Source organism: Pseudopipra pipra, chromosome 6, assembly GCF_036250125.1.
Source record: "Pseudopipra pipra isolate bDixPip1 chromosome 6, bDixPip1.hap1, whole genome shotgun sequence".
Lineage (NCBI taxonomy): Eukaryota > Metazoa > Chordata > Aves > Passeriformes > Pipridae > Pseudopipra > Pseudopipra pipra.
In genome coordinates, this window is record NC_087554.1 from 41,335,551 (window position 1) to 41,601,069 (window position 265,519).

General features: G+C 48.0%; 10 protein-coding genes and 2 long non-coding RNA genes across 33 annotated transcripts; 5 read left to right on the forward strand and 7 right to left on the reverse strand.

The window, feature by feature from the left end:
- Nucleotides 1-24,569: 24,569 nt before the first annotated feature.
- ISCA2 (iron-sulfur cluster assembly 2) lies at nucleotides 24,570-25,999 on the reverse strand. 2 transcript variants are annotated; one of them, XM_064658758.1, is made up of 4 exons: nucleotides 25,892-25,999; nucleotides 25,574-25,739; nucleotides 25,316-25,431; nucleotides 24,570-25,131 (listed from the first exon to the last, which is right to left on the reverse strand). In XM_064658758.1, the coding sequence occupies exons 1-4, from the start codon at nucleotides 25,948-25,950 to the stop codon at nucleotides 24,957-24,959; spliced, it is 516 nt and encodes a 171-aa protein (XP_064514828.1). In that variant the 5' UTR covers nucleotides 25,951-25,999; the 3' UTR covers nucleotides 24,570-24,956. The 2 variants fall into 2 exon arrangements, with proteins under 2 accessions (XP_064514828.1, XP_064514827.1); XM_064658757.1 differs by lacking the exon at nucleotides 25,892-25,999 and having other exon boundaries at nucleotides 25,574-25,885.
- Nucleotides 26,000-26,124: 125 nt separating this feature from the next.
- Nucleotides 26,125-26,938, forward strand: LOC135416061 (uncharacterized). Its single transcript, XR_010431421.1, has 2 exons — nucleotides 26,125-26,379; nucleotides 26,501-26,938. It is a non-coding gene; the product is annotated as an uncharacterized LOC135416061 (long non-coding RNA).
- A 3,257-nt stretch (nucleotides 26,939-30,195) lies between these two features.
- NPC2 (NPC intracellular cholesterol transporter 2) lies at nucleotides 30,196-32,327 on the forward strand. Its single transcript, XM_064658761.1, has 4 exons — nucleotides 30,196-30,349; nucleotides 30,449-30,556; nucleotides 30,755-30,927; nucleotides 31,535-32,327. Exons 1-4 carry the CDS (start codon nucleotides 30,265-30,267, stop codon nucleotides 31,619-31,621), a joined length of 453 nt encoding a protein of 150 aa, XP_064514831.1. The 5' UTR covers nucleotides 30,196-30,264; the 3' UTR covers nucleotides 31,622-32,327.
- Nucleotides 32,328-32,956: 629 nt separating this feature from the next.
- LTBP2 (latent transforming growth factor beta binding protein 2) lies at nucleotides 32,957-102,923 on the reverse strand. Of its 6 annotated transcripts, none has more exons than XM_064658743.1 (34): nucleotides 102,117-102,921; nucleotides 95,715-95,785; nucleotides 89,895-90,138; nucleotides 71,910-72,091; nucleotides 70,481-70,651; nucleotides 68,713-68,913; nucleotides 68,087-68,355; nucleotides 66,420-66,522; nucleotides 58,084-58,158; nucleotides 54,166-54,288; nucleotides 53,536-53,700; nucleotides 52,480-52,710; nucleotides 51,916-51,938; nucleotides 50,136-50,175; nucleotides 49,635-49,727; nucleotides 48,442-48,567; nucleotides 48,129-48,257; nucleotides 47,603-47,722; nucleotides 46,781-46,900; nucleotides 46,451-46,573; nucleotides 43,581-43,703; nucleotides 43,142-43,267; nucleotides 42,935-43,057; nucleotides 42,574-42,705; nucleotides 41,291-41,410; nucleotides 40,406-40,549; nucleotides 39,940-40,131; nucleotides 39,740-39,820; nucleotides 39,004-39,132; nucleotides 38,615-38,755; nucleotides 38,202-38,369; nucleotides 37,411-37,686; nucleotides 37,033-37,182; nucleotides 32,957-33,838 (listed from the first exon to the last, which is right to left on the reverse strand). In XM_064658743.1, exons 1-34 carry the CDS (start codon nucleotides 102,569-102,571, stop codon nucleotides 33,672-33,674), a joined length of 5,136 nt encoding a protein of 1,711 aa, XP_064514813.1. In that variant the 5' UTR covers nucleotides 102,572-102,921; the 3' UTR covers nucleotides 32,957-33,671. The 6 variants fall into 6 exon arrangements, with proteins under 6 accessions (XP_064514813.1, XP_064514812.1, XP_064514811.1 ...); XM_064658742.1 differs by having other exon boundaries at nucleotides 49,635-49,730; XM_064658741.1 differs by having other exon boundaries at nucleotides 51,907-51,938.
- Nucleotides 102,924-107,038: 4,115 nt separating this feature from the next.
- AREL1 (apoptosis resistant E3 ubiquitin protein ligase 1) lies at nucleotides 107,039-148,970 on the reverse strand. 6 transcript variants are annotated; one of them, XR_010431419.1, is made up of 21 exons: nucleotides 148,906-148,957; nucleotides 141,740-142,000; nucleotides 140,520-140,579; nucleotides 139,638-139,864; nucleotides 137,761-137,998; nucleotides 136,577-136,746; nucleotides 136,322-136,502; nucleotides 135,374-135,621; nucleotides 133,613-133,690; nucleotides 132,968-133,109; nucleotides 132,446-132,567; nucleotides 130,448-130,523; nucleotides 129,925-130,034; nucleotides 129,221-129,400; nucleotides 128,945-129,070; nucleotides 128,615-128,744; nucleotides 128,475-128,533; nucleotides 128,259-128,348; nucleotides 127,111-127,286; nucleotides 125,903-126,932; nucleotides 107,039-122,610 (listed from the first exon to the last, which is right to left on the reverse strand). XR_010431419.1 is itself a non-coding variant. In XM_064658747.1 (20 exons), exons 2-20 carry the CDS (start codon nucleotides 141,828-141,830, stop codon nucleotides 126,830-126,832), a joined length of 2,607 nt encoding a protein of 868 aa, XP_064514817.1. In that variant the 5' UTR covers nucleotides 141,831-142,000; nucleotides 148,906-148,970; the 3' UTR covers nucleotides 123,776-126,829. The 6 variants fall into 6 exon arrangements, 4 of the variants coding, with proteins under 4 accessions (XP_064514817.1, XP_064514819.1, XP_064514818.1 ...); XR_010431418.1 differs by lacking the exon at nucleotides 107,039-122,610 and adding an exon at nucleotides 123,776-125,369; XM_064658747.1 differs by lacking the exon at nucleotides 107,039-122,610 and having other exon boundaries at nucleotides 123,776-126,932; nucleotides 148,906-148,970.
- FCF1 (FCF1 rRNA-processing protein) lies at nucleotides 148,947-154,478 on the forward strand. The gene is made up of 8 exons (XM_064658756.1): nucleotides 148,947-149,050; nucleotides 149,136-149,203; nucleotides 149,353-149,424; nucleotides 149,688-149,836; nucleotides 150,256-150,328; nucleotides 151,208-151,295; nucleotides 151,748-151,842; nucleotides 154,110-154,478. Exons 1-8 carry the CDS (start codon nucleotides 149,048-149,050, stop codon nucleotides 154,156-154,158), a joined length of 597 nt encoding a protein of 198 aa, XP_064514826.1. The 5' UTR covers nucleotides 148,947-149,047; the 3' UTR covers nucleotides 154,159-154,478.
- Nucleotides 154,479-159,549: 5,071 nt separating this feature from the next.
- Nucleotides 159,550-208,323, forward strand: YLPM1 (YLP motif containing 1). 8 transcript variants are annotated; one of them, XM_064658733.1, is made up of 21 exons: nucleotides 159,550-160,632; nucleotides 165,888-166,130; nucleotides 167,097-167,291; nucleotides 168,500-169,242; nucleotides 172,168-174,414; nucleotides 176,766-176,871; nucleotides 178,696-179,176; nucleotides 180,306-180,398; nucleotides 180,783-180,957; nucleotides 181,106-181,251; nucleotides 181,599-181,786; nucleotides 182,390-182,452; nucleotides 182,742-182,861; nucleotides 183,144-183,320; nucleotides 183,539-183,622; nucleotides 183,848-183,931; nucleotides 185,356-185,442; nucleotides 188,448-188,499; nucleotides 193,518-193,648; nucleotides 195,388-195,567; nucleotides 195,930-196,328. In XM_064658733.1, exons 1-20 carry the CDS (start codon nucleotides 159,595-159,597, stop codon nucleotides 195,532-195,534), a joined length of 6,600 nt encoding a protein of 2,199 aa, XP_064514803.1. In that variant the 5' UTR covers nucleotides 159,550-159,594; the 3' UTR covers nucleotides 195,535-195,567; nucleotides 195,930-196,328. The 8 variants fall into 8 exon arrangements, 7 of the variants coding, with proteins under 7 accessions (XP_064514803.1, XP_064514805.1, XP_064514806.1 ...); XM_064658734.1 differs by having other exon boundaries at nucleotides 159,551-160,632; nucleotides 181,632-181,786; XM_064658737.1 differs by having other exon boundaries at nucleotides 159,551-160,632; nucleotides 178,933-179,176.
- Nucleotides 194,763-195,410, reverse strand: LOC135416062 (uncharacterized). The gene is made up of 2 exons (XR_010431422.1): nucleotides 195,275-195,410; nucleotides 194,763-194,828 (listed from the first exon to the last, which is right to left on the reverse strand). It is a non-coding gene; the product is annotated as an uncharacterized LOC135416062 (long non-coding RNA).
- A 4,371-nt stretch (nucleotides 208,324-212,694) lies between the features above and the next one.
- PROX2 (prospero homeobox 2) lies at nucleotides 212,695-217,937 on the reverse strand. The gene is given in 4 exon segments (XM_064660061.1): nucleotides 212,695-214,488; nucleotides 214,491-214,724; nucleotides 215,175-215,413; nucleotides 215,792-217,937. Coding segments are annotated over 4 exon segments (2,382 nt in total). The 5' UTR covers nucleotides 217,455-217,937; the 3' UTR covers nucleotides 212,695-214,242.
- A 3,543-nt stretch (nucleotides 217,938-221,480) lies between these two features.
- DLST (dihydrolipoamide S-succinyltransferase) lies at nucleotides 221,481-237,843 on the forward strand. Of its 2 annotated transcripts, XM_064658754.1 has the most exons (16): nucleotides 221,549-221,628; nucleotides 222,086-222,306; nucleotides 226,035-226,068; nucleotides 227,313-227,361; nucleotides 228,375-228,430; nucleotides 228,791-228,865; nucleotides 229,261-229,316; nucleotides 230,016-230,127; nucleotides 230,647-230,814; nucleotides 231,098-231,183; nucleotides 231,852-231,949; nucleotides 233,745-233,875; nucleotides 234,440-234,513; nucleotides 235,371-235,454; nucleotides 235,992-236,159; nucleotides 236,625-237,843. In XM_064658754.1, exons 2-16 carry the CDS (start codon nucleotides 222,202-222,204, stop codon nucleotides 236,757-236,759), a joined length of 1,431 nt encoding a protein of 476 aa, XP_064514824.1. In that variant the 5' UTR covers nucleotides 221,549-221,628; nucleotides 222,086-222,201; the 3' UTR covers nucleotides 236,760-237,843. The 2 variants fall into 2 exon arrangements, with proteins under 2 accessions (XP_064514825.1, XP_064514824.1); XM_064658755.1 differs by lacking the exon at nucleotides 222,086-222,306 and having other exon boundaries at nucleotides 221,481-221,628.
- Nucleotides 237,844-240,053: 2,210 nt separating this feature from the next.
- Nucleotides 240,054-248,067, reverse strand: RPS6KL1 (ribosomal protein S6 kinase like 1). Of its 2 annotated transcripts, none has more exons than XM_064658751.1 (10): nucleotides 247,641-248,067; nucleotides 247,203-247,327; nucleotides 246,285-246,377; nucleotides 245,406-245,453; nucleotides 244,550-244,682; nucleotides 242,372-243,241; nucleotides 241,475-241,564; nucleotides 241,239-241,321; nucleotides 240,851-240,946; nucleotides 240,054-240,776 (listed from the first exon to the last, which is right to left on the reverse strand). In XM_064658751.1, exons 1-10 carry the CDS (start codon nucleotides 247,876-247,878, stop codon nucleotides 240,621-240,623), a joined length of 1,932 nt encoding a protein of 643 aa, XP_064514821.1. In that variant the 5' UTR covers nucleotides 247,879-248,067; the 3' UTR covers nucleotides 240,054-240,620. The 2 variants fall into 2 exon arrangements, with proteins under 2 accessions (XP_064514821.1, XP_064514822.1); XM_064658752.1 differs by having other exon boundaries at nucleotides 240,054-240,731; nucleotides 247,641-248,066.
- A 5,274-nt stretch (nucleotides 248,068-253,341) lies between these two features.
- On the reverse strand, nucleotides 253,342-259,308 carry PGF (placental growth factor). Of its 2 annotated transcripts, XM_064658759.1 has the most exons (8): nucleotides 259,118-259,308; nucleotides 258,907-258,946; nucleotides 258,062-258,258; nucleotides 256,535-256,611; nucleotides 254,812-254,841; nucleotides 254,660-254,722; nucleotides 254,185-254,246; nucleotides 253,342-253,932 (listed from the first exon to the last, which is right to left on the reverse strand). In XM_064658759.1, exons 1-7 carry the CDS (start codon nucleotides 259,181-259,183, stop codon nucleotides 254,186-254,188), a joined length of 534 nt encoding a protein of 177 aa, XP_064514829.1. In that variant the 5' UTR covers nucleotides 259,184-259,308; the 3' UTR covers nucleotides 253,342-253,932; nucleotide 254,185. The 2 variants fall into 2 exon arrangements, with proteins under 2 accessions (XP_064514829.1, XP_064514830.1); XM_064658760.1 differs by lacking the exon at nucleotides 254,185-254,246 and having other exon boundaries at nucleotides 259,118-259,299.
- Between the last annotated feature and the right edge of the window lie 6,211 nt (nucleotides 259,309-265,519).

Consider the following 265,519-nt stretch of genomic DNA (forward strand, 5'->3'; position numbering starts at 1 on the left):
TGGGGAGCAGGTGCTGCTTGTTCTGCACAGGGGAAAAAGCCAACAGTTCTGCTCAGATCGGGGTCTGATGGTGATCATCCACCCTCCTCTACTTTTAGAGGCTGGGGATGCAAAGGACACTTATGCATATGAGGGAGATACCCCAGCTTCTTACCAGATATGGGGACTGTCACAGGTGTCCCTCCCAAGGACCTCAGTTGCACCCTGGACACTGGGATTTCACAGCAGCTGCCTGGGGAGCTGTGCTGGTGCTCAGCTTTCCAAGACCCCTCCAGGCTGGAAGCATCCCAAAGACTGGATCCAGCTTACAGACTGCAAGTGGGCTTCAATGCCTGTGTGAAAGGAGGGTATGGGTGACAGGCAAACATGGGAGCCACCTTGGACGGCTGCTGCCCAGCCTACTCCAGCCTGCTGCCTGGCTTCAGAGAGCGTGCTAAGCAGCCATGGGCAACTCCTTCCTCTTTGGGGCACTTTGGCCTCTGCTTGCACAGCAGAAGGACACCCAAGATACCCCAAGTCATCGAGTGGCCACCATATTCTTGTAGAAAACCAGCCCTGGTTCTGTGCTTCAACCAGAGACCTTTCATTGCCCTCACAGCCTGTGCTTAATTGCACACGTGTGCAAAGCCCCACAGGGCTGCTTTGTGACTTACTGCTGTCATCAGATGGTGCGCTGGACTGCAAAACCCACACTCACCAAGCCACTGAGAGAACACCCCAGGAAGTTGCCTAAGGGTTTACAGTTTTCTGCCTGGAGGGGCAGCCCCTCCTGACAGCAAGCGGGCAGCCGGCAGGGAGAGTCAGTGCTCGCAGCCCTGTCTTTAGCTCTGGATAAAAACCTGGGGGTTGTTGAAAGGCAAAAACGTCTTGAAGACCGGAAGAGGGAGAAATGAAATGGAATAAGCTGGCCAGGTGAACTCTGCAAGGACCACATCGCACAGCAGGAGAGATGGCTGCTTCTCCAGGCCAAGGCCTGGGATCAAGTCACAGGATTAGAGACATTTGGCCAAAAAGCTAATGAATCGCCTCAATTAGAGAGCTGTAGTGTTTTCTGGCCTTCAGATGAGAACCAAGTGCCTTGGGTCTGTCCTTTGGTCACTTTAATTTCAGTGCAGGTATCTTAGATTCTCTGCTTGTGTTTGCATATGCTGTGATTTTATATGCATTTTCACGAGGCTCATATAAATAAATAAAAAATATTTCTTCATCAAATAACTATTAGTGCATTATTCACAGGCTGCAGCTTTAGGTGATTGCTTGACCTCTTTGAGAAGCCCCTGATCTGCTACATGTTAGGCAAACAATTTTTCTCTGTCCCTTGTGTTTCTCTGCATCTGTTAATTTCTTTATTTTTATTTCTAAAAGCTGTCCCATCAGGCTGGATGACTCCTAATTCCCAGTTGTCTCTCTATCTGCATTCTGAAACCCAGATTTAACCCTAGGAATGCCACTGCAGCCTGAAGCTAGAAGGCAGGCTGCCAATAGCCCCCGCTCCCTCTCCTCCCAAACATCAGCTGCCTTTCCCAGCCATGAAATATTGCTTGATGAAATACATTAAGTTCCCTTGATCGATAATCCATCTGTACTCCTGAACACCAGGGAAGCACCCATCTTCTGCCTCTTCCAGCTAATTCCATGAGAACCATTCTCCTGTCTCCCCTGTTGCCCTGCCAGATTCTATTTCTCTCTATTCCTCCCTTGTCCCTCCATTGCTTCCAAAGTCTGGCACTGTTGCTCCTTGTGCTGCTTTCCTTTAACTGCGCCCATAATTCTCTTACTTCTTACTCTCTACCTCTTCTTGCTTTCATTCTTCTGCCCTCTCCCCTCTGCTTTCTCCTTACTTCTATCTCTCGGCAATTTGTATACTGTCATTTACAACTGTGATGATGATGAAAGACCTGAGATGTGGAAATAACAGGCATTGGTTCCCTACCTGTCCCTTACCTCCTCCCCTCACACCCCAGGCATATTTCATTTTTCCAGATCTCCTGAAGCCAGAGCAGCAGAGATCTAGCCTACCTGGGGAGCATCCACGTCATGCCAGCAGATGCCAAAGTGATGAAGGATGGCAGAAAGGAACAGCTTCCCCAGCTAAGCTCCTTTGGGGAGCTGTGATATTATAGCTGGAGCAAGGTGAGGGCTGGCTCTCAGTGCTTTCCATCCAGCCATCACCAAGTGCTCTGCAGTGATAGGCAAATTGCTTTATCTCTATGACACAGACGGAGAAGCTGAAACAAATCACTGGGTTCTGTAATGAGTAAGAGGGACACAAGCAGAGTGCTTCCCCTTTATGCTTTGAAGGAAAATATCACTCAAGGGGCCTGGCCCCAGGGACCAACAATAGTTAAGCTTCACTTTCCCAGTGGGAGCAGTAACAAACTTTTCATTGCAGATCTGGAGTCTGCAATGTGAAATTCAGCCTAAACTTTGACACTCATCTGCCTCCAGCTTGCTGCTGAAGTAGCAGAGGACTGACTTGCTGGGAGGCCATGCTGAGGCTAGACCTTGGCCACAGCACACTGCATGCTAGAGAAGGCTGAGGGGAGCAGCCTTTTAGCAGGGAGGCCAACAGAGCAGATGGACACAGCAGTGGATATCACCATGGCATGGCAAAGGTCGTGAGAGGCAGGTATAGCCCATATAGCCTCACACAGAAACTCCTACTTTCATATTACCCAGATCCCATGGAGCAGGTACATTTATTAGAAGTTGATCCAAGCCGTTCTTGAACAAACCCAGCCCATCATTTCACCTTGGCCATGGCTACAGATGAGGCCCTGCTCCTGTTCATTTTGTTTTCCTTGCTTTAAAGGAGGGGGGGTTTACTTATATCTCCTCTTCAAATGTTTTTTACTTGTCTCTCCTCTTGAAATACCTGCACCTGTTCTTACATCACTTGTGTCATTCTTGATGATCTCAGTAAATCAAAGCAGGTAACCAACTGTTGGCTGAACATTAGCCATGCTGGAGATGCTTTTCCAATGGTATAAGCTGTTTCAATAAGATAATAAGAAATTAGTCAAGCGTTCATGAACAGATGCTCTTCCTTCTCAAGAACACAGGGCCTTCTTCATTGTTTGAACAAATCTTTCTGCTAAGCTGCTGCTAGCTGCTAAGATGCTGATTTATGTGACATGAACCATTCGTCTTCATAACAGTTTCCAAGTTGAGTGCTACCAACTGGGGTCTGCTGTCACCCATCGGCTGTTTTGGCTGAATCAGACACACTTCACAGCGACTACCTTCAGTAGATGGAAAGAAAACTTCTTGAACTGGTCCAGGAGGCCGCCACATGCTCCTCGTTTCAATGTTTCCGCACCACTCCTCCTGCAGTGCCACTGGGCACCTGGCCACTATGTGCGAGATCCACAAGGTGAGTGGTTGCTATTGTGTTGGCTTTGAGGAGCACATAGACCATTCCTCTGTTTTCTTTCCTCTCTGGAAAGCATGCACAGTTCTCTATGAGGACACAGTATGACATGTGTGTGGCAGGTCATCTTCCTGGTGGGTCATCTTCATGGCAGTGGTCCAAGGGTGTGAATACCCAGTTAGGGACAGACACTTAGACCCAACATTTCTGTTCATTTCCAATAATAGAGTGATAAATTCAGTGTCTTCTCAAGAGGGTCAACTCAAAAAAGAAAGTCGATGCTGGCTCTACCATGTGCTGTAGAGCCATGCTGGATTTACCTGATTTTCACAGAGAAATAGTGGAAAACTTACAAAGTTTTCTTTTGTATATAAAGAATCCCCATGAAGTAAAAAGAAAAAAAGAGTGTATTCAAACAACTTGCATTTCTGGAATAAGAGCAAACACTGGAGTTTGGAGGCTCAGTGGTTTCATTCATATAGATCAAAATCTCTATAAAAGATTGATAAATTGACACGGCTGCTTGTGAATCCAAAAGCAACAGCTCTTCATTTGGGGTCTGGCTGCACCCAGGCTGTCAGGACCATTATTTTGTATCTGTCAGGCTCTAGCCATTTATTAACACATTTACCCTTATGCAGCCTTTTGCTCAAAGTTTGAAACATCAAGGATGACACCACCACAGCACAGACCCATGCTGCTTGCTCCCTGGGGTCTCGTTTCTAGGCTTAGAACACCTTTGTGCTGCTGAAATCCTGGCCACTTGCAGAAAAGTAGAGAGCATCTATCTATCTATCTATCTATCTATATAAAAGAGTTAGTTCTCCTGAACGTATGGTCTCTCCCTAGTTTTTACAGCTTTGTATTTTTTTTTTTTATTTGGTAGAAGCATTTAGAGTGTATGAAGCTTCTTTTCCTTCAAGGTTGCCCATCCAAAGCTCTACTTATTCAGCCCCACTTCTCTTCCTGGGATGCCACGTTTATTCCTCGTTGTCTGAAGTAAACTCAGTGACGTACATCACAGGGCAAAGGAAACAATTATAAAGAGCAGAAATAGCCTACACACACAGCAGGAACAGCTCTCTGTTTCAGAGCCCTTCTTATAGATCAGAGCCCATGAGATTCAAAGTCCATATAGACCATGGGAGATTGTATGGTCTCTGAATTTCCTCTGAAGCAGGCTATGGCAAGTGCAAAAAGACATGTCTGTCATGTAAAAAAAAAAAATTATTTAACCCTTGCAAGCCTGGGGTGGACCAGCATAGTAGAAAGAGCGGTGTCTGAAGCTGAGGCCAGGTTAAAGTGGGGCACACTAGCCCAGAGATTTTTTACATCTGGATTCTGCAGCAGCAACAGATGACTTGATTAGGACTGGTGGAGCTCCAGGGCTGGTTGAACTAATTGTCTCTCATTCATCAGAATATTAAGTTCTATATCCATGGGCATCTTCTCACTCAGTGATTTACCTTGTGCACTGGTGAAAGGCTTAACAGGCAAAGGGGTTCATTGGGTAGGACACAACATACTCTGAGAGATGTGTCTGATCAAAGCCATTGCTTTTCCAAAAGTAGAATTACCTTGAATCCTTGGGAAACTCCCAGTTCTGTGAAACTACATTGACCGAGTTGCTCTTTACTGCACTGTTTACCCCTATCTCTGTGGTACAGGAGGCAGTGTAGGAATTTCTTCACCTGCATTCTTGTTCCAGCCTCTACCCCCAGCACAGGAGCCATCCTTTCCTGAGACCACTTCCTTGGGGTGTACATTACCTGGATCCGCTTTCCAGTGCACAGCTTGCACCAAACTCAGTGCGTTCTGATCATCCGTCACGGCAAGCGAAGAAGCAGTCCCTCCTCTGTGCTCCCATTAGACGACATTGATGTTTGTTGTCTCCCCTCTGTTTTTTCCATCAGAGATTCACACACCTCACTGCCCCAGCCCAGTAACTCATCAATGCCATGATATATTTGTGAGGCCCATCAAAGCCAGAGATTATGGCCTTCATCAGCCACCATCTTTTGGCTGTGCTGAAAGATGTGCCTCCAACTCCAAAAACAAATCTGCAGCAGCAATGACCCAGTTTCATCTCTCTCTGCCACTCAACTTAGACAAGAAGTGTGGGATTTATTATGCTGGGACTTGTGTTCCTAAGCGTGAGGATGTTGCCATTATCTGCAGTTGACAGGCCATCAAGAAAACATTGCTGTCAAAGTGACAAGCCAGCAGTTAGCATTTCCCCAAACCCCTATTTGTCTGCAAACAGCAGGAGGAGTGCAGCTCCTGCCCATGAACACAGGCTCCCCGGGACCTGGGGGGATCATCCCCTGCCCAGGACAGGATGCGTGTCCCAGCCCTGCAGCATCGCTGCTGGAGGGTGAGCCGTTTTTGAGGTGGCTGCTGTGCCCTGCTGATGGCAGGAGGAAGTCCTGGCTGCCCTGACAAAGACTTTTTAGGTTGATGAGGGGTAAAGATAGTCAGTGTGGTGTGGATGTCCACCATCCACACCCAATAGGATGTCCTGCATCCTGTTTTTTGGAAGATTTGTGTGTTAGGCTTGAATAACCTCTAAGCAGAGCAGGAGAGGACTTGGCATAGAGCATCAGACTCATGGGCTTCCTAATTTGGGCATTACATGGGAATGACTACTAGCCAAAAGTCACATCCTTTTTTATTTTCTTTTTTTTTATTTTCTTTTTGTTTTTAATTAAAACCAGTTCTTTCTTGTTAAACCTCATTTTTAAAATTTAGGACAACAATTCTTAGCATGATATTTCCCCTGATGATGAGGATGCTCTTACACTGTGTCCTCAATTCTTTCAGATGAGGATGCCCCCGACAGCAGCATCGAGGGGCCATCACACACGTGGCACTGCCAGGCTGGCAAACAGGAGGTCACCTGCAGTTATTTCACAAAGCAATCCACATGCATTATTTAGAGCAAAGCCCAGAGCGATGCCTCCCTTGAGTGCTCTTGACCGGGCTGGTTTAAAATGCAGTTGTTTGAAATGTCATGTCAGGAGGACCTTTACCAGCAACTGCTGTGTGTGAAAAAGAGACGTTTTGGAAGCATGCACATGTATTAGCTTTTTTTAGGGGCTGGTGTCTCAGGGGAGTGGGCTATTTCCATTTTCATGTCTGTTTTCCATGGGCCAAGCTAGTTCACAGCTCTTTGGTTACTTTTCAAAATGTATATGGGGTTTCTGAAATGAAGCCAGTGCATAGGATATTTCCCTTAGCATGTAAAGTGCTCTTCCACAAGGGAAACTAGCCTAAGATTTCAAGGTATTGAATCGCTCTCTTTCGTACATGGGTGTTTTTTGCTCTAATAATGTGCCACAAATTAATGGGGGAAAAAAAAAGAAAGAAGGGTAAAAGGGGCTAAAGTCCACTTGTGGCTCAAAGTGTCATGTCCAAATATTAAAGACAGGTTTTAGCACTTATACCCTCCTCTGAGAAAATCCTTCATCCTTGTGAGGTGTTTTGGTGAAGTACCCAGAGGTATTAAAAGATGGGGGATAATACATGACCCAGGCTCTGAATGAGCACCTCTGGCTGAAGTTTCATCACAGAAAATCAGGAGCCACCCAAGCTGACTTCTGCCTGCAGCCTGGGCCAAGGCTCCTTGCAGCAGCCGAGGAACATGGTGGCCACTGTGGCAGCTGTGTAGCCAGGAGCAGAGGGATGGAGCTGTACTCACTGCCTGCCTGGCTCCCAGCACCACTGACTGCAAAGCTTTTCAGAAGAAAACACTGTTTGTTCTGACATTTAGAACAGATTAAAAATCATTACAGGTTCTTCTGGAACATTTTAGAAGGTGAAGGTATTGATTTAGAAACTCAACATTAGTTTTATAAGAGAGGTGAAACCTCCCCAGCTTCCTCCTCTGAACTCCAGCACCTGGTCCTGGCTGACAGCAGGAGAATGTTTATCAGCCCACCACTCTCTAGCCCTGGTTCATCTCTGCCCTACGCCTTGTGCAGGGTTGTGTGAGAGAGCATCCAACTTCCAAAAAGCCTCTCAGTATGTGGAGGATGCTCAATACCTTCCATTTTGTGGATCAGCTAGGGACTGCACCATATGAACCTGCTGCTCTTCATTGCCTGCTGCTGGGAGCATTGCAGATGCTCCTGGATCCCAAGGACACACTACCTAGCCAAACCAGTACCATTTCCTTCACAAGGATTACCCATAATGCAGGATGCCAGTGCCTTCCAGTTGCACAGTCCCAACTCTGAAAGGCTAGAACTTATTTTTATTTTGATAATATTAAAAAAAAATTAAAAATAATTTTATTTGCAGCTCATGGAAACTTGCCTGTAGACAGTGGGCCCCAAGGTGAGGTGCCAAATGCCATGAGCTTAGGAATGAAGTTGTGAGGACTGACAGCACTGTCTGCGTGCCAAATGTTTGTGCCATCAGGGAAACAGTGGCCAGGTCCTCAGTGCTTCACGTCTCCTCCTCCCTGTCCCTTGACTTTTTGGACTCAGGGAACCCTGTGTTCAAGGAGCAACTTCACACCTGCTGTCAATTTACACCTCCTCCTAACTTTGCTGCCTCAACCTCAGATGCCACTTCCCCCAGCACAGTGTAACATCCTGCTCTGGCTCATAATGCCGATAGCAATTAATAACTTTACTGTTTTCACTCTAAGTACAGGCAAAGGTCCTCCTCTTCATGCCTCATCTTCATACCTGTGCACTCATCTACTCCAACTTTGGTGGCAGAGTTGGAGAGCTGCCCAAATTTTCCCAAACTTCAGCTTTTCCCTGTTGGATGCCAGGACTACTGGGACCATTTTGTTGTTTGCCAGCCAGCCTCTCTGGGAGATGAGGGACATCCAGCCTACCTTGGTGAGTACGTGGACTTGCCAGGTACCTCGGACCAGGGCTGAAGACAGAGGTGCTCAAGCACATGTGTTCCTGCCATGATATGGGTTTGTGTCCTGGCCCATCTGCAGAGCTCACTGTGCTGTGACACAGGCTATTTCAAATGGTCTGTGGCAGCAAGAGAGTCAGAAAACAGGGGAACCAGTGGAGCCCTTGGTTCCAAGGGAACTAGGCAATACCTCTAGTGAAGACATTTTGTTGTGCTGAGGCGCCAAAAAACATCACAGCAGCGCTACACTCAACACAGGGTGACACCAAGCTCTTGCCAGCTTAAACAGACCCATGTGCTATGATGGCTTCAGTTTGACTCTGATTTTCTTTACCAGTCTGGATGTTTTGCCCTTGTGATGAAGGAACAGAGGCGGTGAGGTGTCAGGTACCACTGGCACTGGCAGCAGGGGCTTAGGGACCCCCTGCCTTCCAGGTGCTGAGCAGGAGGATGAGTATCTCACACTGCCCCAAGCCCTCACTCTGTGTTCACTGCCAGGTGCCACCAGCTGGGCTTGGGCATTGCATAGGGCTCTCTCTGGGCATGACACCTTCCAGGCTGAGCTCATCAGCGTCTCTGTGCCCGCTGGGAGCAGGCAGGTCCCTCCTGTGGTGACATTAATGCAGCAAACCATAGCAGTGCTCAGCCCCTCAAACTTCTTCTTCTGTCAGCAGAAGTGAAATGAAATTGCTTCCACTGCTGTCTCTGGAACGAGCTCATGCCTCTTGGCCCTTAATCAGGGCAGATATGAAATTTCTTATCTGTTAAGTAAAACAGCACTGCACTTCAATCCATCCAATTATTTTTTCCAATAAGTATGAGTGAGAGGGCTGGCAGGGCTGGCTGCGGGAACTTGTACAGTCAGCAGTGTGCTGGCAGTGAAGGGGCCCTGCCCCAGCGGGCACTTCAACACAGGACTCTGCACAGGATCAGCTAAAGTACATATTTGCCTGGTTGGCATGACCCAAGAAGGTGCCTGGAGTGAGGTGCTGTGAGGGTCAGGCTGGCAGGTTAGTACTTTGAAGCTTGTTGCCCACCAAGGTAGTGTCCAGGAATTTCCCCCACATGGCCACAGTGTGGTGTCCCTCCCTTTCACCTGGAGCACTGTAGGCTGTGGGCACTGTGCACACTGTGGGCACTCTGCTTGGTGCTTGTAAAGCAGAGAATATGGAATCATCGAATCGTCAAGGGTTGGAAGAGACCTTCTAGATCATCCAGGCCAACCACCAACACAGGACTACCACTGTAACCCCTAAACCACTAAACCATGTCACTCAGCACCAGATCCAGATGGCTCTTGAACACAAATAGGTTCTCCATCAAATATTAGTCTGTCTTCAAGGCCAGCAGAACTGTCCTTAAAGCCCTGTCCAGAGGAGACCCTTCCACCTCTGAGGGGATGCCTGTGCTCAGCCCCAGAGCCTGAGGATCACCCCTAGCAAGCACTAGCTGAGACCACAGAGGTTAACCCAACAGAGAGACCAAAAGTCAATGGCAACGAAGCAACTTTCCAATCCTGGGTCAGAACCGAACCCTGTCCAACAGCATCCAGTGCCTGGGTCACCCACCTCCAGCTTTTCTCCATTCTCAGGAAAACGGCTATCCACTTCTCCTCTTCCTTGCCCCTTTGAAGTCAGCAATGACTAGCCCTAGTATCAATTTACCAGATGCTGCAAAGACTGCAGCTCCATGCCATTGCCCCTGTAGCTGTCACTGCACCACAAAGCTAGGTGGGAGTGAGGCCTCCCTTCTTTGTCACTCCTCTGCAGGCTGAGCAATCTTCCCAGGAGGGGTACCCAGAACTTGGGCTCCACAGCAGTGGGACTAAAGACAGGGTCAAGGACACTGGGGACTTGGGTGCTCCTTGGGTGCTCCTCTCCTTAGGTGCTCAGGGCAGCTCCAATCAGGTCTTCTTCCCTTAATCTTGCCCCTCATTGCTCACTCCTGTCACATTTCCCTGGCACCTCCCAGTTCACCCAAATCCCCTACATTGCTCCCTCCACTCCCCTGACAGTGGTACCCCATCCCTCAGTCTTTGCCAAAGCCACTCCTGGGCCCCAGCTCCTACAGCCCTTATGGTATAAGGGTGCCACTCCTCTCTTCAGCCTCCTGGATTCTTTCCAGCACCTTGCTGGACTCAAACAGTTCAAACAGCAACCAAAGCCCCTCTGTTGGGGAGGGAGGAGCAGGCAATAGCCTCAGCTTTTACTGGTAAACTCTGTACTTCCAAGAAGGTGATGGTGGAGGCTTCAGGAGGCTGGAAACAAGGGACGTCCCCTGCAACAGGAGCTCCTGCGTCAAACAACTTTGCAGACCTTCACACCAGCAGCAGAAAAAGGGTGTTCAAACAGAGCGAGGGAAATAGCCCCTCTGCTGCCCTTCCCAAGCCATCAAACTCTGCGCTGCCTTCACGAGGTCCACACAATTGCATGAGAAGGTGAGCAGATGAAACACCGAGAATGTAGAAGTCAAGCCTCGGCTTCATGAGATGACTACTAAATTTTTCCCCTATCTTTTAATAATGACAACAAAAAGTGCAAAATAATTCAATGCAATTCAGCAGTTAACATGCATACAATCGCAATTGGGCAACTGTTTTGGAAGCTTCTGCATTAGCAGGGGAAGAAAGAAAAGCCCATTCAATTAAGGCAGAAAAAATTGATCTCTGATAAAAATAGCAATTGACCATTTTTTTCTCTAATGTTCTGAATTCGTGACTTTGAGTAAAACAAGGAGTCTTTCCTTTCCACCTGAGGTTGTATGAAAGGTTTTGGAAGAAAAACCCACCATCTTTGGTCTCTGAAGCAAGGCAGTAGGGTAGGAACTCTGCCCTAGAGCAGCAGCTCCAGCGTGATGCTTGGCACTGACATTGAGGCAGCCCATCAGGAAGACCTCCATTTAACATCTCTTGCTCTCAGGGGCCAGGAGAGCAAGCACCAGCAGACTCCCTTGGAAAGGCAGCCTGGTTCCTGAGAAATGCAAAGCTGAGTGATGCAGACTTCTACCGTGATAATACTCATGCCCACCATTTTCTAAAAGCTTTTCTCTATTTATGTGTTAGCTGCAAAGTGGATTTGCTCTGGAATCCTCTGACTGAGCAGCAGGGAAATTAATACAATAAAAATGTAGCTATGTAGAGCAGTTCTCCACTGACCTCTCAGCCTTCCTCTGATGGTAGGCTTTGAGTCTGAAAAGGATTAATTGGGTTTCCATTCCCATTAAAGAGGCCAGCTCCTGCTCACCCCCTGCCCACCGACAGCAGAGCTGAGCTTACACTGTGTCCTGCCTAACACTGCAGACACTGCCTGGATGAAAAAAACAGGCTGCAGAAAATTTCGTTTTGGGGCTCCAGGCTACACAGCTGCCACAGTGGCCACCTTGTACCAATCCATGGTCCTCGGCTGCTGCAAGGAGCCTTGGCCCAGGCTGCAGGCAGAAGTCAGCTTTATTTCTTAAGCTATTTTCTATTAAAGCAGCAGTAACTACAGAGAGAAGACCTGTGCCCCAAGATGAAACTTTATTGCTATCTGTTGCTGCTGTGTATGGCTTAGTTTGGAGGAACCAGGCCCTGGGAAATGTTTCAGACCCTCAGAGGGGAAGGATATTAACCCTGAAACTAAACTTGCTTTGACTTAAGGAAAAAATCTCTGGCAGCTGTCAGAGCTGAGAGGTCCTCAGGGCACTGGCTCAGGGGAGTGCTGGTGTCAAGCCTGTTGCAGTGAGACAAGGCACTCTCAGGAGTGACCTGCTTCAGTGGAGATGCTTTCAGCCATCCTCCAGTCCTTCTGGGGATTTGCAGACAGCTTGAGTCACAACTGCTCCTTGTTTTTTCCTCTCTTACCTTTGCAGATTCATTTTCTTTGTACTTCCTTCGCCAAGCCCCTCCTTCCCTCCTCCAGGCTGCAGGAGAAGTGGTGAAGACAGGAAAATGCTGAATTCATGGAAGTAAGTCAGATACTCTCAGGTCTCACAGTATGCCAGAGCTGGTTATTGAGATGGGCAAGCTTTAAGCTACGTAAGCCATGAAATGATACAGAGGGTTCTGTCTGGCACCAGCTTTGGTCACCCTCCCAATTCAAACTCATTATTATATGAGCATTATTGAGCTCAAAACAAGTCCCTCCCTGGCATGGGCAATTGTGAAATCCCCTCCCAGACATGTGCCCTTAGCCTCTCCAACCTGCAGGAGCCTGGGCTGGGAACTGGTGAGAGGTGTGTAGGCGGTCGAAGCTGTACTGCAGTTGGTGCCCGGCACAGAGGTGCTGGGCGAGACCAGAGGTCGCAGTGTGCAGTGGAACAGTGTGTTGTAAATGGTAATCTCCTCTTGACATCTAATCTTGCTGCCGAAAAGCATGTAAGCCTCTCAACAAGCCATGCAGGAACACAGCATTCAGTGTCTGTGCCTGCTCCTCTCTCTCCTATCAATAAATCTTGCATTTAGACTCTCCAAGAATCCCCTTGATTATGAACATGATTATCCCAAAAACCTCTGTGTTTCTCTTCCCCATGCTGCATGAACAATTGAAGGATGGTTCTAGCTTATTTATAGTTCCTTTCCCCACTATCATATGCTAAATATAATCAGGGCCCCAGTTTTCACCCCTGCAGCAGAGCTGTAGCTTGAGCACAGGCACATCAACCTATGGGTACCTGTGCCATGCTTCCCACCGCAGGCAGAGTGGTGCTGGCAGGAGCCAGGTCAGGGGGAAACCAACCATATGGAGCTGCCCTGGACATAAATGGGACAAGCCCAAATGTGCCAAGCATGCCTGGGCAGCCCTGCTCCCTGGGCAGCTCTCGGGGGTCTGCCCAGCACTGCTGTGCTTTGGATGCCAGGAGCATAAGAAACATGTTTGGCACATACCAAGCTTGCCTCAAAATGCAGTTTTCAGGACTTCAAACTTTTCAGTCACATTTGTTAGCAAATTTTGTCTGAAAATTTATGGGATAATTTTTTCCTGAAAACGTCAAAACATTATGTTTAGACATTTAACAAATTAAATAGCTTGGCATTCTTTCAATATGACAGTTCCATTTCAAAACTAACCTATCTTCTAATTTATTTTTTTAAAGATAAATAATACAAAACATTTGGGGTTCAAATTGACATTTTCCTTTTATTTTCTGAAAGTCCCCATAAGTTTTCCATTTGTTTTGAATGGGCAGGTCTCCACCTTCCTTCTGCCTGTGTGGAGAGGGGTGAAGACAGTTAGCAGGTAATGAAATCTACTCTATCCATGGAGCGAACAGTACAAGGAGCTTACCCAGGATGCTCCTTCTCTTCCTGCTGGAGCACTGTCTTGGATACACCTTCCCCTTTGTCATCTAAACCCTCTTCTCTCTCCCTGAGGTTTTACTCCAGTGCCCTGTTACCCCACCCTGGGAATAAAAATGCTGCTTTCAAGGCTGCCCCTCAAGGATGCCCAAGTGCATCCCTGCTCTCCCCCTCCTGCCATCTCTCCCCCCCTAAGTGTTTTCCATTAAAGCTGAAGATTAATTTCTGACTTCACTGACTGACAATGTGCCAAGGGGGAGGAAATGGAGCAGGCTGAGGGGGAAAAGACATGGAGGCTGAGAGAAAAGAAGACATAAAATCGGGGATGGCATCCGTTCAGTATTATCAGTAGCTCTCTAGCATGGCTGCGGGTGTGTGAGGATGGCTCTGGGGTGCATGCAGTCCCCCAAAACCTGCCCTGCAGAGCGCTGGGAGCTATGCATTTTCATCACATTCTTGTGCCCTGGTCTCGCTGGGGGTGAACTGGAGTAGCCTAGGTGTTGCTCCCTCTATCAGGAGCACCAGAAACATCAGGATGCTCCTGTTCTCCCAACCTATAGCTGGCCCAGGATGGGAAGAAACCTTTATTTCCCTCCATTGGCTTCCCTACACAGCTGACAACACCGATTGCTATGGAAACCTGGGGGGATGCAAAGGGGGAGGCTGTCTGGCTGAGAGGCTCCCACAGTGGGAAGGGGTCCCCCAGGAGAAGGCATGATGTGACAAGGCTGGGTGCCTCTGCTGGGTTGAGCCCAGGGCCAAGACCCTGCGTGAAGGCACAGGATGAGTGCTGGCTTGGCCTCCCCATCCCACCGACACCCCGGTGGGTTTGAGGTGCTAGTTATTTCTTACAGAGGATCCTGCGCTTTTCCTCTCTCTGTCTCTGCATCAGTCGTGACAGGAGCTTGCAGAAGAAAAGCACCTCCCTCGCCAGCTGGGGACTGTTGCCAGATTTCAGCTCCACCAGCCTTTTTTCCCCCACTGATGTACAGAGGTTTTTCTTCTATGTGCAGCTCAAAGGCTCTTCTGTTTCACTTTCTTGTGAGGACTATCAAAGTGCTCACAGAATTTTTCTTTATTATTTTTTAATGTTTAGCAGCTTTTAAGAGGGGTCCCAGCACAGGCAAGAGGCTCTTACCAGCCACAGGTTCTGCCTCCCCCTCTGAGCAGAAGAAAGGCAGCAGACAGAGAATACCTCTTAATTAGCAAGCCAGTGCCCCCCTTCTTTTCTCTCCCTGCCCAAGCCCCATCAAAAGGCCATGAACATCCATCTGGGGCGCCAAAATCAGCTTCTGATGACAGTAACCTCCCTTGGCTAGGCACACACATTTCCTGGTAGCCCTGTGAAACTTTGAGGAAAACACATAGCAACTTTCTTTGGCAAAGAGACCAAAATAGCTTTATATACCATAGGTATGTTTCTAGCCTTCTTTCCTCTTGTATCTCTTAGCTGTTAATGCAGACAGACTCCTGCTGCAGAAAGCGCTCTTATCTCAGTATTACAGATCATGAAGTGACATGAGCAAAGGTTGTCAGTAGGCTGGCCAAGTTAAGACAAGTTATCTGTGTAGGCACTCTTCGAATAGAATGGCCTGTCCTGGGATCATTGGCCAGAAACATATCAGAGAGGCACATGCATAGGAAGTATTAGGCTTTTAAGGTCGTCCAAGTTATGTCTCCTCCCTCTCTTCCCCTGGGGTAAACTCATACAGAGAAAATCCTTTCCAGTGCTGCTGGCTCTGCCTGTGATGCACACATGTTTGGGACCTAAATACCCAGCTCTGCAGTGACTCTGCTAACAAAATGTACCCCTGGGGAACCTGCTGTCCCAAGAACAGGCCAGGCTGCACAGAACTGAGCTGGGGAGAGGAGACAGGTGTTTAGATCAGACCTGAGATGCTTTAGTAAAGCAGCAGCTGACTCACCATGTTGCCTGAGGCAGGGAAGAAGCGGGAGCAAGCCCAAGGGACAGACAAGTGCTGTGTGCAGCCCTTGCTGGGGAGCAGTGCAGTGCCCCTCACAACAGTTTGGGAGATGAGGGAGCCAAAAAGAGAGCTGCTCCCTGGCACTCAGCATGCCATTTTTATTTAAAAAGGTGGGTGTCTTTTTCACTTGTTCACGAATCCTGACATTGATGTGACAACCTGCGCAGGAAGGTACAAAAGAAAGGAGGGAGATCTCAAAAATGCTTCTTGCCTGAGCTGAGGTTTAGTTAGACTCCTATAATTAACGACTGCGGCTCTCCTAAGAAAAATCCCAGCTGCTTTCCTCTGCAGCTTGCTCTATAAATTTTTCTCTCATGCATCTGACAGGCACCAAAACCCATTCTGGTGAAGAAGGGAATGAATATGTATAAATCAAATGCATCTGAAAAAAACAAGCAAGAGGAGAGGGGGCAAAAGGAGCACACATTCCAACAGAGGTGACACTAATCAGCTTCCCTGGGAGGATGTCAGGTCCCCGTGGGCCACAAGAAGTTTGCAGGGTCATGTGTAGCAAGCCCGTCACATCTGAGCATTAGATGAGGAGCTCAGGCAGTGAGACATCTTTGTGCCCAGCATAGCACATGCTGTGCAAGGTGTTCCTTGTCTTGTTCATTTTGTTCATTTTGTCTTGAGATAAACAACTCTCTCAATAAGCTGTCCTGCTGAACTACTTAGTGTTTGGACTAGCCCCAGGGGAGCTAGGACCTCCCCTCTATCCCCAAGCCCCAGTCTTTTAGGAAGCCCTCCCAATGCAACGCTTCTAGTGGTCTCACCTGCCCTGTAAAATTATCACATCCAGTACAGATCAAAAGGACATCAACCACAAAGCCCAGCATAGAAGCAGGCATCCTCAAGAAGCAGAAGTCTGTACCTCAACTCCTTACAACAGGAGCATTTACTCATTTAAAGAGCCAGCCCATGTTCCTAAGCATATAACACATTGACTAAGGTTCTCTGTGCACTCTTACTTTTCAGATCTGCTGTCTTTTCTCCAGGCCAGTGGGGCCCAACTCTTGAAAAGCAGTCCTTTGGCAGGTCTGGTTTTCATCTCTGAAACTTTAGCAGCTTCAATTTTCTGAGGGTACTTCTGCACACGCTGTTGTCATTCAAAGTTCAGCCAGTGCAAAGCAGAGCAGGTAAGTGTCTTCATGGATACGGCACCTCCACACAGGTGCCCAGCAGGCATGGCTGCATACTCTGCTCAGGCCCTTCGTCCCCTTGGTCTAGCTGCCTACTCTTTGTTCCTCTATCCTATTAATTTTTCTCTACATGAACTACACATCAACCCTTCACCAATTCTTGTCTTCTCAGAGGGTCCCAGGTCTTATCAGATTATTTTGCCTCTTCCAATACCTGGACAGCTGGAAGTGCCCTCCCATCTTATGACAGCTTCATCTGCCCTGCTGCCTTCTGACAGCTGCATCCATCCACAAACCTGTGCTTTCATAGCAGGAGGTGGGGGAGGCTCAGCAAATACCTCCTGTTGCCTTATGCCCTTAAGCATCTTTCTGGGCTATTCCCTCTTCCATACCAGCCTGTTTTGCCTTTGCTCTCTCACAATGCTTTGAACTCTGATTTGCAGACACAATTTTCTTCCATGTAATTCAGCTCTGCCCTGTGAATTGCCTCTTCACTGATACATTTTTGCTTAGCTCGAAGAGGATTAAGTAAATTCTTTCACCATGGCAGTCCTATTTCTGGCCTGTGCCTGTTATCTGGGAACATAGGACAGTGACAGCAGGGGGAAGCATTTTATTAAGAGGCCAAGGAATCTGCCACACAGTCCTGCTGCTTCCCACTAAGCTTTTGCAAGCATTGGTAGATAAAGTTCTGCTAACAATAGCATTGCCCCATTACTTCTGCCTTTGTCACCGAAGGCAGGTACTGAATTTTCTTTTCCAAGTGCTCTTAGCTCTTCCCTGTACAGTTTCTATATTTAATACGAATCTTCCAGGTCTGAAGTTTGTGGTAGCCATGTGTGGGCAGGCAGGGAGATGAAGGGAGGCCTGCCACACAGCCTGCTGGACATGCTGAACAGAGCACAGCCACCCTCACCTGGACAAATTGTAGGACACTGGCAAGGAGAACTGACCCTGTGTGCCAAGGAGAATCTGAGCAGGGGGACCTGCCACTCCCTCAGTCAATGCCTGCTCAGCTGCTATGGACCTGAGGGAAAGAGCCTAAAGCCACCCTGGCTATGTGGCTCTCTGAGCTGTGGCAGCAGGGCTACAACTGAGCCAGCAGGCAAACCTCCTGTGGGTTCTAGTCCACAGCACAAACCTGCCAGTCCACAGCAGTCCTGCTCTCAGGCTGCTGTGCAGCAGGTCAATTCCCCACAGCAGCTAGAGGGCAGCCACTGGTTGACACACAGAGCACGTACAGCAAACCTTCCTCTGTACCTTCTGCCACGGCATGTCATGGGGCCAAGCCAGCCTGGTCTAGCACCAGCAGCACATCCTCCACCAAACTTGTACCCTTGTGAATCATGCAGAGTGTGTCCCAGTGCTCAGCACCCCAAATCAGGAGGAAGGTCCCCACATCTCAGAAAACATTTTCAATGTCTTTCAAGCAATAGCTGTCAACCAAACCCTATCAGTATATCCAGGCAGTAATTCTTTCGGGGTGAAATCCTGCAAGTTCAGCAATGCACAGGACTCACTGGCCTTTGTTCTCCCCTCGATGAAACAACACGAACCCCGACTGACTATGACAACTCTTTGTCACGTATGATCAGTGCTGTGGTAGACTACAGCTAGGAAAAGAATTGTGCTTGAACAGCATCTGCCTTATGCGGCTGACCTATTCTGAAGACCACATCTGCCTCCATGCTAACTTCTGAAGGGAGATAGCTTTATCATCCTCTGTTTCAGCATCTGGGAAAGGCTAATGGGGCAGATGTGGAAGGAGAAGTTACCCCCATCCTCTCCCTGGATAACTCTATTGAATCAGGCTAGAACTGTGCAAAACACAAGCTTTTTCCCTCAGTAACCAAGATTAGACTGTGAATAAGAGGAATTAGCTAAAGGTCAAGCCAGCTAGAACAAGAATAATGAACATGGGCTTAAGGAACAGCTGTGTGCAATTGTTCAAAGTACAGCAGATTCTGTCCTTTTTCTGACTCAATGGCTGAGGGAGGCAGAAATTTTAGTAGTAGCCAAAAGCACTTCTGGCTGTCAGACTGCTAGACCCATCATACACCTGGTTTCTCTGTACCCCTGTAAACTCTGAGTTGATCAAGAAACAGATAAGCATTGCCTTTGATCTCTAACTCTCTGATGGGTACAGCCTCCTGGAACAGTCCATGCTGCCCCACTTGCAAGAAGGTCCCCCACTCCTGAGGTTAACATGATGTGCCCTGGTGCCTCCAGTCACAGCAGACAAAGACTTCTTCTCCTTGGAGTCTTAGACCCCGTAATTAACCCTTGGCCCTTTGGACCAAAAGGAACTGGGACACTTTGACCTTTGGAATCTGTTGGAAACTTCAATTAACTTCAAGGCCCTTTGCTAGGAGCATTAGTTGAGGAAACAAAGAGTTCAGAGAAGTGTTGGAACATTGTCACCTAATTGTTCTGAATGTCTATTTTTAGAAGGGTGAAGGAGAGAAGGAGCTGAAGACAATACCTTGAAGCCTTATTGCATGGGATGGCAGCAGTAGTCACGGGCCTTTCTTGGCCCCAAGCCTGAGTCAGAGGAGAAAGGGGGTGGTGATGATGGTGGTGGTATCATCTTTCTTTTCCTTTCTTTTTTTTTTTTAATTGTACTTTTTTAAGAGATAAAGTTCCATTTTCACCACCCCACCCCCATGGTCAGAAAATGAGACCCACAGATAGAGCTGAAGATAATGGCAGGTTGCCATGGAAATGTGCATTTAGTCTCACTGTTTCCATGGCAACTGAAAGACATACCATTCTGTTCCTCTGAAGGATGCCGAAGGTAAATGAGCACTGATTAAAACAGGGGCACAAACTTGGGTTCTAATCAACGACAAAGACTAGGACCATAAACTCTTATTGCTCAAGCAGGAAATATTAAGAGTCATACAAATGCTGGGAAGGCCAGAGGCAGGAAGCACTGCACACAAACTGCTCCCCATAGGTTGAAGAATCACAGCCTTGGAATAATGGCCCATCTCGCTGTCATGAACAGCTTCAGCTGACTCATGACAGTATTTCTGCCCACAGCTGGATACTAAACCAACCCCAAGTTCATGATCTACTGAGCTGTTTCCTGGGCAGGTATCTCCACAGATCAAAGCCAGTTGCAGCCTAATCCTGGAAACCATGCAGAGCAAACATATTCCTCAGAACCCAGCAGGATCCAAACTGTACCATTAATCCTCCACCTAGCCCCTAATGGCATTTAGTTCAAGGATTCATACTCTTAAAAAAAAAAAAAAAGGCAATAAAACACTTCTCAAAGGGAAGAGTTTGATACAATACAGGTGTCTGCAGTTTATTTTTGCCAATGCTCGGGGTCCTTAAACTGTGGTTCTTTATCCAGGCTGGCTGACAGTTGTATCAAACAAACCATTAAACAAAGTTATCTCTTTCTCTGCTGCCAGTTTCTCCAGCAGCTATGGCCCATTCCAGAGAAGCGTAGTAAACACTTGGTGAGGGCTTTATCTGGTTTGCATGAAAACAGGCAAAAAAAATTAAGCATCTAAATGGTGCACGTCCTATCATGCCCTCTGCTAATGAACCTGATGGTGCTGTTTGCTAGTGGAGATTATGTTTGATTCAGTCCTTAAGCATGTGTTGTAGCAGCTCATTGGGAAATACAGCACACTTGATTTTTTCTCTGAACTCCCAAGAGTAGCCCTGTTGGGGGTCCTCATCGACAGCAAGTTGTATAAGTCAGCAGTGCCCTGGCAGCCAGGAGGGCCCACTGTGTCCTAGGGGGCATCAGGCAAGGCATCGCCAGCCAGTCGAGGGAGGGGATTGTCCCTCTCTTCTCTGCACTGGGGCGGCCTCACCTTGAGTACTGTGTGCAGTTTTGGATGCCATAATATAAGAAGGATATAAAGCTGTCCAAAAGAGGCTACAAAGACAGTGAAGGGCCTAGAGGGGAAGCTGTATGAGGAGTGGTTGATGTCACTTTTCTTGTTCAGCCTGGAGGAGACTGAGGGGAGACCTTATCACAGCCTACGACTTCCTCACAAGGGGAAGCGGAGGGGCAGGCACTGATCTCTTCTCTGTAATGACCAGTGATAGGACCAAAGAGAATGGCATGAAGCTGTGTCAGTGGAGGTTTAGGTCAGATATTAGGATAAGGTTCATCACGCAGAGGGCGGTTGAGCACTGGAACAGGCTCCCCAGAGAAGTGGTCACAGCACCAGACAAGACAGAGTTCAGGAAGCATTTGGACAATGCTCTCAGGCACATGGTATAATTTTTGGACTCAATAATCCTTGTGGGTCTCTTCCAACTCAGGATATTCAATTCTGTAATTCAATAAACTCCACTGACCAGTCCCAGCTTACAGTGGGGTTTATACCACTCTGGTTTTTTACTTCCAGCTGCCACCAGACATTTGACATGTTTGTAAGGCTGAAAACAGTCTTGATATAAAGTGTGTGCCTTCACAGCACGGGACACAGACAAGAGAAGCCCTCTGTCATGCACTTTTGCCTTCCCGTTATTGCCTCCTCCACTGTGCAGTGATTCCTATCCCGTGTGCTTAGATGAATCCTATCCCATGTGCTGGATTCATCTAAGCCCTTAAGGTGGCAGGAAATTACACTACTGCGTGGGAGAAGCAAAAGCCCCAGTGGGTGTCATCCAAGGGGTACTGGCTCCTCAACCCTAGTTATCTTCCTGACTCACCCAACAGCTCTGTACAGATGTACAACTTCACAAGGGAAAGGCCTGAGCTTAGTGAAATTTCGCAGTTTGTGGATGAGAAGGACTTATCTCCCTAACATCCTCTCTAGGTTGGTCATTGGTCTTATTGCAGGCACTCACCTCAAAATGTTCTTTGTAGCAAACAATACCACACAGGAGCCCTCCAACACAAGCACAGCACTCGTATGCATATCCCTAAACCACAAAAAAAGGACATGACAAAAATGTGCCATTACCCTGGCTCGAAGCCTTGAAGAGGGACCCACAGTTAATAGGTGATGGTAGATACCTAATTTGAACAACTGAGCCAGTTCTCACAGGCTCACAGGATGTGCTGGTCATCTCCTAACAAGTCCCTGCAGAGCTCCCACAAGCTCTCACCAAAGGGAGAATTTCTATTCCATCTTCTTCTACGTTCCTATCAGTGACACTGATGATTGTGCCCTTTTTCCTTGAAGTTTCATCTTAACATAGGTTTCCATAAATATCTGTCTTGATCATTCATTCCTTGTCAGGTGGGTGAACTGAGAGAATCCTCCTTCTTTATGTGGGAGCAGAGAAAGATTTTCCACTGCAGCTTCTCATTTGCCATGAAGCGAAGGCGGCACCTCCAGCTTCTCCTCAGTGGTTCAGTACAAGGGCTCCCACCTATTCCCTCACAGCCATGCCTTGGCAGCCCCTCATGGCCCAGGCAGAACCAAATTTCCTGTCTAATCCTGTGTGTCCTTCTCTTGGCACCACTTGCCCCACAGCCTACAGTGTGGTGCCATCTTTGGCACCTACGGCTATTCAGTATACAAACCTTGACAGGCTAGGGCTTTTTGTAGGATCTAGCCTTTTTTGTCTACACAGTCAAAATTCACCAAGATCACCTTCACCCCCCCGGCAACAAGACCCCCTCTGCTGACTTCCTAGCATCGACAGAAGTTTTCAGTTTCTGATGTACAGACAGACTCTTTAAGAATCAGACCAACTCTCAGGGTGACAGACAGCCCTTTGCACCCATTCCCTACTGGGAACTGGAAAACTAGTAGCTTTAGCCAACAAATTACAGCTACTCCCAGGAAGCAGGACTACGAGGTCAAGAGCAATGTATGGCTAGAACCTCTCCAGCTTCTAGCAGTTTCTCTGATGTAGTGACAAGGCTGCTGCAATACCAGATGAACTTGGCTCTAGCCTGCCTCCAAAAGAGACAGCTGTAAAGAAACTTTTGCTTCTACTTAGGTCCTGCGGGGAGCAGACCCAACCCGACCCCCCAAAAGTGGTCGAAATGCCTGTGTATGTCCAGTGCAGCAACTCCCAAGGAGTAAGGGGTCCACCTAGTGCAGTCAGAGCAGTACTGCCAGAGCCACGGGCAACGCAAGCCACACGTGCGAGCTTTACAGCAACACTGCAAGTGACACTGGGGGGACCAAAGCCTCATCCTCTGCATGGTCCTTGTGAGGGAGAGGCAGGTTCTCTGAAAGTGGTGACACTCCACATGGACAGCACTTGCTCCATTTACTGCATCAGTGTAGAGCAAGTGAAGGCAGGTGGCACCTGGCTAGGTTGAACACAGCACATTTACATTTAGCAAGAACAGTAATCCAAGATGAAGCCTGCAGGCTTACAGAGGCTGAAGACTGGCTTTAGTTTAGGGGAAAAAAAGCCTTGGTAGTTGCTGGTTTGCTACCTCCCCAGCACTACTGCTGCACTTTTATTTCCCATAAGAGGTCCCAAAAGAGACTTGACCTAGGCCTGTGTGAAACGGATCAAGAACGGATCTTCCTGGTTCAGAAAGCAATTCCTCTGGCCAACTTTGATTTATCCCAGCTGAAAGAAATTGAGTTTATCTAATGTATGCTACCTACACAAGCTTTAAGGTCTTATACTTTTCAAACGCAGTTTTGGTTAACATCACCTTCCAGACCTGGGAGCACAAGGGCAATGTCAAAACACCCTGCAGGGGTTTAGGCAAGTCTTTTAACCACATCCTTTTACTCCCTTTCACAAAACGTGACAGTGCTACATTCAGCATTCTCTGATAGCAAGGTAACCAGGCAGATGTTGACTGCAGGAAATCAAAAGGGCTAAACTGAAAGAGCTGCTGGTCCACATCCTATTCATGTGACAAAGTCAGAGCAGATCACATATGACCTCCTGTAACATCTACGGATGAAACTGAAACTAGCTGGCTACCAACTCTGAGCAGTAGAAATAAATAGGCAAAACAGTGCTCTACACAGACACTGCTCATTAGTTTAAAAAGCCATTTGGAAAGCTTAACAACAAAAATGCCTGTGGCATGGAGACTTAAAAAGCTCACGGTCTGCCATAAGCAGTTCCCTTAACACCAAAGTCATGCAGTGCTCCCACATTCACGTGAAAGACTCGAGTCTTAGACAATTTGGTTATGATCACATAAAACACAAGAGAGGGAACAAAAATAGCTTCCCCACCTCTTCTTTTCATCCAGAAGCAGGTGAATCACTTTGATTTAAAAGACATCTAGTGGCAGATAAAAAATTATAGAAAATGACTAATCAAAAGGATGTTATTCTGGAAACTTCTAGATTTCCCATTACCTGAGAGTCTTTCATCAAACCAGGCATATTAGACTGAGACTTAAGGGTAAAACGAGCTATGAAAAAACTTCCCAGACAACTTTAGGTCAAAAGGACTTGAGGACCCCAAACCAGTACTCCAGATCCAACTCTATGTCACCTTAACTTCCCTTCCTGCTGGCAAGAGAAGGCAGCAAACACACTATGAAACCTGAGAGTCTGTATGACCTAAAACTCCAAGTTGGGTTTAGGAACAGCCTGAAGTAGCACTGGGCCATATAGAGCTATGGGTTTTATTTTTGTATATGTAGAAGTATTTGGGGTTTTTTTGGTTGTTGTTTTTTGGGGGTTTTTTTGGGTTTATTTAATAAAAAGATAAGCTATTAGTTCTTCCTACCTCAATTTTCAGTTTCACTTACTCTGAATAAGTAAGAACCTTCATCCCAGGAACTCGCAGCAAAACCACCATAGGTTCTTGGGACCAAGAGAAGTCTGCTCAGCAAGAAAATAGCAAAGTATTTGGAAAAGCCCACTGCGAGCTGTGAGTGGAGAGACAGCAACCCTGGGAGGTATATGTGAGAAAGACTCCAAGTCCCATTCAGCTGAATGACAAGGGATAAGCAACAGCAGCCTGAAAAGAACTCAGATTCTACCCACCTGTAAATGCATGAGCAACGCCAATCAATCTCAGAGACTTTTTTTACTAAGAATTTTCAATAAACACACCTGCACACGCACACACACATATATATTTATAGCCATCTCTTGCAGAGAGAAACAGTTAAATGGTTCCACATTCAGGACAGGGCAGGCGAGTCAGCACCACCTGGCCAGTGGTTCACAAGGTGCTGAAGAGGCTCCTGTGTGTGTGCTCATGGTTGCTTCATGTTTCTGAAGGGAAGGCCAACAAGTCTGGGAGACAGGCTCAGTGCAAACATACACACAGCTGCAGTAATGTGTAACAGCTGTGTCATAGAGCGAGATGAGAGGGAGCAGCTGGGAAAAGAACAAACCCTCTGAAGACTGCCAGAAGTGTCTGAAAACAGTGTCCATCCATGGGAAGTCCAGTCAGAATTTGACAGAGAAGGAAGTCCCACATGAGCAACCCTTCTCTGCCTGGGGGTTGCTCACCACCTGGAAGGAGCTTCGGATCAGCTCCTGGCTGAAGTCCACCATGGAACCTTTCACGAAGGCCAGGCTGTCCACATCCACAACCACACGGGCACCACCTTGTTCAAACACCCTACAAAAAAGCGGCATATTTAACCATTAACTGTGCCAAAGACCTTCCAGAGAAGCACAGCCTGAGCAATCTCCCTCATAGGCTTCTTCCCTTCAGTGCAAGATCCTACAGTCACACATACCTCCTCTGCCATTTTTACAAAGAACAGTAATACCTGATCACCATTACACCCCTTTGTCCTTGCCTGTCATCAGGATTGATAACTGTGTCCAAGGAAAACTTGTACTGGAAGCCAGAGCAGCCACCTCCTTCCACCTGCAGCCTGAGAAACTCTGAGCCTTCTGCAATCTCCAGCAGTCTCTGCAAATAAGGAAAAGGAAAAGGATTAAAAGGCCTACTGAGCAAACTAGTGACACTTAAACGCCTCCCTTGTGCACCCACGGCAGGCCGGGAACTTCGGAAATCCCTCCCAGAGACACCGGAGCCCTCCTGGGGTCCCCACCTTCACGCAGCTTTCGCTGAGGAAGACCTGTCCTTCGCTGGGCTCGCTCTCCGTCGGGCCCGGCTGGGAGAAGGACGACTCCCACCGCAGCGGGCGGACAGCCCGGGCAGGCTCAGGCGAGGGCCTCGGCAGCGCTCGTCCTCGGCACGGCGGAGCGGGGCCCCAGCTGCCTCGGGGAGAAGGGAGGAGAGGGGGAGCCTCAGCGGGGTCCCCGCCACGCCGCTCGGCCCCCGCAGATGCCGCCCCTTGCCGCGCAGCGGAGACACTCGGCATCCCCGGGGGAGGACCCTAGGGCTCGGGTATCCAAGGGAGCGGTACCTCATCCGGCCGCCCAGCGCCAGCACCCACCACCGCCGCAGCGCCCCCGGCGCCGCCATAATGGCCCAGCCCCGCCCCGCCGCCACGGCGTCCGCAGAGGCGGAAGTGCCGCCCCGGCGGGCGGCCGCTCCCCGGCGGGCGGGCACCGGGGCACCGGCGTCCGTGCGCCGGCACAGCTAGGCCGCTGGGCTCGGAAACCCGCTGCAGCTTCGCATAAAGGCACGAAGCCGCCTTTCGTCCTTGGAGGTGCTCGCAGAGGGAAGCAAACAGCAGTAAAACAGTGGGGAGCAATAAACAGCGCAGTGCTGCCCGTCATCGCGTGCTTGTGCCGCGAGTAGGCGTGAGGTCGTTTATCCTGAGTAGAAGTCGGGGAGGGATCAAGGTGCCGCCGCAGGGGAGTTAGGCAAGCAGAAGAGCAAACACGGGGCCAGAGTTGAGAGCTTTTAGGGTTTTCCCCTGATCCCGACTGGTCTGCTCTCCTTTATCAGGTAGGGGCTCAGCTCAGAAATCCCTGTGGAGGCTATTCTTCCTCTGGACGGGCGCTTTGCCCCGGTGCCACGGAAGCATGCTCAGCCTCAGACCCACACCGTCCCTCTCCTCCCACCGCAGGAAGGGGGTAAGGAGACCCCCACCCCAAGCCTGCCCCGTGGCCTCCCCTACGGCCACCCGGGGCACGTTTCCCTCCCACGGTGGTATAACCTCCTCGTGATGTCTGCCGTGTGACAGCGGCCTGGCCGGTCGATCACAGATGCACCTGCGGTTAAAAGTCTTTATCGGTTCCTCATGTGCTTCTGGGGGAGGAATCCTGTTCCTCAGCCCCAGCCAGGTCTGTGGAGAGTCATACAGTGACTGTGTGGAAGACTCGTGCAGGAAAACCAGTCATCCCGGCAAGAGGAGGTGATTTACCATCAGGGGACCTTGGGACCCTGTGACAGTTTGCTTTCTCACCGTCCTGCTCCAAGAAAGGCAATGCTTTTGAAACCACGTGCCTTTGCTTATTTGTTCCAAACCCGAGCATGTAAATAAAGACTGGTTTGAGCTGTTTAATTTTGTTTGGTCTTGTGTTAGCTCTAATGATGTTAGGATAAAGCCAGGAAAGTATCCCAGCAGGGCAGGTGCCTGCAGTGGTTGATGAATCCTTATCAGGTATATTGGACCACCGAATGTTTTAAAAAACCATATTGGGGTGTTTCTCAGTTATTATCAATGTGGTGTCCCAAAAGCAGACAGCTTTGGAAGAGGGAATCAAAACCTCCTGGGAGAAAAGGCAAGAGATCGTGCCTGCTTTCCATAATGCACTGGCTTCCCTTCTTGCTCCTGCATGGTGTGTTAGACTGATCCCACTGCACTTCCCCATGGTGTGGCTCTATTCACTGTGAACACCTTTTGGAATGGATGTAGCCCCAAAAACCAGACACTCTAACTTTCTAGCTGCCTTTGTTTTTACCGGTGTTAAGAGGCAGAAGCGTGGCAAGTACCTTCAAGGCACTTCGGGACGTTGCTGAGATGGCTACTGCAGACTGAAGGAATGAGAGAAAGGCCAGCTAGCCTCACTCAGAGTTAATATAATTAATGATCCACTATGCTGAGGAGTGACTCAGGTGCTGGGGGCAAATTTTTTTGAGCAGCTAGGAGAGGTGAGTGTAACTAAGAACAGCTACTCCTTTGTACCTCTTTCTTATCACTGGCCATTTTTTCCTTCAGTCAGCTATGTGGTACAGTGATGGTTTGTTGGGTTTTTTTTTTCAGAGTTACAGTCTAGTTTTTCTTCTTTCCTGGGCTGTGCTTTTGTTGGTCATCTTGTTCCTGATAGATGGACATAATCTGGTTTTAAGTTTGGTTGCGTTTTGCTTTTGTCTTCTGGTCTGTGGCATGTGGGTTTAGGGAGTTCCTTTAGCTATTGTTAAGCACACTGTATTGAGGAGATTTGTCTGTGAGTCGAATTCTCTAGATATTTTGCTCTTTTCTCCTCTGATACTTAAATCATCTTGTATCTGTTTTGGTGAGAAACTGAGCTTGTTTCAGTGCTTCAGAAGCTGGTGATAATAAAACCTCTGGTGTGGTGTTGAGAGTGGATGTGATGCATTTCAATGTGATTCTGACAATCTGTAGCAAAAGGAGCCTGTTCTGGCTGAAAGAACAGCAAAATTGATTAGTATGTGGATTTTCTTGAAAACCTGACTTTTGTATTCACTGCCACTGTAGTTCCTGTAAGCGCAATGCTGTTAGAGGCATTTGGATTAATCAGGTGTAGCTAGGTTCTGAAGTGGAACCTTAGGCTTTTCCTCATGTAATAGAGTTGGTTGGATTACAGAAATGAAGAACTTGATTATCAGTCTTGTTGGAAAAAATTAGTCTGTTAGCTTTCTTAGTCATTTCTCTTGGTGTTTCTGAACCTAATCGTAAGCTCCCTGTGATGTTGGTAATCTGGAAGGAGCCCCGTCTGCAAAATAATGAGACCAGCCTAAAGTTGAACTGAGTCTTTCTCAAGTATTTTGGTACAATGTTGGGTTTCAAGGGGACCAGGAGGCCCATGCCTTTTATCAGATGTCAAAAGGGTCATGTGCCTAAAAGCAAGGTCTGTTTGGCCTAAAGTGCTTATGCTGCCCTGGGGAATCTAAGCTTTAAGTGCTGTTATTGCAAAACTGACACGATGGTAATGTGTGATATCAGCTAAAAACCTTGGGCAGAAGGTTTCTGCGTCTTTCTTCTCTAAAGGCCTTGGCTGTAGTTTTACAAACTTACACTTATTAGGCTCCAGTTTGGAGGAGGAAGGGGGAAATAGACATGTTAATTTTGATCCTAGATTCAATGATTTTCAGTTCAAAGCCTTTGAAACACGTGTTGACTTGTATTTTTGTGTCACTGCCACTGTGCAAAAGCATCTGTGAAGCAAAGATATCTGGTTAGTTGTTTCACAGGAATGCATCCTGATTTAATGCACTGTGGAATTCACACCCAAGCAAATTCCAAGCCCTGCTTATCCCGTGAATGTGTGATGGCACTTTATGGTGTTAGTCTGACCTGACTACAGTTCTGTTCCCAGAAGTCAGATAAGCCAGCTTTGTTTACCATTTGTAAGACTGGAAGGATGCAGAGAAGGAAAGCCTTTCAAAGAGAATGATTTCCAATGTGCAAGTTTGGGTCATTTATAAAGTGTGCTAGGTGGGCTTAAATACATGGCTTAGTCTCAGCAGGGTCTTTTGAGTTTTTTTTGATAGGGTTGCTGTAAGCACCCTGGTCTGCTTGCCTCTGCAAATCAAATGCTTATTCAAAATCTTAAAAAAACATGAAAAAGCCCCATGTTCCTTTCTGAAGGAAGGGATCCCTCTTCTTCTGAAGTGCTAAACTGCTCAGCAGATATGCAGAAGAGTATGTTCTGCTTGGTCCTACTAACACCTCTTGGGTTTCTGATGTGACACCCTTTGCAGAGAGCCTGAGCAAAGCGTTGGGTGTCACGTCTGAGTCACTTGGGTGTGCAGCTGCAGCTGAGCAGGCAGACACTTCACTGGGACAGAGGTCTGAAGTGGGGACGCTGTGTTAGCTCTGCCACGTTCCTACCAAATCAGCACTCATGTGCCTTTGTCTCTACTATGTTCCTGACGTGACCCCAGAAAGGCTAAAACTTGCTACCATGTGAAATTGGTGAAAAGCTTGGGTCAAATGCTTTCTGAAGCATCTTCCTCATCCTCTGGTTTGTCCTGGCATCCACAGCACAAAGCAGGGAGCCTATGGCATTTCCCGAGTTTGAGAAACAAGATTCACAGTGTGTGTGTGCTCTGTGAAACACAGCAGCCACGCCAGGTACTCAGCAGATGTAACTTCTGGCACTCAGGTTACACAGACAACTTTCAACATGCGGAACACGAGATATGACGGAAGCGACAGACAAGCCTATGGGCTGGTCTACTACAGCAGGGGGGGTATGTTTCTCTCCTTTCAGCAGAAGCAGCAAAAGAGCTTCCCGGCCCATCGCACTGCCTGTACTTGAGCCTGTCCTCCGGCTGCTACCTTTGGCACTGACTCCACCAGGATAGCCCAGGAGTGGGGATGTCCAGTGGCAGCGCTGTTGGAGAGGGTGTCTGTCTGTCCAAGGGCTGTTGTTCCAGCACACCACACCCCCACTACCCTCTTCCCCCCCACTGTCCTGTCACGGCGCTGTACCCTTTTCCCCGGTGCAACCTTGCCCTCCGCCGCGGCGCCAGGGGCGGGCGGCCCGGCCCCAGGACGCCCCCGGGATCGCGTGGTGGGTCCCGGCCCGGCCCCGCGGGCGGAGCCGGCCCCAGCTGACCGGCGGGCGGGGCCCCCGCCCTCATGTGACTGCGCGGAGCCGCCGCCGTGCCGAGCTCCCAGTTGCTGCCGCCGCCCTCGCCATGGTGCCGTCCCCGCTCGCCCTGCTTCTGGTGCTGGGCGCCGCCGCCACTGCCCTGGCCGAGCCTCTCCGCTTCGTCGACTGTGGTGAGTGGCTCCGGCCCCGCTCGGCCTCGGGGCAGCGGGAGGCGGCGGCGGGGTGTAAGCAGGCGGAGACGGCCCGGTAATCCCGACTTTTCCTTGCAGGTTCCGTAGACGGCAGCATCCAGGAGGTGAACGTGAGCCCTTGCCCCACTCAGCCTTGCCTGCTGCATAAGGGGACATCCTACAGCATCAACGTCACCTTCGCCAGCAGTAAGGATCGTGTCCCCGGCAGGGGTGGGGAGAGGGAGGTAATCCTCTCCGTGTTCCACTGCTTGGAGAGGAGTGAGGAAGGGCGGATGGAGAGGGGTCTGGGTGGGAGGAGGAGTGTCCCTTAGTTGTGTTCTTGCAGCCTTTGGGGTATGTGGAGAGGAGAGTGTGAGGTATACACATATTCTCCGTGTTTTGCAGAGATCGAGAGCCAGGGCAGCAAAGCAAGGGTGTACGGCGAGATGCTGCACGTGGACATACCCTTTCCTATTCCTGAGCCCGATGGATGCAAGTCCGGGATCCAGTGCCCCATTCAGAAGGGCCATTCTTACAGCTACCTGAATAAACTCCCTGTGAAGAGCGAGTACCCCAGTGTAAGTACGCAGGCAGCTGGTCAGCTCCCCAGCTCCCACCTTTACTGGGGCACCTGCCTTTAAGAGAAGACACCTTGTTCTGTTCTGGTGAGGGAGAGAAGACTCCTTAGACTATGTGGTGTTATTTCTGCTTTGAACATGACTAGTTTCAAGATCCCACTTTGGGACAGACCCAGCAGAGGAAGCAGCCTGGCTCCAGCTGCTGAGAAGTGGCTTCAGCTGCTCCAGTATCCTCCTGTACTGTGCTTCCCAGCAGAGTCTGCTGCATGCAGCTGAACACTCCCAGATTCAGGGTGCTTGGCTCTGGAGTGCAGTTCAGCTGGGATGTTGCAGGCTGTTTCCACTGTTTGCTTTCTCAGGGAATGGGAATCTGAGTGCAGTGTGTGGAGGTCTTCTGTGGCATGCAACTGAGCCCTCCTCCTCCACTCCAGGAGTCATTGCATGAGCATGGCCCACCTACTGCAAGCAAGGGCAATGCCCCAGCTCTGTCCTCTGTGCAGAGCTCCCAGAATCTCCTTGTTCCACACAAGTGATAACTCTTCTCCCTATGCCCTTGCCTTAAGGTTTCCTGAACACCCTCATTTTCCTCTCTGCTCTTCTCTTTCAGATTAAACTGATCGTGAAGTGGGAGTTGGTGGATGACCAGGACCAGATGTTGTTCTGCTGGAAGATACCAGTGCAGATCACCAGCTGAGGAGCCCTGCCATTAGTAGGGCTTGGGGAGGGGAAAAACAGAAACAACACAGGCCAAATTCTTTTATATAATAAGCATTTCTTACTGCTTACTTCAGAGCTCTGCAGCCTCTGAGCAACCAGCATTGTGTTCCTTGCAAGGTCAGCCATGGGCAGAGCACTCTTACCACATTTAGGTGACACCCCTGGGGTGTTCTCACAGCAGCTCAAGGGGCAGCAGTGTCTGCTGCAGGAGCAGGAGTGACTGAGCATCATCCTCCAGCTGCTCTGTGGAGGCACTTTGTTTGACGTGGAGCTGTCTGTCCTCACAAAAGAAATCCTCAGCAGTGAACCTGGCTAGTGTCTGAGCTGCTATCTGGTAACCCTTCAGTGCCTCTTCTAGAATGCCGGTTGCATCCGCTCTCCTGTGTTTCTCCTGCTCTATTGTGATGCCCCTGGGACCTGCATTTGCTATCCATGCAGCTGAAGCAGAGGGAAGGAGTCTTTCTGTGAGCTGGCTGTCTCTTCTGTCCTGAGCCCCTGCTCAAGCCAACAGGACTGCAGCTGGGAAAACTTTGTGTTTGTGGATGCAAAGCCAAGTGGCATTCAATGTCTCTGCAGGGATGATTCTTTCTCTAACCAATGGTTTGCACTACTACTAACTTGGAGCTGCTGTGAGCTCCTGAATCTCTTTTTATAACTTTCCTTTTAATAAAGCCTAGACAGAATCTGCTTGTGTTGTATTCTATGAGTAGAGATGAGCGGGAGGAAAAGGAGACTGGCTGGGCATCTTCTACTTGGGGTTCAGCTGGTTTTATTTCTTAGCTGAAGGCATGGATAGAGGTGGTATGTGACTTGAGTGTGGGTGACCTGCAAGCAGCCAAGCATTCCTGCTGCTGGTGTCCAGCCAGTGTCTGGCTGTGCTCCTGCCTTGTTGGTCCTATGCAGGCCTGAAATTGTGCAAAGGCTCCCTGAAGAGGTGGTAGTGTAGAACATAGCCTTGCTTGCTGCAGCATAGGTAAAGTTCTTTCTAGTGAGCTCTGAGGCTGGAAAAACAAATCCCAGACCTGCCTGACGGCTTTTGCTAACTGCAGTAACTGCACATTCTCATGCTGAAGCTGCAGCCCCCTCGAGAACAAGGCAGGGTATGAGCAGTCACAACCGACATGCTGTCTGCAGGGTCTGGAGTTGACTCCTGAGGCTGGGGCTTGGCTGGGGATTTGGCCTGGCAAAGGTTTCTGCTCTGGCTCAGGAGCAGGAGGAGGCTATGTGCCAGCTGAGAGGGCTAAGAATTGGCGTACTGGAGTGGGATGGCCCTGCCCTTGGCAGAGGCAAGACAAGCACAGTTCTGACAAGCCCCAGTGTCTTGAGCCACAGGGGCCCAAAATAAATGTTTTATTTAACAACATGAGAGAAGTTTCCAGCAGACTCGGTTAAAAAAAAAAAAAGAATCACCAACAACTTTACAGAAAGGAAGGTGGACCTGCTCCCCTTCCCCCTGCCCAGCCGGCATGGGGCACAAAGGCAAAGTGTGGGGCTAAGGGCTGCATGGAGAGCTGGCCCTGAGGCCTTCTAGACCTCTCCCCCATGCCCCAAGGTTAGGCAGCAGCTCTAGAAAGCTGGGGTGCCCCCCCACCCTTAAAGCTCTGGCCTGGGCGCTTCACAAGTAGTGGGGTCAGCACCCACGGTGTGGGTGAGGCTTGTCACTAGGTCAGTGCAGCGGTGGCAGGGAGATGAACCCCCTTTCTTGGCAGGGTGAGGGGGAGAGGCTGGGGCTGTGTGGCACAGGAAGGCATCCTGTGAGCCTCCATGGCACAGGGCAATGTGACAGGTGCTGGGGTCTGGGGTGGGCTCTGCTGCAGGAATTGCAGGGGCTGGCAGGGCAAAGGGGGGTGCAGAGGCTGGGAGCTCAGCCCTGACAAGTAGAGAGAGGTGGTGGGGAGGTTGTGCACTTCAGAGGGGAAAGAATGAAGAGCCTTGGAACACCCGCAGCCCTGGGGGGCCTTTCTCTGTGCTCCCAGGTCCTGGAGCCACACGCAGAAGGGGAGCACCTCACCCCCGCTCTCCTAGAGCTACGCAGCTGCTGGGTTCTGGGCTGTCTGGGGCACGCAGTGGTGTGACCGGGCCAGGGCCACATAGCCTGGCAAGCATTGGCAGCGGTAGGAGCCCTCTGTGTTCTTGCAGGTGCCACCTCGGCACAGGGGCTCAGGGCTGCCCACCTCCTCGCACTCGTTGATGTCTGCAAGGAGAAGCAGCTGGTGGCAGTGAGCAGTCCCAGCCCACAGCCACATCTCCTTGTACTCCTGCCACCTCCCCCAGCCCTCCCACACAGGTTCCCTACCCCCCCCTCCAGTACCTCCAGGATGTCCCCTGTGACCCCACCAGCCTCCCATACCCTCAGCATATCCACAGAGCACCTTCAGTCTCCAAGGGTGACATCCCCAGCATTTGGGATCCTCCAGCACAGGAGTGAACTGTGCCCCATGCACACTAGATAAAAGCCCCACCATGCTCTGCAGCTGGTGACACCCCCAGGTTAGGCAGCTTCCTGTTGATAAGTTGTGATAGCCTATGATCTTGGAGAAAGCCTTGGAAAATGCCCTTTCCCAATCCAACAAGGTTGAGCAGGCAAATGATGGTGGCCCTGAGAGGCCAATTATCATCTCCAGGACCAGAACACAGAGGGACTTCGTGCTGCACAAACAGTGGCTTGTTTTATTAACCTGCAAACTGTGCCAAAGGGCTCACTCGGCCACCAGGCTACGGTGTGCATGTGAGCCCTACAGCAGCTGCTCCACTGTGACAGGTCTGCTCTGCTAAATGCACTTACCTGGACACCCTGCCTGAGATACACCAACTTGTGATGGGGCAACCAGCTGGACAGAGCACCCCTGTACACCCCAGAGCCCTTGTTTGCAGTCACAGGACCTCCAGAGCCCAAATCCTCACCTACCAAGGCAGGTCCAACCCCTCTGAACCACAAAGTCCAGTCTCAGCCCCCCAGAGATCATCAGGGAGTGGGGAGCAGTTGATGGGTTCAGCCGGCCAAGCAAGGGAGAGAGAGTAACCAGTAGTAACCAATGGACCCCAGGAGGACTGAAGAGCTCTGCCACCCTAGGGACCCAGAGAGAAGTTTTAGAGACTGTGTCTCACCTAGCATAGGTGGAGAGGGCCATCTGGCAAAGAAAGAGAAGTGCAACCCCAGGGAGGGATGCTAGAAGCAAAACTTTCAGGGAGGTGAGAGGAAGAACAGCAGTCATGGGAGGAAGAAGGAGAGGGGAAACATGACAAGAGAGAGCTTGAGGAACAAGGCAGTCTTCATATGCAGCCAAAACAATGGTTAAAAAGGCACTGTGGACTTGCACTAAACCTCAGGACCAGAACATTGCCATGAACAGAATGGGCTTGCTTGGTAGCCCAAGGAGGAGATGTTAGGCAGCACATCAAAGGAGATGTGCTCTGCAGCCCAGTAAGCAGGGGGAAGCAAAAGTGGAAGAGCGAGCAGGCTGGTCTGGCCACCAAATCAAGAGGAGAAGTAAAACGACACTTTAGCCCAGAGCCACCCAGAAGCCAGAAGCAACAGAGTAGTGCTAGCAGGCTGCACCAAGTCCTGGAGTTTGCCCACTCAGGCAGGGGTGGGGGCATGCAGCCCACCTTGCGGGGCCAGGGTGAGCTGGCCCTATAGGGAAACAAGAGGGGAAGCACTGCAGCAGCTGCAGGCAGCAAGGTAAAAACACAGCGATGACTAAGAACCGAGTAGCAGAACTGAAGGGAAAAAAAAACAGTCTCCAGAGTAAAATGAGGGCTAGTTAGTCCAGGGCATGAAAAGCAACATGCAAAGGCTCCATAAATACGTTAGCAGGAAACAATGGTGAATGTCGGTCTAGTCCTTATCAACAGGGGAAACAAAAGCCAGCCGAGCTGGCTGGAGCAGCTAACACAGGCTTTGTTCCAGCCATCATAAAAACACTCATGGTGACCAGACAGGGCACAGACCACATTTGAAGTGTTTAAACAAGGGTGCAGGAGCACAAGGAGGGAAAGGCCACATTGTGATGGAGAGGTTTGACACTCAGATAGATAAAACAGTTATATCCATATTGGTAAAGGCTTTCTGCAACACCAAGTTCATATGCTTAATGCTCCTGCAGTCCTTGCAAAGTTGACAGGAGCATAAAGGAGGTCTTGAGAAGCAAGGAAGGATAAATCTTGTAACTATCTTCAAAAACAGAGAAGGGAGAATCCAGAATTACAGTCTGCTCACCCCCACTCCCCTAAGCAGTTCAGGTTTTTTAGTGACTAGGTTATAACCCTCCAAAGGATAACAGGGTCATTAAATAGCTGGTGCAGATCAGTTAAGGCCTGATTATGTTAAGCCAATCTGATTTCCTTGTCTGACCTGATAACTGGCCTGTCAGATAAGGAAGAAGTAGTGGATATGATGTGCCTTGGCCATGGTGAAGATTTCAACACACTCTCACATGACACACTCAAACAGACTGAGAAAATATCATCTAGGTTAAACTGTGGCAATTGCACAATGAGCTACATAGCTGCACTCCAAACAATTAGAAATACCTGGCTGTTACATTAAAAGCCTTTTAAAGCACAGCCTGCAGGGGTCTGTCCTGACTCCCACTCCATTCAAATGTTGTCATTAAGGTAGATGAAGGAAGAATCCCCATGCTTATAAAATATATGTGTGTGATGCCAGGCTGCAAGCGCTTTGCAGGGTTCAGATTCAGTCTGATCAAGGAGAGAAGCAGTCCAAATTCAACCAAACAAAATTCACTGAAGGCAAATGCAAAGTACTGTGGCCAAGGAAAAGGAAACAGTGCTAAATGCATAAGAGGGAGTAACAGCTCAGGCAGCCATTCTGCCCAGCTGTGTTAGGAATGGCAGAGATGATGGGTTCTATATGAAGAAGCTGCACCATTGTTTTGTGCAGTAGGGATGTTGGGAGTTGGAGTAAGTGCCATGCCTAAGGTAAAAGAAGGTCGTCATCTGCTCTGTTGAGGATCTGAGGCCTCAGCTGGCTTAGGGAGTTGCAGTGTGAAAAGGATGGAGACATGGCATAAGGATGTAGAGGAAATGCAGAGAGAAGTTTTAGAGACCGTGTCTCATACTGCAGGGTGGAAAGTGAGGAATTTCACCAGGGCAGTAGTGAATGCAGAGGACATTATTCACAGTAACAGTGGCTGGTGATGTACAAGAGTGTTATGAGAAGACGGAGCCATCAGCTGCTCCCGGTGATGCCCAGAGGTGCCCTGATCTAGCTGCCAGCAGAAAGTGGCCGGAAGAACCTCCAGAAGAGTCCCCCCGAGCTGTATGGGAAGGAATCGCCAGGAGAGCGGGACAGCTCCGGCAGCTGTCCCGGCTGGCACCGCCAGGGAGCAGCCGCGGCCAGGGGACGCGGGGCCCGGTCGCACTCACCCACGCAGGCCATGCGGGTCATGTCCAGCTGGAAGCCGTCGAAGCAGTCGCAGGTGTATCCTTCCCGGACGCGCACGCAGCGCCCGTTCTCGCAGCCGTTGAGGATCCCACACTCCTCTGCCTGTAGCCCCTCGAAGCCCTCGTAGAGGCCTGGAGAGGGGAAAGGTGGTGTCAGGCAGGGTGACCCTCCACCCAGCCACAGAGGGGACATCCGGCATGCAGCAAGACAGTGCTGGTGGTGCCAGGACTGACTCAGAACAGCCAGTAACAGAGCTTGCTCCAAGCCTGGAGCAGCCTGGCCAGGGTGGGAGCTGCCAGGCAGTCCCCATGGACACAGGCTGGGTGGGAAGGCACTTCTCTGTGTCTCCCAGTACTCACCAGTTTGGCTGGGCAGGTAGCGAGGTGGGGACCACACTGGGCCATGGTGGAGAGGGCTGCCATGAAACTCACTGTTGGGTTCCCTCCGAGGGAATCCAGCATCAGGGTTTCCATACTCTGACTCCAGGTAGTTGTAGTAGGGGCCCATATCAGGGCTGGGAAGGCCATAGTGGGGGTCTTCCAAGCCTGGTCCATACTCATACCTAGGTCTTTCTCGCAGCTCAGCCCCTCTCTCACTGTCTTCACTGGCCCCATTACACAGGAAAGCAAAATCAGCTGCAAGTGGTGAGAGAAAAGGAATGGTCAGTGCAGCCTGGCTCAAGAGAGGTAGGTCTGCTATGGCCAGTGTGCATCCATACTGGGTCAGCCGAGCCAGGCCTGCATTCAGTACCCTCCAAAACTGCAGTTCTGTAGTTCGTTGATGGGATCCCATCTTCAAGAAGACCACCTCCTGTCTGGGCCGGCAGCTTGAGCAGCAAGAACCCCAGCTCCCAGTATGCTCCCATTTCAGGCTGCCACTACCTCACCTCCCCTAACCTATGTAGGAGCAGTGGGATGCACAGAGGAACTCTCCTCTCCAATACCTTGGACTCATTGCAAACCAGTTTCAAGTACATCCTACTCACTGGTGCAGCTCAGCCCTGGAGAAGTTGGGGGGGTATCTATTCCTTGGGCTGGTTTTAGCAATACAGAAAAGAGCCTTATGCGGCAGACCTGCACAACATGATCAGTGGCAGCCCAGCCCATTCCCACCTCTGCTGGGAGATGCTTGCCCATGCCACCCTACTCACCAGAGGACCTGTGTGGACAAAGTGCACAGTTCTGGCCCCAGGCTTCGCCCAGCCGGCAGCAGCACTCAGTGTACGTGGTCTGCTCGCCACGCAGCAGGTCTTGGCAGATGTAGTCAGCAACGGTCTGCCAGCAGACATCCAAGTGGATTTCATACTCCTCCAAGGCATCTGTGAGTGACACACACAAAGGATGCCATCAAAATCATCCAGAAGAGTACCTGCCCATCTTGTCCCGAGAGGGATGACCATGTGCCCCAGCTCCTCCCCCCTCCCTGCCCTGGCTGGATACTGTGGTGCTGCTGGCACATCCCTGCCAGACACCAAGTTCCCACCCACTGGTCCTTCGTGGTGGACCCACCCATGGGGCGGGATGTGTGGGGCAAAGGTGTGCTGCAGTGGTTGATCAGGCTCACCTGCCCTGCTGGAGAAATTCACACACCGGTTGCCAGTGGCATCCAGCACAAGAGGGAGGCTGCAGAAGCAGTGGTAGGAGCCTTCCGTGTTCAGACATTCACCATTGATGCAGTACACTTCGTTCTGACACTCATCCTGGTCTGCCCACACACAAGGACAGAGCAATGTTTCAGTCTGGCAGACATAAGCAATGTGACCCTTTCCTTGCCCAAACAGAGACCTCAGTGGCTCCCACCACCTCCAGTCTTGTTCCCCAGGAGGGTTCCAGGAAGCCTGTTACCTAGACCTGGCCCTGTACCGTGGGCAGCAGGGACAAGTCTGGGTGCAGCAGCATGGCTGTCCCTCCATGGACAGTGTGGTTCCCACTGCTCTTTGAGGGCCATCTTACCAACACACTCAAGCCTGCTGGAGTCATAGAAGTAGCCTGTACGGCAGAAGCACTTGTAGCCTGGCACTGTGTTCAAACACTGTCCGTTGCGGCAGAACTCGGAGCCAAATATCTCACACTCGTCCATGTCTGAGACAGGGATAGAGGGAGGGAAAGAGTGTCTCAGGGAGTGCAGCCATGGAAGCAAGGTGGGTTGGTGCTGTACCTGCAGAAAGCCAGCACGGCACCTTGGCCTGGATCACTGACAGGTCCCCAAATGAAGCCCCCACCTCTCCCACTGGTCCCGTGCTTGGGAGCAAAGGGGAAGCACCCACAGGCAGAGCAGGAGGAGGAATGATGTGGAATAGGATACTTTCACAAAAAGGAAATTCATGTGCATTTCTGGAAAGTCAAGAACGTAACACCCCTGGAGGTGAAGTGTCAAAGACTGAGCCAGCTGGCCACTGGGAGATCTGATCAGTAACTGGAAGGGTTGTGTCTTAATGGTCCCCATCCCTGGTTCATAATGGGCATGGGAGATCTGCACCAAGAAAGAATCACTGCCAGCAGCGAGGCAGGACTGGAGGGAGGGGCACTTCCACCTTGGCAATCTGGGATTTCTCTGGATGGAGGAAAGCAGTAGCAGGATGTTAGCATCCACCACCACAGGCCCAGGGAGACAGTTCTCCATGCAGGGCTTTTTCACAGTGCCCTCCCTCTTCCCCCTGGAAGAAATGAAAGAAAATGTCACTAGTACCTGTGAAAGAGATTTTTCCTGAGAGCAAATCTTCCTGGGGAATATAGCCCTTCCCAAGAGGGCAGATCTCTTGGTACTCCACTGACCAGGAGGCAGATGCCAAAGGGAGATGGAAAGCAAAGAAACAGCTCATTAGTGCAACCAAGGTGGAACTGGCAGGCAGAGCACTGGCCGTGCCTACTGTGGTGGGGCAGTCCTACCTGTGCCTAGGATGGGGCAGGGGTAAGTCTCACAGTTGTCACCCCAGGCTGCCCCCACAGTACAGCAGCACTCCTCCTTGGTGATGTTCTTGGCCAGGACGCTGTCACACAGGCGAACGTCGCTGATGTGGTAGTAACACTGCTTGCGCTCTGCGCTGTCAGAGAGGTGGGCTGCGTGTGTGTCGGAGCCCTCTAGAAGACAGCAGAGCAAGGATGGGATGGGGTCCTTGGCACCCCAAGACAGCATCCCACACCTAGACGGTCCCAGAGTACATCCACCACTGGCAGTGTGGCCTTCCCAGGTCCGCACTTCCAGGCTCCTCAGCTCTCCCCAGACAAAAGTGTGCCCATGTCTATGGAGGCTTGTACAGCCCTGTCAGTCCATCAGCTTTATGTAACCCCAGCCAGGGCTACCACACTCCTGCTCTAGCTGTCACCCATGCTTCTGTCCTAGTTGCCTACTCACCCATGGCAGTTCGGGGCTGGCATTGCCCTGCCTCTGTGTTGTACTCCTCGTGGTCACTGGGGCAGAGGCACAAGAAGGATCCCTCCACATTCTCACAAAGTGCAGTTCCGCACACGGCGACCATCAGTTCACACTCATTTACATCTGCAAAGCAAGGGGCAGCAGTGGGCAGTGGGAGCCCTGCCTGGGCATGGTCTGCAGCATGAGATCACCCTTCAGTAGAGAGATGGAAGCTACTAGGGATGAGCTGAGAGCTGTGCTCAAATTGTGGCTCAACACAAGCCTGACAAGAGCTTCATGCTCTGAACTCCAGCCTGCAGTGGGTCGCTGGATCACAGGATCATCTAAGTTTGAAGGGACCACTGGAGGCCTCTAGTCCAACCTCCAGCTCAAAGCAGGGCCAGTTATGGAATCCCACCAGGCTACTCAGAGCTTTGTCTTGTTGGGTCTTTAAAACCTCCAAGGATGGCAACTGCATAGCCATCGTAGACATCTGTTCCACTGCCTGTCTGTCTTCATGGTGAAAATGTTTTTCCTTATAATACACCCTGCCTGTTCTCTACAGGCACCCATCAAAGTACCTCTCTAGCACCTTTAGTGCCTCTATCCCCCAAGGACCTCCCTTCCACCTGGACAGAAAAGGTTCACTCCACGTTCACTGGGAACCACTTGCTTTTTCAGAGCCCTGCTCCTTTGCAATCACAAAGATCTACTGGGAGGGGGTTTGACTCCATAAGCTGCCCTGTCCACGTGTGCGATTCTCCAAGTGTGGATGCAGTCCCCATCTGAGGTCCGGGAGCCATCACACAGCAGGGACAATAGCCTGGCATCTACTTACTGATGGCTCTGCTTCGCTGACTGGCAGAGTGACCCTGGCGGACTCACCAATGCAGTAGTGCCCAGAGCTCTCATAGCCACGGTCGCAGAGGCAGCGGAAGGAGCCATCTGAGTTCTCGCAGAAGCCATGGCTCCCACACAGCGTCTCGTTGGCGCACTCGTCAATGTCTGCAGCGGAGTGGAGAGCAGGAATTGCCCCAGACCCCACCTCTCCCAGTGGACATCCCTACCCAGGCCCTTCTGCTCTGACCCCAAGATCTGGGGCCGGGGCAGGCGTTCCCATGATGTGAGGGACTGGGTCTGACTGCCCAACTCACTCACTGTGCTATGAGTTGCTATGAGTGTGTGTGTTAAAGAGAAGCTTCCTGCAACATAGAGAGCTGCAAAGAGGCCATGTGAATAGAGCAACAAGAGCAAAGTGGAAATGGGAAATGGATGGGAAATATGGGAGGTGGCTGGCAGGGGTGACTGAAGGCAGCACAGTTTCCTGCAGAGGTATAAAGGGACACAGAGCCTTCAGGCTCACACTGGCAGGAGATGCAAGCGTGCAACCGGTGTGAGGCAAGTGCAGACAGATGAAGGATGAAACCCTCCTGACCCATTCTTCTTGACCTGGTCCTTCTTCAACTGCTATAGTGCCAGGGAGCGTGGTGGGACAATCACAACTGGATTCTCTGCCTACAGAGGACAGGTTTACAGCCCTGCTCCCTTTCAACTGCTGCACAGAAGAGTTTTCCTTGGAGCAGCCAGAGCAGCTACATGCCTACAGCCCACTGCTCCCAAGCCCAGGAGCAGCTCCACATGCTACATCTGAGTCTTGGCGCAGCCCAGAGCCCAGTGGTTGGCAGCAGCTCCTCCTTGCTGCAGCCTTCCCTGAGCTAGGGGGAGCCTCAAAAACTGCAGAAATCCCTTTGCTCTTTCTTCTATGCTGGAGCCTGGGCTCCAAAGCCAGACTCCCAGCTTAGCGCACAGTGGCACCAGCAGCCTTTCTGCTCACCCAGGCCTGCCAGGCAGGTGACTGGAACTGACCCCAGCAAGCACAGCTTACGGGGAGCTGCAGTTCAGAACCAAGCTTGGAATGGCTGTAACCTGCCCAGGACTCTCCCTGAGCGGAAAGCAGCACAATGAGGTGTCTGTTCCAGATGCCAGGAAGAGAGAAGTCTAGACGCAAGCAGGCAGTGCAGCCAAAAAACAAGCTCTCAGCATTATCTGCCTCTCCACCAGCCACACATTTCCTCCTCCTCCTCCTCCCTCACGCCTCCGGCAGAAATGTCCCACAGCCATCCTGTTCCTGCCAGGGGGAGGGACGGGACTCCCAAGGCTGTACTCACCAATGCAGTCACCCAAGGGGGTCCAGTGGAAGCCAGGCTGGCAGCCCATGATACAATGGTAGGAGCCCAGGCTGTTCTGGCACCGCCATGTGCCGCAGATGGCATCCCCATATTCTTTACACTCATCCACGTCTGCAGGGAGGAGAGCAAGGGGATGAGGATGGTCAGATGGGGACCCTGCTTCCTCGCTGAAGCATCTGAGTTAATTTCAGTTGGCCAGAAGCCCTGAGCCATTACTAGTCCTCCTTACAAGTCACCAGCAAGTCTGGGTGCTGGGAGCAGAACTGCCCTCTCCCCTGCACTGGCTGCATCCATCCCCTCAAATTCCAGGGGGCTAATCTCCCCAATGATGAGCTCTCACCCACGCAGTCATCAGTCTCCTGGGAGTGTTTGAATCCATTTTCACACAGACACCTGTAGGAGCCTTCTGTGTTCAGACACTGGCCTTGTGAGCACCGGGACTTGTCTGCACATTCATCCACATCTGTGAAATCAGGACAAAAACATCAACCTGGATCTCACAGCAGGGGCAGGACCTAAGGTATGTCTCTGCCACCCTCCAGCTCACCTTGGCAGCTGACTCCGCCAGCCACATTTGAGAAACCAGGAGCACAAATGCAGAAGTAGGATCCATGACTGTTGAGACACTCGCCATTGGGGCTGCAGATCTCACTGTTCAGGCACTCGTTCACATCTGCAGAGGGAACAGAGTCAGGGCCACGCATCCAGCCCTGGGGGACATCCTTCACCAAAGCCACATAGATTCCCTCTTCCCAGTCTTTTATGGGCAGCCCTTAAAGGGCTCCTGGCCCCTGGTTTTCCCACCATGGAGACAGAGATCTTCTCTGTCCATAGTGATCCTGAATTTGACTACAAGTTTATGGATGTGCCATGCATGGTGGCATCACCTGCACTGGCACTGGCATCCCCCCTGCTGAGAAAGAAGGGGGATCCACAGGGAGGCTGTAGGTACTGCACCCAGAGGGCTGCATGGATGGGGTTCATACCTTCACACACAGTGCCATTGATGAGCTCAAAGCCAGCCTGGCAGTGGCACTTGTAGGAGCCTGGAGTGTTCCTGCATTCTCCCCCCAGGCACTGAACAGCAGGGTCCTCACACTCATCCAAATCTGCCAAGTAGAAGGGCACAGCACAGAGTGAGGCCCCAGCTCTAGCCACGACTGGGGAAGATCCTCACCCAGAGAAGCCATCACCCAGCTGTTGGCCTGCAAGGTGGGCTTGAGCTGCCCTCTCAGACCATCCCACTACAGTGAGAAGAGGGTGGACTTCCCTGTTACCAAGATGTGAGGAGTCAGCCCAGACTCTTCACTCCTTTCCACCAGAGGGATCAGGATAAACATTATTCCAGCACCAAGTCAGTGGTGCCCAGTGGCAGGACCAGAGGCAAGGGGCACAAACTGAAATACAGGAGGTCCCGTGTGAACATTAGGAAACACTCTTACTGTGACAGTGACTGAGCACTGGCATAGGTTGCCCAAAGAGGTTATGGAGTCTCCCTCCTTGGAGATATTCAAAAGCCGTCTGGACATGGTCCTGGGCAGCCAGCTCTTGGTGGCCCTGCTTGAGCAGGGGGTTGGATAAGATGACATCCAGAGGTCCCCTCCAACCTTGGACATTCTGTGATTCTCTGAGCATGGGGATACTGCTAACTCCAGTGTCTGTCTCCAGCAGAGCTCTGCACTGGGTACCACACCACCAAGAGGCCAGCTGAGAGCCACAGTTGCTGACAAATCCTCTCTGCACAAGAGCAAACATCAGCAAATTAACACAGCACCAGCCTTACTGAGGCTCCGCTTTCCCACCTGCCAGACTTGCCTACAACATCTTTCTCATGGCAGAGCTGTCCAGGGGCCTACAACAGCTCTTACCCAACTGCAGAGCTCCCCACAAACCCTCTCCCACCCAACTCCCCCAGGCCTTGGCCAGAGCTTGCTGGCATTCTGAGGATTTTGCTCACAGCAGAGGAGGAAGGGGTACCTTCCCTTCCTCATGTGAGATGCCAGCAGACTGCTGCTGCCTGGGGCCCATGAGGCAGGGGCAAGCATTGGAAAACACAGGTAGTCAGAAGGATGGGCTGGTGTGCAGGCACCAAAAGACACGCTAGTGGAGGGAGTCCTGCTCTACACTGCTCCCCTGACAGGAGCTAAAGCAGCTCCTGGGGGCAGGGAGGGACCTTTTCCCCTTTGCAGAGCACTAAGCATGCCACAAGCATGAATGAGCATTGCTCCCTACCACTTCAGGGCAGGATTCCCAGCTTTTCAGTCTCAAAGGGTTGAAAGTAGAAATATTATTGAATTCTTCTGGAGAGGAACCAAAACCTAGTTTATTTACCAAAACAATATTACAAAACCCTTATCATTTTTCAAATGTGAAACCTAAATCCACAGACAAGGCTACCAGCCAAGGCAGGGAAGAACATGCCATCCTGCCATCAGGTCAGTATGACCTAAACAGTATCAAACCCTGATAAGGCGCCCTCATGAAACGGCTGGGGCAAGGTGCCTGAGATGGGGCGGCTCATGTGGAGTCTTGGGAAAAGGGAAGGGCAGATGTAAGACATCACAATGCTTCTTCCATCGCACCCAAAAATCAATTGGAAAATAAGTTCATATAACACTGGCTTTCTCAGATACCAAAACAGAGAAGAATAATGGGAGTAAAACATCCTTCTCCTCCCCCACTGGAGGCCCACATGCAGGGGGATCCTTCTGAGAGTCACATTGAAGGCAAGATCCTCAATTTGCCAGCTACGTGCGGGCTGCAGAGCTCTGCAGTGCTCTAGAGAGAAATTCTCAGCACGTGGCCAATCTTTAAACAAATACTTTTGCCAGCTCTGCCCTCTCCCTTCCCTTGCTCGATTCAAACCATCTTAAGCCCAGGACAACCCCTAAGGGCAGCCACCAGGGAGGGAATTTCCCTGCCTATACTGGGGCAGTCAGGCTGAAAGGCAGGGACTGCAGCACTCTCATGTCTCAGCACTACAACCAACACAAATCGATGCTGGTGTTAACTCTCTGACAGCATACCTTGATCAGGCAGAGCCCTTGATCTAAGCTTTCCTTTTTAAACACGTCCAAGTTACATTAGGGGCTGGGTAAAAATTATGAAACCTGGCTGCCCACAGTCTGTCCGTGGGCTGTGGATCCAAGGTTTCTCCTTCTGTTGAGGACCTACATTTGAGGTTCATGCTCCCAGGCACACAGTTGAACTGAACCACACACAACTCTCTGCCAATGTTTCCAGGCCTCCTGTACTCCTCTGGCCTTTGTCAGCACCTCCTAGATCATCAATAGTCCAGGAGTCTTATCAATGAATCCTTCCCCCCATCCCTTTCCTGTGTGAGGAAAATCACCTTCCTGGTGCTCCAGGTGATGTCTGCTCGCACCCCTCCATGTTCTCTGGTGAACAGGAAGCTAAAGAGCTGGAAAAGGATCCTGAAACCTGAAGTCCTATTGCCCCACCAGTAACCCAGCTATGGCAATGTCTCTCCTCTCATTCCCTCCAGCACCTGCCCTTCTGTCCTGGGAAAGGGATATCTTCACACATGCTGCCATCTCTAGAGACAGCATAGCTGGTGTCACAAGCCATGCAGGAGTAGGAGCCCTTAGTGTTGAGGCAGAGTCCAGAAGGACAGGCAGCCTGGGCTGTGCACTCATCTATGTCTGCATAAGCACATGAGGGAGAGTGAGATGAGTAGAAAAGATGCAGAGCAACCATGACCAGGGTCACATGTGTTGGGGTAACCAGCCAGCACGGTGGCCAGGACTCAGGCAGAGCCAAGTGCTCAGGAAGAGTCTAGGGAAATCTCTGGACCGTGTGACACTTCAGAGTGTCTGAACTCATGGCTCCCTGGTACCTTGGCAGCTTTTCCCATCAGGTGCCACCTTGTAGCCCCGGTAGCAGGAACAGCGGAAGGAGCCATCCAGGTTGACACACCGTCCATGAGTACAAGTCCCCTCCACAAGACACTCGTCCGTATCTGTGTGACACAGCAGAAGACAACATGGTATGGGAGGGTGCTTGCATTCCCTGCCAAGCAAGCCATGAGGACATGATGCCCTGGCCACGCAGGCTGGCCTCCTGCCATCCTGTGCAGATGGCCTGTGCATCTGCTCCTTTAGAGGCTTGCAGGAAGCACTGCTGTGGGGGGCAAGGATGCTTCCCAGAGGCAGCCCAAGTTTCTTACCAACACATCTCCCGTTCCTGGGCTGGTAGCCATCCCCACAGTTGATACACTTGTAGGATCCCAGAGTATTGACACATCTCGCATTGGGGCAAGAGCTGTGATCTGCACACTCATTGACATCTGCCAAGAAACACACTCCTCTCAGGCTCCCAAAGATAAACAGTGCAGCGTTCTCCAGTGTATCCTCTCCAGCTGGATCCCCAGAGTTCCCCTCCAGGGCACAGTGATGCCCAATAGGAGCAGAGATGAGTTTGCTGGGGCTTAGGCAACACTTTCTATGGCCCCACTTATCACTCAGGATCCTACGCCCATGCCTGAGGGCTGACATAAGCCAGCAGCACAACTCACTGCCGAAGGATGTTGTCAAGGCCAGGAATGTGCATGGGCAGAGAAAGGGATCAGAGAACATCTGTGCAGGGCTGTTTCATCACAGCCTTTCATAACTATGATTAGGATGCAACCTCCAACTCAGGAAGTCCTTAAGGCAAGTGCTTTCTGGAGGCCGTTCAGGGGAAGGGAGGGGGGGAGCAGCAATCTGTGCATGCCCTGTTTCCTGTACTGCCTCCTGAAATAGCCTCCCACTCTATGATGGAGATGAGCTATTAAAAAAGGGGAACCTTTGATCAGGCACATCCCTCTACCCAGGAGAGCCTGTTCCTTCTGCAGTCAGAGGAGAGGACAGGCAGCCCTTGGGGAGTTGGCAGACCAACATGGGGGTGTCCTACCTCCCTTCCAGGAGGAGGCAGCGAGTGATGAGGAAATGAAGTGTTCATGCAGAGGGTGGGTTGGAGGGGCAGGGGAACAGGGGGCAGCAAGCTTCACCTTCACACTGTCCTCTGGGGCTCATGGCAAAGCCCTCCTTGCACTGGCAGTGGTAGGAACCAGGGGTGTTGATGCATCGCTGTCCTCGGCAGATAGAAGGCTGCTCACATTCATCTCGGTCTGGCAATAGACAGGGAGACAGCCCTGAGTCTTCCCCCTCCAACCTCAGGAAGGCTGGGTGCAAGTGAGGACCTGCTCCACCTGCATATGGCTCTACCCAAGGGACCAGTGCCAGGACTCTCCTCCATCCCTCATCTGTCCTAGCACTTCCTTGCCACAAAGCAGTGATCAGAGTTGGCATCACAGACTCCTGCCCAGATCATCATGGGCAAGGTCCTGTCTCTGAGCAAGTAGGAGAAGGTAATCCCCATGGATCAAGCTGTCCATGGACAGCTGTGGGAAGGGAGGGTGTGCAGGTGGGCATTTTTGTGTGCACACATATGTGTGTGCACATTCATGACAGAGCGTGAGAGAACAGAGAAGCTCTGGGGAGGTGGCAGCCTTGTGCCAGGTGGACACCACTTACCTTTACAGCTCTGCTTGCCCTCCGAGACAGCCAGGGTGTACCCAGAGTAACAAAGGCAGAAATAGGAGCCCACACTATTGATGCAGCGACCTCTTCCAGCACAAGAGTCTTTCAGACACTCATCTTCATCTGTGCCCAGGCAGGGAAGGAAGACAGGCAGTCACCACCTTCAGCTGACTGCCATCCCCCTGCCAGCCGTGCAGTGCACCAGGTGGGCAGGGGCTCAGCAGAGCTGCCAGAAAACCTTCCCCCAAGAGCCTGAAGGACTGAATAGTCTGTTGAGGCCCAGCAGGCAGAACAGGTGACAACCTACCAATGCAGTGGAGGCGGCTGGGGTCCAAGGTGTAGCCAGGGTGGCACGAACAGCTGTATCCCTCTGGAGTGAGAACACAAGTACCAGCTCCACAGGAGAGGGGTGAAGAGGCACAGCCACTGACCCCTGGGAGGAGAGAGCATGAAGTTGGGGGCAGCACCAAAAGGTGCACAGAGTTTAGTGTCTGCTTTTTGTCCCCAGTACTATGCCAGGAGCCTGTTTTTTCCCCTTCTTGGAGAGCAATGCTGAGCCTGCTCATCTGCTTCTTCAGGCAGCCTGCACCCGCAGGGCTGCACAGGAGACACAGTAGACCCTACCTACAGCTACTCTGGGCTGAGCCCAGCTGGGATGACCAGTCCCCTGTACTGCACACCTGTACCTTGGCCCCAAATAAGGGTGGTGAGGAAGCCTGCAGCCCCATGCCTTGGCAGCAGAGCCTGGCACCTGTGATGGGGCTCCTTTTGGGGTGACAGCAGAGCCCTCCTCCCCTGCATCACCCTGCTAAGCAGAGCACGGACGGTAGTGGGAGGGGAGCGGGGCACCACACACCCTTCGGAATCGAGCCAGCCAGGGCTGGGGGGGTAGCCCAACCCCAAACAAAAGGCTATTGAGGAAGATGCATTCCTCAGCAAGGTGCCTCCGCCAGGCCTGCTCCCCAAGGTGCTCCAGCCCCCGGCGCGGGGCAGGGGCCACACTCCCAGACACTTGAGCAACCGTGGAACAACAGCGCCCTTGTTTCCGGCGCAGTAAACAAGCCGCCCCGGGAGCCACATGCCTCCCCGTGTGCTCCCTCTTCCCGATGAGTCAGCTCACGCCACGGGGGGCACGGGGCCAAAGCCACCCGAGCGGACGCGTGATCCATCCCCGCTCGGCAGCCACTGCTGCGTGGGCAAGGGAGCTGCAGGCAGGGAAGGGCTCAGAGAGCCAAACACCTTACTTCCCATACAGGATCACTCTTTTGTCTCCCCATGGCCGGCCAGCTTTCCCTGCCTGGCAGCAGGTGAGACCAGGCTGGGACAACACCCCAGGGTGGTAGGGCAGGGACTCTTCTTTGGGAATTCAAGGGGGGGGGTATGGGAAGACAAGCAGACTGGTGAAGGGAGAGGGCCCCTGGGCAGAGCTTAGGACATCATTTCCCTGTAGTACCAGGCAAAGAGAGGCAGGAAATGCCCAAGAGTGGTGGACACACACACCTGAGCCCTGTGCTGGCACCTGTGTTGGAGCAGCAGCATCCCAGGTGGTGATGGGGCCAGGCTGGGGAGGACCATGCCAGAACTCCTCTTCCTCTGCTGTGGAAGGAGAAGAGAGGTGAGGCAAACCCCTGATCACAGGCAGAGGTGCATGCCCAAGGTTCACCTGCGCTGGGTGGCCCTGCAACCATAGCCCCAAAAAAGCTCACGGGAAGGGGATGCAGGGTGGTTGCAGCAACACTATCACCTTATTATTTAACACAGTGTCCTCCACCTTGCAGGATATTCATCACCTCCCCACATTCCTACAGCCCCACATCAGCCACCCCAGTGTGATAGGGGTTCTCTGCACTGCCCCACAGCCAGCCCAGCCAGGAGCCCATCCTGCCCACTGGGGGCTTCTATGCAGAGGAGGCAGCTCCCAGTCTCCCCACTCTCCTCCCTTCTCACTGCCCTGTTCTCTTCCCCACAAGCACCCTGCCCTCCCGCCAGCCTGGCACTCACCTCTGTGTGTGTCAGGCTCTGCAGTGGCATCAGCAGTGCCCTGAGGGACAGAAATATAGGACTGCCTCAATTCTCATGCATGAAACAGGGATGCAGTATCCCTGAGACATTTTCCCACCCACCTCCTGGCTCCTCTTGTTCCCTAAGAGACCATCCTGGGAGGAGAAGCATCACAGCCAGGTGCAGCTGGCAGGGCCACTCTGTCCTGAGCACATCATCCTGGGCAAAATACAGCTCCATGCCATGCCTGGGGGGCTGCCCACAGAGAGGCCAAGCCAGCAAACTATACAGGTGAGACCCAAGGCACTGGTACCAGGTAGGCACCTCCCCAAGGTGGCCAAGAAGGTCATCCAGGCATGGTAAATACTGTCACTGTCACTGGCAGCTCTGGGGTGCTGAGGACAGCTGCTACTGAGGACAGCTGCTACTTCTGCCTGCCTCAAGAGTGCTGCCTACTAGAAAGATGCTTGGTGCTAGAAGCTTTTTCTCAGCATCCCCTCCTGGCAAACCTATGGCTGACAAAGGAAATGCTGGAGCACAACCTGAGTCTCTGCTCCAGGGAGCTTTCCACAATGGATGAACAAAACCAGCAGCTGAGCAACATAAATTCCAGATTAACTCTGTTTCACATTTGGAAGTCTTGGTTCAAATTTCTGCTCTGTCTTGAGATTTCTCACATGCACATGGGCAAGTCACTTCATGTCTATGAAGCAGCAACAATGGCAGCGCTATGCTCTCTTTCATACGGGCTAAAAGTATGTTCTGAGGGATGAGCTGCTATAGCAAGAGGGCACAGAGATGCTCAGGAGAGACATGGCTGAACCTCTACTGACAGCAGGGATCAAGAAGCACACATTTTTAAAGCGCGACTCACAATAAAGAAACCCAGTTCTAGAAGAGGCTGGCAGAAAATCAGTCCCCAGGCTGCTCCCATCAGCCAGGGTGAATACAGACAAGCCAGTGCAAGAGACTCCTGCCCCGACTGCTCCCCTGATGTTTCTGCTGCACTCACCCCAGTACAGGGAGACCTGCCTGTGAGCTGGGCTTGAGCACAACACTGGGCTCAATGAGAGGAGCATGTCCCAGCAGACTGCAGCAGTTCCCCTTATCCTGCTACCCTATCAGCCCTACAGCCAGGCCAGGCTGACAGCAGGGTGTGAGTGCCCACACCTCAGCTGTGTAAGTACAGCTGATATTCATGGAAGCCAGTGAAAGCAGGGCAAACTTGAATTTGCAGCACAGACTAGAATTTCAAAGCAAAATTCTTCTTGGTGTCCTTTTATAGTGGGCTAGATCCTTTCTGTAATTCACCCTTTTGCTCTTTAGGACCGAGTCCATCGTGGATAAAGTCTCCTGTCTAGAGCTTCAAACCCTGTGATATGCAGTGTAGAACTGGCTACAGTCATGTTTAACTCACACACCTGCCTGGTGTAAACAGTAAAAGAATGTGAGCAGGAACAGAATCATAGAACAGTTTGGGCTGAAAGGAACTTTAAGGACCATCTAGTTCCATGCCCCTGCCATGAGCAGGGATGCCTCCCACTAGATCAGGTTGCTCAAAGCCTCATCCAATTTGGTCTTGAAAACTTCCAGGGATGGGGCATCCACCACTTCTCTGGGCACCCTGTTCCAGTATCTCACCATCCTCACAGTAAATTAATTTCTTCCTAATATCTAATCTAGTTCTACCCTCTCTCGGTTTATTTTTATGACACTCCGCTTCCTGCCCATCAAGCTACCATTGGATGCACCCAGGTGTAGCAAGACATACCTTACTCACCTGCATGGCAGGAGAAATTTCACCTGGAAAGGGAAAGAGTGCATGGTAAGTAGAAACAAGGCAGATAGGTGTCTTCCTCAAACCCTGGCTGTCCTAACTTCACCCCACCTCTATGACCCTGCCATTCAGTCCCTCATGCTCCTCCACAAGGCCTTGTTCCCAAAGCCAACACACCTGGACTCCTGGCACTGGGTAGAACCTAGGAGCTTCCGCTCCAGCAAGTACTGGCACAAGCATTTGGCCACACTGCCTTCCAGCTGAGCTGGACAAAAGCCCAGGGACTGGAGTGCGGGGCTTGCCATGCAGACCTGAGGTCCTAGTGGAGGCAGCCTGGCCACTCAGCACCAACTGCAAAGATGCAGTTGCAGGAGTCTGAAACACTCAACCTTCTCTCCAAAAGCTTGAAGACATGGTGCCTTATGCCTTAGGAATGCTATAGTCATATAATTATAGAAAGTCTTTATCAACCAGAAGTCCATCTGTAGTCTATGACAGGACTTGAGAATTTTTCAACCCTTGCTAAAGGCCCAGATGGAGCTGTTTAAGCAGTAGACCTCACACTACCCTGTCTTGCTGAGGTGCCAGGGTAGGGGAATGCCTCCAGGATGCTCCCACGCAGGCTGTCCTGCAGTTGCTGTCTCCTTGCTGTCCAATCTAAAGTCCAGTTGCTGTTTTCCCCTTGCTCTTCCAAGCTGAAGGGCAGCTCTTCAGCCTCTGCCTTCCTCATTGACAGTCGGATATCAGAGCTGGAGTAGGTGTAGCCATGTCCTGCTGGGCAAATCTCCTTGAAGGCCTCTGTAAAGGAAAATAAAATCAAAACTTTAGAGGTCAGAGGTTAGAAGGAAGAGACTATGGTAGGGATCACCTGGCTTACCACACCCAGACATGATAGTGGTACAGTGGAATAAAGGAGTGAAAATGGACAGGCATGTATGTGAATGCAGGTGCCAGTTTCCCCTATCCTATCATTTTCTGCAATTTCTAAGGGTTAAATCCTTACTGGAACACATCTGGGCTGCAGTGGGTGGATACTTCAAGCAGAAGTAATGCACTCACAGAGCAGGGTGGGTTTCTAATAGGCATTCCCAGACCCCAAAAACTAAATCTCTTCCCATGGTAAGTACTGCTAGGAAGGGATCATGCCACAGGGAGGTCCAAGCTGAGCAAGGGAGAAGATAAAAGTGAACCCAGGGTACCTCTAGGCTGAGCGCTTTGCACGTCACTCAAGATATTCTGCACAAACCACCTGAAAATTTTTCTGATCTCTGAGGATTTTGGTGCTTTACCCTCCACTCGACCTCATGCTGAGATAAACCGAACTCATCTTCACCTGGCTTTCTTCTCAGTAGAAGATGTATGAGAGAAAAGAGCTGTCGAATAAAGCTAGGCACAGACATGGCTGTGCTCTCCCTCTGGCACAGCCACTCCCTCTGGAGTGGTTTTCCATCAGGGATTTCTGTATCTTCCCAGTATTATCAGGTCTGCATCCTGGGCTGCTGTACCCATCTCACAGGATAGCATTTGCACTGCTCAGCTCTGGGTCCTGCAGCTGTCTGTGTTCAGGCAAACCCAGTCTGCAGTCTAACCAAAGGAGGCAAAGCCAATGCAGGCACGTCTCACCTGAGCCAGGCATAGGGCATTCCTCGCAGTTCTCCCCCCAGCCCTTGCCGACACGGCTGCAGCAGCAGATCTGCTGGGTGATGCGGTGGGAGAGGGGAAGGGTGCACACGCCTCCGGCTGCTGAGCGGTAACACAGCCCCTGCTCCATCGACACTGCTTTGTCCGCTGAAACACAACAGCAGTGTCAGTGCCAGAGGTTAAGCTCTGTGCTCTCCAAAGAAAGAATGGGGGGGACACACCTCTCCCTCCTGCCCCTTTCTCTGCCTGTGCCTCCCATCCTGCTCGAGGGCTGCCCTGACTTCTCTCCAGAACACCCCCTGGCCATCAGCCATCAGGCCTTTCACCCAGCAGTGTCAGCCCCAAGTAAATCCAGCTCCTGTGGGAGTTCTCTCATCCCAGGAGGCTGTGTCCTCTGCTACCACACCACAGGCACATTCCCTCCAGCCACTGCAGGGACCATGTGAAGTCCATAGAGAAGGATAATGCAAGATTGGTACCCATTCTGCACACAAGTGCAGAACAGCACAACTCAACTACATTTGCAGATGTGAAGCACACTGCAGCATCCACTCAGCCATGGTTTCCCGCTCAAGTCCCTTCCCAAACTGATGAGCTCCCTGGAGCACTTACAGATGCAATGGCTACGGGATGGGTCTAGCATGGTGCCAGGCTTGCAGGTGCAACGAAAGCTGCCACGGGTGTTCACACACTCGGCATCTTTGCACAGGCCCTGCATCAAGCACTCGTTGATATCTGTGGAGAGGAGAGGAGAGAGCTTTGTGAGATGTGAGGAAGCTGAGGGTGAACTAAACCCCCTCCCTAAGCAGTGCCTCCCATTCAGGTGCTGCAGACCAAGGGGGTCTCAGCTGGGCTGGTGTCTAAGGCAGCTTCTGCACCAAACAGCATGGTGGGGACCTCTGTGGTGACAGCAGTCCCACATCTGCAGTGCAGAGCTTGCTCACTGCAGCTGCAGGAATGGCTTGTAGATGACTGCTCTGCTTCACGGTCTTTGTGGAAAACATACGTGGCCCCTACGGTGAACCACTCTGTTAGGGTCATTTGTACAGCCATCATGGCTGTTGTTTGCAAGCCAGGAATGATGAGTCCTGTTCTTTCTCCTGATTTCTGGTCCTGCTTGTATGGAGCCATCATCCGTGGATGATCCTTGTTAAGAAACTCGGTGCCAGCATGCAGGGAGAGCAGTGACTGATCCCATCCAGAGGGAGAAAGATGTTGGCTAGGCTGTGGCTCACTGCATCTTCTTCTAGGAACAAGTTGAGCAAGTAGGAAGTCGCCAAGCTCAAGACCTGACTCAAGCTCTGCCACTGACCCTGATTCAGCATGCATCAGACACAGTCTTTGGGAAGGAAGGTGGGTTTATCCCAGGGAAACACCATTAGGCTCACTCATTTGGCCTGCAGTAAAGACTTTCCTTCAGCACATATAGGAACGTATGAGCTAAGCCAGAGAAGACAGAGATTGGCAAAAGGTACATAAATGGGAGCTGTGGGCAATTTTCAGGTGGAGAGTGAAGAGGAAGCCCTCCTCATGAACTGATGTAGCATTAAATCTTCACTAAACAGCTTGGCCCAGAAAAGTAAAATGCTGATGAACTTTGCTGTGTCAGGAGGCACAAGCAGTGCAGGAAGAGTCGAATGAGAGCACAGAGTGGCAGGAGTGGGATCAACCTCAACACCGCTCTGGGACAAACCACAGGAACACATACTACAAGCTAAGAGGTGGGAGGAGGCAGTGGGAGGAACCTGGGCACACTCACTGCTCACAGGACAGCTGTGAGCTGCCAAGACATGATGCTAGGCAGCATCATGCCAAACATTTTCCAAAGACACAGGGCAGTCCCAATGGCAGTGAACAAGGCCCTGGTGACCTCAGGTGCCCTGAGAGCACACAGTGGTGCTCTAGAGACTGTCTGAAGATGGAAGGGGTGGAAGACACAGGAACAGCTTTCCCAGCACTACCTTATTCCTCAGAGTCAAAGCATCACTGCTTGGTGGAAAGGGGATGTCTCAGCCAGCAATGACAGCTGAAGTTCAGACTTACTGGCCTGAGAAGTCCTCCTCAGTCCTGTGCTCTTAAACTCCCTCATTCATCCCACCAGCTGCCCCATACACGTTTGAGACATATAAGGGCCAAGAAGACCAAGCCAGAGGCTAAGTCAATGAGAAGTATCAACGCTATAGGAATCTGCAGCAGGCCAGGGAGGAGTAGGATTTGGCTGCACAATGCAGTGGTTTCCTGCTCTGTACCAAGCACAGGACAGAGTTCCTGAGAACAACCAGTGGCCAGACCCCAAATAAGCTGGGAACTCTACTCAGAGAAGACACTAGGGCTCTCCAGAGGAACCTCACAGCTCATCCCTGTCACTCCCCAGCATGGTCAGAGTGTTATGTTGTTTCGACACACCAACTGGACAAAGCGCTTGTCTCCATATAAGCAAAGGGCTTGAAGGGATTGGAGTAATGAGTGCACAAAACAAACAAGCACCAAGGGCTAGGCTTTATAGGCTTAATTCAAAACAGGGCCACATACCAGCCTTAGTCTAACCCCATCTATTCTGCTGTCAGAAAAGGACCCACCCACAGTGGAAGTTCCCACTGGGAACAGAAGCAGTCAGGTGCACTCAGAGCTATGCACTCCTACCCCCTGCAGCATGCCAGGGCCAGGGCTAGCCCACAAGAAGAGGCCTCAGGCACCCCAAAGTGAGATCTGTATGCTCTTTCAGCTGCTTCTTCCCACCCTGCACAAGCCAGTGTTCCTCAGAAACAGTCATACCGAGTCAGGCAGCCTGTTGGTGGAAAGGTTCAGGCTGGTTTACCCTGGTACTTGGTGAGCAGAAAGGACCCCAGTCAGCAACAGACACCAAATATATATATGGACTCCAAGGACATATGGATGTATGGACACCGAGGTGCCAGTGTGTGGTCCACATTATCCCTTCCAGTTCCATTCTTCCTGCTGGTTCCAGCAGCACTGAGAGGTTCCCTGGCTGGATCTGCCAGGCACTCTCAACTCAGACTCCTTGCAGCCTTGTTCCTGCCCAATGGGATGCAGCAAGAAAAGGAAAGGAAAGAAGATCCTGCAGAGATGAACCATTTGTTCCTCTGCTGGAAGGCACCAAAGACAACCCTTTCTGTCCATACTGAACAGAAGAAAGTGGGCTTCTGCCAGGGCCATCCTCCAGTCAACAGTACTTTGACAACAGCCTGCAAAGCCAGGTAGTCTCCCCTCCTACCGGGCCTGGCAAAAGGCGGCCCTGTGTAGCCTCTCCTACATCTGTCAGCCCAAATGCTCCCTCTGGGCCCTGAAGTGAGGTACTGGGCTTCCTGACAGACATCCCACCGCAACAGCAGAGATGGGAAAAATCCTGGAGGTAGTAGTGTCTGCAGAACAGTACTTATCCAGCCCAGCTTACGAAGGAGCACACAGAGGCATGAATTCCTGGTTCATGCTTTTTCCAGTGGAAAAACATCTTCCTACCCAAATCTATACTGCCATCTCCCTCTGCTCCTCTGAGCTTCTCCCTGCTCCAGAAGGGGCACAAATCCAGAGCAGGCACTTCAGGTCTCTGCTTGCTGACACAAGTCTCTCCAGCTGCTCTGCTCCTCCAATTTGATGTCTCCTAGTAGCTCCTCATAACACATGTAGCACTGTCTGTGGCCACATAAAGGGATGAGATCTGAGCACCAAGGAGAACAGATGTTGTTGTGTTGTCGAAAGTTCTCCCCTAGGACAATGTGGGGAGGTTGAATCATTAATTAAGTAAGCATGGTGGAAAGTCCCAGCTAAATGAGATGAGTCACTGGATTGCCAGCCCTGGGTTTGCACGGCCAGGGACATGGCTCCCTGCTGCATTTGCGAGATGACACCTCTCAGTTTATCATGAATCACAAGAAGAGAACCACAAAATTATTCTTCAGTCAGAGCACGGAAAAACACAAGCAGTGTGGATCCAAGAGATGCCAAATAAACATGAACCAGAGAGCAAAGCGGAAAGATGGTGCCTTCCTCATATGGAACTGAGGGACCATGGAAGGGAGAAATGGATCAATCCTGGCAGCACGGGGCAGGCAAGGCAGCCTTGCAGTATGGACTAGTGACACACTCAGAATAGAAAGAATTGCTTTTATGGCACTCACCCACTTGTAAATGAACAACTGGACAAGCTGACAACCTTCACAAATATTTTTAGGCAAGAGAATTTCTGTTGCTTCAGACCACAGGAGAAGTGTTTTTACACTCATACTTAGCAGAGCACAAACACGAGTCCTTACTGCGGTAGTAGGGCTTAACAGGTGAGTTTTTTTGTGCTGGCGCAGCTATGTGCTGACTGTGTTTATCAGCTGAGTCATGTAATCCAGTGATACCTGATTTTCTTTCACTCCTGACGAAAGGACAGAGATTTTTACAAGCCATGTTTTTGCAGATCTGTATCGGGGAGTTAGATAATTGTATTTTACTTGTGTAGATAATTACAACTCTGACAGGGGATGTGGGAAGGAGAGAGAGAGATGAAAGCAGCATCCTTACCTTGGCAGTGGCTCTGGTTCAGCCTCTTGTATCCCTGGGGACATTCCACCTGCCCATTCTCAATCACAGGGCGTGCTGGGAAGAAAAGCAAACAGTGTGGGACACTGGCAGTAGAGCCAGCCACCAGCATCCTCCCTTCTCTCTGCCCTCCTTGCAGAGGGGAAAAGTCCCCCCTAGGTCTGCCTCTGATGACTCCCAGGGCAGAGGGAAAGGTGGGAGCAGCCACATTTCTCATGTAGTGTCTTATGCTGCTTGACAATTGCCAACCTGTTGACCCAGAGGTGCTGCCTCTACTTTATATATACCACTGTCTCACTTCAGCTACTTCTAGGTCAGCCCGGATAGCCAGGTGGCACATGACAAGGAGGATCGGAGTGAAAGGAATGGCTGAGGTCATTGAGAAGCTGCTGAAATAATAGCTCACGGCCTGTTTATTATATTTCCCCCTTTTTCTGCTGCATGTGATTTCCTGCCCCAATCCCTCTTGTCAAAGAAAAATTCAAATTGCTGCTTAAAATAGTTTTGTGGGTTTCAAAATGGCCTATAACACACACAATTAAATCTCTCCAAAATTTTTAAAGGCAAGTAAAATGTGACCCATAAATTCCAAGGAAGTAAAATTTAGGCACTGTACTTTGGAGCAACAAAAAGGGAGTCCAGGAGTGGATGAGTTGGGAAGTGAGTAAGCATGGGGTGGGGTAGGAAGAAGGGTGCCTTGCCTAAGGTTGGGATTTTCCCAGGGTGGGGTTTCTTCTTAGTTTTCCAGATCTTACACTTGGGAACAAGATGTGCATGCAACTGGTAAGTAACTGTCCCTCTGTATTCCCACCACTCTTAATTCCTCCTGTCCAGCATCAGTAGCTCACTCCCTGGTGTCATACGTGGAAAGGCCTCCATGGCAACAGTCATACTGAGGGTCTGGCAGATTCCTAATGCATTGCAGCTTTCAAGAACCAGGGGCAAATTGAGACCATCCTTACAGCAGGAAATGGTTGGTAAGAGCCTGCAAAGTTTAAGTACACAAACAACACTCTGGGGGCAGAGAACAGGTATGTCCATAACTCTTTGTCCTCGACACTTGAACCTTATAAAGCAATTTAAAGCCATTCTAGGACAGTTCTTGAAAGGCAAAAGTTAGGAACCAGCCTCCTAGGATAAAGGAACTTAGGAAATAAAAGACGTGAGAACAAGCTATTACCAGCCCGTACCAGGAAGAAGAATAGAAAGCCTGGGTTCCTCAGGTATATTAAATAAAGCTACAAGGTTCTCTGTATGCAGATTGACCCTTAGTGACTGAACGAATGACAAAGACCAAAAAAAATCTATTTATCCCCTTTAACAGTTCAATCATGAACTGTAAGCTAACAAATATCTGGATGTTAGGGTCAAAGAAGCTACTGGCGATACTGGGAATCGCTGGGCACATTTCTAGCCTTCTGGGAAGGTAAAAGCAAACCTGTGGCTTATGGGCTCCAAGCCCAGCACCCTGGTGGGATTCCAGGTACCACAGCCTGTGGGCTTGAGGCTGCCGACAGGCATTAACTGTGCTTGGAAGCATCTGCCAACCTCAGCACAGTGTGATAACAGATGCTCAAATGAAGCAGCATTGTTATGTGTGAGCTCTCTGAGAGGAAGCCAAGCATGCTGGAGATCAAACAGTGATGACGTGTCAGAGCTGTGCTCCCTCTCTGAAAAGCCTTTGCGGAGAAACAGATACTGCAGCATCCCTCCACCAGATGCTGCCAGGAAGAGATCAAGGCAGAAAATGCCAGTGGTGGGTGGGTGAGTGTGCAGGTCTGTGCCACCTCAGCACTCATATGACTCCAGTTTGCAGAAACCTGCAACTTACTACTTCAGCAAATCACTTGTGAAGCTATGGACAAATGCCTTAACTTTGCAAAGAAACCCATGTTCCCTGCAAAGAATAACTGGAATGTAATGTGAGCAGATCTCTCTGTACCAAGGGGAACTAAGACATTTCTCAAGTAGTGGATGGAGGCTGCTCTCTTTCTGTCAGGACCTGGCCAAAGGGAAGACAGGGTGTGGCTACAGGAGGGTGTAAGCTATTAACTCTCAGCTCTGTACTTGGTTTCTTGAGTAGAGGACCATTTCCTTCCACAAGCTCTGATGTTACTGAACTACACTAGAGATGGCTAAAACTGCCTGAAAGACACAACCTAGGACACCTGAGTTTCCTGCAAAGGGGATCGACATCCAACCTTCTCTCATGCAATTGGCAGGAGTGACAGACTGACTTAGGAGGCTATTCCTCTGGAACCCAGCAAAGGGAAAAAGCTCATCTGATGATCAGAGAGGATAGAAATCTGTCAGCATTCAGAGATGGGGGTCCCAGCCTCCTGTATCTGTCTGTCTGTCTACACTCTCTCCAGGAATGGTTCTCCCAGAGCCTGAGGCTAGGGATGGAGCAGCTGAGCTGCATCTGTCAGGCTGAGGGACTTCAGGCTTGCTGAGGGCAGGGAGTCCTGGTTACTGATTGAAGGTCATTGATTGGTGATTGAAGGTGATTTCAGAGCCTTGCCTCTGGGGTACTTCAGCCCTGTGGGTGCTGTGCCAAAGCAATGTGCTCACCAGGTACTTGCACACAGGGACTGCCTCTCCATTCTCCTCATTGCTCCCTCCAGCTCTTCTACCACCCACTGATACTTTCTTCAAGCTCTGCAGGCACTGGGCATCCCTGTCAGGGCCAGGCTTGCACAAAGGAACGTGCATGCAACATGCTCACAAACTCAGGAAGGAGGTGAGTGCGAAGCATCTACAGCCCAGGACTTCCACCAGCACCTTTGTTCCTAGCTAGAAAAATACTCAAGCAGAGCATAATAAGAGGGAAACGAATGCATGGAAATTGAGTAGAGGGATTTTGTAGCCTAGTCGGATGACCTTTAAGCAGCTAGGCTAGTTTTGCATCATTTCCCAAGAGAAAAGGTTTTACCCCAGAGTCCAGGCTCCCCAAACAGTTTGAAGAAGCTCAGGGTGATGGTGCAGTGGAAAACTTCTACTAGTGGTGGTAACCACAACAGAGTGAAGTGAGCCAATGTTTGTAGGATGAGATAATACATTCATTAGTCCAGCCAATATCACTTTGTTAAAAGGGGAAGAGGCAAACCTGCAGTCAGATGAGAAGTGAGGAAATGCCCGGCTGCTGAAAGCTAGCCCATTTTTTTCAACTCTTTCCATCTATCATACTAAAGTCATTTGCAATACAAAACTAAGCCCTCTACTTCTACTCGTGGTCAGTAAAGATCTTCACAGTGAAAAAGATGCTTGAAGGGAAAAGATTCTGGTAATTCCTAATTGCCTTTCAATGTTTCAACAGAGAGATCCTCATTCTGCTCCCACAGTGGCTTCCAGCTGGGACAAGATACCTCTGTACCTAAAAACCCCCACTGTTGCAACAACGTGCTGCTGTATGCTGATACCACAATGCTACACATGAATGATGAGCAAAACAAGCACTGTGCAGAACAAGGCAGTCCTGAAAATGCTGTGCTTTCCCAGGTTAAGCATTGCTCTCTGTGGTATTGGCACAACCTTGCAGAAGTTTCAACTTCTTTTGCCACCTCCAGGCCTTCTTTACTGTCCTGGACAGACTCCCCGTGGTACATGGTAACAGTGGCAAAACCAACCCCCTCCATAGCCTCCTTCCCATATTTCCAGGGTTTTTTCCCTGTATCCTCCCCAGTCTGTTCACAGGAGCAGACCAAGGGGTTGATTTTCAAGGGACTTCCTGTGGCTGTTTCAATGCCTGCAGGCACAGCGCAGGGGAGCGTGCAGCTTGCAGAGCCACTCGGTATTTCTGATGATGACAGCTCCATGGTTAAGCTGCCACCCCTCTCACAGTGGGAGGTCCGTTTGGGGTGTGCTGCGGATGCCAAGCCAGACATTGCAAGATCCAACTTTCCAGTGAAATTCAAACTTTTCTCCAGGACAAAAAACTTGAAAAAACACGAGGAGTGGGAATAAAAACAAAACAATAGCCTTCAAAGACTTGTTTCTTAATGCAGTTAAAACCCATAAGCAGGAAGAGAGAAAGCAGTGCAGGAAGATCTGCACTGAACAACACCAGTGGGTGCACAGCCCAGCCCATGCTCAGACTGACTGTAGCTGGAAAAAGGGGGCCAGGGGCACTGAAAAATCAGGACCTGGAAGATACAGGTTTACTCCTGCACCCAGAAAGTCTCCCAAACCTGAAGAGAAAGGTGAGACCTGTAGCTTTGGGGCAGTACTGGAGGCAGTGTTCATCACTGGTTTGGGCTTCTCTTGCAGTGCTGCTGGTTGCCGAGGTGTATAGTCTCACAGTAAGGGAGGAGGTAGAAGAGCAGGACTGTGAACCCCTCTGGGCAGAACTCTCTGCTACTAGTTTCCTTTATCCCCATGTGCCTGAGAAGGGCCAAGCCTTCAGGGACACCAGTGTCCAAATCCACACCTGCCACAGGGTCTGTGTCGACCTGCAGCTCTCGTCTTGCTGGGTTTAGTTTCCATGGACCATCTCTTATCCTTGTTCCAACATATTCTTCTCCACAGACCACTGTATACCCCAAAATAATGCATGGTCTGGCAGGCAAGCAGGAGTAGCTCTGCCCAGCAGTGTGCCTGGTACTAGCCCCACATCCTGAGCTTGCTACAGGACAGGATTTTGCTTCAGTGCAGGTTTCTCACCAGCACTGCTTAAACACCCTGCTGGTCCCTGAGCTTCCTTCCAGCCACATCCAAGTGTCTCTACTTCAGCTGCTTCCTCAGCCTCCAATTCCCCTTTCCTACTATCACCCTTCTCCAAGTTTTACTTTACAGCTCCCATTTGCTCCTATCATTCTGTTCTAGCCTTTCAGTGTGTGCTCCACTGCTTCCTCCAAGAAATAAAGCCGTGTGAGGGTCATTGGATGTCTCCATCTGATTTATTCTATCTTGCAACACAACACATTTCATCCAGCCACCTCTAACCACAGCTGAAGGACTGCAGCCTCATGACAGCATGCAGGTGTCCTGCCACCCTCCAGGGCCTTGCCTCTGGCTCATCTCTTTCTTTCATGGGTCAGATGACAGCCTTTGCTCCAACAGCTCAAGGAGCAAGCTCTTGGTTCTCCCCCTTCTCCCAAGGCTGTCTCTGACATATCCTGGGAGTTCCTATCTTCATCTGTCACTTGCATGAGCAACAGCAACTCCCAGAGTCTTCTACTATAGCCTGCTTGAACATCCATCTCTGTACCCACTTCTCTAAAGAGACTGAACAGCATACACCCTCCCCAGCAGCAAACCACACAGCCTGAGCAGGGCCTAAGGAAATCTCTGAGAGTAAAGTAACACTCACTACAGAGACCGCTGGCCAGGTCAACCCTCAATTTTGAACTCAGCTTTTAACATGGTCCCATTAGGATGCAACAAAGCATTTGAGTGTCTTGGCTTTTCTGATGCTGAGCAAAACACAAAAAATAGTGAGGATTGGTCATGGTAAGTTTGCTCAGACAGAAGCCTGCCTCCTATTCTTCTTCTTCTCTGATATCTTTCCACACACAAACATGTACCAAACATGAAAGCTGCAGACGATGGAGACATCTGGACGAATCCAGACTCTACTAACAATCACTGTCTCGGGCAGACAGTCAATCCAAACAAGTTCCCCATTTGTCTAGCTCTTGCCTGGCTGCACTTCTGTACATTTGTAAGTGTTTACACTGAACTAGCTTCTGCCATTTCTGTCTCTAGTTGCTGTAATTAAATTCCCAGTGCTGTCAAGTCTGCTCTGGTGCACGCCTCCCCGGGACACACAAGAGCAAGGAGTTCTCTCTGAAGATCACAGTGCTAAGAAAGCTGGAAACATCCCCTGGACATGTTATCTCTGTGCACAAGACACTGAACTACAGCCCAGTGACTGAGTGAGCACAACACAGGTCAGCAAGACCAGAAGACAGAAGGAATGTGAGCATCGGATGTAGTCTACAGGCAGGAAGTATGTGGAGTGATGCCTTCATGCTGGCGTGGAACTGGAAGCCCCGGCAAACAAGGCACAAGGCAATGAGAGGTAACAGTGCTCAGTGGCTCTGTTAAAGAAGTAAGATCACTGGGAAAGGACTGTTTCCCTGACTCCGCTCTGGGGTCAGATATCTTGTGTGTGAAGACAGCATGCCAAAGAAAGGCATGCCATCCACCTGGGCTTCCCACTCCACAGCAGCCGGGCTCTCTTAGGCTGCCTCCATCAAGTGTCTGCCTTACAACTCCCTGCACTTGCATTGTGTGGACTCCTGCATGGGGGGCTGGTTATGGGGCAGTCAATCAGAGGTAGCTGAAGGAGGAAGATACTTGCACATGATTAAAACGGGATGAAAACGGCCCCTTTAACTAGCCTGAATTCCTAACAAAATCCAGCAAGAGCCATTAGGTCTCCAATGAGGAACTTTTATCACCCAAAGCCAGAGGGACTGAAAATGGGATATTCTTGGGGCAGAGGAATACAGAAGACCCACAGGGATACATTTTTCATACATCCATGAAATTAATCTGAAAAAAAAAGCCAGACAAGCATCTGTCCATTCAATGAAGATCAGCAGTGACAACTTGCCTTGAGTTTCAACTGCCTCTGGGACACAAGGCATGTGTTGAGCTGTGAAAGTGGGCCCTGCTGGTAGCTAGGAGCCATTTCTTAAGTGCATTTGCTCTACTGGCTGGCTGATTGCAAGGAGGACATGGGGGTATTTTGTGCCTGTTTTCACATTTTAGAAGCCCATGATTAGACACATTTTGAAACTTTAAGTCCAGCAGAGCAAATCACTGCTGCAGCTCTGACTTCTGAGTAATACCTTGCATCCTGGCATGGAGAAGGAGAAAGAAGGTACAGAGTTTTTGCAGCCACCTGCAGCCTAACTGAAGTACTAAGTGGCCCCTCTGCTTTCTAATGGTGAGATCACAGAGAGGGTGAGAAACAGGGACACTGCTGTGGGATGGGGAAGAGAAAGCCATGAGTGGGGGTGTGAAGTTCAAGGACAAAGAAGAGGGGGCTAAAGCCTATGTGGGGCATCTCCTTGTCTGTGCTGAACCTTCAAACCCCATGGTCACCCCCATACCACATGTGCCCAGGGCTCCTTTGGGGCTGGCACATGGGCGAGGGCAGGCAAGCAGTAGCATGGCCAAGGCCACAGCAGAGCCATGTAGCGCAAGAAGATGACACCAATCAGAGCTCCCCAGATCTGGACTGGGTTCCAGGATGCTGACAACCTCGTCTGTGATTGCAAGGAATTTGGCTTCAGCCAGCCCTCCCCTGGCTGAGGAGGAACTGAACTGAGAGAGGATAATGAGACACAAATTCAGCTCTTGGGAACATGTGTGTAAGTGAGCAGGACAACCTCTGGGCGAAGCTAGAAGTTGCCAATGCCACACTTGCTTGCACAAAACTTATCACCTTGGATACCTACACTCAGGAGTCAAAAGTCTCCCGAACCATGGGGTTTGTTTTCTTTAGTCCTTTGCTCCAGTGAATAGATGTGATTAGGCAGCTAGGCAGCAATGAAAGAGGGCAGCCAGGCAGGCAGGGGAGAGGTGAGCAGCTCCCTGTCCATGTTACACTGGACAAGTACGCCCTGTCCCACACCAGACCCAGTCAGCACTGGATGCTGTACCCACTGTGCCCACAGGGCTGTCTCCCCTCCATCCAGGAGTCCTTCTACACAGCCTTTCTCCCACAACATGGGATAGGGCCACAGTGCAAGAGCCTGTGCCAGTCATGAAGCACTCCAAGCAGAGCGGCTGAGGAATCCCCGTCTCATGCTGGATCAGTCCATCCAGCTCCCAAGTGCAGCAGAAACAGAGCTGGACGCCTGTGCCCCTGGAACGGACCCTGAGTGCACTCCTGCCAATTGTTTGATGTAGTGTTATTTCCAGAGTCCCTGCCAAGCCCGTGTCGGGCCCAGAGCAAGCCCGTAACTCTATAGGGCCAAGTCTGCAACCTCCTCCTCCAACCTAGAACTGCACCTCCTAAAATCACGGCTGCTTTTTTCATGTTTCTTCCTCTGAGTGGGGCTAGCACGGTGGGAACCATCAGCCACAGTGGGGTTTTGCAGGGGTGGTTTAGGTAGAAAGCACTGAGCCTGGGCTCAGCACCCAAACCAGAGCACTGCTCCTTTGCTGGTCTGGGGCAGCAGCCAGCATGGCTCTGCACTCACCAGGGACACGATGCCCATGCCCAAGGGCCTTGGGCCAAGGAGAGCCATGCAGGTGGGACCCGCAGCTCTGCTCCCTGCCTCTGCTGCAGGAGGCAGCAGGACCATTTTTGGTCATTGAGGATATGGGCTATCTCTCATGCTGTCCCGGCCAGCAGCAGTACTCACCTGGCCGGGGGGGACAGGCCAGGCACTGGTCTGCACCCCAAAAGAGCCCCACGCTACCGCAGCAGTCCTCCAGCTTGGTCAGCCCTGGCAGGGGGTTGGTGCACTGTGGAGAGAGGAGCAGATCAGGCTTCTGTGGGATGCAGAGGAAACATGCGCCTGTCCACTGCAGCCAGCTGGTGCAGTAGCAGCAGAGCTAGCGTGAGGGACAACTGTTTGGGGTCAGAGGCTGGCATGGCCCTCTCACTACAGCTCCCCACTGGGATACAGTGGGACCAAGGATGCAGATTAAGACAGTAAAAAGTTGTGCTGACAGGAACTCCTTTGACTGCACCCATCAGAGGGGAAGGTGACACCAAACAGAGCAGAGATGAACCAGAGATGGTATCACTCGAGGGATCAGCCCCGTGCCTGGTTGATTAGCCAGTGAAATGGGTGCACCACTTAAGCCTGGCAGGGAGCTCGCTGTCAGGCACTTTCCTCTGCTGAATGAGTTTCTTTTCCCCCGCCCTCGGCAAGGCCCTCTGGATTACAGGCTTCCCCATTAGAGCGGAGCCGCTGGGCCCACAAGCTGGAGCTGGCCCTCCTCCAGCCACACGTGGCCGCCTGCCCAGCACTCGCATACCGATCGGCTCGGCTGTGGCTGAGAGGGGAGAGGCAAGCGCTCCCCGCGGAACTCTTCACCCTCTCCCAGGCACGGCATCACCTCAGCTGGGTGCAGTGTGAGCTCAGCAAGAGTACCCCCTGCCGCCCCCAGAGCATCTCCCACAGCCTCTCTGGGCATTCACGAGCATCTCTGTGCATCATCGTCATCATCATCTGCTCCCATGGTCACAGAGCTGCTGTATCCCCACAGAGAGCAGGGCTTTTCCAGCCTCAGGGTCTGATATAATTTATTTTTGCACTAGAAAATGGCTTAAGAACACTTCTTGCTAGAAACTACTTGGATGGGAGTGACTGAAAGATGAGGTGGGAACTGGGAGCAGCCCCCCAGAAAAGGCTGGGGAGCAGTGGGGACAGTGCTGAGTCCCCAGCTGCCAGGCCTGGGGGGTCTCGCTGAGCACGAGCTGCTGTGGGGAAGCTCACAGGTGTTCCTGTGGGTGCCAAAAACCTCCAATGCTTTTCCAGTGACGCAAGAGAAACATATGTGGAAAGACAAAATAAGAAACTATGATGATTGTGGTACAGGGGTGAGAAAGTCCCTCACGTGCATTTGCTTCCCAAGCCCCGATCAAGCTGCCCAGGAAGGCGTCGTTCCATGGAAATCAGACTTCCATTTATCGTCTGAGAGGGAAAGGAATTTTCCTATGTTTTATACGTTTCCTACAATAATCACAGAGCATGGCAGTGAATGTTGCTATAAATAGGGCACTCTTTTCAAACCAGACTGTGTGTGAAAGTCATCAAGTCTGGGCTGTGCTGCCCCAGGGCACAGCCTGGTCAGGGCAAGGCAGTGAGGTCTCTCTGTTGGACCAAAGCAAAGAATTTTTTTCTTCCAAGTGCTAACACATTGCTGCCTCTGCCCACAGCACCTGCATGATGCCCATGCTGATGCCGAACAGCTTCACAGAATGAAGCCACCCCCCTGCCCCGTAAGCCAATGCTCCCACACCCCAGAACAACAAACATGTCACTACACACACTCCATCACTTGTCAGGTGATCTCTTACCTGCCCATGGAAAGCCTCCCGAAAGCACCTCCCCAGCAGCCCTGGCGCTCTCTGCTGCTGCTGGCTGCTCTCACCGGCAATGCTGTTGCCATTCCCATGGGCATAGGTGTACCAGGGCACGGTAGCCAGCTGAGGAACCAGGACTGCCTCCACGCTGTTATCCTCCGACACCTCTGCGTCACCACGCACCCTGGCCACCTGATGAATCTGCACAGTGGCTTCTGGAGGGTGGTTGATGTGGACATTCACCAGAGAAGGGTTCAGGGAAGCTGGAATATGAGTTTACACCTCACTTGTGACAATCTGGCAACAATTTGGCACCCAAAAAGCATCTTGTCATCAACAAAGTCACAAAGGAGGAGAGGCACACTGAGCCCACCAGGAAATCTAGAGGAACAATGCATCTAAGAGAAAATATTTCTCTGGCCCAAAAACAGGACAAACATACCAAAACCTACAAAAATCCTCAGCCCCCTTCAGAAACTAGAGGGACCTCTTTTCTAACAAACTGGCCTGAAACAGCAAGCATAAGGAGATAGTGGCCTCCTCAGGCCTGTTAATGAAGATCTGAGGAGCACACAAAGTAGGAGGAAAATGTGGAGTCTGGAGTCACTGGCCATGCTCACCCAGCTGGTTGGACAAGGGCAGGGTATAGGTGGAGTGCCTCATGGAGCTGCCAGCTGGGGTCTTTGGGGCTCTCCCTCCTTGCTTCTTTTCTAGAGAGGGAGCTGGCAGGTGGCAAAACTTCCCTGTGGAGTTGGAGGGGCACCAGCACTCATCCCGGCCCACGCAACGCCCTCCATTCAGGCAGGGGATCTGGCAGAAATCTGCAAGGCAAAGAGAGGTCTGCTTAGAGGAGGAACCGAGACACTGCCTCTTAGCCAAGGGCAGCTGTGGGACACCAGCAGCTGGACCTGGCCAGCACCAGCCCCATGGTGCCTAAGAACCAGGCCCAGCACTGTGTTGGGGTCAGCACCTGCAGCCTGAAGGCAGGCCCAGGTCCCTGCTGGGCAACACCATCTTCCCCAAGATCTGCTCACAACTGGAGTCACAGGTTGAAGAAGATGAGCCCTCCCTTGGGCTCTAGGGCCGCAGCCAGGCTGGGGCACCCATGCCCTGGGGAGTAGCCCCCCAAGGCCAAGGTGGTGTTACTAACACAGTGGGATCCTTTGGACTGGGTCAGGAGCTATGGCAGCCCTGTGTGGCCGAGTCAGCACATTTCCTTCACTTCTGCATTGCCCCCTCCCCACCTGGCAGGGTTTTTACTTCTAGCCCAGAAGGGAACTCAGCAGGATGGGAGAGGCAGAAGGAGAGAACAGGCAGAGAGCCACATCCTCAGAGCCTGTCTCACTGCCAGCCCTGGCCCTGCCAGCAGTTCAAGTGGGAGAAGTGTGGAGTGGGACTAAAGAATCAAGAGCAATTCATCTGCACAGGCTCAGAAAAAGCATCCACAGATGAAACCAAAATCACGTCCTTTCTGACCTCATCAGATGCTTGGACCAACCCAGAGCATCTCAGCATGAACTACACTCAAGCAAGGCATGGGATTCCCTGACAGACCATCCTGACTCATTTCAGTGTGAGATGAGACACTGCTGCTCCACATTCCTGGAAGGGCTTGTCAGCTGTTTCATCCTGTTTCAAGTTCATTTGCTCAAACCCAGCACCCAGTTTTGGGGAAGGAGACACATTTTTGGACTGGGAGTTAGGCAGAAATTCCTGTGAACACCATTATCCATCAGTGCCCACAACAGCCAGACTTTACATTCTCTCAGTGTTAAAAGAATTCTGAGTGATACAGAGGCACTCAGAGGACAAGTCTCAACAGGTCCAGCACATTGCTCCCACCAACTGGCTCCAAGACAATGTGACCAACCCACAGCTGGATATCCCAGTGACTTGATGAGCAATCCCAGCAGCTCTGAAAGGCGAGCAGAGGTTTCAGCAACCCTGTTTATAAGAACAGTTTGCAACCTGCAGCCAGCTCTCCTGGCTGCCACGTGAGTTAAGGAGAGAACAGGAGGAAATTAGGTGATGAAAGTCAGCCCCAAGACTGGATGCCAACTAAAGCAGTGAGCTGGCTCTGAGAAGAAGGGGGTGGCGAGGCTTGGCTGCAGGCCTGACTCAAACACATGCGTCCCCTCTAGCCGGAGTGGGATGGAAACAGCAGTTGTTTGCCCACAAAAGAGAGCAAAGAGGCAAAGTCTGTCTTCCTCCCCCAGAGATGGAGTAAGCCCTAAAGAACCCAGAAAACATCTTCCAAGGCACTGAGAGAGGTCATCTCCTCTCAGCCCTACAGCAGCCCAAGCGCTTCATCTGCAGAGTCAGGAAAGGCAGGAAGAAGAGAGTGGGGGAGCAGGCAAGAAAGTGGGCTGGGGTCCTTGGGGTGCTCACAGATGCGGAAGCCGGATTTGGGATCGTGGTCATGCCCCCCTTGGCTATAGAGAGTGGTGGTGTCTCCTTTCTCGCAGCTATTGTAGCAGCGCCCACTCCGGCATGTCTGTTTGCAGATGGTGGGTGTGAAGATGATTTTTATCTTCCTAATCTTCTCTGTCAGGTTGGCCCCTATGAAAGAAAAGAGTAGTGCTGAGTGGAAACAACATCTCCAGGCTGGGGGGGCGGTAATTCACAGCTTAAGCTCCAAAGTATTTCCATAGCAAAGAGTGGTCTATGTCTCTGCCCAGGGTGGTATTTCTCCTTGTCCCTTGCTCACTCCAGCCTGTTCTCTGTTCTACCACCTGTAAGAGTTTGTCAACACATGAAAAATAGCAAGCACCATGCTCTGCCTGCCAGGCTGGAGTGGCATAACTCCCTGTGAAGGGACACACATGCACTAACTTCAGTATAAAGGGTGTTCTGCTTTCAAGAATATTCCTTCTCCAGCCACATAGTAGCTGGGAGACTGGCTGCTCTTAAATCACTGGAAGGCTTCCCACAGGAACACACTGGTATTCATAAAAGAGAGCATCATGGCTTGAGAAAACTGATGTCTTCCTACAAGTGTTCCCTGACCTCCTGCAGTTATCTGTGATCCCCTTCTGGTCCCTCACCATCCTTAGATACAGGGGGAAGTCACACTCAGAGCTCTTGGGGGCTTGTGAAAAATGGACAACAGGCAGAACTATTGTGTAACCAGCTGGCTTCACACCAGATCCTTCTATTCCACCCCACCAAGAGAGTCATGTGCTCCCCTTGCTCTGCTCAACACCCACTCTCCCTGTTTCAATCTCCACTTTCAGATTACAGTTTCAGCCAGGCTCATGGCCCTATTTACAGGGGCTGAGGTGCCACATGGTGCCTCCTTGGGGAATCACAGGTTCAGGGGGAGCCAAGCTGCAGAAAACAACTTGCATCTGTCCTAGCTGGGGAGGTGCTGAGGCCCATCAACTGCACGTCTCAGCAGCCTGGCCTGATCCCTGCTCATGTCAGAAGGCACCAAGGGGGCAGCCAAAGGAAGAACCAGATATTGGTTGCACAATCTGACCTTGAGGGCTGCTCAGACTGAGGAGGAAGCTGGGAGACACCATTCCTACAGACTGAGGCCATCCCTCTTCAGGTTTAACACCTCTGGGAGGCAACTGTCACATCCCATGGCTCTTCTCTCATGCCATCAGCGTTTTGCTCCACTGATTTGCCCACCTTCAGTAGGGCCCCTTTCTTCGCCAAGCCCAGTAGTGCCTATGCTGACCTTCCCTTTCCATCCCACTCAGCAGCACAGTCCTGGGAGTCCAGGGTTTCTTGAGGATCCCCAGTCAAAGTGTTCCCGTTTCCCATGACACCCCAACAAGAAGTCCCAAAAGAGTGACAGCCCTGGAGGCCTTACCCTTTGCAGACAAGGTGTGCTCCTGGGAAGCTGCATGTGGCCCAGAGCTGCTCTGCTCATGGCCATTCCCGTTGGGGAGTGCATTAGAGGTGAGCTGGCCATTGCTGGCTGGGTAGCGCCGGACAGTCCTTGATAACCCTGTGTGCTGGGGGGAGACAGGAGAGCCAATTCTGCTCTGAGTCCTGTGGAAGAGAAAAAAATGAACCAATATTCCTCACAAGTAACTGTGCTGACCCACAGTGCCTGTTCACCAGTGTACCCTGCAGCAACCTTCACTGCTGAGCTGCCTGAGCCACCACCCGGACACAGAGCTCTGTCCACCTGTGCAGGATCCCACTCCTAACCTGCTTTCATCATCACCATGGCACCATTTCACTCTAGGGACCATGGCCCATGCCCTGAGCCTGGTAGGGCACAGTATTCACCAAGATGCCCTGTCTGTACCAGCACATCAGGCCGTTCCACCACAGGAATGCCCCAGCTGCCTTGAAGAACCTCTGCCTGCTCATCATGCTCAAAGGCTGCTCCTTGCCCCACCATACCCCTCCCCCAGCAAACACAAGCATCTCCAAATACACTTGTTTTTATGGTGGGAGCTTTCTCAGGACCTGCTGTTCTAGCCCCAAAGAAGCACTAAAAAAAACAGTGAGGCAGTCAGAAGAGAGACCAGACCAAGCACATAAACAAAACTTGGCCCATGAGAGTCACAAACAAGACGGAATAACCAAGAACTTAAGTCTGTAAGTGCAGTTACAACTTTCTGCACTAACTGCATTTATGGCTTTTGGTGTTCTCTGGGGGCTAAGCATGGAAAAGCCACCCAGCTCACAAGGTTACACTTCATACTCTTTTATAAAGCCATTCAGACCACTAGGTAGAGTTCTTCTCATTAAACCAGCAAAGCAGTACATCTTGCTCTACTGCACTTGCTTCCATTCCCTTTAACTGACTGGCAGCACCAAGCCTCCAAGAGGGTGCTCTGCTTCCCAACAAATGTCTCTCTCAGTCTCACCTGCCCCACCTGCAAAGAAAAAGGCTTTGTACAACTGGGAGCCAAAATAGGTTGGCTGCCCATGTGCCCCTTAGGCTCCTTTGAAAGTCCCAGCCTTGGATGCCTCTGCAGTTGAACTTAAGCACTGACAGCTCTTCTGCTGTCCAACACCTCCATCTATGACTGAATGGCTGGGGCAAAGAGACCAGCACTCTCCCACTGAAGTGTCCAAAGAAATCTATACCATTCTATGGTTTTTACCATCTTCCCTGTCACAGTCAGCACAGGGGGTGTGTTACAGTGTCTACAGGAAACATAAACTTCTAAACCCAACAGGACTGGATGATCCAGTGAGAGGTGGCTCTGCCTCACTGACATTCCTTAGATAGCTTGGAATAAGATCTGGGGAGATGGAAAGGGAGCTCATGCTGTGCTGGTATTCAAACAGGTCAAGAGCAACACAGCCAGCGAGCCCAAAATCTGCCCTGAACAATGGAAAAGATGACATACAGGTCGATCAACTGGGAACTAAAGGAAAGGAATACAGAAGTGAAGTGAAGAGAATCTATGAAGAATATGAAGAACCACTCTTGACAAAGGAGTTAATTTTCATAATTTGATAGAATTACACACATGCACATCAACAAGCTCAGTCTATGCTATTCCGATAAAAAAATGAACAGGGCAGTACAATGTCAATCAGGCACATGCAAAATGAATAACAAACTGGCAATGTGACAGAACACAAGAAATAGTTGTCACTGGGGAAGGAATTAGATGGGTTCCAGGGTGATCAGTATGAGGCCTGGCATGATTCAAGAATTTCATCTGGAAATAAATATTTTTATTTCGAAATAAACATATGATCGACATTGATAATGTGTGCTGCTGACACAAAAATTTGCAATGTGGTGTATCATGATGAGAACAGAGCAATCACACAGAACAGTTTGGATCTCTGTGGAGGGCAAATCCTTTCAATCAACATGGGATTTTAATAGAGCCAAATGCAGGATTACACTTCTAGGAAGAAGGAATGCAGGCAGCAGCTGCAGATAGTCAGAGATGATCCTGGAAAACAGAAATTCTGAAAAGATTTCGGGGGCAATGACAAGCAATCAAATATGAACTGTCAGTTCAATGCCCTGACATCAGGACAGTGAAACATGCAGGAACTAGGAGGTATTTTTCCCTCCCTACACATCCTCATGACAGTTGGATGTAAATATGCTGCAATATCATCTAGCTCTGATGCAAAGTATGTCACATCTTCTAAGGGATGTCAAAAAATTGGAGAGGATACAGGAAAAAGAATGACAAAAATAATTAGAGGGCTAGTGAGAATGCCTTTCTGTAAGACACATAAAGTATTCAATCTCTTCAATTTAGGAAAAAGAAGATTAAGAGGTGCTCTGACTACAGGACACAGGTTTCTCCACAGGAACAAAACACCAGGTGTAAAGAGTCATGTAATTCAACCAAGAAAGGCAAACCATGAAACAACATCTGCAAACTGAAGCCAAATGATTCTGTACTAGAAATCATACCCACATGCAGCAGTATAGCTATTTTCCTTCTGCAAAAACCTCAGTATTGGATTCCCCAACTCCTGATACCATTGCTTCAGGAGAGGAAAGTGTACTGACAAAAATATTGTCTTGTTAAAATCAAGATCTAAACTTGATGAGGACAGCAAGGAGTGTTTGTTTTTCAATAATCAGCAGGGCTAGCCAGAATAATTGAAGTGAACCTTATTTCAGTTCTACCTCAGTCCCTTTCAGAAACTCTCCTGAGATTCTGCAGAGTACCACCTATCCCTGATGGCCCAGGCATGACCTGCCCACACATTTCTGAGCTATTAATTCAGCCCTGCAGCCAGCAAATTAACTTCTGGTGCCTGCTACCTACTGCTTTGTCACCTGGTGTGTTACTGCTAGTTTTGTTAGTGACAAAGAAAAAGACATATGGAACTCTAAGGACACTAGGTGAGAGCTACCAAGCCTTGGAAGCTCAGGCACATTTATTCTCTGATCTCTAGTGAGAGATCCCAAGCATAGTCCTATGGGTGAACATGGCTGGGGTTCCAAGGTCTTTTACTGCATAGACGGGGAAGCACCCAAGGAAAATAAGTGAGTTCCCCAGCCCAACAACACTGACTGTCTTAGTGCTGGTCATTTGAGGGCAACTTCAGCCCAGAGTTCTGAAGAGTCACTGGGTGAAGGTGACTGGTGACATAACACCATATCGGCTCTTCTGCTTGAAAACCCTCAGATCATTTTGACCCTTGATGAAGGGAGCATGCTATGTGCAAGTAGCAGGGCTTGACTGGGCTCTACCCAATGCCTGCCTGAAGTAATTCCACTCTTTGGTTTTAGGAACATCTCTTTTTATTCCCAGGATTTTGTAACAAAACCCACAAAAAAAAAAGAAGGGCTTTAAATAAAATAATCATTAGCATTTCAGTTCCAAAGAACAAGGGATTATATGAGCTTACTGCAAGAGGCAGTGCCAACTTTACAAAGGAAAAATGGAGTAGGAACATTACTCCATGGTTTGCAACACTTGAGGAAAAGCCATCCTACCAAGATCCTGTTGGCAAAGCATTCCAGAGTGAGTCGCAGCAGGGGAGTGGGGAGGAAGTCAGATTTGCTTTGAATAGTTTGTTTATTTGGTTCTATTTTAAGCATATGAGCCCTGGGATTTGTGGACTGAGTTGAGTAACACCATTCTACCCTGGGCAATAGAAATCAATGGCAAAAGGCATCTTTCCATCTCAATTTGTCAGTCCCAATCCATTCCCAAATCATGCCGAGCAGCTGGCTCATGGTCAGGGAATACAAAACAGAGCTTCTCCCCTCCAAACCTTCAGAGGCAGTCCATGCTGGGCAGACAGGGACAGGCTTGCTTGAAGTGTCTTGGGAAACGAATCTGAGCTCACTACATCAGTACTGATCTGGTCAGAAGCCATTAGCAACCCTTACCCATTTGGAGGATCTTAATACACATATGGCTGGAGCTTGGCCAGTTCCCAGGGATCTACATTGCCACAGGTTCTCTTGTTGGTGTGGCTGTCCTAGGGGTAAGAGTGAGGATGGCAAAGAGATGGTGTGGCTCCAAATCAGCAGAATGTGGAGTTTGTTTTACCATTCTGCATGCCTCCACCTGCTCAAGAAGAAGCACTGAAGAGGCAGAGGAGGTTGACATTTCAAGCACTATATTCCAGGACACTTAAAATCCCAGGGCTTCATATTCATTAAGTCTTACAGCCTCCCTCAACATGGTATTACTTCCACTCTTCCAGACAGGCACATGGCCAGCACAGATCTCTGCAAAGAGGCAGTGGTCTCTTCCTTTATAGACAACCACCTGCCAAGCAGCTGGTTTCCCTGCTTTTCATCCGTCAGAGCTGCTGACAACTTTCTCTGTGTCAGGCGCAGCCTGTGGGGTAAAAACAGCATGCAACCTCCTAGGACTCTCTCCTTCTCCTTCTGGGCTGTCCTAGAGTGCCTGCCTTTGCAGAGTTCAGGTAACAGCAGCAGTGGTCCAGGGGAACACATAGGTAAAGGAGGGAAGGCAGAAGGAGCAGCATGCTCCTTCCAGAAGCATGGATGTGTGTGCTCCTGCTGATCTCCATCACCTGAAAGGTCACTGGCTGAGATCTCAGTCACCTTCACGTGGAAATACCTGTAAGTATTAGGTGATAACTGAAATTAAAAGACACTTGGGATGGGAGGGAGCTGTGCAGACAGACTGACCCACATTTGCAACAGTTCAAAACTACCCAAAGAGCACTTGTAGCTGCCCTCTTCTGAAGTGCAGGTTAAGGACCTAGACTCCCCATAGGCCCCTGAGGACACATGCTAGAAGTCAGAACAACTAGGGGAGATCTGGTCCCTTACATTCTAGTGCTACATAACCCTGCAGGATCCAAATGATACCTATATGACATCCAGCAAGGGATCCACACCTCTGCTATAGCACCTTTGTATGTAAACATTTTATTTTCAATAGGTTTTGGTCACAGCAGGGTAGAGAAGGTATTTGTATTCCCTGGATGTCGTTCTCTCCTGCCAGTCCCATATGAACCTGCAAGGTGCCTGTCCCCTGACTAGAGGAAGTGAATGGTATCCTGTCACTGCACTGAGGACTGAGCTGGCAGATTCCCAACAACCATACAGATGGATATGAGGACTCTTATTTTCTGAATCAACCACATTTTTTTTTAAAGCCTACAATTTCAAGACTAGGTACACAGAATCACAATAACCAAGTCTAAATCACTGAGACTAAGCTATCTAGAAAACAATACTGTTTTTCTAACCCACTGTATATAGAAAGTGTTTTCAAATCTCCGATCACTTTAGATAATCGTGATTCTCTGGGTAAGCAAAAGCTAGAGGGAATCCAGGTGGGGCAGATCACTCTCTTAGAGACTTAATGCCAGGCCTCCTCCTTGGGGTTGGAGGCAAAGGTGGCAAACTCTTCAAAGCACTTCCCACTCCCCAGCAGCAACACCTCAGTCTTCCTGGATTTAGCTTCTATCGGCCACTCTTCATCCAACTGTTGACTTTGGCTAGATTGCTAGTGAGCTGGGAAATGGTGTTTCTTCTATTTGTGTAAAGGAAATGCAGAGCCAAGTACCACAAGAGTGTTACTGGTTTGTCATCCAACCTGCCTCACCCTCTCCCCAGCCATGACTACAGCAGGGTGGATGGCCTGAGGCACTGTGGAGAGAGTGAATCGTGGGCAGTGCAGTCAGCAGGGAGGGGTGCTAACCCCAGGCAAGGCAAGGGCTGGACAGATGAGGGTTGGAAAGTCACTCTTCCAGCTGGAACAAATCTGCACCATGCTGAGCATCAGGGAGAGATGACAGAGGTCACAGAGACCTAAGGAGCAATTCTCAGGAGGGCAACAACAGAGTAGGACAGCACTGGCCAAAACAAAGCTGAAGATAAGCAGCCCTCACAGAAGAATCCATCTTTCAAAGGTCCAGAAACCCCCATCCCAGGGCCCAAGTCCAACAAGCTCCATCTCTCCAAATACAACCAGCCTGCTGCTTGGGATGCAACTGCTGCCTCCAGGCACCTGGAGAGGCCACAGGCTGCCCGTGGAGCTGGGAGCAGAGTCCCACGGAGGGGAGCCACTGAAGCAATGTCAAGTCCACCCCAGCTCCTCCAGCCCGCAGCCTGTGTGTGCATCTCCAAGATGAGAGGCTTCAGCCAGATCAGGGGCTGAGTCATGCTCAGCCCCTGATAACCTCCCAGGACAACAGGCAGGTTCTCCTCTGGATTTTAAACACCGAACAATGTACTTGGTGTCTGTCTTGTCCATCCGCCTGTCCCTTTGGCAAAACATCCTCCCTGCTTGGGGCCACAGGGACCAAAACCAGTGATTCACTTCTCCCTTTGTAATGCTCGGCAGTTGCTGATTTTCCACTAAAGCATCACAGAAGAATGGGCAGCCTTAACACCAGTGTCTGTGTCTACAGGGGGAGAGAGAAGCAGCCAGCCTTGGAAAGCAGCAAATTGACTGCAAACCAGAAACTTCCCCTTTCTTGGACTCCAAACAGGTTCCTCAGCAGGCAGACAGGATTCATGGCTCAGTCTGCAGGCCCCCAAGCACAGGAGAGGCATTGCTTAGAGAGCACTCAAGTTTATTATCAATTAGCTCACAAACATGCTGACAAGGAAGACAGCTCTGCTAGAACTAGGGAAGGAGAGGGAAAACCACACCATACAAGGCACCTGACTTCAAGCCCACCCACATCATGTCCATAAATCATGGCTCAGTTTATTATCTCCAGGAACAGCAGAAATACCTCTGAAACCTGCCTGTGGCTGTCTTCAGCTCTAGTACCCCCCATTCAAATGAAGGAGACATTGAAGTCCCTGTTCCTCAGGGTTTGCTGGAAGGCAAACAGGAGAAGCAGTTACCAGCCTCCCCCAGACAGAAGACTTTCCTGGCAGAGTCAAGCAGAACCTGTGCACCATGAAGGCCACAGGAATGACCACCCAGTACCTTTGTGTTGGATTCACAGACACCTGTAGCCAGATCTCATGTCAGTTGGGACACCAGACACAGGCATCTAGACCACTACAGAGACATAAAGGCACAAGTCATCCAAATCCTCCCTCTGCTGTGAAACCTCTAGAGCTTCTGTAGGCAGAGGTGCCACTGACAACACCCTTTTCCTTGGGCACAAACAGCACTGCCAAAGTGGGTCTGCATGGCCAGGAACATGTCAGACTCCCTCCCTCACATGATACTCAATGCTGGTGGTACAAGCCAAGAGCCATGTCAGTCCACCATCCAGGTGCCATCCCTATCCCTCACCATGGCTAGTAAGAAGCTGTCACAGAGCCCACATGGCTCTCATTTTGGGCTCTCTCTCATGCCATCTTGCAGTGGTAACTCCAGCTCCTTGCTCCACTTGACATATACACCAGTGGCTGGCCAAGATTTCTCTGGATCTCTCACTACAAACCATAGCAAGAGATGTACAAGTCCATGGGACAGTAAAGTCCCCAGCTGTCTGCCCCATGCCAACAAGCTCAGACTTCACTACCATCACCCTGGCATCTTCCTTCTTCTGGCCCCCAAAACAGTGCTAGTGATGCAGGGCAATCCTTGCTGGCTCCCAGCCCATCATGTAGCGTGCGAAAACAAAGAGGGAGAAAGAGATGGGCTGTGAACTCTATTTTTATCTGCTCAGGAGTTGCTGGACACCACATACAAAAGTGAACTCGTCTAAGTACACAGAGAGCTAATAGGTTCTTTTTAACCAGCCTCTGGGGATCTAACTTACTCCTTAGCCAAAGTGGCTGCTCGCATGCCTCTGCAGAGCTCTCAGCTGACATTAAATGCCCTTCCCTTGTCACACATGCCACACATGCCACCTGCCACCCTGTGAGTGTTCTTCTTTGCTCTCGCATATTAAGCAGTGAGCAACTGACTCCCTGGAAGAAGTCCAGCTCTCCAAGCACGGAAACAGCACCTGCCTAGTCCAGTGAGGCTGCAGAAACATGCCCTGCACAAGGGCACAGCACCAGGTGGTCACCAGGAGCTGCAGATTGCACCCAAGGTTGGATACATCAGACCTTAGTGCTGACCCATAAAATGGTCAGAACCATGATTTCCAAATGCCAAATGTGATAAAGAGCTGTATGCAATCTGCTTGTCTCCAGAGCTGAAGTGCAAGCCAGTGACTCTCAGAAAAATCAAAATGCAGCCTGCAATCACTCTGAGCTTCAAATGGAGCCACCAGAGGAACCAGGCCAGGCTTCTTGATTACAAATGCCACATACGGGCCAAACCTTGCACACTCCATAGACTAAAACAGGAATTTAGAGGATAAGGTAGACCAGGCAAGCTACCACTTCTCTGGCAGAACTGCCCAGGCTGGCCTACTGTGCTGAGCTGCAAACTCCTTTGGGCTGAAACAATGAGAAAGCTGCCACAGTTGGCTCCCCTGCTGCATCTAGGAGCTGGTGTTCAGCAGCACAATCAACAGGCACAGCACTGCTCCCAAATGTAGTTGCACAGCCACTCTCATGCCTTAGTGAGAAGACACACATCCAGAAGTATCCTAACAGCTGCCCTCACATGCAGGTCTCCATCAGTGCCACCATCTCACTGCAGACATCATCCCATAGCCACAGCTTTTGCACCATCACAAAACCAGGCATAAGCTGCTGGCACAGCTGGAGAGCTGGTTTGTCCATCATGCAACGTGACCACCCCACTGAGGTTTAAATCGCTTTCACCAACCACACCAATGCCTCCTCTGCCCCTCTCCTGTTCCCCATGTTCCTCAGTACAGGGTTCTATTTGGCAGGGGAAGGACCTGTATTTAGGGCAGTGACATGCAAGAGGAGAGGACAACATATCAACCTGTCCTTGTGCCCAGAAGCACACCAAGATCTCCATCTGAAAGGGCCCTCTGTTTCCATAAGACACAACAACTGCAATCTGAGGGCCTGGCTGCTATCTAATGAAACCTGCTGCAGGGGCATCAGCCAGAGAAAAAGCTCATCACTGGCTGCAGGGAGATCACTCATCTCCCTCGTAACATAGCACAAACACAAGCACTTTTGAGTTTCATTAACATCTTGTTGCCTAGTGACACCCACCCTTCCACCAGGCTGCCAGCTTCAAAGCCCTGAAAAAACACTTTAGCCTATTCATCCTCACATGCACCCCAGGAGTGGGGGGAGTCAGCTGCCTGCCCCCCACTTTACACAGGACATGAAGAGGGCAGGCAAAGCCTCTCTCATCCCAGGCGTGCAAGTGAGGTGAAGAGCTTGCAGCTGCATGCACACAGACACACACACACACACCGGGCATGAGAACAACAGGGTGGAGAAGAGATGGGTGTAGTGCTCTCATCTGAAGAAGTGAAGAAGATCTAAGATATATTTTAAGCCCTAATAATGGTTGAACACCCAGCAGGACGCCCTGGCCTTTGGATTTATTAGCTCAATGTGGTTAGGTCTCCTCACATCTCTCCATCCCTAGCCATACACAGGATTCCCTCACCTGCAGCACTCAATCCATGAGAGCTGTGTTGGGATGTAACCTCTGCTGACCACTCTTGAAGTCTCAGCCCTGCCGACGACTGGAGAATGAGCATCTCAGTGAGTTTTAGTCTGTGCTGTTCAGCACTGGCTCCACCCCTCCACTTACTCACTAGCCAGAAGACTAGAGGCTGGCTGGGGACTAGGAGCGCTCCTGGCCACGTATGCATGATGCCTCGTGGCAAAGCCAGAGTTTCCAGAAGTACCATGACCACGAATCTGCTCTACACCTCTCTCATGTGGCCTTTAGTATCCACACCAAGGACCATCAGGGAGAAACAGGTTTCATGGAATCCTCATCTGGAAGGGATCCAGAGCACTGTGCCTGCTTTGGCAGTACCTGGACTCCAGCTCCTCAGCAGCACAGCTCCAAAGTGATGGAGAAGGCAAAGCTCCAGTGTCATTATCAACCTGTCTTTACATCCCTGGAAGAGTTTGGCACTTTGCTTTTTAGAAAGCCTTATTGCTGAAAAATTCACATGGCCACCCTGCCAAGGCTGCAGGCAATCTAATACACCCTGTCTGCCCCCTCCTAATAGCCTCAGCCTCAAAGTATGTTCCCCATCCTCCAAGGTCAGCATTTGGCTCAGTTTTCCAGATATGGGTCTATTAACCCTCAGCTCCCTACCACCTCCTGTTGTAGTTCTCAGAACTCTTTCCAATATGTCAAGATCTTTTCTGGCAATGAAGAATAACTTGACTCAGAGCAGGACCCCAAGATGCACAGGAAAAAAACCCATGTGACTTGGGTCTTTTGCCTCCAAAGTCCTAAGCACCACCAGTCCCTCATACGCAGCTGCACACATTACCCTCTGCTGCCTACTTTGTTGTTTGCTTCTACCCTGCAAAATTTCAGCCTCTCCTTCCAGATTTCTTCCTCCCGTGGAGGATATTTTTCCTTCAACTGTAACAGATAATATTTTTCCAGCTTGAATATCTTCTGAATTCCTGCCTATATGTTTAGTTTCTGCATGTCCCTGAAGAGAGCCTCCATACAGGTGAGACAAAAAGAAGGTGGTGCAGAAAGTTGGGTACCAATCCCATCCACCACCAAGCACTCAAGGCAGCATTTCTCAGAACGCTTCTGAAGAAAGGAGGGGAGAACGAGTATATTTTATATGGAAACTTCTAGATCTTCATTTCAACCACCCCTTGTACCAAATCAACTTCAATTAATCCAGCTTAAACCAAATAAGGCAATGCACAGTCAGGTATGAGAAACTGCAGCATAATCCACATGCACAAGGGAGCTGAAAGCAAGCTAGATGACAATCCTGATTCAGGCATTAGGAAAACTCTCCAGCATTTGATCATGTGGCTTTAGTGCTCTTCTAACACCTTTTTCTTTTACAGAACTGCTGTATAAATTGTATTGTCATAAATGTCCCAAATGATGTATGTATAGTATATAAACTAGACTATAAACTGGATTTTCTGTGCTACCTTACCTACCACATGTAAAATGCATTTGCCTTGCACCCTGCTCTCTTTCATGGAGTCTCAGATTAAGCTGACAGTAGCAGCATTTTTCTTTCAGTTAGAAGGGAAAGTGCATTTGAACTGCCTAGAGGCTGAGTTAAGCTATAGGAATGACTCCCAAGGAGGTGCGGAAGAACCAGGTCTAATGTAAAGACCATATTTGGAGTTTAAAAAAGGGGCCTGAAAAAGAGTATGCAACCCCCTAGAAAGTAAATACATAAAACACATAAAACAGAACGGTGCTGACAGCTTTAAAACACTAGAAAGTAGAGCAACAGTATCTGGTGCCAGGTAGAGAAGGTATATCATGTACTTTAAAAACAAGAGTATTTTTATATAAGAAAAATTACATTTACGCTCCTCTTGGGTAGCTTGAGTTTTCCCTTTAGGCTTCTCAGCCAGCTTGCCAAGGGCTTTTGACTATGTCAAAGCAGGAGAGAGGATGAGATCTGGAGCTTATGGAGATCTCATTGCCCTGAGTGTAATCTCTTTTCACATATTCTCATGTAGACTGGCACTGGCTTTTTATTTTCAATTTTTTAACAATGTCCCAGATATCTACTCAAATCTGCCTCTGGATCAAGGAACCTTGTGAAAACTATATTGCGTGAGTGAAACACCTTAGAAAGCTGCAATTAGGGCTTATCTGCACTGTGAAAATATGCCATTCAAGTAATGAGCTCAAAGACACCACAGTGGCAGAAGGGAAGACTGGCACCAGTGTTCTACCCTAGGAACTCAACATCGTGCACTATGGTCTCCTGGGCTGGTCCCATCCCAAACGAAGTGGGAAAGTTGTTATAGCCCATGCCATGAGAATGCACTCATGGGCAATGGGGGGTATGCTTCTCATTCAGAGGTGACTTTTATTTTCTCTGATATTTGGGGATTAATAAATTGCAACCCTCATAAATGTGAAGTGAGTGACAGCCACAAGTGAGCAAAAGGTGCATTCAGTAGGTATGTGGCTAGTATAGACCTCTTCCCAGTACTATATGTATCATGGACACTCAGCAGAATGTAAGGCAGAAAGCAAGCTCCCCTTTTTCTCATAAATGTGTAAAGTTCAAAGCTGGCAAGACATGAGGCTCCAGATCCTGCTTTAACAATAAAGACAAATCTGCCTCTGTTTGGAGCAGCATCTTTAAAAAGCAAGTGACCCTGCAGTGAACTTTTTGTTCTATCTGCTAGTCCACAGTGATAACAAGCTCATCAAGATGATTTTGCCAAGCCCCAGTTCTCAATGTCATGTTTTAAGTGGCCACTCCAGCGCAGACAGCTTTATATCCACGCATGGGCTCCACTCCCCTCTGCAAAGGACCATGCTTGACATGTGACTACCACCAGAACAAGAGCTGGTTTCAGTCAATTTTCAAATGGGGGGAATATACTTTCTTCATCCTGCAACCTCTGCTACACACCCAAGATCCTGCTGTCTGCTTGCTCCCTGCTGTTCTCATCCTTCGCTTCCAGGAGAACAGAGATTTTGGCAGAGCCTTCCTGCTGGCATGAGGTTCCCAGTGTTCCCAGGCCAACCCTCCTCAAGGGCTGCATAAAGCCCTTTCTCTCATCAGGAAGGGAGGAGATGTCTCCTCCAGGGTGCTGCAGAGGAGACTGACATCAGGAGTCAGTGGGCCAGGCACGTTGCAACTCAGCCTTCTTCCTTTTCCATCCTGAAAACACCAGGCAACTCCCAGCAACTGCCCTGCCTAAACAGAACCCTCTTAGAGGAAGCTCCCTGCCCTCAAGAGCTTAGCTGCATTAAGCTGTCTGCACAGTGTCTCAGCACCTTATACCACAGCTATGTCCTTTTCTCTTGCCTGAGTTACTGAGAAAATGTTCTGCAGGTCCCAGACATCTTTTCTTTTCTGTGAAGAGGAAGGATACCTTGCTTTCCAGGCAGCCTTCATTCAGCATACACATCCCTTCTGGGCAGCACAGCTCCCTTGCACAGATGCTGGCTACAGATTTATGCCCAACACTCCTGCAGAAAGGGACCTTCTCGGGTGACAGCAGCAGGACCCTCCATGCACAGTGCCCAGAGTCAGAGGCAGCTGGTCATCTATCCTGATGGTGAGGGACAGGGGCACAAGCCCTTTCCACTCCCTGCTAAATAAACATGAATTCTGCTGATATTTCAGCCTTAGGAAAACAAAGCTGTTTCCATTTAGGTTGGCTTCTGGGCTGAGGTGCAGCTCCTCCCGCACAATCATCTATCAGGGCTTTCCTTCTCCAGGCAGAGATTCAGGCTGAGATCAAGAAGAGGAAGGATTTGCAGTTAGTCCATGCTGGGAGGGCCTCTTACACCCCCAGGATTTTGCTCTCCAGAGCACTCCCTGTTCCAATCAGCACAGTGCAGGGACCTCTCAGCTTCTGCAGCAGCTAACAGGTCCCCACAGGCTCCCTCACACGCCTGACTCCAAATCTCCACTGAGCCATAGGCTACTGAAGGGACTTGGGAAGTGGTGTTCATTGCTTAGTCTGTATTTTAGGGGATGACAGCTTGAGCATCACCAGCTCTGGTGTCAGGAAAGTAGACCCAGAGCTGTCCTTCTAGCCATGTCTTCCCCTGGGCAAGAGCTGAGCTCAGGTAAGATTGAATACATCTTCTTCTTTAGTCCCAGGCAGAAGAGATAATGCACAGTATATGAGCAATCCAAGGATGCAGTGATTCTTCCCCAATACCTCTCCAAACAGAGGCACTGAAGGCTACATGTAACACCACATCCCTGACACCTGTGCTCAGCACAATGCTCAGGCTGACCTTCACGTCCACTTTCCCAAAACTGCCAGCATGCCCAGAAACAGATCTATGACAGCTACAGCGGGAATGCCCACAGATCCATTCACTAACCTTCACCCCTGCCAGGTGCTAATACAAACCAACCAGTACCGCCAGTTGTGTATGACCAGCACAACCCTGTTGCTCAAGAAGCTGCTACTTCTTACCAAGGCTGAGGGCACAGTTCTGACAGTAAGTTATCTCCTGCTGTCACATTTATGCTTCCTGGGCTCTTCTGGCAGAGAAGCCACAGAAGGCATCACTGCTTCTGCTTCCAGGTGTGAGTTCTGGAGGGCCTGAGCATATGTGTCAGAAGCAGAACCATGAAAACTAGCAGCTGTCTAATCATGCTCTTCACTAAGGCTTTATGGGCTCCTACAGACTCCCAAAGACTTCCTACCTCCAGAGCAAGCTACTCTCCACAGTGAAGGTGCAGTCATCATAAACAGCAAGTCCAATTAGCTCATGATAAGAAATCATTTTAAAGCAGTCCCACCACTCAGGCAATCAGGGAATATTTTGGTCCAGGCAGTTCCTGAATAGCATAGCTGGCTTCTCTCTTAACTCTCTCTGAAGACTCACTTCAGAACACACTGAAACCAAAATCACCAAACCCAATCTTGGCTGAAAGACCAGGACCCTGCGGAGGATTCATGGGTTTTGTTGCATGTTTATAGAGAATCTAATACAGCACTGTTGTAGTGCATGGCTTCAGAGTTTCTGATTGTTACCTCTGTACAAACAAACACAAATAAAGCCAATATATATGCAAATAAACAAAAGGAGAAAGCAAATTCACTCATGTGAGGATTGATTTCCTGTCTGGGCTTAGCAATCTATAAGGTCACACTCTTGTGCAACTCCTGCTTGTTCACAATGCAAATGTACAGGGAGGTTGGAGACTGGGTGTTTGTCCTGGAATTGAGTCTTCTCACAACCACTGACCTGGAATCACCAGCATCCTCCATCCACCAAACCACCAAGAGCTTCTTCTACCTCTTCCTTATTGACAAATCAGACAAGCCAGCTCCTGTGGGATCATGGCAGACTGACAAGAGTCAGTATCCCACCAGGACAATCCACTCTTATCCAGGAGGAGACTATGGACTCGAAAACCCAAGCTGTTCTTCTCAAACTTGACAGTGAACTGAACTCCAGTGAACATGACTCCAAGTTTGCAGTGCCTAAGAACCAATCCTCATACTTGCAAGCATGAGCAAGATCTACCTAGCTCTCAGAAGGCAAATAAACTTCTTGCTTTTGCTGCTACAACTGTACAGAGAAAGTCTGATGCAGAAGCACAGAAATAGTAGTACAGAAATAGATGATGATGTAACTACAAGAAGCAGGCTCCAAGTTCAGAGAAGTCTAAGAGCATGGTTTCATGAGACAAATGATCAACCTAAGAAGTGGCTTCCCCATCACCAAAAGGGGAATTCCCTCCTTTTCTTCCCCTCACTACTAGATTTGCAATTCTGTCCAATTCTTCTGGTCTCATGATATTTCAATAAGCCAATTTAGTCCACTGAAGTGACAGAAAATCATCCTTAATTCTGCTCTGTTCATTTTTTGCAGGTTTATTTAACTGAGCCAACTCATCCAGAGGCCAGATGAGGACGTGCAAGTGAAGCAGCAGAAGGGCATGGCCAGGTGCAAAGGCAGCAAGACCTTGCCTTTGGCTGCCAATGCTCATTCTTACAGGCTCCTCAGCTAGCCCAGAAGTTGGTATGCTGAAGGGGACACTCAAAATATTTAGGAAACAGCAGCAGGACTTTTAGGTCATGCAGTTCCACACCATGTTATAAGATCCACAGAAAAAAACCCCGAGTGACTGAATTGCACAGGAAAACATCCAGAGGCTGAAGAGAAGCATTTCGATGCAGATCAGTGACAGGGTGCAGGCACTCCCCCACCTGCCTGCAAAGGAGGGCCGCTAAACACTGCCTGGGCAGGAAAGGCAGCAGCCTGTGGCACAGCACCCAGAGTGTTGGTGAGAACTACCTCTCAGAGACACACACAGCAACCTCAGGAAATCTTTCAGGACATCTCCAGAAGGCAGTCAGTGGTGGACATATGCCGGTGTCCTACCTCTGGCCATTGCAAAGGATGACAGTCAAATTCCCTTGCTGAAGCATGGAATAAGGTGACATCCTATGGCCTCCATGAGGAGGGAAGGAGGAATGGCATGGCATGGTCCTTAATGGAGTCCTATTTCCTTGGGACAGTGCCAGAGGATTTAAGGTACATCAGGCAGCTGGGCATTCAGCAATCCCAGCTCAGCGATCACTTGACACTATGTCTTGACTGACTGGACGAGAATTCTCTTCCAGTGCCTGCATAGCCCCCTGTCCTCTGCGCGGAGTCTGAGGTCATGTTCCTTACTGGGAAAGCCTTCAACAGGTGCTGTATCTCCAAGGGCACTGCTCTCCCTACCCTCCAGTCCCTCCACACAGACTGATGGCACGGAGGGGTAGTAGGAGGTCATCACTGGGGGGAAACTCGTCAGCAATGCCTAGGACTGCAGGCACGTGCAAGGGTTGCGTGCTTGCTTGGGCACCGAGCCTCCCTCAGAGCAGCAATGACAGGGGCTTGGCCACCTCTCCCTGCCAGCATCACCTCTGCCTTTCCTGAATTTCGTTCCTATCAGATAGTCTTTCATTTGGGCACCAAGATATGTCAGCTTCAAGAAACTACTTGGTGTCAGTCAACTCTCTGTCAGTCATTTGAGCCTCTCCAAAATTGTTGACAGCCAAGGGTAAGTGTCTAGAAATGTCTCCAGCCCATGCATTGCCTTCACTTCAGAAGAGAGAGAAGGGCAGCAGCTACTTTAGGAGCAACAAGCATGTTGAAAACAATCTGCAGGAATATAGAAAAACAAAGGCTGAATTGCCCTTTCCTTGGGCAGCTCTGAGTGATGTTGACAGAGAAAGTCAAGAGTTCAGAGAAGTAAAGGAGAAACTACAGTTACCTCCTGGCTAAGCACCTGTAATTTGCTATAATGTCTTCTTAATGACTGAGGGGCTTCTGCTGGAAGCCATGCACAAATTCTCTGCTTTGGTGGCTACCAACAAAACCAGTCTTTCTGGCCCAGCAACTGAGTGAGTAGCAGCAAGAAAGACAGGAGCCATTAGGGGTGATGCAGCATAACACTTTGCTCCCAAGTCCATGGACTCTTACAGAAAAGCAGAGACAATTTAAAAAAAACCAAACGAACAATATGTGTGGGTTGTTGTACAGCAGCAGGCACTATTCCTAACTCTTCATCTCCACCAAGCTGCCAGTACAGCAGCAGTGCTTGTCAGGGAAAGGCACCTCTCCTATCTTCACTGCCTCCTTCAGCAAAAACCCTACAGCTACAGCAGGATGTCACAAAACCCAAAGTTTTGTGGAGGGGTTGCAGCTTGTGTACAGGAGCATCTCGGTACTGACCTGAGGCAGGTGCACTGAAGTGCTAAGCTCTTCCTCACCCAACAAAGGACCAGATCATGCCACAGTTGTCATCCTGAGCTTAACACATTCCTCACAGAGTCTCTCCTGTATGGACCTCTCTGAGCTCCAGCATCTGCATCTTTGCTTCTGTACCCAATGTGCAGGAGCCTGCCTGGGTACCAAAATGACCCAAATCACAGCAAGGTGACACAGAAATATGGAACAAACAGCTCAATAATGGCTAAAAACTGCCAGGAGACATCTCAGAGTGTCATCGCTTTGCTAATACCAGCACTTCAAAGCACACCTTAGATCTATGTACTCTTCAGTTGGTACTACCTGGATGTATTGCTCTAAAAAATACCCTCTTGGGAAAGAAATTTAACTCCCACTCCTCTATCCACCCTGATGCTACCATGAAGGCTAGTCACCAACAGGACAGGGGCAAACTGATGACCTTCACAGTTCTCCTTCCTCATGGGAGCATCATTAGCCTGTCCTATTCCTGCATGTGCCTGGGGACCATGACACAGCGCTGGGTACAAACTGAGTCCCTTGGAGGGACAGCAGGACCTGACCCCCCTATGTTGGCTCCCACAGCCCATGGAGGAGTTTCCATTGAAATCCAAGTTGCCTGGTCTCATAAAGTGGAGACTGTGGCCCAACTGAGCATGATGTTAGTTGCCTGAGCATTTGGGGGAATATCCTGCCAGGAACCAGGTTTGACTTACACAGCTGGGACGTGCCGTGGGATGGGTGCCTGAGCCCCCTGCAGGGAGGCATCCCGCCCTGTCGTGCTGGTCCTCCTCCGGAGGGAGCTTGTGGGGGGCTGGAAGGCAGCAACGGCACCAGGCGGGTGGTATTCCTGCTCGGGAACAACTTCTTCACACCGGAAGCCCTGGAAGCCCGAGCGACAGGTACAGACCTGGGGACGGCTGCAGGAGCCCTTGTTCTGGCATGGCGGGTCGCAGACAGCTGAGGAGACACAGAAAGGCCATTAGTGGACACAGGACTTGGCCCCACGGTGGTGACATCCAACTGAGGCTGCACAACCAGGACAGTCCCATCTCCTCTCTGCAGGCAGGTGACCTTCACAGTCGCAGTGTAACTGCTGCTGGGGGCCCTAACACAAGGTCACCTCCATTCTCCACACTGGTCTCTGCCGAGCTCTTCTCCAACAAAACTCATTTCAGAAAGTTCAGAAATGAGCAGCATGGCCTCCATGGAGCATACAGCCTCCAGCATTGCCCATAGTGCTCTAGGCAGGAATAGGTCCTTAATCCCAAAGCAAGTTATCTTTAGTCTGTTTTGGGGTCTGATTTGCACAGTGCCCCCGGTCTGTCCCCTCCAGAGCTTTCCAGCTTTCCCTCTGGAGCTGATTTTGGAGTCACTGCACTCCAATTCCTAAGGGGACTTACAGTTCATTAACCCTATGCCTAAATCACCCTCTGAGCCTGCGTGTGTTCCTAATTACAGCACATCAGCTTCAGTTTGCGCCGTGGGAGGAAAGTGCTATTAATTATACACTGGACCCTAACACTTCCCAAGTCAACAGATGCCAAATAGGGTTTATAACCCAGCCAGCGGCAGCCAGAAAACCACAGCTCACTCCAATAGGACCAGGCTCATTGTTCTGAGCAAAAGTAATGAAAAGGCACTGGAACACAGTGTTGTCCTTCAAAGAAAGAAGGGGCCAGCTGGCCAAAGGGTAATGAAAACTTGTTGGACAACACAAAGTGGACATAAACCTCCAGCCACATGGAAGCCCTGTGAATGGGTTTCAACCCAGGCAGCCACCACTTCTGCTGAAGGCCCCTTTCCCAGGACTGTCCCAGGGAGACTGCAGGGGCATCTGACATCCAACCACCTTCACACCCAGCTGCTGGGCTTTCATGAGCACGTCGCTCCCGCTCTGGCTGTGCTCTCCATCCCCCCAAGATCCAAGCACACTTGTAAGAAACACTGCTTCTGAGCAACGAACATACAGACAGCTCTACCCTTGTGTGCCATCCATACATCATCCTGCTGTCACCAAGTGAGAGAAGTCCTTGTGCAGACTCTTGAGGTCCTTTCACAGCAGTATAGCCCCCAAAACCCTTCCCTCATTCCACAAATGGCCTGCCATCATCTTTTCCTACCTAGATCAGGGATATGTTCACTGGAATGTTTCATGTGACATTTATTACCATGTTAACACTCAGGAAGAGAGGGAGACCTCAAGGAAAAGGAGACCCCAAGTCACGTAGGGCTGTATAGGTTAAAGCCAGAGATTTTGATGAAATCCCCCAGTAAAATAAATCAGCCAACACTGAAGACTCTGGAACAGGGACAAGGTGCTAGTCAGGCAGGAATTAACTGTCTCTGGGAAGTCTGGCACTCCAGAAGTTGATGTAATTTATAATAAAAAACTCAGCTGTGATTTAAATAGACTGCCAGTCCCTACTGTTATCTCCCAATAAATGCCTGTTTTAACAAAGGCCACCAGTCCAGGAAGCCTGCCATTGAAAACAACCACTTCACATGCTGAAATACTGCAGAGCATGATGCTGGGACCTGGAACCACAGCAGTTCTCACAATCTCTCCCACCAACAATGTTCATAGTCATATTAGACTGTGCCCTTCAGCAGGAAAGCAGTGATAAGTGACCAGGCACTTTAAAAAGCCCCTAAGGCAGCTGATATAGAGAAGAGAAAGAAGGGAATGGGATTAGTTTTCTGGTCTCTTCAAGCAGGATGGGTGGGGAGCTGCCCTAGCTGAAATATTCCAGCTCTGGGATTAATCCCCTTCCTGGTTGCTTTTACAGACTTGGGAAGAACTTGAAAGAGCTTTAAAATCCAGTGGTTTTCACGCAGTCTAGCTATGCAATATAAGGAGAGCAGATCAGTCAGTGGCAGCATTGCCACTGTGAAATCACTAGTCAGACCCCCAAAACCATTACACTGACTGAAGAAACAAGACAGTTAAAAAAATATATGTATTTGGAATCTTTCTTTTTGCTTTTTGGTTTCTGAGCCCAGGGGTTAATCTCAGAATGCTGCTTCCCAGCTGTGGGGACTGTAAACAGTTGCTGTTGATGGCTACTCATTTCTTCTTTCTCTAGTCTCATGTAATCACCTGCTCCAGGAGCTGGGGCATTAGGGAAAACAAACAGCCATCTCAAAACCCTTAATAAAATGATGAGACTTGGAGCACTGCCAAGGTTTCACTAGTAGCAATGCTAGTTTGTTCAAGGGCATCTAGCAGTACCCTCACAGGTCAAATCTGGTGCTGTCTAGTCTTCAGTGCATAAGACAAGTCCTTCCAGCAAGGTCACACAGGAGGGATGACTGCGGCATGACTGACCACCCAGCTAGGCCAGGCAGGCAGGACCATCAGAGGGGAACAACACCAAGCTCAACCTCCCATTGCTTTGCAGGCATACCCGGCCCTGGGCTGAGCAATGACATTGCAAGGTGACATTCAATTAGTGAGTCCCTGCAGCTCTGCATGTGCTCTTCATCTAGGAGGGTGGTGTAGATCTTCACTGTAAGCAGCTCCTGCTCAGTCCCATTTAAATGCGGGGGAACCTGTCCATCGGCTAGGCCCTCCATAGGAAAACTGCAGGGATGGACAATTTAACACAAGTGAGATCCGTGCAGGGTGACAGGCAGGTAGATCAACAGCAATTCAGGAATAACAGAGAGAAAACAGAACTTCAGTGAAGAACAGTCAGGGTTCAAAAAACCCTACAGCCACTGTACAGAAGAAACACAAAAGATGAGAGCAAGTGAATGTCATTTTGCAGATGTGGAAAAGCCCCAGGTGCTAATGTGACTGTCTGAAGTCACACTGTGAGGCCACAGCAGAGCCAGCAACTCCACCTGGAATCCTTGCACTTTTTTGGCTATCTTAACTGCAAGACCATCTGTACAAGACTAGCAAGTGCATTAGTTTAGTTAGTCCTTCCCAACATACTGATTAAAATGTTTCTTTCAAACTGTAAAACATCCATGACAGAAAAAAGCTCACCCTGCATTTCCAGCCCAGACCAGTGTGCTTTGGTATCTCCCAAAACAGCAAAGAACCATCATGAATAATTCCGATGAAAGTGGAGGATGATAAATTAATATGGGGAGGCTAAGCAAGAGGGTTCCCTTGCTCTTAAGAAGAGGGGAAGGATGATGAGCTAACAGGCAGCAGCCAAATTACTGACAAGTGTACACTGCAGCCACTGCATCCCCCAAAACATGGGCAGTGTAAGGGGGCTTCTGGCCAGCTTGTGTATATAGGTTTCTTCTTCACCAAACTAAGGACATAATGGCCAGAGTCTCACCCCAGGACAAAGTCAAACAGGCAGGGGGTTGGATGAATTCTTCAGGCCTACATACAGATGTAGTTCACTATCCCTAATGGCTCACAGGATGGAGCCTCACAAGATGCCCTGTATGCAGCTCAGTGTGATGATGTGGCAGCGTGTGGGGTAGAAATCAAGTCCACTGCAAGCAGGCAAGATCTTCCTTCTAAACTCCTTTAGCTCACTTTCACTTTCCCAGGAGACACTGTTGCCCCAGAGAGATTTCTCTCTTCAATCTTCCCAGTCACTGACTGTCTGAAAATTCCACAAGTCCTCATGGCACTTTGGTCCTCATAGCTGGAACATACCAAAAGACTAGAGACACCTCCCTATGGCTGGAGTTTAGTCATATGCAGAGATGTTGGAAAAGTCCCTAGAGAAGCATGGGTGAACTAAGAAACCACCATGCTTGGTAGGTGAGAGGAAGTAGATTATGGCAACAATTCGGCCTATCCTCTCTCCTGCACCCAGGCTCAAATCCTTCAAAACCAAGGTCCTGTCAAACACCTCAGCGCCAGTTCTTTCCACGCTTCATCATCCTTAAGAGGTTCCCTCTGCCTGCATTTCTACCCTGCTAAATTCCCTGATATGACACATATCAAAGACCATGAGATCAGACATTAAACAGCATTACAGTGCAGAAACTAACTGGGATGGGCTGTCCAGCTTGCCTTGGCAGCTTTAAAAACAGCTGAATGTTTCCACCAGCTTGAACTCCATCAGAAAAGCCCAGAGAGGGAGGTAGCTGAGAATGAAATTATGTTTACACATCACCAATCTCCACCTAAGTCCTGCCTGAGATTTACCATCCCCTGTCAGGGGGACACTGTCAGGCCTGATCACGTTAACACTGTCCTTTTAATGAATCCTTGAGAACAAGGGCCCAGCACCTAAGTGATCGCTAGGCAGCCTGCATGGCTGCAAGCCCAGATCTACTGCTCCTACCAAAATCCTAATGAGAGAAAGATGCTACCATCACTGGCCCCGCACTGTGTTTACAGACGCTGTCTGGCAGCACAGCACGCTCTCTACCGTTTGGCTTCTGTCGGCAGGGGGGAGAAGGAGAAGGGAGGTGAGTCAGCCCTTGGCCCCCAGCTCCCAAACACCAATCGCTAACGCAATTACCCCAGCACAGCCAAAGCGCCGTGAGATCTCGAGGTAAACAAAGCTGAGCCTCTTTCCCTGCTTAACATCTGGGCAGCTGCTGCCACTCAAGTGAAGGCAGATGCTCTGGGCTATTCTGGGTTGGGCATTCCCCTCCAGAAAGCCTGACTGCTGCCTGTGCTCCCTGTCCTCCCAGCATACCAGGCACTGCAGGCAGCCTGGCAGCTCCCTGGGACCAGGCAAGTGCATGTGGCCACCAGTTCCCTGGGAAGGCCCACAGGTGGGCTGGGTGGTGCAACCCTATCGTTCAGGGACAGGGATCACAGCAGGGGCTGGCCTGTGGCTGTGAAGCTATTGGGGATGGAGATGACAGCTCACTTGCCCCTGGTAGGCATTGCACTGGTGCCTCCCCAAACCTCTTCCCTTTCAGTGCTGGGTCAGGGAGCCCACAATGAGCTCAGCCCCCAGGGCTCTGCCAGGGCTGTCTGGAGGAGCAGAACACTTATTACTCCCTCTGTGGGTAAGCAGGAGGGCCTTTTCTGCACTGCAAGAGTGCCCTGCACCCCACTGCCATTTTACACATCCCATGTGCTGCTTCGTGTTCCAGCCCCACCCATCCCAGCCCTTGTGCCAACTTCATTAATTGCTTTCCTTAATAGCACTCAGATAATTTGCAGCCCTGATTTCTCCGTCAGCATCAGCAACGCTCACCCACATGAGCACAGCCCCAATCTGGTTCCCACCCGCTGGGACTTCCACAGACCTGTCTTTGCTTCAAGCAGGACAAGCGAGAGCCTAAGTCTCAAAACTCACCCATAAATGTGCCACTGCAATGCCCTGCCCACACAAGATCCTGCTTGGGATGGACACTAATAATAATAATAATGAAGTAAAACCACAATTATTCAGTCTACTCAGCCTGCCAGGAGACAGCAGGAGCTGACCCACAGCCTGGCAAACTCACAGGGAGGTCATGGCATTGCCTCTGCAGACCCCACGATCCATCTCCTTCCCTGCCACAGTGCAGGGGCCACCTGCAGGGTTACAGCACTACTCTAGCACTTTTTAGGGGTGCACTGTGAGACTTGCACTGGCTGAGACTGTCATACTCACGTTTGATGCAGCGGTTTGTGCCTGGAGCCATGGTCCATCCTGGGCAACACTGTCTGCCACAGACATTTGGCCTAAGCGGAGAGACAAAGCATGCGGTTAGGAGAAGGGGAAGTCAAGGTCTTGTTGCAGCCAGCACCTCTGAGTCACCCGTAAAATTATTTCCTGCAGCATCTAATATTTCCTTCCAGATGGACCAGCAGCTGAGATCAAAACCAATGGGACAAGGGCTGAGTTGTTTAAGTGCTTGGAAAAGAAACCCCCAAGGACTATGTGAATGCTGCAGTGTGAGCGATCCCTCAGAGAATATCTCCCTTTTGAACTGGCATTATGCAGGATTCCTGGCACAGCACTCAGAAGAACCATTTTCCTCCTGAGAGCAATTGGAGGCCAGCAGTCTGTGATCATTAAAGATCTCACGGCTCTTCATGGTATTGGGGTGTAAATTGGGCCTGATTCCAATTTGGGTCATAGCATCTCGCCTCCGCAAATGTCCCAGGCTGCTTCGGCCGAGGAAAACACTTCATTCTCCACCTAACTGCTGCCGCCTGTTGCTGTTCATTGCTCAACCCTGCCCTGGGAAGGACAGCACGCCAGCAGTCACACAGGATGCTCCCCAGCTTGCTCTGTGTTTGCAAGCACCCCAGTCCTGCATCTGTTATGTGCCTCTGGCACAGTGACCCCAGAGGCTGGAGACCCTCAGGTGCTATGAAATTTGTGTGCACAGTGCTACACTAATTCCAAGATGCTCAAATCATTTCCGTGGGTGTTAAATCCAAGATTGTGCTGCAGCAACTTTTTGCCTTTACGTAAATGACATATTCCCCACCTCCTTTCTGTGTTTTCAGGTAGTGATCACTGTAAACATACAGTGCTGGGTCTCTGAGAGGTGGTCTGCAATGCCAAGCAGGCAGCTCATGCTGCTTCCTCTGGTCGCACCTCATATTTACATATCTATAATGAGAAGGAATAACAAGTTCCAGGGTACTCTCCAAGCGTATTACTCATCATGGAGGGAAGGTTTTCAGAATAGGTAACTTTTGCATGTCTAGGTAGATGGGAAAGTACCATCATCAAAAGATATAAAGTTAGAATAAGACAGCATGAAAGCTCTGGAAAGCCTCTGGAAACAAAGTGGGGAGTATGGTTTATTTCTAATGCTGGACAAGGCAGTTGGAGCTGCTGACAGAATTTACAGAAACCGTGGAAACATGCACATTTGTCTTTTGGATTGACTTTAACATGAACACAGCAGGGTCAGAAGATGATCCTGCTCCAAAGTGGCATCCTCCTGACTCCTGCATCCACATGGCGTGAGATGAGCCTCTGGAAGTGCCAGAGCTCAAGCTGTAGGGCTCACACTTTAGGAGAGCCAAGGATGGTGGATGGCAGGTATGCCAAGGATTGTTCTGGTGTTCATGAATGAAGCTGCCTGTAGACGTACAATCGCTCCATGTGGGAAAGGGAAGCGGTCTCAGAAGGCGCATCATTTTTAAAGTGTTATCCAGCCATTCAGGATCAATATTTTATTAAAATGGGCAGATTTCTATAGGGAGAAAGCACTTAAATTCCCTTGGTGTGACTTCCTGCAAGTAGAACAAGCCAAAATAATTCTAGCATCCACTCATATCTGCTCTTGCTGGGCAAGAGCACCAATTTCCAGCATTTTGTCTGTCAACCCAAAGGGATCTATGAGTCTCTTCTTTAAGACATCCCCAGAAAATATTCAAGGAAAGCAAACCTTTCTTTATTTCCTGCAAAAAAGCCCACAAGGCCTTAAACTTTTTTAAGATGTCCTGATTAGTATAAAGAGAAAAACACCGAGCTGGAGCATGTCTGTTGGTAATTAAGGTCTCCTGAGGGACTGCACAACAGGCAGCAGCTCTCCCAGGTGGAAAGAAATTCAACACAATCCCAGATCAGAGCAGAAGGGAAGACTTGTCCTCACATGGGTCTCCCAAGCTGAAGTTCCACTGAATCTCACACTAGGTCACAATCCATCGGCTGCCCTGTTCCCAGCCCTGACGCTGATGCTAAAACAAGCCTTCAGCAAATGCTCTGTCTTTCCTATCTCTGTCTCCTTACCAGCAGAATAGGTTAATTACCATTGATTAATGGTTAATACAGTTTCCAATAGCCAGTTTCCCCTCTTTGGAAAGAAGGGGAATTGAATGGCTCAGACGACTGAACAGCCACAGTGCCAGAGAAAGCCCTAAGTCACAGGTCAGTGCATTTCTGGCCAAATGCAGAGTGGGGCATTGAATCCACATCTCAGCTCCTGCCTCAAGTGCCACGTACATCCTGAGGTCTCCAAAGAGTATAGGCAGCAGTAAGCAACTGCAAACGAAGTTTGCTCCTCATTCCGTAGCTAGCGCGCACCCAGGTATAATCCCTGGCACATTGTGAGAGCTTGGTGCACAGGAGCTCTCAGGCACTACTCGCTGACCCGTTCCTTTTCTGGGACAGACATCTCCCTGACACTCCTCACAGAGCTGAAGCCAGTGTCAGGAAGCCCCCCTACACCCAGAGGTATGATTCATTGCTCTGACTGGATGCACCAGCACAAACTTCACCTTGGGCAAAGGAGCTGCCACAAGCCAGCCCTTCATCCCCTGTTTTGCTGCTGCAGCCAAAGGCTACTGTCAGGATCATACCCCTACTATGCAGAGGTACCCAGGATTGGAAAAGCCTGTAAGATCTTGCAGTGTTATCTCAAACAAGAGCCAAGCAACCGTAACAGGCACTAGGGGGAAGGAAAACAAGAAAACGGTAGTAAGATCATGGCTTTTACATATTTTCAGCATGTGCACAGCCTCAGCAATGATCACACACTGTTTCTGAAGCATTCAGTAGAACCCTTTTTTTCACCACTTATTTTAACAGCAATCTATGCATCATCTTGCAGCTTCACAGAGAACTCTTTGCTGCCAGATATGCTAACTCCATTCAGGCCACATCCTCACAGGAGGCCAGAGGGACAATTAGATCATCAGGTCTGCCTTTCTACTGCAGGAAAGTGAACTTCATCCAACTGCCTATGAAATATTTGCAGTCAGACCCAGTGAAGAACATTAGCAAAAGGCTGTTGGCATTGATGAGTCACTGAAAACCCTCTGCCAAGTCCACATCAGCATTAACTGCCTCTGCTCCTGAGCAGTCCTATACACGCATTGCAGCAAGAACCTATATGCCACAAAGCCTGGGTAAACCAGGACTATACAACTATGGATGGTGTCTAAAACAGCAATTAAATGTGAACTGGGATGTAGAATGCAGGAAAAGAAAATGGGAGGGAGAAAGAATGAGTGTGGGACTATCGGTCGGGGGAGTCTCACATGCCCCTTAAAATTGTCCAAGCAAGTACCAGAAGCAGAGGCTCCTCCAGATTACTCTCCTATTACCCACCTTCCTCTGATTTTGTGTATATCACCTGAGGACCATCACTGTGACCCACCCTCCCAGCCACAGGGCAGAAGAACAAGGGTGGTCACATCCCAAGGGTCACAGAGGTAGGGGGAGGTGCCTGCAGTGTCCTCCCTGCCAGTCCAAACTAGGGATGCATCCAGCACATGAGTACAGCCACAACTGGCATGTGTCAGGGCTTGGGACTCCCTATCTCATGACACTTAGGAAGAAAATCTTTCTAGTCGGGGGGCTGGAGAAAACCGGCAGGTTAAGCAAAGCAGTGATGTTTTCAGGGCTGAATTATTTTCCTTGCTCAGTGTCAGAAGTCAGTAATTTTCTGTGGTGTTTGCTGTGGTATCAAAAGTCACCTCACAATGAGTCTTCAGGAGAAAATACCAAAACCCAGCTCTTGCAAGACTTGCAGTTGGATGCATTCATGGAAGTGCTTGAGCAAGTTGCACCTGCAAAAAGGTCAGACACGAGCAGGGTGGCAGACACATCCAAAGAGTCCCCACGAAAGAAACTCAACCTCAGGTATGCAGCTATCAGACAAAGTGAGAAAATAATTATCCAGAAAAGGATATAGTGCCCATAAACAGGGGTTTTAACCACAGAACTCTGTGTGGCTCCTGGAGGTACCAGCAGAGACCTCTGAGTGGGGAATCTGGAAAGGCAAACCATACAGGAGTTGAGATTTTAAGCCAATATAATTGTGTAAATAAATAGCACCAGGGTTTAGTACAGCCTGTGAAGCTACCTGAGTAAGGGAAAATGAAGGTTGTCATACCAGAGAGTAGTAGAAGTTCAGTGTAAACAGCAGAACAGAAAATATCCCAGCTGGCAAAAAAATGACACATCATGAAATGAAGTTTTTTAGGGGCCCTGAGTTTCCTGGATGAAAATGTGTCTAGCGAAGCAAGGAGTGTAAGAAGACGGATGAGGTGGAAGGACACAGTCTCACAGAATGGCTAGAGGCAGCAACAGCTAGCTTTCCATGAGGAGCAATGCCATGCAGTTACTCATGGACAATTATTTCAGCTAGGCTTTCTCGTAACCTCCGAAGACAGTAGGTCACAGAGATGCTTCAAAAGTGTCGATTTGGACTCCAGAACAGACAGAAAGCCATTATATGCACTTTCCAGAATTGAAGTTCTTGGGGATCGGAGAAAGCCCTGTATCCCCAGCCCATACCTTCCAGTGCAGAGCAGAGGTAGAAAGTGCAGCACAGCCTGCATGAGAAACACAGCACTAGGACACAGCTCTTTCTTCCTCTATGCTTGGAGGCAATGGCACTTGGTGATGCAGCTGATAACAGGTAAACAGTGTGTAAGTGCTGGACCAACCATTCCTGTTTAGACCATTGATTAAGGGATGAAAGCTACTTGCAAAGAGGTTCAGGGCTCTTGTGAACACAGTGTGAACCTGGAGGCTGCCCACGTGCTCCTGACAGCAGTGCAAGCCAGCTGTTGTCATCGGAGGCAGCTGCAGCCTGAAAATCTGGTTGAGACTGTTTAGGGTACTCAGTGACCAGAAACGTCCTATGTATCAGATGACTCAAATCCAACTGAACTGCCACATGAACCTAAAGCAACACCAACAACACTCCAACTGCAGAAAGGGTAAAATCTTTTTGAGCCCAAAGAAGTCCAAACCTTACTGAACAGGACTGGATCTTCCCAAGACTCTCACTCTGGGTAAGCTCAGGACCTACATGCCATTGACTAGCTGTCAGTGATAAATACTTTACATATCAAACATAATGGAAGTAGAGCAAAGTTGGTACATCTGTGGATTTATTGAAGAAAAAAATACACAATGGCACCGAAAACATCTCTGTCTCAAAATTTTGCAAGGAGATGAGTTTGGGAGAGAGAAAACTCTGAGACACACCTTTTCTGTTCTAGTGAAGCTCCCCACCCGACATTAGCAGAAGACATTTCTGCCCATGTCAGAGGGCTGTCAGCCCAGAGCCTGCCTTCATTATTCCCCTAGCAGGGCTCACATGGAGAGAGGACACATGCTGCCACATGGGTCAGTAAAACTCCTGCACGATGGTTTCGGTAGCCCTTCTCAGGTGGCAGAGGAGATCATCTCGAACGGCATGGAGCCACGGAGGTGCAGAGAGGGAACTGCAAAGGAGGAGGACGGGGGCCGAAGGGTACGTCAGCGCTGCGCCACACATCCTGCTCGCAGGCTCCCCTCACAACGGAGCAGCTGGCCTCGCCATATGATATCCCCTCCACCTCCACAGGGTTGTAGCCAGAGACTGGAGCTGGAAGCAGCCCTGCCAGGCAAGTCATAGGAAGCCTCCTCCGGCTGAGCCAGCTGAAGCCATGGGAAGCTGCGGCGTGGAGTGCTTACAAGGGGCCCATTATGGGAGGAAGGAGCCAAGAGGCCAGGTACCTGCAGCAAGAGCAGAAGCAACCAGGCTCTGTCCCTCAGAGCCAAGCAAGCCTCTCCAGCCTCTCCACCACCCAAAGTACCACGGCCATACTACATCGCCCTCGGGACTCTCACCCCGCATGCCTCCTCCAGGACGGCCGTGGGCAGCCTCAGAGCACAACAGGGACGCTGTGCCCGCTACCGCGCAGCTGTCCAGTCCACCCTGATGTGCCTGAACCACGCACTCCCACGACCGGCAGACGGCGGCCCGGCGCCTTACTCCCACTCAGGTTAACACTTCACGCGTTCGTGCCCACGGACACAGACGCACCGACGGGTGGGCGGGAGAGGCGCGGCTGCACCGAGCACCGAGTGGGCTCCCGCTCCAGTCCCGGTCGCTGCGCAGCACGGCCCAGGCCCCCGCACATCACCCCCGTGACTGCCCCGACATCCCGCGGGGGGACGGGGCAGCACCCGGAGCTCCCGTGGGATGAAGAAGTGATGCAGCACGGGGCTCGGGATGAGACCTGGCCCTTCCGTCCGGCGCTCTCTGGCGCCGGGACCACCGGGGTTCACGCTACGCACCCCCAGCAGAATCCCCCCGGCCGCAGCACTTACCCCGCCATCCTCCCTCTGCTGCTTGGCTCCTTCGTCCGGGGCACGACCTGCGCTTTCGGCCCACTGCCCTGCCGCTGCCGGGAGGAGTCCTGCCTGTTCCTCTGCCCCCCGTCGGGACCGAGCCCGGCGTCGCCCGTTTGGCCCCTGGCCGCGGGCAGCCCGCGGTCGGGACGCTGCCTCCGGCCGTTGCCGCCGCTCGGGCTCCCCGTGGCGGCCGCGGAGCCGCGGTCCACGTGGAGGGCGGCGGGGAGGGGTCGTGACGGTGGAGGGGATCGGGATGCCGGGGACAGACTGTGCGCCGTGCCCACCGCACCCAGGGCAGCCCCCCGGCCCCGCGGCCGCGCCGTCCCTCCGGTCCCCGGCTCCAGCCTGGCCGCCGAGTCCGGCCGACAGCGAGCGAAGCCGAGGAGGACGGCGAAGGTGAGCGGGAGGAGGCTGGCGGTGGCGCCCCGCATGGTGTCAGCCGGTGGTAGGGGGAGACGGGCGGCGCGGAGCGCTCAGCGCCCGGCTGGCATCCCCCGGCGGGCGCGGGGCAGCGGGGACCGCCGGCTCTCCGCCCCCCGCTCACCGCCCCATCCCGCTCCGGGACTCCGACGGGACCTGCCGCCCACCGGGACCGGGGGCGCAGACAGCAGTGCTAAGGCAGGGAGGGGCGCGGGCTGCCGGGCGGCCCCCGCAGAAGAAGGAAGAGGAGGAGGGCGGCCGGCCCCGCTCGCCGGGCTGCCAGCGAGCTCCCGCGCTCCGCAGGCAGTTCCGAGCACCTTCGCGCCTGCCTCTGGCACTGGCAGCGCCTGGAGGGGATGGAGGGTTTTATTTTTGGAAACCTCCCCCTCTGTGTCTTTTTGATGCTGACATCCCCCCTCTCCAGAGGACAGGGCTCGGCCCCCCTCCTTAGGAGAGGAGACATTCCAGCAACACCCACTTTGGCAAAGGGAAACAAACTACAACAGAGAAGCCTTAACCCCTGCCTGGCCGTGGAGACCCGGCCGCCGCCTGTCCGGAAGCCTGCGTGCAGCCCCCGCAGCCCGCCCCGCCGCCCGGCCCGCAGCGACCCGCCGGCCCCCGCCGCAGCTGGGAACGCTCAGGGAAGATGGAGCAGCCCTGGGTGTGGGGTGCACGGAGCAAGAGACACGGATGCCGGAGGAATACCGCTGCCCCTCAGCATCTGGGGACTTGCAGAGCTGCATTAGCACCACTAGCCCTCTCTCGCTGTTCTGGATCGCGTCTCACAAGAAAAAGGCACGACAATGGGAAGAGCCTTAGCTGCAATCCCACCCTGGCTCCAGAGCTCTCAGATCCCCTCAACCCAATTCAGGGCTTTATAGTCTTCCTTGTATAGGTCCAAGCTAGAAAAGGACCCACATAAAAGCTCCAGGTCCTTCAGCTAAGAGAGCTCTTTCAGGAAACATATTCCAGCAGCTTAGGGTAGACGTCCATCCGTCTCCCCATCTTTCTCTGCTGAGTACCAAAAGGCTGAGAGAGGGCTTGAAATGATCGCTTTGCTTCATAGCTACTGAGAAAGACTGAGGGAAGAGCAGGAGGAGGGAGAATAGGGCAGGGGGGCACAAATCCCATTTCAACCACACATCAGCTTGGCCTTGTCCTCTGCCACAACTCTGCAGTTTTCTGCTGCTCTTGGCCATCTCAGGCAAGGAGTAAATCCTCCTGGATTTACTGGAGCACAGGCACTGTCCTTTATTTGGGATGGGCTCGTTCTGGCTCACAGCAGCGTTGGTGAGCTTGGTGGGTGGCTAAAGACCTCTCACTGTATCTCTGCACTTGAGGCAGAGTAGGGCACTGCAAATGCTCCTGGGAAGGAGATGCCCGCTGGTGTGCATCCCTGCAGCGGGTCCTGTGGCCAGTAATGCTTACCAACCTCTTTTCATCGTGCCAAGCTCAGGTGGACAAGAGGTGCACCTCGCTTAACATCCCAACCCTAAGCACTGCAACTGGATGTCTGTGGGAGAACACAAGGAACTCTGTGTGAGCACAGAGTGATCCTTTGGGTGTACCCTTACATCTTCCAGCAGCCCGCAGGTAGGGGCTCCTTCAGTCAGATGCTGCAGCTCAGCTACTGGGTTTAAAAGTCAAACTGATTTTATCTAATTTCTTTTGTCCCTATTGTTGCATGGGGTGACTGCAACATAGAGCACTGGCTCTGCTTCTGTGTCCGCTGCTCCCCCAGCACCCCATCCCACTGGCATTCCTCTCCCTCCAGCCTCTCCTACTGCAGGTGCTTCCTCCCCAGTCCTCACCAAGCTGTCTGCCTCCCAACAGCTTTGTGGCAGAGGGGTCTGTCCAGCTCCCCCAGTTTCTCCTCTTCAGCCTCCAGCAGTTGTGTTCCTAAAGCCTCTCCTATTTGAAATCAGTAGCTCCATCTTCCTTCTCATTACCCCTGACTTTTAGGCTCTCTCAGATCACAGCCACCCCCTTCTTGGGATGACAGCACTGCTTCCTGCCCTCCATAGTGCTGTGAAGCTGGGAAAGGAGCAGAAGCACAGGGAATGAATCGCCCTGAAAGCATGCTGGGTCTGGAGTGGAGCTGGACCTTAGCACATCCCTTCTGGCTGGGACTGGCAAGTGAGGGAGAGGGGACGTAACTTGGCAGGTGAGCAAGCGTGACCAGAATGAGGGGCTGAGTCAGTTCAGGCTTTGACCTTGGCACTGGCAGCTGGCTTACAGGGCAGCAGAAATACTGGTTTGGCACTTCCTGGGATGCAATCAGCTTGCCTATCTGCCCTATTAGGGCAGAGACATCACTTGGGCAGGGGCTTGCATGGCTGTGGATGCCATGAGTAGTGCCCAGTAACAGCCCTGACTTGTTTCTTTGTTCTGAGGAAGAAGAATGTCCTTTCCATCCTCACCTAATTACTTTCTTATGCAGCAGTGGAAAGAATGCTTGTGCCTAAACCTGAAACGAGAAAATTATCAACACCATAAACAAAGCCATAAACTAAGCAGCCAAGGGCCCAGGCAGTGCTCAAAGCTAGAGCAGGCAACACGGGAGCAGGGGGCACAAGTGGATTCCTCCTTCCTGGAGGTGCTGGGTCACCCCAGGGAAGAAGATGATTTGAAACAGCCCTAGGGGACAACACCTCCAACAGGAGCCTGCACTCAGGACCCAGCGGTGGTGGGGCTGCAGGAGCCTGTGCCTCCCTAATGGGCCTGAGGAATGACATATCCAAGCCCAACAGAGCCATCATCAGCCCCCTGGTACCTCTTGTAGCCACCCCTGGCTGTGGTGGAGCCTGGCTCAGGGAGCTGGCATCCCTTCTCAAATCAGCTTAGCTCTGTGTTTACAGTAACCCCCCAGAGCTGGACACTGAGCTCCTTCCAGCCTCACACATGCAAACACTCCTTTGCTTTTGCAGGGATATGCTGATGCCGTTTGATCCCACAGAAGGCCAGCAGAGCAGGAGGCAGCTGAGGGCAGTGGCCCCCAACCTCTCCACCCTAGGGCTGTCCGGCACAAGGGGCTGCAGACACAGGGGTGCCCTGTGGCTCATTTCATACTTGGCCATCCCCAAGAACAAACCCATCAGAAAAGGGGAAGGGTGGGTTGTGTGGGGAATCCTAGTGCAGGTTGGGCTTCAGCATGTGGCTCAGTGGGGGCTCAGCAGGCAAACATGAAATACCTCATTGCTCAGGAACTTGCACAGGCAGAGTGTGGATGGTTGGCCTGCTTGCTGCCGAGATCAAATCCATGCCTGGGAAGAGAGATCAGCAGTGGAGAGAAGACAGGGCAGTAAGCTGGCAAGCAAGGTTTGACAGCCCAGCCCCGCCCCCATCGGCAGGGAGCACAGGGCTCCTCCTGGGAGCCAGTTCAGAAAGCAAGGGGCTCACCAGACCCTTCAAGAAGAGGAGCAAAGGTGGCCTGCCCTGATGGCATGGCCCTTTTAACCTGACCTATCTATGTCAGAGAAGGTGGGGTGCTTGGGCACCTGAGCATCAAAGTCATGGGGCCAGAGGCAGGGGGGGTTAAAGTGGGCTATGACCTGGAAAGATGAGCATGAGTTGCATCTTCTTGAGTCCTCTCAAAGGACAGGGAAAAGGGCCTCTTCAAGACTTGCTGATGGGGGGCCAACTATGCCAGGGCCTCTCACACCTTCATTCCCCTACCCATTGGGTCCCCACCAGCTCTGTACAAGTCCCTTGGTGCAGTAGCACCTGGGAGCCATGCTTCCAGGGCCAGTTGGCCCCCAGATGTGGCTCCTGGCACTGGATCCCTTCAATTAATTAGCCCCTTTTCTTCCTTTTCAGAAGGGTTCCCAACCCACGTGTGCTTCTTCCTCTGCTGTGAGCAGACCCCTAACGCACTGCAGATGGGACACATTCCATGGATTCAGAAGCTGCCTGCAGCTCCCGCAGAGGAAGAAGGAGTGCTCCCCCTGCTCAGGGCTGAAGGGCAGGGGAAGGTTGGCCAGCCCCACTGGCTTAAAAATCTGGGTGTGGAGCCAGCTGTGTAGAGGTACAAGTCACAGCTTCTCTGAAAAGAGCCATTTCACACCAGGAGGGAGAACATGGCTGCTCTGGGGAGCTGGATAGAGAAACAATTTTGAGGCAGCAGTGATGTCTGGAGAGGATCTCTGTAACCATGGGCATCAGAGAGGCAGGAAAAGCAGCTTCTGAATTTGCAAACACAGCCAGCAAATCCTCCATGGACAGCATTCCCACCCCTTGCCTTTGCCATGAGATACACACAGCTTAGCACACTCATGGCACCCAAGGAAACAGACATTCCCACCCAACAGATGAGCCACTCCAGCCAAACACACAACCTGGCCTTCCAGCCACCTCCACCCACTCTTGGTGCATCCCTCAGAGCTTTGGGGTACATCTTGGCCTCTCCCTGTGAGGAGGCCACCAGCAGGCAGCTGAGGGCTGTGTGGATGGTTTGTTGTCAGAAAACAGAAGAAAAACTGTTCGGCAGTTCCTAGTCGAAAGCCAAGGTTTGCTGGTTTTATTGTTCTTCTGCTTTCATTTAACCAGGACCATCTCTGAGGTGGAGGCACAAACCAGGCAATGGGGTGTCCACAACTGGACTTCTTGATCGTGCTGTTGTCTAAATGTATGTCCACGCATTACCAAGGGCTGAGACCACATGCTGAAAAAGATGTTACTAGAGGAGACAAAAACATGCTGCTAGGAAGAAGAAACCTGGAGAGCAGGACCAGATGGCAGAACCCAAGGGATGGGAGTGCAGAGTGAGGCAGAGAGGAGATTGCTGTGGGCTACTGCTGTAGAAAGGCCCTGGTTGAGCTAGCTGCAGAGCACAGCTGGTTCCTTATTTGTCCATCACACTATTTAGAGCCCCTTCGGCAACTCCTCAGAAGAAAAAAAAAACCAACCCTCAGCTAGAATGTGACTCATGCAGATCTACAGCAACTCAAGAGAACCTGTCCATTTATAATTAATGAAGTCCTGTTTGCAATGATGCAACTGCAATCTCCCTTCTCCCCAAGAGGCTGGTCTGGCCTTTCTGCTTCTTCAGTACCTGTGGCTGGAACTGCATGTGGTGGGGAAAGGGGCCTGGAAACCAGGAAAACCTGAGCATGCCTGAGGAGCAGAGAGGCTGCCCTGACCTGCCATTCCATCATGCATTCCCTGCAGGAGCAAGCCTGCTCAGGACATCAGCCTGATGAGGGGCTTCAACTGCTCCACTCATTAGTCATCTGTCCTCACAAAAGCAGGAAAGGAAAGGAAAGAAGGAAGCAGAACCTTTTGCCATTTTTATGGGCTGTAACCCATGAAGAGGGAATGCCCCCCTTGTGGGGAAACCAGGCAATGCCCAGGCTGTGATAAAGAAGCTCTTCCTGAGAAATTCCTCCCATGCTGAACTTCTCAACAACAAGAAGACCAGAAAAAACAAACTTGAATCAAACTTTCAATTCTACAGAGTGTTTGGGATTAAAGTAGTTTCATTTCTGCTTCTGATTCCAAAGCAATCTTCCTAAAAAGCAACGATTCATTTCCTTCAAGTTGCTGTTCCTTCCTTAAGACCCTCACCAGGGCATGGGAAATTTGGACTTAAAGTCCTTCAACCCATCAGCTTTGCATAACAAAGTGAAACTGATGATGGTCACACAGATCCTGAAATAGGAATGACTGGTGGGGCTGATGTTATATCTGTATATTAGTTTGTTTACTCTGCCATCCTAAAATTGTGGGCTCACTCCCATCATAGGATTTTAGGTGCTTTCCTACCAGTTTGGGCATTGCAATGGCTGTGTGAGCAATGATCTCAGTTCATCACAATGCAATAATTTCAAGTGAATGTTTAATAGCTTACTAATAAGTGAATCTTAGGGAAATGCAAAAAGTGGCAATTATTAGGTGGATGTGTTAGAGCTTAAATAGTTAGTCATCACGCAATAGACTAATGCATTGACACTTTACAGTCCCATTGGGTAATTATTGGGATTAGGCTGAGTACCCAATTTCCCAGCTATGACTTCATAGGCTGGGAATTCAGCTCTCCAGTGACATCACAGCTCCAGAAGTCTCCCTCACTAGTTGCCAGGCTGACTCTACTGTCACCCACTCTACACACAGGTGTGGCACACAGCCTTCAGAAAGGAACCCAGGCTCTTACACTAAATAAGAATAAAGATGAATGAGAGGTTAAAAAGGAAACAAATGCAGGACAACTACAGAGAAGATGAGTAAAGCCCCTTTTTGTGCCACACCACATCAGGTCGTAATCTTCTGAGAAAAGCAGCTTGAGATGCAGAAGCATCCACTTCCCACCCAAACAGGAGACACACCAGGCACAGAAGTCCATAACACGATTAAAGAGATGGCACTCATGACTCTTCTGCCTCTCCTTGAGTTTGAAGCTCAGGACAAAAGCAGGGACAATGCAAGCCTACCCTCTCTGATGATGATTACTGATGCCATACTGAGCTCTGGCATGCATTCTCAGGCTATGCCTCTGCCTTCCCTCCCTCTCCTCTTCCCTGTTTCAGCCCATCTGAGCAGGCAAGAAAGCCTTGCACAGCTCAAGGACACAGCAGTGGCAATAGCACAAGCGGCCACCTGCCTTCTCTCAAGGCTAGCAAGCTCTGACAGCAGGGATGGCAGCCAAGGAAGGCAGCTGGCACCATGGAGGTGGGAGAGACCCTCGCCTTCCTCCCTCCCAGAGCCTGGCCCTGTGCATCCCTGAGCCAAGGGAAGCACATCCTGGAGAATGGCAGGGCTGAAGGAGGTGGGGAGCTCACGACTTTCCTGGGGAACATCCCTGCATCAGCAACATCAGGCCAGAACTGCCTGCTCTGAGGTTGTGGAAGCTAGGCTGGTCTACAGGCAGCTCCTGCTGCAGAGGAGCAGGAGGAAGGCAGACAGGGGTAGAGAGCCGGAAAGATATTTCCACAAGCCAGGAGTGCAATCTGGGAGCAGATGAAAATGAAGCAACAGCACTAGCTAGCCTTATGCTCACTGAAGGGGACAAGGGGATGCTGAAGGCTCCTCACTGAGCACAGAGCATGGCCAGGGCCACCCCAGGTGCAGGAGCAAGTGCTATCTGTGGGGGCCCCTCTCAATGCCACTTTGGTCTCTTGTTCTATGAAGACATGGGACCAATACAGCCCTTGGCTTTCCTCAGTGCTGTCCCTGGCCTGAGTCACCCCAGCCTTGAAACCCACTTTCAGCAAAGGCAGCTGCTCTTCTGGCAGGTGTTGCCTACCTGGTTGCTCTCAGTCAGGCTCTGTTTCCCTGCAAGCTTGGCCAGATCTGTGGGAGCTATGAAGGGTACGAACATCACTGACAAAAGCTTTAGGCTACACAAATCACCAAGAGGTTCCAGTGCAGCTAAAATCCTATGTGAGAGCAAGTTTGGGGGCTTGGGGAGTAGAGCAATAGGCCATCAGTGTGGATCTCATCTCTGAGCTTGCAGGCACCATGTGTAGCTAAGGTGGTGTGGTATCTGCATCTTGTGCCTTCTCTCATCCCCACCATCCACAGGCTTCCTGCCAGCCTGCACCCAAGGCTGGCTGTCCTTCCCGCACCAGAGAGTTGGTGCCCCTCTCTGGCAGCCCACTACTGCCACCAATCTTTCCACTGGGACTGTGCTTCTCCCTAGCACAGCTATTGGAAACCAGATCCAGGCCCAGTAGCAAGACACCTTCCCCAGCCCAGGGGGACACCTTTTCAGGCCAAAACTGCACATGAAGTTTGGCCCAACAAAGCAGCTGCCCCATTTATTTCAGTTCCCGCAGTAATGCCGGCAGGGAGGTGCTCTGACCTGCAGCGCCTCCCAGACCACAGAGCTGCTGGGGGGGTTGAGGCAAATCACAGAAAATACCACAGAGGCTGGTGGCCAGCTCTAGCCCTGTGTCTCCTCACCAGGACAGATCCAACCAAGCCTGATGCCCCCTAGGGATGCATCCATGTTACCCATACAACCAGGGCAGCCTCTTCTGCGACAGCTCCAGTGCTGCTGAGCAGAGCCTGGGGGCTGAGGGATATTCCAGTTTGTCCCCTTCTTCCCTCGCAGTCTGACTCTGGGTTACTGTGAACTACAGCTGACCCACAGCATTCTACCTCACCTGTCCCTGCCCCAGTATCCATATCCTATATGGCATCAGCCCCTTGGCCCCTGCTCAGTTCCAGACTCCAGCTGGCTTTGGGGCCACTGTTAGAAACATTATAGCACACCTGTTCTTCAGATGAGGGTTTACAGCCAAGGCTAGCACATCTGGATTGTAAAGTAGACATTTGGAAGTTTATCAACATGTTTCCAAACAGTCTGGATATGGCAGAAACTCTGTCTCGTTGCTTTAGTGGAGGAAGCAGTTGGGCTGGAAGGATGGTTTGGTGCCCTTCTCATGCCCCATGTAGGCTGGGCTGAGCTCCCCCCCCCCCCCCCGCCCAGAAAATGAACTGCCTCTTCCTGACATTAGTGGTCCAGGAAGCTGTGTCAGCAAGGTTCTAGGAGGGAAACTGGGAAGTGAAATCCAGTGCCCTTCCCACCCCAGAACCTGCTGATGCAGCTATACCAAGCCCAGACTACAGCCAAACATCTCCCAGAAAGCCCGCATGCTCAGAAAGTTGATTGGGAATCTGCACCATATGGGTTGGGTGGAGATAACTGACTCCATCAGCTTGGTCCTGTGCAAAGCTCAGCTGCCAACAGCCTCCAGGGCTTTTGCTCTCATTGAAGTCCTGATCAGCAGCAGCATCAAGCTGCCACTAATGGGTTTGTCAGCACCAAGCAGATCTAAAGGAGGAACATGGCCCACTGCCCTGAGTTGTTTCACGTGCACAGCCCCTCTAATTGTATTCGTTTCTCAGATGTGCAGCACTCACACCAGTGCTAACAACAGACCTCTCATGTAAGTGTTCAGTAACATACTCTGATTTTGGTCTCTTCCCAGTCATCCCATGCCAACAAAACACAGCTGATACTTCAGGGTGTGAGTGACACAGAGGCAAGAGACACAGACAAACTGTAAAGCTGATAGAGCAGGAGCTCTATCCCCAATGTGCAGGAGAGCTTTGGTAACATAGTGGTGGTTGCTTCCCACAAGGTCTTCAGATGGTCTGGGTCTAAGTTCACAGCAGCTGATTAACAAACTTTTCATCTCCTTCCATGTTGCCAGTCCAACTGCAGGTGAAGGCAACAGTACTGACCACCATGCTACACTCTCATCACCCCTGGAAGAGAAAGGACTCTAGTGACTCAGAGAAAGCCACTCTAGTGGCTGAGCACTGCACAAATATCTACAGGAGCTGGCAAAGGTGGCACAAAAGCAGAAATTTCTTTCAAGCTGTATCAGTCTCCTCACTTTTCTGCAATGCAGTACACTGTAGATGTATTTATACCCATTTTACAGGCTTTTGGAGGCTTGGGAAAACCTAGATTTTTCCAGCAGCTCTACCCAAGTGAATGTCTTCCCTCCCTAACCCACATGCTCTCAGTAATATTGAACTATCTCTTTAGTCACAAATTCAAAGTGGTTCCAAGCTCAAAGGATTTTAGTGGAGGAGGCTGAGAAGAGATGAGGGCGAGAAGGTCAGGGATAACACTGTACCTGTAGCAATGGAGATGCAAATACATTTCTGTAGTGCTTTGCACTCAACCAGTTTCATTGTTGTTATGCATCTGTTTTAAAAACCTGGGTGCAAAGTGGAAAAGAGACCACCACACACATACCCTCTGTGTCCATATACCTTGCTGGGCCCTCTGGCACTGGAATGAGCCACATTACACAGAACCGAGGGACATACTGTAGGAGAAAATGCCTGAATTAATGTGAGACATGTACACAGGCCACTGCTTAGGGAGAACAAGCAAGTTTAGCTGCTCCTACCACTGAGCACCTATAACGTTGTCTGAAGTCCATGCTAGGGCCCAGTTCACTACTGGATACTTCTTCCATGGGACCTGGAGAACCTGCAAAGATGCTAGCAGCAATTCAGGGTGAGAGATATTGCAAGATATGACAGAAGAACAGGTTGGAAAATAAGGGAAGGGGATTCAAAATATCATTTCGATCTTCCCAAGAAAATTCCCCTCTTGCAACTGGATTTGTCAGTGGGCTCATCTGCCCAGACCATCCCAGATGGTGTATTTTTGATAGAGAAGGTAATGTAGCTTAACATTTTTCAGTAAATTGAGCTGGTCACCTCTAAGCTTACAGGTCACTGAGTCTGCTGTCTCTTCCTCCCCCCCTAGAGCATAAATATGACCCCCATCCCAGGCCCTCCCTCCCCAAGGCAGGCAGGTCCTGCTTATGACAGCCAGTGCTTTGTTTAGCAGCTCAGCCAACACTTCCTCCCCAGGGAGAGCATAACTCTGTAGAGGCAAAGGTCAAGTGTGCTCTTCCCAAAGCTGAGGATTTGCCTTTGCCACTTAATCCAGCCTGAGATCTCACAGCCAACACAGAGCTTCTCCCAGTGCTGGGAATGCAGCCTTTGTGGGCAGAGGAAGGCATGCAACTGGGGCACAGGTACAAGTGCAAACATCTGCTCTTTCCCACAAGCCTTCAGGGCACCAGCAAGAAGGCATCTAGGAAAACAAAACCCCACCAGATACTTCATCACTATTTTGTGAAATAACCCTGCCCTCACTCTCACCAGTTCAGGCCTAACGCCAAACGCCAGGTGGCTGTTGATGCCTAACTTCTACTTACTTCCACAGTTGTTTTACAGCCCTGCCTCCTATTGGGAAGAAGTAAGCCAGCTTCACCACTGCAGTGCCCAGAGGCAGCAACTCAGATGGCTTCCAAAAGCACTCTGCTGGGCCCCAAAGTGCTCCTGTCCTGCAGGGCTCAGCCACAGCCCTGCAAGGAGAGGTGTGGGCAAGGGAGTGATGAAGTACCCTATCACTCTTGATTTCACAGTGGACACGAGGAGGAAACAGGCTCCTACTGTCCTCAGCCAGCCATGAGCCTCCCAGCCATGGCCAAGCAAGCAGGTTGTCCTGGCAGCATCCCCTGGTGCTCTTCCCACATGCTCACAGACTGGTTGAGGTGGGATGGAAACTCTGGAGAGGGGTCCAGCCCCCTGCTCAGGCCAGGATGCTCAGAGAGCCATGTTCAGCTGGGTTTTTGAACTCCTCTGAGGATGGAGGCTCCACAGCCTCCCTGGGCAACCTGCTCCAGCATCCTTCACTCTGATCTGACCTCTAACACAGGTGACCATCTGCCACCTTTGCTGTAATGGGTTTGGTCGCCACCGGAGGAGGTAGAGGTGCCACTATTGGATGTGACACCCATGGACCCTCACAATGCTTTTAGCTGCACTTCCTGGCTCCAGTCCCAAGGGGCTCCCTCAACCCCAAGTTACAGGGCCTTGGTCAAGAGGCTAAGCCCAGAGCAAAACAGGGGTGTCTCCCTCATTTGCACTGACCACAGAAACGCAGTGATAGCAGATCCACCCCTTATCACTTCCCCTCATTTCTTGCTTCTGTTCAAGAAGCAGGGATGGTGGGCAGGGGACATCATTTGGCAGGAAGACTTTCTTCTTTCAAAGTTGATTGCCTTCTAGATTTAGGAGGATTAACCCTACACATAAACACCAGACTCCCTCATGGCCACCTTCCCCACCATCCCTGCAGTCAACACGGATCCACAAGGATCGCAGGCCCGCAAGCGTGTTTTTGCAGATCTGTACCATTTTACCTCCCAGTGTTTTCTGGTTCTCATTATCTCTGCAGAGCTGATGACACTTAAGACATTTCAATTCCCTGGAGGCTTTTTCTGGCACTTCAAGTCTGACTTATGCAACACATTCTGATCACCCACGCTCACCTCTAGCTTGTTAGCAGCTAGAGGGACCCTTCCCCGCCCGCCAAGTTCAGCAAGCTGAACCAAGCTGAACCTCTGTACCCACCGGAGTTAAAGCCTTGGCAGTTTTCTCCTCCTATCCCTTCCCCTCTCATTCATAGATGGTCATTAATCACAGCAGCCTCTTCCCACAGGGGACCTGCCTCCACAGCCCCAAACCTGCCCCTGCAGCTGCCAGGCAAATCCCGGGGCAAACAGTGAACAAGGGCAAGCTCAATTAGCACTTGTCGTATAACACTACCAATGACCTTAGCCTGGTCATTAACCCCAGCTGCTGGGAGGGCATCACCAGCTTGGGGTCTCTTCCCAGCCCATCACCATGTTTCTGGTGGGGAACACAGCCTCTTCCCCAGCTGTGTGACTTCTGTTCTTGCTAGAAACCAGCTCAGAAACACAAGAATTTGGGAACTAAACAGCTCTTAACACTTATCACTGCCTGTTCCCAGAGACAAATCTAAATCCAAAGTACAGCTACAACACATGTATATCTGTTTGCAACACCTCATTGGAGGAATTAAAAAGTGACAATGATACTGTACTTGGGACACGATGACAACTGCTTCCATCCAGCCAAACAAGGCTGGTCCAGCTTACTAAATGGTGCTAGAACTTCAGGCTGGGCATGGTACCAAACATTACAGTGGAGCCCCTCTACACGGCCCCTGGACATCTTTACATTTGCAAGCCTGGCAACCTTTCCAAGCTTTTCTCCACCATCCTGCTATTTCTTTTCAGGCTGTTTCTTGCTCCTCGTCCACACTGCCTGCACAAGCTATTTTGCAGGAGGAAGGGTCATCTCTCATGAACTGTCTGCTGTGCCTAATGTGAGGTGGGGTGAACTGCCACTGCACGGCAAACCTTTCACGTCTGTATTGTACTTGGATGCATTGAGCTTGCTTATGTTATGGGAAGGGCCTGTCCTCTGTCCAAGCCAGCCACTGCCATCACGTGGAGAGGAAGGTGACAGTGCTATAACCTGGATGCCCCACACATTCCCTCCAAGACCTTTGCTGGGCTCACATCCAGCCAAGCCCACCAGGGAGGCAGATTGAATGAGGGCAGCTGGACAGGAGCCCTGCAAAGCCAGCCAGGCCTCCACATACCGGCCACTGAATTTGCATCTGAAGCCGCTAATAAATGAAGTGAAGGAAAAGTCTGGAACAGTGACCAAGTCTGTTTTGAGTCCTCACTCCAGAGGAGCTGGTGCAGCCTGGCAGGCGATATACAACTCAGCTGTCCCAAACACCATTGCTGAGCTGAAACTTCCTCCAGTGTGAGCCAAGTGTGCCGTTCTACCTCCTTGAACTCCTGCAGTCTGGTTCAATTGCAGGTAGGGAAAGGAACCTCTGCCCCCCTCCCAAAGCAGACTTTATGCATGCAGGGTGCAAGGGGGGGTAGAGTCAAGAGAGCAGCTGCTCAAAGTGGTTTGCAATGATTCACCACAGCTGTACACCCCCAGCGCCAAACTCGTAGGCCCCAAGACCCCAGCAACACGTCACCTAGAGCACAAGGGTTCCTCAGCTCTCATTATGCCATGAGCTCCCCTCGTAACACAGGTGCCCCTTCCTACTCTGCTTGCAGAGCTGGGGCAGGCCCTCTTCCAATTGGATGCCATGCAGAGCCTCCACTGAGGTCCAGAGAAGGAAGCAGGAGGTGCTCTAAGAGGCTGGGAGAAGGGACACGGAGGCCAAGGCTTACAGGTTAGGTGGCACTGCAAGAACCCAGTACCTGTGGGTGGTGGGGTGAGAGGTATCACAGGGTCAGACTTTTCTATTGCTACAGCTTCAGAGATTGCCCTCTTTCCATCTGCCTTCCCACCATCTGCTGAGGCGACTGCAAGGGAGAGGAGGTTTGCAAGGGTCACTCTTGGGCCAAAGCAGATGGAAAGGACCTGCTGTGAGCATTTTACTAGACATGGGACAGCTGCAACATGCCCCTCAGCCCTGCTGACAGCTCACTGGATCATCCAGCGCACAGAGTACCAGGGCAAAGGAGCTGGCTCACAACTGCACACACTGCCCTGGAGCTCGCTTGCAACTACAAAGGGTCTGCAGCTGGACAAAGGAGTGAATTAACAAGCTGTTTAAGTCCTTCACTGGAGGCCTGAACAAACAGATGCTGCCAGGAGCTGGTCTCTCCCCCTCCTGGGGATCATCCTTCAAGTCAGAGACGTTTTTCTCAGCGCTCCCTGAGGGGCAAAACCAGCAGAACCTTTGTTTGCTACACAGAGCTCCAGGGCCTTCTCCTCCCCCTGTGCCTTTGAACACACTCCAAATTTCTCAGCTCTGCAGGCCTCCAGACCTGGCCTGCTGCAGACCTAATTACCTCCCTTGTTCATTTATGGTCTTTTGTCACTAAAGCAAGTAATTGGTGCACAGAGGCAGCAGATCCTCGTGTGTGCTCACATGGACCTGACTGCTCCCTTTGGTCTGCTGGGGAAGCCCTCTCCTGCTCACCAAGGGTGCCTGCAGTCCCTCTCTGTGGCCAGTCACTTCAAGATCATCTATGGAGAGCACACTGCCTCCATTTCCAGCAAGCTCCCCCAGTACCCTTGCGATGAAAAGACATGAGTCTTCTCAGGACATGACACCTTTGAATTCAAGCAAGAAAGTTTATCTGGATGATGGACCACACCTAACCCCTTCTCCCTTACTAGCACCAAGACAACCCTCGGGGTTTCTCGTCACTCTCTGTTGTCTGCCTGTTTGCTCATGCACACGCTCATGCTCAGAAGCCTCCAGCTCAGTAGGCAGGTGCAAACACCGGGCCTGGGAGGGATGCTGCCACACTAGCTTCTCCCTGCATTGGTACTCACTCAGGTTTGCACACAGCCAGATGGATGTAAGACCCCACTGCTCTTTTACCACCACTACCCCCTGTGTTCCCCCTTAGCCCTGGCACCACAAGGATGGAGTACAGCAGAGTGGCAGGGCCCTTTCACAGGGGGACAGCTGGGCAGGATTATCCCAGGGCTCCTGGACCAAACAGACAGCTCCTCAGCCTTTGGAAATTTCCCTCACCTTTGTTCCTTGGCCTTGTATGGCTGGGGGAAGGGATCTCAATGAACATGTTTGTGCTGTTCTTCTTAATAGGGTGTTGTGTAACACAGAGGGAAGTGACTACACCGGGGACCCCAGCTGAGAACAGAGACTTTAATCCTGCTGTCCAGGGAAAACTTGGAAAAAATACCTACATCTGTTCCATTGCATTAGGCTCATGGCTCAGAGGCTGACAGCTGACCCTGGCTGCTCATAATGCCAAGGTGCAGCCCCTGCCAAATAGTGCCAGGGTAAATTACCATGACAGATTAGAAAGGCAAAAGGCAGCCAGAGAAAACTAGGGAGGGAGCTCTCCCTGAGCAGAAGGGAGAAGGGCACTTCGTCTTCTCCACTGCTGCATTGGCAGAGTGGAAGGAGTAATAGTGGAAGAGAACAGGGCAGAGGATGAGATGCAGGGAGTGGGCTGAAAGTGAGAAGGCAGACAAGAAACCACAGCTGCATCCACCTCTCCATGGGGCTCACCAAGGATGAGCTTCGGGAGACAACCCTCCCCCTCCTCGAACCTGTGCTAGGCTGAAGCCAGGGAGGACAAAAGCTGCTCTTGTATCTACAAGCAATGTTCATGGCTCAAGAAGGGCACAGGGCAGGTGTTGGCCTTACAGAACAGTGCACACTCTCCCTGCCATGAGTCTGCCAGCTCTAAGACATGTAAGAACATAGGTCTGGGCTCCCTGACCCAGCACCACAACACAGTTCTCTTTCAGGCTCAGGCTTCATCATCACCCCACAACCATCCAACAGCTCAGAGAGGTGGAAAAGGAAATTACCTATCCAGGAAACAGAACAGCACTACTGAAATTTGCTAACAGCAAACACCTAGACACTCTGGAAACAAGTCAAAGACTTCTCACCATATTTGGTGGAGCTCTACACTGATACACCCACTGGGAACATGGTAGGTGCTGCACTGGGACCAGAGGGCAGGATGGAGAGCCCATCCTCTGTGCAGCCCCTCTTACAGTCACAACATGCTGAGGGTGGTCCTCCCCTAACAGGAGGGGATTTTCTGAAAAGCCACTAACACCCAGTTTTGTGAAGGATATGCCTGCTCCTTACTCAAGTATTAAATTGGCTCAACCCTAAGTAGCACAACATCTATGACAGGATTAAAGCAGATTCTGCCTTCTTCTTCCTGCCTAGAGCCAGCAGCTGCCAAACACTCCTTTGGGTCAGCATCCAGCACAGGACAGTGGCTAGCTTCAAGACAAGCAGAAAGCAAGCTCCTTCCTAACTCCTGTCTGTCAGAGACAGGCTTTGGCCCTGAAGCAGAAAGGTTAGTTTGCTTTACATCTTATTTAACCATGGATGTTTTCACTTTCCACATGCATGTCACACTCTTTCATCTGCCCTTAGGAGGACAGGGAGGAAAGCTCATGCTTTCCTCAGTCCATCTGTGGAGCAGACAGTTTTGACTAGTCACGTGCTTGTTGCCTTTATCTGCTGGCTGTCACTTTGACCTTGTACAAAAAGACAAAGGAATCAGGAGCTGTGTGTTTCCTTCAGTCTCTTATAAACTTCTACTTCAATACCACAACCTCCTATCAGATTCTGTTCCTCTATCCATCTCCATAGGCTACCACGTCATGCAATCTTAAACGTCCAGCACTACACTGAGCACTTAAGGGGAAGGGATCTTGCTGAGAAATTCAGCCAGAGTAGTGCCTTCTGACCCATGAACATTTCTGCACTAGAATCTAAAGATGCCTTCCTACCCTCTGCTGTTGTTGATCAACCTGGTGCCTTTTCCTCTGCTTCTTACACTGCTGGGGAGCAGATCCATAAAGGTCAGAGCCCCAGGCCTGAATTAGCTCCACAGCATCAAGTGAATTACACCTCAGTAATGTGTTTGCTATGCAGCTTCTTTGACACTCTGCCACTTTGCACTTGAACTGAAGCTCAGCCTTGCTCAGGAGGAGAAACCAGAGGGGATGAAGCACAGCAGAGCCAGCTCCTGGACATTCCCGGAGCATCTTGCAAAGACACTTCCAAAAGGCTACTGACAACACTAACTGCAAAGTGTGAGGTTATCTGGCCCAAGCCATCTCTACTGAAAAACAATATGATGCAAAGAGTGTCCAAGGCAGGCACTGGCCTGTGCAGGGACCACTTCAGGACAGTTTCCCCTCGAGGGTGGTAAAATGATTCTTTTTCCCTCCTATCCCTGGAGCTGCTGCACTGTTCCAGTCACCTACTGCAACTCATCCAAGCTCAGTCAACTTCCACTCCCCCAGGCTCTCTGGAAAGGTTAGTGGTGCCTGCAGTTAATTTTAAAAAAGTCCATTATGCTATAATGAATCCCAAAAAGAGAACAGCAGCTCTCTCTGTACACCAGCTAAATTCTGCATTCCTGGTCCATGCATTAAAACTTTCTCTCCTCTCACAAACTGATCACTAACCTATGTCTCAAAGCCTGAGGGAGCACATCTAATCTGTTAGTGCTACTGTTGTTTGTTCATATTAAGCACTTCTTCCTAAGCTTTTTGTGCTGAGTGTCATGAGAGAGTGCTGCAGGTTAATCATACATATGTAAATCCAGCTTCCTTTCATGCATTTTAAATGTGTTGCCTTTTGGAAAACAAAAGGGCAAGTGGGAGTGATGCAACAGGGACTTGTGCAAATTTAGGGGATGCTTCCTAGATGCTCACTTCTCACACACTCCTATTTGGGGATTAGAAGCACAGTAAGAGAGAATCTGCCAGCTTGTTTGCTAGACTAAGAGGTCTGCTGAACAAAAACACCCCAAAAACCACAAACCAAACCAACAAACCCAAACAACTGTAACCCAAACTGCGTGATTTCAAGAGAGCTGAAGTTGGCCACTCCTAAATGGGATCAGCTCAAGTCGACTACCGGTCCCCCTCTGGTGGCCAACCAGCCGCAGTCACCGCCTGACGGCAGAACAGGGCTCCCGCATGGCTACCTGTCCCTGCACCGAGGGAAGCATCTCGAGCATCCCGTAGCCAGGGCAGCACGGCTCTGCTCGGAGGGCTGTCGGGAAGCAGGGCTTCAGAGCACCGAGCTGAATCAGGGAGTGGGGCACACCTGGGCACCAGGGGGGATGTCATGGAAGTCTTCGAAAACTGAGAGAATTCATTACAATAACAGCCAGCAGCTGCCCAGTCCTTCCACCTTGACAGCCTTAGGGCTATCTACAACTAAGCCCTTAATTTTTAATAGCAATGCTGTGTACCACCAGGACGCCTCATCTTGAAACAGGGTCCTGTTGTGCATGGAGCTATGCAACATCTGGACACATAGAGTCCATAGGCTCTTTGAGATGGGGAATAGGATGGAGAGAAAGGACAGAAGACAGACAGGAAGTGAATGAGAAGAAGGAAACAAGATAGCATTGGTTAGCATAGAAAATAGCAGTCAGTGAGATGCTCTCAATGGCTGAGCACAAAGGCAACCATTAAATGTCTTACTAGAAGATACCGAGGTTACATTTTTGTCCTATAATGTTTAGTTTCTGCAATGACAGCAATTGCTACCAGTGTTTTGCATGTTGTTGCCAATATAAAAGGCCCTAGGAGAGAGAAGGCTGAATACCCCTGCTGACTGCTCTAATGACAGACAAGAAGAGGCTGCCAGTTTCCCTAAGTGGGGGTCTGAGTCTGTTCCGAACCAGCAAATCTGAGCTAGCCTCTATACAGCAAACCACTTCTTCAGACAAATCTGAAACCCTCAGAGCTGGTTTCATCATCCTCCAAGAGGACTGCAGGGAACTGTATTTCCTTGCATTTCTTCACCTACTGTTGTAAAAGCAGCACTATCTCATCTCAAAGCAACCTCACGCTTCAGCTACTGGAGCACAAGAAAGCCCCAAACAGCTGTTCCTTCTGGAGGAGATTTCTAGAATTACTCAGAAAATTGCGTGAGTTTACAGGCCTTCAGTATGATGTTAGCATAAATCCCTAAATTAAGGGACAGGTACAGGACAACATATTCGCAGCTTATCAGAGAACTGCCTCAAGAGGGAGAGAAGAATTTGGTTTTAGCCACTGCAGAGTCACTACCCCCAAAACCACCTAAACTCACTCCAGCCTTCATGTACCTCAGAGAAAACTCTGAAGCAGCATTAGGCCGATTCCAGTTTCTCCATTCCTCACATGGTGCAAGAGCTCCACTTTGTCTGTATTCATTGCAGCTTTATACCAAGACAGAGAGGCTTGGCTCTTGGCCTCACTCCCCACTTCCAACCCTGTGTACGACTGCCCACGCCTCAACATACTTTGTGGCATGCCATCCCTGCAGAAGGGTAGCTGGAAAAGACTGATCAGGAATTTTGGGTGAACTTCAGCTACAACTGGTTGTTTTTACTGCAAAAGAAGATAATAAATTATGTCTAAAAATGAACACATTCATGCAGTAACACCTCTCCTCCTACAATCAAGTTTCATGCTCTGGAAAGCAGAGATTAGGGTTTCTCATGCATTCAATGAAAAAAACCAAGGGTTTAAGAGGACGATTCTAAAATCTCAGGTTCTGCACAGTACAGCTGATGCCAAGACAGGCTAAGGTTCTGGTCAGCTTTGCTCTTTCCAGTAAGACCTTTCATAGGTCCTGTAATCGTATGTTCAGACTCTTTCTGTAATCATGTGCCAGGTCAGTCAGACACAAGATGGTAGCAGAACAGCCAAAATCATAGAAAACATAGTAATTCACTATGGGAACCAGGAGTTACAGCCTGGTTCAACTGACCAACTCAGCCATAACACCATGAAAGCAAGAAGAGATCTTATCTAAACCAAGCATCATTTTCCCATTTAGGTATATGAAGAAATTAATTCTCTGTAGTTCTACAATTGAGGCAAAGCAAGCTAAGCGGAGGAACTGAATGCACAAAAATCCAGTTTCACGAGCAGCATATCTTAATACATCTCAGGTCAAGCAGCTGTGTACGGAATCAAGGATCCCAAGATATCAGGCAACTCTTTGCTATTGTTGGAGACACAAGCCGGGGCATGTAGGATTCCAGCATAAAGAGCATGGGCATGATTTCTCTCACAGCCCCAAGTCCATGCCAGGTGCCAGGAAAAATGGAGGCTGTGGAGTCAGCAACAGGTCACTGTCACCACTCCCTCTCCAAGACATCACGAGAAACTGGTGATCAGGATGGACAGTGTGGGCAGCCACATGATATCATGCGTCCTGCAAAGAGAGGCAGAAACTTTAGAACTTACTTCATGCTAAAGTAATCCAGCACGCTGAGCTCTCTCCTTCACACCCAAACAGATAAAGTTTCTGAAAGCTCCAGCCTCAACTTGGCCCCCCTCCCATGAGTTGTACTGGTCATGGCATGTAAAGATATGTCCACATGGCTTGCTTGTGTATCATTTTGTTCATGTCAAGTCTGCTGGCAAAGTCATCCACCTTTTAGTGCCCTGACCCCAATTCCAACAGCTCTAGATTCACAACCTCTGATTTCCAGGGGACATTGGAACTTCGATTTCTGTATTCTTCGTAAGGCTCACCACTGCTTTATCTAACCTCCCTCATCTCTGAGTCCAGCATAAGACAACTTTGTTGCCACAGGAGCTTCTAAATAATACCATAACCCAACACACTGCTAGAAGCAATCCCCAAGACAAACAGGCACTACTCACTCTCTTCTTTAGCTAGTGCTCATGGCCTGAAAGCCAGAGCCAACACTAGATGCTGGTTTCATATGTGAGAACATCTGCCTAGATATATGGTGGAGAACACACAGCCGCTCAATGTTCTGTTGGCTGACAGTGTTTCATCATTTTACAGGCAGAAATGCTAATGGACATAATGCAACATAGAATCATGTTGCAGAATCTTCTCCAGTATTAAAGTTAAGCTTTTAATCCTTAAGGTGCAAAGGACTCAAACGCCCCTCTCCTCCTGGCTTCATCTAATCCTCCTGGCAGTACAGCGAAGCACAGGCAGTACAAGTAAGTACCTGCAGCTCAAAGAGTCAGGTAATGCACAGTAAGATGAAAAAGTAATTGCACTAACTGCATTATTAATTTATATTAAAGAGTTTTTAAAATACTTTCTGGCATTACTAGCTGCTTCAGACCATTTTCCAGCCTATTTCAGGCACCAGTGAGGCTTCACTGCAAGCCCCAGCCCAGACTCCTGCCTCTTCCCAAAAGTTCACTCCTGCCTCTTCCCAAAGGGTCCTGGCTTCACTCACGCATCCTGATAGGCTGCAGGTGGAGAACCATCCTCTCCCCCCACAGCAGACCTCTGTCAGACACCTGAAGACCTGGAGAGGCCCCTTGCCCACAGATAGCACCAGTTTGATTCCCTCTGTAAATCCCAGAAAGAATGCTGATCTGAGAAGGCAGCATTTTTAAAATATTTTATTTATTATACAAACTATTTACAAAATCAACTACTACAACCACAGGCTTCCAAATTTTGGCTGAACTCTGCCAGAAATTCACCAGAGGGAACTAGTATTTGACCTGTATCATCTACAGCTCCTGGTTTCTAAAAACATGCAACATGGCCTGCAGGTACAGGCTGAAGCCAGGCCCTCTGCACCTCAAAGCAGCTTCAGGAAACATGGAATCTTGTCTAAGATGGTATCATGATCCTAAGGATTACTACAGAAGAGCCTCTATTAAGTGGGAATAAATAAAGGGCAAAAACGAAAAGTAACGAGCCTCTGCCAGCAGTAACATAGCGTGGGGGGGACCACAGCACATCCCCATTGCCAGCATTAGGGGCAGCATCAAAAATGACTGTACTGGGAAACGGTGTAAAGCCAGAGACAAGTTTAGAAATATTGTGATGGATCTCAGCAACATGGGACCAGCTAGGGGCCTGTGCAAACAGTGGGGATGGGTTTAATTGACCAAGAGCACCCATCACAGTTCTGACCGCACTTGTGTTAAGAAGAAAATCCTTGGCATCTTCACAGCTGCTGGGAAGCGTGGAGTGCCGGCTGTAATGAATGAGAAGCATTTAGGACCTCTTTCCAGTAAAGGAAGTCTGCCCAATGGCCAGTTACTTCATCTCCAGAATAAAAAAATGACAGCTCAAGAGAAGAAGGGAGAAGATTCCTGAGGAAGATGTCACTGTCAGAGCTGACCCATAGCTATAGGGCTGAAAACATCCTCAGACAGCTGAGACTGCAAGACAAGGCTGAAACATAGAAACAACACCAAGCTATGCCTCCCAACAAACTGGAGTTAAGCTGAGCACCGCCACTTCCTCTCGGTCCCTGGAGAAAGCAGTGAAGTGGTGTCTTGGAAAACACAGGACTCCGTAACTCTACTGACCATGGAAGTCATCTGCAGTGTAAATAAAATGGTACCATACTCTCCATCCAAAGGAGGTCAGAACTTTGCAGAATGCAGCCTGCATTAAAAAAGGGAGAACAGCCACTATTATCGTGATCTGTCAGAGCACAAGAGTGGCAACTCTCAAGCTGGCAGCCTCGCAGCACCTCAGTGCCAGTGAGGGAATAAATTCACAAGGCAAAGAAATCCCCCTGAGTAGTCTCCATGTTCAGCTGACTGCTTTTTGGCACCAAAATGGCTTATTTTTTTTTCTGTACAGAAGTAACAGCCCAAGAATGACTCAGATGCTGTCTTAAAAACATTTTCTAGATATAGAATATTTCCCCCAAGTTCCCAGTCAATTTGACTAAGCTACACTTGAAAAGCACAGACAGTTAACTTAAAAGATCCATACTGTGCACAAGTCTGACTGGATCGGCCTGAAGATAGCAGAAGGGGACTGAAGAGGATGATGTGACTTTTTATCCAATAGGTTGTTATAAAATTAGCTTGGCATGCCAGTCTGAAACTCCATTCTGGAAGAAATCCAGCAAATCCATAATCCAGTGAAAGCTCACATTGCAGGTATTAGCGATGCAGATTTCTTCAACCTTGACTCCTGTATGCCTTTGACTTGAACCATCTAAGGGACTGCTGAAAACAAAAAACTTGAGTTTTGCTTCATGGAAGAACTCATCAAGATTCTCAGATTCTCCTTCCCTTTATTCCCCTGGGAAGGGCTGAATGGACTGCCAACTACAACAGACCCCAATCATAAACTTACTTCTCATGCCGGTCTGCCCACTCCTCCCCCTACAAGCCAGACAATGGTGGGTGCAGGCTGTTGAGTGATCACTTGAGTGAAGTTCTAGTTAGCATTTTGTGCTGGAAAGCCAACAGTGCTGAATGGAACAGGAGGAAAGGAGAGATGAAGAAAGAAAGAAGAATAGAAGGACAGAAATCTAGCTGCTCTCCAGGCACCAACAACTCTCTGGACACTCTGAAATGCGGTAGAAAAAGAGAAGCCTCAGGCTGCTGCATGATAGAGGTAGAAGCCAAGACACTGTGGAATTCTGGAGAAGAGGTACCATGTTCTGCCCAGTACTATCACCCCAACAACAAATGCAAGCCCAGTGCACACTCTAGCTGCTTATTGATCTGTCACTGTCACTACATAACATACATACCCTGAAGGTGAATGTGGGATAGGCATTGGTGCTCAGCATTGAGGGATCACACTCATGCCCATACTCTCTCTCCTGAGGAAGGGAAAAGATGGCAAGGGCATGGAACAGCTTCCTGTGCAACATCAACTGTCAGAAACATTCAGTGGAGGAGAAACTCCTCTTCCAGTTCATTTGCAGAGGCTCATTACCAGCTTCTGCTGCTGGACCCTGGTGGAGGTAGTACAGGATCACTGTCAGGGCCAGCACGTGTGCTCTGATGAGATTGTTCTCCCCTTTGGGTTACTCCCTCCAGTGGATACTCCCCATTTTTCTCTGTGGCGCACATGACAGCAGCATCCAGAGCAAGATGGAGAAGGAGAACCAGAAACCCTTTTGGGTCAGGCGCTGAAAGAATGGACAACTGTACACTCCTTACCAGTCACAGTGAGATGAACTATCAGGGAGCATCACTGGGGGAGTTGAGCCAAGACATGGGAAGTTACTAAGGCTTCCCATGAGCCAGATTTCCAGCAGAACTCCATGCTGGTCTTCCCTCTTCCTCCTAGAGAGCTACAATAAAGGCAGCTCAGCAGATCTCCTGCACCTCCCTGTAACTTCTGCTTATGAACTTCATCTTCTTACAGAAGGATGGGTGTATAGGGTACATGGAAATCAAGTGCAATATCTCCTTGATGAATGCACCGTAGTCCTTTTGTTGTTTCACACTGAACCAAATGGAGAATGAGGAAAAGGGAAAAGATGAGCTCTTGATGACATATTTGGGATACAGAAAGGCCACATGACATCTTCTGAATGACAAATTCCTTTACATGGAGTCTTTGCTCTGCCTCCATTGCCCGTATGAAGGGAAGGAGAACAACCAGAGGACTGAACCTGGGTCTTGCCACGAAGAGCCAAGAGGCTAAGTGGTCTCCTGGAAAGGGGAAATCACAGCATGCCAAAACCCTCACAACCCTCGCTGATAGCTAGCTGCAGCATCTTGTGCACTTCTTCATAGGAGTCATAAGTAGGGAGGCACAGCTGGTTAAAACTGTAAAACAAAAGAAAAATTCCACTCAGACTAGATCTGAGAGGGAACCATCCCCATCAGCTGCTTTTAGATGGGTTGACACAAGCATCACATACATTACACTGCTTGCCCACCACAACTGGCTGGTGTCGCTCCCAAAAGCACAATGAAGAAAGTCCTACCACCCCAGGATACTTGCCAAGTGTGGGCTGTCGGCAAAGTACTGTGAGTTGGAGCTGCAATGATCTGGAAAGATGGACAGAGTGCAGCAAACCCTCCTGGGGGCAGCTGGGAGGAACCAGTTGTGAACTGCAAAAGCCTGGCCAGCTCTTCCTGCGTGAAACTGGACACCACAGTCCAAAACCACCTCATGACCTGTTAAGAAACAGAGAACATAAAGACAGGTCAGCCAAGGAAATCAAGTAAGCACATTAGCAACTTGCAAGAAGATCAGTCAATTGCCCTTGCAAGCAAGCACTCTACTAATAGTTAGAATTGTTTTGTTTTACCAGGGTGACACATAGAGGCAAGTATTACATAGTTTCTAATCAGTTAAGAGATGTCCCATGCTCCTATTTCCCACCAATCGTTTCCCGTAAAAAAGAAAGGCTGCTTCTGCTCTCCCCACAGAGATTTTTAGAAATACCTGCATAGGCAATAAGATAGGTTTACAATGCAGACAATGCTTCTTGCACTATGCTAGTCTTTTGTTTTTTCACATCATCTGGTACTTCTGCAGAAAGATGGAACCATCCAGTGTTTACAGACAGAAACTTGTATTCCCATTCTCTTTTCATCTTGGGTGTTTTGGCAGCTTCCATTATTTTTCTAAATGAAGCTGCTACTATTCCCATAACCCTCTTGTTGGGAAATGCAGGGAGGGATGGGAACCATCAGAGGGTACAAATTTAAGCTACTACATCAGTAGTCTTCATCACAGCACTGAATTCCAAACACTACCTGTGGGCTGCAAACATGTTTTTCAAGCATCTCTTAGATATGTCACCATGAACATCTTCAGTAGCAATAATTCCCACCAACTTCTCCTGATTCCTGGCTGAACTGTTCTTAATTAGTGCTTTGTTGAATTTTTTTTAAAGAGACCACTGCTGATGATTGTTACTTGTTGGTATCTGATTAAGCATCACCCCTAGTCAGCCAGGCTGAAGGATCACTCTAGGGGGAAACACTATTTCATAATGTGTGCAGTCCTACCTGACCCCTGAATTGTTCAGTTTGTCCTTCTGAAATCCTAAATTCCAACAAGACATCTGTTCCCAGCTTATCTTCTGCTGTAGTTGGGATAACTGGTTTCGACAGGCAGAAGAGAGGAACCCTTTCACTTACCTTCTCACGAAAGTGCCAAGATCCTCCCACCACTACAGCATGTGCCTTGAAGTCACAGACACTGATATCTCCAGTACCGCACATAAGCAACTGAAAGGTAAGAGACTGCAGTCAGAAAGCCTGGAGCCAAGGAAACAAGGCAACAGCTACTGTGCAAGTTATGAACATTTAAAATGGGGAAGTAAAGGTAGAGATGCTTAGGAAGGCAGCAATTACCTCAAGCTCATTCTCATCAAAAATAGCCAGCAGGTTCTCAGGAACTAATTCGTTAAGACCTGGAAGAGAAGAGAAGAGCAGCATGTGCTATGCCCTGGGACATAAAGGCAGAGAGGAGCAGGGAGCAGGCAGCATGTTACCTTTCAGGAAGTGATCCACCTCCTCTCTAACCTGATTAGCCAGCCTGTACTGCGCAAGCAGATTTAGATACAAGATTTTGTTTTCATTCGTCACTGGTACTTGAGCCCCTCCTGCCACCAGTTCTACCACCTGAAAACAGGAGAACACTTGACGTGAATGTGATCAGCAGCATTCCCCAAACCTGAATGCCCAGCCAGAAAAAAAACCAAGGAAGGAGCTACTGCCCTGAGTAAGCTCAATTTTCTGGGGCATGTAGCAGAGTTCTTGGTCCCCATTACTGCAGGCATTAGGGATTAAACTGTCCCACCTTCAGGAACTGCCTTCCTCACCTTCTCCAGCTGTCCTGTTTTGCTATACTTCTCTTCGGCAAAGACCAGATCCATCTCACTCACATCATTGTTCAGTATAAAACACACTTTGGATTTATAGAATTCTGGGTCATCCGTTTCAAAATACTGTGTGAAAGAATAAGAAAGCAGAGACATGGAGGGAAGAACAAAAAAACCCCCACACTTTGCTAACCAGGACTCTGGGTCTGCTACTACACCAGCATTCAATCTCTCCCCAGACCAACACAGGCTTCAGACAAGGCTGGGAAGCTTTACCTTGTAATGCATACGAAGTCCTATGATCTGAGCCAGGAAGGATCGGGTGAAGCGAGCTCGAACCAGTTGTTTGTAAGCACCTCCCAGAGATGATTCATAAAGACACTTTCCTACCAGGCGGCCTGCAAATTCATACACTTTGAGTCGTAAATATGTGGGACGCCCTGGATTTGGATGCACCTGCAAAGAGGAAGCAAAATTAAATATCCAAGTATCGGTATCCAGTCCAACTAGCACAAATACCAAATATGAGACCAGTTCAAGTCATGGTATCTCTCAGTCTGTCCAAGGAGCTTTACTGTAATGTCCTCAAAGCCAAGCAATAGAAATAAAATGCCTGAGCCTGCCTAGGAAGAATACAAAATGTTTCACATGCACAGGCAAGAAGCTATATGAGAGCAGAAATGGATTCTGAAACATTCAGAACCAATAGAACCTCTAGACACTGTGATGCCACCTCCTCTCGCCCAAAAATCCAGTCTTCCCTGCTGACTGTCCACCCTCTACTGTTCATCCAGCCAGTTCTTTGACATTTCAATGGGTTAAGATCATTAAGCAAAGCTTTGAGAAAGGCACTAGAAGTGACTATACAAGCAAGCTAAAGAATGGGTAAGGTTCCATACCATTTAATAGCAGCATTGTTTAACCATAAGCATGTCAATGCTCACATTTCTGTGCATTTGGCACAGGAACTGCAGACTCACCAAGGCCTGGTTGTTATCACTAAAGCGGGTAAACAGTTGATTGGTGGTATCAAATAATGCCTTACAAATGAGCTCAAACCACTCTCTGCGTGGACCTCCCCAGTCCAGAGCTACAAGATAAAACAAGCTTGGTCATCCACGGGTCATCAATTCAAGAGTTTCTTGCGTGCTGCTTACCTGACACGAGAGTTCATCCCAGTGAACAGCAACCTAGCAAAAAGGCAGTAGACAGGGACTACAGAACTCTAGGTTCTGCTCCCAAACCTAGTCCTAGTTGGGTTTTTTTGTTAGTTTGTGGGTTTTTTAGGGGGAGAGGGGTGGAGTTTACATAAGGCCTCAGGTCCCTATGTGAGTAGGTATAGAATAGCACCAGCAGAATAATTCACTAACATCTGTGAGAAAGTGAAAGAGCTGGAAAGCCACAAAGGACGGACATATCAGAAGAAACCAGCATTTCAGATTAAAACTACTGCACCATCATTCCTTTTGCTTCCTCCTCATATATATTCATAGCATAACTCACCTTCTTCATCCTGAAAAATCACTTCAAAGTTTTTGCTCCAGTCAGAAACAGAAAAATTTCGTGTTGCTTTAAAAGACTGAAAAAAAGAAAATAGCAGCAGCCATTACTGCTTGGCACCCCATAACCAATATGCAGTCCTGCACATATGACTGGGCAATTTAAGCAACACAAAAAACCAATAAGTAGTCTAGTACTCTAAAGTATAAAAGTGAAAATTAGAATGCCTAAGGTCTAATTCTTATTTGTCCAAAGCCACAGAAGCCAATTCCTCATTTTCTGAGACACATTATCTATATAAAATACAGTTCATCTTAGAACAGTGTGAGGTCATAGCATAGAATTATCCTTCTCAAGGCTGCAGTACAGTATTGTTTAAAGTATTAAAATGCCTGTGGGAAGGAGCAATTTCTGTAAAGCACTCTCAGCCCACGAGTTAGATTTAAAATAGGATTGTTTCAAAGAGCACCAGAAAATAGCTTGAAAAGAATCAGAGTTCATACTTAGAGCAAGTCACGATGCAAAAAAGTAATAAAATATCTCAAGTGTCTAGAATTTCCTGTGCCCCAATTCCAGATTCCAATTAAAGAAAATTTAAAAAGCTACATGGCAGTCCTCAGTCATACGGGTACTTTTGGCTTAGCTTATCTTCAAATAGGGTAGAGCATCATGCTAGTCACACCTCTGGGCTAAACACATTGGTCACATTCAGTGCCTATCAACCTTGGTCACTAAAGCTTATATTTATTATTATTATTATTATTATGGCATTGGATTTATTTTGTCTTACTAGGCTCTAACACCAATGCTCAAGACAGTGCAGGAATTTCCAATATAGTAGGACAAAATAGTCACAAAAATGCTGTTTAGAAATGAAGTAATTTTGTAGCAAGCTATTAACTGAAACATAATCTCATAAACACTGCAAGGTGGTACATGCAGAAAATATTCCAAAACACAGATTTACTGAGTGTAAATCAAGGGAAATCCCAGCCACTCCTGCTTGCCCCAGAAATGTTCTTTTCCATCTTTATAACATTACTGTTATGAGACACATGTGGAAACAACAAGTCAGGATAACTGCCTTCCCTGCATACACAGTATTGAGAATGTCATTTAAGAACCATATTATATGAATGACTAAGTTCCATTTTGGAAACACAACAGCTCAGGTCAGAATTGGTGAAGACTTAACTCAAGGACTCAACAAAATACTTTATCGTCACTCTGAACCACTACTAGTAGCCTGTTGGTGCAAGAGTTTTATGCATGCAGCTCAGTAACATCTGACTTGACACCTTATCTCACTGAATGGCTCTGTGCCAGGAAAACAGTAGATAATGACTCAGGACTTTGTGTTATGCTCCCAAATCTGGTCCAGGTAGACAGTGTCTGCATCCATTTACAGAATCACAGAAACATTCAGATTGGAAAAGACCTCTAAGATCATTGAGTCCAACCTTTGACTGATAAGCACCTTGTCAATTAGACCATGGCACTAAGTGCCACGTCCAGTTGAACACTTTCAAGGATGGCAACTCCATAACCTCCCTGAGCAGTCCATTGCAATGTTCAACAAATCTTTTTACGAAGAAATTCCTCCTGATGTCCAATCTGTCCCCTGGCACAGCTTGTGGCTATAATTTACCCTAGACATCTCTCAAGGCTTGATTTACTCTGTGACAAGTTCCTTAAAAATTTATCAGAGTTGAAGTTGCCTAACTGCTTAAGAAATCGATCAGATCTTGCTACCTGTAGAGAAGGAATACAGCATTCCACCTAATAACAAACCAGAACACAGAGGAGCTACTTGGGATTTTTTTTTTTTTCTTTTTTTCATCTTTGGAAAGCTGTCTGCTGGCATCTGCCTTGAAACAGAAGGACTAATCATTTTTAGTATGGCTGCCCTAGCACATCCCAGTTTAAATTTCCTTAGGCACCAAGCAGAAGGAAAAGGATGGAGGAAGCATTTGAGTTAAGTAAAGTGACTTATACACTCACCGACTCCAGCAGACAGTGACGGCTGACCTTCAGCGTGACCTTTGAATGAGGTCTTTTCATGTGCACCTGACGTAGCTCTCGCTGAAAGAAGTTCACTTTGTCTTGGAAGGTTTCAGAGCCTCCTGAGAATAATGACAATTTGAGTCAGGCCTGAGCTGTCAGCACCTCAAACATCTAGACAGTATTCCTAAGATTAGCTGCACAGGTCAGTTTAACAGCCCAAAGGTGCATTTATTACAGCAAGGTTTGATGACAGAACTCTCAAGGCAGTTTGCAGTTAGTCTTACTGATATTCATACTCACAGGTGCTCTTTCAAAGAGCCTGACAGAGAAGCTGAGCTGAAAAGGAACAGCTGCCAAAGTACATTCACTGGAAGCACCAACAGGAACAGAGTATGAGACTCCAGGAATCAGCGTTCTCATAGGAAGTTATTCAGTGCTGGCAATCTTTATTCCCCAGGAAAACCAGCAGACTCAAGTGCTAACTTCCTGACTACTGTACCCACCTCACTGCCCCTTTACCTATGTTTTTATGCAGAGAGCGAATGAAAGTGGCTGCCAAGATGTTCCTCTCCTTGCAGCTGAGCTCCACAGGGGGTTGGATCCCATCATCCACCACCAGTGTCAGTAATTTGTGCACAGGATCAGGACCAAGGTATGAAAACTAGCAGCAAAAAGATGCAAGAAAAGGTAAACCCATCATGCAGAAGGCACAGTATGTTCAGTAGACAGAGCAACACCAGCTGTGCTCTAAGACTTTTTCTGTTCACCCATGCATATGCAGTTAACAGGAACACTACTTCAAGCATGAAGACTCCAGTTAGGAGGCTGCTTCAAACTTCACACACTAGCGTAAGGGCTTCAGTGGACACAATCACAGCATTTTAGCAAGGTTATGAGGAAAATAAAATGAAAAATGCAAGGAATCAAGATTTTGCCTAGCATTGGGACAAAAGGCAGAAAGGAGCGATAAGACCGCCTTCTATTCACAAATATTAGCAAAATTTGGGCACTGGGAGGGAATTAGAGAGTTGAATTTTATGCCATAAAATGTTGTTCTGTGGGTGGAAGCCCTTCTCTCCAAAAGAAAAAAAAAGACCACCATTCATAAGGATGACAAGCTAACAACATGGAGGTGCCGTGGCATGTACATGGAAAGAGGCTCACCTTTGTGCCAGGACACACTCTAAAGGTGAAAAGGCGCCATGGAATGATCTTCAGGTAAAATTCTTTCACTGAGAATTGCTGAGTAACCATAAGGAAAAGAAAATGTTAAATGTCACATGTCTGTTAAGGATTGTCCCTGAAACATATGAGGCACAGGACAGTTCCATAAGGCTAGACCTCCCTTCAACCCCAGGGACAGGTGTCTGCAACATTTGGCACAATATATAAGAGTCTTTAAAGCTCCACAGAACTGTAAGCAACTTGTCAGTAAGAGTTCACTGCGTGCATTTATGACGCATGTGGGATGCCAGCATGACACAGATTTTACAGCAGTAAGCCATTGTGTTCAATAGAACATCACCAGTCTAATTGGATAGTAATCTTAAGTACGCTTGAGAAGCTGAATTCAGGACATGACTGTAATGCACTGACAAAAAGGTTTTGGTAAAAGTCACGCTAACAGCCTACTAATATTAATCCCAAATTTTCACAATCATTTCAATCATCTTTTAGAAAGCACTTGCTAAATTCACAAGATTTGCAGAAGTTTCTTCTCACAATGTATTTCTGCCAGAACAAATAACTAACTGTGGAACTGCTGCCTTCTGGAGAGCAAGTTAAGATGAAATTTTAGCATCTTTATACAAAACAAAACCATTTCCTGCACAAGCCTGTTCTAGTTGCAATAACTGGAAAAACTGACAAGCAGCATTTCTCCAGAAACAAACCAAATGTGAACAACAACCTCTTAAAAGAAATAACAGCATAGTAACAGTTTTCCACTGTTTCTATTTATATAGAGATATCCAGGGAGACATTACAAGAGCATCAATCACATTAACAACTTTGGCACCTCGAGGGAGCTTGCAACAGTACCCACTTCTGGTGATCTGCTTTACCAAGTAGAAAAGAGTACGAAAGTCCAAAATGATACACCAAGGATGAAAGGATGCTGACCTCATGAGGACACAGCATTCATTCCCAAAGACAGTTCTTACAGCCACATGGATCAGATATTCAGAAATGTCTAGCAGCACGCTCTATCCTATAAATGTTTCACAGCCCTCTTTCTCCCTTTGCCAGAAAAGCAATTCCTGCATTAGTCTTTCAGTTTTATATTAATCACTGCTTTTTTTAGAATGCATTTGAATAGGTAGATTAACAAAGTACATTTGAATTCGTTAGTAGATTTAGAGGAATTTTCCTTCTAGTTTCCAAATGTTCTTAGGCAATAATAAAGCGCAATAGTTACTGTTAACATAGTGTTACTATAAGAGAATCCTTAGTTTCTCTTGACTTGCTTGAATCCTGTTTCTTCTACTTATAAATTTATCTTTTGTCCTCAAACCATTTTTTTTCCTTTTCTTTTCAGTGAAACATTCCAGAAACAGGACAAATACATAAAATCTGAGAAGGTGAGATTCTGTTAAGTTCGAGTTTATAGGTATCAGAAACTGAGAATAGGAATTGGAGGTCTGACCTGACCAGAACAAAGGAAAGGCAAACAGAATACCTACTGAACAATCAATGAGAAAATTCCCAGTAGACTTTGGATCAGACCTAGAAAGACACAGTCCTAAAATTTCAAAATGCATTTTCACATTATTCTTAGTCATGTGCTCCATGTTTGCCTTGGGCAAGCCTTTTTTTAACTAAATCTGAGGCACCTAAATCTGGAGTTAAGATACAGAGCACAAGAAATTCTTCAGTTGCAGCATACTTTAAACGTGCACTCAGGAGCAGTAACTTTATGATATCTACCTTAGGTGACACATAGCAGTACACTTTTTTAGGCTTTTTCACTTTCTCAGGTGTCTGGCTGTCAGAAGGAGAATCTTCATCTTCATCCTCAATTGCAGTAGAAGGACGGCGCTGGGAGGAGCTCAGGTGCATTGGTGGAAGTTGCCACTGAGTGTTGGTATAACTAGGAGCATCATAAAGGTAGGCTTCAAAATAAATACTGACACCTGAGGTGGACACATTGCGTTCTACAATGTTCTTTTCATTCTCTGAGGGAAATAGATATGAAAGAGTTGTGTAAATACTAATGGAGAACAGAATGAAAAAGAATACACAGGCTAGCACCAAATCAGTGACTATGATTTTAAAGAAAAAGTTATATATCCAAAGCAAAACCTGGTCAAGTGAAACTTTAATAAAGAGAACCCAGGAGTGGGATGAGAAGATTTCACGATGGCAGTTTGTCATGGTTTCAGATAGTGACTGGTTAAAGAAAAAAGGCATACAGAACCTCTCTCTCAGAGCACCAGCCTGAAGGCATAGCCACTTGACAGCCACACTGAAATCTGGCTCACTCCTGAAGAAATTATAACATCATAAAACAAAATCCCACATAGGTTTCATGCAGTGTTGTTCATCCATATAACTTAACATACAATACATGACTGGCTCAGATGCCAACTACTAGCAAGCAATAAAAATTGCCTAATTTCCAAGGTAAATCTCCTGAAATAGGAGAAAAACACTTGCTTTTATCTGCTGATGGCTCAGAGAGTATCAACCCTCAGAGATCTTTCTTGTTAAGCAACAAATTCATTTACCTTAGCATTTTTAAATGAATATGCTTTCCTTTAGCAATTAAGCATGGTTAGCCTGCAAGGAAGCCACTACTAGCTCTGCTACATGAGTGTGCAAAGCACGTTGTAAGAGGACACCTGGAGAATGAATACTGAGTAAGTCTTGACTCACCGCTTAGAACAATGATGTCAAAATCACCATTGCTTATGGGCTGGTTCTGGTAGGAGATGCAGGCATGGAAACACCCCCTAGAGTGCAAGGTGAGTCGGAAGAGCACCTCGCAAGTCTGCCGATTAGACACCACAGACTTCTCAAACACCACATCAGAGCTCTCTTCTTCTTGAGGACCCAGCTAAACAGAAAACAAATAAACTGAGCTCCCTAGCTCACCTGGAGTCAAGCAGCAAGGGAGGAGGTTGCACTCACCTCATGGATGGAGAGGCTGTAATTGTGCTCATCTATCAGTGACACAGAGTTGCTGGTGGGATTGTCATACTCATCTCTGGGAGCTATCTGCAGAGTGTGCTGCTGCCCACAGGTCAGCACCAGAGTGGAGAAATGGCAGACAATTTTGGTTTTGGAGGGAACCACCATTCCTGAAGCAGACAACAACAATTTAGAGTGAAACAAATTCCGAGGCGAAGCTACAAAAAGCAAAAGAAAAGCAACTAGGGGCACAATACCCTTGAAAATGGATCAAATCTAAACATATTTGATGCTCTGATATTCAAAACAGAGTATCTGAGCACTGAAATACATGGTGTAGTGCATAGTGTTTGTCTTGGATCAGAAACTTAATACTAATAAAACAAATCCAGTTACTAGTCTTTTCCACCATTCTAACCTTCAGCTCAGGAAGTTGCTTCCACTGTACATACAAAATACAATTTAGCTGACATCTAAGAAAACCTGCAAATGCAGCTTACCAAACAAACTTTAGCCTGAAGTGTATTTGAATTAAACCGGAGCTTCCTAAGCAAAGATATCTTAGCAAGATGTGTATCTGTTCACAGTGCAATGGAATAGAGGTCCTTTCAATGAACACGTACATGAAACACGAAAGATGTCAACTGGAGTCAAAAAACCAAAAGTAGTAGAAAGCAAATTTCATACAGATAAAAAGGAAATGTTTTTAAATAAGTGTATAATCAAAGGTATCAACTGCTCCATGAGCTTAAAGGAATAGAGTGAGGTATTCAAAGGAGACAGAGTTAAATCATGACAGCATTTCCAATTCAGATACAAATAATTCAGTACTTTCACAAAAGGCATTCATTCCCTGACTACTAGATGGATTATGAAGAAGTTACTACAAAACAGAGAACATGACACAAGTGGTTAGGGATTGTAAGCATTACATTAATGCTTACAAAAGTCATTAGGGATTAATGACTTTTCTGTAAGGCAGTTTCTGTTTTGCCAGGTAGTGGTAGTCACAAGTATGTTTTACTCATGGGGCTATTGCTAGGATCTACACGTGGCAGGAGGTAAATGGTGAAAGGTAACTTTTTCCCTGTCACCTACCTGTTTTAGCTGGAAACACATTTACCTAACTGCCTCCAACACCTCCAAATCTACTCTGAATCATTAGAGGGCCACTTAGACCTTACCTGGCTGGAACACCTTGTAGTAGGGGCTGTAGGCCACATTCAAGCCACCGAGTTTTACAGTAATCTCATATCTTCCAGCTCTGCGCACAGTGAAGGCCACTTTCACCACATTGGAATTGGGCTCCTGAAGAACTTCCTGGGTTACAGGAATATCAATTGCTAACTCCATATGGCAGATGTGAACACGCAGCCCCACAGGCCGGTGAGCAGGGAAGGGTTGCCCATTTTTATAGAATAACTGCATGGGAAACAGAAGTCCAGGTCAACAAAAATATGCAGTGCACAGAGGAAGAGAAAGCAAGTTGCCTTAGGGAAGGGAAAGAACCCCAGCTCAGCAAAGGAAAAATAATTAATAGACAACTTTGTCACACTGGCTGTGTTCTCCAAAACGAACAGGGCACTGTCTTTTGTGCTGGGGTTCAAATGTGTGCCCTGAAAAGAACATGACTCCAGGCATTTCCTGTCTGCACTGCTAGTGCGATATCAGAGCAGAAATCAAGAGAACCCACTATCGAAAGGAAAAAAGTAAAGCCAGCAGATCTTGTTCATTTATACAGCTAAGCTCTGGAAAAGCTCTCACCAATTTGTTATAGAAAATAGTGTAAAAAAGATGCTGACCTAAGGAGCTGACCCAGTCTTTACTGCTAAGAAGCATCAGCACAAAAACAATGTGTTAGATAAGATCACAGGCTGTTCAATCACAGAACTGATCTGCCGGACAATTTCAAAAGGTAACATACCTTGACCAATACTTCCTTACAAGTAAAGAATTACACCTTTGAAACCTTACGCATGGCTCTTCAAGAGCCAGCAGCTTGTAGGCCAGAGCCTCCCTGCCATCTGCAATCAGCCTGCAGACAGTAAAAAGGTACTAATATTTCCTATTTGTAAGTAAGGGAGAGTGTAGGCCCTGAAGTACTTTGCATCTTGACTGTCAGTGAGAGAAACCAGCATATGCAACAGCTACTGTTGATGAATAAAGGGCTAAGCAAATGGGAAACAAGCATGAAGTGGAAGGGCACATTGCTGGAGCTGCCATGAGTGAGTGTCAGTAAGGTGAAGAGAATAAATTCAAACAGCAGGTACAGAACAAGTCCCTTTCCCCTCAGCAATTTTTCACTGCCTGCCCTGGAGTCAGAATTCCTCACTCACCATCAAGCAGAAGGGTTTTTGTCATCTTCCCAAGAGGGATGGGTATGGCAGACCTAGCTGAACCTTTCTTCTTATTTTGATACCCTCCTGGATGGGGAAGATGGGACAGAAAGATGGGCACACAAGCCCTGCAAAACCTGTTCAAACTTTCTCCACATAGCTCCAAACTCTCTGTGTTTAGGCTCCTCACCCGTCTTATTTGTGTACTTGTCCCATTCCCCTAGATTTGGCCTTTAGGGATTGTAGAGAAACAAGAGTTCTTGGCAGGCTTTTCCAGGTCAGACAGAAAAACATTCCATTTTGGAGGAATGGGGAGTGGCCATGAAGCCTTACTGCTTTTGGGTTGGTAAAATGCCCATTCCCACGCTCTCAACTTCAGCTGCACAACCAAAAGATAGCACCAAGTCTGTTGAAGGCAAGGCTCAGCCCACTCACTTCCCAGTAAAGGAAGCAGTAGTGAGGACAAGCCTCGTCTCCTCTGGCTCTTCAGAGGATTCTAGAGAGAGAGATATAAGACTTTTAAGAAGTGCAAGCCTGAAATATGCACTTACAGATTTCTGCGACACATTAATGGGGCAAAAGGCATAAACAGACAGCTTTCCTCCTCCTAACTTACATCTGGCTTAGCCCCCCAAAAAAAAACATTTGAAGAGCCCATCCCTAACTCAGACCTCTGTTCCTGCCCACAAAGCTGCATGGAAATGGAAACAGAAATATTGCCTTACATGCACTCGGAAGGCCATGCTATGGCCCACCTCATAGGGGTCCTTCCAATCCCAGGAGATTTTGCAGGACCGGGGATCCAAGTAGTTGCCTCGCACGTAGTCATAAATAGTTCGCTCCCCTCGGCGTTCCCGGTCCTCATGCTGAAGGAAGCTGACTATACGTGCGGCAAGCTCAAATAGGAACTTAATGGTGAAGAAGAAAGCTACAACAAATACCGTGATCCCACCTGCAGCAAGGAGAGAACAAAGGTGGTTGCAGCAGCATGGCTGAGTCAGGCACTCAAATCCCCTCTGCATCAGCCCAAGATGCCTTTTGTTAATGACATTCTACTCGACTGCAAATTAGCCGTTTAAGGCAGAAGCTATTGCATGAACATTTATGGTTTGTGTTATGCTACAAGTAAGGTTAGAGAATACCAAGTCACTTAAAACTCTGCAAATGACTGCAAATAAAGGAAATAGGTAAAGGTGGTACAGAGTCTCAGGTAAGGTTAGCAGCCATCCCAACAGAAGCATGGAATTCCATTTGAGTGGCAAATTAGAACTACAGAGATTCTTTTAAGGGAAACAGTCAAAAAACCATACAACCTCTGCACATCACATTAAGACTGGATTAAGAGGCATCACAGAGGCAACAACTCTCCACCAGTTCTTGAAAGAAAAAGTAAGGGAATGGCTCAGGAATTAGGTCAATGAAAGGACTTCAGGAACAAGAATGGTGGAGAGGCAAGTCTGCCAGGTGGAGAGCACAGTGTGGGGTGACAGCAATTTCATGTTTGTTACGTAGACTCTGAACTAACATTAAATCAAAGGCTATGAAGAAACTCACCTAAAGCCTATTGAGAGGTCAACAAATACAGTGGCAGCCTTTCCTTCACTTACCAATAATGTAAAACATCAGGTCCCTTCGGTGAGACACACAGCCGAGGATCACAGCTGCATCTAGAACACAAAATAGGCCAAGTCCAGTCCAGTGACTCTTCCTCACATACACTGGCCTAAATTTAATCTGTGATTCCTCAGAAAAAAATGCCTGTTGATATCTGTCTTCCTCTGCAAGGACATCTCTAAAGCATTATTCCACAAGACTGTGAAATATGCAAACAGCACAGCATGCTACAGTAACAGTTCCCCCTCTGTCACAGATTCCAAATCAGATTCAGGGCTCTATAAGAAGAACAACATATTATCCTCTAAAAACAGTGAGAGCGGGCTCTGAGTACTGCAGTAAGGAGCTACGTTTTGCAGGATCACCAACGTCAACAGCAGTGGCCAAAAGCCACTCATCCAAACTCTCACACCTACTTCCAAGTCACAAAGTTAACTTCTAGTCTGATATGAAAGCACATCACGGAGCCACCACCAAAACAGATAGAAGCTGACCCTCTACCAGCAACCTTAGAAGAAAAAGCTATGGAATAAAAGAGTTGTGGACAAGACCATCCTAATTTATTCAGAACAAACAAAATCCTTCTAGGGCAGAGCTGAATCCATTTTTTGCCGTGTAAGTCCACTATAGAACGTATTAATGCAATTGGAAAACAATTAATCTGTATTTTCCCACTCGCTTCTGCAAAGTGGAGCCTCTCAGCTGAAACTCTCACTGATCAACACAAAAGCTAAAACTTTGGGTTTGTACACCATTAAGATTACAGCAATTTTTAGAGACACCAATCTAGAATCAAGTTCTCACTGAGGGGACTGCTAAACAAACATGTAGTAAAAAGACCACACCCAGAACAACAACATGCTGTTTGGTTGAAAAGACATAGCTGACAGATGGAAAAAGAGCAGCAACAAGGAACATGTGTGGCAATTAGACAAAGGATTTGGCATACAGTAATGCATACAATATAGCTCACCATGTCACCATTCAGTTAGTGAGAAGCTACATTGTGTATTCAAGCTTTTTTCTTCTAAACAAACACAAAAGGGGAGTTATTGATCAGTCATCTCAACAGCAGCAACAACGGACATCAGCATGCAGAAAGCTTAAATGAGGTATTTCTCTTCAACAATAGCCATGACTTTCTAGCCCTGCAAATCCCCTTTGCTGGCCTCAGCAGACAGTCCATCCCTCCAACCAAAGAGCAATCACATACCTTTACACAAGTGCCCATGTTCTAAAAGCCGTAAGGAGGGTACCCATTCTTCAGCATCCTTTCTCTTTGTGCCAAAAACTGTGACAAACATCAGCAAAAAGGGGCCATAGAGAACATTATCACAGAAAGAGGAACTCTTGGAACTTGCATCACAGAATCACTGCTGAAAAGTAAGGAGCTGAGCACAGCAGTTTCTTCCTCTTTGTGGAAAAGAGTTGTCCTGCAGTGCCGTTCCCTTTGGCCTGCGATTTGCTAGCTTCCCTGGAAAAGTAAAAAAAGGAGAGAGAAAAGTTAGATCTCTCTACTGTTGTGGATAAATCTTGCAAGCAGAAACACGTGAGAGGTGTAGGATGCAAGAGCACAACTAGACATGAAATCTGTGAGAGGCGCTATGAAGGTATCGCTGTTGATGAGGTGCAAGGCTTTGCCCTATCCTCAACCTCCATCTGTCATAATCTAATTTCATTATATGACCCCCTGAAACTAGCAGGTTCAAGATGGAACAAAACACATCCTTGTCTCCGTAGGTTTCATCGTGCTCATGGGTTTCACGGAGCAGCTAAGAACCTGAATGCTATTCATAAGGAGCATTAAGGATGGAAGCAAGGACTGGTAGCTTAGGAGGAATACAGAGAGATTGTCTCAGCAGCCAAGGATTGGGTTAGAAAAGCTAAAGCCCTGACAGAACTAAACCTGGGCAGGGATGTCAAGGGCAACATGAAAACCTTCCATAGGGAGAATGTGTGCCTTCTCCAGAAGGAAACAGGAGACTTGGTTACCCAGGACAATGAGAAGACTGAGGTACTCAACAATTTTTTGCCTCAGTCTTCCCCAGCAAGTGCTCCAGCCACATCACTCAAGTTACAGATGACAAAGGCAGGGACTGAGAGAATGAAGAACCGTCCACTGTACAAGAAGATCAGGTTTGAGAACATCTAAGGAACCTGAAGGTGCACAAGCTCATGGGACCTGATAAGATGTAGCTGCAAATACTGAGGTTGCTGGCAGAAGTTGCTAAGCCACTATCCATCATATTTGAGAAGTCAGGGCAGACTGGTGAAGTTCCCACTGACTGCACAAGGGAAAACACAACCTCCATTTTTAAAAACAGAAAAAAAGAAGACCCTGGGAACTATAGGCTAGTCAGTCTCACCTCAGTGCTTGGCAAGATCAAGGATCCTGGAAACTATGCTAAGGCATATGGAAAATAAGGAGGTGACTGGTGACAGCCAACATAGCTTCACTAAAAGCAAATCATGTCTGAAAAATTGGTAGCCTTGTATGGCAGGGTTACAGCAATGGTGGATGAGGGAAGAGCAACTAACGCTACCTACCTGGTCTTGCATTTGACACTGTCCTGCACATCATCCTTGTCTCTAAACTGGAGAGACATGGATTTGATGGATGGACCATTTGGTGCATAAGGAATTGGATGGATGGTCGCACTCAAAGAGTTGTGGTCAATGGCTCAATGTCCAAGTGGAGACCAGTGACAGATGGCAATCCTCAGATGTCAGTATTGGGACCAGGGCTGTTTAACATCTTTGTCACTGACATGGACAGTCGGATTGAGTGCACCCTCAGCAAGTTTGCTGATGATATCAAGTTGTATGGTGCAGTCAACAAGCTTGAGGGTTGCCATCCAGAGGGACCTTGACAGGCTTGAGAGGTAGAGGTAGACCTGTGTGAACCCCATGAAGTTCAGCATGGCTAAGTGCGAGATCCTGCACATGAGTCTGGGCAATCCCAAACACAAATACAGGCTGGAGGGAGAACGGATTGAGAGCAGACAAGAGGAGAAGAATTTGTGCATTTTGATTGACGAGAAGCTCAATGTGACCTAGAGCTGGGCAATCACCAAGAGTAGGAACTTTAAGAAAGACAAGTGCCGGATTCTGAACCTGAGATGGGGCAGCCCTCGATGTTCATACAGACTGGGGAATGAGGCGCTGGAGAGCAGGATCACGTAAATGGACTTGAAGGTCCCAATCGATGCCAAGCTGAATATGAGTCAGCAGTGCCCTGGCAGCCAGGAGGGCCAACCGTGTCCTGGGGGACATCAGGCAAAGCATCGCTAGCCAGTCAAGGGAGGTGATTGTCCCGCTCTGCTCTGCACTGGGGCAGCCTCACCTTGAGTATTGTGTGCAATTTTGGGTGCCACAATATAAGAAGGATATAAAGTTATTAGAGAGCATACAAATGAAAGCATGAAGATGCCACCCAGGTGAAGGGTCTGGAGGGGAAGTTGTATGAGAAATGGCTGAGGTCATTTGGTCTGTTCAGCCTGGAGGAGACTGAGGGGAGACCTCATCACAGCCTACAATTTCCTCACAAGGGGAAGTGGAGGTGCAGGCACTGATCTCTTCTCTCTGGTGACCAGAGGAAGGACCTAAAGGAATGGAATGAAGCTGTGTCAGAGAAGGTTTAGGTTGGATATTAGGAAAAGGTTCTTAGCCCAGAGGGTGTTTGAGCACTGGAACAGGCTCCCCAGGGAAGTGGTCACCATACCAAGCCTGACAGACTTTAAGAAATGTTTGGACAACACTCTCAGGCACATGGTGTGACTCTTGGGGCTGTCTTGTGCAGGGCCAGGAGTTGGACTTCAATGATCCTTGTGGGTCCCTTTCAAGTCAGGATATTCTATGATTCCATGACCTGACAATGTATGCTTGCAGCCTGGAAAGCCAATCATATCCTGGGCTGCATCAAAAGAAATGTGACCAGCAGGTCGAGGGAGGTGACTCTCCCCTCTACTCTGCTCCCATGAGATCTCACCTGGAGTACGACGTCCAATTCTGGTGCCCTCAGTACAGGGAAGATATGGATCTGTTGTAGCAGGTCCAGAGGAAGGCCATGAAGATGATCAGAGGGCTGGACCACCTCTCCTGTGAAGACAGGCTGAGAGAGCTGGGGTTGTTTAGCCTGCAGAAGAGAAGGCTGAAGAGAGCTTATAGCACCTTCCAGTACCTAAAGGTGGCCTACCAGAAAGATGAAAAGGAACTTTTACAGGGGCATGTAGTGATAGGACAAGGTGGAATGCCTTCAGACTGAAAGAGGGGAGGTTTAGATTAGGAAGAAATAAGGAGGAAATTCTTCACTATGAGTGGTGAGGCACTGGATCAGGTTGCCCAGAGAAGTTGTTGCTGCCCCATCCTTGGAAGTGTTCATGGTGAGGTTGGATGGGGCTTTGAGCAACCTGATCTAGTGAAAGATGTCCCTGCCCAGGGGAGTTGGAATTAGATGTTTTTTAAGGTCCCTTCCAAGCCAAACCAGTGTATGATCAGGTAGCACTTCAAGCCTTTACACCCAACAAAACGCCATACACTATTCTCAGACTGATTTTGCTCAGATTTAAAGGGCTATTTATGGTCAAGGCTAGAAAAAAAAAGTCTTTGAACGTTCTTGGACCACAAAGCAAACTGGATATTTTTTTTTCCTGCTGTTGTTGTTTGAAGTATTCAGGAAACCACTATCCTCATAAGGGATTTCAGTTTCAGCAGCACTATTCACTAAATTACAGTTTACTGTCAGGATTGAGATAAAAAGAAATTAAAATTTAACAGCAAGGATTGACGCAGCCCACAAAAACCAGGACATATGCCAGAAGAAACACCACAGACCCTACACAGTCAGTATCTACTCATTCAGAACACAGATTACATAAAGGAGTGAGAATGAAAAGAAAAGACCCGGGCTCAGCACAGCAGCTGTCTGTTAAGACAGTCCCCTCTTCTGGGGATGTAAGTGATGTGCTCCTCCCGCCTGCCATACCACCACCTCAGCTGTCACTTCCTTCTTAGTCCCCCCTCATCTGCCCTCCTCTTCACAAGTCTCTTATTTCCCTCCATCCAAGAATCATACAGATCTGGCTGCCTTCGCACACTTCCACTAAGCTTTCTAATGCATATGAAAACCAAACAGTAAGTCTGTGCAGAGCTCTCTGACTGCACTGCAGAAGCAGCCAGACTTTCACTGTCTTTTCCTCACCCACATCTCACGGAAAATCCCACCCACTCAGCTATTTTCCTCTTTCCTCTACTTAGTGAACAGTGTTGCAGTCCCCAGGCCATAAGTTTTCATTCTCCTCCTAGATGAAGCTTCAGGTTTCTAAACCCATAAATAATCTCTGTGTATTAAGAATCATAGACCTAGCAAATTCCTTGATATTTTAGTTATTTTACAGTACATATCCAAGATGTCCTACAAATGCCTGGTTGAAACCCTGCTTCAGCTTGGCCTGGCTGTCAAAGGTGTGTGGCTACTCCCCACACAGCTGAGGAATTTCACAGAAACTTATCAATATTTAGGAATCTACAAGATCTCCCTCCAGCATTTTACAGAACCAGATTTTTCACGTCACCAAAAAAACATCAACACAAAGCTGGCCCTGTAGGTTCATCTACCCAAGCTATTTCTGCCTGACTCTGCAACTCCTTTCCTTCTGTAAAGCAAACCACAAGTCACACAGGCGCTCTCTCAAGTAAAAAAGAGAAAGATCCATCATTTCAGCTATGAGGGTTTTTAAGTCAATTGGAGCCTGAGTCTTGTGATCTGGGTTGCAGAATTTCTGAACTTGGTGGACACAGGGAATTAGTTATCTCCATTAATCAGCACAGCAGCTTCTCATTTTATTACCCCCACATGAAGTGGTAAACAAGACACCAAGTCCGGTGACCTCCAGAGATGAAGTGGCTGTCAGACAATCAACTTTCTTCTAGTTTACACACTGCCTGCAGCTTTAAGGATGGTCTTGCAGCTGGAATACATGGAGGTAAAGAACCTAGTTGCAAGTAGCTGGTATCCAAGACATATTGTCACTCACTTAACAGAATGCAGATGTAAACTGCGACAGTATCTGTGCTAAGAACTGTTGGGTAACAATCCAGGAGACAAATTCTGAAAATCAGCAATAGAACATGCCATCATAGCTGGGTAGAAAAAAATGCTGAATTGTCCATCAGGTCTTAATAATCTTAATCCAAGTATAGAGGAAGCAATGGTCTCCCACTACCTGCAGGAAAAATGGGGATTTGGAAAGGTTCACCTTGGTTTGACTCAAGGAGAAATACTGGCATAATCAAGGTAGACAGCATGGAATCATAAAATAAACAGTATTCATACCATTGCTTCTCTCAAGTCAGTAAGAAAAGGAAGTCCAATAATAGGAATACATTTTGTTGTGTTATGGCTGCTGTAAAGTCAGAGGCACACAGTGCAAAGCTCCAGAAGGAAGTACAAGTGTAGCCATACATATAAAAGGAACAGTAACACAGTAATGGCACATTCATGTGGCTACAGCTACAAAGCCAGCTGGGTGCATGCTTTAAAGAACTGATGTACTGAGATTCTAAGAAATCTATAATGCTTCTTGGTTTTATTTGCTGCACTGATACATTTAACTGCCTTTCCTCTGTTTTTTAACAACACGCTTTTAATTTTGTTTTAAAGCCTTTTTGCAGGTTGATACTACTTCATCCAACTAAGATAAGAGAACCATCTATCTCTGTCAGAATGTCCTCTCAATCCATGTGCACAAATGTCCACTACCAATGGCACGTCCATCTCATGCCATGCACAAGATGACTATTCTCTAGTGAAAGGCACAGTATTTTCTCCCACTAAGTAAATCATGCACAAGCCAACAAACAAGAACGCCCATGAGACCTTAAGTTTAAAATATATTCACAGGAAACTGAAAAGTCAGCGCAAAAGATACTAGGCAGGATCCAGTATCAGCTATCAAGAACAAAAGTCACATCAATGGCCAGTGTCTACACAAAACAGTCATTCTCTCATCAGGGCTGGAATTTGTCATATTCATTTACATACAAGCTAAAAAACCAGTGGCAACAGAGAAAAAAAAAAAGGAGACTTCTGCCAACTGCTTAAGTCTAAAGACTTTTCATCCACCAGCAGTGTCAGCTCCTTCTGTCCTCCTCAAATGCAGCAAGCCAGCCAGATGGCAACTTTCAGTCCAGTCTCATCCTGTACCAGATCTACTTTCCAAGCCAGAAAAATATTCAGCCACCTGCCACCCTACATATCAGTGGGAAAAGCAGATAACCCCCTTCCTCCTCAATTATTTCCTTTCCCAAACCATTTAGGGTCACTTAAGCAGTACCATGGGAGCTCCACCAACTGTGTTTCCTCAACCAACAATTAAGCAGGGTATGATCACCCAGGCAGAAAGCTCAGCTATGGTTTCCCTAACACCCTTCTTCTTTCAGCCTCATTTTCTTCCTCACTGTCAGAGCCTCAGTCACAGTTCTACACAGGTCACTGCTTCAGGAAAAATTCCCGTGTGGTACCTCATTGGCTGCTTTTTCTGACCAGCACACCAGACAAAACCGGTTGTATTTGGAAGATACTAAAAGCTACAAGTTTTCACTAATCCCAGAAGCTTTAATGAGAAAGGCCTTTCTCTCTCCCTTCCCCGCAAAGGGCATAAGAAACCAGGTGCCCCAGACCAGTCCGAGAACTTGGAGAACATTTCCTTTCACATGCAGAAAAAACATTTTGGGTCAGACTACAGCATTATGGCTGCATAAAGTACAGCTGAAATTACGCTCATTTGATAAGATTTCTAGTCACAAATGTACGTAAGATCTAAAGATAATGACAACCCACTGCTTTTCATTAAGAAGTCTACGAGCTAGAGTGTGGCAAAACCGGCACTACATTAATTCTTAAAAAGAAAACCAGTCCAGCAAGCTCAAGTGAGTGGGCTGAAGACCTCCGTAACCTCCCGGCTGTGCTAAACAGTGAGAATGGGGAAAGGAGAGAGATCGGTGTGTAAGGTGGGCTCGACGGGTCACCAAACCCCACGGCCTTCCCACAGGCGCCAGTCCCCCCACCCCACCCGACGTGCCGCCGATACACCCGCAGCGCCGCACAAGCGGCGAGGCTACATCGAAACGAAAAGCTGAGGCCGCGGCGGGGCAGGCAGAGCCGGCCCTTCCCGCCCGCCGGGAGCCCCGAGCGACCCCCGCCGCGGCTGTACCAGGCCTCCCGCGGGCGCTCCGGGCCGGCAGCGGGGCCGCCACCCCCTGGGGGACGCCCGTCGCGGCGGGGCGGCCGGGCTGGGCTGCAGCTCCCTCGCCCCGGGAGCCCCGCTCCCCGCGCCCGGGACCGTGGCGGCCGAAGGGACGCGCCGCTCCCGCCGTTACCGTGGGCTCCGACGGCGGCCGCGACGCCGGTCCCGCTGCCCGGCGCTGGCAGCCGGAGGTGACGCGCTCCCGGGGCGGGGCCCAGTGACGCACCGGGGGCACCGACGGCAGAGGCAGGATCGGTGGGATCAGCGTGATCGGCATGGTGAGCCGGGAGCGGGCCGGGGGGGGACGGGCTGGGGTCGGGTCTTTCCTCGGCTCATTGCGGCTGACTGTCCTTCTCCCTGCAGGGGAAGCAGAAGAAGGCGCGGAAGTACGCGGTGATGAAGCGCATGATCAGCCTCCGGGATGAGCGCATGTGAGTGTGGCTGCGCTCCCAGGCGGGGCCCTGCAGCGTCCTCCTGTCCCGCTCGGGAGAGGCGGAAGGGGATCCCGGCCCGAGCCTCTCCGCCGCTGGCCGCCCTTCCCTGTCACTCGTCCTAGGGAAGTGCCTGTGTTTCTTTGCAGTAAAGAGAAGGACCGGGCGAAAGCCCCCGTGAAGAAGAAAGAGGACCCGAGCGCCATCAAAGAGCGGGAAGTGTAAGTACTGCCGACACTTTGGGGAGAGAGGATGGAGGGAGGGAAGAAGGGAGCGAGGTCCGGCCACGCTGCAGGCTGTAACCGAGGATGTTTCTGAGCAAAACTGTCAGAAAAGGACATGGTGTGGCCAAACCAAGGGACTGTGCTTAAGAGGCAGCAGGAGTCTTTCTGCTCATTACTCCTCTTTCATTCTCTGCAAGTTGTAGGATTGGACATGTTGTTAAATACATTTAACTGATTTGAATTCTTTGTCTTCCTGGCAGGCCCCAGCATCCCTCTTGCTTGTTCTTCCAGTATAATACACAGCTGGGCCCCCCTTACCACATCCTGGTTGACACTAACTTCATCAACTTCTCCATCAAGGCCAAGCTGGACCTAGTGCAGTCAATGATGGACTGTCTCTATGCCAAGTGTGAGTGTCCACACCACTCGCAGCTTCTTCTGACTAAGCAGTGCCACACTGTACTTGGAATGTGCTTTGTCAGCCTCATGCCACTGGCTGAAAATAACAGAAATCTTGAAAAAAGGATATATGCCATAATCTTGGAGCTGATTGTTCATGGCTATGGTAACCCTGGAACTGCCTCTGGTTTCAGTCAAACAGTGGTCATAAATGCTAGTCTCAACAAAGGTAGAGCATTAATACTTAAATATCTAAAATTACCATGGCATGGTCAAACTCAGTGGCTCTACATTTCATCACTTTGCAACCTTATCAGTTCTTGCTGTAATATGTTTTAGAGTTCCATGATCGTTCCTGGACATGTGGGCAATATAGAAGTCTGTGAATAAATATTGCTTTGTATTAATACAGGCTTTTTTTGCATGTAGGTATTCCATGTATCACAGACTGTGTAATGGGTGAAATTGAAAAGTTAGGACAGAAGTACCGTGTGGCGTTAAGGTAGGTGCAGGGTGTTCTCTTCTCTGTTGCCATGACATGCTCCTGCACTAGAGGGTGGTTAGGTTGTTGCAGAGTCCTGAACTTGGTTTTAGTTCTCTGGCTGTACAAGATGAGTACAATGTCTCGAGTTTTAGATTTTTTTGGTTTTTAAAACAAAATGCTATGTATGAGTGCACAGTATCAATCTGTAATCTTTCATTCTCCTAAAACTTTCAAAGTAAGCCTTTTTCTTGTTTCTCAAAAAATATATATTTTTTTTAATTTTAGAATTTCTAAAAATGAATAAAGAAGTGACCTGAGTCTTATGGAACTTTTTACTCATACTTCATGTTACTCCTGTATGAGTAGGTACCATGTATCGATAATCTAGAGCTAGGTTGTTGTGTGATCTGTACAACACTAGTCCAATGTAGTTCGCATCCTCCACTCAGTGTATTGTTCTTTACTTTTTATTTTGGCCTGCTGTGTTGTAAACTATCCGAGTACATCCCCTAAGCAGCTTCAATGTTGCCCTTCAGAGAGAAGGTGCAATGTCCCTATATGCATGGTGTGAACGATCACACACCGGAAGGAGTTCTAGTTCTTCCCACAGATAACTTATTTCAAATTACTTTGTTTGGCAATGGCCTGACATTTTACAGATTTTGAATCCAACTAACCAGTACTAAGAAGTACTTAAACTATAATAATTAGACAAACTGCATTCTTTTTTGCTCCTCATTTCATTTGACTTTTATGTACCATTTACTCCATCCCTTCAGCCCTTGTTTTGAGAACAATGTTCTGTATATCACAGAAAGGGGTGTTCTTATTCCTCTATACTGTGTTACTGTACTCTGTGGTCTGATTGCTGTGATGCTGCCTTATATTTCCCCACAGAATTGCCAAGGACCCTCGGTTTGAACGCTTGCCATGTATGCACAAAGGAACCTACGCAGATGACTGCTTGGTACAGAGGGTCACTCAGGTATTTCCCTCTCTGACATTTTCTGTACTGTGCTAACATACTAAAAATTCCTGAACCCTCCTAACTACTAATGACTTAAATTTCCCACAAAGTAACTACAAAATTTCACTAAGGGGCAGTTTCAGTCCCTAGAACAACTGTATTTGATGCAAGGTATTGTCTTCCCTGGGCATTCTTGTTGCACAGAACAGCATCAAGAACCACTGAGGATGGGAAAGCTGTCAGCTTGGAAGGCTGGACAGACCTTCAGAAACTTCTGTGAGTCTATTTTGACGAGCAGAAGGATGTTACTAGTCTGCTGTGGAATTCTGTACAAGTCCTAGTAATGCCTTGCTAAGGATTCTTAGCCTTCTTGTGTTTAACGAGCTCACTGAATAGAAGTGTTTGATCAGTTATGTCTTCTTTCTGTGGGTTCGCTGGTGTTAAACCTGACCTGCCTTCTTTTTTTGCAGCACAAATGTTACATTGTGGCCACCGTAGATAAAGAGCTCAAGCGGAGAATACGAAAAATCCCTGGAGTGCCTATAATGTATATTTCCAGGCACAGGTAAGGGCCCCCTGACAGAGAAAAACCCTGCCCAGTATAATCCTTGTCTGACAGGGACTCTGTCACCGTGGACTTCTCTCCTGCATTGTCCGTAGTGCAGGCTGCAGTAAAGGGCCTGGTGTTTGCACAGAAGTTGAAGTACAGCTACTGCTGGGAAGAGACTGGCCACAGACCCACTTTTATTGCAGTCTGCTTGTTCACTTGTCTTTACCAGGAGAGCTACTCTCCTTGAGACCAGTGTTTCCATAGATCAGTTTTGCTTACCAGCAGCAGCAGAACTACCAGGCAATGCATTCTGCAGGTCCTTGAGGAAAAGAATATTCTTGTTCCATATTCCATTTGGTAGCTTTGTGTACCCTCACTAAGAGATTGAATTTGCTTCTTAGCTAAAAACTAAACAACTCAGAAGGATACTAGTGCAGCATGTTGGAAATGAGGAGGTTGATTGCTAGAAATATGTAAAGTCTTAAGTGATCTATAATTAGAATGTGGCTCAAAAGATTTTTCTCTCAAAACATCTTTGCCTCTTATTCAGTATGGCCATGAACTTTTGGAACGGGATGCCTAGGGGTGTAGTGGAGTCACCATCCCTGGAGGTGTTCAAGAAATGCCTGGACATGGCACTTAGTGCCATGGTCTAGTTGACAAGGTGGTCTTTGGTCAGAGGTTGGACTTGGTGATCTTGGAGGTATTTTCTAACCTAAATGATTCTGTGATTCTGTGAATTATAAGTTGAATGTCAAAAGTTTTATTCTCTGTGGTGGTCTGCTCTGAAATTCTAAGTCTTACAGAACCGCCTTTTTTTTCCTTCTCTGGAGATGGTGAGTTTCTGAGATGCCTGATTTCTGAGTTTAAGGTGAAGAATAATAGCAATGTTATGAAGACCTTTTACTTTCAGAAGTAGTATTTTTCTTCCTGGGAATCTGAGCTGCAGATATAAATGCAACAAAGTTTGCTGTTCAGTCTGCCTGTAAGCCTGTTGCCGGATGGTGTCGTGAATGGGTGGTTTAGGCCACTGCAGCAATCACCATTAAAGATATTAGCAAAAGCAAGTTTTAATATAAATTTGCAGAAGTGCGACTTAACAGAGTTTGATGTCAAGGTTCACTCTCTTACTACGTGGATGAAAAAATGCAAAGGAAAATCAGCTTAGAATCGCTTTAGGATGACTTGCATGGAGACTGGGAGTGCAAAGTGTAAGAAAGACCCTCCAGTTGAGTCACAAGGTTCAGAAAGGATCTCCTTGCTTTCTAAACTCCTGACAGAGTCTAGGTGGGGCTGAATCCAATCCTAGTCCCAGGCTTGGTCAATGGTTTATGTCTAAAAATTCGATATAAAATCCTTCCATTGGGTCACAAGGTTCAGAATAGACTCCCTTACTTTTCAAACTCCTGATGGAATCCAGGTGTGGCTAGATCAATCTTAGTTCCAGATTTGGTCAACAGTTTCTGTCTAAATTAGATTTTAGCAGCACTTAATCATTGACTAAGTTAACATTTATAAGGTGATTCAATAGGATTTACTACAATTATAACAATGACTTAATTATAGATTCAGGAAACAACATTCATACTACACTTGGTAAAGAGTATTTCAGCCAATTCACACGTGTGCACATGGACACAGAGATGGATGTATCTAAATGTATAAAGGTACCTGGTAAAAATTCTCTTCAGGTTCAGTGAAATACATTGAATGCCTCTGCATTTTTCAACAGGCAAAGGCTGAGCTACGGTCCTTCAAGTATCGCATACTTGCGAGTTCATGACCTCTGAGAGGTGTCCCGCTCAGAGGGAGGTGCTTGTATAGCACTCTGCAGCCCAGGAGAGCTCAAAGGGCCTCACTTAAGACCACTCTTTATAGAGTCGCAAGGTGATTGGTTTTAGTTGTCCATAAATTGTACATCTCGGCCACAATCCAGATTGGTAATTACTCTAGTTTCCAAAACTCCAGTAACAATGGTACCATTCCACTCAGGCCACGATTCAGATAGGGCAGGAGATGACTGCTTAGTTGCACTCACATCCTTCACCGTAGCCAGGCAACAGGAGTTCCTGGTACAGTCAGTGCTATTCCAGAAGCAAGACTTCCTGGTATGTTCAAAGGATGCTTCACTGCCCAACTCATTACACAAAGACCAAGGCCTGTCAGGAATCCCTGAGATCATACAGCAGCCCCGAGGAGGAGGAGGAGGTAGACGCTCCACCACAGTGGGGAGGAGACCAGTGTGGAGTAGGTTGTCTTCATAAGTTTTTCTTCTTTCTCAGGTACAACATTGAAAGGATGCCGGATGATTATGGAGCTCCTCGATTCTAACCTGTCCAGCCAAGCCATCGATCCCAGGACTCTGAGCCAGGATAAGGGTCCTTCCGATTCCAACCCTCCTGCTTTCTCTTTTACTCATAGGACCATGGGTGACACTGAACTGACTTCTTAGCCTTGATTTTCTAAGAAGAAGGTATTTTGAAGAGTCTGGTTTTATTCATCCTTGTTCTGACTTGGTCTGATTACCTATAGCTGAGAGAAGCGTATGGGAAACAGAGGGTGGCAGTGCCCAGAACATGCCTACCTCTGTCTTCATTGGGATCATTGGAAAAAGTGATTTCAGCATTCTGAATTAAATACTGATGATGCAACTCTGGCTGAGAATGAAACCACAGAAATTTTAGAAGTTTCTTATTGCTGTACCTGCAGTGGAACAGGTATTTCTCTGGGGAGCTCCCTCACACCTGTTTTCTCAAACAAATCAGAACTTGCGTTCTGGAGAAAAGACGTCAGATCTGCACCAGTTGGTGGGCCTTCTCTGGAGCAGCAGTCTAGAAGATTTTGGGAATTGATGATCTGGGAATTGATGGGCTTTTATTCAGCTGTACAATGAATGATGTTTGGTTAAGTGTCCTGCTCAGATTGTCCTGTCTGTAGTGGGTTAGCTGGCAGTCCGGTCCTTTTGCTTACATTTAGAGTGGTGGAGACAGGGTAGGGTTGGGTTGGGACAGATCTCTCTCTCATGTTTGCTTGGGACCTATGCACCTCAAACCCTTATCACTTCCATTAGGTATCAGGGAAGAGGAGGAAGGTGTCAAATGGGGAAAGGTATTAATGTGAGCTGGGAGCAGTCAGTGTCGGAGAATAAGAGCAATGGTTGCAGATAGTCTCCCAGCAGCATTTACTGCAGGGAAGGAAGTGGTCAGAGGAGGGATGGAAAGCAATGGTTAAGCCACATGGAGAAATGCAGGGGGAAAAGTATTTCAAAGCCATAACTCTGCATTCTCATATCTTCTCCATTACTCCTTAGTTCTTAGCAATATAATTTGCTCTTACAATCTTTGCTCTGTGGTGAGGACAGGGCCAGCAGGGGCCAACATGCTAAAGTATGCTTCCTGGCCAAAATACAGGACAAGACTGAAAATTTATATTCTTGGTAAAAATAAGAAAATTTCCAAACTTTATTGGAGCTTTTATCCTGTAGTGCCTTACATTCATTTGGCTGCAGAGGTGGCCAAGAAGGCCAATAGCATCCTTACCTGTGTCAGAAATAGTGGGGCCAGCAGGATTAGGGAAGGGATCCTGCCCCTGGACTCGGCATTGGCAAGGCTGCACCTTGAGTCCTGTGTTCAGTTTTAGGCCCCTCACTACAAGAGAGACATTGAGGTGCTGGAGTGTGTCCAGAGAAGGCCAACAGAGCTGGTGAAGGGTCTAGAGCAGAAGACTTATGAGGAGCAGATGAGGGAGCTGTGGTTGTTTAATCTGAGGAAAAGGAGGCTCAGGGGAGATGTTATCACTCTCTATAACTACCTGAAAGGAGGTGGTATCCAGGTGGGGGTCAGTCTCCTTTCCCAGGTAACAGGTGACAGGATGAGAGGAAATGGCCTCAAGTTGTGTCAGGGGAGGTTTAGATTGGATATTTGGAAAAATTTCTTCACTGGAAGGGTGGTCAAGCATTGGAACACGCTGCCGAGGGAAGTGGTGGAATCTCTGTCCCTGGAAGTGTTAAAAATACGTGCAGATGTAGTACTTAGAGACATGGTTTAGTGGTGGATTTGGCAGTGCTGAGTTAATGGTTGGATTAGATCTTAGAGGTCTTTTCCAGTCTTAATGGTTGTATAATAGCTGAACTCAGCTGTCTGTATGCTGGACATCATACAGTGAAGATAATTTTCTGTCCTTGGGAAATGCCCTGACATCCTAATAACTTTCTTGCTAGCACCCTGTCTCTACAGATACTGCAGAAGAGTTTGGGAACACATCAGACCTACCTCTCCTGCTATCTCTTTGCTTGCTGCAGGCTCACCTACTAAACACTCCTGAAATAACAGCGTACTGATGCTTTCAAAACTTAGACCCTTCCAGGCTATCACAGTTGAAGTTTATTTTCTCAACCTCCACCCAGGAAGAGAGTAGCCAACATCCCTGAAATTTCACACTCAATGTGTAATACATGCATTTCAAATATAATATCATTGGTTTTCTTCTCTCAGTCCAAGTTACATTTCTTTAAGCTAAATCATAAGTATTGTCATGAACACTTGAAGCCCATGTTTAGTCAAATGAGGACTGAGAAATAGTTGTAGGATTAGATCCCTGTAACTTGGTTTTCAGAATAATTCTAGTTTTGAAAGAATTCTACAAGTAAAGAGTTAACTAAAATTGTTCCAGTGCAAATAAATTTACTTGAATTAACCTAAATGGAAGGAGACTGGAGAAGAAAGAAATGGACATATATGATAATATTTGATAAAAATCTTTCTGGCACCAGATAAGAGGTCAAAGGTACAACAACCTGATGAATTTGGGGAACATGTACCTACCAGTATAATGCCTATTGGAGGGATTTCATGAAAAGATATGTATGTAGCTGTGGGTAGGAATCAAAGCAAATACGTCCATTAACTGAAGTCTTTTATTCCTTTTACTCTGTCTTTTTTTAGTAAAAGGAGGAGGAACCTGGAATACACATAAGGCAATTGCTAAAGATGTGTTAGAAGGTTTGGAGGTTGAGCAGCAAGGAGAAAGTATTGGCAGTGAACAAACCCATCAGGAAATTTTCTTTAACTGAATATAATTGGCAAGATGAAAAACTTAAGCATTAACTCAAAGAACCTTGTCAGAAGATAAACGGGATAGGAAAGGACCACCTGAATGATCAACTGCTTGTCCTGCAGTGCCAGGGAACCTGTGTACCAAACACTTAGTTCAGAGGAAAATATTTATTCCATGCATATAATGGCATCCCAACAGCATATCAAAGGAGGAAAGATCCTTGTCACAGGAAAGAGTTCGATAATCTAGAATACTTTGATATTCCCACAAAGGCAGAACTGCCAGTCCAAACCAGAGAAGTTCCTTCCTGACCCAACTCTGGCAGTTGGTTTAAACCTGCACAGGAGTTAAATATCAAACAGATGCTTGCAGTGTTTCTCAGTAACTAGAGAATTCAGCCTCCCCACTAACATCCTGTCTCTTGGTGTAGCCAGTTCCCACAGCTTCAGAAGACAGAGAACAACCAGGGCAGCCATGTAAAAAAGGTCTGGATTCATGCAAAGAATGGGAGAAAATAATTTCCACTCCTTTCTGAAGCTACCAGAAGGCCTAAGATTACTGCAGCCTTACCACCAGATGAAGTGAAGAAATTTAAGCTGTTTATCCAAGATGTGACACAGGGTGATTGAGGGATAACTAAGAGGTAGCATAATAGCATTTAGAAGCAGGAAGAACATGAGCTTAAAGAAAAAGAACTAAAACCAACACGATGACAGCCACTAATGTAACAGACTGAATAGAATAAAAGAATAAAAATAAAATATTCTGAATAAAAGAATAAGAAGGCATAATGTGAACTTAGCAGGGTTGCTTTAGGGCAAGGTAACATTGGGTAAAGCCAGTGTCTTGTTTGCTGGAAGTCAACTCTACTGCTGTCCAAACCAGAATTGAATACTGAAAAGGCATCTGTCAAGTTATTTGAAAGTTACAGTTTGACCTCCTCAATGTAGGCTGGAAAACAGTTGCCCCTGAAAGTGGTTAAGTACATGTATTCCTTCATAAGGGAAGTAATAAGTCTCTTGACAATATTGAGTAACCACAACAAAGAGCAAGAATACTGGGAGAGACCTGCCTGCAGGAAATAACCATGAGTAAACTGATCGCAAGAGACTTCACTTTGAGTGAATAGATCAGGAGGCTAAATTACAGGATGTTTGCAATAGGAATTCCCTATTTGGGGAGGACAGACTTTCTAAAGCTTAGTGAGTAAACCGGCCCATAGAGCTAATGAATATAAATGCTAAGTACCTGTACAGTGAAGAGGAGATAGAAGCTAAAAGTACAAATGCTATCTGAAGTCCTATTCACTGCAGGAGAAATCTAGACAAATCATCCTAAACAGAAAAGGATCAATAATCGCCTCTAGATGAAAAGAAAGGATACCAAAGAATAGAAAAGACAGTTCTATGTGTGTTAAATGAAAACAGTTTTCTTAAAGATTTGCATCTCATAGCTTGAGTTCACAGTCAAAGCTTTTCTTGTAGATTAATGGTATTAATGTATCACGTCTGTGGATTCCCTGGAATTTAACAACAAATGAGCACAAAGTCTAGCTTTTCTACCAGAGAGAACAAAGCTTTACCTAACAACCTGGTTTTCCTGATTTTTCTCCTGACTGAGAAGTCTTAGGACTTTTCCTCCAATACATGCCTTTTTGCAGTGGCTAGGAATCCTTGATTTGCCAGCCATGAACTAGAGATTGAACATGACAAAAATTGCTCATGTTTTCTGTGCTTGGGAAGGAGAACAGTGCTGGTGCCCTGGTGACCCATAGCCACGAGGCTTCACTGCCCAGCTACTAGAATTCAGACACACAAGCCCTCATGTCTTTAGGATGCAGTTCAGCACTTGGCATAAATCATTACTAACGGGCTACAGATTTGTATGTTTAACTCATACTTCAGTGTGGGAAGGGAGAAACAAAAAAAAAATTCCTGCATCTCAGTGCAGTCGCTTCTGTAACGGATGAGGCAATTTCACACATCCACTGCTCCGTTCTCGTGTTTGTATCTCAGGTTTATCGTATTCGCTGGAAACAGGATCGTTCATGGCATTCTGGGGATGGATCATCGGGGCTGGATCACCTCGGAGGGCCCCCGTCCCCTCGAGGGGCTGCGCGCTGCCCTTCCCGAGGCTGCAGCACCGCTTTGCCTTCGTGCGCCGTTCCCGGGGCCCGGCTCGGGGGGACGTGTGGCCGCGCTCGTGCCACCCTTTAATCGCTACAACAATTCATCAGCTCTGCCATGGAGCCTCCGGTCACCGGAACCGGGTGGGGCGGGACTGCAGCGGCACAGCGACACGGGCCGTGGACAGCGGGCGGGCACGGGAACACGGCCGCCCCAAGGAACCGAGACCACGTGAACCCCAGGGACATCAGGGCCCGCGGGAGCGCCGGGACAGCCATACACAGCCTTGCCTCTGCGGCACCTGCCGGCACCCCTGCACACAAGAGAGGCCCCAGCGGCTCCCCCACGCTCCCTCCTCGTTCCGTCCCGGGCACTCCGGGCTCGCCCCCGGCCCCGCGCTGGCGGCAATGCCCGCGAGGGGGCGCTGTGCCGGCACCGCCCCCCCACCAAGCAGCGCCGCTGGGCGCTCTGGCCCCGCGTTCGCGCTCCACTGCCCTGCGGGGCGGGGCCTCCCCGCGCAGGCGCTGCAGGCGCTGTGCGCCGCCCGCCGCCGCCGCCGCGGCCTGTGCCTGCTCCGCGCTCCGCCATGTACCCGGCCTGGGGCTTGTACGGGGCGGCCGGGCACTACCCGCCGCCCCCCACTTCCATCCCGCCCCCGCCGCTGCCCATCCCGCCCCCCAGCGTGCCGCCTCCCGCCGTGCCGCCGATGCCGCTGCCCAGCTACCCGCCGCCGGGCCCCGCGCCCCCCGCCGCCGCGCCGCCGCCCGCCGGTTCCTCGGGGTTTTTGAGCCTGCAGGAGCAGCACCTGGCCCAGCTGCAGCAGCTCCAGCAGATGCACCAGAAGCAGCTGCAGTCCGTGCTGCTGGGCCCGCCGCCGCCGCCCGGGCCGCCCCCTCCGGGGCTGCCGCCGCCGCCGCTGCCCGGCTCCTTCACCGACTGGCAGCAGCAGCCGCCGGTGCCGCCGGTGCCGCCGCCCGTCCGCAGCTATCAGAAGCAGTTCGCCCACCGCGAGCCGCCGCCCCGCAAGCCGCCCGCCGCCGCCCGGGACCGGGATGGGCAGGAGCCGCTGGGCGGGCACGGCGACTGGGGCGAGCCGGTGCCCGCCGAGCCGGTGCCCATGGACATGGAGCTGTCCTCGCCGCCGCAGTCCCCGCAGCCCGCCGCCCAGCCTTACCTGCCCCCCGCCCAGCCCTACCTGCCGCCCCCCCAGGCCGAGCCCTACCTACCCCCCGCCCAGCCGCCCCCGACCCAGTCCCCGCCGCTCCAGCCCTACCTGCCCCGGGCGCAGCCTTCCCAGCCGCCCCCCTCCTTCTCCGAACCCCCGCCCTCCTACTTGGAGCCACCGCCGGCCACCGCCTCACAGCCCTACCTGCCGCCTCCCGCCCAGGGATACATGGCACATCCCCAGCCCTACCTGCTCTCCTCCCAGGCCTCTCCTTCCCAGTCCGCGCAGCCCGCCCTGGCCCCCTCCATCCCTCCCCCGGCCAAGCCCTCGCAGGCGCATTTCCCACCGCCCCAGCCGTCCTTGCCCCCTCCCGCCGCTGCCCAGCCGGAGGCCGCGCAGGGTGCCCCCAAGGAGGGCGGTGGCACGGAGCAGCCAGACCCCTCCACCATGACCCCCCAGGTAAGGCGGCCCGAGTGGCAGCGGGGAGTCGCCAGGGCAGCGGCGGCGATGAACGGGTACGGGGCGTAGCAAAGGTCTCCGAGTAAGGGCGGTTAATAAACATACCGCATTTGCATAATACTTAGAGGGTTTGGACGCAACCCGTGGGAGTCTGGGAATGGCACGGATCTTATGGGAAGCTGCATAAGTGCTTCTTTATCCAGTGGTGGTTGCTGGGATGTAACAAATGGTCATTTTTCAAGAGCTATTGAGTTGTTTCAGCGAAAGTGTAAATCCTGGCTGAATTTAGGGGGATGTGTTGGTCTTTGGAGAATTGTGTTCCAAAGTATAGCATGTGAGCGACCTGCATGTAACCCCTGATGACTTCGTTCGGCCAGTTGTGACAACAGCAGTCTGTTTGCTTGTTGCACGTTGCAGGATAAGTGTCACTTATCTTCAATGATTTCTTCATTTAGTTTTCCGAAGGTGTAGTATTTCAGTTGTTTGAGTGATCAGTGTAGAATTGTGACTGGTTTAATCCTACCACACATAGTTAAAGTTGCAGAAGTGTTTCTGTTGCAGTACATAGTTGCCATCTACTTAGATTCACGTTTTGTGCTACATGTACTTGATCTTATAGTACGAAATTGTGCAGGGCATTGGAGGGAAATGTTCTGAAATGCTTTTGGGGTGGAAAATATTAATGCTTTTTATGCCTACACTAGGTCCAACATGCCTGCAAAATGTTTGCATGCTTCACTTCCTACATGAGACCAGTTCCAGCGAGCTTGATGGGACTGTTCATCTGCATTGTCAGGGACAATCCAGTGGCTTAAGGTTAAGCATGCACAGGGAGACACGCATGTTGAGGCCCTCAGCTATGTACATGGGTCAGGCTGATCACCGAGGCTTTTGTGTGGTTTTAGAGTTGTCTTGCAGACATCCAGCTGCAAGAACAAAGCTGAAGTGCATACTTTAGAATTACTTTATTAAAGTTTAAAAGACATCTATTTTGGGGAAATTGATCTTAGGATTCTGAATTGAAGCTAAGTTTGCAAAAATCCCATCACATCATATTGAAGTCACTGAAACTTTAAATTTGTCAGTTGCTGGGATACCTTTTTAGTTGCATTTTTACATTTGCACCATATAACAAATTACTGCCTAGCAATGTGGTACTTTGAGTTCATTTAACTTAATTTTACGAAGGTTCTGGGCAGTACTAGATAATCTTTTACAGTGATAACGATGAGACTTACTAAATTTTTTAATGACAAAACCAGAATCTTGAGAAATCAGATGTAGAAGGTGGTGTTAATTTGGTATTGAGGCAGCTTGCTGACTTCTTACATTATGGAGCTCACTGATAGAAAAGTAAACACTCTCCAGAAGAGTTGCAAGTAATGCGTTATTGTGATGCACACAGAAGCAGTAGAACACTGCTGAAGTTTACATTGTCTAGTAAATGAATATACAGACAGCTTCTATCTTGAGTAGTTTGTTTGCTCTCCTGCACAATTCAGTTAATTCAAAAGGAATGTGGTACTTTTCTGGTCACAAATTTATTGTAACAGATAGATACGATTTTGGCTATCTTCGGCTGTAAAATCAGTAACAAGTCCTTACACAATAGGAATAGGAAAAAGCAAAGCCTAGTGATGCTTTCTTGTTGATGACCTTAAAAGCCAAGTAGAGAAATAGTGTAATTTGTCATTTATAATACCCTATTAGGCCTTTGTTTAAACTGGCAATTAAAAGCAATTCTTTCTGTTCTCATCCCACAGTAACAGTGGCTGCTGACAAATAAATCAGTGTTTTTCTCTTAACTGAAAAAATGTTATGCAATTTGCCATGAGGTAGTGTTTTATTGTTTTCCTTTCCTGTCTAAGATACTGCTGTTTTCCTCAACAATATAGTGAGTTTAGCGTAGTTTTTTGCATGGGTGTGTACTTGGATTAAATTGCTGAATTCTTGTGTTTCTCTACAATCAGATGCATCTTTTGTCAAGTCTAGTTAAGGTACCTGTGATATTTCATTAATGTTCCATTTGATAATTGGGTACTGTATTCTGCTGTTTATTTACAGTATCGTAGACTGGGTAAGGAAGGGGACCACAATGGGTCATCTGGTCCAACCTCCCTGCTCAAGCAGGGTCATCCTAGAGCACATGGCACAGGATTGTGTCCAGACGGTTCTTGAATAGCTCCAGTGAGGGAGACTCCACAACCTCTCTGGCCAATCTGTTGCAGTTCATGGTCACCTTCGCAGTAAAGAAGTTCTTCTTCATGTTCGGATGAAACTTCTGTGCATCAATTTCTGTCCGTTGCCTCTTGTTCTGTTGCTTGGCACCACCGAGAAGAGCCTGCATCCTTCCTCTTGACACCCTCCCTTCAGATACTTGTAGACATGGGTGAGGTCCCCTTTCAGTTGTCTCTTCTCAAGGCTGAATAGGCCCAGCTCCCTCAGCCTTTCCTTGTAAGAGAGATGCTCCAGTCCCTTAATCATCTTTGTTGCCCTCTGCTGGGCCCACTCCAGGAGCTCCATGACTCTCTTGTACTGGGACCCCAGACACAGCACTCCAGATGTGGCCTCACCAGTGCTGAGTAGAGGGGCAGGATCACCTTCCTCAACCTGCAGGCAGTGCTCTTCCTAGTGCACTCCAGTAGTAACCAAATATGTGTGGGTACATCTGTACCCATAAATATGCATTTCTCTACATCTGTTAAAGCTACCTTAGCTTTACCAGATCACCATTCAGCAGAATGCTGCACTCTTTAAACAGCTCCTTTAGTTTTATAAAGGGCACTAAACCATTCTTTTGCTACCTATACCAGAAGAGGACCAAGTGTCCCCCAAAATAGGTGTTACATTGTAGCCTAGGGTCAGCTAAGTTAATTTTGGAGTAGTCTTTTGGTGTGGGCTTTGATGTTTTTGGTGGTGTGTCCTGTGGTCATGAGCTGATACTGCTGGTTTCAGTGTTCCTGTAAAATGCAACAGACCTAGTCTCTTGGTCAACCAATGATGGAAAAGGGTGTATGTTGGTGCTGATGTTTTCCTTGGGCTTAAGGATTGTAATTGGACTTGAAGAATGGTGATCATTGTGAGGAGGTAGGCACTCAAATAACTGAACTCTTCATCATCAAAATTTTCTACATTAGCACTTTTGTTTTGCTCAGACTAAGCTATAAGAATCTTCCTTTTCGCTTTTCTTGTACTTTTCAGATAGAATCTGTAATACGTGTGTCACTGACTTCATCTACTGCAAAAAATAGCTAACAATATTGTCATAGCTCTTTGTGGGAACACCAGGTCATATTATGAGTTCTAGCCCTTTGTTGAGTTGGTAGAATGAAGAGGAAACAAAATGGATCTGTGGAGATGACAATTCTGTGGCAGTAGAACATATGCTCACCAAGTACAGCATCTATCACCATGATGGAAAATCACTTTATAGTACCTTTTGAGATGGATAATTTAATCAGCTTTTATATAGCTGGGAAAGTATGTTCCTTCCTCATGTTGTAAGTTGCACTTATTTCAGCAAGTTATTGAAGATTTCTGAGAGAGTCCATGCTGGAGTGTGAATGCACATCTTCCACCCAAAGCCATGACAGCTCTTCAGAGTCATATTCTTGTTAAAAAGATTCTTGGCAGGAGTAATTTCAGGATCAACCTAAAGTCTGTGGAACATAGGCTCTCCTTTCATTGACCTCATTTCCAAGTTACAGTTTTACAGAAGTATTTTTAAGAAAATACAGCTCTGTATTTGTGTTTGCTACTAATAGAGAACATCATGCCTGATTTGAGTATGAAGTTAGGATTTCAGAGAAAGGTTGTACTTCTTTTAAACCTGTTACAAGATGAGCAGAATGTTTCAGTTTTGAGAAATCTCATCAGACAACAGCTACCACTTTGTTGTTGTCACACATTTTAAAATACCTGCATCTTTTGGATTCTTTTTTATTTCTGACTGGCCTTTATATAGGTGTATTTTCTTAACTATGCAATTTTGGGTGGAAGGGAATAACAGAAGATATAAAAGATGTAGAGCACAGATTCTCAGAGGTGGTAGAGTTGAGATAAGAGCACAGGAATGCTTGGACTAGGTCAGACCAAAAAATACAGTATTTTATCATTCTGTCTTTGACAGTGACTAAAAGCAGAGGCTAAGAGAACAACTTAAAAATCAAGTGTGTAGCAATGCTTCCCTAAAATGCAGGAGCTGCGTTATCTGCAAATGGTGGTTTCATTTTTAGAGTATGTAGATTTTTCTTCTATGAGCTTATGGAACTATGAATCCACAAAATTTTAGCCCTTGCAGTGGTCTTTGGCAGGGACTTTGGTGGCAGGTGAAGTACTGCCTATTACATGTGTCCTGCTAGTCATTGGATGCCTGATATTTCTCATATTGGAAGACATATAGGACTGTTCCTACTCTGGTCTATTTAAGATGGACCACTACTTAAGTGCTGAGATACTAATCTTTAGTCTTTTTTTCTTTATGTTGGTGGCAGCTTACTTTTCTTTGAAGCTACTGTTATCTGTCTTGACTACTCTAATTCTATCCAGAAATATTTAAAACTGAAAACTTAATTATATCTTAAATATATTAAAATCCTATTTTTGGGTGCAACCATATCTATATATATTTTCAGCTATTGAATGAATCGGGATTAATGAGAATTCAGATGATACACAAACCTCACTATATACTGGTTCTGATTGTACTTTTTCATTTTCATAGCCTTTATTCAAACATCTCCACCACAATTTCTCAGCTGTCATTTTCGGTCTACTTGGTGTCTATGTTCTCTGTTCATCCTTCTCTTCTCTGTATTTCCTCCTTTTTCTCTTTACTGGTGGCGTACTCATATTTGTCCTCCATTTCTCCTTCATTTTATCTAAGTTAGTCTCATACTAAGTATCTTAGATATAAAAAGCACTAGAAGTAATAAATATGGTATTTATAATATGTCTGTAGTAATTTGGCTTATTATTGCCTATCTTCTAGCTTTTTGTTATTATTGTTTGCTGTAGTTATAGAATAACTATTGAGGTGGGAAGTAAATTCTGCTGTGGGCTCTATACCTTACGTAGTGGTATCTGAATTTGATTTGGTCTTCTGACATCCATTGCAATAATGTTGCTGAAGAAGTGAGTTCTTCCTCCAAACAGTTTTAAAAGCTTTTTTACAGTATGATTCTACTGACTATCATGAATTATTTTCCTTTGTTTTTCTTGTGAAAACTGTCTTAGAAAATTTACATCTGTTATAGGAACAGCAGCAATACTGGTACCAGCAGCACCTGCTTAGCCTGCAGCAAAGGGCAAAAGCCCATGCTCAGGGACAGCAGCAGATGAAAAGTCCAGTATTGAAGGATGCATCTGAGCAGAGAGCAAAGTCTGAAGAAGGGAAAATGGGTGCTTCAAATCAGCAGTCTGAACCTCCTCCACTTAATGAATCCCTGCCTCCAGCTTCCAAAGAAGATGAGTCTTCTCTTACATCCACTGAAACTCAGGTAGACTTTGTAAAGTGATGCCACTCCATTTGTAATCACAGATGGGTCAAAAACCCAGGAAAATAATGCCATCACATTCTCATGTATACTTCGTAACAGTAAGTAAATATGGTAAAGCAATCTTAAAAAAAATTGGTAACACTCTACCAATTAAAAAATAAAAAATGTACTCCTTGTATATAGACTTATATAATCACCCATACATGCAGCAAGCAAGTCTGAGCTTGAGTCCCTCGCACCTTCCCCAGCATTGTCATCTTTGTCTATGAGAAACACTTTGTGATACCTAAGTGCAAAATCAGGTACTCAGTAGATGAGTACCTGATTTACTGATGAGTAGATGCTATGTTTAAGACAGTATTTCTTAATTCTTCTCTAGTAGTTTGCGAGTTTTGGTTCCCCTTCTTTCTGGGTGTTAATAGTTTGCCTGAAAGCCAAGAATTTTGCACAGAGTATTTTTTTCAGCATGCTTAATAAAAGTTACTGTACAATGGGTGAAGGTCATGATTGATATTTGAACAAATTACTGTAGGGTAGTAAATTACCCTGCCGTGTGTGCTCCACTTTAACTTACAGTATGTGGGTTCCTACAAAGTGGAGAAAAATAATGCGCTCAGAGTTACTTTACCTCATCATGAAAAACCACTCTTTTCTCATTACATTTGCTGTGAGCAACAGATTTTCATTAATCTCTTTCCTTTATGTAGTTTCTTTATGTATGAATAACTTAATTGTCTCAGCCTAACCTTTAGATTAGACTGTTCACATTAGGAAAAGATGAAATAAAAATCAGTCTTCCAGAAGCTGAAAAAAAATCAGCTGTTTTGGGTGGCCAGAACACTGAAATACAGAGTAATAAAATAAGGAACAGCGTTAAAGTTCCTGTAAACTATGTAGGGACCAAACGTGTTTTTCTTCTGACAGAAGCAACTTTCTCTTATTTATAGTATTTGCCTTTTTCTCTAGCTCAATATTGAACCTCCTGATGACCCTGAGGAAGATTTGAGATTGCAGCAATTGCAAGCAGCAGCAGCTCAGTGGCAGCAGCACCCCCATCACCGAGTTGGATTTCAGTATCAGAGAATAATGCAGAAGCATGCTCAGCTGCAGCAGATAGTACAGCAGTATCAACAGGTCATGCAGCAGCCTCCACACTTAGAGGTGAGACACTAAGGACATATCACCCGGGATATACTTCCTGAGTGACCTAGCACTCATGGTCTGCTGAAAAATAAATAGTTGAATAATTTGTGATGCTTGACTCATTTGTCTAGCTACTTTTTCTGCTTGGGCAGTTGTTTATATCCCCTTTTCCTAATGTCACTCAACTTCAAAAGGAAAAAAGAATTGATTAATGGTGATGAAGCTTCAGTAGGATGAGAAGTACAAGACTTCACACTTGTCATAAAATTTTTCGGACATACCTGGGTGATAAAGGAGGAAAGCTAAACACAATATTGAATTTACTTAGCTTTGAACATTTTACTGCCGGAGAAACAATTCAGAAAGGTCAGGTAAACAGATGATTGCAAGAGTAGTTTGGTAGCTGCTCTTTTTTACAACATCGACTAGTACAAAAATAAATATGTACAATGATAAATATAGATACCAAAAATATGCAGTAAAAGAATTAAGAAAATCACTATCTCACATTATTTTTACTCAAATAATCAGTGAAATAAAATAAAATGTCTTAAAAAATTTGGATGATTATACTAGTGTTGCAACCATTAAGCTTTTAAGTAGAAGTTGATTACTGTATTAGAGAGTTGAGTCAACTTTTGCTGGGTTGGTGGAGTTTGTACATTATGTATTTCTTTGTAGTTTGGGCTGTCTACTTAAAAAAAAAAATCTGTTCAGGTAAACTTTAAAAATCTCAGACAAGATCAAACCATGAATATTAGGTTATCTACACATAATGAAAGACAGACCTCTTTGAAGGAAGCTTCACTGTGCAAATAAGAAGATCTGGCAAAGGCTTAGAGAAAAATAATTGCTGACAGCGGAGGCAACTCTAAGCAGGTTAATAGCAGAAGCTGAAACCTTAAGAAATAACCACATACCGTGTATACATGTGAAGATTAATCTGGGCTTTAACCATTGTTAGAATTCAGTAATAATGCAACTTATTGCTTTTTTCAGCTGTCCTGTTAAAATCTCTTATACACAGATATCCTCTAGTCATAAAATGTATAAATTGTCACAATGACTTTAGGCATCACAGTTGGTGTTTGCTTTTGTTTCAGTGTAGTTCTTCCTCAAGCTTCTGCTCAAGTCTGAAATTGTGATATTACAAGTGATACTGAAATATGTGGCTCTGAAAGTAACTAAGATGGTATTATGAAGCTATTCTTGTGTTCTCATTGCAGACAATGTCAGTGGACATGCAACTGCGGCATTATGAGGCACAGCAAAAACAATTCCAGCAGCTTCATAAAGATTGGGAACGATCAATGAACCAACAGTGGCAGCATCAGCTTCAAACCTACCCTCACAAAGATCAGCTTCAGGAGTATGAGAAACAGTGGAAAGCGTGGGATGAACAGATGAAGGTCACTCAGTCCCACCTGCAGGAGAAAGTGACCTCACTCCAAAATCTGAAGAATCAGTATCCTGCAAATGTTTCCCTGCCACCTCCATTTATTCCATATTCTCAAACTGGTCAAGGTGGCATTCCTATTATGCCTCCAACTTTACCTTCAACTACACCTCCACTGGTTCCCCCACCTCTCTCTTCTGTTTCTCAGTTGTCCAATTCCTCTGTCCCTTCAGGATCCAGTTCTCAAAGCAGTCAATCTTCTGAGACACCAAGGCCAGCTCTGCTTCCCACCCCTGGTACCTATGCATCAAAAATAGCTAGTTCAACTGTCTACTCACCTTATCATTCTCAAGCAAGTTCATCCTTTAGCTCATCAGACCACGGAAAATCTCAAGTTCATCTTAGTAAACAAACTGTATCTGTTTCATCTGAGCAAGGATGTGGGGAACTGAAAGGCACTTCTGCAGTGTCTTCAACACACACATCTATTGTGCAGGATAAACCAGTGAGGTCAGGTGGATTGCTTCCAGATCCTCCTAGATCAGCACGTTTTGAAGGCCCCAGAGGCCCTAGGTAAGGATGCTTTTGTTGATTTATACTTGTTCCAGGCTACAAGACTTTCAGTGATGTATTAAGAAATGAAACATATATCCTATTCTCAAATTTTCCTGAGGTTGTGTGAAGTGTGTGTATTTATTTGGTGGAAGTTTTGTTTTTAATATATGTACAACATGTTCTCTGTATTTACCTTTTTAAAGCAAGGATATATAGATGTCTTTCACCTGAGTATTATCTAGAGTACGTTGCACTTTTTTTCTGGTAAAGTGCTTGAGGATGCTGCACCCTTTTAATTCCCAGAAACACAGTACTCCTTTTTTGAAAATAGGAAAGCTGTTTTAAATATTGGATATGTCTTTGCTGTCCTTAGTTTGAAGATGATAACTCACACTTGAAAGAGTGATCCTACATGAAAAGTGATCTATATTCCCATCATTTTATCTGTGGTACTTGGAACACAGTTTAGGAAAATCTGGAGCAAAAAACATCGAAGGATTGTTTTTAAGGTGTTGCTATATATGGTAGCACTTTAATGTCGATGTTGTGAAAGGGATTCAGTTATGTATTCAGTTGAATATATAAACATAGCAAATTACTGACAATTTAGATGGTACTTATTTTTAGAAACCATAAAAAGTACTCTTTGTTTGTAATCCAACACTTATTGCAGAAAGAAATGAAAATTCAAAGCTGTTCACCAGTACTTGAACTTCTGGTGTGTTTTGCAGCTATGTTAGTGTCCTATTCAGTGCACTTTTCAAAATGGTTGTTTGATAAGGAGACAGTGCTTGTCTTAAGTACAAATCAGTGGCTTTCTACATATGTAGCATTACTTAGCCTTCAGACAATTATAAGCAAGAGAGAGAAGGAAAGAAATGAAGATTTGAGCCTTAGGATGCTAGCATCAGGATTCTTTGTCACTTTTTCTTTTGCATTATATTGTGATGATCTTGGGTTTAAAGGTGCTGTCTTTATCTTTTGGTAAGATACAGTTTTGTTAAAATGTAAATTTTCATTTTGTCAGATGGATGACCTACGGCTTTAATGTAAAGCTATTCTAAAATACAGTGTTCTGTGTTGTCTTTTATGTGATTTTTTTTACCTGCTATATGATTTAATCCAAGATCTTGGTTTTGGAATGGTTTTCTTTAATACTTGACGTGATATCTGATTGCAAAAACAACATCTGTTCTGTCTGATCATTAGTTCAAGATGGGTTGATGGGATGCCTCCTGAATCAAAGAACAGTGGTGTTCTGTTCAATCATTTCTATCCTTGCATACTCTGCTAGACTTTACAATAATATCTTCATCATTATTTCCCTTCTCTTTGAAGTGAACTCATGAATAAGTGATCACTCATGAATAATAATTTGTGAATTGCTAGCAGTATAAATTAATTTTTTATAGATTAATAATTTTCTACCTCCTGAGGGTTTTTAAAAAGTGTTGTTTCTGGTCATGGGGATTTCTTGAATGTACAGTTCTGAACAGACTGTTTTCATTACTTGCTAGTGCATGTCCTGTATGTGCATTGGTTTTGAGCTCAGTGATGTGCTGTGATAGGCACAGGATGTGGTTGGCTTTCTAGGCTGAGAGAACACATTTTCTGTTCACTTCCAACTTTTCATCCACCAGCACTCTCAAGTCCTTTTCAGCAGGGCTGCTCTCAATCCCTTCATCACCCAGTCTGCATTGATACCAGGGGCTGCCCTGACCCAGGTGCAGGGACTTGAACATGGCCATGTGAGATTACCATTGACCCACTTCTCAAACTTGTCCAGGTCCCTCTGGGTGACATTCTGTCCCTCAGGCATGTCACCTGCACCACTTAGCTTGGTTTCATCTCCAGATTTTCTGGGTGTGAACTCAATGCCACTGTCTGTGTCAATGATGAAGATATTAAACGGTACTGGTCTCAGTACAGACCTCTTGAGGGACACCACTTTCCCTTATCTCCATCTGGACATTAAACCATTGACAGCTATGCTGTAGATGTGACCATCCAACCTATTCCTCATCTACTGAACAGTCCCACCCCTCAAATCCATATCTCTCCAATTTAGACAGAAGGATATCGTGGGGGGGGTCCATGTCAAGGGCCTTAAAGAAGTCCAGATAGATGACATCCACAGCTCTTCCTTTATCCCCTAGTCATCATAGAAGGCCACTGGGTTGGTCAGGCAGGACTTGCCCTTGGTGAAGCTGTGCTGGCTGTCTCCAATGATCTCCCTGTCCTCTGTGTGCCTTAGCATAGCTTCTAGGAGGATCTTCCCAGGCACAGAGGTGAGACTGACAGGTCAGTAGTTCTCAGGGTCTTCTTTCTACTCTTTTTAAAAATGGATGCAATGTTTTCCTTTTCCCAGTCACCAGGGACTTTACCTGACTGCCACGATTTTTCAAATATCATGGAGAGTGACTTGGCAACTACAGTAGTCAGTTCCCTCTGGCTTCTGAGATGTGTCTCATCAGGTCCCATAGACTTACATGTATTCAGGTTCCTCAGGTCATCATGAACCTGATCTTCTCTTATAATGGGAGTGACTTTGCTCCCCTAGTCCGTCTTGCAGTCCATCCACTCAAGAGTTATAGGGTTGCTGATGAAATCTGAGGCAAAAAAAGTTGTTGAGTACTTCAGCTTTCTCCTCATCCATTGTTACTAGTTTACCAGTTGTGTTTGTCCAAGGGGTCCGCTTTCTTTGACCCTTCTTTTCTGGCTGACATACTTATAGAAGCCCTTCTTGTAACTCTTTGCATCCCTTGCAAAGTTCAGCTCCAGCCATGCTTTGGCCTTCCTGACCCATCCAGTGATGTACGAATATGAATCCCAAACATCCAAACAGCTAGACTTTGGACATGTTTGGACTTTGTATAAAATGAATCTATAGAATTTTAATATGACATGTTCATTTGAATAAAATTGCTATTGTGTCATCTATAGATTTGATGGATGCCGAGGAAGAGGATATGACAAGTTTGAAGGCTCAAGACAGAGAGGACCTCGTTTTGACTCTCAGCGCTCAGAAGGATACAGGTCACGTTTTGACAGGCAGAATACAGATGGACAGTCTTCAAGTAGATGGGGGTCTATCCCGCGAGGACCAGCAGGACAATTTTATACTTCGACAAATGCATCACAGGGACATGGTTCCCGACCTAGTGGCCCACGGTGGATGGGGCCCAGGCCTCACTTGGGACAGCAGCAGCAGCAGGCACAGACGGAGTCAGAGTCAGAAAACAAAGAACCTTTTACAGACACAGCTGGTGATCAGCAGACTGTAAGCAGAACACAGTCTACTCCCGATACACAGACTGCAGGTCCCATTGAGCCAAATGAGGACCTGACAGACACTCAACAGGAACCATCCAAACCTGAAGTCAAAGAAACTATTTCAGACCCTCCTAAAAAGTGGACATGGAGTTCACATGATCCTAACCAGCAAGTAGAAGAGTCAAAGGCACCTACTTCACCTGCTCAGAACCAGAATACTGTAACACCTGTAACAGGAAATGAGGATTTGGATTCACCAGATGGCCAATTGACTGCTTCAGATAGCACCCAGGGCTTACCTGGACCAGAAAGCAGAGGGAAAGGGCCGTTTATGCATGAAGATAGAGGCAAGGGACCAGTAAGCAGAGGAAGGGGCCGTGGCAGAGGGCAGGGGGATGGCCGTGGCTGGGGAATGGGCCGTGGCAGGGGCATGGGAAGGATGGATGGTGGCCGGGGAATGGGAAGGATGGACAGTGGTTGGGGAATGGGCAGGATGGACGATGGCTGTGGCAGAGGATATGTATACAGAGGCAGAGGTCAGGCTAGGCAGGCATCCATCCGTGGCAGGGGAATGTTCAGGAGAGCAGACAGCAGGGAGAGGATGCCAGATGGACAGTCAGGCAGCCGAGAGAGGATGCCAGATGGAAGGTCAGGCAGCCGAGAGAGGGGCCCGGGTGGACGGTCAGATAGTCATGAGAGGGTATTCTCTAGCCGAGACAGAGAACTAGCTGGACGGACAGGCAGCTGGGACAGGGGACGGGCAGGAAGCCGGGAGAGAGGCCCAGTCAGGCGGGCGTGTAGCCGGGAAAGAGAGCCCATGCGGGGGGCGAGTAGCCGGGAAAGGGTCCCTGTCAGGCGTGCAGGTAGCCGGGAGAGAGTCCCCATGAGGCGAGCAGGTAGCCGTGAGAGGGGCCTGGGCAGGCGGGCAGGTAGCCGGGAGAGGTGTCCTATCAGGAGGGGAGGTAGCCATGAGAGGGAAGCAGGAAGACCTGAAACAGGCAATATGGGTAAACCCCTTCACCTAGGAGATGACCCTGATGAATTGCCTCCATACCATCGAGATGAAACATTCAGGGGTTCTTGGGGTCATGAAGACGATAGAATGCAAGAAGAATTTCCTTTAGATAGTCAAGATGACCCTTCTTTGGAGCATGAGCAATTGGATGACTGGGAAAGAGAACAATACTGGAGAGATCACAACTCTGATTATCAGGATGATGCTGTAGATGCATATGACAGAGATGACAGGTTGCAATCCCACCATTCACTGCCTCCATTGTCTCCTCTGCCACCACTACCTCCTTTATCATCTGATCATGACAGACGAGATTCATGGTGGGATGACTGGAAAAGGCCAAGAGAAAGGGAACTAGAGAGAGATCTAGATAGAACTGGAAGATCCTCAGATATTTATGATCAAGATTTAGACAGAGAATGGGATAGAGACTGGGACATGAGAGCTATGCATGACAGAGAAATGGGTAGTTGTGACCTGGATATCCCTCCACTACCACCATTACCACCTCTTCCACCTCTGGACAGGTATCGTGAAGATAGGTGGAGGGAGGATAGGAACAGAGATCATTATGACAGAGATCTCCGAGACAGGGGGGAGCTTAGGATTCGAGAGTATCCAGAGAGATACGACACATGGCGGGAAAAGCAAGACTACCTTCCTGAAAGGACTGATTGGGAGAGGGAACGGTTGTCGGATAGGTGGTATCCAGATGATGGAGAGAGACTGCGGTCTCTGGATGACCACTCAGATTCATCCCTTCCTCCACCTTCACATTCCTGTGATATGCTGGGAGCAGATTCAAACCTGGACTCTGACCAGTCCTTGGGAGGAGTGATGGTCCTTAGCCAAAGACAGCATGAGATAATTCTGAAGGCTGCCCAGGAGCTCAAAATGCTTCGGTGAGTTGCCTGGTTCTGTGACTTTGAATGGGAATCCCCATTCAGTGGGATTCATTCAAATTGACACAGTAATGGCTTCATTTCTTTCACCCACAGCATAATAGTAGGAGCTCATGTGTAACAAGTTATTTGGAGTACCTCCATCACAACTTTTGTAGACGGATTTTTCTTCTTACATAGATGGTTGTCCCTTTCCCCATGAATGTGGCATTCCCTGTTTGTTAATTTCCAGGAAGAGATCTATCCCATCACCTGACCAATGTTTTTGTTATCCTCAAATTAGCTTGTCGATAATTTCTTTTCAATCTTTTTGTTAGTGTCAGATAAGCTCAATAATAATTGCTTTTTAATACTTACCTGTCAACACCTACATTAATGTGATTCCTAAAACCTATTTAATTTTTTGGATACTGCTTGCTTTTTAATTAAAGCATACTTGTGGGGTTTTTTTATTTTTACAGTGCTCTCTCGTTTGAAATCCAGTATTGTCAGTGAATAATTTTGTCAAGTTAGGTTGATCTTAGTTCTGAGGATCAGCAGAAAAGCAGTAATAACTATTAGGAGGATATGAATGTGAGAGTTCATCAAGACCACATTTTTAGAAAGCAGTTACTAGACTCCCTAAGGCTTTAATTGATGTTTATTACAAAATCAGTAATAGAAGAAACCAGGTTGGATGGGGCTTTGAGCAACCTGGTCTAGTGAAAGGTGTCCTTGCCCATAGCAGGGAAGTTGGAACTGGATCATCTTTAAGATCGTTTCCAACCCAAACCATTTCATGGTAGAGACATTTTGCACTTTTGTTCAGGCTGTTTTGTTTTCAGACTTGTAAGATTGCTAAGCATCTGTCCCATATGGAAGGTCTTAATAGCATGCCAAAATACAAGACAAATTATTTTTAAAAAGGAAGAACTTTTATTGCGAATAATTTAATCATTCACTGCAATTAAATTAATTCAACAGGTGTTAGTAACTGTGAAATCTGTGTTATAAAGTAATATTTGCCAAAAGTTTGGAGTAACAGATTATTTGCAGCTTCCTGACTTCCCTGTTGCTTCAGTTGCTGGGCACATGTTTTGTTGTTTAATGTGATTAGCTGCAAGCTAGTGGACTTAAGCTAAGGACTGTAGTCTGGGAATCACTACCAGAGTGGATAGTTTATTAGGACTGAAATGTTTTAAACATAGGAACTAAAACTTATTTTATGCAAGAAAGTTGTTACTTGCATATCTTTCTAAGCCAGTAAAAATGGGAAACATAAACATGATACTGATTTTCAGTTGAATATGAGGGTAATCTTAAAACTAGTTATAGTGGTACTTCTTATGAGGTTCTTATAGGCAGGTGGCCCCAGTCTGAATAGTGGGAACAACTTTAAGGAGACTGCTTATTAATTACTTTTTTTTGAGCCAAGAGTTGTACCAGAAATGTGGTGCATAACTGCCTTCATTCCAGAAGTAGAGCCTTTATCTGGCTTTGCTTTTATTGTGTGTAGAACAGCATACTCTCAGCTGCATGCTGTTCTGTATTAGTGATCTAGTGTAGTGCTTGGTTTACTTTTTGTGCTAATACAGCACTGGGGATCCTTTTTTGTGAGCCAAGTTCCCCTTCTGCTGGACACCGAACAGATACATTACTATTCTGGGTGATCTCTGTTGTTTCTCCTACAGAGGGATCCCACTCTTAGTTGTTCTTTAGGAACTACTTCAATACACCGAGTTATTAGCAATTAAAAAGCCTAGGTTAAAAATGCTAACAAAAACTGAAAGGAATAGAACTTTGTAATCTAGTGGTTGTAGTACTCGTGTCTGACCTTAAGTCTCTGCTCTGTAGATTATGTATTGTTGTATATTAAATAGCATTTTGATATATAAACCAAGGAAACAAAAGTCGGAATCACTGTCTGGTTTTTTAATAATGGAATCTCTTGTGCTTTGGCAGTCTCAATCCTGTTAGCATGTGAACCAGGGCAAGTAACTGAGAGCATTTATGCATGCATTTCCAAGGGGTTTCTTGTTTCCAGAAGGTATTGGCAGAAGCTAATAATCCAGCTTTACTCTTTACTGTCCAAGTGGAGTGGTTCTGGTCAAGCACAAAAGCATAACTACATGTCTCAGGAAACCTGTGATCAAAAAGCATGCAGCTAATACACTAAATACCTCCATGGTTAGGTGGATGTGAAACAGGGATTTTTGAATCACAGTACTGCCCATGTTAAGCCTTCTGTGTCCTTTTCTTCTTTGGACTTGGCTCCTGATTCTAGTGTAATGTGTTTTTTCACTACTGAGCATTGATTTCTTATTTTTATTTAACCTATAGACTGATAACATTTTCTTATGATGCATGTGCAGAGAGCAAAAAGAACAGCTACAGAAGTTGAAGGAGTATAAACCTGACATTTCCACACAGGACCCTCCAAGATCACAGAACACAAGCACAAGGCCAGGTGCCTTTCAGGTATATTTGTCTTATGTTAATAACACGCTGGTAGTTATTACAATTAATGTGTATGTCCAACCAGTTCTACACACCGATGGTTAAAATTCCCTGTGAAATGCCTCCCCAGCAACCCTTACAACCTCATCAGTCTTCTGTTGAGGCAAAGCAACTTCTTAGTTTCTTTAAATTTTCCAAAGCCTTTTCTACTCAGTCAGTCCACTATGTCTTCTGAGCATGACCTATCGGGGACAGTAGCACGTGAGGTTCAACAGTCTAGATTCTGTGGGGTGATGTGCAAAAGGAGGTGAGCTCTTCCAAAACAGGGATATAAGGCTCACAAAAAGACTCTGCTGTTCTTTGCCTAAGTTCTGACAATTTATAGTGCTTTTCCTACTTCAACAACTCTCTTCTCTTTGAAGTTAGAGAATTTTGAGGATAAGTCAATCAGAAACCGAGATATTTCAATGTAACATGGGCATTAGCATTCTATTTGCTGTCTTTATTGGGAACTCTCATGACCTTCTATAATATAAAGTGCACAGAAGCTCATGTTTGTGTACCTCCATGAGTTCATCTCCTGTTGTGATGCAAGTTACTTCTTTGCTGCCTCATCTCCTGTTTAATTCTGGGAACTCTTCTAAGATGCCTGGTTTTTTGATAATTCATATCCAGTCAGAAATCAACTGAACTTCTTGCAGTCATGCTAACTAAGGTTTATAAATCCCTCCTAGAACAAGTAAACAGTTTTGTTAAATATATATTGGAGTTGATGCGGAGTCTTTATTTTTCATCACATCTTAACTCCAAAGTTACTAATACCAGTAAATTTAGCCATAATGTCTTCTGGGTCTGACATTTAGCCAGAGCAAGCTTTGTTTGTCCCTCCCTCCAGAGAAATGTTATGCAGTGAATGAGGCACTGCAAGTTTTCTTTTTGCCTAGATGACCTCTTCCTTGTTTGCAGTGTCTGTAAAGTAAAATAATGGAAGTGATTTGCTACCAAGAACTGCAGGTATGTTGATGCCTTTAGGAAGTTACAAAATATCAAAGTTGAGCAGAAGTATCTCAGACTACTTCACTCCTCTGCCTAGTGGTTTTCAAACAACTCTTGTCTTTCTAGGGGTTCCTACCTTCAAATATTTGTGCTGTGAATTTCAGCTGTTTTTACAGAGTTCAGCTTTGTATCTACAACCATTCTGCAATTTTTGTTGCATGTTGCTAATAAGGCTGGCTGCCTGTAACTTGGCATTTGCTGTAATGCTGAAAAGACTTGAGGCATGCGGGGTTCCTTGAAGATGTTTGATTCATGAAGGGTTTGGTTTTGTTTGGTTTGTTTTTCTGCTGGGCAAGACCTTTCAATTTCTTTGTTCATCTGATATTGATTTCATTAAGGGTTTTCCAGATATTTCTGCTCTCTGTGAATTTTTCTAGTGACTTCCACAAAGAAACTTGCCTTATCAATCCTTCTACATCTCACCAAGCTGCCCTACTTTCAGACTTTGTCAGCCTTCTCACAGACAGCAGGAATCTTTGCAGACAGCAGGAGTCTTTGGGAATAAAACAGTAGACACTTTAACTGAGATAGGCCTACCAGACCTTAAATTGGTGAGGTTATTTTGAAGAAGAGAATAAGTAGTATTTAAACCTTCACATAGTGAACAAATGCCAAATTAAATCAGGCCACCAGTTTTTGGAAATAGTCCTCCTACCTGTAGCACCTTGATGGAGGTACTAGAAAATGTGTATGATTTGATAACTGATTGCCATTGCACTAACTGACTTAACAGAGGATGAGAGAAGGTTAGTTTTACAGAGCTACATTAAAAGTGCTTTCTGCATCTAGGTCTCTTCTCAGCTATCTTCAGAGGCATCAGTAGAAGCCCAAGCTATTAAACCTTCTCCTGCTGTTATTATAAAGCCTCCCGTGTTGTTCAGACAGCCCACCCCTGTGACAAGACCAAGTGCCCCCCTGGCAAGGCCTACTACACCTATGACAAGGCCACATGCTCCAGTTTCTACTCCAACTACAACCCCAAGTCATGGTCAGTCTTTAAAACCATCACATTCTGCTGTGGAACAGGAACGCTGGGATGAGGATTCTTTCCACGGACTGTGGGACACAAATGAGGATAAAGGTGCAAATATGGAGTATGAGTTACGTAAACAGGAGTCAATGATGCCTCCACCTGTTTCCTCGCCTGTGAAAATACCTTCTGTCCACACCTCTGTCCCATCATCTGTACCAGTGTCCCTTTCTCCAGTTATTCCACCAGTTCCTAAAGCACCTGTCATTCAGCAAACTGTGGATTATGGCCACGGGCGAGGTGGGTATTACAGTGTATTTGATCTGTAACAAAGAGCTAATCAGTCCTGCTAATTTCTTGCTAAAGGAGTGTGCCATGCAAAGTGTGCCTGTTCTGCAGTTGGCGTGTAGACGGCATCCATTGCGATGTGATGCTAAGCAGTGCAGTTTTAAGGAATCTGTGACCTCCAGCCCCGAGTTTAATGTTTTTCTCCATACTCATAGAAAGAGCTATTTCATGTGAACTGAATGGTGTATAGCCATGGCTGCTTCTAATGAACACCAACTGATGTGATCACATCAATGTGTTATATTTAGACTGATATTGATACTTTCCCTCAACCCCTTTGTGGATGAGTATGGAAATAACTGTGCTAGAAGATACTTTGCATGGTTACAGTTCTTTGGTGTGACTTAGTAACTTAAAGCAGAATGTGATTGGTGTTTGCATTATTTTTATACTGCTTAATGAGTGTGAGGTACCCTCTGGACAGGGAGGAAAACAAAGTCTCCTTCTGAAGGGAGTGCGCCCTAAGCAGGCATTTAACACACAAACAGTGAAGGGCTCTGGTTCTTAGTATTGAGCTTATCAAAGCTAAAATTCAACACTAGGTTTTAAATAGAATTAAACAAAAGTGAAATCATGTCATAAAGAAGTCCTTAAATTGTGCGTTGTCATTTAAAGTGTGTTTTTTCTCTCTCTGAGGTGCCATGGCATGAGTTGAAGCCATATCAATTCCATTAATAGATGTTTTACTAAAAACTATTAGAAAAATTGTTACTGATGTGAGACTTCCAGTTAATATTCTTGATATTACAGTAGTTCTATGAGTTATTGAAACTCTCAGAGCATTTTAGTGTATATAGTTTTCTGACACTGCATGCTACCTGAACTCACCTTAAAAGGCAGAAGTCCCATTCTTAGAGATGAAATGGTTTACACACACACACACAAACCCACTTCAGTCTTTCAAAGCCATAGTGTTGTTTATTTATGTGTAGCTCTTCTTGCATTATCCATTAGTAGAAATTTTGGTAAGTTGTTCCAGTCACTTTTAATGCCACTGACTGATTGCTTCTCATGACAGAGGAAAGGAAATGGAAGAGAGGTGTTTTAAGACATTAATTATTTTATGATTATTTTCAACCAGATATAACTACCAGTAAAGTGGAACAGATTCCATATGGGGAGAGGGTAACCCTTCGTCCAGAACCTCTACCGGAGAGGCAAACATTTCAAAAAGGTAGGGAGTGCTTGGCTAGCTCTCAGTTAGTTAGCTCTTAAGAAAAGTTGTAAGGCACTAAAGGCATATTTTAAACTAAGTAACTCTTGTTTAAGCCAGAACCACTTTATTTTCTTCAGAGGCCCATAGGAATAACAGGTTATATTGTCAAGAGGAGTACTGCAGTTGATAACCTAGCTACTTTAAAAATTCAGTTTTGCAGCTTTATGTAGGATTGCATGGTATGGTAGTCTATTGCAGTTTGGAAAAGAGATACAGTGTCTGATTATGTCCATCCTAGCCCACATATCATGTATTTCTATACACTTTTCCTGCACTCTTGGTTGTTGCTTTATTTTTTTTTCAAAATTAGTAGTTTGGATTTCCATGGGTTTCTTTCTTCAGAGCATCCAGGTCGCTACAACAGAGAAAGAGATCGTGAGCCTTATTTTGAGCGTCAAGGTAATTCCAACACAGATCATCGGGATTTCAAGAGAGAGCGGGAATTGCACAGAGACCGTGGTTCTGTGGACTATGAACGAGAGAGATTTGAAAAAGAGAGGCATCCCAGAGATGATAGGTATGTGATTTTGGAACATTATTGGAATCAATGCAGTTGAGGGTGTATTGTGCATCAGACTGTCCATTTTGCCTGTGAGGTGCATGTTCGTTTCGCTCTGGAATCCATAGTGGAAATTCTAGAAATACACAAAATACTCTTTTGGCAGGGTTCTTCCTACTACACCTACAAGAACTCAGTCTTACCGTGACAAGAAAGACCATCCATCCTCCAGGCGAGGTGGTTTTGAAAGACCACCATATGAACGGAAGACAGATCGCCCAGCATATGATCATGGGCCTTCCATGTTTGGAGGTACAGTTTCTCAATCTTGAAGTCATGCTAGGATATTATGAAAAATATGGATTTGCAGAGGTGAAGATTAATTGGTAGATTAATTGATTTGCAGTATTTATTTGTTCAGAATATATAATTCAGGAAAATTTATTTAGGTGATGTCAGTTTTGTTTCTCAGGGATGACGAGATCATGAATGAAACAGTGATATACTCTGCTAATAGCTGTCTTTGCAATATGTTCAAGATCAGAAATTTGAATTATTTTGAGGACTTATCTGTAAATTTAATTTAAAATAATGAAGGTCTGTTTAAATCAGCTCAGCTGTGTATGAACATCTTAATTTTTTTATTTTACTGAACTAAGAAAATTCTTCTGTCCAAACACTGGAATTTGAAGGTGATCGTAGAAATTACTCTGAGGAAAGGATTCCTATTTCTGCTCCATCGATACCCCGTCAGCCACCACCTGCTCCAAGAATGGAAAGGAAGCCAGAATCTAAAAATGTAGATGATATTTTAAAGCCACCAGGACGGGATAGCAGACCAGAGAGAGTGAGTATGCATTCTGAAAGCAATAATTGGTTTCTACTTTGTCTGTATTCAGACAAAATGGTCATGGGTGTTGTATGTTGCAAACAAGTGTACATTTGAGGAAGTTCTGGAAATTAGCTTGGTTCCTTGCAAATGCTTAGTGTTGTAGCATAACTATTGGGAGTCTACAGGAGATGTAAACTTCTTGGAATGCTAAAAGGAAATTACTGTGTAATGTTAAGGTATTTTGGACTCTTATAAGATCTTCACTTGGGTTTTTGATGTATCAGAGGAAAGACTTGGCTTTACATAGAGTCAGAGATTTGGCAGTACACCATATAATATAAGAAAGAACACAATTCAGGCTATAAAACTGAACCAGATCTATAATATCTTATGCAGCCTAAGCTGCTGAGATGATTGACATCAAAAACTCTGAATTATGTGGAACTACTACCATTCCTCACAACACGGTTTGTAAAACAGACAGTGAGGTGTGGTAGTGGCTTTGCTTGATCATATGCAAAAGTGTGAGCCCACAGCACATGATTTTCTTGAAGAAAATTTTTGCAAGAGATTCTCTTAAATATAGTCCAGTATCCTCTTACATGATCTTTGTTTCAGATTGTGATCATAATGAGAGGGTTGCCTGGCAGCGGAAAGACACATGTAGCAAAACTCATCAGGGTATGTAAACAACTGCTCACTGTGTAGTGCTGCTTGTCTTTTACATGTGCTTCCTCTGCTGTTGGTTTTCTATTTTCCTGGAATTCAAGTCTGTTGTTATTTCATGTTCCATGTCTTCATGTGGCATGTGACTCCCCTCCTCTATCACCAAGCAGGAGGGATACTGTTCTCTTCTTGTTTTGAATACAGAGCAGGGAACTGCTTTTGGCCACAAGTGTTTTGAAGATCCTGTGTAGCAAATGGAATTTTTACAGCAAGAGTATATGTTTTCTTTTTGCTTTCTTGCCAGGATAAAGAAGTAGAGTGTGGGGGACCTGCACCAAGAGTGCTCAGCCTGGATGACTATTTTATCACTGAAGTGGAGAAAGAAGAGAGAGACCCAGATACAGGAAAAAAAGTTAAAAAGAAGGTACTCTTAATTCAGTTGCTTTTCTTGACAAAGAAACAGCATTCTGGAAAAACACAGAGGCAATCAAAATTTCAGTCTGTGGCTTGGGAAGAGTGCAGAGGTCTATGGGCAGTTTTTCAAAACAGGTTAAATAAACTTAGGGTGGTATGGGCAAATTCTTAAAAGCTGACCTGAAATGTGCTTTTCTCATACCAGTATGCTTTGTGGTCATGACATTCAGCTGTTAAACATTAGCATTTTTACAGATGTCCTCTTTCTTAAATGCTTTTATTCTTGATAAAGGTGATGGAGTATGAATATGAAGCTGATATGGAAGAGACCTATCGTACCAGCATGTTTAAAACTTTCAAAAAGACCTTGGATGATGGCTTCTTTCCCTTCATTATCCTTGATGCTATCAATGATAGAGTGCGACATTTTGAACAGTTTTGGAGTGCTGCAAAAACCAAGGGGTTTGAGGTAATGGAGCCTAAATAGAATTTGAACTTGCTGGTAGCTGTATGCTGATATTTCTAAACATTTGAATGCAAAGTGTCTCCCACATTCAGGAAAAAAACTGTGGTGTACAGTTACAAGTTTACCTTTCTTAAAATGTACAACTGCAGAGTGTATCACCAGGTAGAAAAAGAGCTCTAAAAATTGATTTACAGTATTTAATATTGTCTTTGTCTTTCTAGGTGTACTTAGCTGAAATGAGTGCAGATAACCAGACGTGTTCCAAGAGGAATATTCATGGACGCAAGCTAAAGGATATCAGCAGGGTAACTGTATACATTTGCAGCCATAGGATTAATTATAAGTTTATTGTGCTTTTGGGCCTGCTGTTGTTTGAAAACTGTAGACTGCATAATGCTTACACATTTTATAAGAAGAACATGTAGTTATTTCATGGGATTGATTGAAATTGCTTTTCTTAAGTAAAGATACATCTTGTTAGTGATCAGAAACCAAATGAATCTGTTATATTTTTGTTTGTGTTTTGTTAGATGTCTGAGCACTGGGAGGCAGCACCACGTCATATGATGCGCCTGGACATTCGTTCTCTATTGCAGGATGCTGCTATCGAAGAGGTGGGAACTTCTGTGCTTGTTAAAACTACAAATTATGTCAATGTGACTATACTGAAAATGTAAAGCAGACAAAGATATGATCACAGCAAGGCAGTTACAGTTGGTACTGTAGAAAGTCAGAATCACTGTGTTAGGTAAGTGTATTCCATTATTCTTATCAGTTACCCAAAAATGAAGGTATGTTGTTAGTTTTTATCACCTTTTTGAAGCAAGTTTTTATCGCCTTTTTGAGCAAGAGTCAAAGCCACTTTGCTCTTAGCAACTCTTGAGTACGGATTAAAGAGATTCTTAATGCTCGCTTAGATGCAACTCAGCACTTTTTGCAGACTACTGGATTTTTTTGATCATATTTTGAGAAATTAGTTGGATAAAATAAGGAGAGAAATTTGAACTCAGTCTTTGTTTTGATAAATACAGACACATAGCAGAGAAAAGAAGAAATTAATAAAAGGTAGCTGTAGAAGTATGCTGCCTTTTTATTCCATTTGCAGCTTGCCGTGACATACATCTTTGGTGTGTCAGCTTTCTGTATTGCTGCATTCTTTGGCAGTTGTGTCAGAAGCTCTGGGAATAATATATGTTAATCATATCGTCTTCGTGAAGGTACCTTAGGTGCTTGTTGCTGTTAGAAGAGCTCTCGCAATGACCACAGAAACTGGTGAACTGCTGAAGTAGACAGCGAGTCTTTGCGGTTTGTCATGATGTCAGCAGGTTGTTTTTGAATCTCCAAATTCTTTGTACTGGAAAATAATAATCTTTAAGAGGACAGCAAACGGCTCAGAGAAGGCAGATTTGGGTTTACAAGGTTTTACAAATGGTATAAGAAATGATGCATACTTGGAGAGTTTTATGTATTCCGCAGTATGCACATGAGACCCTGTTAGAGCTGTGGACCCCAGAAGGTATTGCATTAGATGAGCAGGCTTAGCTGTATGTCTTCAAGCATCCATGTATTTTGTTAGGCTGATCTCTGTGGTTACTATTATTCTTTACTGCAATTTTAAAATATATAAAAGATAAAGCCTCAATAGAGATGCTCTATGCAGAGAGACCCATTCCAGTGATATGTAAATGGCAGGTTTAAGATATTTTTCTGAGATTTCGAGTTTTGAAATATGATTGCATGGGAATCAAGAGAAGTATCTTGCTGTTAGAGGTACTGGTAGTGCAAGGAATGCATGTCAAGGAAGAGAATAAATGATTACTTTTCCGCAGTTTGTCACTTCGTTGCTAGAAGGGAGCCTGCTTCTGAAGAAAGGCAGAATGGACACAATATTCATATATATTGCAACATCATACTTTTGAAGATGACTCCTTTCTTTTCTCTTCTATTTGAACTTGGAATCTTCTACTTACTCTGCTAAAAAGAAAATACTTAGAAGTCAGGCAGTGCCTTGTAAGTCTGTACTTGTGCTTTGGAACAGGTGGAGATGGAGGATTTTGATGCAAATATTGAAGACCAGAAAGAAGAAGTCAAGAAGGACACAGCAGAGGAGGAAGAAAGTGAACTGGTAGGAGACACATCAGCCATCTCTAACAAATTTTTCATTAATGTGTCTGAGGAAGAATCTCAGGCTTACAAGCACCAACTCATTCCCATTCCTAGCAGTGCAATCTTAATACATATGTTTCTAGTAGTTTTTTCCTTAAACATTTCTAGGAGAACTTTAATGATAAATCATGGTATTTCTTCCTAATTTATTTGTAAGAATACGTGAGTATATTCCACAAACAGCATTATCAGTGGAGCATGGCAAAATGCCTCTTACAGACTTTTTAAATTGCAGTACACTATAGTGCTGTGTTCCATATAATCTAAGAATTACACTACGTGGAGGGATGGGAACAATAGACAAAGATTAATTTATCTTATTTCCTTTCACATGTCTAAAGAACTCTACTATCACAGTATTTGACAACATGTATGAAGACTGCTTTCTCTGCCACAGTTTTCTGGCTTTGTTTGTCAGGAGGTATTTCCAAGATGAGGGCTTAGGTCTCTTGGATAAATGAAGGTTATAGAATTGCCCTGAGGGCTGGTTTTTTTAGGTATGTATTTAAAAGGCTATGGAAGGCTTCCTGCTGTAACTCCTTGGTATGTGTTGGAGCTGCAACTGTTCGGTGCTCGATGAGTTGAATGTCTCAAACCCTGGTTCCCACAACCAAGCAGTTAAAGTCCAATAAACAGGAAGTAACCAAAAGTGTCTGGGACAAGCGAAGTGCTTTTCCTTGATGGAAGCTTACTATTCCTCAGGAGTGGCAGCTTAGAAAGCAGTTGAAATATAGAATTTTAAAAGGCTTAGGAAAAGTGGATTTTAATAAACGTCTGTTTTTTGCAACATGACTCATTCTCTTTACTAAATTATTCTTTGGCGCAGAGTATGAGACTTCATAAAGTGTGGTTAGAACATTTTAAAGATGCATCCATGTTAACAAGAATATGGCTGCTTGTCTCATTTCTTGGAAATGAGCTATAGCTAAAAGAGAAAGTTGTCTTTAGCTTTTGAAACATCTGTGCATAAATGTGTGTGTGTACATGTGTGTTTATGGGTTCGGGGGAGTGTCCTAATATACAGCACATACAACAATAGGCCTTTTCTTTATGAGACAGAAAGCTTGGTATGGAAACTGTGCAAATTATTAAATAACTAAAAGTAATCTATGTATAAGAATGTGTTCTATTCAGACAGGAAAAATAACAAAGAATTATCTGCTGTATGTAGTCTCTGGTATTCAGTCAGATAGCTGATCTGAGAGAATTATATCAGACAGGTGGAACACTACGCTGTATTTGGTATCTCTTACCTTCTTGAGAGCAGTTGGTAAGGGTTCTGCAATTCATTTTGCTGCATTTAGCCCTGTGGAAAAAGAGAGGTCTGAAGCTCCTGCCATCTGGCAGATATCCTTGAAATATCCAACTGTCTTGTACCAATGGATAAAGTCTGAATCTTTGCTTATCCTATCTGAGGACTGGGATATTGTATAGATTCAGCACACAATAGGCCATTTCACACCATCAAAGTCACTTTTCTTGCTATTATCAACTCCCATAGGGTTATGGCATTCAGACAATTCCTGCTTTTCTGTGCTTGATGGTATGAATTATTGATGTATTTAATTTAGTGTTCTCACCAGTGCATCACACATCACTTCGTTTAATGCAGGCTTCTAGCTGTGGTGTAAACTTTCTGAGCAAATTTTAATGTGCAACTTGGTTTAAAAGTATAAATATACATATATACATGAAGCTTATTTATATCTTATAAGGAAATATTGCAGCTCAAACTGGTTTGGTTTGCATTAATTTCAGATTTGATTAAAAACAAGAAAATACAGAGATCTGATAACCTGAAGTCACTGATATATGCTTGATAGAAAAAAGGTCATTCAAGGATTTTGGAAGAGCAATGCTGAGCATAATGAAATGCAGTGTAGCTCTCTGGAATATACTGGAATTTAATCTGGAATACACTGATTTAGTAACGTGTAGCATTAACAAATATGTGTATGTTTACCACAATGTAGGCGACCTATAAATAGAGCAGGAAAGAAGTCAGTGACATAAAACTGATTTGTAGATTGTTTGTTTTCTTCTTGAAATCTTCTAGAATAGTTCTTTTCCCTCTTTATTAAAAAACATTGTAAAAGTAATGGACTTCTCACAGGCCTTCCACTCACTACACTGAGCTTTTTGTGTGATTACAGAGGAACATAAGTACTTTTATACCAAATCTGAACAGCTGAAATGAGGATTGCTTAGTAAGGATTTACTTGTCAAAGAGTATAAAAAGAGAAGATAACAAGAAAATAACTAAAATAAATACCTTTTTTCTAAACTTAATATCATTGTGCGGATTTACAAAGAATAAACTGGCTAAAAATCATTACACATGCTGACATTATTTATAGGGGAAAAGTGTTTTAAAAGAATCATTGAGCTAAGAGCATCATTTTAAAATGAAAAATAATACTTAAATCCTAGTAACTCAGCAGATATTCTCTTTTAAACAAAAAAAAATTTTGTTTAATTTTGAATTAACCACTCATACATGAATTTAGTATGTCCCTTCAAAAGGAGCAAGTGAAGTTTGTGTGTAGAAAATCTGAGAATTCATAAAAGCTTGCACTAACTTCTTCATTTGTGCTTGTAAAGCTTTGAATATTCTTTATATCTGATAAGTTGTGTTGCAATAACTTTGCCACCTGGGGTGATACAATACGGTAACTGTGCACACAGCACCTTCGCTGCCTGTTAGACTCATTCTGGAGTTCTGTGTTTGCAAAGGGCAGCACTCTTGCTATGATTTGTAAAGGCTTCTAAAATCACTGAATGGGAAGTGGATGCAGAAGTTGTGAAATACTGAGTAATTGGTCTCCTTCATCTGATAACGAGAATTGTGCCTTACAAAAAGAAATACCTTAAACTCCCTATATTATAATGCTGTTTCCAGTTCAAAAGTGATATGCATGTGTGTCTCTCTCTAATCCTCCGAGCTTCTTTCTGTGTATGATTTAGGGTTACATTCCGAAAAGCAAATGGGAGATGGACACTTCTGAGGCAAAGCTAGGTGGGTATTTTTTTTTCCTGTTTCTTATAGTTGATATCTAATGATGTTTGCAAAACCTGAAATTTTGTTTTTACTGTGCCTCCCTACCAAAGACAAATAAATGTGTTGATTTCATACATGTGTCTGAAATGGCAAAAACATCTATACAGAAATAGAATTTATCTTCTGCCAGAGGCAAGAGAGTTACTACTTTCTAATCATCACTGGTTTATATACTCATTAATTGTTCTTCCATCTGTTCAAGGAAAGTACTTTGTCTTAAAATTTTTAAAAAGCAGTATTTTATTCTTTATTCATCTCTTCCATATTTATAGTTTTTATATAAGCAAAGAGTCAACTTACATTGCACTGTGTTCTTGTTCATACTGCATACCTTTTTTCAAGCCTAAATGTCATCAGTAACTTCTTACATTCTTGGAGACATGCCTCATACCTACCTGTATTGGAGATGTTTCTCACTTTCCAAAATTGACATCTGTAAGGACAAAGTAGTGCCATGCTTTGAAGTTGGTTCTGAATAATTAGGCGACACTGTATCTTTCCAACAGCTTAGGTGTTGAAAAGTTAATTATGCTTTTCAGTTCCAGAAGAGTACTAGAATTCTTCTTAGTAGTATGCAAAATGGACTTTCCAGAAGCATGTGAGCCCTATTTTTGCTGCACTTTTTGTTCTGAATAGTGCTGATGATTGCATTAAACGTAAGTGCTGACATTAGGCTTCTGTCAAAGTCAAAAGCAACTTTCAGGCAGAAATGCATTCACCATGGCTATGGTGAAAGGAGTATACGTGGGAGGGGGTTTCTGGTCATTATGATCAGTTGTTTTGGGTTTTTTTAACTGAACAATAATGGTTCTAAGTGAAGATTTTATAAGACAGTCTGCACAAAACTGCTCTTTTCTGTCATGTCTATGAGAAGTAACAAATACCTGAATGGGATACAGCATGTCTTAACATTCTGAGGTTTGCTCCTGCATGTGTGGTACAACCCTGTGTGTCATTACTTTTCAATGACCAGAATCACAATTGCACCTTAGAAATAGCATTAGAAGGTCTGGCTTACATAAAACAGTCTTTCATCTTTTGCTGTTAAATGCTTAGCTACATCATCTCTTCTGCTGCTGTGCTCTCTTTTAAGTCATGTAAATATTTGTGGAATATATTGATGTTGTGGCACCTGCAGTATAACCAGAGGTGCCTTCTGCTCAATTGTTTTGAAATATCAAATAGCTAGGCAGCTAGGCAGTATTATATCAGGCTTGATCTGAATTTTTGTTATAAACAATTTTTTTTAATAATATAAAATTATTTCTTAAGTTTATAATGAGTTTTCTCCAATTATACATGAAATCATAGTACTGGAAACCTGTGTTGTTGTAGAATGCTCTGATACATAATGTTAAGTGTAGTTTCTAACAATGTGGGGATTGTGACTGCAGCAGAAATTTACAGAATTAGCAGAAAATACTGCTAGCAAATAGAAACTAAGAACTGTGTTGTGTTTTCTTATGCAATAAAAACTGCATAAGATAAAATGCAGGATTTTTATATGGTGACCACTTAAATGTAAAATGGGGAGCAGGCAGCAGAGTCACTTTTATGCTGAAGTAAGTTATTTGCAAGGCTATTGCAGTAGTCCTTTAACAGTCAAACTTCATTAACAACTGGATGTTAGCATGCTGCAAAACACAGATACAGGTGCTAAGAATGGCTTTCTATTAAATCTGTATTCACAATTTTATAACTACCCTCTAGTATGTGTTCATTTTTATATGTATATATAGGACTATAGATTAAAAGTAAATTCTGACAAAACATGCATTTTTAGTAAAACAGGCATTCCTATGTAATAAATGCGGTTTCTTTGGAAAATTGCTCTGTCAGGGCAGGCAACTTTTAGCTCAAGGTATGCATTATAAACATTTGCAGTCTGTGAGTAAGAATTATTCTATTTACTAATTAGTTCGCAATAAGAGTCTGTAGATGACCAGTTATAATTATTTCTGGAGAGGCATGTAAACTGTGCTATGCATCTGTTATTCCAAGTTTGAGTTATTTCCTGGGAGCTGGCCTGCCCATTGGGTTTATTGCATTAGTCCCAGAGGGCACACATTTACAGAAGCTGATGTAAGTGCAGACTCCAAAAACACCACTAAGTCTTGTTTTGCTTTTTTGGTTTTTTTTTATGAGTAGATATTGTTACACAATAAGATCTTACTGATTGTAATACATGTCAGAAAAGGTTTGAAATGTTTGAGTTCTTTAGCTGCAAACACTGACTTGTGACAATCGCTGTATGCCCCAGAGCTCTTGCTTTAGCTCAGATTTATTTTGGCAGGAGTGATGCATTCCTCTTGAGTATGTGTGTGGTATATCATCGTCTTATGTGTTGTGTACAGCCACAGTTTTATTCTGAAGTCTAACCGCTGGTCTGTCTCGGTGCATATTGCACATGGGTTCTTCTATTGAAATTTAAAGTAATGGACTCTCACTTTTAAACTTTGACTATATGCTAAGTGTTTAGTGCAATACCCCTTTTCAAGGTGCGTCTTAGTGGTGATTTCTACAAACTTTCAGGAAGGGAGAAACAAGCTCTGCCATAGCTTAAGCTTTGATACCATTGTAAAATTTGGTCTAGAATGCAAATAACATTTTACTTAAAACTTTGTGGCTTTTGTCTCAGAAGAGCAAAATTTAGCTGATTGATTCATTCGGTTTTTGGAGGAGCTAATTAACTTTCAGAAGCTTTATTATTAAAATTCTAAAGGTGAGTTTTTAAGTTCTGTGGATTTTCAGAAATGCTGCTATTTCGTTACTAAAAATTGAAATGGTAAAATGATGTCTAGTAGTTTAACACTAAATAATCATCTGCCATAAATATTCAAAAGCACCAGTGTTACAAAGTGACACCTTGTCTCATTTTCAGAAAAGAATATTCTGAAATAATCCTTTGTGATAGGCTCTTGACATCTCTGTAGTGTCTACTGCATGATACATGTACCTTGAACCATGATAGTATGGATGGAAGCAGACTCCTCTGGAAAAGCAATCCAACTTCAAACATGGAGAGAGAGAATGTTTTAAAATAAATTCTGTGTAGCAGTAACAAAAAGGGACGGGGAACTGCATACTCAGAATGCCTTCTGAACTCCTCTATTGATGCTTGAGCATTACATATTTCTTGGCAATGTTTTCAGTTCTGTGTGCAGCAGGGAGAGAGAGACTGAACTTGCTTTCATATTGGTAATGAGGTGAGCTTGCATCGTAGCATGTTGGCTTCCAACGGGAATATGGCTGTCTACAGGTACATGCCAACTGAGAGCTCCTCAATTTTCAGTTTTTCATATTCCTAAATGCTCCTCAATGCATTTGTTGATTTCCTTTTCAATGTTAATTTTTTTCTGGAAACCCTTAACATTGCGAAGGATCTACGTTGATTGAAAGTAATACTGAGAAACAGTGCAAGTACACTACATGCTGAAGTAACACAGGAATATTGTATAAATCAATTTTGTCTTCTAGAGAGAGTGTCGCCTTTCTGTGGAGATTGAGCATCAAATTTGGCAGATTTAACTTAGAGCAAAAGAAGAACCTTAACTGAACCATGTAACAGATACAAGTATTCTGAACATTTTTCTTAAATGTTGGCTTTTTAAAAAAGCAGAGGGGGGTTAAAATGTTTCATTAGAAGAAATTCTGTATCTGTTTCAGGAAATGGGGCAAAGATGGAGTCTTTAAAAATCTTAGAGCTGTATGAGGGAGAAATAACTTCCTTAGTTTATGGCGTTTGAATTATACTAGCATGTCTACAGTGCCATTGTACATACAATCACATTATCTCCATTGTTACTCTTTTCTCTCCCATATTAAGTCAAAAAACTCATCTCTGAACTAAGCTTCTTTAAATACATACCTTTGAACATTGTCTTCTGCTACCCAGAAAATAATGCTGTCTTGTATTTGGTTTATTTCTATGGCCTTTTGTGGGTGAATTTAATTACAATGGTGACTTCTGAAACAATATTTCTGACATCTCTGGAAATGGTTTGCAGAATATAATTGCCAAGCTTGGTGTTCCTTCTACACATACATGATTGTTGGCTTATAAAATGGTAGCATACCGTAACATAGAAGTAATAGAATTTACTTTTGACTTGCAAAGCTGTTTTTCCTTTTCATGCTTTTGTTATTTGTAATGTTACAATGAATGCTTCATCTCCTGTCCAAAAGCAGCTTGCTACATGATTTCAAGAAGGTGGGGTTTTTTTACTGAGAATAAATGTCCAAAGAGGAACAAAATTTTAGAACGTAGCAATGGTTTCTCCTCATGCTATATCAGTTCAGTAAGAAAAAAAAGAAAATTATGACTGTTGGACAAATGCCCTGCTCAAATATTCGTGACTGACCTCTTACACCATGAAAGAAGAAATTCTGAGATTTTTTTTTCCCCAGTTCTGGAGGATTTTTAAAGTAGTTTGCCTTATGGGGAGAGAAAAAGAAAGGGAGAGATCAGGGTTTCCAAGGATCTTTTTGTTTAGCAGAAACAATATCTCAAAAACTTGTCTTTGCATTCAATTATATGATTGTCACTTGTTCCCTGATACTGCACGTATGCCATGTTTGACACAGTATTAATCCCCAAATTTGGAAAAATGCTACAACTTTAGTATTGTGTTCAAATATAGAAAGGTGGATCTGTGGTTCCTAGCTGTTGTTGGCTATATTGTACCTGCAAGCATAGACTCCATATAATATGACCATCTGGAAGAGCAAGCTTTTTCTCCCTCATACATAACAAGACTGTTATTGCCACACAGTTAACATGAGAGATCAATAAAGCTTGAAAACTGTGTTGAGTCTTCTCTAGTTTATTTCAAGTCTCATCATTCCACCTGTCAAGACAAGCTGGACGTACAAATTCTGCTGCTCTTTCTTTTGAAAAATTTTCCACTCTCATCTTGTGTGTGTAAATATTAGAAAAAAATTCTCCTTTAACGCTGAGGCTCTGTGTTTGTTCTCAGACAAGCTGGATGGTTTGCGGACTGGCACTAAAAGGAAACGTGACTGGGAAGCAATTGCCAGCAGAATGGAAGATTATTTGCAACTTCCAGATGACTATGATACACGTGCTTCTGAACCTGGAAAGAAAAGGGTAATAAATTTTCAAATGACTTACTATCTGTATGTGATGATTTAACAGTCTCTGTGAAAGAGAGTTAGTATCAAGTCATTCAACATCTATGAATATGGGAGTTTCACTGACTCACTTTTCATTTTGCTGTTCCATTAGATTCTGTAAGAGATTATTCTTGCAAGTAGGGTTTTTCAGAGGTAAACATATTAATTATAAAAAACCTAGGAATTACAGATTAACTGTGCGTGGGCATGGCTTAGAGATTGAAAATGGAATCATCCTATTTCTTGCTAAAGGAGATGATGCACTTTATTTCAGAGCAACCCACAGAGTCCTTTTTTATGCTGTATTGTTTTGTGGTGAGATAGTGTGATATACACTAGAGATTCCAAGAGAAGATGATGATTTTATTAAGCTATTTTTTGTTAAGTTTTGTTATAAGTAGACAGAGAAACAATACACTGTTCTGGTATTCAAAAAGATTCGTCTCAGGAAAGTATCAGTTATGTAGGTTTTACATCAATTATGTCTTGTAGACGTTGGGAGATAAGGTGTATAACTATATGTAGTTCTGTTCTGAAAACAAAATGCCATATGTTCACATGCTATTGTGAAAAAAAGGGAAAAATCACAGAAGAAGATGAAAGAGAGGTAATAGAAAGAGGTAATACTCTTTTTTTTTTTTTCCTTCAAAATAGAAAGACTGGCTTTTGCCACTAAAAGTAATTTAACTGTCAGTGTTTGGGCATTGTTTTGCTCTGTAATGTCAAATAGTACTGGACAGCATGCCTGAGAGAAATGGAGATACCTAAGGCATTGGCAGAGGAGGTGATGGTGGAAGAAAGCTGACATTGCTTATCAGTAGGAGTGTCTGGGGAAATCCAGGTAGACTGTGGATAGGGAGGTGCTGGCAGAACGTTGATAAGGCTATGTCCCTGAGTAACACACTGGCCTGAATGGGCTAATGAGTATGTCAGGGAAGAGCTCTTTCACTTACTGTTTTTTCTTGTCCTGCAATGGTGTGTTACAGGTGAGTTTTTAGTGACTGCAGCCTTTCGGCATCACCTCTTTCACTCCTTCCTCACTGTTGTTCTCACTCCCAGCAGGGTCTGAGTTTGTGAGTGTCACTGTGTATGTTTGAACAGGATAAATGCAAGGGATCTGCATTACCATGAAGAGCTACAGGGGAGATGTGGAACTGTAAAGATGAGAGATAACAAATGTATGAAGAAGTTCATTTAGTGTAAAAAATAGTGGAAATATTTAAATAGAAATATATCATGCAAGATAGAGAAGAAAACTGTCATTCATTTGTTCATTGCTGAGTTGCTTTTTAACACCATCTTTCTGTAGTTTCATAGCTCTCTTCTGGATGTTTCCATTGTGCAATTGAAATACAGGTTGCACAGAAAATAAAGACACTAAATGAATCTTGGATAAATCTTCCTGCAGAAAGCATTGCTTTGAACAGAGAAATAATTGTAGTAATTACGCTTCAATGCTTAGAATTATGTTATTGAAATGGAAAAGGGTGATCATCTGTACCTTTTTTCTACTCTGTAGAACAGCTGGGGTATTCAATTAAAAATAATGTAACTGATGCAATTTCCATCTTTACCTATTGGAAAACAGATTAATACTTACCTGTGAAGGAAAATGAATACAAATTAGTATTCTTATGCTCTTACTTGCAGTGGAAAGCCTAGACTTGTATCAGGATTTCTTAAGAGGTTATGCTGATAAGGTATTCTCCATAGGTGCGGTGGGCAGACCTAGAAGAAAAAAAAGATGCCGACAGGAAAAGGGCCATCGGTTTTGTTGTTGGACAAACAGACTGGGAGAAGATAACAGATGAAAGTGGTCACCTTGCTGAGAGAGCCCTCAACCGCACCAAGTATATATGAAAAAGTGGTTAAGTGGATTTTTGTGCCTTGAAGGTAAGTATCCCGTCTTCCTGTGTGTTTCTAGCCTTGATGTTTTTTAAGAGTTGAGGTTGCAGTTCACATCATTGTTAGAGTTCTCTCAGACAAGACTATTTGTTTCGGAACCTTGTGTAACAGGTGTCAGCTGTGCCTATGTTAATGTGTACCCTTCTGCACAGCATCTAACAGTAAAGGGAGAAGGACTGTCAGCTATCAGTCTCCCCAACCTTATTAAGAGGAAGCTTATGGTTTTATTAAAAGAATAGTTTATCTGTATTCCTAGTCCTGTGTAGTTCAGATTTTGCATACTTTATTTTAATTCTGATGATGTTAGTTGCTGGTTTACTTGATGTAACAAACTTTTCCTTTCTTTGCAGGCCATTTACTCTGAGGAGAAGTGAACCAGGGTGTCATGAGCATCTTGCATGGGTCGTGTCACTCCCACCTTCACAGTTTTTCCTTGTTACTTTAGTTTCAGCAATTTTCTTGAGATACTGGCAGAGAACCAGTGCCCTCAAAAACTCATTGAATCCCACTGCTCCTAAGTGAGAGAGACAGTTTACTTTTTAATATTTTTTGAGGGGTGGGGGGGAAGGGTCAGTAGTTTTAGCTACTCTTTGTGGGATAAAGTGGAAGGGTTAGACAGATGTTACCTCCACTGTACCATCACAGAATGTTTATCACCTTTGCTCTGTGGCTGTTCTCGTTTTATACTGTATGTACCTTGTAGCTTATTGTATTAGGAAGCAGAACAATAAATTTCACTATAAACTCGGTGTTCTTGGTGGACCATATAGTATGGTTTTTGTTTGACATTTTAAATGTGGTCTTTGTTGACGTGTTGGTAGTGCTCAGAACCATCCTTACCTGGAAGAGGTACTGTACTCATATTCTGGAATGTGTTCTGTCTTCTAGATTTTCCATCTGCTTTTCTTCTCATAGACAGTTCCATTAAGACCTCAGGTCTTGCTGGCCTTTAGAAGTTCATGTTCCTGGAGAGCAGGAATTATTATTTTTTGGATCCTAGTTTCTCAGTTATGTCAAATTTTCATTACTACGTGAGTATAAATGCTGTTGGGTGGCTCTGTAATGCTCAAGGTAGCAATGTATGAAAAACTTTTCATTAATGCTCAATGTGAAAACAGGTACTACAGAGTTCTCTGAAGGGGCAGCCTAGAAAATTCATTTTGGTGTTAGGTCTTTTAGTCAACGCTGATCCCTTTCAGGGTATTTCATTCCATTCATAAGTTTACTGTCTCATAGAGAAACATCATTAAAGGAAGCAGCAAAGACCAGAAGTTATACCCTTCTATTCCTTTAATAAATGTGTTAAGCTTGCTAAAAAAAGGATAAAGGAATAGCAGTCCACACTATTAAAAGTGGTACAGATTCTTCATAGATGCTGCTATATCACTTCTGCAGAGCATCAGGTTTGCTGATGAAAACTTTCTTTTGTCCTCCCAGGTTTCAAAGCAAATGCCTTGCATTAACAATGTTGTAACCAGACAAGATGTGTAAATGTGAAGATAATTGGTGTTTTTATGGTGAATTGAATTTTTTCTCCTGATCTTTCTGAGGGAAGGAAACGAAGTCCTGAATTTCCTTCTCTGCTATTATTTGTTGCTCTGCTGAGTGATTACATTGTGATTTGCATCTAGGTTGGTAAATCAACTAGTTCTGGTGTGGTGGTAGTTCATTCTGTTAAAGGAGAGCATGGTTCTAACAGATGGTTTTGTTTGCCATTCTAATGTTTTGGTTTACTGGATGCTTCTCAGCTTTGTCTGTGGTACATGTCTAAAAACTCTTTATTAAAGGAGAAGAATAGCTGAACTTGTGCTATGCCCTGAATATGTTTATTAGAAGAAAATTGAGCTCCATGAATGCAGCATTTTTAAATGGAAGGTATTAAAGACACATTTTCTCTGTACATGAACTATTACATAGCATACATACTTTCTTTTCAAAATGTTACTAAGCACTCTTTGAATTCTGACTTGGAATTGTTGACAAATGGAAACTAATAGTTAACAAAAAATCAGCATTGTGTATTGCTGTGGAAATCAGGTGAGCTTCACCTTGGAGACATTACTCTCAGGTACGTGTAAAATGGCTTTCAGTCTTTACTCAGTTTTCCATAACAAAACTGAAGTTCTTGTGGCACACCATCATTATAAATTGATTCTGTTTCTTGACTTTTAAGAACCGATAATGATTTTGTCTGTATTTTTGCTAATACAATTGAACCAGATCCTTTCCTAACATTTTTCTTTCCAGACTAAAGACTATTTCTGGAGCGTGCAAATGAATAGCTTGTGACAGAAGTTATAATATTGTTTATCGGTTTTAACAATTTTGAAATTATTTTAGCAGATACCTCTGAGAGTGGTCACGCTGTTTATTCTGTGGTGTATGTAGAACTAAAGAGAAATGAGCAGAGAGCACACATAAAGTTGTACTTTGCTCTGATGAGAACAGAGAGAAAATATATAAATCTTCAAGTTTAGGGCAAAATTCAGTTAGGAAAACATACCGTTGTAAACTGTTTGATCAGAACAGGCTGAAGAGTTTTGTTGTTTTCCTGAAGTTCAGAACTTTTCCATTTCTCTAGTACAGAAATATCATTCCATAATCTTTGCCATTTGTTTCAGTTGGTTTGAATGTTTAGCAGGTCAGTCTTCAACTGCTTGATGGAAAGTGGCTCTGAAAGAAAACAACTTATGCCAGAAGTGCATCCTACAGCAGATTATATACATAGTCTAGTCCTTCAGTGACTGAAGAAATCGAGCAAAAAGGAAAAATTCATCATTGCTGCTGGTAGAACTGAGAATATCTAGCTAGTCCCTTTCTTGGCTCGTAGTCAGAGCTTGGTGATTAGTGATTTTGATTTTGTCTGGAAAATCCTTCAGTACAGAATCCATTAAGTCTTGATCCTGATTTAGTTCTTACTCATTATTTGCTCACTGATATTGACAGCAGAATCTTTCACAGCACTAAGCAGAAAAAAATACCCACTTGCATTGATGACTACATAGGAAAATATGTATCTAGCACTCTTGTATAATGATCCATCTTTGACCACCATGCAACTGTGCTAACTCTTAAGTTGGACTGTTTCTGTGCAGTGCATCATATTGAAAAATACAGCTCTGAAAATGTCAGCTGCTGCAGAATGGAGCTGCCACCTTTTCAGCAAAGTTGAGTGTTAAAACAGTATTTTCTGTGAATTATGGTTTCTTATAACATTTCAGTTTTTCTCAAGACCATCTGCTTTTTTAATACTGAAGCCACCTGTTTCATAATAGAAGTACCTGTGGTTTTTACAAGGGAATGTGCAATGTGCTGTGCTATGCAAATAGAGCACAGTTGTCATCTTCAGTCACCTTCTGTTTTACTGTAGGATTGCTCATTAGGCATATGAAAGAGTGAAATTATAACAGAGAGTATTAGATCAGTTCTGGAAATTCAGTTTTCTGTTTTCTTAAATGTTTACATCAACATGGATAAATAACTTACCTTGAATTATTAGTTCCTACTCTTCAGAATGGAAGAATTGCTTTTGGTACAAGTTAGTTTCACTTTTTACTCGTCAGGTTGGGCTTGGCATTTTTTGGACTTTGCCTCAGTCATCTTTGTGAACCCTGTCCCTTAATTGTTCCTTGCCTGTCTGTTAATACATAACATACATCACTACCTGTTTGTTAGGCATTGTTTTAACTATTTTCTGAAGTTTTTTAATCTCAGAACAACCATTTAGATACCATGGAGATACTGAGTAGGATTTCAGTAGCAGCTTTTCTGAAAGGATTGAATTAGAAAAGTAGAGTTATGACATTACACTGAAACAGATATATTAACCTATCCCCCAAAGTCCACGTCTAATCCAGTTGAATTGTTAAAAATTATTGTAGAATTGGGAGTTGCAAGTCACATTAGATAGTATGCTCCCTACAGAAGAATAGTCTGTCCTTAGTGTGCTTTTAAATGTAAGAGAAAAACATGACCTCACCAGATAAAATCAGTTCTTCCCAATTTGAGATTTCAACATCATTAGAATACTCCGAGAATCCTTTTCAAAGACATAAAGTAATTCTGCCTGTGGGACAGCATGTTGCCACCTAAAGAAATTTATCATCACCAGAAAAAAAAATATTCTTTGTCCATTTATTTAATGCAGTATCTTGGTGACTCATTTCGTGCCCTTTGGACACAATTTCCTTTTAGTATACTGTGCCATTTTATTATTAATGTTGCTGCCACAAAATTTTTAAAACCCACACAATACTGGTCAAACCTCGGGATTTGAAGAAAACATGGTTGGACTGGGTTGGAGGCAAATTTTTGCTTTTTTGCTATGAAGTTCCTACTGTTTCTGCCGACATGCAGCTAGCTAACTGTGAGTTGACTAAACTGAAACCCAGGAACTCAGCATAAATGAACTGGAAAGGAGAAGCGGTATTTAGAGTTTTCTTTGCCTGTAGAATGTTCACATGGCCTGCATCCTCAGGAAGCCAAATACTGATGGGTACATGAGTCCTTTTTATTATGTCTCTCTTCATTACGTATGTTTCCCAGATTACTTCTGGAACTTGAGGTCCACTGACAATTTGGGATCAAACTGCACCGGGACAACCTGCATACTATGAGATAATGTATTTGAGGAGCAGAGGTGGCCATCTCAGTTGAGATCTGCACACTTGCAGCATCAACTGGTCTTAAACGGTGGTTATACTTAGTTTTCTAGTCATAGTAGAAATGACAACAGAAAGAACAGAAATTTCCTAGAATTTAAAATATGTTTTGAGTCTCTAGGGCAATCATCTTTATTCTCTCATAAAACTTGAATCAAAGTTTTCTCCTGCTTAGCCATTCCTTCAGATGTGAGTCAGAATCTTTAAACCAACTGAAGGACTCTTTAAGTAACTATTCTAATTTCTGCTCAAGATTAATAACTTCCTTCTTCATGGTGAAACTCTTTTGTTTCGTTCTTAGCAATGGAGTGTTCCAGCAATTGCAAAGTTGCTTCCAAATTTGCACAGTACTGGATCAGCAGCCTTAAGTCTTCCTCATGCACGTAGGTTGGAAAATTAGTAATGACAATATTTCATTCAGGTGAATTATCACCTTCTAGCTGATTAATACTGTTTGGAAGCAGAATGTGCTCTTTTATTCATCGTTTTGCATAAATTGGTTAAGTGCAAGTAGTTACCAGACAAAGGCACGGCAGGTTACTGCAAGTGGAGAGGCAAAAGTGTTTTGAAGTTCCTTATGTTCTCCATTCTGTGTTTGGCTTCTAGTCAGGAGTCTCTGGGCTCTTTGGATTGTAGGATTTAATATTTCAATATGCAAAACCTTAAAGCTGCCTCAGATGAAATGGCACAGTTTCATTTTTTCCTAATATTTTTCTGCCTCTTGGAACTCTCAGGTGGAATCTTTTTTGGAGGGGTGGCCTTTCCCTATGGCTTGTGCTCTGGTGTGTCAGTCATTCAAGTATTTCTCCATACTGTTTCCCTTATATGTGTGTATAGGAACAATGTTTGTTTCCATAACTGCTTGAGGTACACATGTATGAATGAATGTTCAGCTTTACATGAAAAATTCCTGATGCTTTTTATTAGGATGGCATCTGAACTGTCTGCTGTGACCAGTATATTCCTTATATGAAGTTGGTGTGTTTGAACAGTTATTGTTCTTGGGAATACGTGAAGACTGCAAGATTGCCATCACTTCATCAATTCCTGTGATGTTGCTGTCTTTGGAGAGAAGTTATAACTGCAGTGGTCCTTGGAAAAAAGAACACCTGAGAAGTGAAAAGTCTTCATCTAAATGAAGAAAAAACCAAACCAAAACCAGCCCAAAATCAAACAAAGCAAAACAAAAAAAAAGGAATTCAGGTAGTTTTACTCTGATTGTTTTAGCTGGTATCTGTCTTGTGCAGCTAGAATGTGCTAGCATCTCTGCTGTCTGAGATGTCTGCTTTAGCAACTGGCTGCACATATATATTTATGGAGGAGAATATGAAATTAATTCCTGCCATTTTTTGCCTGCAGGTCAAAAGTGTAGTTGAGCCAGCTGATTTAAAAAGCAGTTTGTCTTTAACAAGCCTATTAAGAGTGATTCTATTAAAATACTTTTTAATTCTCTTTAAAGGCTCAAGCCATTAATAGATTACATGTGAACTGAAATATTACCAAAAAATAAAAAGTCTAAGATTTCTTCTGTTTAAATCTTGTAGGATGTTGCTTCTCCGGGGATTAGCACAGAAAGGGAACAGAGCTGCAGCTGTTCCCTGCTTCAGGGTGTAGATGGCCTTAAACTGCAAAAAAATAAATATTTGTGTTTGCAGGTACAGACGACAACTTTAATGGTGACATACACCATATGTGGATGACAAGCTTTCTTAAGCAGCATTTAAAAATTATTTTTTTTAATTCTGTTTTGGTAAGTCTGATGCAGATAGTAATAAGAGGTTTGTTTGACTGCTGTAACTGATCCAGGTACTAGCCTCTTCATACGTGTAGCTTCTGGGTTTTTTAGGAGACTGTATTACTGTCTGAAGGACAGAAAACACACCTTTACTGACAAACACCTACACTATTTCAACTTACTCATCTGTCGGTGCTAAAAACTTGTGTAAGTGATGAGTCTTTACTACTATGCTTTGAGGTGTTCGTTTTTCCATTTCCATTGAACTGCAGTTGCCAAATTGTTTTCCTTGAAAAAGGCATGGACAGATTACTTGTCTGGTAGCAGATCTCATTGTACTCTTCAATTAGAGTCACACAGAAATCAAGATTTTTCAGAAAATGGCAACCAGATGGCACTAAAGTGTTGAGTTCATATTAGGATTAAATTGGAGAAAGAAAAGCTTGATATTGATTCCACAATAATTTCATTTTTGTGGTTTCATATTGCCTAATACAGTTTTAAACCGATCACTTCTACTTCATGAAAGAAACTGACCACCTTTCTGGGGAAAAAATGTCAGTGGATTAACATTGTGTGGAGTATCACTTGCAGTGCACAGTCAAGATTTTGCGCTCTATTGAACCTACAGTCTGTATAAACATGGAACAAGATCTTTCTCCTGCTTTAAGGAGAGGCATCAAAATTAAATGGTCTTTTTATATCCTGATTAAAAGCTTGACAACTGCTGACATCTAATGGAAAGTGGGATTTAACTTGCTAATAGCTGCTTTTGGAGTGTAAAGTCTTTAAGTATATTGTAGCAAGAAATAATATTTCTGAAGCTTTACAAGGTTCCTTATTGCATTGCTTGTGGGGTTTATTTTTCTTCTTGGTATGAAGAAAAATAAGGATAAATATCCAAATCAAAGCACTAAAGATACTTCTCACAGAAGAACCTGCTAACTTTACCCTGGCTAAGAAATCTTGGAACTTCAGCTTGATCAGAGGCACTACAAAGATCTGTCACAATGAAATGTACCTGAAGCTCTAATGTGATTCGGTCCAAATAGGTTTCCAAAATGTATGATGTGATTTCTTCTCATTTTGCACCAGGTACTTTAAGGAGGAACGTGAATACCCTTTTCTAAGGAGTTTACAATCTACATGTTCCTTTATTAGGAATATAATGATTTATATTTCCTTTCCCTTCTCCCACTAGGCAGAGAAAATCTGCTGTAAGGCTGAAGGGATGGCCCTGAGGTAAACTTGGGTGTAAACTTCCTCATTTTTACTTAAGTCTCTCTTGTAGCCTCATTGCAGTATATATCGTTCAGATATAGCTTGAGAAGAATATTCAGGTACCCTTTAAACAATTCTACAAATCTGTTGGGAAGAGACACTAAAATGGTGAGTATGCTGCATTGCTAGGAGTATGGTAACAGTGCTTGTCTGTAACTTCCTACTTGAAGATGAAGTTGGAGCAAAATAAAAATCTAACTAAAAAGCTAGATTTACCTGTTTTGTCTTTGGTTCAGTTTGAGGAGCTATTGAAACATGTGACCTTCAGTGATAAATATTTCTCCATCACCTCCTTTGTCAGTTGTGTCCAGTACTGGCTTGTAGAAGATTGTCTCAGTCTGCGGATTTCCATCTTTCTCCTGTTCCTCAGCTAAGACTTAAAATGTGCTACATTGAAGGAAAGGACTATCTAGAAGTCGATGGGCACAATTTATGCTTTGTTTATGCAAAAGCGCTGACAATATCATGTCATTTTGCACTATGACAGTTTTTTGGATTCTGCATCTAAGGCTTGAATTTCACTTGAAAGGCTACAATTGTCCAGAGAATTTCTCTCTCAAAGGCTGTTCTTCACTGCACACTCTGATGCAGCAGCATCCAGTGCGGGCAATTTTGGAGATGAGAACCTCAACAGTGTCTGTTACAGCTAAGCAATCTCGCACAGATTGTCTTTCTTGAGGAGTATTGCAACATTTCTTTCTTCATTCAGAGTTTCTTCTCAGCATTTTAGTGTTAAGTTCTGTAAACAGAAAATATGGATGCTGTGTTCTTGTGCATGGATGGTTGTTTGTCATTCCTAGTGAAACAGAACTTCAGAAATACACATGCTTACTAGTCTGCACAACTGATGTGAAGTCCAGGGTTAGTACTGAGGTGACTACATTTGTGCAGGAGTGTAATTTATATATGATCTTCATCTCAGTTTTTTTGTTCACAGGGTGATTGATTTCAAATGTCATTGCCTTGGCAAATACTCTTTATGCAGCATTTCCTTGATGAATGAATGCTTTAGGTTGAGACTTTGGTATATTAGTTCCTCCAGTTTAGGAGACTTACCATTCTAAGATAAAGATGAATAGCTTATCTCTTATAGTACACATTGATTTTCCTTTTCTGGACTATTGTGGCATTTCCTTCTATCTTAACTTGTCCTTGACTATGTGCATCAAGATGAGGGACATCTGTTTTCAATAGCTAACACTGAGTTAGCCTCAACGCACAGGAGAGACAAATAATTAACTTCTAGTCCTTGTGATAATTAACCTAATTGGGCATCATTTTTTTCTGCATTTTCTAGCACAGATCATGAACAAATGTGTAATGTGCCTCATATATATGTTATATAAAACTTGAATGTGTGGTGTTGAAGTCAATTTCCTTTACATTCAGTTTTCCAGCTGGATTAGTCCAATCTAGCAGGGATTTAAGACCTGTACATGGCCTCCAGAGCCTTCTGCATTGCTATTTTTCAAGTTTCAGTCATTACTGTAATTTATTTTTTCTCTGTGTTCATGTCAAGTTGCATAGGCCTGACAAGTAGAGTACAGTATAGCTGAATGTACAGATGGAATCCTTATATTGTAGGAACATTATTAACTATCTGCAAGATGTAGGTTGCTTTTTTTATCATTTCTGATTTTACTGTTCCCCACCTTCGATACACCAGCAATAATGGAAATCATGAGTTTAAAGTTATTAATGTTATTAATATATTTTTACAAATACACAGCAGGTTGCACCTTCCCTGGAAAAAAGGGTAGAAATTAGGAGAAAAATCAAGACTGGACAGTATTCTAGGAAGTTTTGAAAAGTGTAAAAGGGTAGAAATACTTTTTCACAATGTAAGAATTGGAATTCAGCATTCAGTGTCAGACTCCTCTTTATTTTTTTAACTAACTGTGATAAAAGACAGGTTTTGAAAATAGATAACATGTAAAATACTGCTTTTGCAATTAGACATTTTTTGACTTACACTGTTACCAACTGGAATTTTTTTTCTTTGGCTGTGTTTTTTTGCTGATGTCATTGTCACAGAATTTGGTTTAGTTTAGAGCAGCTTTGCTTTTGGAAGCAGCAGTCTACCTCTGGCAGCGTCACTGACATGTTGCCCTTGAACCCTATGCACACAGGGATTCCGTCCTGCGCCTGAGATGCGTCTGAGCCAAGCTCTGAACAGTTAATGTGGAGCAGATAAGCCCTGTTACCTGAGTGGGAATGGCACAAGGATGCATGTCTTCAAGGATGCTTCTCAGAAATCGCCTTTTAACTCCTCATAGAATAATTAAGTTGATTTTTATCTAGAGGTTTACCCCAGTGAGTCAGTCCTCTTCCACTTTGCATTCGGAGGGCTGCTACATCTTAATGTGGGTTTGGTGGATGTAATTTTATAATTTTGATGTAATTTTGAATTCTGTGGTGTGGATTCATGTGCTGAGGCACACTGAATGTCTGAAGCTATACTACACTCTTATGAATTAATAACATAACTGTATGTTAAATCTTAACAGTGCAGAACTGCATTGTCATGGTAGGAGATTTCCCCAGTGCTACAGTTCTGTTTAAATGTCTTATGGGAAAAACAGACGTTGGAGAGGTGTCTGCATAGAACCGTCCTCTCTATTAATTCTCAGTGCTTCTTTATTTGTACCTAGATTTAGGGCTATCATGTGGATCTTTCCCTTGTAGGGCCTGACTTTTTTTGTAACACCATATTTACCTTGTCATTACTCCATTACTTTTCTGCATGATATCAGAGTTACATATACAACACTTGCATTTCTCTGTCCTCTCTGCTGCCTTCTCCCCCAGCTTTCTTAATTATTTTGTATGTCTGAGAATCCTTTCTCAACTTTAGCTTCCAGAATGCATTGTTGTGGTTTGGGTGTGGGCTCTGAACTCTATGGTTTATCTCCAGTGGAAAAAGCCACTGAATGCTTGCAAACACATGGCCATTCAATAATATACTGAATAAAGACAACTGAACTGGCACTAGAAGACTTTGTGAGATGGTGAACTGAATTTTGCAAACTGCTGAAGTAGCAAGATCCTTGGATCACTGGAGTATGTTGCAGGAATGATGCAAGGGCCAGTAAATTTTTCTGAAAAGACCTTTGGGACTCTACATGCTGCTTTCATGTGATGCTGGTTCCACCATCGTTTGCAAAGAGGAGCTGATCTTCAAAGGATTGCTGCTAGTTGCCAGAGAACAACATATGCAGAAAATACAGCTGGATGGCCCTGAGGCTGATGATTGGCTGACATAATGGCCCATACAATAGTATTAAGAGAGGTAAGATCATCTGACGGTAACTGTGAGTCTACTGACTGACTGAGGCCTTAATACCCATTATTTGTCAAGAGACAGATCTGGAGAGTTGAAGTTAGAAGTTAGACCTTTTCCACAATCAGTTAATTTGGAGGCAAATAGTCATAGATGGTGGTGTGATCAGAGTAGATCAATACCATGAGGAGATGGTGGGCTTCACTACGAGTGTATTGATACAGACAGACTGTGGGCTGTTATAAGGGAACAGGACACACATTGGTGTTCCCAAATGTGCAAAGGAAAGAAATTGCTATCTTTTTGCTTGAAATACAGAAAACAGTTTTATAGAAACAACCTTACAGCAGCTCAGGAGAAAGATGATTCTGTAGTTTTGTCTCTGTTGTTCAAGAGTTCACACGGCAACAATTTGTTCTGCACCAAACAGATGCTCTGTGCCATTGCAGTCTTCCCCACAGTTACTGCTCAAGAAAAACTGGTCCAAAAATAATTCCTTCTAGGATGAGGTGATCCCTTCTAAAAAATGACATGCAAACATCTTTATGAGTAAACCCAGGATCTACAAGGATTTTGTTTCTGTGGTCGATATGACTGTTCAAATGCAGAATACGTTGCCACCAGCATCCTGGTTACATTGCAGGTACGGAAGATGCTTACACAAGCAAATCATACAGTGCTAGTGGACATCTCCAGTTAATTGCTAACATATGGGTGAGTATAGTGTTGTTATCCTTTACATTTCCATAAATAATCAAAGCTCCACGAAGTTCTTGAAACAGAACATTCATCACCAGATTAAACACTCCAGCCTTGGCCTTGCTTGTTACAATCTTGTTACAGCCAAGAACCTGTGCCATGAATGCAGAGACCTTCACTGACTGGACTGTTACTAAGATGGTGTTTTCAACTTCCAGATGCTGCCAGTTCTGCAAGGTTGTGCTGGTATTTTGGATAACATTGCTCATTAAAAATTTAGTCAGAAATGGAGGTGAGATTGCTTTGAAGCTCAGGGCTTAGAAATAGCTGCAGAATAAATGGTTTGTTTGAAGTCACAGAGAGAAATGCAGTGAAGCTCTGACAACAGCAGTGACTCCGGATGCTGCATAGGAGCTTGTGCTCTGCAAGTTATTTGAAGAGTCCACTGCCAACTAAAAAGCACCTGGTGTTCTGTGCTCAGTTAGAAATGCCCTTCTAACGACCTACCACAAAAGAACAAACTAAAAAATCTCTGGGCTCACAGCTGCAGCCCGGGACATTGTGAAATATGAATAGATGATAATTCTGCTTTATAGTGATTGCTCAAGAGGGGAGAGCACTCTGGCTTTTAAAATACCATTTCTACAGCATGATCTTTTTGTAACTGTGGGTACTATTCTGAAAGTGTTTTATCTAAAACCAGCCTTTGTAATTGTTTTTATTTGAACACAGGTTGCACTCAATCAGAGGGACTCTACAGACAGAGATGTGCAGGGCTGGCCTTACTTTTTCCTTGAGAATGAATTCTTGGTGTTTTTAAATGTTCTTATGTCTACTGTTTCTTACTCACAGACCTGGAAGTTAGAAATGGAAAACAATTATGCTGTTGAATATTCTGTGCTTGCTCTCTGAGAACCAAATGACAACAGGTTTTATATAGAGATGTATAGATATGTAGATACACATACATGTTCTCAGGTATTTATTTTTAAATAATATAAAGTATTTTTTATCATTTTTGTTCTTTGTGTAAAGCTATGGATGACACTTATATGCTATGGGATATCCAGTAAAATATTTTCCTTGAAGTCAGGTTTTTTCCTCTGTCTTGTAGTTTTCATATTCCCACTTTTCACTTCACCACTTGATTTTAGCTCCTTATTTTCCATGATTTCAGTAAGACAAAAAGATTGATGCTGTTGGGTACAGACTGGCACTTTTAAAAACAATCCTTTTAAGTCTAGTAGAACAAATAGTGAGAAAGCAATAAATACCTGGAAGGAAACCGCCACATTTGGCTCATGCTAATTGGACTTTATGCTGTATCATTAAGAGTTGCTTAGTAGGTAATCTACAATGCCCATTTTATTGGATTAGCAAAAACAAGAACATTGTTTGACTCTTATACACGAAATTAAAATTACCCTATGAACTTTTAATCAAAAGCCTAGTGTTAAAAAACATGACTAAATTTGGGAAGGCTGTAGAAATACTGTAGAAGTTGATGGTTCGTGTGATTGCTTGCTGTAAAAATGCCGAAAGTCATCTCAAAAGGAGAAAATAGAAACTTTCTCAAATTTTAGGTATTTGTAATGCTTGTACGTTACCATAAAAAAAGAAAAAAAGTTGATCATGGGACTTTATGACATGGGACTTCACCTCCTTGTACAGTTAGATGAGAGGGAATTATTATATATATATGGACTGTATCCTCACAGGTGTTGAGTGCTGACCTAAATCTGCTTTTCCTTGAGATCCATGCACAGCTCTCCCTGGTTTTACTTGAATAACCATTCTCAAACTTGCTTTTAAAAATGGGTTTACTGGTTTGGGATTTATATATGCAAAGACATGTGTGTTTATTCTCTGGCAGCCTGCCTCTTATCCTCTCCTACCCCAGCTGCCCCCCCACCAAGATGAGCACCAACCTATGGGGTTTGGGTGGTGGAGGAAAGTCTGCGTGCAGCTTCCATCAGAGGCTGACTATGCTCTCACTCCTTTGTGCGCCCTTGCTCAGAGTAAGTATCTCCTTCAAAAGTCCCTGGGCCACGCATTGGCCTCCTTGTCTCAGTGCCCGCCTGAACTGCCCTGTCTGGGTGAAGCTCTCAGTTAAACAGCTCCCATTTTCACTGTGCTCATCTCTCCACCTGGGCTGTTGTATCTCCACCTGAGCTGCTACAGCAGGCTGGTGAGCTGGGGCACCCCGAAAAAGAGGATGCAGCCCTGGCTGCGTGGCTCCATTGCCACTGTCTCACTGAAATAGGGCTTTTTTTTAAGTCAAAGAACAGCTCATGTAGCTACTGCTGTGAAGCTGGTGCTGGGCACAGACCCAGTTCCCATTCCATGGTCCATGGTTCACGCTAGTACTGTATCTCATGGTGTGCAAAGGGAAAAAGCTTTTGCTATCAGCTAGAGATACCAGTCTGCCCTGGTGGACCCTGTTTTATCTTTGATACCAATCTCCACTGTCTCTGTGCATCACCTTCCCCAGGAGTGGTGCTGCAGCACAGGGCAGCTCTGCGCACAAGAGGCAGAGGAAGGGCCGTCTTCTTGAGATGAAAAGTGATGTCTGATCTCTCAAATGTGGTAATTGTACTGTAACCTGGATTAATCTGACCCTCTGATGCATATAATAGGACAGCAGATTTTGCTGAGCAATGTTTCATGAGCAGGCTCACCAAGGGATGCTTATCTGGAGCATGAGCTTCCCTCATGCCAAATAAGGATCTGAGATGCGTATTTGAGAGAAGGACCCTTTCAAAAACATTTGCTTAAGCTGGGAGCTTCTAGGGCTTTTTCAGTCACTGTAGACTGGCCCAAGTCATTAAAGGAAGAAAACAAAAACCAGGTATATTTTATTGCTTGTCAGTTTCCCCAAAGCTATTTTGACACACAGGGCGAACATTCACAAGGAACTTCTTAATGCTCTAATTAGCTGCACGTGAGTAATAAGGGCTCTCATGGTAAACATTAACATAGATGAGTACGTAAGGGCTCTCGGGCCTTGTCAGCTTAGTCAGTGTGGTCACATCTCTCTCTTTTGGCTGCCACAGCCTGGAGCAGGAATCGCCAGTTCTTAATGCTTAGCAGCCTTTGGTGCTGTTCAGCTGTATGGACTGAGTGCATTGCTGTGCTTGGGTTATGAATGCTATTGGAAATGTAAAGGGATAGCCTTAAGGAATTGTTCCCAGAGGAGACAGTTAAAGGTGGCTGTGGGCTTTTTGCATATACCACAGAAATTTGGATAGAGGGAAGGAAAGGATTTTTTGTTTAAAGATGAAACTCAATCAGCAGTAGGTGAGTGCACTACCCAAATTGCTTCCTCAGGTAATTAGTGGGAAATAGTGAAGCAAGAGCCCACCCAAGCCTAAGAGTCAAAACTGTAGTCACAGTGTCCAAATGCTTCTTGAATTCACACAGGCTTGGTGCTGTGACACTTCCCTGGGGAGCCTGTGCCAGTGCCAAACCCCTTTTACAAAGGGTAAAAAACCTTTTCCTAATACCTAACTTCAACCTCCCCGACTCAACTTCATGCCATTTCCTCTAGTCCTGTCACTGGTCACAAGAGTGAAAAGATCAGTATCTGCCCCTCCACTTCCCCTCATGAGGAAGTTGCAGACTGCAGTGAGATCTCCCCTCAGTCTCCTCTTTTTCAGGCTGAACAGACCAAGTGACCCCATCCACTACTCACACGGCTTCACCTCCAAACTCTTCATCATCCTTGTTGCCCTCCTTTGGACACTCTAACAACTTAATGTCTTTCTTATATTGCAGTGCCCAAAACTGCACACAGTATTCAAGGTGAGGCCACATCAGGACAATCCCCTCCCTCGACTGGCTGGTGATGTTTTGCCTGATGCCCCCAGGACACGGTTGGCCCTCCTGGCTGCCAGGGCACTGCTGACTCATATTCAGCTTGCCATTGAACAGGACTCCCAGGTCCCTTTCTGCAGCACTGCTCTCCAGCCTCTCGTTCCCTGGTCTATAACACACAGCCAGGGTTGCCCTATCCCAGGTACACAATCCAGCACTTGCCTTTGTTAAACTTCCTGTGATTAGTGATTGCATATCTCTCTAATTTGTTGAGGCTTCTCTACAGGGCCTCTCTGCCCTCAAGGGAGTCAACAGCTTCTCCCAATTTAGCATCATATGCAAACTTAGTATGCCATAGAATCCTATGTCCAAGTTGTTAATGAAGATGTTGAAGAGAACTGGGCCTAAGATGGAGCCCCGGAGAACCCCATTAGTGACTGGGCATTGTGGAATTCACACCTTATTTCCCTCCTGCTTCAGGCTCCATCGCCCTCAGAATAACCCCAGCTCCCCTCACCTCCTAGCAGATGTGCTGCCTTCTCTATATCAGTGCTTCTGTGACCTAGATTGAAGGAAGGCAGTTTGAGTCCCCTCTTAACTTCTTTGCCAGCTGGCTGCTGCTTTCCAAGGCTCTCATGGGAGCACAAGGCTGTGATTCAACTCCCCCACTTTAGCATTGTGCAGCAAAGTTGTGCCTGCCTGAGTGCAACCCCCCTGACTCCAAGCAAACAATTGGCCCCAGAGGAGGCAGCTGCACCCCAGGCTCCCCAAACAGGTGGAAGCTAGAATAATATACAGCTCTCTAGTTCCCATTTCTTCATAGTTATATGGCAAATGCTGGAGCAAAAATACTGCTGCAAATACTTTGTGCAATCCTCTGAACGTCTTTATTAATGATCAGGTTGTAGAGTCTCACTCCTTGGAGATACTCAAAAGCTGTCTGGATATGGTCATGGACAACCAGCTCTCAGTGGCCCTGCTTGAGCAGGAGGTTGGACAAAATGATCTCCAGAGGTCCCCTACAACCTCAGCCACTGCATGACTGTGGTTTAGGGCACTGCCTTAGCCCCCCACCTGCTGATTTACTGACACTCATGAACTTGCATGTTACCAGAGGAAGCATGAAACTGCTCCCCCCAGGGAGCTGTAGTGGCTTTGTGTCAGCATGATGCCTCCAGTACACCTGTATCTTACGTTCCCTAATTATATGGCCAGATGAATTTACTGACCCTTCCCTGAGCCAGGCCATCATTTCCTTTTTCAGCAGTGTTGTTTTTGCCTACCCAATGCATTACTTAAGCTCTGAGGTAGTTATTGCCTGCACAAACAGCACAAGCAGCACTTAGTGGATGTTGAACATTTGAGTCTGGCACCCCTAAGCTTTGGGATATGGCTCCATCTGCCTCCAGCCCCCCATTCCTGATCCTCCCAACAAGTTGCACTTCAGAGCATAATGACCACGAGGCACTGGGGTTTAAAGGAGCTAATGTTGGCTAGTGGGGGCTGCTTGGCCCCACAGAGATGCCAGCAGGTGGACTAAGCCTTTTTGCTGCAGTCTTAGTCTTTTCCCAACAAGAAGCAAGAAATTCTCAGTGTAATGCTTTAGAATAGAAGTCATCAAAAAAGTCTCTAGGGATGTAAAAGGGTAATGTACACCATGTGTTTATTTAAAAATTAGTCAAGTAAATTTGATGTTGTAAAATATACAAACTTGAAGAAATAAACATACAAACAGAGGCAGGAAATCTGGGTGGCCACACTCGCCATGGGGGGAACCACTGTAAAACTGCCCCTATTCCAGAGCCTTCTCATCATGCCCTGATGATACCACACACTTCCTTACTCCTGCAGATGCCCTGCCTACAGATCACCCCATGCACTCTTCTGATACCAGAGCTGTGATTTTTCTCTCCCGAGTCACTTGCTGTGCACTAGTACACAGCTGACACTGCAGCACACCCAAAATCATCTTGGCCTCCTCCCAGTCTTCTTCTCCTTGGGAGTTTTGCATGTGTATGTTGTTCCTCATCCACAGTTACACATCGCTGCTCTCCCTGCTGTGCCTCTCCCAGGACCTCCCTCCTCTTCACAGCCTTTCCCTCCCCATTGCCGCCTCTGTCAGGATTAGAGAGCCCTTAACAGAAAATGCTTTGCCATGCTCTATCACATGGAAAAGTGGCCACTGAGTCCTGGTCACAGGGTAAAGAAACCTCTTTGGGTTTACACCTACTACATCAATGGGGCTGCAGATCTCAGGGCCCAGCTCCCCAGCTTGTATTAAACCCATAGGGACTGATGGGTCCCAAATAGCATGCTTCTCTTTCATCATGGACATGTTGCAAAGTAGAGATACTTGGGGCAGTTTTGCCTGCAGAAACGTGATGTGAGGGGACATGGGTGAGTTTTTAATGTGGGACTGTTCTCCCAGGTCCTCCCAGGCTGATAGGGGCTGTTTGCAGTGCTGAGCGGTGCCAGCCATGCACCCTGCTCTCTTCCAGCATCACGGATAACACTGCTGGGAAGCAGTCAGTCCTGCAACCAGCACACACTCAACTGCTTGGCCACAGTACACAGCTGTTTGAGGTGTGTCAAACTCCTGTCAGACAGCACAGGAGAGGCAGGGGGGAATGTTGTTTGTGCTGGCTACAATAAACACTGGTTTTACATCTCCCAGACAGAGTCAGCTATCCCCTTGGGGTGCTTGAAATGCTGGAATTCACCAGCTGTTTTCTTTGGACACTGGTGTGTTGTATCTGGACAGAAACTGAGTTGTGCTGTTGGACCAGGCTCATCCACCAGTCTGCTGTGCCAAGAAAACTCTGCCCACTACTAGGACATCTGTCTGCTTTATAAACAGCAGGTCTGTTTGCTCTGGTCTGTGGCCCTCTGGAAGAGAGAAGGAAGGTGCTCAGCCAAGGTCACGGGGAGAGCTGGGGGAGGGCAACTTCCCAGGCTCCAACCTGATGGCTTCATCTCTGTCTCTTCCTTCTGCAGGTCCCCACTGGCTTTGAGCAGGGGAATAGAAAACACAGCATAAAATCCCAGCTCCTGAGGCAAGTGACAGGCCTCAAGCAAGGAGCTGTCTTACAGGTCAGAGAGAGAGTACTCTGAATAACGTATGCCGTGCACAGTGCCCATGAGGTACTAAACGCATGATGGCTGCACACAGGACCTGGGGCTGCTTTCACAGAGACTCAGCTGTGGAGCAGTTCCTGGGAGCAGCCAGCAGCTTTGAACCCTTCCGGGATGTCGCTGTCCAGTTTAGAAATGATTTTGTAAATAGGTTTCTTCCAGGAGGGGTCGGCGTCCTTGCCCGCCCTGACAGCACTGAAGAACTCCTGCAGCGTCAGACTGGCCACCTCCAGGAACCGCCCTGGCACCTGCAGCAAGATGGGCATCAGCCCATGGCACCACCACGTTCCTGGCTCCTCCTTACCCCTGCAAACCCCACCATCCCTATCCCCCAGCTCCCCCTCCTCACCTCAAAGTCGTTCCCCTTGTTATAGTGCATGTTAAGGGCACGGAAAAGCTCTGAGTCGCGGGAGACCTGGAGGGTGCAAGCATCCGCAACACCCTCTAGCAGGGCCTGTCGGGCAAACTTCTCCACCTGGATGTAGTAAAACTCACGGAAGTTGCTGAACCACTTGATGAGCTGGGAGGTGATGCAGCGGCTGAACTGGCAGGGAGAGAAGGAGGATGAGTTATGTCAGCTTGGAGCCTTCCTACGCATGAGCCCCCACAAACCCCGCTACACAATTCTGGCCTGGCCCAAACCCAGCCTTGCCTCAGGCCTGCCAAAACACCAGCTGGGACAATGACACAGGGGTGTCCACAGTGCTCTCCCCGCCGAGATTTGGATCTCAGCTGCCCTGAAGTGGGAAGACACATTCATGATATGCTTTAATCCCAACACCTCAATTGCACAGAGTGAAGACTTGGCAACCCAGTTCTGCCACAGCCCTGAGCACCTGCTCCAGGGCAGCCCATGCTGAAATGGGTGCTGTCCCCTGGCTCCTGCCAGCAAGGCAGGGAAACACAAGAGTAGCCGCTTCCTCATGGTTGCCCAGTGAGGCAGGCTAAGTGCCACACTGCATGGGGGCATCAGCCCAGGGTACTGCCATTTTACCTGCACATCAAGGAAGTAGGTCTTCAGCAGAGTGGAGCTGGGGTAGCGAGTGAAGAAAAACATCAGCTTGGCCTTCTTCAGGTGGCCAGGGGTCAGCGCCTCCTGCATCTGCCTTGGGGTCAAGGAAAACCTGCACGCAGCAGCCCCCCAGCTCAGCGTGTCCCTGAGCACCAGCCCTGACACACACATACCCAGTGCCCATGACAACTCCTCCCCACAACCTGGCAGCAGGGCACAGGGGGTTCATTTCTGGCTGGGCAGCCACTGGATTTCCTTTTCAGCATCCCTGAAGAAGCTAATGGTCCCCTGGCACTGTACAGGCTAATGGGAACAGGGATTTTCATGAGACACCTGTTCATAGCATAGGATTACAGGACCACTAGTATGGCCTAAGAACAGGCTTGGGAGCTCCTGACCCACAGCTATGCTACAGCATCTAACCAACCTTGAGGACCAGCAGTGCCCCGGAATGGCTTAGGACCTCTTTCTTGCTCACACCCTTTTAGCCCCCTGTGGAGCAGCAGGGACCCTGGCCTTGCACAGACTGGCAGGGGCTGTGCCAAGCTGTGGCTCCAAAGGACAAGGGGACCACATTCTCCAGGGACCTCTCTAGCTGCCCCTAAAGGATATCTGAGTCGAGGCAAAGGGTGCTCCATCCATCACAGCTGGCAGGTCGCTGTGGCCATCCCTGCCAGCCGGCAGCAGTGCCAGACTCTCCATGTTGGCAGGGCTCAGGGGTAGGGGATGGTGCTGCTGCTGTCTCACGACCGATGACCTCAGTTTGACGGTTCCCCAGTGTAAGCTGAGGGGCTCTGGAGGACACCTCTCCAGAGCAGATGGGCTCCCACGAGAGTCGGTGCCCCAGAGGCTGTGCTGGCCATAGTCCAACAGCTGGCTCAACAGCTGGCTGTCCTGGTCAGGGGTGACCGGGCCCAGTGAATAACCCATGCTGGGTATCTGAGAGGATTTTCTGATGCCCTTTGAACTGAAGGAGCCAGCATGAGAGCCCGGGCTCTTCTCCAAAGTTCCTGGCAGGACTTTAGCCTGAGCTGAGCCCAGTGAGCCTGGTGCATTCATGGGAGATGGCTTAGCAAGTGGCTTTCTGCATTTCCCACCAGTAAAATACTCTCTCCTGGCATCTGGCCTCAGCACCAGGCAGCTGTTGTGCTGCTGCTGGAGGTGGCTGGCTGCCTTCGGCCAGACAGTCTTCAGGACAGAGTCTACCACCTGGGACGTTACCCCGGCCAGCTCATGCTTCAGTGCCTGCGAGAGGACCCTCACTGCCATGGGCAGGCCACCTGCATCATATTTGTCCTCGTCCTCCTCCAGCCCACACACCTCCAGGATGCTCCTCCAGAGAGGTGCTTTGCAGGGGTTGCTGGTGACAGTGGCACTGTCCTTATCCAGTCTGTCTCTAGGCCTTTCAGGAAGTGGCTGCACTTTCTCGGAATCTTCCTGGGTTTGAGCAGCATCTGCAGAGTCATAGACCTGGTAGAACTTTTCCTGAAGCCGCCTCAGCTGCTGCTCTAAAAAGCAGAGCTGCTCCTTCAGCTGCTGGCAGCCCTTGGCATGAGAGCTGCCACCCATGGGGGCCACTTGTCCAGCCACCCCCAGGCCCTGCTGGGGCACCCTCGGCTTCCTCTTGTTCTCCGGGGGTATCTCACTACCTCTCTCCCTCTCATGCCTAAAAGCTGCCTCCAGGCTGGTGTCAAATGCCTGAGGGGTTGGTGGGAGGCTTATGCCTTGGATGATGCTCTCCACCCTGGCCCTCTTGGCTCGTAGGTGCTGGTTGGAGAGCTGGTCCCCATCACCAGCACAGGGCATGGGAGCCGAGGCACGGGTCCTGGGGAAAGCCAGGGCTTGTGCTCCTTCTCCAGGAGATGCACCACACTTGTCCTGAGGCAGGGCAACTGCCTGAGAGGAAGGGAAAAGGATGGTGGAATCCAGGCTCCTGCCAAACATCGGGTGGCTGAGGAACTGTGATATGAGGGATGCATTGGAGGAAGGCAAGAGAGAGTCAGTCTGGAAATAGGGCTCCGAATTCAGCCCCTGGCCATGCCCTGAAGTGGCATGGCCTCTGTCCTGCTCAAAGCCAGTCCTGCCATCCATTTTGTCTTCTTCCTGCCTGGAAACTGGAGAGCTGACCTTCAGCTGGTTGGGGATCATTTCCAGTGTCAGACTAGCAGGCTTCCCAGGTGTTAGATGTTTCAGCCTGCTAGCAGTGTGGAACTGGAGAAAGAGCAAGAAACGGGACCTCGTACAGCAGTTCTCCATGCACATGGCCAGATATTTTTCCTCACAGATTTCTGTGGCATCACTGCTCCCCTGCAAAAACTATTTCACCAGGGAATGACCCAGGCAGAAACCTCCAGGCACTGCAAAACCTATGAGCAGGCTGTTGGATGTCACACCACAGCAGCAATGCCCTGGGCACTGCCACAGCTCCCACCTACCAGCCAGGCATTCATTGTGCCCAGAGTACGTTTTACCTGGTTTGGGCCCCAGATGTGCCTGGCAACACACCGCCAGCTGCATCCACACCAGAGGCATTTGAGGAAACTCCCTTCTGAGCTTGTGGACTCAGGTACAAGGGAGGTGAGCACCAGGTGAGCACCCTCTGCCACATATGCCTGGGCAAAGGTGGTTTTGGGTGCTCCTGGGTGCTGACAGAGCACAGAACAGCAGCTGCATCCCTGGTGAAGGCATTCACACCAGGGCATGGTTGCTGCTGGTTTCTGCCAGCCCCTAGCACCCACCAGCAGAGCCACCAGGGCATGGGGATGGGTGGCAGCACTGGGGGGCTGGGCCAGCTCAAACAGGCTGGTGGAAAGGGGCACAGCGAGGGTAAAAGTGTGATGTGACCTGCTGCGAGCGGGACCCACTGAGATGTTCAGGCTAACACAGCACAGGGTTCCTAAGTGCTTGGCAAAACAATGAATAAAAGGAATGGGGATAGGGATTATCAAGGAAGAGAAAAACTACTGAGCCAGCAGCCCTGGGCTTAATATAGTCATGCTGACTCCACTCAGGGATCCACCCCCTCCACTCATTCCCTCACTCAGGCAGTTTTTCAAAAGAAGGTGTAAAAGCTCGTATCCTGGGCAATTACATAGTAACTGTTCCTCTGGGATACTTCTTTCTCATCCACATTAATTAGCAGCAGCTTTGCACCACTGAATTAGGACAGCTTGTGTGTTTTCCAGACATCTTTAAAGTCTGAGATTCTTTTGCTATACCCAGAAATGTCTGATCATTTTCAACACCATCAGTCTCCTGTCCCCATGACTGTCTGCTCCACGGCGAGTCCTCCAGGCAGTGTAGAAAATGGATTTCTTCTCACTGTTTTTTAGCAGGTTGCCTTTCTTCAAACAGCCCTGTATTCCAGGCAGGTGTCTAGGAGAGCTCTACCATTTTTGGAGCTCTAGTCTTTACAAACCAGGTCTTTTCTGGGTTATCTGACACCACTTGTTGCTCTCCTGTGTTGTCTACCCACCCCTCTTGACCAGTAGGATTTCATTTTCCTAACAGTCTGTTATGGGGGCTTTCAAACTGCTCAGTTTATCAATGGCCGGTGCAAGGCCAGGCTGCTGGCAGCTCTCAGCATCACACCTGGCCCTGGTGTAACAAGCTTCACCATTGCCTGCAGTTGCCACTTAGCATGCCAGCTTCATCCAAGAAAGTCACACAGCAAACACATTGCAGCCATAGACTCCATCCCCCCTTAAGCCTTTCTGCAAAGGCATGGGCACAAGACAGCCAGTCCTGCTACCTCACTTGTTTTGTGACAGAAACACCTTTTGGCACTTGCTCACAATTCCTCACCTCTAGTGTGTTCAACAGCAAGGTCAGGGAGCTTGCCTGTCCCCTGTGCTGAGGCTTCCCAGCCCCAGGAACCCGAGGCAATACACCCCTTGTAAGCAGATCAACTCAGAGCTAGCAAGGAGCCCTCCACTTGCTTAAGGTTTCCAGCACCACCATCTTTCTGCTGGAGATTTGGAGGGAGGGAGGGAGCAGAGCCTGCGGTCCCAGCTTGTGGCAGCTCGCTGTGGGTGGCCTCATTTCCCCCTCACAGCCTCACCAGCACCGCAGGGACCAGGAGGTGCTGCCCCAAGCAAACTGCTCCTGCTGATGCAGCCCTTTCCTGGTCAACTTAGCAGATGCGTGCTTCAGTTCCTACTCTTACAACCAGCCTTCACCAGTGCCACCTTCTGGAACACTAAAAAGCAGCCGAGGCTCCTCTTACCTGAAGAAAAAGACTGAGGAACGAAGTGAAGATGCTTAGAAGAGAAGGCAAGTGTACCCTCTCCAAGACTGGAGCCAACCCACATGGGCTCCCCAGGTGCCCCTCAGTGAGACAGCCATGCCACCCCTCCAGCACTGCAAATGCCCCAGAGCCTTCTCCAGCCGCCACATCCCCCCGTCTTCAGCCGGCAGTCCCCAACCCTTGCAGCTCACACCTCTCCGCCCCACTCACCTCGGCTCCAGGGGCACGGGGAGCAGTGTCTCGCAGTGTCCTGCAGTGTCCCGCAGGCAGGGGCCGTGGGATGCTGCAGAGCCAGCGCGTCCTCCTGCTGCGCTCAGGTCCTTTAAAGAGGGAGTGGGGAGGCCGGAGGCAGCCAACCAGCTGAGAACGACTTCTGAATATGCAGATGGACATCCAGGAGGTCAGGTCCAGCATCAGGTTCCAGCCACCTTCCCTGCCGCGGCCATTTCCCACACTCATAGCCCCTGGAGTCAGACAGGCAAGGGCTGCTGCTGAACCGCTGGCTGCCCAAGTGGGCAGAGAGCCAGAAGAGCAATTCCTCCCTACAATTTGGCCTGGAAACCCCATCCCGGACCCAGGATGGTGAACCGCTGGTGAGACAGTGCAAATACACCAGACTGACAAGCAATGCCACAGGCAAGGAAGGAGCCGGCCCAGAGCCCAGGTGCTACCCATCTCCCATGGAAAGCGCCCAGGCATTTCCCCCACCATGGGGACACAGATGCGTTTTGGCTGAACTGGAGGTCTGCAGTGTAGGACATGGCCAAGAAATAGGACAACACAGGAAGAGCAGCAATACAGGGTCCGTTGTCACAGGGTGCTTTAGAGACAGTGCCACAGCCCGCAGGGCTGGCATCCCTCCCAGCTGAGCACGCCCTAACACCAGCCCCAGGACAAACTACCTGCCCCAGGGGCACGTGTGGTTGTCAGATGCTTAACTTCGTGCAGGAGCTGCAGGTGGGCGGACAAAAGCCGAGCCACATGTGCCACTCCTGGGACTTCATCTGCTTTGCCTTCACATGCTTACTGATCATGGCAATGTTTAGGGTATTCACTGGATAGAGAGGAGGCTGTGGTTAAAAGCAGTTGACATCAGGTGGTCAAAAAACAGATCACAGAGAAATCCCTGGCAGAGAGCCTTTCTGGTTCAGTTGCCTTTTATTAAAGCAGTCATCACATCCTCAAAGCCTCAGGGACTATCCCCTGTTGATTTTTATTCAACTTCTTTCCTTTGGAAATGATCCCATATTTTGAAGGTTGCAGTTCACCATTCATATATTATTAAGCAATGGATAAATTAAGGACATGTGCATAACCCAGACTTGGCTCCTTGAGAGATGCCTGGCTGCAAGACAGCCGTTTATAACTATCCCAGGCTAATTCTCAGGTTCTGCAAATAGGTTCATTGGGTTTTCTCCCACCAGTGATTCCCTGCCTGGAAGCAGGCAGAAAACAGAAACTAGCTGGGGGATTCTCAAATATTTTCAGCATACAGACCGCATCTGAGGAACAGGGCTTACTAGTCGACTCATTTGCCAGTTTGCCACAGGGAGATGACTTCATTGCCCATTTCTAACCATGCAACATCCCAGTGGCTGACGCTTGTGGCAATGTCATTCCACATGAGCCCCATGGTTTGCCACGATGAGCAGGAAAACCACTGGTACAGCTGCCCTCCAGCAATCTGAAGCTGGTTCAATGAAGTGTGTCATGAAACGGCACTCTTTGGTAATACAGAGGATTATTTATCATTACGTATTTATCATATTTATTATTACAAGTACATATATTATGACATGTAATAATATGTATATACACAAATGTATGTGTTTATAGGTATATATATACATACCTATTATATATGTATATTATTATTACATATCTGGTGATACGTAGGAATATTACAATTACACCCCCGTCCCCACCCTGTCCCTGTCCCTGCCCTCAGCCCTCTTCTCCTTCTGCCCCCCCCCCCCCCTCCCGCGATGGTTCCGCCCCTCCGACCGCGCTCCCCCCGCCCTGGGGCGGTTGGTGCGGCCCCGCGCGCTTCCGTGCCGCGCGGGGCCTGGTTCCGGTGTCCGCCCTGCGGCCCCTCCCGCCGCTGCCGCCGCCGCCGCCGCGATGGTGCCGCTCTGGCGGTCCCGCTGTCTCGGCCGCGCGCTGGGCCGCTCGCTGCGCGCCCTGCGACAGGTACGGCCCGCGGGCAGCGCCTCGGGGAGCGGAGCAGCGAGGGAGGGCGGCGGCTGGGCGGGCGAGGTCGGCGGCGCCAAGGACACCGGGACGCGTCCCCTGCTGCCCGGCGCCGCCGCTCCGGGGCACGGCCCGGCGGGGCACGGGGAGGGGCGGCAGGGCTGCCCCTGCAACGGCCGCGGTGGGCGCCACGCTGTCCCTTCTCAGCGGGTGCCTCTGCCCCGACACCGCCCCGCCCGGCCCGGCCAGGCCCGGCCTGGCGGGAAGGGCGGCGGCACCGGGCAGGGCCTCCGATCGCCGCCGCCCTCGCCCGCCGGCGGCTGCAGCGTCTGGGGCCCCCGCTGTTGGCAGCCCCTGGCCTGCGCTGGCACAGACCCCCCGGCGGGGTCCGCCCGGGGCAGGAACGGCAACGAACCGGTGTCTGGTTTGGTTTATGATTTCTGTGCTCGGCCTTCAGAGCAGCCACTGAACCGTGGCAAACGGCGGTGACCTGCGCTGGCGACACCGCGGGTGGCAGAGCCCGATGGCAGCTTAACCCTGGGGCTGCCCTTGGCCAGCTGGGTCCTGTGTTCGATGACTCCTGGACACATCTTCCGTTTAAATAGCAAACATGCACAGCCTTTTGTGCACACATGTACGTGCACACCTACAGGAGGAAAAATACCACTTCTCTTCCAGGTGACCAGCTGGAGCCTTAGAGCATGGGACTTGATTTTAGCCATTGTATAAATGTAGGCGAGCAAGTGTTGACAGCTGATTAACTATGTTATGCTTCCCCATAGGGTTGCTCTGTGGTAAATGCTTGTCTTTGGGCTTGACAAATAGGTTTGTGTTTATAAACATGTAAAACTGCACTACAAACAACTTATAGCTAACTGTATAGTATAGTTTGTTATACATATATGTAGATACAAATTGATTATAGTGCAGTTTAAAACAAGCTAACTTAAGTGGCATTTTAGCAATATTTACACTTTGTCAGCTCTCAGTGGTGCTGTGCAATTATACAGAAAAGGGGAGAAGTCAGATGGACTATTCAAAACAGAACTAAGCGGCAAATTGGGAGGTTTTAGCCGAGTGCTAGGAAAGTGAGATACTTTTAGTTAACCTGTTAGTTGTACTGGAAAAGTTGAGTGGTAGTTTGGCTTCCATTTGAGCAGTGATATGGGAAGTAAGTTCTGAGAGAGGGATAATACAAGCTCTTTGGAGAAACAGAAAGAAATGCCAGAACTTGGCAAACTTCTGATGGCAAAAGTGAGAACAGTAGACATGTAGAAAATTCAGAAACGGAGGGTTGAATGGGAGAAGAGTAGAGTCAGTGAGGGTGAGGAAGGGTTGACGGTTGGTAAAAGAGAAAAAGGTCCTGAATTCATATATCAAGTAGAAATCATGAATGTGCATCAATAGCCTGTAGCATGTAAGAGTCAGGGCAGGGGCAGGCAGCCGTTGAAGGATGACCTGAAAAAGTCCAGAAAAGAGCTAGTCTGAAAAAGAATGGTTTGATCAGGAGCTGCATTTGGTGCTTTGATAATCAAGTCCTGTTTATCTGGAAAGGTGTTTGTAAAGAACTTTTTCTTCCCTGTTTGATCCTCCTCTCTGCTGGAGGAGTTCTCAGCCTGTTGTCTTAGTAACAGTATCCTTCACCACTTAGCATTGTTATCTCCATCCCACCTTGACATCTGCCCCCCATGCTATATATAATAGTGTTGATATGCATGAAGGCTTTGCAGTGGGGTTTTCGTGTGCAGCAGGGGTTTGTGCTCATCCTTGTCGAACCTGCATTTGCTTTGCTCTGAAAAAGCCGTGGCTGGAGAAGTGATTGATGCTCTGCCTGTTGTTGGAGCTGCCCAGCACTGGGCTTCTGTTTTGCCTCTGTTGAAATGAGCTGCACTGTCCTGTTCATCAAAGTTCTTACCTGAACTGGTCCCTGATCTCACTGTTGGTATACAGGCTGTTGCTTTAGCTGATGTATTCCATAATTTATTTCAGTGTGTAGTGACCTACTGGAAGGTGATGGCTCCTTGAAAGGTGTGGCCTGGGACGATGTGTACCAAGGTCACTTTTGGCATAATAGCAGTTGTAAAAACAATTCTGAGAAGTCTTGTGAAACGAGGGGGAAAGATTAATCACTTGATACATGAGTCACTAGCTAATTAGACTAAGATTTCTTTCTTCAAGCGAAGGCTGTCTTTTTAAAATGACCCAAAGTGCTAATGCCAGGTAGCAAAACCAAAATGTTTCCATTTTCACTGTAAAGCTCCAATAGCAGGCAGATTTAGCCAGGTGATACCAGAACAGATGCAATCACAGTGATTCCTTCATGGAAAAAGGGAAGGGGAACAGCTCTATCAGGCATCTCCTGGAGCTGCATGTCATCTCTGAGGTACCACAGTTAAAAGGCAGGGACACGGCAGTTCTGCAGAATGCAAGCCAGAGAAATCTCAGGATTTTTCATTAGTGGTTTCCTCCTCACATTGAGCTCTTTCCCTCATTTCTTAACCTAGAAAATAGAAGGATAGAGTGGAACCGATTTTTTCCTTCATTTTGCGGCAGTTGTGAAACACAGACTTGGCGCCTTGGGAAGAGAGCTGCAGATGTGTTTTCTCACAGCGATTTGTTTTTAGGACAGTCCTTCTGAACTTTTTTTTTTTGTTTTAACTTCACAGTAAACTGGTCCTGAGCAAATAAAATTGTCTGGTTTTGCTTTATTCTGAGGCTGTTCCTTTCTTAACAATTAATTTTTTTAGCATGCTAGGAATGCCCTTAACCACTTTTTTAATAAAGCACCCAGAAAACATTAGTGGGCAGAGGGGAACTTAGGTCACATGGTATTCTATTTGGGACACTCTGGAAAGTGGGAAGAATTTGATCAACACAGGAACTACCATATGTGCTGAGGATTGTGGCGCTTTAGATAGCTGACCCAGTGGAGTTCAGTTGAAGTTTGTCTTACTGATCTTGGCTTAGGCCTGGCTCTACACAAACCAGATCTGAGTTAGCAGGGGCCAGTGCTGCACCAAGATTAAGCATCGTAGCATTCAAGATGACTCTGCAAAGTCTGCACAGTGCTTCCTGCTTTCCCTCCCCAGGTAGACTTGGGGCAGGGGCTCCAGTGAGCCCTGACAGAAGCTGATTTTGCAGGACTGTTGTTCCAGGATCGTTGATCTCTGCAGTGGACCAGAAAGCAGAGTAGCTGCATGGTGCTGTGCTGGACCTTAGGAACAAGTCAGCCTCGCTGCCTGCATCCTCGGCACAGCTAATCATAACCCTTTTGAAATGCCCATCTATCACTGAGTTGACTCTGTGTGAATATCCAAGAGACCAAATCCATTGGTCTTGGATAATTAAACTGCCAATGGATCAATTCCAGGCCTGTTAGTAGTTTTGATATGAACTATACACTGAATATATTTTTTTATGCTACAGCACTCAGTCCTGTAGATGGTGTGCCAAGCTTAAGTCTCTATGTTGTCTTACCACACAGCTCCCCAAATTATTCTGATATCTAAGATCAGTTATATCCTGTCCTGCATGCTCTGCTGAAGCTGAAATCAGGGCTTATATGCAGACTTCAGATATTGAAGGTGTGAAGGAAATCTGACTTTTACCTCTTTCCTTAGCTGGAGGATAAGGGTGCTTTGAGCTCTTGAGTATCTGACTTGTTCTAAACCAGTCAACTGCATTTTAGTCACTGTGATATTTTCCTGTTGCTTTTAATGAGTTCTTAGGTTCTCCAGACATTGAGGTTTGATGCTAGAGAAATGTATAATAACAATAGGGAAAGTAACTGGAATATCTTTGAAGTGTCTTTTGAGGATGTTATGGTGAGCTAGGAGTGCAGTCAATGATTACGTGGGTATGCAGTGAAACATCAAAAGAAGGTGGAATTCCTGTCTTACTGATAGTGGTAGAAATTTTACCATTGAGAGCAATTCTGGCCTTCTGGAGTTCAAAGGCTCCATAACTTTAGAACAAATTTTGAAAAACCCTAGATGCTGCATTTGTGACTGTAGGAGTAAACATCATGGGATGTTTTTTCGTCATATCCAGTAGCTACCCTTGACCTTTTTATTCATAGCAAATTTTATTAGAAATCTGTTCCTTCTTGAAGAGGAAAGTGTGCATGAGAAGGTCAAAACAGCTGAAGCCACAGCTGAAAACCAAAAGCATCAAATTTAACATCACTGTCACCAGAAAGCACCCTCGAAGGAGTCAAACCAAAGAGAAGGGTATAGGTGCTCTCACCATCTCCTTCTCTAGCACACTATGGGAAAGTAGCATGCCTGCAGACTGGAGCATGGGAATGGTGGGTCCTGTGTCTGATTCAGATCTCATGGAAAAACCAAAGTCCTCCTAGGATGGGTCTGTCTTCTTGTAACACTGATAGATCCTTTTCTCTCTTGCAGGGGAACTGTACTCTGGCAAGATGCTCTCTCTCTGGTGAGTCTAATGCTTTTATTTACAAACTACCTAGAAAGAACAGAGCTGATGATGGAGGTTGGTAATAGGTTTTATTGGGGTTTATTTCAATCAGTCATGTAATGAAGAAACAGTGAAATGAGCTAAGTTTCTGAGTGCCTCCCTTGCAGAATGTACATGCTGCCCGATCCCTTTGGCGAGTATTTCAAGCACTGCAGTGCTTGAAGCATGTGCTGTTGCAGAGCCCTAGGTGTCTAATAAACTCCCTTGGCAATGATAGGTGAATGCTGTGATGTATCAAATCTGGTTCACCTGTGAACTCTACTTTGGTGCCTAAACTGTTTTTTCGTTAGAGCTCTGTTTCTTCTAGCTGTACTGTGTTTATATAGCATTACATCACTCACTTCTGATTCCACTTTGAGAAACCAGTTAAATCTGCTTACCTTTTTTGGTTTCTAGAGTTCCAGTTCAGCTCTTTAGTAGGAGATGGTGTAAAAATTATATTGCTTTAAAAAAAAAAAAAAACAAATGGGGAAATGGTTCTTCCTTCTGGCATTGTGTAATTGAGATAATTATACTCTCCAGTTACTACTCTGACTCTCTTTAAGATCAGTCTGGAAAATTGCCCAGTACCCTATAAGAGACAAAGGACGGGAGTTCAGTTCATAATAAAAATTGCAATGTCAGGGCACGTGAGCAGTGTGGGAAGGGGACAGTGGGGTATGTGAAACTGAGAAGCTATGCAAGTACTATTTTGAGTTTTGGAAAATAAATTCTCTGGAAAGGGGGTGGACAGAGAAGAGGAATGATGGTAGCTGGCTACTCTGCCCTACACCCTCTTTTCATTCTTTCTTCCTCCTTACCTGTCCATGCGACTGTGAGGCTTCCTGGGAGGTGCCTCTTAGGGGGCTGCTTCGCTCCTGCCCTTTGTACTCAGCAGTCCTGGAGGTGTTCCTCATGACTGTTTCCTGGTTTCCTTCTGAGTGAGGTGGCTGCTGCTTAGTTTGCCCTTTTCAAAGTTATCCTTATTAGCTTTGAGATCAAGATATAACTGTTTTTTCCATCCCAGTAAATCTAGATGAAGGCAAGACCACTGTTCCTGGCAAGCTCCGGGCAGGTTTGATGGCACCGAGGTGTCTCTGCATGGCTATTAGTCCCAAGCTTCTTTCAGGGTGGACACTGGTGTCCTCTGCATTCTTTTACCTGACAGGGACATTTAAGGGCTGGATAACTTTCCTGTGGGGTAACTCCTTTCTCATTCACAGGTGTGGCTGGGAGCCAGGGATTGGCTTACACAAACAGCAGGAAGCTTCTGTAAGTATCCCCAGGAAAGCTGTAATGTGGAGAGACTGGGGCTACTCTAGCCATGAAAAGATTTGGGGGCTGAGAAACAGAATGTGGTTGGCTGTCATGAAATCCTTTTGCACATCTTAGGAGATAGCCCTAACAAAATCTAGGTTTTGCAGGTCAGGAACTGAAAAGAAGCTTTGTCTGAAACCAGATACCAAGGGCAGGGAAGGGACAGGAATCAGGAAACTGGTGACTAGAGGTGTTGTTTGCTCTATGATGGTCTTCTGATCGGTTTTCTGTCAGGAGAAATGGGGTCATTTACAGAGCTCTTGTTCCTATGACAGGGTTTGCATTGCTAAGGTGGTCTTGTAAAAATGTATTTGGGTAAATAATCATAAGAGCACATGCATAAAAGCCTGAAGTACTGGTCTGTTTGTATGAAGTAGCCTGTGCTAGAGGAAATGGTAAAGCATGTTTGTTTCAGCTTTCCAAATGTGATGTCAGTAGATATAAAAATCATGCTTTGGAATGCTTGGAATTTCCAGCTCCCTGTGAAGAAACATGGTGGAGAGAAATATCTGTCTCTCGGATGTGTTGCCATAGGCAATTTATGGTGCTTTTCCTTTTTTTTTTTTTGGAGCAATCTAACAGCTTCTGTAGAGATGACAGTCCTAATCTGGAAGTAAAAAAATGGTAACTGCACTAGTCTTGTACATAGGGTGGGCTGTCTGGTCACCCTTTAATCAGTGTTTAAACCACAGGGGTTCCATTGAGTTGTCTGCCTAAATTAAAATTCCATGCGTGTCAGTTCTTACTGAGTTTCTGAGAGCACCAATGATGGTAGGATGTGATGTTTCCTTTCTTACTGGATTGTTGCAGCTTGAGCAGTAAGTAGGAGTCCCTTAGAAAAAATATATCGGAACAGATAAGCAGCCTTTCACATCAGTTAAGCAAATGTAAATTCTTTACTTGAGCTTGGTGCTAGCATCCTGCATAGGAACTTACTTCTGTGTTCATACCTTTCTCTCTTCCTGCAGAGTAAATAGCTCCAGTGTCTTCACTGTCCGGTACTTCAGAACCACTGCAGTACGTAGTAAGTAAAAAGTCAGGAGTTAGCAGTATGCTTCTTTTGGTACCTCTTGCTGTCTTGACAACAGCTGAAGCTACCTTCCATCCTTGGTCATGGCTCACTGCTGTTCTACCTGCATGGACAGCTGAGGGTTTATATCCCTGGGGCCCTAAGGATTTTGTCTGGCATTCCTGTCACAGTGTGACTTTCAGTCAAATAGAAATTTCTCTGCTGTTTAAATGTTAATCAGTGTTGAAGCAAAGAGAAGGCCAGCAATTGATGTCTGATGACCTACCCCCTTAAGCAGAATTGTGATGACAAGAACAAGCAATGCCATAAGTTTTGAGCTCTGAATGCATCCAGATCTATCTGTCTCTCTCACAGGGGATGACGTGGTTACAGTGAACACACCAGCCTTTGCAGAGTCAGTCACAGAAGGAGATGTCAGGTGGGAGAAAGGTAAGCACTTGCCTCTTCCCTGAAATTCTCAGCACCATTGCTGCTGCATTGGACAGCTCAGGGATGCATTGTAGTTCACTGGTTGACAGCCTGCTGTGTGCCTTTCGGTCTGTGACTAATGGGGCAGTTAATTGCAGTTCTCCTAAGGGATGAGGATTGCAGTTACTGCCTTGTCACTCCTAGTCATGGGTGATGTTGGGTGAAGGGAGATGTCTAAGCTGGAATCAGACTCTTATCTGTGCAGTGGATTGATTGTTTGAGCTAGTCTTTTCTTTAGAAGTTGTGGAGAGCTGAGGTGAAAAAATTCTGGGTTAGTGTGGGAGACTGCTGTGGGTAAAGAGGGGAGGCCAGAGCACACCTCCCTCCTCACAGTGGTCTTCATATCTATCATTCAGCTGTTGGAGACACAGTGGCGGAAGATGAAGTGGTGTGTGAGATTGAAACAGACAAGGTAGGAGTTTTCTGGACCAAAACTTTTTCTAGTTCTGTAGCAGATACCCTGTATGGTTCCTCTCCTGCTAAGAGCTCCTACAGCCTGCAGGCCCTGACTGTGTCTCCTGCTCCCTTTATGGAGAAAAGCTTTTCTCATCAACTATGAGAGCTGGCTGTTCCTTGAGTGAGAATTCTTTAATAATTCTTCCTTACTCATACATTTGATTAATTATCAGTGGTGCTGATGTTTGTTGGAGGTGCATTTCCACTTCTCCTTCCAATTCCAGGAGTGCTCTAAGCTTTGAAACCTGTTTGTGTTTAAACAAAGAAGAAATCTGCAAGCCATAGGTTGTCTTCAAATTGTTTTAAATTTAGGCTTTAAATTTACCCACCCCTTAAAGGACTGTTAAGCTTTGAAGTTCTTGCTAAATTCTCTACCAAGTTCTGCTTTCAGTGTTGCTGTCAGGAAGATTCTGGCAGCAGGTCAGTTCTTGACTGTACCCTGGAGATCAGGCTATATGTTGCACTGCCAGCATCTCCTGAAACTTCATTGGCACAAAATCTTGGTGGAGAGTGTGAAAACTGGTGCAAATGGTGTGAGACATAGCTGCTCTCTGTGCCAAGTTACAATGCATATCTGCAGATATTGGCATCTTCTCTTGGGCACTTGTTGTCCATCCAATGTTTGGGGGAATTTCACTGATTTTTCTTTTTTCAGACATCAGTGCAAGTTCCAGCCCCAGCAGCTGGTGTGATTGAAGCCCTTCTGGTACCCGATGGTGGCAAAGTGGAAGGAGGGACACCTCTGTTCAAACTCAGGAAAACTGGAGGTAAGTCAGGCATGTGTAACTTGCACAGGCCTTCCTGTTTCCACCAATCTTTTTCTGAAGATGAAAGGAAAGCATTTAGAGGGATCCTGAGAGAGGTTAAATAATTCCTCCATCTGCCTCTGTAGCTGGAAGAAAATTCTCCTATTCTGTTGTCCATTAGAAAAGCATAATTTTATTCTTCTGAGGGGGGAACTTCTGTTCCCTCAGGAGGAGACTGAGCTCTAAGCTAAAACTAGCTGAGAATTCCCCTAATAAAACTCCCTTCTGTGCCCTCTTCTTTGTAGCATCCAATCTCCTGGACAGCGAGGAGATCAAGGGTGTTGATGTGTGAAACTCACCATGAGTTTCTCTTGTGGTGACTCTTGTCATTCAGTAGTGCTGAGAACATAAAGGCACTCTGCTGGAGGGTTTCATCAGATTGGTTCTGCTGGAGGGTTAACTTTTGTCAAGTTGGTTGGACTCTCAGATCCCTGGCACTGGAAGCTGTTGCATTTACCATGGTTCTTCCTTGTCTTTCAGCTGCTCCTGCCAAGGCTAAACCAGCAGCAGCCCCTCCTCCTCCTTCAGCCCCTGAACCTGTAGCTGCAGCTGCTCCTTCTCCTCCCCCTCCCCCTCCTGCAGCACCAATTCCCACAACAATGCCACCAGTGCCGCCTGTGTCAACTCAGCCCATTGACAGCAAACCAGGTGAGACAACAGCTGATCGTTCCTGTTCTCAAGCCTCTCTTCTTTGTGGAGAGCATGTAAGATTAAAGACTGCAAACAGTCTGGCATCTATGGCGAAGGCCTCCTGCATTATTCCCCTGCATGCTCCAGTATGGAGAGCTCAGCTATGCTCATGGAACTGTCCAAGCCCAGTGCAAGGCTGCTCCTGCGCTGCATTGCTTAAGCAAGGAGCTCGAACGTGCTTTCTACCTCAGAGCTTTTCTACATGACTTCCCTTTATGACTGATGTTTTTTTTCCCCTCAGTGTCTGCGGTGAAGCCGGCTGCAGCCCCAGCAGCAGCCCCTCCTGGGGAGGCAGCGCCCACCAAAGGTGTCAGATCAGAGCATAGGGTAAGCTGTGGGAATGGGACCTTGCCAGCGCTTCTGTTGCTGGGTGATAATCTGTTCTGGCATAAGCCTTGAGCTTTCCGGATGTGTTCATATCTACCTGTACACACCCAGCTCAGTGAGTGTGACAGATGGGGAAATTCTCTGCATGAGGAACCACTTACAGGTGGGGTGGAGGAAGAGCCAGGACCAATCCGATACAGGTCTTTTCTAGGCAAAAGTCTTGTCTTGAGCTCTGCTGACTGAGGACAGAAGGACTTGATGTGATCTGCTTGGTCTGTCCACAAGCCCTCAGCAAAGGGCTGAGGCTGCTGCAGCTGCCTTGTGCATTCTTAAGAGAACATGGCTGAGCAACCTGCTTTTTAGCAGTCTTGCTCTTCTCACATTAGCCACATGCTGGAAAGCTAGGCATGCTTGGAGGTCCCAAGGAACACAGAATACAGTGATGCATTTCAGCACTGCTTTTCAAGTGAACTGTGTGTTGACCTGAGCAGTGAAATCAACTCCTCAGCCCATCATGCTCCTCTGGGAGACCTGGAGTGAAAACCTTGGTCCTAGGCATCTATTAATAGTCAGCTAGATGGCAAGGGAAGGACCTTTTGAGTTTCTTGTGTATTTTGCCCCTTGGATGAACTTGAGGCAGCTTCTGCTTATACCTTTTTAATTTTCAGGTGAAAATGAATAGGATGCGCCAGCGTATTGCTCAGCGGCTGAAAGAGGCTCAGAATACTTGTGCCATGCTGACCACTTTCAATGAGATCGATATGAGGTGAGGAGCAGACCTTTTTTTCCCTTTATGAGTAGAAACAGATGAAGGCAGTCAAAACCTTGCTGATTCTCTTTGGAGAGATTTGCAACATGTCTTTTGAGACCTCTCTCCTGGGTGTGTACCACAGTCTGCACAGCTTCTTTGGGGCCATGTTAGTGTTGCAGTATGAGGGGTACTTATCTTCCTATTATTCCTCAGGAGTCATCTGCTGCTTGTAAAAGGGGTAGTCTGCTTCCTCTTCTGTGTGCTTGTTGGTGGGGCACTGGTAAATGTTAAGCAGAAGACCAGGAGGGACTAGTATCATTTGTTTAATGGCTGTTAGAAGACAGCAAGATGTAGCATCTGCTTTCTACCACCCCGCCAGGTTATTGCTTTTGGAGGTATTTTAATTCCCAGTGAGGTGGTTCTCCAGGGTTCATCAGCCTTTTGGGTGAGCATTGCATAGGTCCGAGGTCTCTGCTGTCAGATGGTACAGCTTTCCAAAGACAAACTAGCATCCTTCCCCATCCCCTCCAAGCAGGTGGGGGTCTCCTGACTCAAGTGCTTGCGTGGACTGAACGCACTAATGGCTTTGGAGGGTGGGCAGCTTGTGTTACAGTGCATTAAGGGGAAATTGTGCCCAAATCAAATTGCCTTGTGTAATCCTATTCTGCTCCTTAAGACAAAACATGTAAATATTTGGGTCTCAGAACAATAAGACTGGCAAAATAGTCTTGATTAGAGGGAAGTGCTGCAGCTTTATCTCCTCTCAGAGGCTCATTGAGGTGTCGCTTTACGCCAGCATAGGGCTCTCATTGCATCTCGTAATCTAGTTTGGATAGATTGCTGGGAGGTTGACTTGTGAGGACCTGTGCTGGGGCCTCCTGCTTCCCATGGGAGTCAGTGTCTGAAAGGAGGAGGCCATAATGAGACAGTTTCATAGCAAATCACCTCCTCATTGCTGCAGTCATGCAGTTGTGTCTTGGGAGGCACTAATGTCTTTGGGCAGTAATCCTAGCTCTAAACAAGGTTAGGCACAGGAAAACAAACACTGAACCATGGAGAACCATGCTCCTTGCTGAAACTGTCTCTTCAAAGACTCAAGGTGTCTGAAGAGAGGAGGGATGGACCATGCAATTCCACAGCGTCTGGTGTTAGCCTGGAATAGGCAGAGCTTGTAGCCACAGCTTGGTTGACTTTTTGTAAATGGCCTCAATTTTGATAAATAGACACAGTGGGAAAACGTGATTAGTCTGATTGAGAGCTGTGATTGGGCTGGCACCTACTACCATAGCACCAGGGAAGATTTCTTTCATATTCACTCAACTCCCAGAGTCAACTCAGAGAGTTAGATACAGAAGTGGTGTTGTGCTGGATGGTACTGGACTTGCAGAGTGATTGAGGTCTTTTCCTTTGTGCATCTTTTTTGCTTTTGGCATTTCCTGTTTTTTCACCCTTCTGTGTCAGCCCAGCCACACCTGCAGTTGCTGTCTGTGATTCCGCATGGGTATGAGCACTCCTACCTGGAGAATCAGTGGCAACATCAAGCCTAAGAAGGAAATGTGCCATGCCCCATCATGTTTCTGTGCCTGGCAGTGTGAGCCATGCAGGTTAACCTTGTCATGTTGATCCTTTGGCAGGAGCTTTAGAGCCACGTTCAGTACCTATGACATTCGAAGGGTTTTCCAGCAGAGTGATGGTTTCCCACTTGGTGCAGGTTTGCAGTCCCTGGGGCTGGCACTGAAATCTATTACAGAGTGAGGGAACAGTGTTTTCTTGGACTCCCTGCTTACCAGCATTATCATGCATTTTGCAGCAACATCCGGGAGATGAGAGCTGTACACAAGGATACCTTCCTGAAAAAGCACAACCTGAAGCTAGGTTTCATGTCAGCTTTTGTGAAAGCTGCAGCTTTTGCTCTGCAGGACCAGCCTGTTGTGAATGCAGGTGAGTGGTGACCCTTGCTGGTGAGTTGCATGTCTCACCAGTGAATGTGACGGAGTTGGGGAAGACAGATGGCCAGGTCCATGGCAGGACTAATAGCTTGGACAAGCAAGTCAAACACACAGGAAAAAGGGAGACAGTCCTGCGTGCTGCAGCTGATTTCAGGTAGATAGAGGACAGCTTGCCAAGGGGGGCTCTGTTAGGAAGGGGTGGCCAGGAGTGGGACTGGGGCCATGCGTATGCAGCCCACAGAGGGCAGAGCCTGCTGCTTGGTGTACATGTAGCTGCTGTAGGCACAACGCAGTTCCTGGGAGTGTCAGAGGTGCTTGCTGAAATCTAGAGGAGCGGAATAACCAAGGGAAAATAACTGAGGGCTGACCTATGTGGACTGGGTTTCCTCTGTCTATCCTGATGCTTCTCCCACAGGTGCAGCAAGGGCTTATTCTTCTCTGGAATTACATTTAAGCTAGGCATGAGCAAGTCGTTATGATTTTGTGGCTGCTTCTGGCCTGTTGAACCCTTGATCTTGGATACTGCATGTGTAGCCCAACTTTTTTCTCTTTCTAGTGATTGATGACACGACCAAAGAGATTGTGTACAGGGACTATGTGGACATCAGTGTTGCTGTAGCAACTCCTCGGGTAGGTACCTTGGTTGCTTTGTCTCTGCTTCCTGCAGCCTTTGGTCTGGGATTGTCATATACTTTGAGCCAACTCAGCTTTGCACTGTGCTGCAGCAGAAATTAAGTGATGACACTGATTGCGTAAATGAGACATCTAATACATTGTGGACTGCTGAGATAGCTTTTGAGAGAAGATGGTGGACCAAGAGTGTTCTGCCTCCTTACTAGGAGATGTGGTAACAGGGTCAATACAGATTTCAGTTGTTAATGAGTAGGGCTAAGTTAGGGAAACCCTTTTTTGTCATGGATCCATGAGGGTATAGCATAGATAGTAAAAGCTTTGCATGTCATGTCCTTTGGCTAACACTGCTGTGCTGTTGCACAGAAATGTTCCTCTCCAGGGAGAGTATGGAATGGAGATACAGATGTTAATTAGTGAATTACCTTCTTGATTAGAAGATTCTGTTGTGAGGCAGAGTTTGGACCAGGACTGAAGTTCTGTCACTGCTCCCAAAGTCTAGGGGAGGCCCAGCATAAAGGGACTCCACTCTTCTCAGAGAAAAGAGGTGGCAGCTGAAATCTGTCCAGTGCCTCACCTGCTTTTATGAATGTGGAGCTGGATCCAGACAGACCTGGTTGATTTTATGAGACAGGCTAATGAAGACAAAGATATCCTTTATGGTGTCAGCCCTTGGTGTGTGTCATGCCAGGTTTCCCGTCAGGCTGCCAGGGCGCAAGGCAGCTCTTCCCACCACCTGCTGTGCACTGAGGGTAAGGCAGGAACTCTATGGGTCTGCAGCCAGGCTCCTGCCCCATAATAGCTATCTGTGTGTCGCTGCAGTGAATTTGCTATTCATGCAGTTTGGTTCTCCACAGGGTCTGGTGGTCCCTGTGGTTAGGAATGTAGAAAACATGAACTTTGCTGACATAGAGCGTGCTATCCACGAGCTGGGGGAGAAGGTAAGGAAAGTTGGAGGTTTTCCTGAAGAGGGTGGGGAGGCATGGGAGGAATTGGGAGTGCTGGATAGGCACAAATTGATTTGGTCTCTCTGTGTTGTCATCTCGGACCTCTAACATACTGAGTTGTGCTGTGGGGAGTGATCCAGTTACATCTGTAGCTGTGCCTGTGCCTTCCAGGACAGCCCTATATCTACTTGTCCTTTCAGAAGACCACAAACTATGCATTAGTGGCATGGTGTGTCTTCACCTTTGTCTTTAGAGGCCGAGGCTTAACTGCCCTGGGATACAAGTCCCTGTGTCTTGTTTCCTGCAAAAACAGGACTTAGAAGCAAAGGCGAGAGAATCCTTCCCTAAAGCCACTAAATGTTCAGCTCTAAAGACAGATGCATTTTCAACTAATTTGTGCTGGGTTTCAGCTGAATAGATCAATAAGCGAAGCTCTTGCAATAAGTATTTATGGAGAGAGTGAATGTCCAAACCCTTTCCTTTGCTCTCTGTGATCTTTGTGGCTTTCTAAGACCTTACTTTTTCTTCTAGGCACGGAAGAACGAACTGGCCATTGAAGACATGGACGGTGGCACTTTCACAATCAGCAATGGAGGGGTTTTTGGGTCACTCTTTGGGACACCTATCATTAACCCACCCCAGTCTGCCATCTTAGGCATGCATGCCATCTTTGACAGGCCTGTGGCTGTGGGAGGCAAGGTAGGTGGACCTGCACTGCAGGTTTTAGTGAACAGAGGGAAGGGCTCAGTGAGTTGAGGACCATAGTCCATATTTTCTAAGGGATTGTTGTCAACTTCTAAAAGGCTTTACTGTGAAGGAGAAGCAGAGACTAATGGGTGTAGGGCAGCTCTGCTGTCCCTTGTACTTGCCTTAGGTGTGCAGGGGGCCTTGTCCTATCTCTGAGGGGTGGAACTGGACATAATCTGGTTAGGTGCAGAGAGGAGGAAGTTGTAGCCTTTGTGATAGGGAACAGCTCCACAAAGGGACCTAGTCTTGTGTGTGGCGTGGACCAAGCTTGAGTGAGTGGCTAGGTAATCCTGCCAGGCAGTACAAATCCAGGAGGGCTTGAGCCCTGGATTCAGGGTCTTCCCTGAATTCACAGGAGGGGATCATGCAGGCAGTAGGGCTGAGCTCACTAATCCTTGTCTTATTCCTGCCTCTCAGATCGAGGTGCGGCCTATGATGTATGTGGCGCTGACGTACGATCACCGGCTGATCGACGGCAGAGAGGCAGTGACCTTCCTGCGCAAGATCAAGGCAGCGGTGGAGGATCCCCGCGTGCTGCTGCTCGACCTGTAGAGCAGTCACACCCCCACACAACCCACCCAGGACAGGCCACAGCACCAGCAGGGACAATGCAGGGCATTCAGGAACTGGCAAGGGTCATTCCAGTCTCTCTCCCTCCGCTGTGATTAGAGCTGTCCCAGAGGGAATTACAGGGATAGCTCCTACCTCCTTTCCTATTCTGTTTAATGAAGGTTTAGTATCTCTCAAGAACTGCCATGCAGTGGGCCAACCACTGAATGGCACTGCCTTTCCAGAGATATCTGTACAGCATCCTCTCCCTCACAGCACCAAAATCTCACCTCTAGCTTGTCCAATACCACTGGAAACTGCTTGCTGCTACCGTGCTAGGGTACTTTCCCCGCCCCTCCATGACGGGTTCAGCTTTATTGCCTAGCACTAAGGTTCCTGGGAAGGAGAGGAAAGGAAAGGCTACTGTCCTGTCCATTTTTTGCTTGAAAATATTTCACACTCACCTGCCTTGCAAGGGCAGTCTGGGGGACCCCCAGGCTCCTTGCAGCAGAGGTTTTGACCAGAGCAGGGCTTGAGGTAGGTGTCATGCTTCTGGCAGTGCCCTAGTTACACTCCCTCCACAGACAGTAACGTGGTGGCGGCAGCTCCCCTACTTTCCCTTGGAGATTGTTTGTCTCTCACCAGCCTGGTCACTGTGGCGTGAATGTTCGTGTCCAGGTGGGCAGCACCCGTGACCTCTGTGGAGGTAGCACTGTTCCTGGGACAACCCTTTCACCATTACAGGCCTGACATGGGGGTGAGAACGAGCCCCCAGCAACTCTCCTTGAATCACAGCTCACTGGTGGTGGATCTGACTGCTGGCTTCCTGCGTGCAGGGGCTTGGCCTGCTTCCAGCAGACACAGCTGGGGGGGCCAGGCCTTTCACTGTAATGTATATCCCAGCCCATGGGTGCTGGTTTTGGGGGGAGGGGTCAGTCCTTAATCTGATAGCGCACACATGTATTGAGGGGTGAGGGGGTTGCTAGTGCCTGCAGAGTCTATTACTCTTACCCCCTACACAGAACTTGTAACTAAAATATTTAACACAGCGGATTTTAAATGAAATAAAAGTGGGCAATGACTGCAAGGTGGGGTGTGTTTGAGGGAGCGGCTCCTGGACAAGGACTCAGTAATCAGCAGCATCCCTTGTGTAGTGTAAGAAGCCTGTTACCTGGTGGTGAGAGAAAAAAGGCAATGGGAGCTGGGCCCACCAGTGGTGGTACTAAATTGAGGCTTCTCTGCCTGTGAACTCTACTGTCCTTTAACTCCCTGCCAAAGAATTGGCTCTTCCCGGCAAAGATGAGGTTTTCAGGGCTGGAAATCATCCTTTTCTTGGTCTAGCAACAGAATTGTTACATATGGTGAGGAATTCCCACTGTTTGCTAAAGGGCATGATGGCCAAGAGGGAGACCTGGGACAGGCTCATAAAGTACAGGTGTGGAGCCAGGTTGGGTTTTCACTGCTACAACAGGGGAGAGTTGTAAATCATGCACATGGGGAAAAGGCTGTTGGGAGTTGCAGAAGGAGAAAGGAGGCTCAAAACCTCAAAGGAACTCAAAGAACTGTAAAGCAGAAGCTGGCTGTGGTGCTGAGTGTTTCCCCAAGGAACTGTCCTTGTTGGAACAATACAAAATCATTCCTGGATCATGGCAGGGTTTTCCCAGCTCTGACATCAACTTCAGAGAATGGTTTGCCCTTCCCAGCTACGGGTGAAGAGGGCAGCCCCTTCTAACAGAAAAGGATAGCACTCACAGCTGGTAGGCTGACAGAAGGGAGAGCAGTTTGTGCCTGCGTTTTCTTGGCAGCTAGGGATAAACCAGTGTGTGGAGTCAGCTTTCCTCTCCCTGACCCTGGCTGAGGTACAAGGTTAGAAGGAGAGGAAAAACCCCTTCCCTGTTCTGGAAGGGCAAAGGGTCTAGTTGTTCTTGCAAATGAGTGAAAGAGAAGGTTCTGATTTAAAAATGCTGCTAGCTCCAAGCCCTCCTTGCTGGTTTAGGATATGGAGGGCCTGTGAGCCGGGGGAAGGGCAATGCCTGTATTCTGCCTGGAGCTGCAATAAATGAGGCCTTTGAACTAACTAAGGAGTGAATGTACAGTCAAGCTTTTAAAATGAGGCAGCCTAGCAAACTGCTTTATTTAACCAGCCCTGTCAGGGCTCACTGTAGAGGGTCATGCTTGAAGCTTCCTTTCTTTTGACCCTCCTGGGTGACACCCATGGCACTGAGTTGCAGGAAGCCATGCCGTGACTTTGACCACAGGGTCCTTCATGCTGAACCTCCCCTGAATCACAGGACTAGGAGGCTGGTGGACAAGGGTACAAGCCTATAGCTGGACAGTTCGGACAGTGCAGGCAGCCCTGGAGAGGAAAAGCCCCAGGCTCAGCTGCTCCTGCTCTCTGGCCTGCTTGTGGCATCAGTGGTCATTCCCTGCTTAGTCCTCCCATTTTGTCACAGCCTTTAAGGTGTCCCTACCTTTGCTGGTGCAGATGAGTTTCTCCCAGACTCTGCTTCCCTCTGGTGGACAAGCATTCCTGCTGCTTCCCAAGAGCCAGGCTCAGCCAGCAAGGTGTTACTGCTGATGGCAAGCAGGAGCTGGAACCAGCTAGCCACAGAGAAGTTTCACTGGTGCCAGTAATTCCTTACTATCCGAGATAAGTGTACAGTGTGAGGGAGTGCTGGGAGAGGAGGGCCAGAACTACACTGCTGCCATTGCAAGCTTGTCCTTCAGCCTTTGAGTGGCTTTGAGTTGCACAACTGAGCACAGCAGCCTCTGCTTTGGGCTGTTAGCAGACACTGGTGTTCACGCTACTTTTTGTTCCATCCTGAATGTGTGTACACTTGGCCTCCTTCCATCTGTGCTGGCTTTCAGAGCTCACCTCTTTAAGCCCTCACTGTCTGGTCCACCAGGGATGACTGCTCAAAGCACAGCAATGAGGAGGGCTGGGCTGCTGTCCTGCCAGCTGGAAGAAGCACCAGGCACGGGAGGCTGGAGCCACAACAGGTAATGATGACAAAAATCAAGGCTGGAAGAAAACACAGGCACTCTGCATTTCTCCCAAATCTGAGCTGCAAACCCCCTGGCTGTGCAAACCTGAGAGGCTGTGAGGCAAGCAGGACACAAGGGGAGATGGCCAGGCACTCGGTGCCAGCTTCTGGATTTTGGCTGCATGGTGCTGATGGCCAGGGGATGACACCAACCCGGTGCTCACAGGCAGGTTTGAGAAACAGATTTGGGGCTCTCCCTTGCTCAGCATGCTTGGCCTAGGTCTGGCTCGTTCAGCTCAGAAACAAAAGAACATTTCTTCAAGCAATAATGAGTGGTTTATTTTTTCAGAGGGTGAGGGGGAGAAGAGCAGAGGGTTCCCTCCCATCTAACTCCTGCAGCAGACATTACCCACACACACAGACATGCAGTAAGGGATGGGCAGAGAGCTTGGGCTCCAGCCAGCAGTACCCGGGGGGGCTGCATTTGAAAGCCACAACAAATAACAGAGCAGGAAGGTCACTGTGGTAGCAGCAGAGATAAAAAATGAGGAGTTCCAGGGTGTGGTGCTAAGCTGAGCAAGGGATGCCCCAGAAGGGGCACATGGCCTCTCCCTGGGGGTGAGCACCTGGGCTCCCTTTCCCACTAGGGAGGACCTGGATGAGAAGAGAGCCTGGCCCAGCCTGCAGCCTCCTCTTTGGAGAAGCCAACAACCAAGCAGAGACAGGCCATGTAAGGCTGCAAAACTTCATGTGTACCCCAGCCCAGGGCAGCCCTTGAGGCAAACTTTCCCCAGCAGGCAGAGCTGCCAGTGCCACCTGGGGTCACAAGTGCCAGGGACAGAGGCTCGGTGCCCAGCTCCCTAAGGGAAGCACAGCCTGCCTAGCCCACCAGCTTGTTCCAGGGGACAGTGCTGAAGAAGGAGTGGGACTTCAGCTTGGCCATGCCACCTCCTCCGGAGCCCAAGCGCTGCTTTGGATTGTACTGCAGGAGCTGCAGAGAAAGGGGATGGGACAGCAGGAGGGGTAGATGGGAACACTGGAAAAGCAATCCAGTCTGCTTTTCCCCAGCCTCTAGCCCTGTCCTCCCTCCCATCCACCGAAGTCCCTCACCTCGGTGAGCAGCGATGTAGCAGCCAGGCTGAGGCCCTGTGGCAGATGTAGCTGGGTGTGAGGCTGAATTCCCGCTGGATGGTTTTGTGAGAGTGGCTGCAGGAAGCAGAGGGTGATGGTAAGCAGAGGCACAGAGGAGCGCAGGAGCACCTCGCTGAGCCTTCATTGCTACACAACCCAGCCCTACACAGCAGGATTTAAAACCCAGGGCCTTTTACACCCAGAGACCATGCACAGGCACTAGGAATCACTTGTCCAAAGCGACCTGGCAAATCACTGAGGTGCCAGCAGGACAAGGCAGCCTTCCAGCCCCTGCACAGCAGGAAGCCCTTGTGCTACATTGTCACCTCCTCCTCCCCCACCCTCCTTGCACAGCTCAGCCTCTTACCACTCCTGTCAGCAACTCATACAAGAGCGAACCAAAGCTCCAATAGTCAGCTGCTTCAGTGGGCTCCATGATCCCCCCAACTTCTGCAGAAAAAGCCAGAGAGGGGTTAATGGGGGAGGCAGGGAGCACAAATGGCCATACTATGCTGGGCACATCTCACTGCCTGCAGAAGCTCCCTCACCCCAGTTGGTGGCACTGGGCAGAGGGCAGGACAAGGCAGGGCTCACATCCCTTACCTGGAGCACTGTACAGCTCTTCCCGTGCCTGGCTGCAGTATTGGGGCTCCACCTCTGTCCACTGGCCAAAGAAGGTGAGACGGACATGACCTGCAGAGCAGCACCGGAGCCGAAAGCAGGGAGATTAGGACAAGACTAGGGACTTTGTTTGGAGCACTAAGCCAAGCCATATCCCCACACTGGGAACAGCCAGGGTACTAGGCCCCTGTCATGCTCTGAACACAGAGGCACTGTGCATCCCCTGGCATCACACACCCCCCCAGCCTTCCAGTGCTTGCCTGGGATATGCAGCACTTGGAGCTGGAGAGACTGGCTAGGTGGGCTCCAAGCTAACAGACCTCAGTGCAGGCTGTGGTGAGGAAAGAAGGGGTTTTTTGGGGGATGAGGGGGAAGGTTAGCTTTCCTCTTGCAAAACTCTCTGCATTTTTCTTAAGCAATTAGTAGCTCTCCAGATGTTTGCCCCAGATGTTGCCAGCTGAGCAGTGACTTGCACTCAGAGTGGTACCCGTAGCACAAAAGGATGGGAAGGCTCCAGAACAGCCCAGCAGGCAGTAACTAGGAGGAGAAAACTGCAGTCCCATTAACCTCAGCTGGTCTCAGGTTTCCCATGCTGGGATTTCCCAAGCAGCCAGCCCCCATGTGGGAGCAGGGGCAATGCATTCCTGCAGCTATAGCCCCTGATTCTCCTCCTGCAGAGCCAAATCTTGTACTAACCACTTGGATAACCTGAGATCACACTTCCAACTTCAGGAACATTCAAACCTCTCCAAACTCCCATCCTCCTCCAAAGGAAACTCAAGAAAAGTCCATGTTTCCTGGAAATGGGGCAAGCAGCAGTCTCCCAGCTGAGAGACCAACCTTGTCCTCCTCGGAGCAGCAGCATGGGGCACTACCTACCAGCTGCATCAAGCAGCAGGTTCCTGGGGTTGAGGTCCCGGCACAATACACCCTGTTGGTGAAGTCCCTCTAAGGCCAGGAGGATTTCTGCTGCCCACAGCTGCACCTGCTCCTCCTTCACAGCCCATGCTCTCTGGTTCTGCCTGTGGGAAGCCAAAGCCCTGCATGGTCCTGATGGTTGCTGCTTGCTGAGCTGGCCACAGGTCAAGCTTGCTTCTCGTGAGGGCTCCCACACTGCTGGGTCAGGCCCACAGGGCTTGCCAGAGCTGGACAGGGCAACTCGTGCAGGAAGCTGCCCCTGACCCAAGATCAGGAGAGGCTGAGCCCAGGAGACCTCAGACACTTTCTGAGACAGTGTTTCCCCTGACCCTGGCTGGCCCCTTCTTTTTGATCCAGGGGCAAGGGCCTGGGGAAGCCTGGAGTCTTGTTGGGAGACTGTTCTCTCCGATACGCAGCCTGTGCTGCTGGTTAGATCATCCCAGAGGTAGACAACCAGGCCCTGGCCAGCGAGGTGGCCAGGGCATTTGGCTGATGCTGCTGGAAAATAGTCCACGACACCAGACACAGTCATGGTTGGATCCTGTCCTCCAGGTGCTGCCCTCATGCTGCTGGCAGGAGCCAGGAGAAGCTGGCGGTGGTTTCCTGAGCTGGAGTCTGTGGGCCCAAGGGACTGCTCCTGAGGGAGTGAAGCATCAGTGTTTTGGTGGGTCACAGAGCCTGGGAGGCCACTGCCTAACCAAGCTTGGCTGCTACCCTGGGAGCTTCCCACACCATCCTCTCTGCTACAGTCCCTCAGGGCTTGAATGGTGTTTGAATCAGAGTCCTCCTGGACGCAGTACTTGGAGCGGAGGTGAGACCACAGTGTCTCCCCTGGAAATCAGAAAGAAGAACAAATGATGAGGAAGAAAGTATCCCTGGTTCTCCCACCGTGGACACAGCCCATTCAAGCACAGGCCAAGGCCCACATACTGAGGATGTGACTGAGCATCATTAATCTCCCCTGCAGCAAAGCTCAAGTCCATGCAGAATATGCCCTAGCCCTACAAGCACACCATGCTCAACACCACACCTCCCCCAAGGACCTAGCACATCAAAGTCTCCTCCTTTAGCAGCCCTGCTCCCCATTCTGCACAGCCTCCTTGATCCCAGCTCTGCCACTTCCATGTCACAGAGCAGCCACATCTTCATGGATGCCCCTGATCCCACTGCCATCCCCACTTTCCCCTGAAATCCTTTCCTTCCTGTGTGACAGAGATGCCAGAGTTCCTGCAGCATGTCCCAGACCCCGTGGGTCAGCAATGAGCCAGAGCAGTGAGTCCTGGAGCCCACAGCATCCTGCCAGGGCTTCCCAGCCTCACTACATCCAGTGCTGGCTGCTTTCTGCAAATTCATCCTACAGCAAAGCACGAGTTGTTGAGGCTCCAACACACATCAGCCTCTGCTTGTCATTGCTGGACTCCAGCTGCTCTCCCCTACACATCCATTCAACCTGTAGAGAGTAAAGAAGTTCCTTGGGACAAGCCTCCACCAGGATCTGAGACAAATCTCAAATACGCCTCCTTGTTGTACCCAAACCCCAATGTGCTCCCTGATCTTTATGTCCAATTTTCCAGCTCCTCTCTTTGGTCTGATCTCACAATCCAGTGCGATCTCTTCTTTTGTAACCAAAAAAATGTTTTATAAAGGTCTTGTCAAAAGATTGCTTTGTTCTAAAACATCCAAGTGAACTACCTCACTTTATTCTCCTTCTCCATCACTTTCCTGTCATGCTCAGACAATGCCAGTAAATGAAGTGTTTTTTTCTTTTAAAGATGCTGGATGACATCAACTTCTTTACCTAAAGGCATTCCTTCCCATGAGACAAGGTGGCTAGTTTCCATATAACATCCCCCAACACACAACCTCTTTCTCCTTGTAGGTCTCCACAAGCCCATTTCTAGGTTACATGCCCAGTCAGTTCTTATCAAATCTCCAGAATTCCTACTACATGTGAGCAGCTCCGTCCACAGAGTCTTCAAGCCCTGGTACCCACCACCCTCCTATGAAGGAGACTTGCACTGTCACTATAAAAATTAGTTCCAAAACAGTAGGAGAAACGTATTTGGGATTTTAAAGAAAGGGAGGTTAGGGATAAACCAAGATGCTTCACAGACAGGAGGCAAGGCTGTCTCCACTCACCCTGCACGTGCTCCAGGTGGAGGAAGATGGAGTCCTCACTCACATAGTAGCACAACAGCTTGACCATGAAGGGGACCCCATGAGGGATGATGGTCTGTCGTTCACGGGTCTCAACATGGGATTTGGGGAGGCTCTGAGGAGGTACAGGCAAATGTGTGTTACAGCACAGGGACTTGGACTCCCTGCTGCCTAGCACGTGGCAGGGCTGGAGGCCAGCCAGAAGGTAGCATGCCATCTTCCAAGCCCCATGGCTGCTCGACTGTGTCACCTGCAATGGAACTCCCCATGTGTGGAAACGCGCAGCTCTTGTGGAGAGGTCTGTCCATCCCCAGCACTCAGCTGTGATAAGGCAGCCCTCTGCAAAGCTCTGCCAAGGCACAGCACTCCCCACCTGTACTGTGAGATCCAGAGGGCACTGCTGGTCCAGAGCAGTGACCACCCCACAACCACCCCTGCTCCCTTCAGGCAGGAACCTGCTATGCCAGCCCTTTCTCCTCTTCCCCTGGAACTGATGGTTCTCCCTGTCATGCCAGATCCTCCTGGTCCAATTATTGAAATCCTTTATTGTTAGTTCCAAGGGGACTGGAAAATGCTCTAGAACTTGCATTGAGCACATCTCACCCATAACTTGTTTCAGGGGTTGACCAGATTAACAGGGGCATAAGTCTTGGCTTGAAGCATTACAAAGCAGAGAAACAGATGACCAAGGAGAACCACTTCCCTTCTGATCACAAAGGATGGCTGAGGCAGCCAGAAGAAGCTTTGTGAAGCCACACAGGTGTTCAAGCCACCTGCTTGAACAAGGAGGCCCTGGCATGACAGGGAGAAACAGGCAGATGAAACTGAAAACACTCACCTTAAGTATAAAGGTCCCACCAGTGGCTGGATCCTGGACGATCTGCACCTGGAAGCAGTATTCACAGTACCTGTCAGAAGCAATCACTGCTTCCACCCCAACACACAGCCTACAGGAATGACCCAAGAGACTTAACTCTGGAACTTAAAAAACTACCACCCAACTAGAGGAGTTTGGTGGGGCTCAAACCTCTACTCTTGAAAGACAAAATGAAGGTTATTAGCAAGGAGATAGCCATGCAGCCAGGAAGCAGAGAGTTAATTAAACCCAAGAGGTGACTCCCATGCCATTTTTCCTTCCTTCACACCAAAGGGTTTCGCAGTGCTCCTTCCAGGAGCTCTTTGGAGTGCACTGGGCTCAAACCTGGGCCTCAGCATGACAGGAAGACCACATCAGTCCGGACAAACTGAGATGTGGGAACAGCAGTGGAGAGCAATGTGTAGTATGTGTATGGGGTCAGTAAGCCTGGCATCTTCGTTCCGAGATCACAAACTAGTAACTAGTTTATTCATCCAGATAGCTCATCTTCTGCTGAAGTCCAGATTACCCACAGGAATCTACCATTGCGACACCTATCATCAACTATGATTCCATGTGTGGGAAAGAACTGGACGTATCAACCTCCTTGTAAATAACCTGGGAGCTCTGGTAAGCAAAAATAATGGGGACATGAACAGATTTCACAATTAACTCCTAATGGGTCTTCAATCCAGTCCTGTGAATTATTCCTGGTGGGAATGGTGTGGATGGATAACCCCACATTCCCCGGTGGGCGTGCTAGGGGCTAGCACCCCCATCCCAGCTGCTAGGACCCTCCAGTTTACACTCCCTTTGGTCCAGCTGCAGCCTCACCCTCCCAGTTCCACACCAAGTCATTACCTTATCAATCACTCCCACAACCTTACACCGTCTCAGGTTCTCCACTGCTGAGCTCAACGTCCTGATGGGCCGGAAGCGCAGGCTGCTATAGCCCTGCAAGGCAGTGAGAGAAGAGGATGAAGGACTTAGAGATGCTACTGTCCATGACATGGGGTGGGAGAAGTCCCAGCATTTTCCAGAGGAGGCAGCAGTACTGCCTACCTGGTCAACATTCAGAGACAACACTCCAAATGAATGAATTATGGCTGTGATTCATTCCTAACATCAGCTGAACCATTTTCTTGGCCAGTCCCTGGATTTCTGAACTTTTCAGGGAAAGCTTGTACCTGCAGCAGAGGTAAAATGACTTCAAAATTTATAGCTAGACCTGAACTGCTTCATCACTAAAGGGATCTATATGAAAGGTAGTTGTATTTCTCCCCTCATCCTTCTTACCAAGCCCCAACCTTGCCCTGCCTCACTCCCTTCTCCCTTCTTTAACCACCTCCTCCTCACAATTCAGCAAGCAGCCATTGGTTTCCATAACGATGGGAACAATGACAGGGAAGATGACATTTTTAACACTTGACAAGGTGGTTACCTGCAGTGGCTTCAGTCTCCCCAAAAATGGCCATATTCACTATAGTGACAGCAAGCTAAGCATACACATTTTCAGGGAGGGGTTCTGGAAACATCCCAGGAAAGCTGGGCCCATGTCAGCTCCTTGATCCAGGCAGGGCAAAGAGCTGCCAGCTCCCACACAGCCACTGGCATGCCAGGACACTTTGAAGCTTGATGTGTATGCCATTTTCTCTACACCATCATACTGTGGCATGTGGCAGAGGCTCACTGGGGCTGCTCTATCTGTGTCCCCCATGGTTTCCCAGTGATGCAGCTTTGCTGCCATCCCACCCATGCTGCCCCACATGAGCCTCTCACCGTGGCAGTGGTGTTGCCACCCCCTGCAGCCCGCTGAAGGTGGCAGTTGAAGATTTCCTCGGCGCGTCTCAGGTACTGTGTGATCTTCCGCTTCACGGCCTCCCGACGCTCCTTATTGGGGTCAACTGTGGTTGGTGCAAAGAGTGGCTGTGAGGGGCCTGCCACGCTCCCCTGGTGCCCTGGCCACAGTCCCGAGGGAGATGCCCCAGTCCCCTCACCCTTCTCCCAGAAGGGATGCACTCCCTGGCTGCACTCCCCGGACAGATGCCCCAGTGCCCTCATCACAGTCCCTAGAGGGACGTCCCGGTCCCCCTTGTCATCCTCCCTGGGGGGATACCCTGACCCCCTCACTGCACTCCCCAGATGGATGCCCTGGTCCCCTGGCTGGTGTCCCCGGAGGGCTGCCCCGGTGCCCCGTTCCCGGGAGGCCGCACACACCCTGCACGCCGCGGAGCAGCACGTCCACGCCGTTCTGGTAGTGGTTGAAGGCCTCCTCGTAGTCCTCGCTGACGTCCCGCTCCAGCGCCAGCCGCAGCTGCCGCGCCGCCTCCACCAGGTAGTCCCGCCGCCCGCCGCCCTCGGGGCCCGCCGGGCTGACGCGGCTCCGCAGCTGCTCCAGGTACACGCGGGCCTGCGCCAGCGCCCGGGAGCAGGGCTCGGCCTCCGCCCGGCTCATGGCCCCGCGCCGCCGCCCTGCGCCGCGGGAGAGCGGGAGGGGGGCGCGGGCTCAGCCGAGGAGCGATGGCCCCTTCGCCCGGCACCACCCGGCGCCGCTCACCAGCACCGCCCCCCCGGCCCGCTCCCCGCCGCCCCCCGCGGTCCCGCACCTGGGCAGCGTGGCCGCCAAGCATCCCGGCACCGCGGGAGGGGCGGGAGGGGCGCGGCGGGGAGGGCCGGCGCTGATTGGCTGCGGATGAGATCATCATCATCATCATCATCATCATTATCATCATCGCCCCTCCGGCGGGGTCTGTGCCGGGGTCTCCCCACTAGGGTCCCGCCCCTGCCCGAGGCAGGCACTCCATCGCTCCATTAACGTGCGGTGAGCGCCGTCGCTCTGCTTGCTTTATTGTCATCGTTATTCACCGTTAATTGCCCTTAATTAACCAAGCTCCTGTTCGTTAAGTGCTGTCTTTGCCGCTGCCTTTCCTTCCTCCCATAACGCTTAATTAGCCGTGTTTTAATTAGCCTTTGCCTCTGCCGGCCCCCGAAGGGTGCATCCACTCCAGCAGCCCCCCCCCCCCCCCCGCTGCCCCAGTTAAGGTGCTGGTTGTGTTGCCGCTTCATCACGGTCAGCCCAGGGCACCCTTGGCTCTTCCCGATTTCATCTTTCAAGTGGGTGCTCTTGCCCCTGACGCTGGGCTCTCAGCTGGCCCTTCTACCAGTTCTTGTAGACTCATTGAGTTTTACAAACTTATTTCAAATGTACAGAACAGGGAACATCAGCACAAATGCATAAAGGTACAGCAAAGTGACATCCTAGTCGAGATTCCAGCTGGTGGTTAGTACCACTTAGTATGTAGAAAATAGCAGTCTCTGTCTTAGCCTAGAAACATGTATTCCTGCCCTCCTGGCTTCGCTTTTTTTTTGGAAGGCCAAAAAGGCCTTGCAGGGCCCAATAGATCAATACAGTTATTAGCGAAGGAGATTTGCTGAACCAGGAGTGCTCAATTAGTTACTGCTCAGGCCAACTGGTTTGCTGTGTCTGTTGGATTATTGGTCCCAGTTTGACTAACCACCTTTCCAGAGGGATGACAGGGGACCTGCAAAGGGAGGAGGGCTGGAATTAAATCCCAGGGATATCCTAAGAAAAACTATACTAAGATTTGTTGGGAAAAGAGAGGCACCTGCATCTTTGTCCATCCCTTGCTAACCTATGAGCATGTCTCATTCCAACAGGAAGTGATTCCAAAAAGAGAGTTTCATTTTGACAGGAGCTGGCCTTGTGCTGTGCCATCACAGCCCCACCAGCCTGGTCGGTCCCTGTGTTCAGCTGCTGCTGGAGCCAGTACTTGCTGTGGGGCTACCCTGTGGTTGCTTCATACCCTGTGCACACTGATGGCAGGGGGTCTCCCTGGCTCAGCACCACCAGGCAGCTCTTTCATGCAGCCCAGTCGGTTAACAACAGAACAGGAAAGCAACCAAACTCTCTCTAATGAAGACCATTTCTTTGGGAGTATGAAAGTATTAACTGTGTCTCAGAGGGCAGGTCTGGGAGGACAAAAAGGGGTCTGCTTTGTGAGGCAACCAGCTGCCCAGACATCATTGGCTTGCTTGGTTCTTTGATTTCTCCTCAAAACATTTCCAGGTTCCTTTTCCCCACCAAACCCTACATCACAGAAATAATTTTTTTTTGCCCAGTCTGCTTATATCTCCCAGTCTCTGGGGCCTTTTAATTCCCACTAGAGCCTGGGGGCTTCTCCTTCAAACTCAAGAGAAAGTCTGAGCAGGAAACAAGTGAGATGGGGCCCTGGATGAGAGCAGGGGTGCTGCTGGCACAGCTCACCTGCCTGACTTCAGCAGATCTATGTGGGCCTGGAGAGGACAGAGAGCACAGGTAAATTACAAAATCCAGCACAATGTATCTGTAGAGGGGTGTGGATATTGAGGTGATGGTGGTACAGAGATATGTGAAGAGGAATTGCTAGGAGGGGAACAAAACTGTTGAGTTCATCGTCAAACACCTCTGAAGCAGCCAGAAGAGCGTGAGCCAAAGGCATCAGCAAGAAGTGCCCCAAGGACTGGCCTGCAAGGAAGAGTCTTGCAAGAGGAGAAGACACATTCCAGTCCTGAGGCACAGCTGCCCTTACCTGTGGGCTTCCAGGTTCCTGTGTCAATGCTGGACAGAAGATGTTAAATTTGGGGGATTACTTTTAGATTAACCTGTTGAAGAGTTTGTGGCCCTTGTCGGGAAGTGGGAACTCCCAAAACAAAACTAGCACAGACAAATAACAGGGAGTGAAGCGAGAGCTGCCTTTTTTCTTACAGCCTAAAATAGATGCATGAGAGCTGGCAAAAGCTTAAAACATGCTGAGACTGCAAACATCACTGACTGCAGAGGCAGAAGGATTATACCCAACTTTGTTCAGATGCAAAAGTCTTGTAAGTCAAAAGTGAGAGGTTAAGGCCTCAGTGAATCTTTATTTGCATGGAGACATGAGACATCTGCACTGGCATGTGCCGGGAGAAGCTGCAGGGAGGCAGCACTCCAGTGGCCTCCTAAGACTGGGGAGGCTGGAGGTAACCGGATAAGCTTTAATGTCAGGGCTTCATCAGCTATGACACTATGTCTCTGGGCCGATCTCCACATCACCTTTACAGCTACTTCCCCAAAAATATGTAATATTTTGTTCCTGATGCATAAGGCTGGTTTATGTTTTGTCTCCCCCATAACTCTTCTAAACCATTTTACTGCACTTCTGACTCCTAAAGCCTTATTAAACAAACCTTTGCTCTATAAGGCTGGGAGACACAGGGAGCCCAGGGATGCTGATAACACAGTGTGTGCTGCTCCTGTGAGACAGCTGCCTGTCTGCAAGGCTTACACAGGCAGGGGAAGGATGGAGAATTTGGGAGAACCAGGGCTGGGGCATGTTTTACACCTGGCCATGGGGGACCCCACTGGCTTTGGGGCTGAGGTCTGTCATGGTCCCTTTACAATGGCACCAGTCTGCTCCTACAGCCTGGCTCTACAGCACCTGGGGGACATGAGGTTCTGTAGACGTAGCTGACCTTGTCAGGGTGCTCAGGTAACACATCTGCTGTGGCCAAGGAGGGCTGCCAGGAGCTAGTGGTGGAAGCCTCTAAAAAAGGCACAACTGGGAGCAAACAGAGTGGGGACCAGCAGAGAGTGGTTGGTCTCCTTGAGAGGAAACATGAGTGGTGGACACAAGCCCTGAGGCCAGGAGCCCTGCTCTTCCCCTTGGAGCAGCAGCCCCCCACCTTGATCCTCATACCACCACTGGGTGTGATGTCCTGCTGGAAGTCCCTGCCCCCTCGGGATGAGGGGAGTGGCAGGACTCCCCTCTGGCGAGGACAGGGAAGGGAGCTGGTGTTTCACTGAGTATGTGATGCCTGCAGCAGCCACAGGAACTCCAGGGAGGTGCTAGGACTCATTTGGTTCCCATTACCTCCCCAGAGTTAGAGGGAGGCTGGACGATGCAGCTCCCAAACCTCCTGTGGTAAGTGATGCCTTCCCCTGCTCCCTGCCCTTGTTGCTGTCTCAGTGGGACAGCCACGTCCATCCCAGGCACCTGTGTCCTTGTTGTCCAAGACCCCATGACACCGGAGGAACAAGGGACAAGGTCACACAGAGCACCCAGGTGGTTCACGTGATGGAGAGGGAGAAGCAACACAGGGTAGCCATGCAAGGCAGGCTCCTGGCCCTACCAACTCTGATGGGCAGAGCTGCCTGGAATATCTCAGTGCAGGGCAGCAGTCAAAGAGGTGACACCAGACACCAGGAACTGTTTGGAAAAGCTGCTGGCCATGAGTGTGTTTGAATTTGTTTGGGTTTTTTAATAATCACTTTTGATAAATTTATTTTTATTAATTAACATACTTGGATTTATGTAACTTCCTTTTTAAAAGTTTAATAGTACTGAGGTGAAACTTTAATGTTAAAAACAATATAGAAACCGTCATGTACATCCTCAAGTGCTGCGTGTGGTTCTCCTTGGCCTTAGAGAGCAACCAGCCAGGCTGAAATGGCACACAGGGATGGGAGAGCCTGTATGGACCAGGACAGGCCTCCAGAGCTAGGGTGCCACGTGGCCCACGCAGACCCTGAGTAATGTGGGAAGGGAAGCAACAAGTCCCCCTCATCCACAAGGTAGTGAAGGAGGAACTTCATGGATCATTTTTGAAGCAGAGCCTATGTAGGCTGTGCTCTAGGACACTGTGGATACCAGAATTGGAAAGGGGATCCAAAGGGGATCCAGCAAGCTCCTGAAGGATATGCCCAGCTGCATGGGTGCAACTCACCCAGTCCATGCCATGCTACATGGTGGCAGCATGGAGGTTCACATCTCCTCAACACCCACCACCAGCTTTCCCTGACTGGGATTTGCCCTGTCCCCATGTCCTTGTGCCAGCCCCAGGCAGCACAAGCATTACAGCTCAGAGCAAGCCTGCCCCTGCTACATGCAGCCATGTCAGATATGGGAAGGAGCTGCCTTGGACCCCAACTTCTGCTCCACTAGGCTCCGCTCTTGCTCCTCAGAGCAGGATAAACTGTAGGTCCCATCATTTGAGGGTAATCTTGAAGCATTTGCAGATCTTGCCCTCCAGTCTTTTGCTTGAAGCTTTCAAGAATGACCCTTGATTTGTTTTAACCCAGTGCCGGGGTGCCCCACATACCCAAGTCAACCTTAGGGTTTCCAGCTATATGCACTGCTTCAGGATATGGCTTGCACAGGTCAGTATGCGATGCATTTGGCAGGCAGCCCCTGCAGCAGGGGCAGGAGGGAAGACAGGAAGAGCCCCAGGAATACTGCTCAAAGCATGGAAAGCCAGGGGCTGTGATTTCCCCACAAGACCTGGGCACAGGGCTGGCTGAGTGGGGAAAGTAGAAAATAGCAGCACCTGCAGCCACCTCAATGAGGGCCACCAGCTCCCTGTACACTCAGGGTATTCCCAGTAATATATGGGGGCCCCAGCCCAGCCTGCCCCCCCATGTCAGGTAAACGAGCCTTGGTGGAGTGTTTCCTGAGTGGGAAAGCCCATGGGCAGCCTGCCCCACACTGCCCTAAATCTTGTATCAGCCCTGCCAGGGAGGACAGAACAGCGAGCCAGACATTTGGACGGGGTGGGGGAAACAGGATGGTAAATAGGAAGAGGTACCAGTCTCACATCGTAGTATAGAGGAGAACGGCAGTTCCCCCAAAGGTCTCCCAGTACCCAGCTGAATTCCAGCACATGGATAGCGTCCCAACATGGGCAGCAACTTGGTCCTGACCTGCTGGTTGCCCATCTCCAGCATTAAACCAAGGGCAGTCCCTTGGGTGCTGAAGGATTGGTGCTGGGGACAAGCCCTGGATCACTGCAGGACTGCCCTCCTCCAGCCTGGGTGGGTGCCCACGGGGAAGCATCCTGCCTACAGCTACTGGAAAGCAGATAGGAGCGCTCACATTGCCAGCTCTCACTTCTCACCACCAGCTTTTATTGAGCAGGGCAAGGCTGGGATGTGGCTGCAAGCAAGGAGCCCAGTTCCCTCCCATTCCCCACCAGAACAGCTTCCCAAGCAAGCTCCCTGGCACCCTCCTGGGCTGTCCCGTGCCAAGGCTGGGACAGATGCAGCCCTGCAGCCTTGCCTGCCCCAGGTTTCCTTCCTCCCCAGCTGCAGAGCACTGACAGGACAGAGAAGTTTTGCAGCCCTGTGAGCCATCTCTGCTTGCTCCCACATCATGCTCCCCAGCCAGTTCCAGCAGCACATCCACCAGCTCTGCTCCTCGCTGTCCCCAGAATGCCCTTGAACACCAACACATGGCTTGAGCTCCTCATCTTCAGCTCCAGACCTGGTCATGGGTCCTTTTGTCCTGCTGCCAACAGGGCAGATGGGGCAAGGGAGTCCAGTCAGCTCTTCCCTGACAGAGTTCTGCTGCCCAGTGCAGCTTGGAGGGACATGATTCCACAAGTCTCCCATGCCAGGGGGAAATGCAACTGGCTCAAATACAGGCAGCAAGATCGAGGCTGGGGGCAGAGCAGAGGCTACCTGCGTGGTGTGCCACATCTGCAAAGAGAGCATGACATGGGGTGAACACTTCCAGAAATAGAGGGACACTTGGACCCCCAGGCCCTGCCCTGGATTCCCCTTCTCTGTGCCTGGCCCCTCTGACACCGAACTGCAGGGGTAGGGACTGCAGGCAGCCTCTTCACGGGGAGGAGTGAGAGCGATGGGGCTGGGGCTGGTTGAGCCCCTAACAGCAGGCTTCAGACAAAATGGGGAAATGCTAGAGGAAAGTGCCAGCCACAGGTGACGTACCTCAGAAGTGCCCACAATGAGTCCAGTCTGTGCTGTCATAGCAAGAGGATTGAGAAAGTGAGCTAAAGGATGGAAAGGGTAGAATAACCCAAACAATGACCAGTCAAGGACAGCAGGAAAAACACAGTTGGCAGCAACATGAGGCTGAAACTGGAAATTCATGGATTCAGGAAACCTAGTGTGGTCTATGATGGTGATAGAGCTAAGCACCATCAAGTCAAACAGTCCATCCATCCCCACCCCATCCAGCTTTGAGCAGCTGAGCCTGGAGACTATGAAGCACCGATTGAGCCTTCAGTAAAAAAACTATCTCCCCACAGCTGCCCACTGTCCCCTCCTGCTTTCTTCTGTGTCTGCTCTGCACAAATCCCTCACTTCTCACAGTGTCAGTAAAGATCTAAATGTTTAAAGAAGATGCTCATCCCAAAGAAATTAACTCACAAGACAGCACCCACACCTGCCCCTGCTCACTTACAGTTCACAGTCTTTCCGTCCCTTCTTGTCTTGTCTTCTCTTACCTCGGCTCTTGGACCTCCTCCTTCAAAAGGAAAGTACCACAAGAGGGGTTGATGTGTGGGAGACGAGAACCACAATTTCAGCCAGTAATGTTCCCCCGATGTTACTTACCTTCCCAACCTCATCAGGTCCTGCCGGGGCCTGCAGAGTGGGAAAAAGACAGAGTGGAGTGGTTATTGGGCAGTGCTGCATGTTGAGCTGCAGGAGGTGGCTTATTGACATGCCCCAGTTCATAGCACAATCTACCTGTTATCATTTGTGCTTAAAACAGACTCAATATCACTTCTCTCCATTTTATCAACTCCTCAGCCAGGAGCTAATTACAGTAGGCAGAGAGAAGGCAGAGACCGCAAAGGGGCTGGCCAGCTTTGGTGACTCCGCTGGGGATGTGACATTTTGCCAATCAGGTAAGTTAAGTCTCAGCTGCTCTCAGCAACAGCTTTCATAGCTCATAGTTAAACAAGATGCAACATCCTGAGTAACAGACATGTGGGATTTGCTGCAAAGTTTCGGTAGTGGTTCTCAGCCACAACACACTTGGCTTAAGCATTCCCTTAAAGGGTCAAGGCAAGGACATCTACCATGCCTGCATTACAGAAAAGAGCGATGTGCAGGTGTGGAAGAAGCTTAAGGAGAAACCAAAAGCAGCTGCAGCAAGAAGTTTTCACAGATTCTAAGGCAGCCTACACAAGTGCTCATAGGAGATCCCCTGGGAGTTACCCTAGGTAGAAAAACCACAAAAAGCTTAGGAAATTCCCTGCATGGAAAATAGCTGGAAGTGAAGGAGGGGAAGTAACACATGTGCTTCTTCCCACTCTCCCTTCTGCATTCAGTGACAGACACTCTAGAGAGAGCATGGAGCTGGGTCTGCTCCAGTACATCTGCTCATAAAATTGCAGGGGAATACCAACTCGGGGATCCTCAGGCTCTTCTTCCAGGCAAGGATCGTGTCTAATGGCTGCCCAGCAGGACATTCATCCCCCAGTTTTTGCAATACTAAATCACCTTTGGATCATGGAGAGTGATTGCCAGGACTCTCCACACAGACAATACTGGAGAGGCTCTGTGGCAGGGACCAGATGCGGGCAGCACCAGAGCTGCTCACTGCTCCCACAGCACTGCAGTCCCCAGGCAGAGGCCCCATCCTGCCCAAGCTTTCACCACTTCTGGGACACAGTGAGCACCTCAAGGGGTTGACTAGGTGCCAGGAGTATGTGGCAGGTGGGTGCCACATCCATTCCTGTGCTGGATATCCACACCATGTTGGTGCTGCATGTTTCAAGCTTTCATTTGTTGGCTTGGATGTAGACCTCTGCTTCCCAGCTCTGTCTGGAGCAGCCTCCATTAAATGGAGGCCCAAGGCCCAGTTGTTGAGCTTTCTCTTTGGGTCATAGTCACACTCAAGCATGCCAAGCCATGGACTTCCCTCTAAGCCACCAGCCTGGACACACCAAACACCTGCCTCAGAGCCATTGGCCTTGCTCCTTTAGCCACAGGCAGATCCTCTGGCCAGAGGAGCACAGGCATGCCAAGGCAGCCGCAGGGCTGGGGGGCACAGGCATGCCTCCTCACAGAGCCACGGTTGCCTCAGCCCTGCAGTCGGTGTGTGGTGCCTGACCTTGGGGCACAGTGCCACACACTCTTGGCTGTGGGGAGCAGATGCAGAGGTGTGGTGCAGCCTGCAGCTGAACAAAGGCCATAAGGACCATCAAACCCTAGTGTGAACGGGTCTCAGCACAGACAGGGTGCCCCCAGCGCATTCCTGTCCCACATGCAGGGTGAGCTGGCAGGGTCACTCTTGCTAGAGGTGTAAAACAAGCCCAGGGGTCCCTACCTGCACTCGCACTCCTTGTGCTCAGTGAACGCCATCTCCACGTAGGGTGCCTCCCCATTTGGCTTTATCTTCAGGAGCTGAAAGAGGAGCAAAGGTTACTTCCCAGCCAGCAGCAGGAGGGGGCTGAAAGGGCTCCTGAGCCAGTGCCTTGCCACCCCAGCCTCCCAGGAAGACGCATGTCTAACCTGTTCCTCAGGACCTCCAACAACAGAGACTCCATCTCTACACGTAGGCAGCACCGGCCAGGTCCAGCTGCCCCAGCAGCTTGGGAGGCTCTGCTAGTGCCATTCCATGTCTTCAGGGCTTTAATTTAAGTCCCATGGTCTTGGGATTTCCCAGCCTTAGAAGATATTTTTCTGTGTCTGCCATTGTGGAAAGCTTTCCCATATTTGACCACTTTGCACATCTCCCTTCTCTGAAGGAAATATCCTCCATCGGCAGGTTTTCCAGACCATTCCCATTGCTGCTGCCTCCTCCCATTCCCTTTCCCACAGCACTGAGTGTGAACTGACTGGAGTCAGTATCACAGTGACTCTCCCATCCAGGAGTACAGGATTTGCCCTATCACGTGTCACTCCACAGCCCAGCCTGAAGTTAAGGATAGACATCCAGGGGCTTCACAGAGTATGTTCATTATCGATGTGATTCACACTAGCCCCTGCAGAAGTGTCTGGCATTGCCATCCTGTGCACAGCAGCAGGATCCTTCCCATGGAGGGAGACCTATGCTTGGGGAGCTGCCTCTTGTTCATGTCAGGCCTTTGCTCCACCTCAGCCAAGAGTTTTTGGAAACTACCACCCTGCCTTTCCCACCACACTTTCAAACCCTGAGGGACCAAAATCACTGATGATTTATTGCAGGCACACTCTAATCTGTCATCCATGGCAAAGCAGAGCTTTTCCCTGCTCCCTGCAGCATCAGCAGGTTGATCTCTGGCAGCACAGTGGAAGGGCTGCAGTGTGAGGACAGCTGCTGCCCAATGCCTGGGGAAGAGTCGACCAGCCCAGGATGTCCCATCCCACATCTCACAGCTCTCACAGTGGGGACTGAAAATGTGGCTGGCTCAGCCCTTCATGTTCACCACGCCCTCAGCATGGAGGCATTCACTGTCAGCACCACCACAGGCATCATCTGATACAGGAGAGCCTCACTTCTCCCTGCGATTCAGGGGCAGCACCCGCTTTGTCCCACCAGGCAGTCATGGGCAAGTGGAAGACACCCAACACCATCACAAGACAGGGAAGGTCTAGAAAGATGACAGCAATGAGCAAGATGGCCCACACAAAAAGGAGAGGGCAGGGAAGCAGAAAGTGAGGCCAGTACCACCAGGGGTGACACCTGGCCTCAGGGGTAAGCCCAAAGAGCCGGCAGAGGGACCCTCCTGGCTTGGCATGCATTTGAGTAGCTGTGAGCCCCCTCCCTTGTTAGCCATGCTGCTACGATGTCTGCAAGTTCACCCTCCCGGTGCTTGGTGAACAGCCCACTACCTCCGCGGAGCAGCCACGGCCCCGCAGGGGCAGCGCGTACCTGCATGGTGACCGTGCTGGTCTCCACGGGGACGCAGCGGAGACCCTCGTCCCCACAACAGCCTCCACAGCGCTGCAGGGAGACGCAGGAGGGTCTGAAAATGTACTCCACCTCGTTGGGGAATTCGTTAGTGACGTCTACCAGCTGCTCCAGCGGCCGGCAGAAACTACGATTCCAGATCTCCCGAAAAGTCAGGACTGCAAGAGACCGGGACAGGGTCTATAAGGAGGCGTCCAAAGAGGCCGCCAGGGCAGGTGCAGCAGCCGCGGTGGGGTCCTACAGCCATCATGGGGCACAGGGATGCAGAGGACCCCCTTTGCCCAGTAAGTCCATCACTTACTGGTGCGGGGGGCTCGCACAGCCACCACAGCCGCCCCGACGGGCTCTTTCTCCCTCTGCCCGCCAGCTCCGTCTACTCCCCAAGCACTCTGCTCACTCGCGGCCCCCGCAGCGGCGGGGCTCCCCCGCTCTCCAGCCCTCCCTCGGGCAGAGAGCCGCCCCTTCGGGCTTCCCAGAGGGGAGAGCAGAAGGCAGCTGAAGCGGAGCGCTCCCACTCGGGACTCCGCACGCCGGCATCGGAGTGACGGCAAGCCAGAGACAGGGCTGCGCTCCGCTCCCGCCCGCGGCGGTGCCCGGTACCGCAAGCGCCCGGGACGGGCTGCGGGAAACAGCTGCGGGACTGAACCCCGGCACAGCTCCCCGCTGCCTCCCCGGGCGTCGCCGCGGGGCTCTGGAGGCAAAATACCCCAGAGAACACCGAGCGCCCCCCGGCCCGGCGCGGAGCCCTCCCAGGACTGCCGCCCCCTCCCAGCCGGGGCACCGGCGGCCGCCCACAGCCAACTCACCGGGTGACTCCGCGCTGGCGGTCCCCCGCTCCTCCGGGGCCTGTGGGGAGGGAAAGGCGGGCGCTAGCGGGGGAGCACGAGGCGACCCGCCGCCGCTCCCCCGCCCAGCGCCGAGAGGAGCTGCCCCGGCCGTCACGGCCACCCCGAGCAGCGGCACCGGGGGGACGGGGTTGCCTCCGCTCCGATCCCCCTCCCACCCCTCGGCTCTCACCGGGGCGGGCGGCGCCCCCAGCGTCCCGGCCACCAGTAGCCGCAGGAAGGCGCCGAGCAGCCGCATCGCCGCTCCCGCCGCCACGGCACCGACTCAGCGCCGCCGCTCCCGCCCCGCCGCCCCCGGCATAGCCGCCCCACCGCCGGGCCACCGGCCCCGCCGTGCCGCCTCTGCCGCCGCCGGGCCATGGGAGCGCGCCCCGCTCTGTCGCCGTATTTCACCGCCACCGCCCCGCAGCGGCCCCGCCCCGGCCCCGCCGCGGGGCGGGAGCAGGTGCCCGGCCCCGGCGGCCGCGGGGACGGCCAGTGCCCCCGGGCGTGGCGGAGCCCCCTCCTCCAGCCCCCCGCGCTGCCTCCGGCCGTTTCTCCATCGGGCTACCCTGGCGCTTCAAGGGACCGGCCCGTGCCCGGTGCATCCCCGGCGGGCGGGAAGCCCCGGGGCTGTGTTGGGCTCCTCGGCTCGCTGAATTCACTGCCCCATGCTCGTCACGCACCCTGCGCCTACCTGGCTGCCCCGTGCCCACACGACAGCCCCTTCCCCACCCATCCTTCCCATTCCCTTGCTGTTGTCCTGTCCCCCCACTCAGACATCCTGTGACCGTCCACCCATCCCATTCCGTGGGGCAAACTGCCCCGTGCCTGCCCCACCGGAGCCCTTTCAGAGGATTTCCAGCCACCACTAGCCCCAAGTACAGCATCCTGGTTCTGTCCACCATGGTGGGTCCCTCAAGCTTGGAAGGGAAGGGTGCACAGCAGGTCTGGGCCCTAATCCTGCTGCCAGCCCAGAGGAGCTCTGTGGCCTTTTCTGTTCTATTTTTAAGCCCCAGCGGCCAGGGACTCTGGAACTAAGGGAAGTGTGAAGAGATGCCTGCACGCAACACGATCCCTTGTGGGCTGCAGGTCCCAGGGAAATAATGGGCTCTGTATCCATGCCAGGACTCATGTTTCTGTCCTCCTGGGAGAGTGGGGAGGCTGCTCCAGGGCTTCCCTACCCACCACTGTGTGAGATCCGTCCCTGCAGCATGAGGACAGCAGTGGCCTGTCCCACAGCATACCTGTGGGTATGCAGGACACACCAGCTGCCTGTCCTCAGCCCTGTTGGGCCGTGCAGGTGGTAGCGGCTCAGGCGTCAGCGGGAGCTGAGCTCTGTCCAGAGCTTCTAGGCGTTGGTACTACTGAGTGTGTGAGAAAGCTGCTGGAGCAAAGCCTGGCAAATTAGCATGGAGATGATGGAGAGATAAGCACACAGAAATACCAGCCCCACTGCGGGTCCGGATGCACTGCAGTTCATCACTCAGCGGCACAGCACCAGCTCAGCAGCTGCTGGGGGCTTTGGTGCCTGTTCATACTCTCACCACTGGCTCGGCAGCAAGGAGCAGGTAACATCCTTAACATCATGACTGGAGCATGCCCATGCTCTCCCTCTATCACCCTATGGACTCTCCTGGGCCAAGGGGACCCCCCCTCACACCTTCCACGGGGATAGTTGTGAGATGGGGGTGAAGGGAGCATTTCCTCCCACCTAAGAGCAGAGGCCGCCCTGAGCAGCAGCTGCTCCCAACTCGTTGGACAGAGAGAATCCTGTTATTGCAAAGACCGTGACCACACGGGGCCTCACGCCTGTCCTTGCAGGAAGGTCCCTTGGGGCCACCTCTCAGACACAAGGCCAGCCTCTGGCGCTGGAGCAAAGGGCTCTCCCCCAGGAGCCCTGTGGCTGGGGAGACCAGCCCTTAATTGCCGAGTGCAATCCTGTTCCTGGTCTGAAGCTGTTTCCTCAGAGGCCTTGGGCAGAGTTTACATTCCTGGGATGAGCATCCACTTTCTAGGCAGTATGGAACAGAGACAGGAGAAGAGAAATAATATTTGGACACTGGTAACCTGTGACCAGCAACATCCTCCTGCCTATGGGAGAAACATCCAGCTGGCTAGGGCCACAATTGCTTGGTTTCCCCTCCGCCATGCTCCGTCCCTGGGGCCAAACCTGCCCCTCCCCAGCTGCAGGATAGGGCTGGAGGTCGATTCTATAAATGTACCGGCATGTCCCTCGCACCGCCTCCCACCCGGCTCTGGGGAGCAGCGTTACGCACTTTGGGAACAAGGGACAGAGGAGGCTCAAGGGACAGCCAGGGACATAAGGCAAATAGAGACATTTCCTTAAAGAGCAGATGCCTCCCCTTCGGTGAGCCCCATGCAGTGGCTGCTGGATGAGAGCATTGCCTTGAATATGCCACTGCCTGTCTGTGCCACCTCCCTGCCCTGCTCACAAAGCTTGCTGTGGCTCCTTGGTGCCAGTGAACCCTGGCTGTCCAGTGGGGAAGGCCAGCCCTGGCACCCGGCTGCAAGCATGCCATGGCACATCCCTGTGAGGGAGCAGCGTCACCTCCATGCTGCCTACATCTTCTGGGTAAGGGGCAAGAGCAAGACCCTTGGCTGCCCAGGAGCACTGAAGGAGCCCAGAGCAGGCAGCTGCTCTCCCCTGCAAAACCTCAGCCTGTGCATCACAGGTGAGGTCCCTCTAAGTCATCTTTTCTGTAAAACAGCCCCATTTCAGCATCAAAATCCCTTTGTGGGCAACTTATCCCTGCAAAATCCCACCTTTGGCATCTCATGTAGAAAGAGCCCAACAAAAACTTGTCCCTGAGTCACTCTTAAGCTGACTGTAGGCTTAAGGATCTTCCGCATCACCCCTGAAGCCCTCAGAGAACACCTCTGAGATCTTCAGGGCATTATTTTTGTTCTACTGCTATTTAGGACACCAGAGTCAGTCTCATCAAAGCTTTAGGCTTCCTCCAAGGGAAGTGCCAAACCTTCTATGCTCTAGCGCCTGGCACAGTCACCCTCTGCGTGGCTGACCCCAGTGGGCAAGAGCCCCTCCCGCAGCTACCTACGTCTTGCACTGTGAATGCAGCCCCGAGGTCAAAGCAGCACAAGGATGTAAGGCACTGGGCTCCTCACACCTACCCTTTATCCCACAGCACCCATGTCTCACCCTTGCTGTTTCATTTGATTGCTTTCCCTGGCCCTGATCTCTCATAAGAGACTCTCCTAAGCTCTACTATCAGTAGATAGCTCTACTATCAGCCACCCTATCAGTGGCTTGGTCCAATGGCTAATGCTGAGGTAAACCAGATCAATCATCTGCAGCTTTTGTCTCTGCAGTGGGGATGCAAGGTGAAAGACAGAGGGGCTTGAGACTGGCTGTTGGAGCTGCTTGTACCTGCACTTGAGAGTAAGAATGACGATAGGAATGGTCTGGCAGGGGCCTCCCCAGCCCTAGCCTCTGGACAGCAGAGACCTAGACCTCTCTGTCAGAAGACTGCTGCTGACTTCTGGGAAATGCAGGGCTCTCCAGTGCCCTTGCAGGCAAGCAGGGCTGCACCAGTGACCCCTGGATGGTCAGTGTTGCTCCTCAAGGAAACAACTTGCAAACAACCTGCCTGGGCACCTGGGCCCTTAAGGACTCCTCAGAGCTCTGCTGCAGCAGATCTGACTCCGAAAGATGCCCTTGGCAGCACATCTCTCATCCCTGGCGGCTGGCCACGGTGGCGTCAGTGCCTCTCCCAGCCCAGGTGCACAGGGGGATGTGTTTGCTGAGGGGGAGAATGACAATAGGGGGAAATGGGCTGTGCCGTGCACCCCAATGGTGGTGGCTCACAGCCCCGGCCACTGCTGCCCGCGGCAGACGGAAGCGTCCGGCCTTAGTCAGCCCCGGCCGCACGTGGCAGGAACTCTGGTGTTTGTTTTGGTTCCTGGAGAGGGGAGTTCAGCCTCCCTGGGGACCCACAACCAAAACCACAGGCACCTGACAGTCCAGCCCCATGCCTTGGGACAGCAGGGTCTGGTCCCCATGGGTCACAGGCACTGGGGGCTGGCCTAGGTCATACAAGAGATTCGGAGGGGCATGGGATGGGCACAAGGGCTATCTGAGAGCACTCAAGGCAGAGGACCTGGGCAATGGGAACTTGTGGCAAGCCTGGATGCTGCTTCCAGGCATGACTTAAATCCCCCATGGGGACACAGACAATGCCACCAAGGAGGAGGTCCTTGAGATTGTCAGATCCAAGCCCTGGGAAGCCGTGGCCCTCATCCAGCCAGTGCTCCAGGAACAGGTCGACCCAGTACTGCTCAGCTTGGCACTTCCACTTTCAGCACAGGCTTAGTTCAGGGCTGAGACTGAGTCTGGGGCAGGGGACAGAGTTGCCTTCCCACCAGGGCAAAGCTGTGGGCAGATGGCAAAGCAATGCCAGCAGTGGATGGGAGGGTTAATGACCACAAGCCATCTCCCAGCCCAGCCATCAGTCAGCTGTGCCTGGTGGGGAGGGGACTAGGGAGCACACTCTGCTGGGCACCCATGCTCAGTGTCCAGGGGATGAGCAGCCACATGTGGCAGGGACTGGCCAGACCATGGGTGTTTGCAGGAACGCACAACCCAGGAGCAGGGTGAGGAGCCAAATTGCAGCCCTGAGCATAGGTGGGTGCCTACAGGTAAGTGTTCTGTCAGCAGCCCCAACAGCAAGTGCAGTCACTGTGCAAAAACAACAGCCCCTTGCACATGAGCTGCTGAGAGTCCACAGTGACACAGCACTCACAGCACACCTCACCCTCCTCTGTCCAAGTTCCTCTCCTGAAGCCCTGGGTGGGACCTGAGCCTCCAAACCCCAGAAAGCCCGCACAAATTTCTCTCCAGCAGCTGCAGAATGCTGTTTGGGAAAAACAAGGATTGTGGCCAGGACAGACTGGTGTAGCAGTGTGTGTGACCTTCTGCCACCAGCAGAGATGGAACACCCTGGGCCTGCACGGGGCGGGAGGCACAGGGTATGGTAACCGCGGGAGGGGTGAGACTCTCCCAGTGGGAGCAGAGCAGCCCTCTCCCCAGGAAACAGATAGAGGTTACTTTTCCACCAGAGAAGCAAGCATATTCTGCACATTTATCATGTTTCATCTACCCTGGGGAAAGGGCAGCGAGCACTGAATGGAGAGGAGAGGCACCCAGGCATGAACTGCCTGCTGCTCTGCTGCTGGCCCTCACCTCCCAGCTTTCCAGGCCCAGTCAGCCAGTGGGCAGGGGCTGCCAGGCACTTTTCTCCCCTGCCAAACTGGAACCCGATCCACACCCAGCCCAGAGCTTCTGGCTGCTTATCATGTGGATGCAGTTCTCCTGCTTTTAGCTGTCATAATATTGACACAAAGCAAAATAATAGTGACGGCAAGACTCTGCCTGGTTCTGGAAGGCAAACAGGCAAGGAGACGGGAGCAGCAGACGCCACTATTATGTGCGATGGGGCAGCAGCCAGGGCTGCTTCCAAGCTCTGCTCCCCTGCATCATGCCTGCTGATAAGGGGGCTGTGGGATGTGGACAGAGGGGGATGCAGGCTCCACAGCACACTCTCCTTGCTGAGGAACGAACGTGTGCATCGGCAGGGCTTCATCCCAGAGGCTTTCCCAGAACGTGGGTGGAGGAGTGGCTCATCTCTCCCTTTCCCTGAAACCTGGCAGCCGCTGAATAGCTGCCATCACCCGCAGCAGACAATGAGCAAAGCAATCCCGGGGCCAGCTGCACTGCCGGGAGCGCGTGAGCAGAGGAACTGTGGGGAGCTGGCTGGTGACCAGGAAGCAGCCCAGACTGCTGGTGTCACGGACCCCCTTGGTGACCACAAAGAATCCAGGCCACACTTTGTCTCACCCCAAGGGCTTGGCTTCCTGCAGCTGCACCAGGTTTGCTCCAGAGCTTCTCTGAAGCCAGCCTGGAGGGATGGGCCTCCAGCATCACCTCCTCTGTGTCCCAGCCAGCCTGCCATGTATCTTCTGAGCAGTGACAGAGCCATAGCCAACACCTGCACAATGCCACTGAGCTTTCTGAGTGCTTGTGCCTTTGGTGGCACTAGGAAAAGCCAACGCCTTTTCAGGGTATGAAGGCCCAGCACACTGCTAGTGATGCTGAGGACAGCACCTCCTGCCCAGCTCTGTACATTGCTCCGTCATCCCTTGTTGCGGTTTATTTTCCTACATGACATGCAGTGACTTCCCACACTTCCCTCATCTCTTCCTGACCAGCCTGGCCTTTGAACTGGCTGCCTCCAGCTGCCTGCATCCCAAGAGGAGACCTGGGCAACTGCCATAGATGAATGAGCCGACAAGTGAGGATCCACATCCAGGGCAGGCATTCGGACGCCAGCTTCCCATGCCTCTCCCAGGGGCCGGGAAGGGTGAGACGCAGCCCACCCTGGGCTGCTTCCACAACAAGCCCTAGAAAAACCTTCCTGCTTCCCAGCCTTGGTCTCTATTTTTAAGGCTCCTAAAAGGAGTGGGGTGCAAATTCAAACTTGCTGGCAGGAGAGATGGTTCCTGAGCCAAATTCAGAACCGCCTACTCATTTTCCATGGGGATTGTGGACTCCATTGGT

Excerpts from the sequence above, each read along its gene's own strand:
- LTBP2 (XM_064658740.1), bottom strand. The coding sequence starts at position 102,571 with ATGCGGGGCGCCACCGCCAGCCTCCTCCCGCTCACCTTCGCCGTCCTC. Across the intron at positions 39,821-39,939 it reads CTGCCCCATCCTAGGCACAG|TGGAGTACCAAGAGATCTGC; the intron begins GTAGGACTGCCC and ends CCTCCTGGTCAG. Across the intron at positions 38,370-38,614 it reads GAATTTCTCCAGCAGGGCAG|ATGCCTTGGAGGAGTATGAA; the intron begins GTGAGCCTGATC and ends TGTCACTCACAG.
- DLST (XM_064658754.1), top strand. The coding sequence starts at position 222,202 with ATGACTCCTGGACACATCTTCCGTTTAAATAGCAAACATGCACAGCCT. Across the intron at positions 226,069-227,312 it reads GGCAAGATGCTCTCTCTCTG|GTGTGGCTGGGAGCCAGGGA; the intron begins GTGAGTCTAATG and ends TCTCATTCACAG. Across the intron at positions 231,184-231,851 it reads GTGTCAGATCAGAGCATAGG|GTGAAAATGAATAGGATGCG; the intron begins GTAAGCTGTGGG and ends TTTAATTTTCAG.
- AREL1 (XM_064658747.1), bottom strand. The coding sequence starts at position 141,830 with ATGTTTGTCACAGTTTTTGGCACAAAGAGAAAGGATGCTGAAGAATGG. Across the intron at positions 133,691-135,373 it reads ACTGCTATGTGTCACCTAAG|CAATTCTCAGTGAAAGAATT; the intron begins GTAGATATCATA and ends ATGGTTACTCAG. Across the intron at positions 130,035-130,447 it reads GATTTTTCAGGATGAAGAAG|CTCTGGACTGGGGAGGTCCA; the intron begins GTGAGTTATGCT and ends TTTATCTTGTAG.
- NPC2 (XM_064658761.1), top strand. The coding sequence starts at position 30,265 with ATGGTGCCGTCCCCGCTCGCCCTGCTTCTGGTGCTGGGCGCCGCCGCC. Across the intron at positions 30,557-30,754 it reads CAACGTCACCTTCGCCAGCA|AGATCGAGAGCCAGGGCAGC; the intron begins GTAAGGATCGTG and ends CGTGTTTTGCAG. Across the intron at positions 30,928-31,534 it reads TGAAGAGCGAGTACCCCAGT|ATTAAACTGATCGTGAAGTG; the intron begins GTAAGTACGCAG and ends CTTCTCTTTCAG.
- PGF (XM_064658759.1), bottom strand. The coding sequence starts at position 259,183 with ATGCGGCTGCTCGGCGCCTTCCTGCGGCTACTGGTGGCCGGGACGCTG. Across the intron at positions 254,842-256,534 it reads CACAAGGAGTGCGAGTGCAG|GCCCCGGCAGGACCTGATGA; the intron begins GTAGGGACCCCT and ends CCCACTCTGCAG. Across the intron at positions 254,723-254,811 it reads GACCTGATGAGGTTGGGAAG|GAGGAGGTCCAAGAGCCGAG; the intron begins GTAAGTAACATC and ends TTCCTTTTGAAG.
- ISCA2 (XM_064658757.1), bottom strand. The coding sequence starts at position 25,846 with ATGCCGAGTGTCTCCGCTGCGCGGCAAGGGGCGGCATCTGCGGGGGCC. Across the intron at positions 25,432-25,573 it reads TCAGCGAAAGCTGCGTGAAG|AGACTGCTGGAGATTGCAGA; the intron begins GTGGGGACCCCA and ends CCTTATTTGCAG. Across the intron at positions 25,132-25,315 it reads GTTATCAATCCTGATGACAG|GGTGTTTGAACAAGGTGGTG; the intron begins GCAAGGACAAAG and ends GCTTTTTTGTAG.
- YLPM1 (XM_064658733.1), top strand. The coding sequence starts at position 159,595 with ATGTACCCGGCCTGGGGCTTGTACGGGGCGGCCGGGCACTACCCGCCG. Across the intron at positions 174,415-176,765 it reads CAGGAGCTCAAAATGCTTCG|AGAGCAAAAAGAACAGCTAC; the intron begins GTGAGTTGCCTG and ends ATGCATGTGCAG. Across the intron at positions 181,252-181,598 it reads TGGGCCTTCCATGTTTGGAG|AAAATTCTTCTGTCCAAACA; the intron begins GTACAGTTTCTC and ends TACTGAACTAAG.
- FCF1 (XM_064658756.1), top strand. Across the intron at positions 149,425-149,687 it reads GCCATCAAAGAGCGGGAAGT|GCCCCAGCATCCCTCTTGCT; the intron begins GTAAGTACTGCC and ends TCTTCCTGGCAG. Across the intron at positions 149,837-150,255 it reads GGACTGTCTCTATGCCAAGT|GTATTCCATGTATCACAGAC; the intron begins GTGAGTGTCCAC and ends TTTTGCATGTAG.
- RPS6KL1 (XM_064658751.1), bottom strand. The coding sequence starts at position 247,878 with ATGAGCCGGGCGGAGGCCGAGCCCTGCTCCCGGGCGCTGGCGCAGGCC. Across the intron at positions 245,454-246,284 it reads TTGTGGGAGTGATTGATAAG|GTGCAGATCGTCCAGGATCC; the intron begins GTAATGACTTGG and ends TACTGCTTCCAG. Across the intron at positions 241,565-242,371 it reads CCTGCTGCTTGATGCAGCTG|GTCATGTCCGTCTCACCTTC; the intron begins GTAGGTAGTGCC and ends GCTGCTCTGCAG.